The sequence below is a fragment of the Oncorhynchus tshawytscha genome, linkage group LG05 (assembly GCF_018296145.1).
Source record: "Oncorhynchus tshawytscha isolate Ot180627B linkage group LG05, Otsh_v2.0, whole genome shotgun sequence".
NCBI classification, from domain to species: Eukaryota; Metazoa; Chordata; class Actinopteri; order Salmoniformes; family Salmonidae; genus Oncorhynchus; species Oncorhynchus tshawytscha.
In genome coordinates, this window is record NC_056433.1 from 43,186,831 (window position 1) to 43,474,988 (window position 288,158).

General features: G+C 42.2%; 7 protein-coding genes and 1 pseudogene across 16 annotated transcripts; 5 read left to right on the forward strand and 3 right to left on the reverse strand.

Moving 5' to 3' along the window:
- Positions 1-1,526: 1,526 nt before the first annotated feature.
- Positions 1,527-63,584, forward strand: LOC112251529 (PEX5-related protein-like). The gene is made up of 12 exons (XM_024422513.1): positions 1,527-1,683; positions 16,358-16,558; positions 29,595-29,718; positions 31,243-31,336; positions 37,015-37,107; positions 48,544-48,660; positions 53,621-53,764; positions 55,046-55,116; positions 56,828-57,046; positions 58,203-58,365; positions 61,100-61,257; positions 61,602-63,584. The coding sequence occupies exons 1-12, from the start codon at positions 1,527-1,529 to the stop codon at positions 61,801-61,803; spliced, it is 1,743 nt and encodes a 580-aa protein (XP_024278281.1). The 3' UTR covers positions 61,804-63,584.
- An 11,046-nt stretch (positions 63,585-74,630) lies between these two features.
- Positions 74,631-135,166, reverse strand: LOC112250612 (ubiquitin carboxyl-terminal hydrolase 13). 3 transcript variants are annotated; one of them, XM_024420906.2, is made up of 21 exons: positions 134,854-135,166; positions 126,455-126,580; positions 124,264-124,324; positions 121,700-121,821; positions 117,590-117,732; positions 111,871-112,055; positions 111,567-111,661; positions 111,149-111,354; positions 110,567-110,638; positions 110,124-110,196; positions 100,890-101,015; positions 94,329-94,482; positions 93,846-94,020; positions 92,306-92,394; positions 90,156-90,278; positions 88,854-88,877; positions 88,349-88,492; positions 81,658-81,827; positions 78,653-78,860; positions 77,926-78,010; positions 74,631-77,528 (listed from the first exon to the last, which is right to left on the reverse strand). In XM_024420906.2, the coding sequence occupies exons 1-21, from the start codon at positions 134,962-134,964 to the stop codon at positions 77,432-77,434; spliced, it is 2,589 nt and encodes an 862-aa protein (XP_024276674.2). In that variant the 5' UTR covers positions 134,965-135,166; the 3' UTR covers positions 74,631-77,431. The 3 variants fall into 3 exon arrangements, with proteins under 3 accessions (XP_024276674.2, XP_024276673.2, XP_024276672.2); XM_024420905.2 differs by having other exon boundaries at positions 110,103-110,196; positions 134,854-135,165; XM_024420904.2 differs by having other exon boundaries at positions 110,091-110,196; positions 134,854-135,165.
- A 14,759-nt stretch (positions 135,167-149,925) lies between these two features.
- On the forward strand, positions 149,926-152,017 carry mrpl47 (mitochondrial ribosomal protein L47). Its single transcript, XM_024420907.2, has 7 exons — positions 149,926-150,083; positions 150,257-150,396; positions 150,517-150,577; positions 150,676-150,772; positions 150,902-151,032; positions 151,343-151,438; positions 151,575-152,017. Exons 1-7 carry the CDS (start codon positions 149,953-149,955, stop codon positions 151,684-151,686), a joined length of 768 nt encoding a protein of 255 aa, XP_024276675.1. The 5' UTR covers positions 149,926-149,952; the 3' UTR covers positions 151,687-152,017.
- Positions 152,018-173,886: 21,869 nt separating this feature from the next.
- LOC112250615 (actin-like protein 6A) lies at positions 173,887-188,895 on the reverse strand. Of its 2 annotated transcripts, none has more exons than XM_024420909.2 (14): positions 188,713-188,895; positions 188,068-188,144; positions 186,678-186,852; positions 181,743-181,843; positions 181,216-181,313; positions 180,774-180,868; positions 179,394-179,500; positions 178,407-178,496; positions 175,503-175,564; positions 175,272-175,386; positions 175,076-175,156; positions 174,823-174,918; positions 174,636-174,722; positions 173,887-174,486 (listed from the first exon to the last, which is right to left on the reverse strand). In XM_024420909.2, the coding sequence occupies exons 1-14, from the start codon at positions 188,735-188,737 to the stop codon at positions 174,406-174,408; spliced, it is 1,290 nt and encodes a 429-aa protein (XP_024276677.1). In that variant the 5' UTR covers positions 188,738-188,895; the 3' UTR covers positions 173,887-174,405. The 2 variants fall into 2 exon arrangements, with proteins under 2 accessions (XP_024276677.1, XP_024276676.1); XM_024420908.2 differs by having other exon boundaries at positions 179,379-179,500.
- Positions 188,896-189,777: 882 nt separating this feature from the next.
- LOC112250618 (guanine nucleotide-binding protein subunit beta-4-like) lies at positions 189,778-214,227 on the forward strand. Of its 3 annotated transcripts, XM_024420915.2 has the most exons (11): positions 189,778-189,909; positions 194,819-194,914; positions 200,650-200,783; positions 201,023-201,061; positions 201,700-201,806; positions 203,196-203,259; positions 203,736-203,898; positions 204,383-204,449; positions 206,022-206,223; positions 209,055-209,271; positions 209,559-214,227. In XM_024420915.2, exons 3-11 carry the CDS (start codon positions 200,727-200,729, stop codon positions 209,663-209,665), a joined length of 1,023 nt encoding a protein of 340 aa, XP_024276683.2. In that variant the 5' UTR covers positions 189,778-189,909; positions 194,819-194,914; positions 200,650-200,726; the 3' UTR covers positions 209,666-214,227. The 3 variants fall into 3 exon arrangements, with proteins under 3 accessions (XP_024276683.2, XP_042177857.1, XP_042177858.1); XM_042321923.1 differs by lacking the exon at positions 189,778-189,909 and having other exon boundaries at positions 194,706-194,914; XM_042321924.1 differs by lacking the exons at positions 189,778-189,909; positions 194,819-194,914 and adding an exon at positions 195,027-195,287.
- Positions 214,228-214,414: 187 nt separating this feature from the next.
- On the reverse strand, positions 214,415-241,224 carry LOC112250616 (mitofusin-1). 5 transcript variants are annotated; one of them, XM_024420913.2, is made up of 18 exons: positions 241,089-241,224; positions 239,979-240,115; positions 239,736-239,871; positions 236,015-236,177; positions 235,002-235,126; positions 232,778-232,886; positions 229,578-229,685; positions 227,872-228,025; positions 224,836-224,903; positions 223,165-223,286; positions 222,773-222,899; positions 222,428-222,532; positions 222,080-222,182; positions 221,250-221,485; positions 217,842-218,009; positions 217,295-217,491; positions 215,838-215,972; positions 214,415-215,324 (listed from the first exon to the last, which is right to left on the reverse strand). In XM_024420913.2, exons 2-18 carry the CDS (start codon positions 240,097-240,099, stop codon positions 215,255-215,257), a joined length of 2,247 nt encoding a protein of 748 aa, XP_024276681.1. In that variant the 5' UTR covers positions 240,100-240,115; positions 241,089-241,224; the 3' UTR covers positions 214,415-215,254. The 5 variants fall into 5 exon arrangements, with proteins under 5 accessions (XP_024276681.1, XP_024276680.1, XP_024276679.1 ...); XM_024420912.2 differs by having other exon boundaries at positions 241,004-241,210; XM_024420911.2 differs by having other exon boundaries at positions 239,979-240,110; positions 240,974-241,210.
- Positions 241,225-255,180: 13,956 nt separating this feature from the next.
- plaat1 (phospholipase A and acyltransferase 1) lies at positions 255,181-262,068 on the forward strand. Its single transcript, XM_024422717.1, has 5 exons — positions 255,181-255,435; positions 256,514-256,563; positions 260,089-260,227; positions 260,554-260,822; positions 261,292-262,068. The coding sequence occupies exons 2-5, from the start codon at positions 256,537-256,539 to the stop codon at positions 261,391-261,393; spliced, it is 537 nt and encodes a 178-aa protein (XP_024278485.1). The 5' UTR covers positions 255,181-255,435; positions 256,514-256,536; the 3' UTR covers positions 261,394-262,068.
- A 130-nt stretch (positions 262,069-262,198) lies between these two features.
- LOC112251530 lies at positions 262,199-282,162 on the forward strand (annotated as a pseudogene).
- Positions 282,163-288,158: the final 5,996 nt, after the last annotated feature.

Sequence of the window (288,158 nt, forward strand, 5' to 3'; positions counted from 1 at the left end):
CCCGGTGGGGCTCCGCATTGGCAGCAAAACGGGTTCGGATACGTGATTGTAGCCCAGGAGTGGCTGATGGAACTCTTCAGCTGGCTAGCTCCGGAATAATTTATGTTTGCTCCGGTATCGACATAAGCCAATAGTCACACGGATAGCAGCTAGCTGCGAGATCCAGGTGTAAATGTCCAGAGCTTGCGGTTGAAATCTGTGGATATGGAGAAAAATAGGCCCGGTGTGTTCTGGTCTGAGTCGCATTGTACAAAACTGGTGATAGATTTTCGAGCTAAAGGATAGCTGATTATCACAATCCGTCCGTGGTTAGCTGAATACTAACGTTAGCCAGTTTACTGTTAGCTTCTGGCTAGCTTCTTTTGTGGATTTCAGATTTGAGGTAAAAACCTTTTTTTTTTAATTGGCAAGACGGGTTGCAGGAGAGTGTTTTGAAGTTGAGTTTTTGGAAAATAAAATAGATAAAAGATATGCGAAGAAAGGTGTAAATTATATTATACATATATATACACATATACATATACATATATATATATATAAACACATACATACATACATACATACATACATACATACATACATACATACATACATACATACATATATATATATTAATATGTATACACACACATACATACATACATACATACATACATACATGACAAGACGAGGACAAAGGACGTCTAACTGCTATGCCATCTTGACAAATATCTTCGTCAGAGTTGTGCTATTATTCACACAAGTTTACAGGAAATCGATTTTCGTGTCATTCTGAAAGGGAGACAAAAGTCCGCACTGAGAATTGTCTGTCTATTGATCTACAAAAGTACTATTTTTATCAAACCAAATCCATACTTTCAATCTGCTTTGTCAGTAGAGCACAGGGTGGCAAATGGGCCAGTTAAACATGTGGCAACTACTTCAGGTTAATGATAATGGATGGGATGTGACATATGCCACATCAGTGTTGGCAAATCTACAGCGACAGCACAAGGATGCCTCACAGGCAAGGTGATTAGCTTTAGCATGGGTTTGGGAAGTGAGGTAAACAACTGCTAATGGCTTAGCAATTACACTTGGGGACACACACACACCGTAAGTCTCCGCCTCTGCCAAGGCTGGCTAAATGGGCACTGGGAGAGGCAGATGATGGATTCATAGAGCTCGCACTCAACTGAGCTGTGGGTCCTCAGGGGAAAAACAGAACACCCATGAACTGGTGGGGGGGATGGGGAGGATTGGTGGGTCACATAAGATCATGTCATCACTTTGTTTGAATTACATTTTTTTAAACAGAGGATCACTACAAAGTGCACAGTGGATACAGTTCATAACAAAAAATACATCTGTCAAATGAAGTGGACATCAGAGTGGCTGGGTCAAATAGAGTGGCATGTTTCTGTGTGTGTGTCTGTGCAGGTGTGATGGGGGGAGGGCAAACAATACACCGTTTCTAAGGCCACACATCACCACATGTTATAACGTCTGGGTCACATTGTCATTTCCAAGAGAAGGGTCAAAGGGGCATGTTGTGTCTGAGTTTGAGCAGTGTCGTCTGCTTGCAATTCCAGCTGGTGAGTGAGCAACAAGAGAGCCGCCCCCTGCTAAGCCCCTCCATCGACGACTTTCTCTGTGAGACCAAGTGCGATGGAGCTGCCCGCCCAGTGACTTCAAACACAGCAGGTACCTCCACTGACCTCCCACTCCTCTCTGTCTACCCAGCCCCGACGGCTGCAGTCACACCTTCATGCATTAGTCATTGGCATTTCATAACACTATGACATAACACTGTAACCTATTTCAGACAGAAAACAGGGTGTCACCTGTAAAACCCCTTTCAAACTGCCCCTTATTTACCACTTTCTTATAGGTAACAGGATGCTAACTCCGGTTTAACTTTAAAATGCATGCCAAATGGAAACCAATGATTGCAAAGTTATACCATACATCTCTGTGCCCAAGGCCTCTGATTGGCTGAATACCCGGGGCGCAGAATGGTTGGAGTTTTGAATAAAGCAGCATGACAGAAATATGATGCCAAGTTTTCAAGTTCAAGTTTCTTTAATAAGATACAGTGCCTTCACTAAACCTAGTCCTAACCTTAACCCATATCCTAACCCTAAACCTAACCCTAACCTTATTAGCCAGTTGCTTACCAACAGATAATCTACAGTACAGATGGTCATACTATCTACAGTGCCTTCAGAAAGTATTCACACCCCTTGATGTTTTCCAAATGTTGTTGTGTTACAGCCTGAATTTAAAATTGATTAGATTGAGTTTTTTTGCCACTGGCCTACACGCAATACCCCATAATGTCAAAGTGGAATTATACTGAAAAAATATATAAAACGCAACATTCAAGTGTTGGTCCCATGTTTCATGAGCTGAAATAAAATATCCCAGATATTATCCACACACACAGAAAGCGTGTTTCTCAAAAAATGTTGGCACATCCCTAATGAGCATTTCTCGTTTGCCGAGATAATCCATCCACCTGGCAGGTGTGGCATGTCAAGAAGCTGATTAAACAGCATGATCATCACACAGGTGCTGGGGACAATAAAAGGCCCCTCTAAAATGTACATTTTTGTCACCCAACAAATGTCATAGATGTCTCAAGTTTTGAGGGAGCATGCAATTGGCACGCTGACTGTAGGAATGTCGACTAGAGCTGTTAATTTCCCTACCATAAGCTACTCCAACGTCATTTTAGAGAATTTGTAGTTACGTCCAACTGGCCTCAGAACTGCAGACCACATGTAACCACGCCAGCCGAGACAGCTGATGAAATTTTGTCTGTAGTAGAGCCCTTTTGTGGGGGGAAAATCATTCTGATGACTGTGCCTGGCTCCAAAGTGGGTGGGCCTATGCCTAGTCATGTGAAATCCATAGATAAGGGCCTAATGAATTTATTTCAATTGACTGATTTCCTTATATGAACTGTAACACAGTAAAATCTTTGAAATTGTTGCATGTTGCATTCATATTTTTGTTCAGTATATGTTTTTTTGAAATGTTAACAAATTAATAAAACATTTAGTCAATAGGTATTCAACCCCTTTGCTATGGCAAGCCTAAATAAGTTCAGGAGTAAATTTTTGCTTAACAAGTCAGAGTTGCATGGACTCACTCTGTGTGCAATAAGTAATTTAATTAATATGATTTTGAATGACTACCATCTCTGTACCCCGCACATCAAATTATCTGTAAGGTCCCTCAGTTGAGCAGTGGATTTCAAACACAGATTCAACCACGAAGACCAGGGAGGTTTTCTAATGCCTCGCAAAGATGGACAGCTATTGGTAGATGGGTAAAAAAAACAGACATGGAATATTCCTTTGAGCATAGTGAAGTTACAAAATTACACTTTGGATGGTGTATCAATACACCCAGTCACTACAAAGATACAGGCTTCCTTCCTAATTCACTTGCCGGAGAGGAAAGAAACTGCTCAGGGATTTCACCACGAGGCCAACGGTGACATCACTACAGATCCAGGTTCGATCCCGGTCTATGTCACAGCCGGCCGCCACAGGGAGACCCATCAGGCGATTGGCCCAGCGTCATCTGGGTTAGGGGAGGGTTTGGCCGGCTGGGATGTCCTTGTCCCATCGCGCTCTAACGACTCCTTGTGATGGCCGGGCGCATGCACGCTGACTCTACGGTGTTTCCTCCGACACATTGGTGCGAGCAGTGTGTCAAGAGCAGAGTGGCTTGGCGTGGTCGTGTTTCGGAGGACGCATAGCTCTCGACCTTCGCCTCTCCCGAGTTCGTACAGGAGTTGCAGCGATGGGGCAAGACTGAAACTACCAATTGGATATCATGACATTTGGGCGAAAAAGGGGGGAAAAGTAGTTTAATAGCTTTGATAGGAGAAAACTGAGAATGGATCAACAACATGGTAGTTACTCCTCAACAATGAAAAGAAGAAAGCCTGTATCCTGTTTGTGTGACCGATGTGAAATGGCTAGCTAGTTAGCGGGTGTACGTGCTAATACGGTCTCGATCGGTGATGTCACTCGCTCTGAGACCTTGAAGTAGTGATTCCCCTTGCTCTGCAAGAGCCGTGGCTTTTGTGGCGCGATGGGTAACGATGCTTCGTGAGTGACTGTGGTTGATGTGTGCAGAGGGTCCCTGGTTCGAGCCCAGGTTGGGGCGAGGAGAGGGACGGAAGCTGTACTGTTACATTTGCAACATGGCACAAAAGTAATACTGCAAAAAATGTGGCAAAGCATTTAAATTTTTGCCCTGTATACAAAGCGTTATGTTTTGCAGAAGAAAGACATATAGGGGACGTAGGTCTGGGTGCCTTGTAAGAATCTGACGACGAGTGGGTAATCTGTCTCTAACATCGGTCCTATAAGCCAATGTACAATCATTAGATAATAAAATAGACGAACTGCGAGCACGTATATCCAACCAACAGTACATTAAAAACTGTAATATCTTATGTTTCACAGAGTCGTGGCTGAACGACAACCTGAAAAACATACAGCTGGTGGGTTTTATGCTTTTTCGGCAGGATAGAACAGCAAGACGTCTGTGTATATTTGTAAACAACAGCTGGTGCACAAAATGTAAGGAAGTCTTGAGGTTTTGCTCGGCTGAGGTAGAGTATCTCATAGCAAGCTGTAGACCACACTATTTACCAAGACAGGTTTCATCTATATTCTTCGTAGCTGTCTATTTACCACCAAAAACCGATGCTGGCACTAAGACCGCACTCAATGAGCTTTATACGGCCATAAGCAAACAGAAATACGCTCATCCAGATGCAGCGTTCCTAGTGGCCGGGGACTTGAATGCAGGGAAACTTAAATCCATTTTGCCTAATTTCTACCAGCATGTTAAATGTGAACCAGAGGGGGAAAAAACTATAGACCACCTTTACTCCACACACAGAGACGCGTACAAAGCTCTCCCTCACCCTCCATTTAGAAAATCTGACCATAATTCTATCCTCCTGATTCCTGCTTACAAACAAAAACTAAAGCAGAAAAGCACCAGTGACTCGGTCAATAAAAAAAGTGGTCAGACAGAGCAGACGCTAAACTACAGGACTGTTTTAATAGCAAAGACTGGAATATGTTCCGGGATTCTTCCGATGGCATTGAGGAGTACACCAAATCAATCACTGGCTTCATCAATAAGTACATTGATGACGTCGTCCCCACAGTGACTGTACGTACATACCCCAACCAGAAGCCATGGATTACAGGCAACATCCGCACTGCGCCAAAGGGTAGAGCTGCTGCTTTCAAGGAGCGGGACTCTAACACAGAAGCTTATAAGAAATCCCACTATGCCCTCCGACGAACCATCAAACAGGCAAAGTGTCAATACAGGACTAAGCTCGAAACACACTATACCGGCTCCGACGCTCGTCGGATGTGGCAGGGCTTGCAAACTATTACAGACTACAAAGGGAAGCACAGCCGCGAGCTGCCCAGTGACACAAGCCTACCAGATGAGCTGAATTACGTCTATCCTCACTTCGAGGCAAGCAACACTGAAACATGCATGAGAGCATCAGCTGTTCCGGACGACTGTATGATCAAGCTCTCCCTAGCCGATGTGAGTAAGACCATTAAACCGGTCAACATTCATAAGGCCACAGGGCTAGATGGATAACCAGGACGTGTACTCCGAGCATGCACGGACCAACTGGCAAGTGTCTTCACTGACTTTTTCAACATTTCCCTGACTCAAGTCTGTAATACCAACATGTTTCAAGCAGACCACCATAGTCCCTGTGCCCAAGAATACGAAGGCAACCTGCCTAAATGACTACCTATCCGTAGCACTCACATCTGTGGCCGGGGACTTGAATGCAGGGAAACTTAAATCCATTTTGCCTAATTTCTACCAGCATGTTAAATGTGAACCAGAGGGGAAAAAACTATAGACCACCTTTACTCCACACACAGAGACGCGTACAAAGCTCTCCCTCACCCTCCATTTAGAAAATCTGACCATAATTCTATCCTCCTGATTCCTGCTTACAAACAAAAACTAAAGCAGAAAAGCACCAGTGACTCGGTCAATAAAAAAAGTGGTCAGACAGAGCAGACGCTAAACTACAGGACTGTTTTAATAGCAAAGACTGGAATATGTTCCGGGATTCTTCCGATGGCATTGAGGAGTACACCAAATCAATCACTGGCTTCATCAATAAGTACATTGATGACGTCGTCCCCACAGTGACTGTACGTACATACCCCAACCAGAAGCCATGGATTACAGGCAACATCCGCACTGCGCTAAAGGGTAGAGCTGCTGCTTTCAAGGAGCGGGACTCTAACACAGAAGCTTATAAGAAATCCCACTATGCCCTCCGACGAACCATCAAACAGGCAAAGTGTCAATACAGGACTAAGCTCGAAACACACTATACCGGCTCCGACGCTCGTCGGATGTGGCAGGGCTTGCAAACTATTACAGACTACAAAGGGAAGCACAGCCGCGAGCTGCCCAGTGACACAAGCCTACCAGATGAGCTGAATTACGTCTATCCTCACTTCGAGGCAAGCAACACTGAAACATGCATGAGAGCATCAGCTGTTCCGGACGACTGTATGATCAAGCTCTCCCTAGCCGATGTGAGTAAGACCATTAAACCGGTCAACATTCATAAGGCCACAGGGCTAGATGGATAACCAGGACGTGTACTCCGAGCATGCACGGACCAACTGGCAAGTGTCTTCACTGACTTTTTCAACATTTCCCTGACTCAAGTCTGTAATACCAACATGTTTCAAGCAGACCACCATAGTCCCTGTGCCCAAGAATACGAAGGCAACCTGCCTAAATGACTACCTATCCGTAGCACTCACATCTGTAGCCATGAAGTGCTTTGAAAGGCTGGTCATGGCTCATATCAACACCATTATCCCAGAAACCCTAGACCCACTCCAATTTGCATACCACCCCAGCAGATCCACAGATGATGCAATCTCTATTGCACTCCACACTGCCCTTTCCCACCAGGACAAAGGAACACCTATGTGAAAATGCTATTCATTGACTACAGCTCAGCGTTCAACATCATAGTGCCCTCAAAGCTCATCACTAAACTAAGGACCCTAGGACTAAACACAGGGTAGGTAACAACACATCTGCCATGCAGGTCCTCTACATGGGGGCCCCTCAGGGGTGTGTGCTCAGTCCCCTCCTGTACTCCATGTTCACTCATGACTGCATGGCCAGGCACGACTCCAACACCACCATTAAGTTTGCTGATGACATAACATTGGTAGGCCTGATCACCAACAATGATGAGACAGCCTATAGGGAGGAGGTCAGAGACCTGGCCGTGTGGTGCCAGGACAGGAACCTCTCCCTCAACGTGATCAAGACATGGAGATGATTGTGGCACGCCCCCCATTCACATTGACGGGGATGTAGTGGAGCAGGTTGAAAGCTTCAAGATCCTTGGTGTCTACATCACTGTCATGACTCTCCTGTGAGGTTCCAAAGGATCAGGTTACAGTGCTCTCTCTCTCCTGCAGGGGAGGGTTTTATGACAACTCACTCGATCGTAAACTTTCGGCATAAAAAGGAATCGTCTGCTGCCTATATTGGGTGATCCGAATGTCTGTGTGCCTTGTGAAGTGTTTACTGTCCAAGAACTTCAACATCAAACAATGGGCACTGGGACAATATATTTCATCCTCTGAATGTTGGCAATGATGAGAAATGGAATGTGAAAGATGAATGTCCATTTTGTGATGTCATTAAAAGCTAAATGAAGACGTTATAATGACATTGTAACATTGTAACTTTAAGGGTTTTCACAACGTGTATATCATGTTTGCATACTTTACGTTATATAGAAAATATCTAGTGTAAAGAGAATGTTTTTGTGACGATAAGATTGTGATTTTAGTTCTCTAACGAGATCATAGTAAATTGTGATACCTTGCCTCGTATCTGGACGTGCCCCAGGGAACCCAGAGAGTATGTCAGCATGACTTAAACACCCCCTTTTTACCCGAGGGTATGAAGCATTTGAGTTAAGATTTAACATATCAGACTAGGATGACCAAGAGCTGCAGCTGAGGTCTACGATTAGTCACAACCCCGAAACGCAGATGAGGTTGAAGAAGACAAAGGAACCTCTTAACAATCAATGCTACGGTTGAGTAGCTGTTCTCAGTACTGTATCTAAGAAGGTGAATTTAAGCAGGACCATCTGGTTATTCTCTTCAAATCATTGTTCGTCTACATGGCTTTCATCACCACTCTGGGATCATCGACATGGCTGATTAGCCAGCCTCAGGAGACCACTCTTCCAGAATGAGTGCAAGTAAACAGACCACTAAGATGGACAGTGTGATATCTTGTGGTCAATCAGAGACTTACACCCGAGAACAAAGGAGAGGGCCATCCAAAGAACAAGGCCTTGAACCCTTATCACCAAGCGGAACCCAGCCCATGAAGGCCTGGGCCAAACAGAGATACCCGATGAAGATCTTAAATACGGAAATACATGCATTACTTCTTACCAGTAAGGGCGGCAGTTTGGGGCAAGGTATTAGGGCTAAACGAAGCGTAGCTTACAAATCTCTCTCTCTCTCATAACCTATTCCGTGTGTATGTACACCTGTTATCATTTAGCTTGTTAGTAAATAAATAATCAACTCAATTGGTGTGGTACAGAATGATCATTGAGACCCAGGTTTGTGCCGATTTACGGAATCTACGACATTCAGAATGAGACTGATATGAAGAAATTACAAATTAATGACTGGTAGGATATCGATATATTCTTGAGTTAATTTGTGAAACGGTAATTCATTAAACAAACTTTTACCAGTGGTGCCCAAATTCCTAATGCGTTAATTGTTACATTATTAATTTAATCAAGTAATAATTAAACGTAGTAGGTAATTATTCGATAAATAGCACAATAATGATAGTTTATTAGTAATGTTGTGACATGACTATCATGGTCCAAACACACCAAGACAATCATGAAGAGGGCACGACAAAACCTATTCCCCCTCAGGAGACTGAAAAGAATTGGCATGGGTCCTCAGATCCTCAAAAAGTTATACAGCTGCACCAGAGAGCATCCTGACTGGTTGCATCACTGCCTGGTATGGCAACTGCTCGGCCTCTGACCGCAAGGCACTACAGGGGGTAATGCGTACAGCCCAGTACATCACTGGGGCCAAGCTTCCTGCCATCCAGGCTGTGTTAGAGGAAGGCCCTAAAAATTGTCAAAGACTCCAGCCACCTTAGTCATAGACTGTTCTCTCTGCTACTGCACGGCAAGTGGTACCGGAGCACCAAGTCTAGGTCCAAAAGGCTTCTAAACAGTTTCTACCCCCAAGCCATAAGACTCCTGAACGGCTAATCAAATGGCTACCCAGACTATTTGCATTGCCCACCCCCCCTCTTTTACACTGCTGCCACACTCTGTATATTATCTATGCATAGTCACTTTAACTCTACCTACATGTACATATTACCTCAATTACCTCGACTAACCGGTGCCCCCGCACATTGACTCTGTACCGGTACCCCCTGTATATAGCCTCGCTACTGTTATTTTTCTTTAACTATTTGTTACTTTTATTTTTTACTTTACTATCTATATTTTTACTTCACACTTATTTTTTCTTAACTACATTGTTGATTAAGGGCTTGTAAAGTAAGCATTTCACTGTGACAAATAACATTTGATTTGAAATTCACCTTACGGCAGGACAATAAACTAAAACACAAGGCCAAATCCACACTGGAGTTGCATACCAAGAAGACAGTGAATGTTCCTGAGTGCCCATGTCACGTGTGCTCCCTCTCCAGCCTGTAGGTCACCAGGCTGCTCATTATGGCACACACCTGTCACCATCATTACGCGCACCATCAGACTCACCTGGACTCCATCACTTCCCTGATTGATTACCTTCCCTATATATGTCACTCCTTTTGGTTCCTTCCTTCTTATTGTTTCTGTTCCTGTGTCATGTCTGTGCGTTGTTTGTGTTTCTTATTTTGTATTATGTTGTGTTTATTTATTAAAACACTCACTTCCTGAACTTGCTTCCAGACTCTCAGTGCACATCGTTACAGCCTTGTTTACAGTTTTTAATTAAATCTATGGCAAGACCTGAAAATGGTTGTTTAGGTAATGATCAAGAACCAATTTGACAAAGCTTGAAGAGTTTTGAAAATAATAATGGGCAAATGTTGCAAAATCCAGGTGTGGAAAGGACTTAGAGACTTAACGAGAAAGACTCACAGATGTAATTGCTGCCAAAGGTGCTTCTACAAAACATTGACTCGGGTGTGAATACTTATGTAAATTAGATTTGATTTTCAATTTAATGTGCACATTTTTCTAAAAACATGTTTTCACTTTGCCATTATTTATTGTGTAGATGGGTGAGAGAAAAAAAACAATTTAATCCATTTAGAATTCAGGTTGTAACACAACAAAATGTTGGATAAGTCAAGGGGTGTGGATACTTTTGAAGGCACTGTATAGAAAGCCATCTGTGTACTTGAACAACAGCATAAATACACCGATTTTACTTTTGCATGAAAAAAAGAAAATAAAAAAAAAGATCACCGCTGCACATGCTGCTGCCACTGTTTTGAACAGATCAGATTATACTATTTAGAATGAGCAGCCAAGCTCATGAACGAACGAGTGCAGCAGTGAGAAGACAACAAGCATGCAGATGCAATAAGTGAAAACCCATTATCTAACTGGGAATACCTAGATAACATAATATCACAAAAGATTGTTCGCTATCCAGTTTACTTTCATTCTGAAATAACTTCATATTTCTGAGTTAGTCAAATATTAGTGTAGAAAGACTTGACATTGGCATGGCTATAGCTAGCTGCTATCAAAGGTACATAACTGATTCATTTGATCAAAACATTGATAAATAGTTTGGTCAATGTTTCTCCAAATGACTGTAGCTGGTAAATGAATATGATCATGCTTTGTGAAATTACTTGAAGAACAGTGCAGATGCAACGTTATGTAACAGAATAACAGCACAAACGGTCATAATATTACCAAACTTTGTATTTGCCCTGTTTGGGAGGGATGGGGGGGGTGTTGTTAGGGAGATCTTTAACAATAAGTGTTAATGAATTTCCCTGCATAAAAACCAAGATCCATTTTATGACCCCGTACCTGTTTTTTGGTTACAGGGTCTGTGAAAATACTGTTACATGATTAGGACTTGAGGTGGATTTTAATATACCATGTAATTGTTTTACCCCCCTACCCCTTTCCGATAGACACTGCTCAAAAAAATAAAGGGAACACTAAAATAACACATCCTAGATCTGAATGAATGAAATATTCTTATTAAATACTTTTCTCTTTACATATTTGAATGTGCTGACAACAAAATCACACAAAAATTATCCATGGAAATCAAATTTATCAACCCATGGAGGTCTGGATTTGGAGTCACACTCAAAATTAAATTGGAAAACCACACTACAGGCTGATCCAACTTTGATGTAATGTCCTTAAGACAAGTCAAAATGAGGCTCAGTAGTGTGTGTGGCCTCCACGTATGACCTCCCTACAACGCCTGGGCATGCTCCTGATGAGGTGGAGGATGGTCTCCTGAGGGATCTCCTCCCAGACCTGGACTAAAGCATCCGCCAACTGCTGGACAGTCTGTGGTGCAACGTGGCGTTGGTGGATTGAGCGAGACATGATGTCCCAGATGTGCTCAATTGGATTCAGGTCTGGGGAACGGGCGGGCCAGTCCATAGCATCAATGCCTTCCTCTTGCAGGAACTGCTGACACACTCCAGCCACATGAGGTCTAGCATTGTCTTGCATTAGGAGGAACCCAGGGCCAACTGCACCAGCATATGGTCTCACAAGGGGTCTGAGGATCTCATCTCGGTCCCTAATGGCAGTCAGGGTAACTCTGGCGAGCACATGGAGGGTTGTGCGGCTCCACAAAGAAATGGCACCCCACCCCACCCCAGACCATGACTGACCCACCGCCAAACCGGTCATGCTGGAGGATGTTGCAGGCAGCAGAACGTTCTCCACGGCGTCTCCAGACTGTCACGTCTGTCACATGTGCTCAGTGTGAACCTGCTTTCATCTGTGAAGAGCACAGGGCGCCAGTGGCAAATTTGCCAATCTTGGTGTTCTCTGGCAAATGCCAAACGTCCTGCACGGTGTTGGGCTGTAAGCACAACCCCCACCTGTGGATGTCGGGCCCTCATACCACCCTCATGGATTCTGTTTCTGACCGTTTGAGCAGACACATGCACATTTGTGGCCTGCTGGAGGTCATTTTGCAGGGCTCCGGCAGTGCTCCTCCGTGCACAAAGGCGGAGGTAGCGGTCCTACTGCTGGGTTGTTGCCCTCCTACGGCCTCCTCCACGTCTCCTGATGTACTGGCCTGTCTCCTAGTAGCACCTCCATGCTCTGGACACTACGCTGACAGACACAGAAAACCTTCTTGCCACAGCTCGCATTGATGTGGCATCCTGGATGAGCTGCACTACCTGAGCCACTTGTGTGGGTTGTAGACTCCGTCTCATGCTACCACTAGAGTGAAAGCACCCCCAGCATTCAAAAGTGACCAAAACATCAGCCAGGAAGCATAGGAACTGAGAAGTGGTCTGTGGTCACCACCTGTAGAACCACTCCTTTATTGGGGGTGTCTTGCTAATTGCCTATAATTTCCACCTGTTATCTATTCCATTTGCACAACAGCATGTGAAATGTATTGTCAATCAGTGTTGCTTCCTAAGTGGACACTTTGATTTCACAGAATTGTGATTGTCTTGGAGTTACATTGGGTTGTTTAAGTGTTCCTTTTATTTTTTTGAGCAGTGTATAAAGGCGGCGGTATGGTCAAAAATACATATATTTGTCTGTATATGAAAAGGGTAAGCGTAACAATATGGAAATTGACAGAAGTTCATGTAATAGAGGGCAACCATGACACTCCAGTGGGAATTTTCCTCCACTAAGAAGTTGTCAGGGGGATTGTGTTATTGTTATATTTGATATGCTAAATGCATATTTGTTGGAATTATTATGAATAAATGAATAAATAATATCATTTTAAATAGAATTGTAACTAAGTAAACTTATACTCTGTTTTATTATATCTGATTAACAATATGAGTTCACAAGAAGGGATTGTGTGACACGGACAAGGAGTAATTCAAGTTAATGAACACCATTCCAACTAGGAAGAAACAAATGGGTTGGGGACTGTGTAAACACATAAGGTCGTTAACCTAGCGTTGAACCTACAGAAACTTAGCTCTGGGGTTTTTAGATAACCTAGGAATGCATTCACTGTCTTTTCTGTTAATTAGAACTGTCAGCTCAGTGGTGATCGATAATGTTGAGGGGTCAAAAGTTACCTGGGAGTGTGTTTAGTAAGTTAGAATGAACTTTTCACCTCACTTTGTCCCGGTCGAGAGGAGGGGATTCTGTTAAAGCAATGAAATGACGCCATGATCTGTATATAAACTGTTGCTCGTGGTTAAGTGGGAGCGCGCTCCGAGAATAAATTCTGTTACCTATTATTGAAAGACTGGTCTGCGTCTATTTTATGCAAACAAGAATCTTATAAATTCTCATAAAATAGATTAAGGGTTTTCAATTGATGAAAACACATTGGCATAATTAAATTACATTAACAATATTGCAAACAATAAAGACACGACCACTTAATCCTGCTATTAGTGTGCTGAGGGAAGTACTGTAACTAAAAGTATGGGCACAAGCATGCCCGTTTTAGCTGAAGTCAGAAGTTCACGTCTGATGCCCGCTGTGTCCTCACACTGAGTTGATTGGGATGATTCAAAATGACAGTTTGCAGGTTCCCAATTGAAGGTCAGTGGCTCAGCAGAGGATTAGTGAGTAGAAAACAACAGCGACTCACTTCCTCGGTAATATCCTCAGGTTGAGCTGTTTCGTTACAAAAGTCTAAGACAAACCTCAGTCCTTGACAATAGCAATAGACAATGTGATCTCCAATAGCCTAGAAAAAAGGCTTGCAAAAGATCCATTGATATCATTGTTCTCGATCACGATTCACACAAACCAGACTTTACCTGACCACAAACTGCAATAAGGAATCTTTAGCACTCTAAAACATTATAATGTTAAGGTTGTTGAAAGCAGTGGTCAGCTGACATCATCCTCCAAAAATATAATAGAAACACATGGGAACCCTTAGATGACCATGACGATGTAGAAATGAATCAATGAAATGAATGAATAGTGATGCTCAGCACACTATGATAGAGACGGTATACTATCCTTCGTATACATACACATCTAATATGCCTTCAGCTTCTTTTCAAGGCATTATCATCATCATCATCAAGTAGACGCAAGGGTACCCAAACAGTTTGTCCGTCTTGATTTCTTTCAGCACATCTGGCTTTTCTCCTGACACTGATAACACTTCAGACAACATCTCTATCTCCCACAAGTGTTTCCTCTGATTTCTAATTGCATTTATCTTTTGAGGAGCACAGAGATATCAGGAGGGGAACACACTCTAATTATCTACAGATTACATTCAGAGGATCATCCCGTTTGTTTGTCATAAAACAGCAGTGTGTTAAATACCGGGGGATTTGTGTACACACAGGGGCTGAATACTGCAGAACCATCATATGTACACTGACGAAAAATATAAATGGAACATGCAACAAATTCAATGATTTTACTGAGTTACAGTTCATATGAGGAAGTCAGTCAATTGAAATAAATTCATCAGGCCCTAATCTATCGATTTCACATGACTGGGCAGGGGCGCAGCCATGGGTGGGCCTGGGAGAGCATCGGCCCACCCACTTGGCAGCCAGACGTGAAGGGCCCACCCACTGGGGAGCCAGACCCAGCCAATCAGAATGAGTTTTTTACTCACAAAAAGGGATTTATTACAGACAGAAATACTCCTCGGTTTCATCAGCTGTCCGGGTGGCTGGTCTCAGACGACCTTGCAGGTGAAGAAGCCGGATGTGGAGGTCCTGGGCTGGTGTAGTTACACGTGGTCTTCGGTTGTGAGGTCGGTTGGACCAAATTCTCTAAAATGGCATTGGAGGCGGCTTATGGTAGAGAAATGAACATTCAACTCTCTGGCAACAGCTCTGGTGGACTCCCTCAAAACTTGAGACATCTGTGGCATTGTGTTGTGTGAGAAAACTGCACATTTTAGAGTGGGGTTTATTGTCCCCAGCACAAGGTGCACCTGTGTAATGATCATGCTGTTTAATAAGCTTCTTCATATGCCACACCTGTCAGGTGGATGGATTATCTTGGCAAAGGAGAAATGCTCAAACTATTTTTGTTCAGTGTATTTTATATGGCCAGTGAAATTAGAGCAATTGAATGATATCTCTTATAACTGTATTACGATAGCAGTGTATATTACCTCACAATTTCACTGTAAAAAACTAGCTTGAACAATGCAGAAAAAGCCAGTTTAAAACACAACATTTTGATTTATCAAAGGAACTACATCAACATATGCCATTATGTCTTTGTACACCTCAATTCAATTCTTTGCTGCAAATGTTTACACCCAGACAATAAACTAAACCATCTTTTTGAATTTGTTAAATCTTTCTGCATAGCCTCTTTGCCTAAAACTTAACATGTTGATCTACTCACATTTGAATTTAAATGAATTAACTCCAATACATTTAGTTATTTTTCTATATAGATGTCTAATATGCCTTCTGACTAAGTAGTTATGGCACTGTTCTTACCTTTATTCTAATGAAATCAGCACATAATTATGAAGACGGGAAGGGCCTTTTCATTCACATACTATATGCTGTGAGCAGTTAAATGTACATTAACCTGAAAAAAAAGCCTTCATCGTGTCTTTGTGGTCTGTCGAACAAGTCGAGGGCTTCAAGTTCCTTCGTGTCCACATCACTAAGAAACTAAATCAGGATCCACATACATCAACACAGTCGTGAAGAGAGCACAACAACGCCTATTCCCTCTCAAAATGCGGAAAATGTTTTGGCATGGGCCCTCAGATCATCGAAAAGTTCTGAAGCTGCACCATTGAGATAATCTTGACAGGTTGCATCACCGCCTGGTATGACAACTGTTTGGAATCCGATCTCAAGGTGCTACAGAGGATAGTGCGAAACAGCCCAGTACATCACTGAGGCCGAGCTCCTTGCCATCCAAGACCTCTATACCAGGTGGTGTCAGAGGAAGGCCCTAAAAATTGTCAAAGACTCCAGTTTGTTGAGGAATGTTAATTCGTACATCATGACAGCTTTGTTTAGGGAGATGCGTCTCTCTGTAAAGAAAATATTTGAACTGTATACTAAGAATCTAAACTAGTATGATCTACCCTTCCAGTTCTGACCTCCACATTGGACCTATTGGACCTCAGCGAGCCCGGAGAGAGAATGAACAGCAAACAGGACAAGAGCCCTCTGTCGTTGTCGCATGGGGAAGGGCCCAAGAACGGGCCTCACCGAAAGAAGACAACAGATGAGACAGAGCTGATCCGTGTGGCTGTGGAACAGACTGCCCCCAGCTCACACACTCCCGACTCAGGTACAAGCACTGGAGCAGATGGTTTACCACCGAAACTATTGTCCATTTATAGTGAATCCTTATTTCATATACAGTATTTTTGGTATACAAGATTGTACTGGCAATTCTCACATAGAAACATCATTGGAAGGAAGGATGTTTCAAATGTAAAAAGCTTTTTTTTTTATCATGATGAAAGTGCCAATTTTAGGCACTTTTAAGACCTAAACATGCCTCCTGTAAGAGCTGTACATGATACAGACAACATCTTGGTGTCATTACATTCCTTATAGTGTGATATAAAATAAGTTGTTTCTGAAAATAAATCACATACATTTATTCAAGATTAAAAATACTAATATTGGGCCTCCTGAGTGGCGCAGTGGTCTAAGGCACTACCTCGCAGTGTCCAGGCTCTCGAGTCCAGGCTCTGCTGCAGCCGGCCACGACTGGGAGACCCATGGGGCGGCGCACAATTGGTTAGAGGAGGTTTTGGCTAGCAGGGATGTTCTTGTCCCATCGCGTACTAGCAACTTCTGTGGCGGGCTGGGTACAATGCACGCTGACACGGTCTCACCAGGTGTACAGTGCTCTGACACATTGGTGCGGCTGGCTTCCGGGTTTAAGAGGGCATTGTGTCAAGAAGCAGTGTGGCTTGGCTGGGGTGTGTTTCGGAGGACACAACGCTCTCGACCTTTGCCTCTCCTGAGTTTGAACGGGAGTTGCAGCGATGGGACAAGACTGTAACTGCCAATTGGACACCACAAAATTGGGGAGAAAAAGGGGTAAAAAAAAATACTAATATTAATTTCTCAAAATGACAGTTTTTGATTGTGTTCATTTTTGACATTGTTTGGAACAATATACTCTACAAGTACATCAGTACATTAGCTCTTTGCTAATTCTAAAGTATGATACATTTTATGAGTACCACCAACACAGTGAATGGGAAAATTGATTCAAAGGCAACTCCCTCTGCTTCTGACTTGCGGAATGTGCAATCCTAAAGGAGGGCTGTGATTGGTTAATGACCTATAATGTCAATTACTATTTAAAAAATGGGTCATATCATTAAAAAAGAACCAGAGAGCCCACTCTGTAAGTTTGACGTGTTTGAAGAGTATATTGTTACAAATAAGATACTATGGGTGCAATATGTAACTTATTGGGCGACCCGACCAAATTCACATAAAAATGTGAGTTATAGATCTGTCATTCTCATTGAAAGAAAGTCTAAGAAGCGGTAGATCTGTTCTATGTGCGCTATTTCTATGCTTCCCTCAAGTTTTGTTTTTCCATCTTTTAGGTTCAGTTTTATACACTAGCTTCAAACAGCTGAAAATACAATATTTTAGGTTATGGACAATATTTTTCACAGCGGTTTAGATAGTATAATGATTCTCTATATAGTGGATTCGGAAAGTAAATCAGACCCCTTGACTTTTTCAGCATTATTCTAAAATTTATTATAAATAGTTTTTTCCCCCCACTCAATCTACACACAATACACCATAAAGACAAAGCAAAAACAGGTAAGACATTTCTGCAAAAAGTGAAATATCACATTTACTTAAGTATTTAGACCCTTTACTAAGTACTTTGTTGAAATGATTACAACCTTGAATCTTCTTGGCTATGATGCTACAAGTTTGGCACACCTGTATTCGGGGATTCTCCCACTCTGGCTGGGCCACTCAAGGACATTCAGAGAAGCCACTCCTTGGTTGTCTTAGCTGTTTGATTAGGGTCGTTGTCTTGTTGGAAGGTGAACCTTCACCCCAGTCTGAGGTCCTGAACTGTCTGGGGCAGTTTTTCATCAAGGATCTCTGTACTTTTCTCTTTTCACCTTTCCCTCGATCCGACTAGTCTCCCAGTCCCTACCACCACCATGCTTCACCGTAAGGGTGGTGCCAGGTTCCTCCAGATGTGATGCTTGGCGTTCAGGCCAAAGAGTTCAATCTTGGTTTCATCAGAACAGAGAATCTTGTTCCTCATGGTCAGAGTCCTTTTGGTGCATTTTGGCAAAGTCTAAGTGAGTTGTCATGTGCCTTTTACTGAGGAGTGGCTTCCGTCTGGCTACTCTACCATAAAGGCCTAATTGGTGGAGTGCCTGCAGAGATGGTTGTCCTTCTGGAAGGTTCTCCCATCTCCACAGAGGAACTCTGGAGCTCTGTCAGATTGACCATCTGGTTCTTGGTCACCTCCCTGATCTTGGCCCTTCTCCCTTGATAGTTCAGTTTGGCCAGGTGGCCAGCTCTAGGAAGAGTCTTGGGGGTTCCAAACTACTTCAATTTAAGAATGATGGAGGCCACTGTGTCCTTGGGGGCCTTCAATGCTGCAGACATTTTTTGGTACCTTTCCCCAGATCTGTGCCTCGACACAATCCTGTCTCGGAGCTCTACAGACAATTCCTTCAACCTCATTGCTTGGTTTTTGCTCTGCCATGCACTATCAACTGTGGGACCTTATATAGACAGGTGTGTGCCTTGCCAAATCATGTCCAATCAATTGATTTTTCCACAGGTGGACTCCAATCAAGTTGTAGAAACATCAAGGATAATCAATGAAAACAGGAGCACAATTTTGAGTCTCACAGCAAAGGGTCTGAATACTTAATTAAGTAAATACCTGTTTTTGCTTCGATATGGGGCATTGTGTGTAGATAAAATAGATGAAGAAATCTATTGATCCTTTATTTAACTAGGCATTTCAGTTAAGAACAAATTCTTATTTACAATGACTGCCTACCAAAAGGCGAAAGGCCTGCTGCGGGGACGAGTGCTGAGGTTAATATATATATATTTTTTTAAATAAAAATATAGGACAAAAACACACATCTTGACAAAAGAGACATTACAACACTACATAAAGACAGACCTAAGACAACAACATAGCAAGGCAGTAACACATGACAACACAGCATGGTAGCAACACAACATGACAGCAGCACAAAACATGGTACAAACATTATTGGGCACAGACAAGGGCAGGAAGGGCAAGAAGGTAGAGACAACAATACATCATGCAAAGCAGCCACAACTGTCAGTAAGACTGTCCATGATTGAGTCTTTGAATGAAGAGATTGAGATAACTGTCCAGTTTGAGTGTTGCAGCTCATTCCAGTCGCTAGCTGCAGCGAACTGAAAAGACGAGTGACCCAGGGATGTGTGTGCTTTCGGGACCTTTAACAGAATGTGACTGGCAGAATGGGTGTTGTATGTGGAGGATGAGGGCTGTAGTTGATATCTCAATAGAGAGGAGTGAGGCCTAAGAGGGTTTTATAAATAAGCATCAACCAGTTGGTCTTGTGACGGGTATAGAGAGATGACCAGTTTAGAGAGGCATATAGAGTGCAGTGATGTGTCCTATAAGGAGCATTGGTGTCAAATCTGATGGCCAAATGGTAAAGGACATCTAGTCGCTAGAACCTTTACCTGCTAATCTATAAATTACGTCTCATCTAGCATGGGTAGGATAGTCATCTGAATTAGGGTTAGTTTGGCAGCTGGGGTAGAAGAGGCGCGATTACGATAGAGGAAACCAAGTCTAGATTTAACTTTAGCCTGCAGCTTTGATATGTGCTGAGAGAAGGACAGTGTACTGTCTTGTCATACTCCCAAGTACTTGTATGAGGTGACTACCTCAAGCTCTAAACCCTCAGAGTTAGTAATAACAACGATGGGGAGAGGGGCATTCTTCTTATCAAACCACATTACCTTTGTTTTGGAGGTGTTCAGTACAAGGTTAAGGGCAGATAAAGTTTGTTGGACACTAACAAAGCTTTGTTGTAGAGCATTTAACACAAAATCCAGGGAGGGGCCAGCTGAGTATAAGACTATCATCTGCATATGAATGGATGAGAGAGCTTCCTGTCTGAGACAGCAGATGTTCTGACTTTATACACTGCACTCTTTAAGAGAGGTAGTTAGCAAACCGGGCCAAAGACCCCTCAGAGACACCAATATTCCTTAGCCGGCCCACAAGAATGGAATGGTCTACCGTATCAAAAGCTTTGGTCAAGTCAATAGAAATAGCAGCACAGCATTGCTTAGAATCAAGGGCAATGGTGACATGAGGACCTTTAAGGTTGCAGTGACACATCCATAATCTGAGAGGAAACCAGATTGTATACCAGAGAGAATACTATAGACATTAAAGCCAGTCAGATGCTTACTGACAAGTTTTTCCAATACTTTTGATAAACAGGGCGAAATAGAAATAGGCCTATAACAGTTAGGATCAGCTTGATCACCCTCTTTAAATAAAGGACAAACTGTGGCTGCCTTCCAAGCAATGAGAACCTCCCCAGAGAGGAGAGACTGTCAGAGATAGGCTTGGTTATGATAGGGGCAGCAACCTTAAAGAGGAGCGTCGGGGCTAATTGCGTTAGAAGGGATGGGAGATGAGGAAATGTTGGACGGGGAAGGGGGCATGGCTGAGTCAAATTGGAATTTATTCTTTATTCTCCAGGCCTTTAACTGTTTTGCCAGAACTTCTTGGAGTTAAACCCACAGAGAGAGAACTGCTCCTTAAAGTAACTAACTTTTTCCTTCTGGATAGCCTGAGTGCACTTATTTTTCATTTGCCTGAACGTGAGCCAGTCAGCCTATGTAAGCATGTGTGCCGAGCCTTTCACCAAATGCAATTCTTGAGGTGGAGTAACTCTGCAAGATCAGTCGAACCAGGGGCTAGACCTGTTTTTAATTCTTATTCTCTTTATGGGGGCGTGTTAACAATATCACTGAAAATATTTTTAAAAAGAAGGTCCAAGCATCTTCAACAGAGGGGATCAAGCTGATTCTATACCATTTTACAGAGGCCAGTTCAAGGAAGGCTTGCTCATTAGTTTTTTAGCAAGCGTCTATGATAAATCAGGACAGGTCATTTCACTGAGCAGCCATTATGAACACAGGCTGCAAAACAGTGATCACTAAGGTCATTACAGAAAACACCAGACTGATACCTATCAGGATTATTTGTGAGGATAACATCGAGGAGAGTTGCCTTTTCTGGGTGTTTGGACTCCTACCTTGTGGTATTGGTAATAATCTGAGAAAGATTTAGGGTGTCCCATTGCTTTAGGACTTGTTCGGGTGGTTTAAGCATGTCCCAGTTTAGGTCACCTAGCAGGACAAATTCAGACTTAGTGTAATGGGTCAGGAGAGAGCTTAGAGCAGGTAGGGTACAGGCCGGTGCTGGTGGAGGACAATATCACCCAGCAACAGTCAACAAAGAGCTATTTGAAAGTTTAACGCTTAAAACCAGCAAATCAAATTGTTTGGGGACCGATTTGTTGGAGACAACCGAGCACTGAAGGTGATCCTTGGTAAAGATTGTCACCCCCCCAACAGAGGACAGGGAGAGCTCTGCAGTGTTGATTTATGACATTTGAATGTGCATTAGAAGGCAACAAATCAAATCAAATTTTATTTGTCACATACACATGGTTAGCAGATGTTAATGCGAGTGTAGCGAAATGCTTGTGCTTCTAGTTCCGACAATGCAGTAATAACGAGCAAGTAATCTAACTAACAATTCCAAAAAAACTACTGTCTTATACACAGTGTAAGGGGATAAAGAATATGTACATAAGGATATATGAATGAGTGATGGTACAGAGCAGCATAGGCAAGATACAGTAGATGATATCGAGTACAGTATATACATATGAGATAAGTATGTAAACCAAGTGGCATAGTTAAAGTGGCTAGTGATACATGTATTACATAAGGATGCAGTCGATGATATAGAGTACAGTATCAACGTATGCATATGAGATGAACAATGTAGGGTAAGTAACATTATATAAGGTAGCATTGTTTAAAGTGGCTAGTGATATATTTACATAATTTCCCATCAATTCCCATGATTAAAGTGGCTGGAGTAGAGTCAGTGTCATTGACAGTGTGTTGGCAGTAGCCACTCAATGTTAGTGGTGGCTGTTTAACAGTCTGATGGCCTTGAGATAGAAGCTGTTTTTCAGTCTCTCGGTCCCAGCTTTGATGCACCTGTACTGACCTCGCATTCTGGATGACAGCGGGGTGAACAGGCAGTGGCTCGGGTGGTTGATGTCCTTGATGATCTTTATGGCCTTCCTGTAGCATCGGGTGGTGTAGGTGTCCTGGAGGGCAGGTAGTTTGCCCCCGGTGATGCGTTGTGCAGACCTCACTACCCTCTGGAGAGCCTTACGGTTGAGGGCGGTGCAGTTGCCATACCAGGCGGTGATACAGCCCGCCAGGATGCTCTCGATTGTGCATCTGTAGAAGTTTGTGAGTGCTTTTGGTGACAAGCCGAATTTCTTCAGCCTCCTGAGGTTGAAGAGGCGCTGCTGCGCCTTCCTCACGATGCTGTCTGTGTGAGTGGACCAATTCAGTTTGTCTGTGATGTGTATGCCGAGGAACTTAAAACTTGCTACCCTCTCCACTACTGTTCCATCGATGTGGATGGGGGGTGTTCCCTCTGCTGTTTCCTGAAGTCCACAATCATCTCCTTAGTTTTGTTGACGTTGAGTGTGAGGTTATTTTCCTGACACCACACTCCGAGGGCCCTCACCTCCTCCCTGTAGGCCGTCTCGTCGTTGTTGGTAATCAAGCCTACCACTGTTGTGTCGTCCGCAAACTTGATGATTGAGTTGGAGGCGTGCATGGCCACGCAGTCGTGGGTGAACAGGGAGTACAGGAGAGGGCTCAGAACGCACCCTTGTGGGGCCCCAGTGTTGAGGATCAGCGGGGAGGAGATGTTGTTGCCTACCCTCACCACCTGGGGGCGGCCCGTCAGGAAGTCCAGTACCCAGTTGCACAGGGCGGGGTCGAGACCCAGGGTCTCGAGCTTGATGACGAGCTTGGAGGGTACTATGGTGTTGAATGCCGAGCTGTAGTCGATGAACAGCATTCTCACATAGGTATTCCTCTTGTCCAGATGGGTTAGGGCAGTGTGCAGTGTGGTTGAGATTGCATCGTCTGTGGACCTATTTGGGCGGTAAGCAAATTGGGGTGGGTCAAGGGTGTCAGGTAGGGTGGAGGTGATATGGTCCTTGACTAGTCTCTCAAAGCACTTCATGATGACGGATGTGAGTGCTACGGGGCGGTAGTCGTTTAGCTCAGTTACCTTAGCTTTCTTGGGAACAGGAACAATGGTGGCCCTCTTGAAGCATGTGGGAACAGCAGACTGGTATAGGGATTGATTGAATATGTCCGTAAACACACTGGCCAGCTGGTCTGCGCATGCTCTGAGGGCGCGGCTGGGGATGCCGTCTGGGCCTGCAGCCTTGCGAGGGTTAACACGTTTAAATGTCTTACTCACTTCGGCTGCAGTGAAGGAGAGACCGCATGTTTCCGTTGCAGGCCGTGTCAGTGGCACTGTATTGTCCTCAAAGCGGGCAAAAAGTTATTTAGTCTGCCTGGGAGCAAGACATCCTGGTCCGTGACTGGGCTGGGTTTCTTCCTGTAGTCCGTGATTGACTGTAGACCCTGCCACATGCCTCTTGTGTCTGAGCCGTTGAATTGAGATTCTACTTTGTCTCTGTACTGGCGCTTAGCTTGTTTGATAGCCTTGCGGAGGGAATAGCTGCACTGTTTGTATTCAGTCATGTTACCAGACACCTTGCCCTGATTAAAAGCAGTGGTTCGTGCCTTCAGTTTCACACGAATGCTGCCATCAATCCACGGTTTCTGGTTAGGGAATGTTTTAATCGTTGCTATGGGAACGACATCTTCAACGCACGTTCTAATGAACTCGCACACCGTATCAGCGTATTCGTCAATGTTGTTGTCTGACGCAATACGAAACATCTCCCAGTCCACGTGATGGAAGCAGTCTTGGAGTGTGGAGTCAGCTTGGTCGGACCAGCGTTGGACAGACCTCAGCGTGGGAGCTTCTTGTTTTAGTTTCTGTCTGTAGGCAGGGATCAACAAAATGGAGTCGTGGTCAGCTTTTCCGAAAGGGGGCGGGGCAGGGCCTTATATGCGTCGCGGAAGTTAGAGTAACAATGATCCAGGGTCTTTCCACCCCTGGTTGCGCAATCGATATGCTGATAAAATTTAGGGAGTCTTGTTTTCAGATTAGCCTTGTTAAAATCCCCAGCTACAATGAATGCAGCCTCCGGATAAATCGTTTCCAGTTTGCAGAGAGTTAAATAAAGTTCGTTCAGAGCCATCGATGTGTCTGCTTGGGGGGATATATACGGCTGTGATTATAATTGAAGAGAATTCTCTTGGTAGATAATGCGGCCTACATTTGATTGTGAGGAATTCTAAATCAGGTGAACAGAAGGATTTGAGTTCCTGTATGTTTCTTTCATCACACCATGTCACGTTGGCCATAAGGCATACGCCCCCGCCCGTCTTCTTACCAGAAAGATGTTTGTTTCTGTCGGCGCGATGCGTGGAGAAACCCGCTGGCTGCACCGCTTCGGATTGCGTCTCTCCAGTTAGCCATGTTTCCGTGAAGCAGAGAACGTTACAGTCTCTGATGTCCCTCTGGAATGCTACCCTTGCTCGGATTTCATCAACCTTGTTGTCAAGAGACTGGACATTGGCAAGAAGAATGCTAGGGAGTGGTGCACGATGTGCCCGTCTCCGGAGTCTGACCAGAAGACCGCTTCGTTTCCCTCTTTTTCTGAGTCGTTTTTTTTTTTTTTTTTTTTGGTCGCTGCATGTGATCCACTCGGTTACACTGGTTGTAAGGCAGAACACAGGATCCGCATCGCGAAAAACATATTCTTGGTCGTGCTGATGGTGAGTTGACGCTGATCTTATATTCAGTAGTTCTTCTCGGCTGTATGTAATGAAACCTAAGATGACCTGGGGTACTAGTGTAAGAAATAACACGTAAAAAAACAAAAAACTGCATAGTTTCCTAGGAACGCGAAGCGAGGCGGCCATCTCTGTCGGTGCCGGAAGTATACTGAACAAGATCCTATTGTACAGCAATTTCATCATGTAACATGAATACAAAGCCAGCGAGAGGTGGTTGGAATAGGATGGGAGGCCAAAAGTCTGTGTAACCAATGGAGAGTCAGAGTCCCGAGTGTGGGAACAAACAGTCTGTCTCACGGTTGGGTAAACAAGAACGTTCATAGTCAACAAAGCGTGCAGAAGTCATGAGGCAAAAGAAAAATGTACAAGAAAAAATGTAATAACAACTTGAAGCTAGCCATTGTAAGTTCAGAGTCACTCACCCCAACAGGGGTGGCAGGTAGCCTAGTGAGTGTTGGGCCAGCAACCGAAAGGTTGGTGGATCGAATCCCCGAGCTGACAAGGTCAAAAATATGTTGTTCTGCCCAAGAACAAGGCAGTTAACCCACTGTTCCTAGGCTGTCATTGTAAATATAATTTGTTCTTAATTGACTTGACTAGTTATATATATATATATATTTAAACAGTGTGTGTGCTAGAGGGGGGACTGTGTTGGGGAGACAGGCCAGGGCAGATGGTGAACAGATCACCAGGTGGAGTCCAAGCAGCAGTGCAGCAGGCAACGGGAGTAGGTGTCACTCCCATCTGGGAGAAGCTTTTATTTCTGGAGGCAGATTTCTTGTAGAAAATGCCAGTGAATGGTCTCTGAACAGCGAGAGGGGGCTTCAAAGGCCTCTGGATTTGGGTGGGGCAGGCTGCGAGAGACTCCTGCCACTTGTTGGGCCCCAAAGGCCTCAACACCTCTCACTTCACACCTCAGTGCTAATTGAAGTTGTATCTGGTCTGTGCTAGCAAGCCTGGCAGACTTAATGTCACGTATACTCGCTCTCTGGCCTCTAGGTCACCAGACTGCTGATTATTATGCACACGTGTTCACCATCGTCACGCGCACCAGCGCTTATTGACACTCCCCTGGACTTAATCACCTCCTTGATTACCTGCCCTATTTATGTCACTCCCTTTGGTTCCTTCTCCAGGTGTTATTGTTTCTGTTTCATGTCGGTGCACTGTTCGAGTTTCTTGTTTTGTTCATGTTTGTTTATTAATTAAACATATTCACTCCCTGAACTTGCTTCCCGACTCTCGGGGTATATCGTTACACTTAACTCAGCATTCAGACCCCATAAAGTAAAATATATCATTGTAATGTACTTTATATTTCATTTTTTCTCTTCTTGGCTTTAAAAATAGCATCAGACTAAACGTGACTCACTCAGTTCCAAGTTGGATGGTGTCCTCACATCTCTGCTGTTTGTTTACCAGAGCACCCTCCCTATAGCTTGGAAGAAGGAAGCCTTGGTAGCAGTCATCCCTCCAGGTACCTTTGTCCAAAATTAGGTTGTAGGTTTGTAGTTAAGGGTAGCATCCTGCGGAGGGTAGCATCCTACATATGTCCCTGCCGAAAAATCTAAATGTATTTAACTCCAAATCTATCCTTTTGTAAAAATTAAAAAAACATGTTGAAAAATGCAAAAACTCACATGCAGCTGTGTCTCTCTCTAAGGCCAATTGATGAGGAAATTGTTTTATTTAATCCATTTTAGAATAAGGCTGTAACGTAACAAAATGTGGAAAAAGGGGTTTGAATGCATTCAGAATGCACTGTATATTTTTGTTTGCTTTGTCAAACTGAAATGAGACATATTAGAATATTAACAACCAGGAAATGGCAGAGCGATTTATGCATAGTGCGCCTTTCAATATGTTTAATGTTGAATAAATGAATGTGAAAGTGTATTTCAGTATCAAGACATACTCCATATTTGAGAGAACACTATAACGAGTATAATGACACCAACATGTTGTCTGTATCATCATGAACTGTGCACAGGTCATAGGGTCTAAAATAGCAAATATAATCATGATTTTCAAATAAATTGTTTATGATACAAAATGTAAAAAGCATGTTGTTAACTTCTTATGTCTGGGGGCAGTATTGAGTAGCTTGGATGAAAAGCGAGCCCAGAGTAAACTGCCTGCTACTCAGGCCCAGAAGCTAAGATATGCATATTATTATTATTAGTAGATTTGGATAGAAAACACTCTGAAGACTCTAAAACTGTTAGAATTATGTCTGAGTATAACAGAACTCATATGGCAGAAAAAAAAGAGAAATAATCCAACCAGGAAGTGGGAAATCTGAGGTTTGTAGTTTTGCAACTCTTTGCCTATCCAAGATAGTGTAAAATTGGTCCGATTGCACTTCCTAAGGCTTCCACTAGATGTCAACGGTCTTTAGAACCTTGTTTGAGGCTTCTACTGTGAAGGGGGAGAGAATGAGAGCTGTTTCAACCAGAGGTCTGGCAGAGTGCCATGAGCTCAGTCTCACACGTGGCCGTGAGAGTTAGCTGCGTTCCATTGCATTTCGAAAGACAAAGGAATTCTCCGGGTTGAAACATTGAAGATTTATGTTAGAAACATCCTAAAGATTGATTCTATAGATCACTTGACATGTTTCTACGAACTGTAAGGGAACTTTTTGACTTTGTCTGGACCTAGTGCTAGCGCCTCATGAATTTGGATTTGTGAAATTAACGCGAACAAAAAGGAGCTATTTGGACATAAATTATGGATTTATCGAACAAAACAAACATTTGTGGAACTGGGATTCCTGGGAGTGCATTCTGATGAAGATCAAAGGTAAGTGAATATTTATAATGCTATTTCTGACTTCTGTTGACTCCACAACATGGCGTATGGCTTGTTTTTGTGTCTGAGCGCCGTACTCAGATTATTGCATGGTATGCTTATTCCGTAAAGTTTTTTTGAAATCTGACACATTGGTTGCATTAAGGAGAAGTAGATCTATAATTCCATGCATAACACTTGTATCTATTATCAATGTTTATTATGAGTATTTTTGTAAATTGATGTGGCTCTCTGCAAAATCACTGGATGTTTGGAAGCAAAACATTACTGAACATAACGCGCTAATGTAAACTGAGATTTTTGGATATAAATATGAACTTTATCGAACAAAACCTACATGTATTGTGTAACATGAAGTCCTATGAGTGTCATCTGATGAAGATCAAAGGTTAGTGATTAATTTAATCTCTATTTCTGCTTTTTGTGACTCCTCTCTTTGGCTGGAAAAATGGCTGTATGTTTTTCTGTGACTAGGTGCTGGCCTAACAATCGTTTGATGTGCTTTCGTCGTCAGCCTTTTTGAAATCAGACACTGGTGGGATTAACAACAATTTTATCTTTAAAATTGTGTAAAATACTTGTATGTTTGAGGAATTTTAATTATGAGATTTCTGTTGTTTGAATTTTGCGCCTTGCACTTTCACTGGCAGTTGTCATATCGATCCCGTTAGCGAGATTTCAGCCGTAAGAAGTTAAACATCCCTCCCAATGAAGTTCCTATGTGATCATTTCCAGAACATTCTGAGATTCCAAAAATATTTTCTACTCCAGTTGACGTAAACTCTTAATGGCTCTTGACTATTGGGCAAGTCAGGAGAATGTTTTGGTTGTCCGAAAATAATGATCTAAATTGGATGTTGGACCGCAACTAAATTTATGTCCGAAACCATGTTTAGTGCTCATTGTCACTCTGTAGTATGACAGAGCTGTTACGTGCAAGATTAAATGAGGTTCTCTTATGGACAATATTTATGTCGAATTTACTTTGTATCATGTCATCATGAATTTCACGACTACCTAATATGTAGATTATAAATCTGTAAAAATGTTCAGAAAATTCAATCAGGAACTGTATTAGCCTCATGTCCCCAGTCTCCTAAATGCTTTAACAGACGTGCCTACCCTTAATGAAAAGTTTCCCCTATGAAGTTCAATGGAGTTGACCTTGTTCATGTTCAAGATGGTCCAAAGAAAGATCAGACAATTGCCTGTAATGAACAGATCATCTTAAAATACATTAAGAGGTAACAGACGATTAGTTTCCCATTAGCAAGTTGAGGAGGTTAAAGTATTTTACTCTTCAAATGAGTTCTAATTATGCGTAGCAAGTCATTCATGAAAGAAAGTTTAAGTGTAACCCTGGGTATCATTTACAAGCAAAGTTCATGTCCCTCTCATGACTCTGTCCAGATGGCAATGTTTTTTCCCCCTTAGCTGATTGTGTTGTATTGTACCCTGCTGTTAGCTGATTTCTCTACAATTGCTCTTCCCAGTCATCATTGCCTCTCCTTTGGAGAAATGGGAGGAGCTCAACCTTCACCCTGAAAGAAACGGCAGCAGAAAGTGGAAATTGGAAAGACAACATTCATCGAGAAACTCATCCAGCGAACATCTGTGGTAAGTAACCGTCCTGCACCTGTTAAATCTAAGTCAGTTCCAAATCTGTTCAATTGCAGTTTGTTCACACACATGCATTTCCATCAAAAAGAAATAAAAGTACAAATGAGCAGTTCATAGGAGATTGTTATATTGGGTGTCTAATGAAAGCTAAGAGTCTATATTTTTGAGAAATTAAGGCATGCAGTGCATCTGGAAATTATTCCGACCTCTTGACTCTTTCCACATTTTGTTACTTTGGTCTTACTCTAAAATTTATAAAATGATTTTCCTTGAAATGTTTCTACAACTTGATTGGAGTCACCTGTGGCAAATTCAATTGACTGGACTGTGCGACCTTATATAGACAGGTGTGTGGCTTTCCAAATCATGTCCAATCAATTGAATTTACCACAGGTGGACTCCAATCAAGTTGTAGAAACATCAAGGAGGATCAATGGAAACAGGATGCTCAATTTCGAGTCTCATAGCAAAGGGTCTGAATACTTTTGTAAATAAGGTATCTGTTTTTTACCTTTAATACATTTGCTAAACATTTTTGCTTTGTCATTATGAGGTCTATGTGCATAGATTGACGAGTGAAATAAACTATTTGATCTATTTTAGAATTAGGCTGTAACATAACAAAATGTACTTTCCGAATGCACTGTATATATATTTTCCAACCATTTTGCATCCCAAAAAAAGTGGAATAAGCAAAGGCTTTGATTTCTGGTAAAACAGATGGAAAATGTGGTAATAGACAACAACCAGGAAAAAGTCTTAAAGGTATTATAAATACATAAAATCCCAATAATATTGAAGTAAAGACCCCTGCCAACTAATAAACACAATTATTTGCCTTCTGTAAGTTAAACATTGCCTTGTGCCTTGTAATCCGTTATAAAACCCCCCACATATCTTTAAGATATTTTAAAAATGTATGTCCCTCATGAGGGAAAAGGAAAGTTCACAGAAGTAACATGTAAAGTTAGACCTACCAATTAGTGTTTTTACTGATAAAGTTTGTTTATGAATTAAGAGATTAAAACCTTGTAATTCTGTTACCAAATCGGTAACAGGAAACCATTGTAGTTACAAACCACAGTTGGGTCAATTAATTGTCATTGGAGTCACTTTGATTGTAAGTAAGAATATAATATGTTTCTAAAACACTTCTACATTAATGTGGATGCTACCATGATTACAGATAATCATGAATGTGTGAGAGTTACAGAAGCACAAATATCGTACCCCCAAGACATGCTAACCTCTCATCATTACAATAACAGGGGAGGTAAGCATTTTTCTTGGGGGGGGGGGGAAATACTGTATTTGTGTGTCTAACTTTCACACATGATTATTCACGATGTATGCAGGACTATCCGTAATCATGGTAGTATCCACATTAATGTAGTGTTTAGAAACATATTCTATTCTTATTTACAATATGTAGCAAATTCTGCATTTTGAGGGAGTAATGAAATGCAGAGTGGATCTTTTTTTTAAACATTTATTGTGGATTTAATTGTCCTTTCTCTTTAGGTCCATAGACTGCAAAACACAACCAGAGGCAACCTCCATGAACTCATTGGAAGGGAATACCAAAGCAGAGGCAGAGCCAGCTCTAGCATTTCAAGTAAGCAGAGTCCTGAGTAGTCATTGCAGACCATTGTTCTGTCTGCACTTGAAATCAACAGTATTTGGAGTTTAACATTTTTTCCACCTCGAAAACAGATGGTTTTGATTAGAAGCATGTTAGGCTGCTCTGTGACATGTTGAGAGGACTCTGCTTTGTTGGATGGAAGGGTTTTGGGACACATAAACCATAGCGCTCATGCCAATCTCCTGATTCCAGTCAATGTACTAGATCCCTGTGTTGTGACCATGTTTCAACCTGCCATCTTCTGCTAACACCTCATTCTTCCATTACAGCTCAACAGACAGTATATTAGTGGAAGACATGTAAGCTTCTCTATGCATCCTTTCCTATGCTATTGAAAGACATTTGCACCGAGCAGACATCACCACAGAATGTAATTTGAGTTGAATTTTTTTTATTTTAATTTAAAGTGTTGGTTCTGCAACTAAGGTACCAGTTAAACAAGAAGAGTCCCATGTTGGCTTTTGAAATTGTTTCTTTGTGGTGCTCCGAGGTCCAAATGTCAGGCGCTTCCCTCCTTAGTGCTCGTGGTCTCTATACAAGTTTGCATGAGGGTCCTGTTACTATCCACCCATTATTATATTAATAGCTCATGAATAATTCAGTAGCCTTACTTTGAGCCCACAGTGTATCTCAGACCAACTAAGCTTGCATCACCTTTCAACATCTCACTAAATAATAGATTTTGGATTAAAGATAACCACCGAAGATGGGGCGTTTCAACCGAGTGATGTTGTAAATAGTGGCAGGTGCTCACACACGCAATGTATTGCGAGAGGAATGCTTTGTTTGAATGAATTTTTGCGTATTGTCTAGAATAGAACAAAAGCTGTCTGAAAAACTACTTAAACACTTAAACCCTTCACACCTCCCTACAGCTTTACTGTACCTTGACATATTGTACACAGTAGCATGTGGAACTGCCTGGAAAGTTTGGGAAGAAACTTGACTATTTTTCTTTTGGCCCTTATAAATTGCTTGACATAATCGGTGGCATTAACCTGGGTAAAGTTAATTCTCTGGAGGCCATTAATATCTAGATAAGCCAACTTCAATTAGACCTTGCATAAATCAGGTCTTTCTAATGACCAGCTATGGAAAATATGATGTTACAGGTAATGGCAGAGCTGACATGAGGCCTTACAAAACAGATTAGTCAATCAGAATGCGACAGCCAGGCAGCTGTGGTAGTGGGAGCCGACTGACTTGCATTCTACCATAGGGCTATAAAATGGCTCTCTGTATAGTAGAGCATGTTCGTAAAGGATATATCCACCACTTTAACCTAATTTTCATTATCTCCAGCACAATACCATGTGAAAATTGCACATTTCTACGTTTTGTAGAAAAACAACAAGTCAAAAAGTTCTAACCGATTACATCAAAGTTAAATCATTTTAAAATCAGTGATTTTCAAACACTGAGATTAGCGGCGACGTAGGGAGTAAGAAAATACCCTCCCCCTGGCTAGAAACTCATTGCAGGTTTTCAGATTTCACAGTTTTTCCTACTTTTAATCCGACCTTGTGATGTCACAGAAGCATTTCTTAGCACCTTATGTTTTTTTAACTACACAGATCTAGCACTGGTTGGGTGTCGGAAATAATGAATGAGGTTGAAAAGTGGCAGAATTGCCTTTTAATTCAATTCCTTGGCCATTGTTAATTACAGGCACTCTAGTAATTGTCATGACTCTCTCTCCTTGGTGAGGGTCAAAGGTGCGAGATCAACAACACTGTTAAAACCCTTTACAATGAAGATACGTGAAGTTTTGGATTTTTACGAATTATCTTTGAAAGACTGATAAAGGCACATTTCTTTTTTTGCTGAGTTTGATTAAATATGAGACTACTTTTGTGAAGATAGCGATGTGATTTTAGCCTTCCAAATGGAAAATAGTTTTTCATATAAACTTGTGCCCAGTCAGTGGCCACGCCCAAGTGAGCCTAGAGTTCGTGTCAGCATGACATAATGCCCCCTTTGGCTAGAGCGCTTAAAAGGATTCGCTAAGAATTAACATACAGACCAGAAAGCATTGGGAGGTGGCTACACCGCTGAAAATGGTTGGGTTATTGTCCATTTGGAAGACCCATTTGTGACCAAGCTTTAACTTCCTGACTGATGTCTTGAGATCATCATTTTCCTCCCTCATGATGCCATCTATTTTGTGAAGTGCACCAGTCCCTCCTGCAGCAAAGCACCCCCACAACATGATGCTGCCACCCCCATGCTTCCCAGCTGGGATGGTGTTCTTCGGCTTGCAAGCCTCCCCCTTTCTCCACCAAACGTATTGATGGTCATTATGGCCAAACAGTTCTATTTTTGTTTCATCAGACCAGAGGACATTTCTCCAAAAAGTACGATCTTTGTCCCCATGTGCAGTTGCAAACCATAGTCTGTCTTTTTTATGGCAGTTTTGGAGCCGTAGCTTCTTCTTTGCTGTGCTGCCTTTCAGGTTATGTCGATATAGACAGATTTGTACCTTGTCAGCTCGGGGATTTGAACTTGCAACCTTCTGGTTACTAGTCCAGCGCTCTAACCACTAGGCTACCCTTGCTGACCTAACATAACGGTATGTTCTTGCTTTTGCCGAAAAGCCTTTTTGAAATCAGACACACTTCTCGTTAATCCGACCACAGTATCTTTAAAATGATGTAAAATACTTGTATGGTTGAGGAAGTTTAATTATGAGATTTCTGTTTTGAATTTGGCGCCCTGCAATTTCACTGGCTGTTGGAGAGGTGGGACGCTAGCGTTCCGAACGATCCCAGAGAGGTTAATGCAACCGCTGTGTCAGATTTTTAAAAAGCCATATTGTGGAGTCAGTAAAAGTTAGAAATAGCGTTATAAATATTCACTTACCTTTGATCTTCAATAGAACGCACTCCCAGGAATAGCAGTTCCACAATAAATGTTTGTTTTGTTCGATAAAGTCCATTTATGTCCAAAAACCTCCTTTTGTTAGCGCGTTTAGTTCACAAATCCAAACTCAGAAGGCGTGGGCAAGTCCAGGTGAAAGTTCAGACAAAGTCCAAAAGATTACGGTTCGTAGAAACATGTCAAACGATGTATAGAATCCATCTTTAGGATGTTTTTATCATAAATCTTCAATAATGTTTCAACCAGACAATTCCTTTGTCTTTAGAAATGCAATGGAACGCAGGTCTCTCTCACGGCCCGAGTGACCAGCTCATGGCCTTCTGCCAGACACCTTATTGAAACAGATCTTATTCTCTCCCCCTTCACAGTAGAAGCCTGAAACAAGGTTCTAAAGACTGTTGACATCTAGTGGAAGCCTTAGGAAGTGCAATATTACCCCATAGACACTGTATATTGGATAGGCAATGAGTTGAAAAAATACAAACCTCAGATTTCCCACTTCCTGGTTGGATTTTTCTCAGGTTTTTGCCTGCCATGAGTTATGTTATACTCACAGACATCATTCAAACAGTTTTAGAAACTTCAGTGTTTTCTATCCGATACTACTAATAATATGCATTTATTAGCATCTGGGACAGAGTAGCAAGCAGTTTACTCTGGGCACCTTATTTATCCAAGCTACTCAATACTGCCCCCCTGTCACCAAGAAGTTAAGGAGAAGTATATCTTTAATTCTGTGCATAACACTTGTATCTTTTATCAAAGTTTATGATGAGTATTTCTGTCAAATTATGTGGCTCTCTGCAAATTCGCTGGATGTTTGAGGCACAACATTACTGAACATAATGCGCCAATGTAAACTGAGATTTTTGGATATAAATATCAACTTTATCGAACAAAACCTACGTGTATTGTGTAACATGAAGTCCTATTAGTGCCATCTGATGAAGATCAAAGGTTAGTGATTAATTTAATCTCCATTTCTGCTTTTTGTGACTCCTCTCTTTGGCTGGAAAATGGCTGTATGTTTTTGTGACTTGGCTCTGACCTAACATAACCATATGGTGTGCTTTCGCTGTAAAGCCTTTTTTTTTTATCGGACATGATGGGTAGATTAACAAGAAGTTAAGCTTTAATTTTGTGTATTGCACTTGTGAATGTATGAAAGTTAAATATTTCTTTAAAATATTTTAGAATTTCGCACTGCCTTTTCAATGGATGTTGTTAAGTGGCCTTAAGAAGTTTTATAGGCACAGTCAACTTAGTGTACGTAAACTTCTGATCCACTGGAATTATATTATATATTATGATACAGTGAATAAGTGAAATAATCTGTCTGCAAACAATTGTTGGACAAATTACCTGTGTCATGCACAAAGTAGATGTCCTAACCGACTTGCCAAAACTAGTTAACAGGAAATTAGTGGAGTGGTTGAAAAACGAGTTTTAATGACTCCAACCTAAGTGTATGTACACTTCCGACTTCAGCTGGATATAGGGCAGGTAATCAACGAGGTGCTGGAGTCCAAGTGAGTAATGATGCGCAGGTGCGCGTAACGAGGGAGACAGGTGTGCGCCATAACGAGCAGCCTGGTGACCTAGAGTCTGGAGAGGGAGCACACATCAAAGAGAGAAAAAGAGATGGAAATGCATGGTGGTGAGATATTCTATAGCTAAAAGGTAATGTGTCAGCCTATTAATTATGAAAATATTTTTTTAAATGACCTATTACAAGGCTATTCAAAATCAAATCCGCTATTCATTCACTCTTTACTCATTTTGTAAGCCACCCTGCACAATCAATGAACCAACAGAATCGCCTAGGCCTGTATGTTCTCTCCCAGACTCATGGATTGAAGGTTTATAGTGTAGAACAAGGTAACCAATCCATTCAGTATGCATAATAATACAGTCCACACTCAAAAGGCGATTACTAGAATTTGTTACATTTTGGAGTACATTCTAGACCAATTATGTACCAAAGACATCTAAATCTATGCATTTTTAAAATGTTTTTCTGCTGTGTGTAAGCTGGAGGCTATTTGGCTATGTATTGTATAACAGCACAATCATTATTTGAATTCAGTTGGGGGTTTTTTCAGGCTTGGGCTCATACAGTATATAGGCCTATGCATATGCATAATATGCGTATGGGTGTTTTTGAATTAATCATCAACATAGAATGCTCTGTCCATTTTGTTGTGTTTGGCTTTGAAACAACATCCGCAACGTCCATGTTTTCCACTCAGTTTCACCCAGTTGTTGAACTTTCTTCAAATTGATCATCACAGTGAGGGGAGTTTTAAAAGCATGATACTGTGTTTGATGTCATTTTCGATTGCATCGGCATTGATGTCAGAGTGGTTTGAGGGACAATAGAGCGCTGAGTACCAGGCCATTAGCGACCTGACGTCATTAGCAAGTTGGGTACCACCAATGCATGTCCAAGGAACCAAGCTACAATCAGCATATTTCTGAGTTATAATAGTGCATGGAAAGTATACAAAAGAGCATGCGATGTATGACCTGGCCAACAAAGAGGGGAATGAATCTCTAATCGAGATGAGATAGTGAGGTAGGAGAGAAGAGTGGCGCTGATAAGTGGGAAAAGTGTTAGAGGGGGCTGAGAGGCGCTGACAGAGGCACTCCTACCAGCCACTGGCCTTCTTGAGCATGTCAAAGGCTTTGCCGAGGCAGTGATATTTGCCACTCCAGGGGAAGGCAGAGATGGCTGACACTGCACCCCTCTCTCTCTGTGTGTGTGTGAGAAACAGGGCCGTTTGAGTAAAGAGCGGTTCGGTGGCGGTCTCCTGTCCAGAAACCAGTCCCTGGAGGAAGAGTTTGAGCGCGCCAAGGCGGCTGTCGAGGTAAGCGGAGGGGGATTTCAGACACATCACACATGTATAGGGTCAGACAACTGCACCTGGGCCTTTTCAAGCGCTTAACTCTTGAATTGCTCCTAAAGATAGACACAGGGTGGCTATATTTCTCAATATTATAGCAGAACTAGAGGGCACAGATTGAAATAAGATGAGTGAACTTTGTTAGTAATACAAGGCATTGCTTCATGTCATACGTTACTTTGCCTCAGACCTGAAGACTTCCCAGTGCTAATGCATGGTCTTTAGCATAGTGTGCCAACAGTCTTATGGTGTGCACGATATCGGGTTTCAAACCCTGCCCCGTCACACTCAAAGTAGAGCTTCTTCACCCTCACTGTTGAGTCTCAGTAGTCTGTGCTAGCTTTCTGAAGTTCCAAGTAGCCATCCATCATCCATTGCTTCTTTCACCTATCATGTGCCCTCAGGTCAGTGCTATTGAGATGCAGCCCCTCGGTTCTGGATATAAGCCGATGGATTTGCTGATTGGTTCATTAAGGTTCAAACCAATAAGTGACAGCGATATCACATATTGCAATAGACCTGAAAACATTGGCAGAGGAAGTTTTTCTAATATCACCTTTCAACTTCACTTTAAAGCCCATTAGCCTAACCGTCTTTGATAATAGCTGTTATGACACCACTGTCTACCAAAAGCTGCTTTGAGGTAGATTTATTTTTGACTCAAGCCCTCCTATCTCTGGGCGAAATGATCTCTATTATATCTGAGACTGTGTTCTCTCTCACTCCGATGACAACTTAATAGTCCATGCTAAATGCACCAACTGGGGTTCATTGGGGGTTTGACCTCAAATTATGCACAACCAGTGGATTCCCTAACTGTTTAGCACCCCCAGAAATATGGTTTATTTTGTCTTTATTCTGGCATTAATTCGTGTCACATGTCAGTTTGCAAACTATATATACACACATACATATATACATACACATACACATATATAAAATCCTTGAGTTAATAAAGCTGCATACTGTACCAACATGGTCTACTCTATTGGTCTATACTCTACTTTCGGTGGTAGAGGGGCAGCCAGCAAAAGCAGTTTGTAGGCATTGGTAATATTCTCTAGTTGCGCCATGATTGGCTCAGTGTTCTGTCACTCATGGGGACTTTACATCACTACAAAATCTACAGGGAGAGCGAGGCAGTTCAAGCCCTCTTGGGTGCTGCCGTAGATTTACAGTAGAAGCCCTGTCCAGGCTCAAGGTCATTGCAACAGATCACATTTTTATCTACCGTAGCTTTGATTGGACTGATCATGTCAACATCCTACTTTCAAAATCTTAGATGGTTAGACAAGCATTCATCATCATGAATCACAGCGATAATCTACCCAGCAAATCCCATATCCAAAAATAAGTGGTTTGGAAGGAATCAGTGGCTTTCTGTGAGCGTCGCAAAGCAATCACTATTGTACTCACAGTAAGAGACGGATTCCTTCCAAACCATTCATTTCCGAATTTGCGAGTATGTGTCAGTGGAGAGTGTGTGTGGTCCAAGTCCGGGTTCAAGGATTAAAAACATCTGTCTGAAAGGGTCTCTTTTCCAAGCTTAGAAGGATAAACATTCCCACACCATACCATGGGCCAGAAAATGTTTAGATTGACTGTGCTGTCAATCAAGCATGACTTCATCCAGAGAATACCAGACTTTGATGATAGTTTGATGACAAAGTTTGCCCACAAGGACCGGCACGCCACCTTCCTGTTCAAGTGAGCACAGCACAACAACGGTGAGTCCAAAAAATTTGTATTGTATGTTACTGCATAAATGATGTAATATGCCAGGGAGATATGTATACTGTAACTGAGAAAGTAATACTAAGTGTATGTTGTGTAGTAAGCTGTTAGTAGCCCATGTGTCTCACCATAAGAATTGGGTCCCTCTCCAGTAGCCTACTGTTCTGACTTGGTGGTGCACATGTAGCCTATAATGTTAGCCTGTTTTAGAGAAATGTCATAATTGAATATTGTAAGAGCTTTCATTGTCTGCTTATATGCCGTTATTTATCCTACGGTTTTGACTTGGTATACAGGGAGAATACTGTAAGAACGACCCATGTTCTGAATTCTATCGCTGTCAATTTCAAAAGCCCTGAACAAATAAGCATATCGACAACATCCCTCTTAGCTCAACTCATTATTGTCTTGATCAAAATTATGGCTTGCCTCTTATCTGCTCATCGTTCCTTTATGCTATAGTTTGTACATCTCCATTGTTATATTGCTTATATACAGTGCATCCGGAAAGTATAAACGGAAAGCATATATAAACACATTTCTGGGATCTTTTTTTTCAGCTCATGAAACATGGGACCGGCACTTTACATGTTGCGTTTATATTTTTGTTCCGTGTAAATTGAACAGGGAAGATCTGAATTCATTTCCTGGATATCAAAAGCATTGTGGTGTTGGAATTTAATTCCACCCTCCAAATATGAAGTAAATCAGTAAATTTACATGTCTGAAAGTGTGTTTGATGTTCTTCAAAGAGCTTCACACGTCCAATCCTTTATGGCTCTATTGATGTGCAAAATCCCAATCACAACAACAGGAAGTGGTTTGACAGATACACCTGCGGGGCTGTCCTTGGAGCCATATTAAGGTAGAAACAGGTGGAATTAAACACTGAAATAAACTGTACCGCTGTTGGTTGTGTAATTAGACACTATGACTTACTCTAAAACAGAACACTGATAGTTATCAGATAAGAAAAATGAAAGGCCCTCGCACTTTCATGTCTGCCTGACTATGGTTCCTTCCGTTATCAAGCATAATTAAAGAAAAAATAAATTGCACCACCATTAATGTCTGTCCCTTAATCTTGGAGAAGAAAAATGCCAATTTGATAATGAAGTCTAAAACAAAAACTGTACAGTATAATGCACTAAGTTGTTTAGAGCTATAAAATTCTACATTATAGAGGAGACAGCAATCATTTGCTCTCAGGAAATGACCTAGACTGTGTAGAAAAATCTATTTTGACTGTATAAATTACCTCACTTGAGTTGGGGACAGCACTACTTGCAATTAAGGGCCAAACTATAAGGCTCCTGGTCTGTTCCGTGGGCCAAGGACCGGTATTATCTCTGGCTGCATTTCCATATTTACTTATACTGGCAATAATCTATTCATGAAGTAACAAATGGATCTCCTAAATTAACTTATGTTGTTTTGGCAGGCAGCGAGCACAAGCCTGAATTCTGTGCGTTTCACATTTACACTTCATCTGAGCTAGTCGAATTAGAGTCGCAGGCAGAGGCTTGCTTCATTGATACAGTGCCTTGCGAAAGTATTCGGCCCCCTTGAACTTTGCGACCTTTTGCCACATTTCAGGCTTCAAACATAAAGATATAAAACTGTATTTTTTTGTGAAGAATCAACAACAAGTGGGACACTCACGAAGTGGAACGACATTTATTGGATATTTCAAACTTTTTTAACAAATCAAAAACTGAAAATTGGGCGTGCAAAATTATTCAGCCCCCTTAAGTTAATACTTTGTAGCGCCACCTTTTGCTGCGATTACAGCTGTAAGTCGCTTGGGGTATGTCTCTATCAGTTTTGCACATCGAGAGACTGACATTTTTTCCCATTCCTCCTTGCAAAACAGCTCGAGCTCAGTGAGGTTGGATGGAGAGCATTTGTGAACAGCAGTTTTCAGTTCTTTCCACAGATTCTCAATTGGATTCAGGTCTGGACTTTGACTTGGCCATTCTAACACCTGGATATGTTTATTTTTGAACCATTCTGATAGAGACATACCCCAAGCGACTTACAGCTGTAATCGCAGCAAAAGGTGGCGCTACAAAGTATTAACTTAAGGGGGCTGAATAATTTTGCACGCCCAATTTTTCAGTTTTTGATTTGTTAAAAAAGTTTGAAATATCCAATAAATGTCGTTCCACTTCATGATTGTGTCCCACTTGTTGTTGATTCTTCACAAAAAAATACAGTTTTATATCTTTATGTTTGAAGCCTGAAATGTGGCAAAAGGTCACAAAGTTCAAGGGGGCCGAATACTTTCGCAAGGCACTGTACATGGGATAAAAAGGACCTTCCTCTCTCAATCTCATTCACAGAAATGAAAATGCTGATCTGTGTGCAAAATACACCATTGTCTGTATTGCAAACATTTCAAATAATCATAATGTTTGATTCCTTAGAATCTGTTATAAACGGCCAAAGTGTCTAATTTACAGAGACTGCCATCACATTGTCATGTGTCACGCTATTGAGGATTGTTTCACCCTGCACAACCATTCCAGTACCGTGGCACATATCATAATTGGTGCATGCACTCATGAAAGTAACATCCAAGAATGTAATTAGTTTGTCCGATTTTGTGGTGATGACACACAGCAATAGGACACTCGTGCACACAAGCAGATCTTACATCTTACACGCAGTCTCTCTAGCTACATGCTTGGTTAGTTCTGGAAACAGTTAGGATGAAGCCTCTGCAGGGTTACTGTCGCCAAATGAAATATTGCACCATTCCTAATTGCCTTTCTCACAGATGTTGTAATTTTAATCATAAAATGGCCCCAGGTCTGTGCTTGTTTAATCAAGGAATGACGTATGGTTGTATGCACATTCAATCTTATCAAATTAAAACGCGTTCTCTCCACATTACCTTGACCGTTAAATGACTCATAACTCTGGGCATTTCCTTGTATAAAAGCTCCATGAGCACTAACATGTGAAGTTCATATGAGCACATCAAATTAGGTGTCAAATGAAAGCTAAGAGTGTATCTTTGAGAAATTAAGGCATACAGTGGCCTTTAGAAAGCATCAAAATTGATTAAATGTAATCTCACCCGTCTACACACAATACAAAATGACAAATTGAAAACGTGTTTAGACATTTTTGCAAATGTGTTAAATGAAATACAGAAATATCTCATTTAAATAAGCATTCACACCCCTGAGTCAATACTTTGTAGCACCACCTTTTAGCAGCGATTTACAGTTTTTCTGGGTAAGTCTAAGAGCTTGTCCAACATTTGCCCATTAAGCTCTGTCAAATTGGTTGTTGATCATTTCTAGACAACCATTTTCCGGTATTGCCACCGATTTTTCGTAAGCGTAAACAGGTTTTTAGAAATGTTTGCAAATGTGTTAAAAGAAAACAAATACCACATTTCATAAGTATTCAGACCCTTTGTTATGAGACTCTAAATTGAGCTCAGGTGTTTCCATTGATGTTGCTCAGGTGTTTCCAATTCCATTGATCATCCATGCAATGTTACTACAACTTGATTGGAGGCCACCTGTGATAAATTCAATTGATTGGACATGATTTGGAAAGGCACACACCTGTCTATATAAGACTCTCAGACCATGAGAAGCAAGATTATCTGGTCAGATGAAACCAAGACGGAACTCTTTGGCCTGAATGCCAAGCGTCACGTCTGGAGGAAACCTGGCACCATCCCTACGGTGAAGCATAGTAGTGGGAGCATCGTGCTGTTGGGATGTTTTTCAGCAACAGGGGCTGGGAGATTAGTCAGGTTTGAGGGAAAGATGAACGAAGCAAAGTACAGAGAGATCCTTGATGAAAATCTGCTCCAGAGCGCTCAGGACCTCACACTGGGGCAAAGGTTCACCTTCCAACAGGACAACGACCTTAAGCACACAGCCAAGACAACGAAGGATTGGCTTCGGAACAAGTCTCTGAATGTCCTTGAGTGGCCCAGCCAGAGCCTCGAACCCGATAGAACATCTCTGGAGAGACATGAAAATAACTGTGCAGCCACACTCTCCATCCAACCTGACAGAGCTTGAGAGAATCTGCAGAGAGGAATGGGAGAAACTCCCCAAATACAGGTGTGCGAAGCTTGAAGCATCATACCCAAGAAGACTCAAGGCTTTAATCGCTGCCAAAGGTGCTTTAACAAAAGTACAGAGTAAAGGGTCTAAATACTTACGTGAATGTGATATTTAAGTTGTATTTTTTTATTATAAATGTGCAAACATTGGGTTTCCCTTTGTAGTCCGTATTAGTTTGCAAGCCCTGCTACATCTTACAAACATCAGAGCCGGTGCGGTAGGATTCAATGTTAGTCCTGCGTTGACGCTTTGCCTGTTTGATGGTTTGCCTGAGGGCATAGCGGGATTTCTTATAAGTGTCCGGATTAGTGTTCCAATCCTTGAAAAACGGCAGCGCTAGTCCTTAGCTCGGTGTGGATATTGCCTGTAATCCATGGCTTCTGGTTGGGATATGTACGTACGGTCACTGAGGGGATGACGCCCTCAATGGACTTAGTGATGAAGCCGGTGACTGAGGTGGTATACTCCTCAATAGCATTGGAAGAATCACGGAACATATTCCAATCTGTGCTAGCAAAACAGTCCTGTAGCTTAGCATCTGCGTCATCAGACCACTTTCTTATTGAGCAATTCACTGGTAGTTCTTGCTTTAGTTCTCTTGTATACAGGAATCAGGAGGATAGAATTATGGTCAGATTTTCCAAATGGAGGGTGAGGGGGAGCCTTGTATCCAGACCTTCTCCCTCAGTATCTCCGTATTTTCTTAACGCGAATGACGGGATGTGGACATGTTCTCCGGAAGGCAGTATATCCTTCGCGTTCGGACTCATTTTTTCTTTAACATTTGTCCATTTTGAGGCAAGTAATCGCTGTTCTGATGTCCAGAAGCTCTTTTCGGTCATAAGAGACGGTAGCAGCTACTTTATGTACATAAGTTACAAACAATGCGAAAAAACAAGCAAAATAGCACAGTTGGTTAGGAGCCCGTAAAACGGCAGCCATCCCCGTCCAGTGCCATTATTTGTATCGTGCTGCTACTGTAGGAATACAGACAGTACACAATGATTGCCCATGAAAGTCCTTAATAGTGTTGTCATTCTCTTACAGACAATACCGCTTGGTGGCCTACAGATGCTTTTTGGAGTTTGTTCTACGTGGTGGAAATGCTAGGCACAGGACACCAAATGCCCTTGCCTGCATGTGTTGTTGGGTCCATTCAATGCAACTCAAGAGGAGCTGTGAAAGGTCCATAACAACAATCTCCCCTTGTACCAAAGGGACTTTGAATGCTTTACTGCATCCCCCCCAAACACACCACATCAGATGCAAGTAGTCCCTTTGTAGAATTGTAGTATTTATTATAGTCATTAGTATACTTTTCTTCTACTGTATACATTGCCATAACTGTTCCTGCATACTGCTTTGAAAACGAACCTGTCTCCAGAGCAAATAAACTTTGACTTGAATACAAGCCATGTCTACTTATTGTATATTGACCGACTAATCGGTTTCTATTGAAACATGTTTTCTATCAACTCCTGCCATTATTTGTTTTAGCAGTAAGATTGTAGCTAGTTAATGCTAAATATATTTCATGAATATCACAATGAATTGATCCTGAAGTTAACGTCAACACTATTGGTTTCGGATGCAGTTGGAATCATTTAGACCAAGGGGGGGCGAAGGCCGGGCACTTCAATCCGGCCCGCGAGACATATTAACAATATTTAGTGGTAGCCGATTGGTAGTTAGTCTTGTCCCATCGCTGAGAGGCGAAGGTCAAGAACAGTGGCATCCTCCAAAACACAACCTAGCGAAGCCGCACTGCTTCTTGACAAAATGCCAGCTTAACCCGGAAGCCAGCCTCACCAATGTGTCGGAAGAAACACCGTACACCTGGCGACCGTGTCAGCGTGCATGCACCCGGCCCGCCACAGGAGTGGTTAGAGCACGATGGGACAAGAAAATCTCTGCCTGCCAAACCCTCTCCTAACCCGGGCGACGCTGGGCCAATTGTGCGCAGCTTCATGGGTCTCCCAGTCTCAGCCAGCTGTGACATAGCCTGGTATCGAACCCTGGTCTTTAGTGACGCCTCAAGCACTGCAATGCAGTGTCGTAGACCGCTGTGCCACTCGGGAGGCCCCTGCAAATTGATTTTAACAAACAATTGGTCCCCCAAAAAAATACAGCCCTCCGTTGAATTTCAAAATCCCGATGTGGCCCTCGAGCCAAAAGAATTTGCCCACCCCTGATTTAGACATTCGTCAGTACACTTGCAGAAAATAAAACTATATCAAACTCCATCATATACATAAATGTACAGAGCTAGCAATATCTATACCACAATGAAGTTGTGAGCATGCTAGGCATTCTATAACATCAGTCTTACTGAAAATTAATGGTGTGTTGGTTTTGTTCCAGACCGGGTCCGGAATGTTCTTCAGCTAGTGAACCTAGTGTTGGGCAATGTCAGCTGGTCTGGCAGAATTTAATGCGCTCATGACCTTGGATTCAGACTATACACTTCTGCTCTTGCCAGCCCTGTGCAGTCTTTTCCTCTTCAAAGTCAGATTATGTTGAGCTTGTTCCCGGCTGACAGCTTTCATCCAATGGGTCTACAGCACAGGTGTCAAACTCATTCCACGGAGGGCCGAGTGTCTGCGGGTTTTCACTAGTCAGGAACTCCCCTCACCTGCTTGTCTAGGTCTTAATTGAAAGGGTGGCGGGGGCAGCAGACACTAGGCCCTCCATGGAATGAGTTTGACACCCCTGGTCTACAGGATCTGTATTACTAAAGCTGGTGTCGTGTTCATCAGCAGTAGCAAGATTAGTCTGTAGGGCATACACTTGTCAGTGGTTAGCCAACATTTTGACTATTTTGTCACCATCAATACACACTCACAAGGTACTATATCCACCCATCCCCCTCGTGTCAATAGAACATGCCGACTAACCTTCACACACACACACAATACTGACACCAGTCAGTCAGTCACCCACACCCTTTCCTCCCTACTAATAACTGATTTTCTCCAATATAGAACACGCTTTGCTTAAACAATCAACGAAGCCTCCATAACACCGAAGTTGTAGCCTACTTATAAACTCACCAACTAGGACAACAAAACACGGACCATGTTTATGACCAGCTCCAGTGTATTTATATTTATTCATGGTGGAAAGATTTTGCAAAGATGACTTCCACTAGTTCCTGGTGCTGCGCTTGATGTTGATGTCGCTACAGATGTTGATATAGGCTTGTCACGTTAGCCTCTGGGTAGTTAGTTAGCTAACGGTTAGATATAGTCTGTTTATATAAATCTGTTTCTTTACACCAATTGTTTTATTATATGTTCAAGGCAAGCATTAGGCTGAATATATTTGTGGTAGCTTCAGTGTCTGTGTGGTCCTCAGGTTACAATCTAAGTAACAGTATAGATTTTCAGTACTCTACACACCTCTGCAAATTATACATAGCCTAACTATAAAACGTGGGTGAGTGTACACGGAGGAAAGTTTATCATTCTACAGTAGGCCTACAAACATCCTATTATCGGTTTTCACACCTTTCATGATGTGACAATGGTTAACGGGTAACCTACAAAATGTAGACTATTGGAATATAATCAAATAACAAGGGCCCTATTGTAAACATTGAGTATCGCCAGCTGATATCTCGTTAAACCATCAATATGCGCTAAATTCACCCACACAGCTGATCTCAATTGCAACCATTAATGGTCACATCATTACCGCTCCCTAAAAGATGATGTCAGTGTTACCTTAGTCAGAGATCTGAATATAATGACTAAATGCTAATGTCTCCACAAGTGTAGGTCTGCATATTAAGCCCATAGAAATGCATTGATCTTATTCTGGACAGATTTTAGCGAGAATGAGCCATCTTACTTCACCTCTTACTCCCTGCTTGCAACCAAAGTCTTTCAAGATATGTTCGCCCTCTGTTTGGTATCGTCATCGGAACAACTTTGTCGTTTTTGAACAGAAAGTACTTCCTTGCTTACCACGGTAAATCAACTGTGGCACTTTACCCGAGACTTTGTATGAATGGAAACTAATGTTGGTGTAGCCTACTGTTATTTGATTTGTTTACTATTTATGCTATCCAAAAAGTGTCTTGTATGGTCATTTCTTTTCAAGATCGGGGGTAAAATATCCTTGGACTGTCCATATTTGAAATGTGTAACTAAAAGAAGTCATTTGGGGGATTGAGTTATTTGTGCCAGAAGGGCTTGGGCCGGAATCGAACCCATACCTACACAGTAGGCCTATGTGTGTCCCCTGAAGGCAGCGTCCAAACTGCTAGACCCTCCCAGGCCACAATTAAACTAAATGTTGACAGTTCATGCGTAAACTTAGGATACACTTTGCACTTGTATATCGTAGCCTAGTGGAGATTAATATCTATCTTGTTATTAAGCTATATAAAACAATGATTGTTATGTATGGCTCCCTTTCACATGATACATTTTTGTACTTTTAAATGTTGCAGTAATAGGACCTAGGCCTAGTGTTTGAGCAAGTGTCGGAAACGTTTGCTCTTTGAAAGCAGATGAGTTGCTCACTTTTCTCTTTACTCACTGGCCCATGGAGTTATCGAGTGACATGCTTGGAGGTCTTTGGCCTCAGCTGTACCTTAGCTGTAAGGTGAGGGCTAATAGGCATGGCCTGCATGCTTGGACAAAGTCAGACAAAGAAAGCAACATCAGCACAACACTTCTCATGACCTGTTTCTGTCCAAATGAAGAGATTCGATACATGCCTTAATTTGTAACAAGCATTTGATGTAATTTGTGTTTTCTGACCAAGTACTTTAACTCCCATTTTGCCATGATACCCAAAAAATAACTAAAAGACAGTAGATCATGAGACACATAATGCACTATTTGCCAAATTCCAACTATAGGAGAGACACTAAAGTACAGATCTCACCAGGATGAAGTTCTCTGCATCCACTTGATTTTCATTTGACTGCACTTTGCAATCCATAAAATAATTTAGAGAACTGAAAAATCAGCAATCCCTTGAAAGGTTGGACCATAAAACATGCTAGCAAGAATCACAACAGTAACAATCCGCACCTGGAGAATTACCCAGACCAGAAAGCTTCCCTCTTTCAAACATATTTCCCTTTATCTAGGAATGATCAAGCAATTGAGTTCCATCCTCCCAATCAAAACCATGACAAACAATTGGTCAGCATTCCACCACTACAAATGCAAGAAGGTGTGACCTAAGGAAAAGGTGTGGCCTCTACACCTGCTAGTTTGGCATCAAATGATATGTAGTTATAACACCAATCGAGGTGGCTGTTTGTTGTGTCTAGAGCTTTGCACATACAGTGCAAATTCCTCAACATCAATCCGTCAACAACTGAAAGGTCAAAGGTCTAGCAAATTTTTGACATTTGGACACTGCATTTACATGTAATGGTGATTAGTCACCTGAAGTCCATAAATTACACACCCCGCCAATGAAAGAGTGAGATGGAGGTGACATTTCTGTGGCAGGGGAATGCAGCATTCTCAAAGTATCAAAGCTACCAGTCCACTGTTTACTAATCTGCCCACCTTTCCCTTTCTCCCACCCTCAAAACACCATCCCTCCACAGTCAGACACAGAGTTCTGGGACAAGATGCAGGCAGAGTGGGAGGAACTAGCGCGACGGAACTGGTTAACGGAGAACGAGCAGGCCCAGACCCCCTCCAGTGTGTCGCCTCACGAGAAGGTTACTAATTTTCATCTTTGACCTCTGTTATCATAGTACTCTGTCTAAACACCCTGTTTAGATGCCAATTATTTGTTTCCTTCGCATGTGGACATGTTCTACTCAATGAAGGGAAATATAGCCTATGAACTTGATGATAAACAGATTTACTGATTTAATCCAGTGCTTCCATAATGTTAGAGACAGGTCGAAATTTACTGGGGGGGCTAGTCCAACTCAAGGTGTCATAAAAAGGATGCATGACCCTCCACTTGTATTGTAAAATAAATTGAACACCCTAGACCCTCATAGAATTAACTCAAAATAATGTTTACGACCACAAATAACAACTGTTTTGAACCTGTGTTTATAAACACAGGGTCTATAAACACAGGGTCAAGATGGAGCGGGAGAACAAGGCGTATTCCTAACCAATTGTGGGTTTTTTTATTGTTTCTTTGCGTTGTTTGTAACTTTTATTTTTTTAAACTTATTTTGTTCATAATGTTGCTGCTACCATCTCTTATGACCGAAAATAACTTCTGGACTATGATTACTCACCACGGACTGGCAAAATATTTTTTTTCCTTTGACGAGTCCGACAAGCCCGATGTGAATGATATACTGCTTTCCCGGGAACAGGCCCAGATCCCCCTAATTTGCGTGAAGAGAAGGCGGAGAAAAAGGGGCCAGACAGGCGGGCTGCCTTCTAAGAATTTGTAGACGATTGAATAAACCGCACTTCCTTCCATTCTGCTAGCAAACATGCAATCTTTGGAAAATAAAATCTATGACCTACATGGAAGATTAAACTACCAATGGGATATTCAAAACTGTAGTATCTTATGCTTCACGGAATCGTGGCTGAACGACGACATTATCAACATACAGCTGGCTGGTTAAATGCTGTATCGGCAGGACAAAACAGGGGCATCTGGTAAGACAAGGGGCGGTGGACTATGTATATCAAAACAGCGGATGTACGATATCTAAGGAAGTCTCGGTTTTGCTCACCTGAGGTAGAGTATCTCATGATAAGCTGTAGACCACACTGTCTACCTAGAGTGTTTTCATCTGTATTTTTCGCAGCTGTCTATATACCACCACAGACTGATGCTGGCACTAAGGCCACACTGAATGAGCTGTATTCCACCATAAGCAAACAGGAAAACGCTCACCCAGAGGCGGTGCTCCTAGTAGACTTTAATGCAGGGAAACTTAAATCCGCCTGACCAAATTTCTATCAGCATATTAAATGTGCAACCAGAGGGGAAAAACTCTGGACCACCTTTACTCCACACACAGAGACACATACAAAGCTCTCCCTCCATTTGGAAAATCTGACCATAATTCTATCCTCCTGATTCCTGCTTACAAGCAAAAATTAAAGCAGGAAGCACTAGTGACTTGATTAATAAAAAAGTGGTCAGATGAAGCAGATGCTAAGCTACAGGACAGATTTGCTAGCACAGACTGGAATATGTTCCGGAATTCCTCCGATGGCATTGAGGAGTACACATCAGTCATGGGCTTCATCAATAAGTGCATCAATGACGTCAAGCCCACAGTGACCGTACGTACATACCCCAACCAGAAGCCATGGATTACAGGCAACATCCGCACTGAGCTAAAGGGTAGAGCTGCCGCTTTCATGGAGCGGGACTCTAACCCGGAAGCTTTATAAGAAATCCCGCTAAGAACCATCAAACAGGCAAAGTGTCAATACAGGACTAAGATCAAAATCGTACAACACCGGCTCTGATTCCCGTCGGATGTGGCAGGGCTTAGAAACTATTACAGACTACAAAGGGAAGCACAGCCGAGAGCTACCCAGTGACACAAGCAAACTACTATGCTCACTTCGAGGCAAATAACACTGAAACATGCATGAAGGCACCAGCTGTTCCGGAAGACTGTGTGATCACGCTCTCCGCAGCCGATGTGAGTAAGACCTTTAAACAGGTCAACGTTCACAAGGCCGCAGGACCAGACGGATTACCAGGACTGGAACTGCGAGCATGCGCTGACCTATTGATCCGTGTAAAGGAAAGAATGAATGGGGCCATGTATCGTGAGTGAAAACCTCCTTCCATCAGCAAGGGCATTGAAGATGAAATGTGGCTGGGTCTTTCAGCATGACAATGATCCCAAACACACCGCCCGGGCAACGAAGGAGTGGCTTCGTAAGAAGCATTTCAAGGTCCTGGAGTGGCCTAGCCAGTCTCCAGATCTCAACCCCTTAGAAAATCTTTGGATGGAGTTGAAAGTCCGTGTTGTCCCAGCAACAGCCCCAAAACATCACTGCTCTAGAGGAGATCTGCATGGAGGAATGGGACAAAATACCTGAAAACTTTGAAGACTTACAGAAAACGTTTGACCTCTGTCATTGCCAACAAAGGGTATATAACAAAGTATTGAGATACACTTTTGTTATTGACCAAATACTTATACCACCATAATTTGCAAATAAATTCTTAAAAAATCCTACAATGTGATTTTCTGGATTTTTTTTCTCATTTTGTCTGTCATAGTTGAAGTGTACCTATGATGAAAATTACAGGCCTCTCTCATCTTTTTAAGTGGGAGAACATGCACAATTGGTGGCTGACTAAATACTTTTTTTGCCCCACTGTACATGGGCATATAGGCTTAGGTGTCCACTGCATGATATGAATATATTAATGAATATATAGCCTATAGAAAAGGAAGAGAAGATTCGGCCTAAACCCAGAGAGATAGAGATATGCGACACCGACATGTTTTCCTTTTTTGACATATTCATTTTAATTTTATTTAACTAGGCAAGTCAGTTAAGAACAAATTATTATTTACAATGACGGCCTAGGAACAGTGGGTTAACTGCCTGTTCAGGGGCAGAACAACAGATTTGTACCTTGTCAGAGAGACTACTGCGTCTGCTATACAGATGCAAAGGTACAGAAGGCGGGTAATTCATACATTTTCAATCGAAATATTTTGTATAAAGATAAGCATGATATTCTTACATTATAGGAGTAACTCTGGTAGGTCTGAAACAATCTTTGTCCCCTCAAGTTCAACTTTCGATGTCAGTTGGAGCGCCAGTGTGCACTATCATAGGTCTGCAGTAGCTAAAGCGTAATAATAGCCACACCGTACGAAACCTTCACAAACGTTTCTAAACTTTATTAGGGTAATATCAAAAGACAGTAAAGGCATTGTTTATCGGGAAATTACGAACAGAACAGCAAATGTAAACGAGGTGAAAAATGCACTAACCTCCCCTCATGTCTTCTTGGGCATCTGTATTTGGGGAGTTTCTCTCATCCTTCTCTGCAGATCCTCTCAAACTCTGTCAAATTAGATGGGGAGTCATTTCACAGCTATTTTCAGATCTCTCAATGACATCCCTATGGTGAAGCATGGTGGTGGCAGCATCCATGCTGTGGGGATGTTTTTCTGAGGCAGGGATTGGAAGACTAGTCAGGTTTGAGGCAAAGATGAACAGAGCAAAGTACAGAGAGATCCTTGATGAAAACCTGCTCCAGAGCGCTCAGGACCTCAGACCGGGGCGAAGGTTCGCCTGACAGCAGGACAACGAACCTAAGCACAGAGCCAAGACAACACAGGAGTGGCTTCGGGACAAGTCTCCCGTCTGTCCTTGAGTGGCCAAGCCAGAGCTTGGACTTGAACCCGATCGAGCATTCTCCCATTCTTCTCTACAGATCCTCTCAAGCTCTGTCAAGTTGGATGGGGAGTGTCACTTCACAGCTATTTTCAGATCTCTCCAGAGAGATACGCCATCCCATCTGGTTTGCGCTTAGTGGGACTATCATTTGTTTATTTCAACAGGACAATGATCCAACACACCTCCAGGCTGTGTAAGTGCTATTTGACCAAGAAGGAGTGTGATGGAGTGCTGCATCAGATGACCGGGCCTCGACAATCACCCGACCTCAACCCAATTGAGATGGTTTGGGATGAGTTGGACCGCAGAGTGAAGGAAAGGAAGCCAACGAGTGCTCAGCATATGTGGGAATGCAAGGCTGTTGGAAATACATTCCAGGTGAAAGAATGCTAAGACTGTGCAAAGCTGTCATCAAGTCAACGGGTGTCTACTTTGAATTATATAAAATATATTTAGATTTGTTGAACACTTTTTTGGTTACTACATGATTCCATGTGTTATTTTATATTGTTGATGTCTTCACTATTATTCTACAATGTAGAAAATAGTCCAAATAAAGAGAAACCCTTGAATGAGTAGGTGTGTCCAACCTTTTGACTGGTACTGTATATATTTATAAAAATATTAATATCATACAGTGGACACCTAAGCCTATAGGCCCATGTCTGCAATGCCCTGATACATTTAGTGCCCAAATCTTTGACACTTGAACCATGCGGTGGACAATTATTGTTTTCGGAAAGTAGCCTAAAAAAACAATACAAATAATAGGCTATAAAGTTTTGCATATGCTACACATCGAAACACAAAGTGTTTTTGTAATTTGTTTTTGGCTGTATTTAAGGACATGTAAATGTCACTCATTTGGCCAACATTCCTCGTTTATTAATGGCATTGGCTGCGCCAGGTTGGATCTGAATGCATATGGATGTCCATAAAATGTCTCAAATGTCCAGTAAAGTAAAATCTTCCCTAAAGGAAACTCTCAAATGGCATATTGTTTTTTGATGATTTTAGAATATTTGCATAAAAAAATCTGTCGCCAATTGGATGTTAACCTCGCTATAGACACCCTAAAGACTTGGGCAAGTGTGCATATTTCTGACACACCCCCGGACCTATAGTGCTACTGCCAGTGCTTAGATTTACCATTAGGTTTGTTAAAATAGAGCCCTGGGAGGCTCTATTTTTGCTTAAATATTGTATTCTAGAGGAAAGTTGCTCAGGTTCGCCATTTTTTAAAAAATACAACGTCAGAGCGCTGACATTGCTGATGTTCCCGTTACTGTTATTTTTTCCCCCCATTGGTGACAGGGCTACTACTTTCACACGGACAACCCCTACAAGGACTGGCCCAACGCATTTGAGGAGGGGTTTCGAAAGTCCAAAGAGGGAGATCTGCCCAACGCTGTCCTGTTACTGGAGGGGGCCATTTTACAGGATCCCCAGGACTCAGAGGTGAACAGGCACAAGGGGGTGATGAGACACAAGCACAGTAATCACACACATTTCCCGCATGACTTTCACACAGGACCATAATATACTGGCACCAACTGCCAATCAGCCTGTTCAGATAACACCATACTCAGAACTTCACAAATCATGTGTACGGTCAACACTCAGAGAGTGCTAAGTGGCCGACGCTGATTGCTAGTGTAGGACTGGGAATTCTGTTAAATAGAGTGGTTTACTGTAGCAAAACTACGCTGTCTTCATCTCCCAATGAGAATTGTCAATTTTCCCAATGGGTTGAGTAATAGCTATTTTCTCAGCTTTTTCTCTCCTGCTCATTTCCTTTCTATTGTAACAGCAGTAATCTCTTTACCGCCTCAGAGAGCCCACATTAATAGAAAACAGAACTCGGGAATGCCCTAAAATTACTTCACAGTGTATGGAACTAATATGATCACAAAAGTTCTCCTATCGTGCTTGGTTGCTTATCGCTCTGCTGCAGAGACCTCTGGGTAGTTTGTAGATAATGTCACCCTTACATTGATACTCACAAATTCAGTATCAATGTCAATTCACAAAATAAACCAGAATGCAGATTAACCTGCATAGATCATATGTTTCTTCAAAGAGTTCTGAAAGATGCATGTAAACAAGTCTGTTTGGATTGCAGATTCAGCTAGCTGTCCAAATGCAATCCTTGGATGGTATGGAGATTCAAAGTTGGGTTTCAGAACTTATCAGGTACACCTAATGAATTTGGTTGGTTGCCAAGTGTCTTGAGTGAGCCTTTGCAAAAGTAGTATGTGAAATATGCCCCGCAACTTGATCTCATTAATTCATTCTTATTGGCTCTTCAGAACAATACAATACCATGATGCATCATCTTAATAGGAAACCCCCAATAACAGAGTGAGGAGGAGGCTCAGCAATCCTAAATGAACTTGGCTGGCAGAACACTACTGTTTCTGTCAGAAGACAAATTTCGGCAATTGTAATTTTGATGTGCCCTAACTTCACCTTAGACAAACTTCAGACAAAAGTTTGTATTGTAGAGACTGTTTGAGATACAAGATGCTTCCTGACTGTTCTGTTCTTTAGCAACGGCAGAAGCGCCTGTGTGAGTGGTACTTAGAGCATTGACTGCGAGTGAGTCATCCTATGAGTCATCCTATGAGTCATCCTCAGAGTGTGCTGACCTCTGCATCTGGACCACACCGTCTCTCCTTAGAGAGGGTGTTAAGCCCAGGTGATGACCCTGTTGTTCAATGCTCCCTATTGTCTCCCCAGGCTTGGCAAGTGTTGGGGACCACCCAGGCCGAGAATGAGAACGAGCAGGCTGCTATTGTCTCCCTCCAAAGGTAAGGAGGTGTTACTGCGCAACGTGGACCCATAGGCTTCACCACAAACACGGCAATACACTGCATGCTCTGTAGTTTCGAATACTCCTCAACTGCTTTAGAAATGTATAGCCGTCTGTGGTAAACCGTGGGGTGTTGGGTTGAGCGTGCAGAGATTAACACAGAGACCGGGAGGTTTTAGTCAGCAAACACGACTTTACTAGGCCATAAAATAAACAAATCACGTGGGTTTTGCTTGGTCCTTCTTCTCAGCTTTGGCTCTGTGGCAGTCTCTCCCGGTTCTCTGCCGCGGTGTGCCACAGTGCTCCTTTTATGTGGCCTCCATGGCTGGTTAGCACTTTCCCGTAATTACCTCCATTTGGAGCCATTTGTGTCGGGGTCCAGCTCGTGTATCCCAGCAGAGGGAGCCAACGTTGCAGCACGGCAGCACGTACCTCCGCTCTATTACCCCCCTCGAAGGTATTCAAAGGCCTGTTCCTAGGCTAAGCTACTACTACATTTTATCAACTGGCTCGGTCTACAGGCATGAAAAAAATACATTTTAGTGGGGGTTTTCTCAAATATGTTCTAGTGGATTCTATCAGAGAGCCAAAGGTGTCGGGCTCCACAAGTGGAAGGATGGAACATTTTATATTACCTTGTCAGAAGGCACGCTCGGTCGGTAGATAGGATAAGCAACAGATCAAACAACAGCTTGATCCATCTGTGAGAATGTAACACTGACAAGGAAATCAAAAGAGACACAGAACAGCAACACAGACAGTACTTTTATGCTCAATGCACATTCACAAATTGCTGATCCAATTAAATGTGCATTTCAAAAGATCCTAGGCCGGTGCTTGGATTTCATTCACTGCAGATGAATGCAACCATCTTGTATTAAGGAACTAAATTAAATCAAGTGCATTTGGGTTAATTAATCATTGGTGTTAAAACCAATGGTTTAAAACTGTAACGCTTTTATATAATCTCCTCAGAATGACTCATCTCCTGAAATCCAGCACTGTTCTGTTATTAATACCACACTGCTTTTACATTGTGTTTTTGCTGACTTTTTGTGTAGCCCCATTGTTGATGTGTATTCCCGAGAAGCCTGGATTAGAGAACTCTGAGGGGAAAAAAAGGAAAGTTGTCACAGATAACATGTTATCTTAAAAGATGAACGGAGCTTCTGCCCTGTATACCAATTGTAAACTAACTTTATATAACAGTCAGAGACCCATGACACAGTAGCAAGTCTGCCATAAATAATTTGGTTTTCCTGAGAGAACAAGGAAGTTGTAGCACCGACTGTCACAAATCTCAGTGGAACATTTGATGAAAGCCAAATCTGGGTTTGGCTCTTCTCCGAGTGCTCGCTAATCCTTGTTGTTCATCCAACATAGCTCTTTTAATATCTCATAATAATTCATAATTCTAGTTCTGATGCAACAGCAAAACTGCGAGCAAGACAAAAGTTTTTCTAAGTTGAGAGTAAGAATGACAATTGCAAGCCCCAATGTAACTCCTATGAACCAAATGCTTTTGAAGGCAATATGTTAGCCTGAGATACTTGTATGTCACCCCAAAAGGGGACTGGTCCTTGCCACCTGACCCCAGCCTCCTGATGTTCCTTAGCTGTGGCCTGTCCAAATTAGTGTCCGTCAACCGCTTTGAAGTGCTCACTACCCCCCATTCACCCGCTCTTCGCCCCCTCTCTCTGTATCTCCAGGTGTCTGGAGCTCCACCCCAACAACCTCCAGGCCCTCATGGCCCTGGCGGTGAGCCTGACCAACACGGGCATGAGGCAGGATGCCTGCGAGGCGCTGCTGTGCTGGCTCCGCCACAACTCCAAGTACAAGCACCTGCTGAAGAGCAAGAGACACCTGGCGGGCTCCCCGGGCTCCCAACGTAGGATGTCTCGTGTCTCTACTGTGGGCAGGAATGAGAGGTAGAATATAAGGACTGGATAGCACTAAGCAAAGATCCCATAGGTGTAAGTGCATGCTCATTTTGTAGGAGAATTGTATATGAAGACTACAATATTCATATTTTCTCCAGAAAGAGGAGAGATGCAGGCCATTCAGGATTACACAGTTAACATTGGAGAAGTATGCTCCAGGGCACCTTCATTCAAGAGCACTAAATCTGACATCTATTACTTTAAAGCACATTGCTGGCACTCTCTCTCTCTCCTTTACAATCTCTTAGCCTGAGCACTGTGACAATATTACGGAATGGCTCATTCATGCATATTTTATGCTACGGTGTGCTTTATTCTCCTGCTCAGTTATGTTATTTTTAACAGTTTCGTTTTAGAAACTCAGGTTGTTTCAGTGCAATGACTATTGCCTCCTGTCGTAAATGAAAGGAAACGTTATTTCAAGGCTTTTCAACCACAGCTGGTGTGGGTGTCATTTTCTTGCCGATCGAGCAAGCATGCTCACTTGTATTCAATGTTAAAACGACCACAATTCAGGGTGCTCTTTCCTTTTAAAGGCATAATTTAAGGTGTCACATGAAAATGATTATCAGTTTGGAGCCTATATAATGAATTCTCAAATGTATAGGAAAAACATGACTATCAAATCCTCTATTCAACAGTGAGATGCAGGTGCAGCCCCCTCTAAATCTCTCTCTCTCTCTCTCTCTCTCTCTCTCTCTCTCTCTTTCTTTCTTTCTTTCTTTCTTTCTTTCTTTCTTTCTTTCTTTCTTTCTTTCTTTCTTTCTTTCTTTCTTTCTTTTCTTTCTTTCTTTCTTTCTTTCTTTCTTTCTTTCTTTCTTTCTTTCTTTCTTTTCTTTCTTTCTTTCTTTCTTTCTTCTTTCTTTCTTTCTTTCTTTCTTTCTTTCTTTCTTTCTTTCTTTCTTTCTTTCTTTCTTTCTTTCTTTCTTTCTTTCTTTCTTTCTTTCTTTCTTTCTTTCTTTCTTTCTTTCTTTCTTTCTTTCCCCCATCATCCCCCTGCACACAATCGGTGTGGAAAATGAATCAAGTGGGCGCAAGGGGGACGAACAGTGCTGTGGCAGGACTCTCTCAAGAGCATTACTCTGCTGGTTGCCAGTGTGTCTCCACTCCATATAGGCTCTAAGCCATGTTTGTCTGCCCACAGCTCCCTATTGCTGGAGGTCAAGGAGTTGTTCCTGGAGGCTGCCCAGCACAACAGGGATACCGACCCGGACCTGCAGACGGGCCTGGGCGTGCTGTTCAACATCAGCGCTGAGTTCAACAAAGCAGTGGAGGCCTTCAATGCTGCCCTGTCAGTGCGGCCTGAGGTAGGGGGGCAGTGTAAAGACTTTACACACAAACGTGCGTATGAACGCACCCACACACACACACACTGATACGCCTACTATGCGCATGCATGCACACACACATACATACAGATGACTGATCAAGGTCACAAATCCCCCAAAACACGACCCAAGATAGCGAGAGACAGGGAGAGTTCATGCAAACAGAATCACTGAGGCACACCAACCTGTCACACAAATCACTGAAGCACTTCATCCCAAACTTGAGAGAAATCCACTCTCATGAACTCCTGATTCACCCTCCCTGCACCACAGCCTCTGTTTGCCGCTCAAGCTCCTATCCTTTAACACTAGGAGAGCAGAGAGCGTTGACTCAAAACAAATGTACTTTATTAATTACTCTGCCATTTTGTTACTGTGCCTCCAGGAAGTATTCACACTGCTTGCTTTTTTCCACATTTTTGTTGTGTTACAACCTGAAATGAAAATGGATTAAATAGTGATTTTTGTGTCACTGGCCTACACACAATACCTCATAATGTCAAAGTGGAATTATGTTTTTAGACGTTTTTACAAATTGGTAAAAAACGAGAAGCTGAGATGTCTTGATTCGATAAGCATTCAACCCCTTTGTTATGGCAAGCCTAAATACGTTCAGGAGTGAAAATGTACTTAACAAGTCACATAGTAAGTTGCACGGACTCACTCTGTGTGCAACAATAGTGTTTAATTAACATGATTTTTTACGTCTACCTAATCTCTGTATCCCACACATACTGTACAATTATCTGTAAGGCCCCTCAGTCGAGCAATGAATTTCAAACATAGATTCAACCACAAAGACCAGGGAGGTTTTCCAATGCCTCTAAAAGAAGGGAACCTATTGGTAGATGGGTAAAAAAAAGCAAACATTGAATATCCCTTTGAGCATGGTGAAGTTATTAATTACATTTGGATGGTGTATCAATACACCCAATCACTACAAAGATACAGATGTCCTACCTAACTCAGCTGCCAAAGAGGATGGAAACCGCTAAGGGATTTCCCAATGAAGCCAAAGGTGATTTTAAAACAGTTATGAGTTTAATGGATGTGATAGGAGAAAACTGATGATGGATCAACTACATTGTAGTTACTCCATAATACTTACCTAATTGACAGAGTGAAAATAAGGAAGCCTATACAGAAAAAAAATATTAAAAAACATGCATCCTGTTTGCAACAAGGCACTAAAGTAATGCAACAAATGGGTGAAGCAATTAACACTGTATTCAGGACACAAAGTTATGTTTGGGGAAAATTAAATACAACACAGTACCACTGTCCATATTTTCAAGCATAATTGTGGCTGAATCATGTTATGGGTATGCTTATAATCATTAAGGACTGGGGAGTTTTTCAGGACAAAAAAATTAACCAAATGGAGCTAAACACGGGCAAAATCCTGGAGGAAAACCTGGTTAAGTCTGCAGATACTGGGAGAGTAATTCACCTTTCAACAGGACAATAACCTCAAAAACAAGGCCAAATCTATACTGGAGTTTCTTACCAAGAAGACAATGAATCGTCCTGAATGTTACAGTTTTGACTTAAATCTACTTGAAAATCTATGGCAAGACCTGAAAATGGTTATCTAGCAATGAGCTTGAAAAATTTAAAAAAGAATAATGGGCAAATATTGCACAATCCAGGTTTGGAAAGCTCTTAAGAGACTTACCCAGAAAGACTCACAGCTGTAATCGCTGTCAAAGCTGCTTATACAAAGTATTGACTCGGGGGTCTGTATTTAATTTTCATTAAATTTACAAAATTGTCTAAAAACACGTTTTAACTTTGTCATTATGAGGTGTTGTGTGTAGATGGGTGAATACGATAGTGTTCTTTGAAATCAAATATGTTATATTCTAAGACCTTCATAGACACAATCAAATGATTTTTTTTGCAATCCCATACCTGAAATGTATTTATTAGACTGTAAGAATGTTGATGTTAAAAATACGCATCATTGGCCCGATGTGGGGTCCAATGAGGCTTTTCATATGTCAACCCTGTCCTGCAGTGGTGAGCACATCAGCACAAAAACCAAAGCGTTCCCGTCTCAGGCCGTGTCCCTGTATACGCAGATATAGCCCCAGGTGGGAGACGCGTATTCAACGAGAGGACTGACTTAATGATGCAACTGAACCGTCCTCAAAGGATCCATGGAACTTCAGCGTTGCTCGGTTTTCACAGGGTGTTTTGCCATGTGAGGTAGAAATAATGTACCACGGAGCATACAAGCCCAATCACACCACAGTACCTAAATTACAGTCATTTACACACCAAAGATACAGTGGAAGAACAGGCACATTATGTACTGCTCTCAAAAATCCTTTATTGTAGTGTCGAAATTGACGTTATATCACAGACAAAAATCTACTTAATTTAACTTGCAATACTTCTCTACCAAAGCAGGCACTGTTAGTTTCTGATTGGACTTCGCATTACATTACACAACAATCATTAGCAACAAATATGTTCCAATACTAAACCATTTTAGTGATGCAGTGCCTGATGGAGTGAATCACAGTGCAAAAAAAATCTGTTGTTCAGCCCCAAATCTGCCAACAAACCACATACCCTCAGTCGACAGTTGCCATGTCTGACTATGTCTGACACTGTCTGAAACCAAACGTCAAAACCAACCACTATACTTACTATGTGTCACCATTCTCCCCTCCGGTGTTGACTCCTTCCCCCTGTCTGTCTCCTCTAGGACTACCTGCTGTGGAACCGCCTGGGTGCCACGCTGGCTAACGGGGACCGCAGCGAGGAGGCAGTGGAAGCCTACACCAGAGCCCTGGAGCTCCAGCCGGGCTTCATTAGGTCCCGCTACAATCTGGGCATCAGCTGCATCAACCTGGGAGCACACAGGTGGGTGAGCAAGGGGGCAAGGGGTGGTGGAGGGGGGGGTGGGGTCGTCTAACTGAGAGCCAGCTGGTGCTCTCGGACACAGCACCTGGCACCGCAGCAGAAGGCTTTGAGTTTCTGCTCTGGTAGAGTCATTGGAGGGGAGAGAGGCAGAGACACTGAATTACATTGAGCCTAATAATGCTCTCTTACTCTTGAAGTTCAACCACTGTAATGTTACAAGTATCAGCAAAGTCCCTTTTAATATGTCAAACACATCAGCCCTGAACCTAGTAACACTCGCTCTAATGTAATGATAGCAAACAAACACAAGGTTCTCTAATGGTCAAGTCTTCCTCATCTTTTAGGGAGGCGGCCAGTAACTTCCTAACGGCCCTGAGTCTGCAGAGGAAGAGCCGGAGTCGGCAGCTCTCGCACCAGGTCATGTCGGGGAACATCTGGGCCGCCCTGCGGATAGCCCTGTCCATGATGGACCAGCCGGAGCTCTTCCAGGCGGCCAACATCGGAGACCTAGACCTACTCATGAAAGCCTTCAACCTGGACATGTGAGTGGAGATGAGCCATGGAGACAAGGCTCTACTCTCCTACCAACAGCCAAGAATCCAAAGTGTACAGATGGAAAGAGCGGTTTTGTCCAGTTGATGACTAGTGTGTGGTCTTTTTTTGCACGCACTACAATAATTTGCCTATCTTCACTACTCCTAAGTACCTCTGCAGTCTTGAGTACTGCATGTGCTCGAAGAAGAGACTATTTTGCGATGGATTTGCACTGCAATTTGTGATTTTTCCAGGAGATCACAAGGACGGGCAAAGATTGTACAAGTAGGGTAGAGTGGGGTAAGGCATGCCAATGGGTTGGATGAGCCACCCCTTGTTTCTAGGAAACCATACACAAAATGAATCATGTGACCAAATATTTAGGACGGGGTTATAATTTCATGAAGTCTGTGAAGAAAGAAACCACATGGAACAAGTGGTAAGGAAGTTTTCACAAAGTCAAATTAATGTATTATTATAGGTTTCATGACGCTTGTTTGTAAACCAAAGTAGATAGTTTTAAGACTGGTTTATACATCAGTTTGGGTCTGTATAAGCTACAATATGAGGTCCTTAACCTAGCATGAAAGTGCATCAACGTAGCTGTGTGGCCTAATATAGTCAAAATGGTTGCTTTGGGGTAAAGTTGAGCCAATGGCTAATCAATACATCCCATACAAATGATGCATAGTATTTTGTCAGTTGTATGCATAATATTTTTGCAATTTGTCATGCATATGAACTCGATTTCTATTGTTACAGAGCAGACATCATCATGCCCTGTGTATACAAACGTTTTTTTTTTAAGTAGGGATCTGGCCCCTCGAGGTTCTTGAAAGAGCAGCCAAGGAAGTGAGAGAAGGGACGAAGTCTATTTGAGCAGCAGCAAGGGATGAACGTAAAACACGTAAAAGACACGTAAAACAAAAAAGAAAACAAAGATTTACCTGTGTGCTATGATAGAGTAGCAGAGGCACATAAAGGTCTTGTCTGATGACATGGAGGCTGAGCTTGCTAAACAGACCCGTTTTATGGGCTTAGTAGCCTCAAATGCAAAGAACTTGCTTACGAATTGGTACATCGAAACAACATCCCAGTCCGTGACAATCTTACCCCAAGGTGTTTCCACTTACCCTATCCCCTTGCTAAATTTACCCCATACCTGGGGTAAATTATGCCAAGAGACCATTTTTTTGGATATTCTGTTTTCAAAACATACTGTATGTTTAAATGAATTCAGATTTTTCTAGGGATACACAACATCCTGAAATATATATATAGATATTTTGATATTTCGACCTCAACATACCCCACTCTCCCCTAATGCCTTAAAGAACACCGAACACCGTGGAACTGAGCTAGAGAGAGAAAGTGAAATGCTGAGAATACTGTGGCTGAGCAGTGTTGAGGTTTGACAAAAACGGTTTCCTCATCCAACTACAGTACTTTCAGAGTGTTCGGATTGTCACACCCATCGACCTACAGAAAGGATTTAGTGAGTAAAATCAAGACTACACCATAAACTGTAGGACTCAATCCGTTTTCATCAGAAAATCAATAGATCCTTTTAAGAGGTGGTTTAATCATCTTTTAATTAAGGGAGGGAAAGCACTGCATGGAAACTAAAGCATTTCCTCAAAATAATGCAGTGGCACAAACAAAAGTTTTGAATTCTTTAACTTTTCTTGCACTTTGAAAACAAACTGATAATTTCCTCCTATCTTAATGAAATTTGCAGATTGTAAAGCCTTTACTCGAAACGCATGCTAAAACAATATAAACATTTACACACATTTTTTGTATGTCAATTTCAAATTAATTTTTTACTTTAATACTTGGCATCCTCAGAATTCTTCATGTTTTGTGGTGTGCTCAGCTCCTCATTATATTTGCCAGGTTTTCCCTTACTCTTTTATTGGGTAGATTTTATTTATTTTTTCACTCAGAGCTGCATATGTACAGTACTTCACGTGTCAGAAAAACATATTCCGTTGAATTTGTTCAGGTTTGTGCTTATGGCTGGGATGACATTCGAACTATTCTCTCATGTCACATTGCTAAATCAAAAGATTAAGCTTTGTAGTGAATGGATTGGAGGCATTCCACAATTTTCTAGAAGACAGCATCTTTCTGTAACATCTTGTAACACCTCAAAGGTTACAAAACATGACAACATCTCATGTTAATGTCAGGTTTATCGAAACACAGCAAAAAAAAGAAACGTCTTCTCATTGTCAACTGCGTTTATTTTCAACAATCTTAATGTGTAAATATTTGTATGAACATAAGATTCAACAACTAAACTGAACAAGTGCCACAGACATATGACTAACAGAAATTGAAGAATGTGTCCCTGAACAAAGGGGGGGGGTCAAAATCAAAAGTAACAGTCAGTATCTGGTGTGGCCACCAGCTGCATTATGTACTGCAGTGCATCTCCTCCTCATGAACTGCGCCAGATTTTCCAGTTCTTGCTGTGAGATTTTACCCCACTCGTCCACCAAGGCACCTGCAAGATCCCAGACATTTCTTGGGGGAAAGGTCCTAGCCCTCACCCTCCGATCCAACAGGTCCCAGACGTGCTCAATGGGATTGAGATCCGGGCTCTTCACTGACATTCCTGTCTTGCAGGAAATCATGCACAGAACGAGCAGTATGAGGGAGGGGGATGTAATGACAACAAGCTCAGTCCGACGATGCTGTGACACACTGCCCCAGACCATGATGGACCCTCCACCTCCAAATCGACCCCGCTCCAGAGTACAGGCCTCGGTGTAACACGCATTCCTTTGACGATAAACACAAATCCGACCATCATCCCTGGTGAGAAAAAACCGGGACTCGTCAGTGAAGAGCACTTTTTGCCAGTCCTGTCTCGTCCAGCGATGGTGGGTTTGTGCCCATAGGCAATGTTGTTGCTGGTGATGTCTGGTGAGTACCTGCCTTACAACAGGCCTACAAGCACTCAGTCCAGCCTCTCTCAGCCTATTGCGGACAGTCTGAGCACTGATGGAGGGATTATGCATTCCTGGTGTAACTCGGGCAGTTGTTGTTACCATCCTGTACCTGTCCCGCAAGTGTGATGTTCAGATGTACTGATCCTGTGCCGGTGTTGTTACACGTGTTCTGCCACTGCAAGGATGATCAGCTGTCCGTCTGGTCTCCCTGTAGCCCTGTCTTAGGCGTCTCACAGTACGGAAATTGCAATTTATTGCCATGGCCACATCTGCAGTCCTCATGCCTCATTGCAGCATGCCTAATGCATGTTCACGCAGATGAGCAGGGAGCCTGGGCATCTTTCTTTTGGTGTTTTTCAGAGTCTGTAGAAAGGCATCTTTAGTGTCCTAAGTTTTCATGACTTTGACCTTAATTGCCTACCGTCTGTAAGTTGTTGGTGTCTTAACGACCGTTCCACAGGTGCATGTTCATTAATTGTTTATGATTCATTGAACAAGCATGGGAAACAGTGTTTAACCCTTTCATTGAAGATCTGTGAAGTTATTTGGATTTTTACAAATGATCTTTGAAAGACATCTTTGAGTTTAGTTACACAGTGAGATAAACATTTAGTTGTTTGCACATAAGCATTGTTTTGTGTATGAGGTAAATGCAGAGCTAGTAATGGCGCGTTGCTTTACTAATGAATGTGTTCCATTCTACTTAGTGTTTAGCTGCCCTAATATAAAAAGTGTTATCAAAATAAGCCCAAAAATATATACCCTCGTGTGAGAGAATTCTTTTCTACAAGATCAAACAAACATTATCCCTATGTGCGTACACTACCAGTCAAAGTTTTAGAACACCTACTCATTCAAGGGTTTTCATTTGTACAATTTTCTACATTGTGAAGACATCAAAACTATGAAATAACACACGTGGAATTATGTAGTAACCAAAAAAGTGTTAAACAAATCAAAATATATTTTATATTTGCGACTCTTCAAATAGTCACCCTTTGCCTTGATGACAGCTTTGCACACCCTTGGCATTCTCTCAACCAGCTTCACCTGGAATGCTTTTCCAGCAGTCTTGAAGGAGTTCCCACATATGCTGAGCACTTGTTGGCTGCTTTTCCTTCACTCTGCGATTCCGGCTCATCCCAAACCATCTCAATTGGGTTGAGGTCGGGGGATTGTGGAGGCCAGCTCATCTGATGCAGCACTCCATCACTCTCCTTGGTAAAATAGCCCTTACACAGCCTGGAGGTGTGTTGGGGCATTGTCCTGTTGAAATGTCTTGCTTGTTCTATGTTGCTATTGTCTATATTGTAATTGTTTTTAATAACCTGCCCAGGGACTGCGGTTGAAAATTAGCCGGCTGGCTAAAACCGGCACTTTTACTGAAACGTTGATTAATGTGCATTGTCCCTGTAAAAATAAAAATAAACTCAACTCAACTCAAAAACTCAAAAACAAATGATAGTCCCATGATAATCCCAAACCAGATGGGATGGCGTATCGCTGCCGGATGCTGTGGTAGCCATGCTGGTTAAGTGTGCCTTGAATGTTAAATAAATCACAGACAGTGTGACCAGCAAAGCACCCCCAAACCATAACACCTCCCGCTCCATGCTTTACCATGGGAAATACACATGCGGAGATCATCCTTTCAACCCACACCGTCGTTTCTCTGCTTATTTGAGCTGTTCTTGCCATAATATGGACTTGGTCTTTTACCAAATAGGGCTCTCTTCTGTATACCCCCTACCTTGTCACATCACAATTGATTGGCTCCACAAATTAACTTTTAACAAGGCACACCTGTTAATTTAAATGGATTCCAGGTGACTACCTTGTGAAGATGGTTGAGAGAATGCCAAGAGTGTGCAAAGCTGTCAAGGTGGCTGCTTTGTAGAATCTCAAATATAAAATATATTTTGATTTGTTCAACACTTTTTTGCTTACTACATGATTCCATATGTGTTATTTCATAGTTTTTTATGTCTTCACTATTATTCAACAATGTAGAAAATAGTAAAAATAAAGAAAAACCCTTGAATGAGTAGGTGTTCTAAAACTTTTGACCGGTAGTGTAGTTACTAGTTGGCTCAGTAGTATAGCAGCGTCACGGTTAGTTTGCACTCTGCGGAACTAATGCCACTATCATGTCTACCAAGAGAGCAAATGACATGTCTATGCAAGAGAGAAAATAACGCATACAACTTCTGTACTGTAGCATTGCGCTGGTGTGTTTACCTGTTGGGGCCTACTGTATGACGGAAGAAATGTTTGATTCAAGGATGCAATATGGTTCCATTTTTAACTGTACAATGCCCCGGTCCGACTCAATCGACCAAAGGAAAATGCTATTAGGGTCTGGCAGAGACACCATTGCCGATTCATCTTCCAAATTGTACCGCTTTGATGTCATGGTTTGTATAAGCCAAGGCGATTGGGGGAAATCTATCACAAAAATACAAAAAAATAGTTCAGCACTAGTTGCTTTTTCGACTGTAAGCACTTTTCATTCCCCATTTAAGTTTATGGGTATTTAGGAAAGTTTGGCCCGTATAATATTTACAAAGAAATAAAGTCAAATGGGGCGAATAATTCAATTTAGACAAAAACACAAACTGCCATTCATGCCAGCAAAGCATTCAGGTTTTGTAACCTTGGTTTGGCACTATGGCGAGGTCAGTTTAATTTAAAAGTCATCTCTGCAAATCTGGTTGAGGCTGGTTTGTGGAGGGGGGCTGTACTGTCAGATTCATGTTTTTACTACTGTAGTCTGCTGAAAATTCACTTTGAATATCACCTTAGACGTACTTGTTATGTCCTATAATCCCAATCAAGCCTATTGAAAGTGGTTCCCTTGTTGGCTAAATTTAATACAAAATGTAAATGTAAACCAGATTATGTAGCCCAATGTACTTGAAAAACAGATTCATTTGTTTATTTTGTATAAAATCTATTACATTCCAATGATCTGAAAATGTAATGACTAATTTTCCACATGGGGATAGGGTTGGAACAGTGCAAATGCACGACGAGGAAAACATCAGACTTTGTGTGGAATCACTGCGGCCAGGATTTTTAGAATATCAAGGAGCCAGAGGCAACTGCTGAGACACAGCACATACTGTATGTGCACACCACTGACAACCTGCATTGGAGGCTAGCTTTGAAGACCAGAAACACACAGGCAGACTGTACAATGTCAAAGGCAACTGGGCCAACATGTTATGGCATCCTTCCATTTACTAGTTGATTTAGTCTGTTACCCGACCACCCCAAATAGCTGATACTCCTTCACACACACACACACAACCCTTCACTCAACCCACTACCCTCAACCCACCCAGCGAGCAAATGTGTTTGAAACTGGTTGTAATGATGTAATTTCAGTCAGTTCTGCCCGCTAGGCCCCATCGGGCCCCCATCATGATTAGCTACTCCTTGGTGTTTCATTCCAACGTTAATAATTTACATTACACGTTTCTGTCCCCATGCCTTCTAGTTGCCCTAACTGTCAGCAGCATATACACTGTAGTACAATAGTACACCGCCGAAACCAGGATTTTCTGAACCTTGTGATTTCTTCAAAATCAATGATTTCTTATGGTCTAGTAGGCCTGATTTTTGCATTTTGAACAAAAATTATGTACAGTGCATTCGGCGAGTATTCAGACCACTTGACTTTTTCCAAATTTTGTTATGTTACTGCTTTATTCTAAAATGTATTACATTTGTTTTTCTTCACTAATCTACACACAATACCCCAATAATGACAAAGCGAAGACAGGTTTTTAGAAAATGTATTAAAAAAATGTTTAAACACAAGTATTCAGACCCTTTGCTATGAGACTCGAAATTGAGCTCAGATGCATCCTGTTTCCATTGATCATCCTTGAGATGTTTCTACAACTTGATTGGAGTCCACCTGTGGTAAATGCAATTGATTAGACATGATTTGAAAAGGCACACACCTGTCTATATAAGGTCCCACAGTTGACAGTGTATGTCAGAGCAAAAAACAAGCCATTAGGTCGAAGAAATTAGACCGGAGACCGGTTTGTGACCAGGCACAGATTTGGGGAAGGGTACCAAGAACCTGATGGTCACTCTGACAGAGCTCAAGAGTTCTTCTGTGGAGATGAGAGAATCTTCTAGATGGACAACCATCTCTGCAGCACTCCACCAATCAGGCCTTTATGGTAAAAGGCACTGACAGCCCGCTTGTAGTTTGCCAATTGGCACCTAAAGGACTCTCAGACCATGGAGAAACAAGATTCTCTGGTCTGATGAAACAAAGATTGAACTCTTTGGCCTGAATGCCAAGCATCACATCTGGAGGAAACTTGGCACCATCCCTATGGTGAAGCATGGTGATGGCAGCATCATTCTGTGTGGATGTTTTTCAGAAGCAGGGACTGGGAGACTAGTCAGGCTCGAGGGAAAGATGAACGGAGCAAAGTACAGAGAGATTCTAAAAGGAAAACCTGCTCCAGAGTGCTCAGGACCTCAGACTGGGCCGAAGGTTCACCTTCCAACAGGATAACGAACCTAAGAACACAGTCTAGACAATGCAGGAGTGGATTCAGGACAAGTCTCTGAATGTCCTTGACTGGCCCAGCCAGAGCCTGGACTTCAACCTGATCGAACATCTCTGGAGAGACCTGAAAATAGGCGTGCAGTGACACTCCCCATCTAACTTGACAGAGCTTGAGAGGCTCTGCAGAGAAGAATTGGAGAAACTCCCCAAATACAGGTGTGCCAAGCTTGTAGCGTCCTATGCATGAAGACTCAAGGCTGTAATCGCTGCTAAAGGCGCTTCAACTGAGTACTGAGTAGGGTGTGTGTAGATTGATGAGAAAAAAAGGGTTTAATCAATTTTAGAATAAGGCTGTAAAAAAATGTGGAAAAAGTCAAGGGGTCTGAATACTTTCCGAATGCACTGCAGTTACTTACAAGATTTGAAAAAACAATAATCATGTAATTATTGACTTACCAACTGTATACACTACTGTTGAATATATATTACTGTGTGTTGAGTTAGGATGCCCGATGACAGTCCTTTTTCTAGAACCATTTACCTTCTCAGGTGTGATGACCTAACTTGTCCTAACTTGAGGATGTTCGCATGCTAGATCTTCTATGATTAACTATGAATGCCCTTTTATTTTTATGCATGCATTGCGACTCATGAAGTGCTTTCTTTCCACCCTGCTTCTAAAAACAAAACATATGATGTTACATTGCAATATTTCTACAATGCACTTTTGATCAACTGCATTTATGAAGTAAACCTACAGGTAACTGCCAAAATAAAGGAAACACAAGTAAATGAGGGATACAAAGAATATTGAAAGCAGGTGCTTCCACACAGGTGGATCCTGCCTTAATTAAGCAACTAGCACCCAATCAAGCTTAGGGCTATGTATAAAAAAGCCCAGTTGCCCGTTATTTTGGCTACCATGGCTAGAAGAGATCTCAGTGACTTTGAGATCCCTCTTTCAACGGAGCATAGGGTGTTTAAAGGGTATGCGTGTGTGTCTGTCACCAGATCTCAACCTAAATAAACACTTATGGGAGATTCTTGAGCAGTGCCTGAGACAGCGTTTTCTTCCACCATCAACAAAACACCAAGTTATGGAATTTCTCATGGAAGAATGTGTCGCATCCCTCCAACAGAGTTCCAGAAATGTGTAGAATCTATGGCAATGCGCTTTAAAGCTGTTCTGGCGGCTCATGGTAGCCCAAAGCCCTATTAATTGGTGTTTCCTTTATTTTGGCAGGTACCTGTGGGTGTCTCTCTGTGTGTGTGTGTACATACATACATACATACATAACTATGCAAAAGTTTTAGGCGGTTGTGAAAAAATGCTGTAAAGTAAGAATGCTTTCAAAAATAGACATGTTAATATATTGTATTTATCAATTAACTAAATCTAAAGTGAGTGAACAGAAAAAAAAAAAAAATCTAAAAAAATCTAAATCAAATCCATATTTGGTGTGACCACCCTTTGCCTTCAAAACAACAAATTCTTGCAGGTATATTTGCGCAAAGTCAGGGATTCTGTAGGCATATACAGTGGCTTGCGTAAGTTTTCACCCCCCTTGGCATTTTTTCTATTTCGTTGCCTTGCAACCTGGAATTAAAATGGATTTTTGGGGGGTTTGTATCATTTGATATACACAACACGCCTACCACTTTGTAGATGCAAAATATTTTTTCTTGTGAAACAAACAAGAAATAAAACCATTCCAAGACATTTAAATGTTTCCCCTTTAATCCACTCGAGTGTTGTTTTAGCAGTATGCTTAGGGTCATTGTCCTGCTGGAAGGTGAACCTCCGCCCCAGTCTCAAATCTCTGGAAGACTGAAACAGGTTTCCCTCAAGAATTTCCCTGTATTTAGCGCCATCCATCATTCCTTCAAATCTGACCAGTTTCCCAGTCTCTGCCGATTAAAAATATCCCCACGGCATGATGCTGCCACCACCATGCTTCACTGTGGGGATGTGGTTCTCGGGTGATGAGAGGTGTTGGTTTGCGCCAGACAAAATGTTTTCTTTGATGGCCAAAAATCGCCATTTTAGTCTCATCTGACCAGAGTACCTTCTTCCATATGGTTGGAGAGTCTCCCACATGCCTTTTGGTGAACACCAAATGTGTTTGCTTATTTTCTATTTTAAGCAATGGCTTTTTCCTTGGCCACTTCCATAAAGCCCAGCTCTGTGGAGTGTACTGCTTTAAGTGGTCCCATGGACAGAAACTCCAGTCTCCGCTGTGGAGCTTTGCAGCTCCTTCAGGGTTATCTGTGTTGCCTCTCTGACTCTGGGGACTTTCAGAACCTGTGTGTGCATATACTGGGATCATGTGACACTTAAATAAAGTCCACCCGTGTGCAATCTAACTAACTATGTGACTTCTTAAAGTAATTGGTTGCAAGAATTGATGTTGTTTTGAAGGCAAACGGTGGTCACACCAAATATTGATTTGAGGTAGATTTTTCCTCTGTTCACTCACTTTACATTTTATTAATTGATAAATATAAACTATTAACATGTCTATTTTTGTATTTTTGAGTAGCATTCTTACTACAACATTTTTTCACTCCCGCCTAAAACCTTTGCACAGTACTGTGTGTGTGTGTATATATATATATAAATATATATACGTATCACTGTTCAAAAGTTTGAAGTCACTTAGAAATGTCATTTTTAAAGAAAAACTACACATTTTGTCCATTTAAGTATAGACATTGTTAATGTTGTAAATGAATTTTACCTCAAAACTGCAGTTTTTTAATGGAACATCTACATAGGCGTACAGAGGCCCATTTTTAGCAACCATCACTCCTGTGCTCCAATGGCACGTTGTGTTAGCTAATCCAAGTGTATCATTTTAAAAGGCTAATTGATCATTAGAAAACACTTTTTCAATTTTGTTAACTGTTGTGCTGATTAAAGCAATAAAACTGGTTGAGTACCTGGAGCATCAGCATTTGATTACATGCTCAAAATGGATAGAAACAAAGACCTTTCTTCTGAAACTCGTCAGTGTATTATTGTTCTGAGCAATAACGGCTATTCCATGTGAGAAATTGCCAAGAAACAAAAGAGATTGTGCAACGCTGTGTACGACTCCCTTCACATAACAGCGCAAACTAGCTCTAACCAGAATAGAAAGTGTGTGTGGCTCCGGTGCACAACTGAACAAGACGACAAGTACATTAGTGTCTAGTTTGAGAAACAGATGCCTCAAGTCCTCATCTGGCAGTTTCATTAAATAGTACCCACAAAACACCAGTCTCAAATGTCAACAGTGAAGAGGGGTCTCTGGGATGCTGGCCTTCTAGGCAGAGTTGCAAAAAAAAGCCATATCTCAGACTGGCCAATAAAAATAAAAGATTAAGATGGAAAAAAGAACACAGACACTGGACAGAGGAACTCTGCCTAGAAGGACAGTTTTATTGCTTCTTTAATGAGCACAAGTGTTTTCAGCTGTGCTAATATAATTGCAAAAGGGTTTTCTAATGATCAATTAGCCTATTAAAATGACAAACTTGGATTAGCTAACACAACGTGCCATTGGAACACAGGAGTGATGGTTGCTGGCCACTGTACACCTATGTAGATATTCCATAAAAAAATGAGTTGTTTCCAGCTACAATAGTCATTTACAACATTAACAATGTCTACACTGTATTTCTGATCAACTTGATGTTATTTTAATGGACAAATAATGTGCTTTTCTTTCAAAAACAAGGACATTTCTAAGTGACCCCAAACTTTGGAACGGTAGTGTGTGTATGTATGAATATATATATATATTATGTTTTTTTAAATTTAATTTATCAGTATATATTGTACACAAGATACAATAAACAAAACATAAGAGTAGCGAGCTCAAACTGAGAGCAGACATTTCCCACACCAACTGTTTTGCTAAAGGATTCAAACACTTTGGTGACAGACAGTTGTATTACCTTTAACTCACTCACGCGTGTGTATAATTGAACGACCACAAACCTCCCTGGTCAGTACAATAGCATAAGACAAAAAGTTTGTTATTGCTCTGTATCTTGTGTACGATACATTTGTCAATTATTGCCGTTTTGACCAACCCATTGTACCATGCTGGTTTACTATGGTTTATTTCTGTAGCCAACATACAAGTATGAATAGAACAAATAATATTTTGATGGACACAAATTACCTAAAAATGAAATAATGGAACACTTTACAGTGTATTTGCAATGCATACTACTCTACCGATATACAGTACCAGTCAAAAGTTGATACACCTACTCATTCAAGGGTTTTTCTCGATTTTTTAAAAACTATTTTCTACATTGTAGAATTAGTGTTGACATCAACTATAAAATAACACATGGAATCATGTAGTAACCAAAAGTGTTAAACAAATCAAAAAATATTTTAGATTCTTCAAAGTAGCCACCCTTTGCCTTGATGACAGCTTTGCACAATCTTGGCATTCTCTCTACCAGGTTCACCTGGAATGCTTTTCCAACCGTCTTGAAAATATAACATATGCTGAGCACTTGTTGGCTGTTTATTCTTCACTCTGCAGTCCAACTCATCCCAAACCATTCCAATTGGGTTGAGGTCGGGTGATTGTGGAGGCCAGGTCATCTGATGCAGCACTCCATCACTCTCCTTCTTGGTCAAATAGCCCTTACACAGCCTGGAGGTGTGTTGGGTCATTGTCCTGTTGAAAAACAAATGATAGTCCCACTAAGCACAAACCAGATGGGATGGCATATCTCTGCAGAATGCTGTGGTAGCCATTCTGGTTAAGTGTGCCTTGAATTCAAAATAAATCAGTTTCACCAGCATAGCACCCCCACGCGGGTGGCTACTTTGAAGAATCTAAAATTAAATATTTTGATTTGTTTAATACTTTTTTTGGTTACATGAGTCCATGTATGTTATTTCATAGTTTGTAGTCACTATTATTCTACAATGTAGAAAATAGTAAAAATAAAGAAACCCTGGAATGAGTAGGTGAGGCCAAACTTTTGACTGGTACTGTACTTAAACTAGTCAAGCATTAACACCTTTCAGACATACCGTATATGAACGTTCTTTTAAAATAAACTGTAATAGTCAAATTATGTATTTTGTTGTATATATTTTATCATTGTATGCCTACCAAGGTTTGTATTCCATTGTCTTTATGGGTACTTTATGCTGCAGCTCTCCCTTCCTACCACATAACTAAACAAAAAACAGTCTTCAATTAAAATGATACATTATGCTTGCCATTCTGTTTATCGAGTAAAGAACTAGAGACGCCATGAAATTGAAAACCATTGAGGAACCATGGCCAAGCCACACTAGTTCCTCAGTAACAATGCACTAATATACAGAAGTGTCAAATGTCAACAAAATGTGTAGTTTATTGAACTATGCAAACATACATTACCAAAGTCAACTTTAAATAATCCCTTCAGGGAAACTGTATGTAATAAACTACAGAATGGGAACAAACTTGTTTGCAAAAAAGGCAAAGAAAAATCAAGTAAAAACAGGTGAAGTATCATTGAACATTTAGTTAAATGAAATAAAAGAAAAATACATGTATTGTACAGACCAAATGTCAACTTTTAGTGCACATGCTCATAGTAGGAAGGCGTTTTGTGACAAAAGGTAAACCACTACCTTTCACAACCTCAAGAAATAGTGGTGGAGAGGAAGTGACAGAGGAAGAGAGAGCTGAGAGAAGACAACACAGACGTCCTCCATAGCGATCAATTCCACAGTAAATGGAGAGCAAGAAGGTGAGCGGGCACCCTGCCAGTCTAAAACAGCCAGAGTTGACCAGATGGGAGGAACCCCGGTAGAGGACAAAACGGTATAGAACTAGAATGCATAGAACACCCACCTCTCCTCAGCAATCAGACCGTTGTATAATAAATGTAACTACTACACTGACCCGTCAAGGACCAGTAATGACAATCTTAGAATGGGACAGAGGGATTCATTCTATTCTTATTGAATAATAAACAAGTGTGGAAGGGAGTTGGCAAAAACAATACTTGCAAAGAGACCATGAAGAATTGCATAGGTAACAGAAGCAATTTATCAAGTAGTGTCTGACAAGGATGGGAGATCTTCAGGGATCGATTTGAGAGGGGGAATTGTAATCTTCCCCAAAACAACTAAGGGCTCTAGTAAATCAAAACCATTATCTGGTTTCCCATTGTGGGTCTAAAAACATGATTCATCCTGCGCAGCAAGAAAGTATGTTTGAGTTTATATGCAGTTTTAGTCTCTGAAAACATTTGCATTGCGGAGTACATGAAACCAAAGGTGCATTATTGAAATGCAAGCACAATCATGTTCTTGACTCTTCCAGGAAACCTGCTTTGATGGAATACTACCCAGGTAAGTATTCAAAAGACAATAAAAAAAAAAGTAAAGGGTTTTTGATATGCGACATTGCAATCCACTACTCGATATGTAACAACCATACAATGAACTCTAGGCAACACTGCAGCTGGATTTTCTACTACAACCGGTTGATGAACCGTCTTTGATAGAGTGGCTGTATAGTGTTAGAATTTAGCATTAAAGTCAGGGGGGGTTGGTTGCAGTGAGCACAATAAGGAATACATTCAGCACAGCACCACGTCCTAAAGTACGAGAACACATTCTGAAACAAGTTGTAGGTCGTAACCTACAGTACGTGGTGTATGCTCAAGAGAAGAGATTCTGTCCCAGTGCATATTGCTATAATAATGAGGAAAACACAGATGGCTGTGTTCAAATGCATACATTCTACATTAAAAAGATGGCGGCAAATCGAATATTAAAATGCGGTATTACTCAGTGTTTGAGGACTACAATAATTGGCAAACATTTACCTCATGCATTGTCTGTCCTTCCACAAAATGTAATCATATTAGGCACGCAAACAAATGCCAAACCAATACTGCATGCATGCATACACTATGTGTAATCAACATGGTCTGAGGAACACTTTGAAAATAGAAAGGTGATATAACATTAGTCATTTTTTGGGTTACAACCACATTGTCACAGGCTTTTACCATATTGAAGAAAATAAAATATCAGTTTAGGGTATCTGTTTCAATTTATGCTCATGTTTCTATTTCTATGTGAAAAGGCAGGTATATAAAAAATTATGTCAAAGTGCTTTCAGATATTCAATACAAAAATGGCATTCTCCTGGCAACTGAAACTTGACTCCAATTGTCACTGTACAGAAAATAGTTTGCCCAGAAAAACCTGCAAATTAAAACCAGACAGATATGACTAACCTCATTACAGGACATCGGAACCTCCAATAAGGGTATTACTTATTCAGTATCCATAATAGTTAAGAGTGGTTTAAAAAAAAAAAAATCTCTATTCTGGCACTTGCCTATGCTGGCTATTTCTCTGCATTCAATGCCATCATTTTCTATCCTGCATCACATGTTAAGGGTTCCTGATATCCTTTTAATTCCCTATAGATGCAAAACATTCTCCAATATTCCATTCTGCATGGCACATGCAAAGCTCCCAGCAGCATTGCGTTTTCTTTTTATCGAGTTCTGCTTTCAGGACTAGCAGTGATTTGTGACCACTTTTGGACCATGCCCGACGTTTATAAAACGTACAACTTCAATAAAAATACTGGCACAGTAGCTTAAGGCATAGAAAATGTATAGTAAGATATATGCTGATACTAGAACTGTGGAGCACTCCGATAACTGAAATTGCACACATCCCTCTGTACCTACGCCGTAGACCAGGGGTGTCAAACTCATTCCATGGAGGGCCTAGTGTCTGTAGATTTTTGTTTTGTCTTTCAATTAAGACCTAGACAACCAGGTGAGGGGATGTCTTCACTAATTAATCAAGTACAAGGGAGGAGCAAAAATCCGCAGACACTTGGCCCTCCGTGGAATGAGTTTGACACTTGCCGCAGACAAATGACACGTTTCAATACACACAAGCACACAGGAATCACAGAGACATACAAAAAGCTAATTGCTTTCCCGCACTTTCCGGTTGCTCTTCGAGTGACATGGCTGAGTCGAGCGGTTCCTATCTTTTTTTGGCTGGTCTGGGGTGCGAGTGTTTCCATAATTTCCACTGTGGTCATCTTCCGGTCTTCTGGTTGTGAGGATGTGGTTCTCTAAGGTTGGAGGGTGGGGGGCGCTTGGTCTAGCTGCTAGACAGTCGACGGTAAAAGTAGATGTAGCCCAAGTCTTTTGGAGGCCTTTCTGACAAACACACTTTGTGGTCATTGAAGATCACCCATCTGACGTGGGGGGGATAACATGGGTAACACATTGTGTTAAAACCTCATCTATACATTTAGTTTCGTCTTGATTTGCAAATGCCACATTGTAGACCACTAACTACAAAATGATCTAAGTAGTCTCTTAGGAAAGTGTTTCCCAATCTGGTCGGTGAAGACAGCTACCCGATCAAAGATAATACTTGATTGACTCCAACACTAGCAAACCCAATTCAACTCGTCAACTATGATAAAGCCCTTGATTAGTCTAAATCAGGAGTGCTAGCGTTGGAATAGATCAAAAATGTGCAATGCAACGGCTGGTGGAAACAGTCTATATAATTCATTTTTTAATCCTTCATTGTGAAAGGAATCTAGCAGAGATAAATGTAGAGTATGTACATTGTGGCCGACTTACCTTCCTTCCTTTTTGATGTGGCATACATAATGACCAGACATCGTGGACGCTCCGATGTGGCTGATGAAAGCAAAAAGCTCGTAACCTGTAAAACAGGAAGTCAAACCAAATCGTTACACAAAACTACAACTCCCTTGTGAACAGAACAGATGCATTTTGCCTACAGTATACCCATGAGAACAAGCTAGTAAAACTATCTAATCCCCATCTGATCATATTCAACCAATGCAGGTTGTAGTTGGAGAGACTGTGGTCCATGATTTGCATTTCTGAGTTCAAAATCATATAGGCTGAGACCCTGAATAGAATGAGTCTCCTCAAACATGAAATCTTAAGCCAAACATGTGACGTAAAAACTGTGTGCTGCCAGAATGGAAGTGGAAAGAGAAGCCTTTCACAATTGGTGAAAGGATGGTTTTGTTTCAAATGTACCTGCAAACAGAAATTGTTGCATCATATGGGTGCAGCAAGCAGTGAGCTTTATATTCAAAGCAGCTAAATAACTTTTTACCCAGCTCCTGTACCACATTTGTATTTGTGTAATTCTTCTCCTTTTGTCATTTCTGTCTTTATCGTTTTGCCCATAATGGTTATGGTTAGGACTGGGGAGGGTGGAGCTGATCCTAGATCAGTGTCTCTAGAACATAATGGTTATGGTTAAGACTGGGGAGGGTGGAACTGACACTAGATCAGTCTTAGAGGTCAGAGGTCATGCAGAGTCACTCACGCCCGGGTCCATCTTTGATCTGGGGGCCTGAGGCGTCCTGGTCTGGGGACAGTGTGGAGTCGCTGTGCATGTTGGCATTGGAGAAGGCACTGTCGTTGGGCTCCGTGGTATCGGCCATGTCAGACAGGGCATTGCTAGTCTCCTCCTCCTCCTCCTCCCTTTCCGTGTGGGTGAAGATCCAGTCCAGCGCCCGCTCCAGGTTGTTGTTCTGAAACAACAAATGTTGGTGACACATCCTTTCACAGACCTATTTCAGTGGTTGATTACTGACAGTACTTTCTGGTACTGGTATTTTTTTTTACACTACTACCTGCTTGTTTCGATGAATCCAAAAGAACCAAAAAGTCATAGTTGGTAGGCTAAATTGTCATGTAATTACCATTATCAGTAGAATATGCTTCCTCTCTCCCCTAAGTCTTCTCCATTTCAGAGGTCTCAGAAGATGGACAATTGTGACTGGCATGCTTCAAGAGAATGTAACAGGATTGAGAACATCAAGAGAGCACATTGGGGGGAATAATCTGATTCTGTCTGCTTTTTCTGGCCATGCACAGGCAGGCAGTCAGTCAGACAGACAGACAGGCCAGTGAGGTTGAACACTTCCTGCGTGCTCACTGGGCTATTATTAAAAGACAATGGAGACCCTCTAATGTTTCACACTCCTACATAACACACGAGGACCCTGGGCTTTTTCATGAGAAGAAAATGGATGGCAAGGGGTGTTGGAGGTGTTAGGAATGGTAATACAAGGAAATCAGAGGGCTTGTTTTCAAAGAGAACGTGGGATCTATTTTATGCTGACAAGGGCAGGTGACTGATGAAAAAGAGAGAAAAAAAGGCACCATCTTAAAATAGCAGCCACTATAATGGAATTCAACGTTTATACAATTCATAACGGAATTGAATGAATTAGTGGTTTCATTCGAGGAACACACAAACAAATGCATAAAAATAACTGTGCTAAAATGACTGTGCGCGTGTGACACACAACGATCTGACTCATAGAACTGAAAAGCTGAACGAGCCTAGCTATGCACCATGTCGGGCTCGATGCTTGGACTATTTGTAAACAGCATGTAGAACAGGGATCTCAAGCAACCAAGGACATGAAGGAGTTATTAAAACTGCAATATATCAAGTAAACAAGCAGGCCAGCCAAGTTGTTAATAGCAGCCCAAATGTCTGACAGGGAAATAAATCATACTGGTTAAAAGTTTTGGGGGATATTAACCTACTTAAAACATGATAAGTCTCCCTTTCCATCTTCGCAAGGTTTTAGCTACAGAACAGGCTTTGGAAAGATGGTTTATTTTCCATATTCCACAACACAGTATATATACAGTGCCTTGCGAAAGTATTCGGCCCCCTTGAACTTTGCAACCTTTTGCCACATTTCAGGCTTCAAACATAAAGATATAAAACTGTATTTTTTTGTGAAGAATCAACAACAAGTGGGACACAATCATGAAGTGGAACGACATTTATTGGATATTTCAAACTTTTTTAACAAATCAAAAACTGAAAAATTGGGCGTGCAAAATTATTCAGCCCCTTTACTTTCAGTGCAGCAAACTCTCTCCAGAAGTTCAGTGAGGATCTCTGAATGATCCAATGTTGACCTAAATGACCAATTGATGATAAATACAATCCACCTGTGTGTAATCAAGTCTCCGTATAAATGCAACTGCACTGTGATAGTCTCAGAGGTCCGTTAAAAGCGCAGTGTGCATCATGAAGAACAAGGAACACACCAGGCCCGGGATACTGTTGTGAAGAAGTTTAAAGCCGGATTTGGATACAAAAAGATTTCCCAAGCTTTAAACATCCCAAGGAGCAAGCGATAATATTGAAATGGAAGGAGTATCAGACCACTGCAAATCTACCAAGACCTTGCCGTCCCTCTAAACTTTCAGCTCATACCAGGAGAAGACTGATCAGAGATGCAGCCAAGAGGCCCATGATCACTCTGGATGAACTGCAGATATCTACAGCTGAGGTGGGAGACTCTGTCCATAGGACAACAATCAGTCGTATATTGCACAAATCTGGCCTTTATGGAAGAGTGGCAAGAAGAAAGCCATTTCTTAAAGATATCCATAAAAAGTGTTGTTTAAAGTTTGCCACAAGCCACCTGGGAGACACACCAAACATGTGGAAGAAGGTGCTCTGGTCAGATGAAACCAAAATTGAACCTTTTGGCAACAATGCAAAATGTTATGTTTGGCGTAAAAGCAACACAGCTCATCACATTGAACACACCATCCCCACTGTCAAACATGGTTTGGGCCTGCTTTTCTTCAGCAGGGACAGGGAAGATGGTTAAAATTGATGGGAAGATGGATGGAGCCAAATACAGGACCATTCTGGAAGAAAACCTGATGGAGTCTGCAAAAGACCTGAGACTGGGACGGAGATTTGTCTTCCAACAAGACAATGATCCAAAACATAAAGCAAAATCTACAATGGAATGGTTCAAAAATAAACATATCCAGGTGAACTGAAAACTGCTGTTCACAAATGCTCTCCATCCAACCTCACTGAGCTCGAGCTGTTTTGCAAGGAGGAATGGGAAAAAATTTCAGTCTCTCGATGTGCAAAACTGATAGAGACATACCCCAAGCGACTTACAGCTGTAATCGCAGCAAAAGGTGGCGCTACAAAGTATTAACTTAAGGGGGCTGAATAATTTTGTTAAAAAAGTTTGAAATATCCAATAAATGTCGTTCCACTTCATGATTGTGTCCCACTTGTTGTTGATTCTTCACAAAAAAATACAGTTTTATATCTTTATGTTTGAAGCCTGAAATGTGGCAAAAGGTCACAAAGTTCAAGGGGGCCGAATACTTTCGCAAGGCACTGTATCTCTATGATAATTCAAATCTGAAAAAGTCAAATTAAAAACCACAAAAGCACTACTCCCTACTGAATGCTTCATAGACCAGGACAATATCATTTTTGTGTTGTTTCACCAGTGTGAGCAGCAGGAGAGAAAGAGAGCCACTGACCGTGGCTTTTAGGGCCTGGACGGTGTGGCGGCGGGGGAAGCCCATGGAGGTGAGGATGGCGATGCTCTCCTCTGGAGGATGGTTGTCCAGGGGGGTGGCAGCCAGGCCCGAGCCGGCCACGGAAGGGCCGGGCTCCATGAAGGTTGGCAGTGCCAGGGGCTCAGAAAAGTCTGGAAAAGAGGAAAGAAGGAGAAAGCTCTTCTATAAACATGGTACATAAAATCAGTAAATCACCCATTCAAACAAGGGTCAAATCAGGAAGAGCACAATTACACAAGGATGTGTTCCTAAGGCCTCATCAGCCTGGTTATTTTTGGGTTATCATAGTCCATAGTCACCTAATTAATATAGGTCATTGTTAGTACAAGTATGGCATGTTCAGCTTAAGAGAGCCCGTTTGTGTCGGTCTGCCTATTTGTCCTTGAATCTCTTGGCGAGCTGTAAAGGAGGGGCTTGCTCACTGGGTTGTGTTTGTGAGAGAGAAAAAAAGGCTCTTCATTAGTAAAGTTTCCAACAATACCACTCTGTATGCAGAAGTGACTATAATATTGTTTAAGAGAAACTTATAAATCCACTTAAAAAAATATAACAAACAGGGTACAGAAATTAAAAGGAGTAGTTCACAATTTTACAACTAGATTTTAGATGATTCCTTAACCTGAAGGTAGTCTATGGGCCAAGAGAATCTGTAATCGAGGTTTCCATTTTCTTTAAACAGACACTACAAACTTCAGCTAACTTTAGTCACCACAAGCTAACAATCAATGGAAGTGATGTAAGCATGTTTGAAAACAATCATGTTCAAATCACCTGAAATCAACTCCATATTTGGTTTGATGTTACTTAAAGGTGATTTGGCCATTTAAAAACAAAACATGTACACATGCCCCCATCACTTCCATTGATTGTTAGCTTGTGGTGACTAAAGTTAGCTCAAGTTTGTGGTGGCTGTTTAAGGAGAACTGAACCATGGACTACAGTTTCTCCTGGCCCATAGACTACTTTCAAGGTGAAGAATCATCTAACATCAAGCTGGAAAATAGTGAACTACTCCTTTAATACAGAGTTTATTAAACAACTGTAATAAAGCTGGATTTCAGGGAGGGTGAAAAAGAGACTGGCTGATGCCTCATGCATATTAAAAAGCTGATATGTGACTTCCTAACTGCACTTCCACACAAGCAATTAAGAATTTAGGAGGGACTAAAACAAAAACAGATGGCAGTTTTAAAATGTTACTATGGCAATACAACACCGTTCCTCCCTCGTTTTGACCTGATTGGGCCTTAATTGACACAGTTGTTACACACCTGTACAATTTGACTGTGTGTGCTAGTGTTAAACCACATTACAGTCAGGTCCACAATTATGAATAAAATAAACACTGACCTATTTTGTATGCAAAAAAGGGAGAAATGATATTATACTAATACAATTGCTCAGACAAAGAGATTTCACAAGTAATACTTCTTGATGCAATACAAGCTGGGAAAGTCCGGGAAAACTCCAAGGCTGGATGACATACTAGTTCAGGTATAGCAACCCTTTTTTTATGTACTCAGAGGACCGTTTTTAGCATGTTTTAACAACTCCTATAAAAATGGTAGATTATCAGATACTCAACCACAAGGTCTGATTTCCTTATTACTGAAACAGGACCCAAGTGGTAAATATAAGGATTCAGTCCATTGAAAAAAAATGTGATGCAAAATATTCTAGCTAAATACATAGTGCATTTAATTCAAAAATGTATTGTTGGATATTATTCATCCTACTGTAAGCAGAGAGTTTTTTTTTAACATGGACGATACATTGGAGATAATATAAGACAAGTACTGGAAACAAAACACTATGAAAAATCTGGAAAACCAAGCCTGGTATTCACTGCTGACTTTGAAAAGGCTTTTGATAAAGTACAACTGGAATTTATATATAACATTTACATTTTTGAGAATCTCCTTTAAAATTGGTTAAAGTTATGTATAATAACCCTACAGTAGGCGTAAAACTGGAAATGTCTGCTTCTCAGAAAGTATTAAACTGTCGAGAGGAGTAAAACAAGGTTGTCCACTATTGACATATCCATTTATTATGGCTATCGAAATGTTAGCTATTAAAATCAGATCCAACAATAATATCAAGGGGCTAGAACTCCAGGGCTTAAAAACAAAAGGTTTCATTGGGATTCATGTTTTCTTTTAAATCCACAATTTGGATCCCTCCACAGCCTCAGAGGACCTAGATCATTTTCCTAACCTCTCTGGATTACATATTGGATCACAAAAGAAATATATACAACTTCTACAAAAGTGATATTTTTAATCAGAACTGGTTCTCTAGCAGATTAGTAAGAATATTTATTTTTATTTTACCTTTATTTAACTAGGCAAGTCAGTTAAGAACACATTCTTATTTTCAATGACGGCCTAGGAACAGTGGGTTAACTGCCTGTTCAGGGGCAGAACGACAGATTTGTACCTTGTCAGCTCGGGGGTTTGAACTTGCAACCTTCCGGTTACTAGTCCAATGCTCTAACAACTAGGCTACCCTGCCGCCCAATATCTCACCCCATGTTCAAGAATGGCCTTTTTCCCTTTATTGAGATTATAACCTTCACTTTCGGTTATTATAAAATGAAATCTCCAAAATAAGCCATAGAATGTTGGTTGCAATTTCAGTTTAATCCACCAGAAAAGACAACAAATATTACAAGAAATATTATGGTTAAACTCAAATATACAAATTGATTAAAAAAATGTTTTGGGTTTATTCATTTTTTAAAACGGTATAATCTTTGTAAATGATATCATAAATAGGACTCGTGGAGTTATGAAACACATGCAGCTAACAAACATGTATGGAAATGTTTGCTCGACTTAAAATTACAACAAACTAAATCGCAGCATTACTGCAAAAAATGTAAGAGGAAAGTGGAAGGGGGAGAAATAATCATTCTCAAAAAGATGGGGGATCAAAGATATTGGCACCCCTGTTTTTAATACAGTTCAATGCCTTACCTTGTGAGGATAATGTCACAGAGCCTTTTTCTACAAAAATTTATGAAATTGGAGAACACATTGGGAGGGATCTTACACCATTCCTCCATACATAATCTTTTCAGATCCTTGATATCCTTCGTCTGCGCTTATGGACTGACCACCTCAATTCAAAACATGTTTTCAAGGGGTTCAAGTCCGGAGACAGATGACCATTGCAAAATGTTGATTTTAATAGTCAATTAACCATTTATTTGTGGATTTGGATGTGTGCTCTAGTTTATTGTCTTGCTGGAAGATCCACTTGCGGCCAAGTTTCAGCCTCCTGGCAGAGGGAACCAGGTTTTTGACTAAAATGCCGTGGAAAGGATCCACCACCATATTTTATAGAAGGTATGGTATTTTCTGCATATGCATCTTTCAATGCAAAACCCACCACTGGTTTGTGTGACCAAAGAGCTCTATTTTCATGTCATCTGACCAAAGCACCGGTTCCAATCCAAGTGCCAATGCCGTTTAGCAAACTCAGGGCATTTACATTTGTTGGATGACATGAACATTGAGCTCTCTACTTGTCCTGGGACCCTTGTTAAGGTCTGGCTTTAATTCCAGTTATTCTACAAATGAAAAAATCTAAGATGTTACTGATTTACAGTTCATATAAAGAAATCACTCAATTGAAATAAATAAATGAGGCCCTAATCTATGGATTGCACATGGTTGGGAATACAGATATGCATCTGTTGATCATAGAAAACTTAAAAATAAGGTAGGGGCATGTATCAGAAAACCAGAAAAGTCAGCGGGACATCTCCTTCACATAGAGTTCATCAGGCTGTTGACGGTGGCCTATGGAATGTTGTCACACTCCTCTTCAATGGCTGTGTGAAGTTGCTGGACAGTAGCAGGAACACGCTGTCATACACGTTGATTCAGTGCATCCCAAACATGTTCAATGGGTGACATCTGGTGAGTATGCAAGCTGTGGAAGTACTGGGACATTTTCAGCTTCCAGGAATTGTGTACAGATCCTTGCGACATGGGGTCGTCGTGCATTATGCTGAAACATGAGGTGATGGTGGCGAATTAATGGCACGATAATGGGCCTCAGGATTTCATCACGGTATCTGTGCATTCAAATTGCCATCTATAAAATGCAATTGTGTTCGCTGCCCATAGCTTATGCCTGCCCATACCATAACCCCACTGTGTCACGCCGTTCACAACATTGACATCAGCAAACCGTGCATCCACACGACACCACACACAGTCTGCGGTTGTGAGGCCGGTTGGACTTGATGTCAAATTCTCTAAAATGACGTTGAAGCCAGCTTATGTTAGAGAAATTAACATGAAATTCTCTGGCAACAGCACTGGTATAGTCCTGCAGTCAAGCATGCCAATTGCACGCCCCCTTAAAACTTCAGACATCTGTGGCATTGGATTGTGAGACAAACATTTCTGAAGTTAAGAGGGAGCATGCAAATGGCATGCTGACTGCAGGACTGTCTACCAGAGCTGTTGCCAGAGAATTGAATGTTAATTTCTCTACCATAAGCCACCTCCGTTGTTTTAGAGAACTTGGCAGTACATCCAACTGGCCTCACAACCGCAGACCACGTGTAACCACACCAGCCCAGGAACTCCACATCTGACTTCTTCACCTGGAGGATCGTATGAGACCTGCCACCCGGACAGCTGATGAAAATGTGGGTTTGCACAACTGAATCATTTCTGCAGATGAAAGGTTTGTCACATATGCTGAGCACTTGTTGGCTGCTTTTCCTTCACTCTGTGGTCCAACTCATCCCAAACCATCTCAATTGGGTTGAGGTCATATGATGCAGCACTCCATCACTCTCCTTCTTGGTCAAATAGCCCTTACACATCCTGTATGTGTGTTGGGCCATTGTCCTGTTGAAAAACAAATAAGCTCAATCCAGCTGGGATGGTGTATCGCTGTAGAATACTGTGGTAGCCATGCTGGTTAAAGTGTGCCTTGAATTCTAAATAAATCACTGACAGTGTCACCAGCAAAGCACCCCCACACCTTCTTCTCCATGCTTCACGGTGGGAACTACACATGCGGAGATCATCCGTTCACCTACTCTGTGTCTCACAATGACACAGCAGTTGGAACCAAAAATTTCACATTTTGTAATGGTTCTCTTTTGGTGAAGGAGAGTCGGACCAAAATGCGGCGTGTAGATTGCGATCCATGTTTAATCAACAAACGTAAAACACGAATCAATACAAAAACTACAAAAAACAACAAACGTGGAAACGTAACGAAAACCGAAACAGCCCTATCTGGTGAAAACACAGAGACCGGAACAATCACCCACAAACACACAGTGAAACCCAGTCTACCTAAATATGGTTCCCAATCAGAGACAATGACTAACACCTGCCTCTGATTGAGAACCATATCAGGCCAGACATAGAAATAGACAAACTAGACATGAAACATAGAATGCCCACTCAGCTCACACCCTGACCAACCAAAACATAGAAATATACAAAGTAAACTATGGTCAGGGTGTGACACATTTGGTCTCATCAGACCAAAGAACAGATTTCCACCGGTCTAATGTCAATTGCTTGTGTTTCTTGGCCCAAGCAAGTCTCTTCTTATTATTGGAGTCCTTTAGTAGTAGTTTCTTTGCAGCAATTAGACCATAAAGGCCTGATTCACACAGTCTCCTCTGAACAGTTGATGTTGAGATGTCTGTTACTCTGAATAATTTATTTGGGCTGCAATTTATGAGGCTGGTTACTCCTCTGAACGTATCCTCTGCAGCAGAGGTAACTCTGGGTCTTCCTTTCCTGTGGCAGTCTTCATGAGAGCCAGTTTCATCATAGCGCTTGATGGTTTTTGCGACTGCACTTGAAGAAACTTTAAAAGTTCCTCAAATGTTCCCCATTGACTGACCTTCATGTCTTACAGTAATGATGGACTGTAATTTCTCTTTGCTTATTTGAGCTGTTCTTGCCATTATATGGACATGGTCTATTTCCAAATAGGGCTACCTTGTCACAACACAACTGATTGGGTCAAATACATTAAGAAGGAAAGAAATTCCACAGATGAACTTTTAAGAAGGCACACCTGTTAATTGAAATGCATTCCAGGTGACTACCTCATGAAGCTGGTTAAGAGAATGCCAAGAGTGTGCAAAACTGTCATCAAGGCAAAGGGTGATTACTTTTAAGAATCTCAAATATAAAATATATTTTGATTTGTTTAACACTTTTTCATGTGTTATATGTGTTATTTCATAGTGTTGTCTTCACTATTATTCTACAATGTATAAAATATTAAAAAATAAATAATGAGTATGTGTGTCCAAACTTCTGACTGGTACTGGATTAATTTTTCTTTTAAGCTAGCTAAATACAATTTATGTTAGCATGCTAACACACAAAAGTGCTTTAGTAATGGACATTAAAACAATCTATTTACATTGTTTGCATAAGAAACATGCAGTTATAGCATGTAATTATGAATTACTCATTGAAAATTATGCAAATGTATCAGTCCTTAGACACACAAACACCCTCAGGAGGCAGCTGGGGACTCCTCCTGTGACGCACATGTCACTTTAGGGATGTTTTAGAGCGTGCACTGCCCACTCCCACATGTGCCCAGAAGAGGCTGAGGAATCAGACTTGAATAACATCCATGTGACTCTTACCAGGCTCCTCCATGTGTGCTATGATCCAGTTGAAGGCCATCTCGGGGCCCATGTTCCCAGTGTAGTAGATGGCCTTCCGACAGGCCTCCAGAGGGAAGCCCATCTCCGCCAGCTGCATTGCGGCCGACTCGTCTATTTCTGGGGCTGAGGACAAGCAAAAAACAACCAATAAACATCAGTGCCGCCGCCCACGCTCTTTGCAAACCTCACAGGTTCTAAAGGTGGTTTTGTTTTCTCTTTGGGCCTCATTAAAGAGGGACTGGAGAGGAACCGCACAGGGACATGCTGTACTTACCCAGTGCTTACTAATAAAAAAAAACAGGCTAATAAAGAAAGTTTTTGTAAGTAGGAAAAGTTACTCAGTTGCAGCAGCTGTTGGTTTTGCGACGTCAAACTTATTTTCACTAGATTTATCACAACTGCAAAACTTTTTGTTCCATAGTGGTAAATCTTTGTAATGTGTTAGGTATATATAGCGGAAGGATAGGAGAAACTGAATACTTACAATCTGAGGAGTTCATCGAGTTGTCTGAAAGGTAAAGAAAACTAGTGATTATTTCCAAGGAACAACAAATGTTTTTTTTAACTAGTTAAATTATATTCATGCTGTAGCTACACTTTTTGATTTATCTGAATCTATCAGATTAATGAATTCAATATATGGTTAGTAAAAAAGTCTAACATGGACCTAAAATAGCATCCTTACCGTTCAAGTCACTCTTCAGTTTTAAAACAAGTATTGACTTATGGCTCAAGGTGGTAAACTTGTAATGTTTTTCTATTAAAAAAAATTAAAACTCAGGTTCCATGTGCCAAATCAATACTAAATCTGTAAAGATGGGAAATTATGCATTTGAAGGAGCATTTGCTTAAAACTCGGAAATCAAATCAGAATTCATCAGGCGTTGTCCGATTCAGAAATGTAATTCATTGCTGTAGTGATTCAGGTCAAGGGACAATGGGCTGGTGTAATTTAAGATTCATGGAGCTCATCTGATAAATGCTTTATAAATCACAAATGCATTATTAACACTGAGAACTAAGATTTACATTACTGTATGTAGGTGTTGTACCAGTAATTTGATTATGAGAGAAAACAAAAATGGCCAACTGCTTTGTTACTTTTTCAGGAACAGTCCTTAAGAGAAATCATAAAACTTTAATAAATCGCTCCATTGAAAACACATTTACGACGTCTAAAATCGGGCAAATGTCTAGTGTGAAAGTTTTGCTTTGGCCGCTTAGCATTTACCCATGAAGCCTCATTTTAGGAAGGAGGAACACGGTAATTATGTTATATTAGTCTTCTAAAATAAAATCGTTGCGTTTCAACCCCGAGTTGTGGCTTAACAAGGTTGAAGCAGCTTCTACAAGACAACCATTGTGTCAATGGAGCACTACAGGGTACCAGGACAAGCTTTATTGCTTGCCTAGAGCACATATCAAGTGTTTTTAGGTCTAGGACTGTATAGAACACGATGTGCCTAATGGCTGCTAAACTATTAAAGAGGTACATGGACAAACGCACTGTAGTCACACTACAGACGCACTGTAGCTAAATCCATCCAAGCAACCGCCTCTGAAGGAGGAACGGAGATTAGGGGAATGCTAAGCATATAAGCTACAAACAGTACCACTTCTATGTTGCTCAGTGTTAGGCCCAAAACGTTACTCGTTAGGCGTGCTAGATTTAGCTTGGCCCAAACGCCAACTTTGCTAGCCACGTCCAACACCTAAAGTCAAACTCCTCCCAGCTGTGGGTGGATTGGTAAAGATTTGTCAGTATCTTCGAAGCAGCCCTTCTTACCTCTGGTGTCTTCAGGGAGGACGATGGGGGGTGTGAGGTCTGGGAGCTCTTGTTCTCCCGCCTGCAGTCCTGTTCCCCGGAGCCGAGACAGGTCCAGGAAGTCTGGGATGTCTATGGACAAATCTGTTGAAGAACAGGTCAGGGTCATGTTCAGTTCGAAATTGAGAAAAGGCTCCAAAATTGAGTGAAATAGGGAAGCACGGCATCCCAGGTGGCGCAGTGGTCTTAAGGGCACTGCTTCGCAGCGCTAGCTGTGCCACCAGAGACTCTGGGTTCGCACCCAGGCTCTGTCGCAGCCGGCCCGGCCCGGGTGGTTCGTGGGGCGACGCACAATTGGCCTAGCGTCGTCCGGGTTAGGGAGGGTTTGGCCGGTAGGGACATCCTTGTCTCATCACGCAGTAGCGAATCCTGTGGCGGGCCGGGCGCAGTGCACGCTAACCAAGGTCGCCAGGTGCACTGTGTTTCCTCAGACACATTGGTGCGGCTGGCTTCCGGGTTGGATGCTCGCTGTGTTAAGAAGCAATGCGGCTTGGTTGGGTTGTGTTTCAGAGAACGCATGGCTTTCGACCTTCGTCTCTCCCGAGCCCGTACGGGAGTTGTTGCGATGAGACAAGATAGTGATTACCAACAATTGGATACCACGAAATTGGGGAGAAAAGGGGGTTAAAAAAAAGAGACACAAATAAAATAAAATAGGGAAGTACAATTGGGACTTGTCCAATAAGAAACATGTTTCAATCCATGTTGCAGAACGTTTCGCTACGATGTGCCCTAATGAATGCAACCCAGAGTTTTAAATTACATGAGCAAGAGAAGACTGGACTTGGGCATGGTCATTCAAGCAGATAACTGAATGACTACACTTACATTCACCACTATAGCTACAGTACAAAATATGTAGCTACCATATCAGTATGAGAGAATATTGAATATAGCTGTAACAACTTTTTTTTGGTCCACATGATTAAAAACCAGAACTTGCAAAAACAAGTATATCAATTGCAAGATGCAGAGGAATAACCTAATTTGAACTGCATCTCTAATAGTTAACCTTCCTCAACCCCAATCATATTTTTGGAATTGTTTGTAGAGCTCCGAGACAGGATTGTTTCGAGACACAGATCTGGGGAAGGGTACCAAAAAATGTCTGCAGCATTGACTGTCTCCAAGAACACAGTAGCCTCCATCATTCTTAAATGGAAGAAGTTTGGAACCACCAAGACTTCCTAGAAATGGCCGCCCGGCCAAACTGAGCAATCTGGGGAGAAGGGCCTTAGTGAGGGAGGTGACCAAGAATCTGATGGTCACTCTGACAGAGCTCCAGAGTTCCTCTGTGGAGATTGGAGAACCTTCCAGAAGGACAACCATCTCTGCAGCACTCCACCAATCAGGTCATTATGGTAGAGTGGCCAGACAGAAGCCACTCCTCAATAAAAGGCACATGACAGCCAGCTTAGAGTTTGCCAAAAGGCACTTCAACCTGATCGAACCTCTCTAGAGGGACCTGAAAATAGCTGTGTAGCAACGCTCCCCATCCAACCTGACAGAGTATGAGAGGATCTGCAGAGAAGAATGGGAGAAACTCCCCAAATACAGGTTATTCCAAGTTTATAGCGTCATACCCAGGAAGACTCAAGGCTGTAATCGCTGTCAAAAGGTGCTTAAACAAAGTTCTGAGTAAAGAGTCTGAATACTTTATTTGAATAAATTTGCAAAAGAAATTTAAAAAAAAACAGCTATTGCTTTGTCATTATGGGGTATTCTGTGTATTTTCATGCTAAAAATAAAAAATATATATTTTAGAATAAGGCTGTAAGCTAACAAAAAGTCAAGGGGTCTGAATACTTTCCGAATGCACTGTATGTATTTATTGTCAGTGCACCTCAGTGATTCACTGTGTGGCATTGCCCTCTGCTGGAGATCTACAGTACTGACTTAATACAATTATCTAGGGAAAAAGAGAACATCTGAAAAATAGAATGCATTTATAGGCCTTCAATGAAAAAGACCATTCGATCCCTTAATATGATTTCAGTGTTTGTTGACATGTATCAAAGTTAAAACAGAAATCCGCATCCTCTTGGTACTAGAGAATCATGGATCCAGACAAGCCAAAACATTTGTGGAGAGACATCAGTTCTCTTACTCACCTACTTTCTTTGGAACCCAGTCCACCACAAATGTGAATTTCTTTATTTGCACCACCAGATACTCTGGGAAGGAGGCGAAACGGGAAGTCCTGGAAAGAGAGAGCTACACTTTAGAAAAATAACTATAAAATATGGATCACTTATTTAAACTCAACAAAATTATAAACGCAACATGTAACAATTTCTAAGATTTAAATAAGGAGTTACAGTTCATAAGGAAATCAGTCAATTGAAATGAATTAATTAGGCCCTAACCTTCGGATTTCACATGACTGGGAATACATATGCATCTGTTGGTCATAGAAACCTCTTTTTTTGTGACCACCATTTGCCTCATGCAGCGAGACATCTCCTTCGCATAAAGTTGATCAGGCTGTTGATTGTGGCCTGTGGAATGTTGTCCCACTCCTCTTCAATGTCTGTGCAAAGTTGCTGGATATTGGCGGGAACTAGAACACACTGTCATACACGTCGATCCAGAGCATCCCAAATATGCTCAATGGGTGACATGTCTGGTGAGTATGCAAAGCCATGGAAGAACTGGGACATTTTCAGCTTCCAGGAATTGTGTACAGATCCTTGCGACATGGGACCGTACATTATCATGCTGAAACATGAGGTGATGGCGGCAGATGAATGGTACGACAATGGTCCTCTGGATCTCGTCACGGTATGTCTGTGCATTCAAATTGCCATCAATTAAATGCAATTGTGTTTGTTATTCGTAGCTTATGCCTGCCAATACCACAACTCCACCTTTACCATGGGACACTGTTCACAACCTTGACATCAGCAAACCGCTCGCCCACACGACCACGTACAAGTGGTCTGCTGTTGTGAGGCCGGTTGGACGTACTACCAAATTATCAAAAATAATGTTGGATGCGGCTTATGGTAGAGAAATAAATATGCAATGCACTGGTGGACATTCCTGCAGTTACCATGACAATTGCACACACCCTCAAAAGTTGTGGCATTGTGTTGTGTGACAAAACTGCACATGTTAGAATGGACTTTTATTTTCCCCAGCACAAGGTGCACCTGTGTAATTATCATGATGTTTAATCAGTTTTTTGATATGCCACACCTGTCAGGTACATGATGGAGGATGGATTATCTTGGCAAAGGAGAAATGCTCACTAACAGGGATGTAAACAAAGTTGCACACAGAATTTGACAGAAATAATATTTATGTGCATGTGGAACATTTCTGGGATCTTTTATTTCAGCTCATTAAACGTGGGACAAACATTTTGTTTATATTTTCATTCAATGTACAATATCAGCTTTACATTCATCTTTGGTCGTTTGTGTATGGGTATTAAAAAAAAGTGAAATGGTACATTTTTCCTACGGTTAATTAATCATGTAGCCTACCAACACTGGTTTATATTATGGTGCAAAATAACTCAGGTGCAGGATCCAAAAAGCCAAGTCATGAAAGAAAGATAGATCCCCACACACTGTTGAAACTGCGGGAGAATTCAACAATGTAGGATGTCAATCTTTCTTCCCAGCCTTAGACCAGGACCTTGCTTACTTGACTCCAGCTGATTTGGCCTGCAGCTCCGAGCTCCAGAAGTCGGGGATGTTCTCTGGCTCCGTGAAGGCCTGCAGGCACGCTGTGAAGGGGATCCGGGCCCTCACGGGCTCTGGAGGGGCCCTCATGTTCTCCTCTGCTTCATTTCGCTTGGCCTCATATGCTATCAGCTCCTCTGTCACACACACACACACACACGTCAAGCCATTTAACCTCCTAAAATACTGTTGCGATTGTCGGACTCTCAGATGATTGGGGTTTAGTGATTGTATAATGGACATTTGAAGTAACTTATTTTCCCAACAATTAAGTAATTCAGCCAAGAGTCACCATCTACAGTATGCATTTAAAAACACAAACTCCCAACCCACTTTGGCATTCAGAGATATTGATCCTCCATGCCCTTTGAAGAGGAGAGCTGTGGGAGAGCCAGCAGCCCTGCTGGTTCTCATGGGGCTGGGCCAGCTGCCTGTGGGATCTTACCTCTGTTGGAGGCGGCCTCGATGGGGGCCGGGAGCTGCATGAGGTAGTCCACCTTCTGGGTGTAGCGCACCTTCTGCGTCTGGCAACACTGCACGCGCTCCTCGACCAGGTAGCGGAAGGCGTTGTTGGGGTTCTCCAAGCCCACACTGTTTCTCTAAAGCGAGGGACACACAGGGGAAGATGCAGAGAATATACTGAATACTTACGTCGTCTTCATGGATGCAATTGAATTTACCAGTTAAAAAAGTGTTTGGAAATGTAACTAACTGTTCCCATCAATTAGAACATTGAGACGTTCATTAATTGCATGCATGTTTGAACCTTAGCAACACACACACACTAGTCAAAAGTTTGGACACACTACTCATTCAACAGTTTCGTTATTTTTACAATAATAGTGAAGACATAAAAACTATGAAATAACATATGGAATCATGTTGTAACTAAAAAATAAAAAAGTGTTAAATCCAAATATATTTTATAATTGAGATTCTGCAAAGTAGTTACCCTTTGGCTTGATAACAGCTTTGCACACTCTTTGCATTCTCTCAACCAGCTTCATGAGGTAGTCATCTGGAATGCATTTCAATTAACAGGTGTGCCTTGTTAAAAGTTCATTTGTGGAATTTAATTTCCTTCTAAATGCGTTTGAGCCAACCAGCTGTGATGTGACAAGGCATGAATGGTATACAGAAGATAGCCCTATTTGGCAAAAGACCAAGTCCATATTATGGCAAGAACAGCTCAAATAAGCAAAGAGAAACAACAGTCCATCATTAATTTAAAGACATGAACATCAGTCAATACGGAGTTGCAATTCTTCAAGTGCAGTTGCAAAAACCACAAAGTGCAATGATGAAACTGCCTCATGTAGACCACCACAGGAAAGGAAGACCCAGAGTTACCTCTGCTGCAATTGCTAAGTTATTTTGAGTTACCTGCCTCAGAAATTGCAGCCCAAATAAATGCTTCACAGAATTCAAGTAACAGACACATCAACTGTTCAGAGGAGGCTGTGTGAATCAGGCCTTCGTGTTCGAATTGTTGCAAAGAAACCACTACTAAAGGACACCAATAAGATGAGATTTGCTTGGGCCAAGAAACACGAGCAATGGACATTAGACCGGTGGAAATCTGTCCTTTGGTCTGATGAGTCCAAATTTGAGATGTTTGGTTCCAACCGCCGTGTCTTATGCCATCCCATCTGGTTTGCGCTTAGTGGGACTATCATTTGTTTTTCAATAGGACAATGACCAAACACACCTCCAGGCTGTGTAAAGGCTATTTGACCAAGGAGAGTGATGAGTGCTGCATCAGATGACCTGGCCTCCTCAATCTCCTCAAATCAAATCAAATCAAATTTTATTTGTCACATACACATGGTTATCAGATGTTAATGCGAGTGTAGCGAAATGCTTGTGCTTCTAGTTCCGACAATGCAGTAATAACGAGCAAGTAATCTAACTAACAATTCCAAAAAAACTACTGTCTTATACACTGTGTAAGGGGATAAAGAATATGTACATAAGGATATATGAATGAGTGATGGTACAGAGCAGCATAGGCAAGATACAGTAGATGATATCGAGTACAGTATATACATATGAGATAAGTATGTAAACCAAGTGGCATAGTTAAAGTGGCTAGTGATACATGTATTACATAAGGATGCAGTCGATGATATAGAGTACAGTATCAACGTATGCATATGAGATGAACAATGTAGGGTAAGTAACATTATATAAGGTAGCATTGTTTAAAGTGGCTAGTGATATATTTACATCATTTCCCATCAATTCCCATGATTAAAGTGGCTGGAGTAGAGTCAGTGTCATTGACAGTGTGTTGGCAGTAGCCACTCAATGTTAGTGGTGGCTGTTTAACAGTCTGATGGCCTTGAGATAGAAGCTGTTTTTCAGTCTCTCGGTCCCAGCTTTGATGCACCTGTACTGACCTCGCCTTCTGGATGACAGCGGGGTGAACAGGCAGTGGCTCGGTGGTTGATGTCCTTGATGATCTTTATGGCCTTCCTGTAGCATCGGGTGGTGTAGGTGTCCTGGAGGGCAGGTAGTTTGCCCCCGGTGATGCGTTGTGCAGACCTCACTACCCTCTGGAGAGCCTTACGGTTGAGGGCGGTGCAGTTGCCATAAGGCGGTGATACAGCCCGCCAGGATGCTCTCGATTGTGCATCTGTAGAAGTTTGTGAGTGCTTTTGGTGACAAGCCGAATTTCTTCAGCCTCCTGAGGTTGAAGAGGCGCTGCTGCGCCTTCCTCACGATGCTGTCTGTGTGAGTGGACCAATTCACTTTGTCTGTGATGTGTATGCCGAGGAACTTAAAACTTGCTACCCTCTCCACTACTGTTCCATCGATGTGGATGGGGGGTGTTCCCTCTGCTGTTTCCTGAAGTCCACAATCATCTCCTTAGTTTTGTTGACGTTGAGTGTGAGGTTATTTTGCTGACACCACACTCCGAGGGCCCTCACCTCCTCCCTGTAGGCCGTCTCGTCGTTGTTGGTAATCAAGCCTACCACTGTTGTGTCGTCCGCAAACTTGATGATTGAGTTGGAGGCGTGCATGGCCACGCAGTCGTGGGTGAACAGGGAGTACAGGAGGGGGCTCAGAACGCACCCTTGTGGGGCCCCAGTGTTGAGGATCAGCGGGGAGGAGATGTTGTTGCCTACCCTCACCACCTGGGGGCGGCCCGTCAGGAAGTCCAGTACCCAGTTGCACAGGGCGGGGTCGAGACCCAGGGTCTCGAGCTTGATGACGAGCTTGGAGGGTACTATGGTGTTGAATGCCGAGCTGTAGTCGATGAACAGCATTCTCACATAGGTATTCCTCTTGTCCAGATGGGTTAGGGCAGTGTGCAGTGTGGTTGAGATTGCATCGTCTGTGGACCTATTTGGGCGGTAAGCAAATTGGAGTGGGTCAAGGGTGTCAGGTAGGGTGGAGGTGATATGGTCCTTGACTAGTCTCTCAAAGCACTTCATGATGACGGATGTGAGTGCTACGGGGCGGTAGTCGTTTAGCTCAGTTACCTTAGCTTTCTTGGGAACAGGAACAATGGTGGCCCTCTTGAAGCATGTGGGAACAGCAGACTGGTATAGGGATTGGTTGAATATGTCCGTAAACACACCGGCCAGCTGGTCTGCGCATGCTCTGAGGGCGCGGCTGGGGATGCCGTCTGGGCCTGCAGCCTTGCGAGGGTTAACACGTTTAAATGTCTTACTCACTTCGGCTGCAGTGAAGGAGAGACAGCATGATTCCGTTGCAGGCCGTGTCAGTGGCACTGTATTGTCCTCAAAGCGGGCAAAAAAGTTATTTAGTCTGCCTGGGAGCAAGACATCCTGGTCCGTGACTGGGCTGGGTTTCTTCCTGTAGTCCGTGATTGACTGTAGACCCTGCCACATACCTCTTGTGTCTGAGCCGTTGAATTGAGATTCTACTTTGTCTCTGTACTGGCGCTTAGCTTGTTTGATAGCCTTGCGGAGGGAATAGCTGCACTGTTTGTATTCAGTCATGTTACCAGACACCTTGCCCTGATTAAAAGCAGTGGTTCGTGCCTTCAGTTTCACACGAATGCTGCCATCAATCCACGGTTTCTGGTTAGGGAATGTTTTAATCGTTGCTGTGGAACGACATCTTCAACGCACGTTCTAATGAACTCGCACACCGTATCAGCGTATTCGTCAATGTTGTTGTCTGACGCAATAAAACATCTCCCAGTCCACGTGATGGAAGCAGTCTTGGAGTGTGGAGTCAGCTTGGTCGGACCAGCGTTGGACAGACCTCAGCGTGGGAGCTTCTTGTTTTAGTTTCTGTCTGTAGGCAGGGATCAACAAAATGGAGTCGTGGTCAGCTCCTGACTTGTCATCAAGGCAAAGCGTGGCTACTTTGAAGAATCTCAAATATAAACGATATATTTGAATTTGTTTAACACTTTTTTGATTACTACATGATTCAATGTGTTTTTTCATAGTTTTGATGCCTTTCACTACAATGTAGAACATTTTTTGTTTTTTAAATAATAATAATATATGTTTTTAAACCTTGAATGAGTAGGTGTCCAAACTTTTGACTGGTACTACATATACACACTACCGTTCAAAAGTTTGGGGTCACTTAGAAATGTCCTTGTTTTTGAAAGAAAGTTACATGTTTTGTCCATTAAAATAACATCAAATTGATCAGAAATACAGTGTAGACATTGTAATGTCGTAAATGACTATTATAGCTGGAAACGGCAGATTTTTTATGGAATATCTACATAGGCGCAAGAGGCCCATTAAATCCAAGTTTATCATTTTAAAAGGCTAATTGATCATTAGAAAACCCTTTTGCAATTACGTTAGCACAGCTGAAAGCTGTTGTTCTGATTAAAGATGCAATAAAACTGGCCTTCTCTAGACTAGTTGAGTATCTGGAGCATCAGCATTTGTGGGTTCGATTACAGGCTCAAAATGGCCAGAAACAAAGAACTGTCTTCTGAAACTCGTCAGTATATTCTTGTTCTGACAAATGAAGGCTATTCCATTTCTCAGAAAAAAAGGCCTGTTTTATATTGCTTCTTTAATGAGCACAATAGTTTTCAGCTGTGCTAACATAATTGCAAAAGGGTTTTCTAATGATCAATAAGCTTTTTAAAATGATAAACTTGGATTAGTTAACACAACATGTCACTGGAACACAGGAATGATGGTTGCTGATAATGGGCCTCTGTACGCCTGTAGGCTTTTCAGGTTATGTCGATATAGGACCCGTTTAACTGTGGATATAAATACTTTTGTACCCGTTTCTTTCAGCTTCTTCACAAGGTCCTTTGCTGTTGTTCTTGGATTGATTTGCACTTTTTGCACCAAAGTACGTTCATATATAGGATACAGAACGCGTCTCCTTCCTGAACGGTATGACGGCTGCTTGGTCCCATGGTGTTTATACTTGCATACTATTGTTCGTACAGATGAACGTCTGAGGTCTTGGCTGATTTCTTTTGATTTTCCCTTGATATCAAGCAAAGAGTCACTGAGTTTGAAGGTAGGCCTTGAAATAATTCCACAGGTACACCTCCCATTGAATCAAATGATGTCAATTAACTCATCAGAAGCTTCTAAAGCCATGACATAATTTTCTGGAATTTTCCAAGCGGTTTAAAGGCACAGTCAACTTAGTGTAAGTAAACTTCTGACCCACTGGAATTGTGATACAGCGAATTACAAGTGAAATAATCTGTAAACAATTTTTGGAAAAATGACTTGGTGTCATGTAAAGTAGATGTCCTAACTGACTTGCCAAAACTATAGTTTTAATGACTCCAACCTAAGTGTATGTAAACTCCCGACTTCAACTGTGTGTGCGTAATAAATGTATATATACTGTATATATAACAAGAGGGCCATGCCAAGCATCCTGTTGTCATGTGATCAATTACACACAGTCAAAGATTGACCAACGAAGAAAGACAGGGGGACGCAAGTATAACTCAAAGAGGTACGCAGATGTTTATTGGGGGGGTCATTGGGGACGAAACTTGTTTAATTTAATTGAGGACTCATGGGGCAATGGGTCTTAAATTAAAACCGTTTGGCTTGTATGGAGTGTCACATCAGCAGCTTTTCAATTCTAAGAGGCTACAGAAATTATCAGGTTATAGCTCTACTCCCAACTCCAGTGGCGTATTCTAACTGGCTGGCTGGCAGGCTAAACTTGAAGGCCACTGTTAGAGTCTGCCTATCTCAGCCTAACCAACTCAGTTCCAGGCTGAGGGCAGCTCACTCACACAGGCTAAGGACAGCTGATTATGCCCACAAATTATACACTCAATTCAAATTAAAAAAGGTAAAAACATAGGGCCCCATTTAAATTAGAAAAGGTACTCTGAAGCTAAGAAAAAAAAAACGTTGATTTTTACTTATATTAACATGAAGTTGACTTTTGACAACAATTGACAATAGATAAAATCAGCCATGCAACGGAGTCTAGTAAACTGATTTTTGGCTCGATTGTTTTGGTCAAGGGCAAGAGCAGAGAAAGTGGCGGGTTTCTAGTCTGAGCATGTTTCTGTGTTGACTTCAGGCAAAATAGGAAGCATTATCTGGCCAGTGTAACCGACAGGGGCAGTCTAAATTTAACCCGGTTGAGAAAGTCACTTCAGAGCACAAGTGTGTGTCTGCCGGCCTGGGGACAGGGTGCTGCGTTTCGTCAAAAACAGTCCCGCTTCCTCTCCCCCAAGGTTCCGATTGACCACGTGTGACAAGAGTCAGAGATGCACCGACATGCCGGAAAAATGCTTCACGGTAGCCATTTCATGAAAGCTATTTTTTTTAAACTTTTATTAAGGCCATCACTGAAAGACAAGCTGAAAAGCCAGTGCCATTAGATACCGTGTATGCTTATGAGCCTTTTATTGAACACCAGTGACTGTTTGCCAATTGCTGTACCTCTGCAACAATGGCATACTGTATTCATCGCTACGTGCCTTTTAGAGTAGTTTTTATTATTACAAATACACCGTAACACGCTCCTACTTATAGAAAACACATATGAAGCCATACATGCATACCTCCACCAGGTTGATGAGATGCAGGAAAAACTTCTGTGCGTCTTGCTGTCTGTTGGAGGAGAACTCCGGGTGGCCATTGCTAACCAGGGCTTTGAACATCTTGAGAGAGATACCCTTTGGCTGGTGCTGGAATGAGAACAAGAGGTCACACACACACACAGTGAATGATTTGTCACCTGTCTAAGGGTGCAGCAAGACAAGACACCAAACCAAAACCATTGAAATGTGATTGGTGGTACTTCAGGGGAAAAAAATCTGATTCTGCTAATAAACATTCTGAATATCATGAGGCCAATTTCCAACAATTTCCAAGGCGATTTCAGCTACTCAAGTTAGGATTTGTTTCGACTTGAAAAGGGCTTTGCCGTCTTCGTTTTTCAATAGAAAAACAAATTTAATCAAGCAGAAACAAGTACAAATTATCCGTGAGATCCTTTCCCCACAAAAACAAGCCAATCTGTAGACAATCATGACGGTCTTTATTGGCTGTGTGAGATTAATCATAAATCTCACAACAGCAGGTGCTGTAGTGTAGAGCCTCTATGTCGGTAATCTGTATAGTAAATACTTGAGGATTCAGGGCTGTATTGCACAGATTGGATTAGCAACAATTCACACTGCTCAAGCAAGACAAGTTGATATGCAGCAGCTAGCCATCTAGGCAATGAAAAATGCCAAAATGGCACTTTTGTTAAATGAGAGCACATTTAACCCTTGTGTAGTCTTAACATTATGTATACTCCCTTGTCCTAAAGGTAAATAAATGACCCGCCTTCACTAAACCCCTAAAATAATTTAATTTAACCCCAAATCTATTTTGCACGAAGAACCAACCTGTCATTCATCACAAACGTTGTGAATATCTGGGTTTTCCCTCTTCACAATGCAGAAAGACTGCATTTAAATCAGTGGACACTGTTTTTTTAACAAGAGATAGCACTTTTATAATCTAAGATAGTATTAGAAATGTGCAGAAAGTAGTTTTGAATGCATTTTATTGAAGGTTTTTTGGCAACATAATGATATATTCTTATATACACTGTACAATGAGGAATTCAACTACAAAATATTAGTCTTCTCCCATTTTTAAAACATTGCCCCCACTCACAACATGAAAAACAACAATCAATAAGAATAAAACAAGATAGATACGAAACAAAAACGTGAAGAACATAAATCAATCAACTCTAATTAGCACATGTAGGCCAATATGCAAGTGTGTGTGCATGGACTTTTCAGATGCATTTCTCACATGTGCAGCACATGTATTTGTTTTACAGTCCTTCTTTGGGGGGCAGAATTGGCATCAGAACAAGATTCAGCCTCCCGAACAGCTTTCACAAGCGCTGCAGAGGCTGCTGTGTGGAGGAGGCCCTCCCTTCTTTGAATGTGTGGGGTTGCAAGTACCTTTCCCAGCTACTCCAGGAACACCCTCCTCTTGTTCCGGTTATCAGGCATCCAGGTAGGGTTGATCTTGTTCCATATCACAAAGGCATTATATGAGGACATATCAATGATGTTATGGAAGATGACCAGGGCCCAGTGGGCAGTAATCATCCTGCAGCTGTAAGTTCCATTCACCTTGTCCATGTTGTCCATGCCTCCTTTGTTGTGGTTGTAGTCCAGGATGATGGCTGGCTTCCGGTCCTCACGATCACTGATCTCAGCCATTTTGTGCAGTGTGCTCAGGAAGACCACATTCTTCCTCCTCTTTGGGAGTTAAGAAACTAGAGGGGTGGTGGGGGTGAAGGCAAACTGATGAGAAATTCATTTAGACATACACACAGAGAGCGTGAGATTGCCTAGAAACCCAATGTTGAATTGCATTGAATTCTACTTTGGGCAAAAATTAGCATTTTAATTAGGAAAGTTCCCTCTCACGACCTCTACATTGCCAGAATGTTGAATAAAATTCTATTTTAAACGTACTTTACCGGTTGTCCATGTGGTGGGTCCTTTTGGCGGTAGGAATGTGAGACAGGCCTCCCGAGTGGCGCAGTGGTCTAAGGCACTGCATCGAAGTGCTAGCTGTGCCACTAGAGATTATGGGTTCGAGTCAAGGCTCTGTCACAGCCAGGAGACCAATGGGGCGGCGCACAATTGGCCCACTGTCATCCGGGTTAGGGGAGGGTTTGGCCGACAGGGATGTCTTTGTCCCATCGAGCACAAGTGACTCCTGTGGCGGGCCGGGCGCAGTGCGTGCTGACACGGTCGCCAGGTGTACGGTGTTTCCTCCGACACATTGGTGCGGCTGGCTTCCGGTTTAAGTGGGAATTGTGTCAAGAAGCATTGCGGCTTGGCTGGGTTTCGGAGGACGCACGGCTCTCGGCCTTCACCTCTCCCGAGTCCGTACGGGAGTTGCAGCGATGAGACAAGACTAACTACCAATTGGATACCACGAAAATTGGGGAGAAAAAAGGGGGAGTGAGAATTTATCCACAGGATTTTCAAAGTGCTGGTAATGCGTTCAGATTTCTATTACCTGAAGCATGTGCAGAATCATGTAAACACGTGCACGAGCTCGGCTAGAATGCATGCGTCTCGTGCATGGATTTTTATCTTGTGCACATGCTTCAGTGATAGAAATCTGAACGCACTACCAGCACTTTGAAAAAAGTTTGTAATTAAACTTTCCTGTAGGTAGCGCATTTGGAAAGTATGCAGACCCATTGACTTTATCCACATTTTGATACGTTACAGCCTTATTCTAAAATCTCTGTACTTTGCCCCATTCATCTTTCTCTCGATCCTTACTAGTCTCCCAGTCCCTGCCTCAGAAAAACATCCCCACAGCATGATGCTGGTACCACCATAGGGATGGTGCCAGATTTCCTCCAGGCGTGACACTAGGCATTCAGGAGAGAGTATTGTTTCTCATGGTCTGAGAGTTCTTTAGGTGCCTTTTGGCATACTCCAAGCGGGCTGTCATGTGCCTTTTACTGAGGAGTGGCTTCCATCTGGCCACTCTAGCATAAAGTCTTGATTGGTGGAGTGCTGCAGAGATGGTTGTTCTTCTGAAAGATTCTCCCATCTCCAAAGAGGAATTCTGGAGCTCTGTCAGAGTGACCATTGGTTTCTTGCTCAGTTTGGCTGGGCAGCCAGCTCTAGGAAGAGTCATGATGGTTACAAACTTCTTCCATTTAAGAGTAGGCCACTGTGTTCTTGGGGACCTTCAATGCTGCAGAAATGTTTTGGTACCCTTCCCTAGAGTTCTGTCTCAGAGCTCGACGGACAATTCCTTCGACCTCATGTCTTGGTTGATCTAGCTAACGTTAGCTAGCTACATGGTTGACACTGCAGCTAGCTAGTGACAACCTAATGTAATAGCTAGTTAGTTATTGCCACACACACACACATCTGATTAATTTGATCACTCTTTATGCCAATGACAAGCAGAGACCATATGGGGAGCTAAAAACACATTAAACTTTGTCTGTCAGATTCTGGGTTAGCCAAAGTTGGCCATTTGATTTGCACTCGCCCTCAAAAACACAGCAGAATTTTATCTGAGAAATACTTCTTACTCCAGAAATATACAATATTACAAAAGGCAGAAGGTAATTAAACTTGTGATCGCATTTGGCAAAGAACCCACAAACAAAAATATCCTCAGGCATGAAGATGTATGCTTCACTTCAAGAGCCTTGGTGGAGATACAGGGTTTGATGGAGTTGATGACAAGCTATTTTGAATACATTTCATTGGTCAAGGGGTCGTGAAACATTCATACAGACGTAAAGGGTAAAGGGGAACCAATAGCATCGATTCATGGAAAATCACTAAATTTGGAGGCTTTCCTCCGACAGTGATGACATGAAATATCTATCAACCTTCGTAACTGAAGTGATTTGGTAAAATGTAACGTAGTACAAAATTAAGTTACTTCCCTCAGAAATTACTTGAGTAAGAGTACAAGTACAGCCCACAGAGAGTAACTTGAAAAGTACTAGTTCCTCCAAAAATTCAAAGAGCAATGCAAGAAGCCTACTACATAGACTACTTGAACTGATGCCAAGTGGACCTGCAGTCTAAGTTAATATATAGCCTACAAACACAACTTCCAGCTGACCCCTGCCTGGCTGTGATTCTAAATATAAAAAAATTCATTCATTCAAATCCTCCTGCTGCAGGATTATGTTCCTTCTGCGACAAAAGGGGGTAAATTAAGATCCAACATCTAGACAAACCAAAAATAAATTGGGGACAAATATTGGGTTATAACATTGAAAATATATATTTTTAAAGACATGCAACACAGCCTTACATTTTTTTTTAACTACAAGTTAATCAGAAGGAGAAATAGTGAATATTGACAGAGGAGAATACATATTTCTGCACAAGTCCCTTCCTTTTTCCATTCTGCCAGGCAATGGTGTTCCACTCAGCTGTCTGTGTCCAAAACAAGCCGTGGCCTCAGATGAAATGCAGAGCCACATTCCTGCCCTATCCATTACTGCTGTGGCTAATAAGGGCTAAGATAAGTCAGGGGTCTAAAAAAACATAGGATGTTTTAAAATAGGCGATTAGTGCTTCATTTCCATATTTCATAGCCTTTTACTGTACACAGTGCCATCAGAAAGTATTAACACCCCTTGACTTATTCCACATTTTGTTGTGTTACAGCCTGAATTCAAAATGGATTAAATTGATTTTGTTTCCCCATCTACACACAATACCCCATAATGACAAAGTGAAAACATGCAAATGTATTGAAAACGAAATACAAAAATATTGCATTTCCATAAGTATTCACACCCCTGAGACAATACTTTGTAGAAGCACCTTTGGCAGCGATTATGGCTGTGAGTCTTTCTGGATAAGTCTCTAAGAGCTTTCCACACTTGGATTGTGCAACATTTGCCCATTATTCTTCTTTAAATTCTTCAAACTCTGTCAAATTGGTTGTTGATCATTGCTAGACAACCATTTAAATCTTGCCATAGATTTCCAAATGTCAAAACTGTCACTCAGCCACATTCACTGTCTTCTTGGTAAGAAACTCCATTGTAGCTTTGGCCTTGTGTTTTAGGTTATTGTACTGCTGAAAGCTGAATTAATCTTCCAGTGTCTGGTGGAAAGCAGACTGAACCAGGTTTTCCTCTAGGATTTTGCCTGTGCTTAGATCCATTCGGTTTCTTTTTTATCCTGAAAAACTCCTCAGTCCTTAATTAACAATTACAAGCATACTCATAACATGATCCAGCCAGCACTATTATTGAAAATATGAAGAGTGGAATTCAGTAATATGTTGTATTGGATTTGCCTCAAACATAACACTTCGTATTTAGGACAAAAAGATAAATTGCTTTGCCACCTTTTTTGCAGTTTAACTTGTGTTGTTGAATGTTTTTATTCTGTACACGCTTCTTTTTCACTCTGTCAATTAGGTTAGTATTGTAGAGTAACTACAATGTTGTTGATCCATCCTGAAAGTTTAATGACTTTGATTGGTGACTTTAAAACAGTTCTCTCCTATTTTCCTAAAATCTCTGAATGGTTTCCTTCTTTTCCGGCAACTGAATTAGGAAGGACACCTGTATGTTTGTAGTGACTGGGTATATTGATACACCATCCAAAGAGGAATTAATAACTTCAATGCTCAAAGGGATGGTCAAGGTCTGTTTGTTTTTTTACCCATCTACCAATAGCTACCCTTCCTTGCGAGGCATTGGATAACTTCCCTGGTCTTTGAGGTTGAAATTCACTGCTTGACTGAGGGACCTTTCAGATAATTGTATGTGTGGGGTACAGAGATGAGGTAGTTTTTTTTAAAAATCACGTTAAACACTATTATTGCCCACAGAACGAGTCCATGAAACTTTAGGCTTGCCATAATAAAGTGGTTGAATACTTATTTACTCAAGACATTTTAGCTTTTCATTGTTTTATAACATTTGTCAAATATTCTAAAAACATCATTACACTGACATTATGGGATATTGTGTGTACGCCAGTGACAACAAATCTCAATTTAATCCATTTTAAATTCATTCTGTAACATAACAAAAGGTGTAAAAATGGGTGTGAATACTTTCTGAAGGTGAAAGCAAATCCAATCAGATTATTAACTACGAGGTAAAGGAGCCAAAAAGGAGAAGCCATGTTCGACATGAATATAGAATATCAGTTGTCATTTCGGAATAAGCTAATATCAGAAACATTGACAAGCAATCAGTAGAGACAACCAAGTGTTTCCCGAGGAACACTTATGGACTTAACCTATTTTAAGGCTCATTTTTAAAATGGTCGTAGAGCTGTAAAATTTCACATTGAGTACGTTTACATGCACACTAATATACTGAACAAAAATATAAATGCAACAATTTCAAAGATAATGAATATCAGTCAATTGAAATAAATGAATTAGGGCCTAATATGGATTTCACATGACATGCATCTGTTGGTCACAGATCCCTTATAACAATTTTTAAAATAAGTTGGGGTGTGGATCAGAAATCCAATCAGTAATCTGCCTGCTGTGACCACCATTTGCCTCACGCAGCACGACATCTCCTTCGCATGGAGTTGATCAAGCTGTTGATTGTGACTTGTAGAATGATGTCCCACTCTTCTTCAATGGCTGTGCAAAATTGCTGGATATTGGCGAACCTGTTGTCATACATATAGATCTAGAGCATCCCAAACATGCTCAATGGGTGACATGCCTGGCGAGTGTGCAGGCCATGGAAGAACCAGGACAGTTTATACAGAAATTATTCAGTTGTGCAAACAGCTGAAAAGCTGTTTACATGTCCTAATAAGCTATCTTTCTAATTAGGACATGTAAACAGCTTTTCAGCAGTGTATTTGATCTGTGCATTTGCCAGCACCAGCAGAGTGAACCTCCCCTCTTATGTGAAGTAAACTCTGAAAAACTCAAAGTATGCATCTTAAAAATGGTTCACATAAAACTTTAGATGTCCGTACTCAGAATCAAATAGACTTCGCAAAAATAAGCCACTGCATTTATCTGAAGTCCCATCAAGTAGCCTGATTTCAGATGTGCTCATGTAAACAAATTAGGAAAATCATTCTTCTTGTAAAGCATGGAAACGTTTTAAACAAACTATTATATTCATCTAGCCATATTCACCAGCCACAATAATTGTATTACAATAATAATTGTATAATAATTGTATAATTGTATCCATAACCGTGCTCATTGTGTCTTAGAGGCAGAGTTCATACTCATCATGATTCCATGTGTCTGGGTTTTTTCTAGTGACTATTCCGGAGCTTATTTTTATACACTGCTCAAAAAATAAAGGGAACACTAAAATAACACATCCTAGATCTGAATGAATGAAATATTCTTATTAAATACGTTTTTCTTTACATAGTTGAATGTGCTGACAACAAAATCACACAAAAATTATGGAAATGAAATGTATCAACCCATGGAGGTCTGGATTTGGAGTCACACTAAAAATTTAAGTGGAAAACCACACGACAGGCTGATCCAACTTTGATGTAATGTCCTTAAAACAAGTCAAAATGAGGCTCAGTAGTGTGTGTGGCCTCCATGTGTCTGTATGACCTCCCTACAACGCCTGGGCATGCTCCTGATGAGGTAGCGGATGGTCTCCTGAGGGATCTCCTCCCAGACCTGGACTAAAGCATCCGCCAACTCCTGGACAGTCTGTGGTGCAACGTGGCGTTGGTGGATTGAGCGAGACATGATGTCCCAGATGTGCTCAATTGGATTCAGGTCTGGGGAACGGGCGGGCCAGTCCATAGCATCAATGCCTTCCTCTTGCAGGAACTGCTGACACACTCCAGCCACATGAGGTCTAGCATTGTCTTGCATTAGGAGGAACCCAGGGCCAACCGCACCAGCATATGGTCTCACAAGGGGTCTGAGGATCTCATCTCGGTTCCTAATGGCAGTCAGGCTACCTCTGGCGAGCACATGGAGGGCTGTGCGGCCCCCCAAAGAAATGCCACCCCACACCATGACTGACCCACCGCCAAACCGGTCATGCTGGAGGATGTTGCAGGCAGCAGAACGTTCTCCACGGCGTCTCCAGACTGTCACATGTGCTCAGTGTGAACCTGCTTTCATCTGTGAAGAGCACAGGGCGCCAGTGGCGAATTTACCAATCTTGGTGTTCTCTGGCAAATGCCAAACGTCCTGCACGGTGTTGGGCTGTAAGCACAACCCCCACCTGTGGACGTCGGGCCCTCATACCACCCTCATGGAGTCTGTTTCTGACCGTTTGAGCAGACACATGCACATTTGTGGCCTGCTGGAGGTCATTTTGCAGGGCTCTGGCAGTGCTCCTCCTGCTCCTCCTTGCAAAGGCGGAGGTAGCGGTCCTGCTGCTGGGTTGTTGCCCTCCTACGGCATCCTCCACGTCTCCTGATGTACTGGCCTGTCTCCTGGTAGCGCCTCCATGCTCTGGACACTACGCTGACAGACACAGCAAACCTTCTTGCCACAGCTTGCATTGATGTGCCATCCTGGATGAGCTGCACTACCTGAGCCACTTGTGTGGGTTGTCGACTCCGTCTCATGCTACCACTAGAGTGAAAGCACCACCAGCATTCAAAAGTGACCAAAACATCAGCCAGGAAGCATAGGAACTGAGAAGCTGTCTGTGTCCCCACCTGCAGAACCACTCCTTTATTGGGGGTGTCTTGCTAATTGCCTATAATTTCCACCTGTTGTCTATTCCATTTGCACAACAGCATGTGAAATTTAGTGTCAATCATTGTTGCTTCCTAAGTGGACAGTTTGGTTTCACAGAAGTGTGATTGACTTGGAGTTACATTGTGTTGTTTAAGTGTTCCCTTAATTTTTTTGAGCAGTGTATATCAATAAATGTGAACAGAGGAAATAGTAATGAAGACCGTGCAGAACAAACGTTCAGGAGAAAGACATTTTTACAAATGCTTATGCATTGTTCACACTACCAGCATAATTATTTTTGCTTGTTCATGTAATGAGGACAATCGGAAACCAATAACATTCTGTTTTGACCTGAATGCAGACTCCTCATTAAATTACATTTGCATTACTAGAAGTTTAAAAAACTAGTGGCTGAATAATGGCCGGAGAGGAAAAGTACAGTACACTAGTTAACCACAGCTCTTTCGCCTACTTATCTGGAAACCACAAAACAAAAACATTCTCCAAATTGCCATTTGTCAGTCTGTAATTTTGCATGCTCACATTATACCCAGATATCGAGCTGGACGTACCCAGTCTAATACCTTGTATTCTTCTTTCATCACCTGTTCAATGAGCTCGGATTTCATTGGTGGTTTGGAGTACAGGCCTGAGAGGAGTCCGTGGCCCAGTTTAGCCCTGGTGGATAAACAAAAACAAACCAAAGGATTAGTGACAAACCAACATGGGCTGTCCTATTACACAAGCTTGCATTGTAATACAGTAGCTTCTCAAACCTGACTAAGAAAAGCTCTTTGCCAACACCATCAACATACAAACAAAAAAGTAAAGAAATTGGTCAAGAGTGTAAACTGGCAAACACATATGACCCATTACACATGCTTGCATTGTAACAGCTACTCAAACTACTAACAGCTACTAAGAACAAAAGAGACTGGGCAACACCAGTGGTAAACAACTTGCTGATTTATGTGGTGAGCTAAATCAAATCAACATGGTGAGGGTCATAAACATGATAACTACGTTATTTAACTGTGTATTGACTTACATTTGTGTGCTGAAGTCCGTGCTGGGGTCAAGAGGTGAGTAGTCATATATCCTCTGTAGATTTCCAACATACCTAGAGATTAAAAACAGACATCAGACAATATGAGATTGAACACTACATTCATCCACTCGTACAAACCTGCCACTTACAGTACTGTAGGTATTGTTTTGCAACTATTTTATTTATTTATCCATTATTTTACCAGGTAAGTTGACTGAGAACACGTTCTCATTTGCAACAACGACCTGGGGAATAGTTACAGGGGAGAGGAGGGGGATGAATGAGCCAATTGTAAACTGGGGATTATTAGGTGACCGTGATGGTTTGAGGGCAAATATTGAGGGCAATTATTATCCAATAGATGCATACAAAACATGTAATAAGACCTTTAGGTCAAGTCACTTCTCTTTCATAGTCATCTTCATCGGTGTTGTTGTATGAGGGCGAAACATGACGACCCCCCCCAGACCCCCACGCCCAACGTCCTGATTTACTATGTTTATTCCGGTCCATCCTGGAGGCCTCGCTCTCGATCTTCCTGTATCCCTCTCCCACACCATCCCAGATGCTAGTAATACGTACGCCCTCTGGAACTCAGGTATGCTGAAGAGGACCTGCATGATGGTGCCCAGGTAGCAGCTGTTGCCCAGGTTCTTGATGCCCGTGAAACCCGAGCCGTACACTGCCTTCAGCTTCATGCCCGACTCCTGGATCACCTCCCACTCGCTGACTCGCGGCCGCACGCCGTTTGTGTTGTCTGTGTTGTGGTGGCCGTTATCTGTTCCATTCTGTTCAAATCAACAGAATAAAAAGAGGGAGTCCCCATTCACAATGGAGGTCCAGCCATACCCAGAGACGGTTGATATTATTCCAGGGGGGCACATTCCATTCTATGTGAAATGGAAATGGCTGTTTGATACAGGTTACTTTTGGTGACATTGACAGACAGTAGTTGTTGAAAATCATCTAATTGTATTCCTACAATGACGGCAAGACGTACCCGCTGAATCGCTATAATGTCTATTCCAAAGTGTTGCAAGTGTTCGGATATTTGCGGGTCCAGGACTGCTTCTTCTTCGTCGAACGAATAAATATCTGAGAGAGAAAAATCAAAATAGTTAAACCTAGTTACAAGTTAATTGCTATTCGTAACGTTACGAACAACAAATTGAAGTAGGTTTATTGTCAGTTTATACACAACACAAGGGACAGTTTAGTAGAGACGGTCTGCTTTATACTAATGGAAGAATTAAAACACTGAAATCAGGCCAGTTTTTTGTTTTCCCCCAATATGTGTCATTGACCTGCTATGTCTGGAGTGAGGTTGTCCAGCTTGACTGCCAGGGGGAAGTTAGTGTCCTTGAAGTGGTCCAAGGCGTGGCCATTTCCTCCGGAACCATCAAAGAACCACTTCCCACAAAGCACCGCTCCGTCTGACAGGTTCAACCACAGGTTCTCTTTCATCTCACACTTCTGACATTTCCATCCACTGAGAAGAGAGGGGACAGGGGGGAAACATTGAGTCATATCACATGTTGCTCTTATACATTTGTTTCAGTGTCGTTTTTCCTTGCAGGACAAAATGGCAAGAATGTCTGAAAAGCATTCCCTCTCATTTGGGTTAATTTGTTGACCTGAATTATGTTCAACGTTTCAATGTTCTAACGCTTGTCATTATAAAGCACTTCTTAACACTAGTGCTTTATAATGCTATATAATAGGAGTATGTCAGGCAAAAGGCACTGTAACGTTACAGAGTACCTTGGCTTCAGACACCTAAGAAAACACCTGTTGATTGGAGAGCTGCTGAGAAATGGGTCAGCCAAGTTAAGTGCTCTGGTGTGTCCCATCATGTTTTGTGCACCTCAAAGAGTGACAGAGTTGACGCAGCTGCACATGGGTGTCCGCTTGGGGTTATATTTAGTGTGGTAACCTTCTGTCTCATCTACAGAGTGGCCCAGCCGCATTCGGACCAATCTAAATCCGCTACCGTTCATAATTAATGAACGGAAATTGATTGACCAGTTGCTGAGAAGTCTACCTATGACAAGCATGCCAGTATAATACATCTGAAAGAGAGCATATTCTTTCTGCGTATGTAGGCCTATGTGATCTGACCTTAGGAATATTCAACCAGGAGAGATTCCTTGATATGGGGGCAGAATCCCACAAGTAAAGCGGAGGGACGCGCAAGTAAATTAAGTTAATTGTTCTCAAAGTGGGCTCGCGGAGGTACTGCAGGGGTCCAGACCTCAAAATATATATATATAGTTTTTTAAAATACAAATTACATTTCATTGTTTTAATGCATAAAAACATTTTGGGATCCGTGGAATAAGTTGAGGGTGCAATATAATGTAATATTAATTTACATTAACCCTGGGAAACATGGGCCTGGGAGGCTCACAGGGATATTGGTATCCACAGTACTCCACAAATTATACATTTTTCAACTCAATACCTCCTGTATTCCCCACCCCATTTTTTTTTTACATACAGTGGGGCAAAAAATAATTTAGTCAGCCACCAATTGTGCAAGTTCTCCCACTTAAAAATATGAGAGAGGCCTGTAATTTTCATCATAGGTACACTTCAACTATGACAGACAAAATGAGGAAAAAAATCCAGAAAATTACATTGTAGCATTTTTTATGAATTTATTTGCAAATTATGGTGGAAAACAAGTACTTGGTCAATAACAAAAGTTTCAAGGTTTTCACACACTTTTGCTGGTATTTTGGCCCATTCCTCCATGCAGATCTCCTCTAGAGCAGTGATGTTTTGGGGCTGTTGCTGGGCAACACGGACTTTCAACTCTCTCCAATGGTTTTCTATGGGGTTGAGATCTGGAGACTGGCTAGGCCACTCCAGGACCTTGAAATGCTTCTTACGAAGCCACTCCTTCGTTGCCCGGGCGGTGTGTTTGGGATCATTGTCATGCTGAAAGACCCAGTCATGTTTCATCTTCAATGCCCTTGCTGATGGAAGGAGGTTTTCACTCAAAATCTCACGATACATGGCCCAATTCATTCTTTCCTTTACACAGATCAGTCGTCCTGGTCCCTTTGCAGAAAAACAGCCCCAAAGCATGATGTTTCCACCCCCATGCTTCACAGTAGGTATGGTGTTCTTTGGATGCAACTCAGCATTCTTTGTCCTCCAAACACAAGTTGAGTTTTTACCAAAAAGTTATATTTAGGTTTCATCTGACCATATGACATTCTCCCAATCTTCTTCTGGATAATCCAAATGCTCTCTAGCAAACTTCAGACGGGCCTGGACATGTACTGGCTTAAGCAGGGGGACACGTCTGGCACTGCAGGATTTGAATCCCTGGCGGCGTAGTGTGTTACTGATGGTAGGCTTTGTTACTTTGGTCCCAGCTCTCTGCAGGTCATTCACTAGGTCCCCCCGTGTGGTTCTGGGGTTTTTGCTCACTGTTCTTGTGATAATTTTGACCCCACGGGGTGAGATCTTGCGTGGAGCCCCAGATCGAAGGGAGATTATCAGTGGTCTTGTATGTCTTTCATTTCCTAATAATTGCTCCCACAGTTGATTTCTTCAAACCAAGCTGCTTACCTATTGCAGATTCTTACCAGCCTGGTGCAGGTCTACAATTTTGTTTCTGGTGTCCTTTGACAGCTCTTTGGTCTTGGCCATAGTGGAGTTTGGAGTGTGACTGTTTGAGGTTGTGGACAGGTGTCTTTTATACTGATAACAAGTTCAAACAGGTGCCATTAATACAGGTAAAGAGTGGAGGACAGAGGAGCCTCTTAAAGAAGAAGTTACAGGTCTGTGAGAGCCAGAAATCTTGCTTGTTTGTAGGTGACCAAATACTTATTTTCCACCATAATTTGCAAATAAATTCATTAAAAATCCTACAATGTGATTTTCTGGATTTTGTTTCTCATTTTGTCTGTCATAGTTGAAGCGTACCTATGATGAAAATTACAGGCCTCTCATCTTTTTCTAAGTGGGACAACTTGCTCAATTGGTGGCTGACTAAATACTTTTTTGCCCCACTGTAAATGCACTGTAATTCAAGCTGTTAAAAAGGTCCAACGCAGCCATTTTTTATCTGTACTTAACAAAAATATGAACGCAAAATGTAAAGTGTTGGTCCCCTGTTTTATGAGCTGAAATAAAAGATCCCAGAAATGTTCCATTGGCACAAAAAGCTTATTTCTCTCAAATTTGGTGCACAAATGTCACGTTCTGACCTTTATTTCCTTTGTTTTGTCTTTATTTGGTATGGTCAGGGCGTGAGTTGGGGTAGGCAGTCTATGTGTGTTTTTCAGCCTAATATGGTTCTCAATCAGAGGCAGGTGTCATTAGTTGTCTCTGATTGAGAATCATACTTAGGTAGCCTGGGTTTCACTTTTGAGTTGTGGGTGTTTGTTTCCGTGTGAGTGTTTGTTGCCACACGGTACTGTTTCGGTTTCGTTCATGTTCACGTTTATTGTTTTGTATTTCAGTGTTCAGTTTATGTCTTAAAATAAACATTATGGACACTTACCACGCTGCGCATTGGTCCTCCGATCCTTCTCGCTACTCCTCCTCAGAAGAGGAGGAAGAATGCCGTTACAACAAATTTGTTTACATCCCTGTTATTCAGCATTTATACTTTGTCAAGATAATTCATCCACCTGATAAGGTGCAGCACATCAAGAAGCTGATTAAACAGCATGGTCTTTACACAGGTGCACCTTGTGCTGGGGAGAATAAAAGGCCACAAAAAATGTGCAGTGCCACAGATGTCTGATGTTTTGAGGGAGCGTGCAATTGGTATGCTGACTGCAGGAATGTCCACCAGAGCTGCTGCCAAATAATTTTATGTTTAATTCTCTACTATAAGCCGCCTCCAATGTCGTTTTAGAGAATTTGGCAGTACGTCCAACCGGCCTCACAACCGCAGACCATGTGTAACCACGCCAGCCCAGGATGTCCACATGCAGCTGCTTCACCTGTGGGATTGTCTGAGACCAGCCACCCGTAGAGCTGATGAAACTGAGAAGTATTTGTCTGTAATAAAGCCCTTTTGTGGGGAAAAGCGCATTCTGAGTTGGTGGGCTTGGCTCCTAAGTGGGTGGGTCTATGCCCCCCCAGGCCTACCCCTGCCTAGTCATGTTTAATCCATAGATTAGCATCAATAATTCATTTCATTTCAATTGACTAACTCGTCGAAATTGTTGCATGTTCCAGTTATATTTGTGTTCAGTATAAACACAAAATCATTTCTGGGTAACAACTTTACTGTGAATATTTTTTATAAAATATTCTAAAATAAACTAAAATTCTTCAAGCAATCATTTTGGTCTAGAGTGTCTGGGAGTGGTCTGAGTGGCGACGGGAAAACTGAAAACAAGCCATTATTGGCAGAGGTTTGGAACTCTTACTGCCTGGTGATGTCACCGATTCAGGCTGAAATTTCAGCCAGTCTTTTCAAACAGCTCTTACGCTGAAGGGCACTATCATTTTCACAATATTATTCCAACCTCACGTGGTATATATTTCCACACAATACCAAACATTAGGAACACCTTCCCAATATTGAGTTGCACCCCTCGCTTTTGACCCTCGCTTTTGCACCTCAACTCGTCGGGGCATGTACTCTACAAGGCGTCGAAAGCGTTTCACAGGGATGCTGTTGGCCCATGTTGCCTCCAATGCTTCCCACAGTTGTGTCAAGTTGGCGAGTTGTCCATTGGGTGGTGGACCCTTCTTGATACACACGGGAAACTATTAAGTGTGAAAAATGCAGCAGCGTTGCAGTGCTTGACACACTCAAACCCATGCGCCTGGCAGCTACTACCTACCGTACCCTATTGAAAGGCACTTCGATTTTTTTTGTCTTGCTCATTCACTCTCAGAATGGCACACAGACAGTACATGTCTCAATTACCTCAAGGCTTAAAAATCCTTCTTTAACCTGTCTCCTCCCCTTCACATAAACTTATTGAAATGGATTTAACAAGTGAACATAGCTTTCACCTGGATTCACCTAGTCATGGAAAGAGCAGGTGTTCATAATCTTTTGTATACTCCTGTAACGAATCTCTTCTTCGTCTGAAGAGGAGTAGGAAGGATCGGACCAATATGCAGTGTGGTAAGTGTCCATGTTAATTTATTAGATTGAACACACAAAAACAAAATAACAAAGTGAATGGAAGAAACAAAACAGTTCTGTAAGGTGACATACACTAAACAGAGAACAACTTCCCACACCTCATAGTGGGAACACAGGCTACGATTGACAGAGACAACGATTGACAGCTGCCTCTGATTGGGAACCATACCAGGCCAAAAGCAGAAATACAAAGCATAGAACAAAAACATTGAATGCCCACCCCAACTCACTCCCTGACCAAACTAAAACAGAGACATAAAAAAGGAACTAGGGTCAGGACAAGACAACTCCATGTATATAAAACACAGAAAATCAAGTTTTTGACTGCACTGGGCCTTTAAAAACACCAACTTTTTGTCAATGCCTCATGGCAAAATGTGTAGTACTGCAGGATATTAGCTTTAAAGCTGCAACCAAACAGCTCTCTGCCACATGACAAAAAGCGTAGAATTGTAGGAAATTCACTTGAAAACCGCAAAATTCTCTCTCCAATGCCTTTAAAAATGTTCCTTCCTAGGGACAGAGACTTGGTTCATCCGGCCATGCACTGCCATAGTCATAGTAAAACTCCTTGTATGCTATTTCATGTATCACTTCGGTTGTACTGATTATGGAGGGGTCCCTGATGAATTTGCTATCACAAAAGTGGTAGACAGACCCAAAGAGTTTGAGAACTCCCTGCATTATTAAGTAACTCAGAAGGACCCCCTAAATCACACCAGAAACACCAGAGGACCCACAAACTAGCAGCAACACAAGAAACACAAAATTACACCAGACATATATATTCTACAGATGGCTGATGGGGACGTTGTTCTGAAGCCACCGTCCACCATAATGGCGTATCTACATTATTGCATGACAGTTGTTAGTCCAATCAGTAGGCAATTCGTTACCTGGGTGGGATCCTCACGCCGTTGTCCTGCTGTCGAAGACTCCTGGCATGTTTGGAAACCTGGATCTCCTTGTCCCAGGAGTCGGGCTCCTGTTTTTTGTAGGCTGACGCAGCGTTGAGCACGGCATCGCAGGCTATTGTCACCTGGGAGTCACGGGACACACAGGAGGCATTAGATCTGACTGGGGAGATGTGAATCACTGACATGCGATGTGAATGTGATGTGATTGTGACTCACTGACGTGAATCACTGAAATAACAAGACGAGGACTAGTCACAGGTCTAGGACTGTGGAGCATACAGGAGGATATATAACCGGATCCCAGTTAGATCAGTGAGGATAAGAGAGAGGATATGTTCCTGAAACCTTGTTAATAATATAGAGGATCATGGTAATGTCTTGCTGATTTGTCTTTCACCATCACTGGTAGGGGAGTAAGCCTGTAACAGGGGATAACGTAACAACGCCAAATAAACTTTTTGTCACTTTTAAATCATGTAATAAGTGTTTTTTTTATATAATGTAACAAATGGATAATGTAGTAAATCTCCAGAAAAGTTATTAAAACAGTTGAATGATAATCTAATAGTTTCCCCCAGATAGAGTAATAACTTATTACATTTTCCATTGGCTATTACATTATCAGATGTGTAAAGACGTTTATTAATCATGTTATTACATTATTCGTTGAAGTTATTACATCAAAATCCATATTATAATGTAGATAGACATTGGACAGACTAAATTGTTATTACAGTACCAATACTACTATCTAAGCAACTGTTAGGAAGTCCTGCCCATTATACTATATACATGGTTAACACAACACAGGTTAAATCATATACATACCAGGTTTGGGGTCAATTTATTTTCCAGTTAATTCATTCAAGTAAAACCAATTCAAAATTATCCAAATTGAAAAGCATTGAAGAAAATTGAAATTTCAGTGTACCTCCTGAACTGACTGGAATTGAACCCAACCCTGGTTCGCACCACTGGAATCACCTCTGCAATTGTACCACTGTAATAACCACTGCTATACACACCTTTTCTATTCATATACTGTCTTTACACACTATTACTGCATATACACACTGAGTGTACAAAACATGACAGACTGACCAGGTGAAAGCTGTGATCCCTTACAGATGCCACTTGTTAAATCCACTTCAAAATCATTGTGGGATGAAAGGGAGGAGACTGGTTAAAGAAGGATTTTTTTAAAGCCTTGAAACAATTGCGAGCGACATGGATTGTGTAAGTGAGGTTTTCAGAGGGTGAATCGGCAAGACAGAAGATTGAAGTGCCTTTGAACATGGTATAGTAGTAGGTGGCAGGTACACCGGTTTGTGTCAAGAACTGCAAAATTGCTGGGGTTTTCCACGCTCAACAGTGTCCCGTGTGTCTCAAGAATGAATGGTCCACCACCCAAAGGACATCCAGCCAACTAGACAACTGTGGGAAGCATTGTCCACATGGGCCAGCATCCCTGTGGAACGCTTTCGACAACTTGTAGTTTCCATGCCCCGACAAATTGAGGCAGTTCTGAGGGGAAAAGGGGTGGGGGGTGCAACAATATTAGGAATGTTTGATATACTCAGCGTAAATTAATATACATTATATGTATATTTATATTGCGGTCTCTGACATTTATTACATTTGGATTTTATGAGTATAATAACAACTGATATAACTTGTCATAAGTTATAATATGGTCATAACACTTGACACATTTTGACCTATTGTGACATATTTTATGGCAGGTTATAACCCCTACATGAGTGTAAAAACCCACAAAACTGAAAACATTATATTAGACCATAGCCTGTGTCAACAGTATGTTTTTGTCATATACTTTTTTAAATTATTTTTTTATTATTGACCATATTAAATTAGCATTGTAATTGCGCACACATTGATGTCAGATATGCGCGCCTACCCCAATGCTCTGTTGTTGATGACTGGGGTGAATGCAAGAGCAGGACAAGACACCCTCTTTTTGACTGATGACTGATGTAAGGGAATGTACGTAATAGGCTTAATGCTTCGACAGTGTCATAAAGTGTATTTTCTTAGTCCGAGTAAAGTGACACAGGATGGTCATAATGCTTCATGACAGGGTCATAAAGTTATTAAAATGAAGAAAAAAAAAACATGACTAAAGAATTGATTATAACAAAGGATTTAAGAAAAAAAACTTTCAAACGAAAGGAAACTTCTTGGCAGGGAAAAAAAACGAATTTGAATACAGTGCCTTGCGAAAGTATTCAGCCCCCTTGAACTTTGCGACCTTTTGCCACATTTCAGGCTTCAAACATAAAGATATAAAACTGTATTTTTTTGTGAAGAATCAACAACAAGTGGGACACAATCATGAAGTGGAACGACATTTATTGGATATTTCAAACTTTTTTAACAAATCAAAACTGAAAAATTGGGCGTGCAAAATTATTCAGCCCCCTTAAGTTAATACTTTGTAGCGCCACCTTTTGCTGCGATTACAGCTGTAAGTCGCTTGGGGTATGTCTCTATCAGTTTTGCACATCGAGAGACTGAACTTTTTTCCCATTCCTCCTTGCAAAACAGCTCGAGCTCAGTGAGGTTGGATGGAGAGCATTTGTGAACAGCAGTTTTCAGTTCTTTCCACAGATTCTCGATTGGATTCAGGTCTGGACTTTGACTTGGCCATTCTAACACCTGGATATGTTTATTTTTGAACCATTCCATTGTAGATTTTGCTTTATGTTTTGGATCATTGTCTTGTTGGAAGACAAATCTCCGTCCCAGTCTCAGGTCTTTTGCAGACTCCATCAGGTTTTCTTCCAGAATGGTCCTGTATTTGGCTCCATCCATCTTCCCATCAATTTTAACCATCTTCCCTGTCCCTGCTGAAGAAAAGCAGGCCCAAACCATGATGCTGCCACCACCATGTTTGACAGTGGGGATGGTGTGTTCAGGGTGATGAGCTGTGTTGCTTTTACGCCAAACATAACGTTTTGCATTGTTGCCAAAAAGTTCAATTTTGGTTTCATCTGACCAGAGCACCTTCTTCAACATGTTTGGTGTGTCTCCCAGGTGGCTTATGGCAAACTTTAAACAACACTTTTTATGGATATCTTTAAGAACTGGCTTTCTTCTTGCCACTCTTCCATAAAGGCCAGATTTGTGCAATATACGACTGATTGTTGTCCTATGGACAGAGTCTCCCACCTCAGCTGTAGATCTCTGCAGTTCATCCAGAGTGATCATGGGCCTCTTGGCTGCATCTCTGATCAGTCTTCTCCTTGTATGAGCTGAAAGTTTAGAGGGACGGCCAGGTCTTGGTAGATTTGCAGTGGTCTGATACTCCTTCCATTTCAATATTATCGCTTGCACAGTGCTCCTTGGAATGTTTAAAGCTTGGGAAATCTTTTTGTATCCAAATCCGGCTTTAAACTTCTTCACAACAGTATCTCGGACCTGCCTGGTGTGTTCCTTGTTCTTCATGATGCTCTCTGCGCTTTTAACGGACCTCTGAGACTATCACCGTGCAGGTGCATTTATACAGAGATTTGATTACACACAGGTGGATTGTATTTATCATCATTAGTCATTTAGGTCAACATTGGATCATTCAGAGATCCTCACTGAACTTCTGGAGAGAGTTTCCTGCACTGAAAGTAAAGGGGCTGAATAATTTTGCACGCCCAATTTTTCAGTTTTTGATTTGTTAAAAAAGTTTGAAATATCCAATAAATGTCGTTCCACTTCATGATTGTGTCCCACTTGTTGTTGATTCTTCACAAAAAAATACAGTTTTATATCTTTATGTTTGAAGCCTGAAATGTGGCAAAAGGTCGCAAAGTTCAAGGGGGCCGAATACTTTCGCAAGGCACTGTAAATGTGAGTCGACACTCTTATGTAGGTGTCATAACCAGTACATGCACACAGTGGCTTTCACAACCATAAGACCTTGTGGGGAAGAAAATAACACAGCATGCAAAGAAAAGAAAATCACAGGATACCCATGGCATCGGAAAACATGATATGCAAGGCAAAGGACGGTGCGTGAACCACCGTTTTCCTTCAGAATGCATGGCACACAGAGGGCACGGGCACACACTCACTGACCAGTGCAGGCAACTCCTCAATATTTGGTAAGGGGATCTCGAAGTGGTCTGGAAATATGACGAGCTTGGCCTCGTCTTCACAATCGTACTCATCTCCGTTAAAATCGCGGTTTAGTTCTAAATCTGCAAGAGAGGAAGCAGACATTGACATTCAGTTACCATAAAACAGTGAGTGGTGCCTTTCACGAAGCAAGTGTCTTGGCTAGATAGGATAAAAGTGACATGATAGGATCAAATAAATATGATATGAATAAATAAATATGAATATGGTAGGGGTTTCAGGGGATTAACAAATTACATGATATCAGAAATGCCTTAGAGGGTAACTGACATGTGGGTTATCCAATACAAAAATGGGGTGTGTACTTGCATTTCTTGAACATTTGAGCTTCCATGTTAGCTGGATTAATAAGATATACATCTAGTAAGTGATGCTAACCCAGACTAGGGTTAGATGTCACAGCTGCAGAGCTGTGGAGTTCAACTGACAATAGTATGAAGCAAAGTCCTCGTTTAAAAATGTCACAATATCATGTCAAGAATGTCATAGAATACTCAGGGGTGAAAGTAAGCGGGTACGCCGTACCGGTAAAATGTGAGCCTATCACAATATTTAAAACAAACATGGAAAGACATCTGCAGGCTATTATACCATCATTGTGGTATACGCTCCAAAAGCCAGTGCTGTTCGACGTGAACACAAAACATTTGCCAAGGCAGAGATGACTGGCCGGGACCGAGACGCCCACAGACAGATCAATCGATGTAGAATAAAATCGCTGAATGTCCTTACACGTTTTGGTGTTTGAATAGACGTCCCTTTCCGTTCATCAAATGGCGGGTACAAAGTGCACCGTTTTAGAATCGGTTATTATTTTGGAGTGGACAAACGTGGTGCACAGCACCTTATTTTTGAAGTGATTTATTTGACAATCAGACGGAGACATGCCTGGTTGTGGCCATCCCACAAAAGGTAATACATTTTTACAGTTAAATGACGTCTTCATTATTAGGCCCATAAAAAAAAATGTCACACATAGGAGGTCCCCGACCTTGTGGGGAACAAAAAGGTTCTGTCTGAGACATCCCAAATACTGTACATATGAGGTTTTGATTGGCCAGTTATGGGCTGATGAGTATTCTCGGATTAAAGTAGATTTAATTTAATTAAATCTACTTTCATCTGGGATAAATCTACTTTTACCCGAGAATACTCATCAGCGCATAACTGGCCAATCAAAACCTCACATGTACAGAATTTGGGACGTCTCAGACAGAACCTTTTGTGTCAAATAAATTATTATCTCCCACTGTTCCTATGATTTCCGAAACTGTAAAATAATGGATGAATTGTTCAGTCATGTAAGTAGTCAGGTTAATGTTACTGCATATACATAGACCCTAGTCTACCTTTCAACCCCACTCCTCTAGTAACAAGATGATGACTTGGCTGGGAGGGCTGATGGTCGACTGATTAGATCATCAGACTGGTATGGAAATGCCAAAGCACAATTTTGTTTCAGGGAGGGAGAATGCAGTTCACGTCAGGCTAGAGGGACCTTTGGATCCACGAGGCTCCAAAATGGGGTCAGGCCTGCAGAGTGAAAGACGACAATCGAGCATGTCCGATAATGGGAGCGTGACGCTTGGAGCCTAGCGCTTCAGCGTACGTAAACTACAGAGGCAAAGGCGTAAAGTGGCTGGTTATCCGGCTTCAGTGGATAGTGGGAGATAAGGGAATGGAGGGTAAGTGAATGTTGGTGGGGTGGTTAAACAGGGGAGGTAACTAGCAAACGTTGATGTTTAAACGACAGTCAGCTAGGGCAGGAGGAGCCAGCACCACCTGGCCCTCCCTTGCCCACGTCATTGTGGCCAGTGGCATAAGTGTGTCAGCTGGTAGGGTTGACAGGGTGCAGCAGCTGAGGACGGCTGAGCGACATGCAGGGGCAGCCCACTGTAAACTAACCCCCCTGCAGGAGGGGAGGAGGCCAGGTCGGGCATGTGGCACTTTGGATTTAGAACAGTTACTAACTGCATATACAAATAAATGAGCTAAATTTAGAGTTGCGCTGCAGTGAAGGACTGGGGGCCCGGGCCTCGACTTTGGACATGGGAAGATGTCCCTTTAGGCAAAATAGTGTGGGACCAGTGTAGGGCTACTGCCATATAACCAAATGAAAACAATAACAGCATGATACGATAACATATCCCCGAACAGTTGCACCCAGCCAGTGCGCAAAAACGACTGCAATACTTGCAGCAGATCAAGACTTTCTTGACTTTCTTATTATTATACTTTCTTATTATTGTTATAAGATTCAAGAGTATTCCGTCTCAAACTCGTTTTCAATTAAGTACACTGATATTTGAAACGCCACCAGGTTGCGATTAGAAAGGGGAAATGTAGAGTCTTGTCCTACTCTTCAGGAACGACTGGGTACAAACAGACTACTGAGAAAGAAATGTGACTGTACTGTAAATAAACCATCAGGAGATTGAGTTTAAGGGGAACTCCCCATGATGATAGACAAGTCGTTTTTAGGACATAACAAGTATCAGGCTTACCTAGGAATACTTTTCCGTTTCTTCTTCTGGAGATGGCACCCCCTGCGGCACCTGTAGCTTTCTGTTGGAAACACAAGTCAACAGGTAGAAATTATATTCATGGATCAAGATATAGGTCTTAATATCTCAAAGCAAGCCATGAATCATCCCCATCATTTTCAAAAAATGATTCATGACAAATAAGAATACCAAAACTGTTTTGGTAAATGTAATGTTGGTTTATCAACACTAATACAACAGTCTAGTGTTGGTTGACAAACTGTCAATCATAACAGTATCAACCATAGAAATCCACACGTGGATAAATCAATCAATATGAAACCAAGTGCTTTTTTTTTACAATCAATAGAGTAGTCAGTAGACTGTCAACATTTCAAGTCGCTAGCTAAGGCTACAATTGTTTCATTGTTAACGGACTGGGTCCTTCTGATCCAAATCGGGTTCAGGTGGATGCCCATCATTTGTGCAATAGGGCAGGGAGGCGGCCACATCGGACAGAAAGAATGCTGACACACTCTGGGACCAACTGGCCACACAGGAAAGCAGCAGACACAGGAGAAGGCGGAATGTGGCCAGCTGTTTCTGGACAGACCCAGGCATGGAAATAGAATCACTTGCAGGGGGGCTTATCTGGGGTCATTTAGAACCAAGAGGAAAACGGTAGCAGCTAAGGTTGTCCTTTACAACTGAACCTCCAATTTCTCCTACTGATTCTAAATAGAGACCGGCATTCTGACCTAGTTGATCTGTTGCTGTAAGATGGAGGAAAGAACTACATGGCTATATCCATTTGTCAGGAAACAGAAAAGTGAGTGATATTAAGTGACCATTTAAGTGATAGTAATATATACAGAATATATCAAATCAAATTGTATTGGTCACTTACACATGGTTAGCAGATGTTAATGTGAGTGTAGCAAAATGCTTGTGCTTCTAGTTCCGACCGTGCAGTAATATCTAACAAGTAATCTAATAATTTCACAACAACTACCTTTTACACACACACAAGTGTAAAGGAATGAATAAGAATATGTACATATAAATATATAGACGAGCGATGGCCGTGCGGCATAGGCAAGATGCAGCAGATGGTATAGAGTACAGTATATAAATATGAGATGAGTAATGTAGGGTATGTAAACATTATATAAAGTGCCATTGTTTAAAGTGACATATTTATTGCATCCTATTTTTAATTATTAAAGTGGCTAGAGATTTGAGTCAGTATGTTGGCAGCAGCCACTCCATGTTAGTGATGGCCGTTTAACAGTCTGATGGCCTTGAGCGGGTTGCTAGCAAATAAAATAAGCATTGCGTATTTTTTTTTATTTTGAAGGTTGTATCAGGATCTGATGTAGATCAATATGTTTGTAGTATCACAACAATAACGAATTGTAGAGTGCAGGCTTGAGGCTTCCTTCTCTCACCCCAACTACGCATTTCTAACTTATTACTACCACATAGCATTTCTCAGGGGGCAGTTTAAATCGATGAGGATTATCAGAGTGACAGTCTCAATGAAAATCAATGGAGGGAAGAACATGATCAAAAGGGTCAAAAATAAGGAAGAGGGATGGAATACACTTGCATGCAGAACTATGATAGGCTTACATACAATGATCCATCACTGACTAATCTGAAATCGCACCAGCAATGGTGAGGTTACAGTGTGCCTATCCGTGCAATTATTCACGTCAGAAGACGCGCACGAAGCAGACCACTGTATTGGTTGAACCTAAACAGATCTGAAGATAAGGGACTTCCAAATGAATATGTACATAGGACCAAAAAAAGTATCCGTTTAAAACAAAATGTCAAGTTCATAATCTCCAGGGTCACCACGACGTCAACATGTGAGGGTTTATATGTTTTGTCGTCAAAAAGAGGCACACCAGATGACGTCAGATTTTAACCAACGGTTAGTAAAGTACCAGATCATGTCAAAAGTGTCCTCATGTCAAAGGATGATGTCATTGAAAACGTGCCATTTTCACATGCGTTGATGTTAGAGCGGTGCTGGAGATGACGAAGTTGCCATTTTTGTAAATGTCTCTTTAAAATCCTCTAGAAAACTTACAAGCCAGCCTCTTATCAGTTCAATAGATATTTTCATTCAATATTTTTTTTGCCAAAACTGAACACAAACTGCATTGTAAGTGTAGACCAATATAGAATTAAGCACACTCCTTACCTCTTTGACATGGCGTTTGAGATGCATGTAAACGCTCTGTCCGGTTTTACGGTAATGTCTCTCCACATGTTCTCTGCCAAAGCCCAGGAATGTGTTCATACACACATACAAACCTCCCTCAGACTCCTGTGGACAAAAACAACATGTGGTGAATAACATGCAAAACACACGCAGTCTAGTGTTGTCAGCCAACAGATTGTTGGCTCAAAGTGGAGTAGAGATTGACTTTAAACTAATAGCACACAGCTCGGAGCCCCATGCATACCCCACATGACATGCCACCAAAAGGTCTCTTAACAATCCCCAAGTCAAGAACAGATTATGGGAGGAGTACAGTACTACATAGAGCTATGGCTACATGGAACTCTTCCACATCAGGTAACTGACGCAAGCAGTAGAATCAGATTTTAAAAACCATAAATATACACCTTATAGAACAGCAGGGACTGTGAAGAGACACATAGTAAGACACGTACTCTACACACGTACACATGGATTTTGTATTGTTGGAATGTGGTAGTTGTGTAGTGGCCTGAGTGTTATGAAATGTAATGTCATTGTCACATTCGTTGAATGGAGGAGACCAAGGCGCAGCGTGATGTGAATACATTATTCTATTTATTAACAAAGAAACACTAAACAAAACGAACGTGACGCTATATATAAACAAGTGCAGACACAGGCAACTAACCATAGACAATAACCCAGGAAATACCCAAGGAATATGGCTGCCTAAATATGGTTCCCAATCAGAGACAATGATAAACAGCTGCCTCTAATTGAGAACCAATCTAGGCAACCATAGACATACATAACACCTAGAGTAGTAAACACCCATAGACATACAAAACCCCTAGACAGGAACAAAAACACATACAGTGCCTTGCGAAAGTATTCGGCCCCCCTGAACTTTGCGACCTTTTGCCACATTTCAGGTTTCAAACATAAAGATATAAAACTGTATTTTTTTGTGAAGAATCAACAACAAGTGGGACACAATCATGAAGTGGAACGACATTTATTGGATATTTCAAACTTTTTTAACAAATCAAAAACTGAAAAATTGGGCGTGCAAAATTATTCAGCCCCTTTACTTTCAGTGCAGCAAACTCTCTCCAGAAGTTCAGTGAGGATCTCTGAATGATCCAATGTTGACCTAAATGACTAATGTTGATAAATACAATCCACCTGTGTGTAATCAAGTCTCCGTATATATGCACCTGCACTGTGATAGTCTCAGAGGTCTGTTAAAAGTGCAGAGAGCATCATGAAGAACAAGGAACACACCAGGCAGGTCCGAGATACATCACCCATGTCACACCCTGACCTAACCAACATAATAAAGAAAACAAAGAATACTAAGGTCAGGGCGTGACAGTCATGTAATTTTAGAAATAGTATAGAAATGCCTTATTAATGTTGCTGGAGCCCAGGAAGAGTAGCTGCTGCCTTGGCAGGAACTAATTGGGAGCCATAATAAATACAAATGAATACACACCCATTTGAGGTAGCACGTGTCAGGAGCATCTGAAATGCTTTAGATGTACAGTGGGGTCCGACATTATTGACACCCTCGATAAAGATCAGAAAAAAATGACTGTATAAAATAAATTATTCAAATACTGAGCTAATGTATATACAGTGTAAATACATTGTATTTTTTAAATTTTTATAAAATTGCTAATAACCTATTTTGGCTTTGTCATTATGGCTTAATGTGTGTAGATGGATTAAATAAAACATTTAATTTAAAGTAACAAAAAGCTGGAAAAAGTCAAGGGGTCTGAATACTATCCGAATGCACTGTATGCTCAAATTTTTTATATTATTTTACACTTAATCAAATCAACCTTTTATTGGTCACATACACATGGTTAGCATATGTTATTGCGAGTGTAGCGAAATGCTTGTGCTTCTAGTTCCACAACAACTACCTAATACACACTAATCTAAAAGGGGTGAAATAAGAATATATACATATAAATATATGGATGAGCAATGACTGAGCGGCAGAGGCGAGATGCAATAGATGTATAAAATTCAGTATATACATATGGGATGAGTAATACAACATGTAAATATTATTAAATTGGCATTAATAAAGTGACTAGTGATCCATTTGTTAGAGTGGCCAATGATTTCAAGACTGTATGTAGGCAGCAGCCTCACTGTGTTAGTGATGGCTGTTTAACAGTCTGATGGCCTTGAGATTGAAAAAATAGCTTCGGTCTCTCAGTCCCAGCTTTGATGCACCTGTACTGACCACGCCTTCTGGATGGTAGCGGAGTGAACAGACAGTGGCTCGGGTATTTGTTGTCCTTGATGATATTTTTGGCCTTCCTGTGACATCGGTTGCTGTAGGTGTCCTGGAGGGCAGGCAGTTTGCCCCCCCGGTGATGCGCTGTGCAGACCGCACCACCCTCTGGACAGCCCTGCGGTTGTGGGCGGTGCAGTTGCCGTACCAGGCGGTGATACAGTATGAAAGGATGCTCTCAATTGCGCATCTGTAAAAGTTTGAGAGGGTTTTAGGTGACAAGCCAAATTTCTTCATCCTCCTGAGGTTGAAGAGGCGCTGTTGCGCATTCAACAAACTGTCTGTGTGGGTGGACAATTTCAGTTTGTCTGTGATGTGTACGCCGAGGAACTTAACTTTCCACCTTGTCCACTGCTGTCCCGTTGATGTGGATAGGGTGATGCTCCCTCTGCTGTTTCCTGAAGGCCACGATCATCTCCTTTGTTTTGTTGACGTCGAGTGAGAGGGAGTTTTCCTGACACCACACACCAAGTGCCCTCACCTCCTCCCCATAGGCTGTCTCGTCGTTGCTGATCAGGCCTACTACTGTTGTGTTGTCGGCAAACTTGATGATCGAGTTGGAGGCGTGCATGGCCACGCAGTCATGGTGAATAGGGAGTACAGGAGGGGGCCCCAGTGTTGAGGATCATCAAAATGGAAATGTTCCTACCTTCATGACCTGGGGGCGGCCCTTCAGGAAGTCTAGGACCCAATCGCACAGGGCGGGGTTGAGACCCAGGGCCTCAATGATGAGCTTGGAGTGTACTATGGTGTTGAATGCTGAGCTGTGGTTAATGAACAGCATTCTTACATTGGTATTCCTCTTGTCCAGATGGGATAGGGCAGTGTGATGGCAATTGCATCGTCTGTGGACCTATTGGGGCAGTATGCAAATTGCTATGGGTCTAGGGTAACAGGTAAGGTGGAGGTAATATGATCCTTGACTAGTCTCTCAAAGCACTTCATGACAGAAGTGAGTGCTGTGGGTGATAGTCATTCAGTTCAGTTACCTTTGACTTCTTGGGTACAGGAACAATGGTGGCCATCTTGAAGCATGTGAGGACAGCAGACTGGGATAGGGAGAGATTGAACATATCCGGAAACATCAGCCAGCTGGTCTGAACATGCTCTGAGAACACGGCTAGGGATGCAGCTTTGCGAGGGTTAACACGTTAAATGTCTTACTCATGTCGGCCACGGAGAAGGAGAGCCCACAGTCCTGGTAGTGGGCCGTGTCGGTGGCACGGTGTTGTTCTCAAAGCGGGTAAAAAAGGTGTTTAGTTTGTCTGGAAGCAAGATGTCGGTGTCCGTGACGAGGCTGATTTTGTTTTTGTAGTCCGTGATTGTCTGTGGACTCTGCCACATACGTCTCGTGTCTGAGCCGCCGTTGAATTGCGACTCCACTTTGTCCCTATACTGACATTTCGCTTGTTTCATTGCCTTGCAGAGGGAATAACTACACTGTTTGTATTCAAACATATTTCCGGTCTTCTTTCCATGATTAAATGAGGCGGTTCGCACTTTCAGTTTTGTGCGAATGCCGCCATCTATCCACGGTTTCTGGTTAAATGCTCAGAGAAATAGATTTGGTTTAACAATAAAATTGTTTTTTCAATTAGGTAGGGGTCAAAGTTATTGACACCCCTTTTTTCAATACCTTTCAAAACCTCACCTTGCGAGGATAACGGCACTAAGCCAGATCCTTGATATCCTTAGTCTGTGCGTATGGGCTGCTCTCTTCAAATCATATCAACTTTATTTATATAGCCCTTCTTACATCAGCTGATATCTCAAAGTGCTGTACAGAAACCCAGCCTAAAACCAAAAACAGCAGGCAATGCAGGTGTAGAAGCACGGTGGCTAGGAAAAACTCCCTAGAAAGGCCAAAACCTAGGAAGAAACCTCTTCAATTTAAACCACAGGTTTTCAATGGATTTCAAGTCTGGAGACTGGCCAATGAACCATTTATTTGTGGGTTTTGATGTGTGCTTGGGGTTTTTGCCTTGCTGGAAGATCCACTTGTGGTCAAGTTACAGCCTCCTGGCAAAAACAACCAGGTTTTTGGATAAAATATCCTGGTACTGGGTAAAGTTTATGATGCCCTTGCCCCATAACATCAAAGATCCACCATATTTTACAGTAGGTATGGGGTTCTTGTCATTTCAATGCCAAACCCACTATTGGTGTTAGTGGCCAAAGAGCTCTATTGTCATGTCATCTGACCAAAGCACCGGTTCCAAGCCAAGTGCCAATGCCGTTTAGCAAACTCCAGGCGTTTACCTTTGTTGGATGAAATGAAAATAGACCTCTTTGGCCATGCACACCAGTGGTGGATTTGGTGTCAAAAGCTGAACACAATGAGCAGAAAAGAAGGTACTGAAAACACAGGTGTCAATCATTTTGACCCTTAACTTTTTGAGATTTTTTTTTTAACTTGTTAAACAAAATCTTTCTCTGAGAAATTGTATTTGTATAACATTTCCCATTTTCTGTGTATATAATATAGCTCAGTAGTTGTATCCTTTATTTTTGCTCACCTTTATAAAGGGTGTCAATCATTTAAGTGTCAATAATTTAAGACCCCACTGCCATAACAATGTCAATTCCAAATAGGTGGTTCAAAAATCTGAACATCAGATACCCAGGGGGCGGAGAACCAATAACATTGTGCCCCTGCCACTAGCATCTAACCTGCCTTGCATCACCCCAAACACACTAGAAAACAAAAATGGGTTCTTAAGGCGTGCTTACTTTGGGTCTCTAATGGTAACTCGCCAGATGGAATCCATTAATAAATTAGGTACAGGGCATACTCAGTACATGGACAATGCAATTCTCTCAATTTGTACTGATATTTTCTTATATTGATGTTGTTTCATCAAGGTGTAAAAACATTTGGGGTCAATGCACAAAGGATGTCAAATGTTCAAGGATATTGGAATTCCAGGATATTGGGATTTGTCAGCAAGGGTTGAGTCAATAAAATGTCAGGCAATTTATATATAGGCCTAAATCAAGTGTTTTTGCATTCAGGATGTTATTTTCTGAAATACGCCTAGAACATGGTTTCATGTTTGAAACAGTGTAACTCCAGTGTGGCTTTGCAGACCGTGCAAATAGTTCAACTTTATTTAACTAGGCAAGTCAGTTAAGAACAAATTCTTATTTTCAATAATAGCCTAGGAACAGTTCACTGGTTAACTGCCTTGTTCAGGGACAGAATGACACATTTTTACCTTGTCAGCTCAGGGATTCGTTCTTGCAACTTTTCGGTTACTTACCCAATGCTCTAACCACTAGGATACCTGGCAGCCCTAACTAACTGCCTACCACCAGCAAAATTCCTTGCTCAACTGACACGCAACTTCAATGCAGAGCCCTATAAGTATGTGGACACACACTTGTCGAACATCTCAATCCACAATCATGGGCATTAATATGGGGTTGGTCCCACCTTTGCTGCTATAATAGTCTACACTCTTCTGGGAAGGCTTTCCACTAGATGTTGGAACATTATTGTGGGGACTTGCTTCCATTCAGCCACAAGAACATTAGTGAGGTCAAGCACTGATGTTGGGTGATTAGGCCTGGCTCGCAGTCAGCATTCCAATTCATCCCAAAGGTGTTTAATGGGGTTGAGGTCAGGGCTCTGTGCAGGCCAGTCATTGTTCTTCCACACCGATCTCGACAAACCATTTCTGTACGGACCCTGTTCTGTGCACAGGGGCATTGTCATGCTGGAACAGTAAATGAACCTTCCCCAAACTGTTGCCACAAAGTTGGAAGCACCGAATCATCTACAATGTCATTGTACGCTGCAGAATTAAGATTTCCCTTCACTGGAACTAAGAGGCCTAGCCCTAACCATGAAAAAGAGCCCCAGACTATTATTCCTCCAACACCAAACTTTACAGTTGGCACTATGCATTGGGGCAAGTAGCGTTCTCCTGGTTTCCACCAAACCCAGATTCATCCGTCAGACTGCCAGATGGTGAAGCGTGATTCATCACTGCAGAGAACACATTGCCACTGTTCCAGAGTCCAGTGGCTGCCACTTGGCATTGCGCATGGTGATCTTAGGCTTGTGTGCGGCTGCTCGGCCAGGCAAACCCATTTCATGAAGCTCCCGACGAACAGTTCTTGTGCTGACGTTGTGTCCCTAGGCAGTTTGGAACTCGGTAGTGAGTGTTGCAACCGAGGACAGACCATTTTTACGCGCTTCAGCACTTGGTGGTCCTGTTCTGTGAGCCTGTGTGGCCTAGCACTTTGCGGCTGAGCTATTGTTGCACCTAGATGTTTCCACTTCACAATAGCAGCACTTACAGTTGACCGGGTCAGCTCTAGCAGGGCAGAAATTTAACGAACTGACTTGTTGGAAAGGTGGCATCCTATGATGTTGCCACGTTGTCAGCAACGGTTGTGGCTGAAATAGCCGAATCCACTCATTTGAAGGGGTATCCACATATTAATTTTCAAAATGCCGGTTCACCAACATGTTATTTGGCTTTGGGCCAAACCATCAGTTTCTGGGACTAATAATGGTTAGAATGTGTTGGCATTCTAGAAATTGTCAGGGAGGTACTCAGATCCAGTCTCGTTACAGAGAAGAAACTAACTTCTGTGGGCGTGGCATAGTGTTTGGCAGGAGCAAGGAGTTTGGGTAGCAGGGCAACAAATAACCCTCCATACTAACCTATATCTGTACTTGGGAGTATAGACCCTCATAAAACTCTCTGCGACATACCTTAAAGTAGCTCGACACACAAGCTTCAAGCCGAGGGATAAAAATAACCAACCCAAGTCTCCAGTCTGACATGATGAACTCCAGACAGATGAGTCACTTTCAAAATGGCAATTCTCATTAATAAAATGTTTGGTAGCAAAAAACGTTAAATAATTAGTCCAAAAAGCCAAACACTTGGGAGCCACAAGCTTCAGCGTTAAAGCCTGTAATAACGTGTGTGTTTCAGTTAATCGGTCTTGTGAAGTAAGTACCCCAAGATGGCTCTATTATTCCTTTTACGTCCGACTAATGTATTAAGCCAGCAACACACTTGTGTCCCCCATGGGCCGACTCGTACGTAAAACGTCCTCCATTCAAGGCCGTAAAGGGGTCAGTTGCCGTAACTCGATTGAATGGCTTGTCGGTGTAACAAAAATAAAAAAGTAAGATATGTGTACCATCTTAATAAAACTATTATACACCACCATTTTACGATTTTCGGCCAGCTTCCAGATGTTGCACATCGCATTAGTGTTGTTTAGTGGTTAGAGCGTTGGGCCAGTAACCGAAAGGTTGCTGAATCGAATCCCTGAGCTCACACGGTAAAAATCTGTCATTCTGCCCCTGAGCAAGGCAGTTAATTGACTGTTCCACGGGGGCCTAAGACATGGATGTCGATTATGGCAGCCCCCCGCACCCTCTCTCATTCAGTTGAAATGCATTGTTGTACAAATGACTAGGTATCCCCCTTACCCCTGGCTTAATGTGCACCACAACCTCATGAAGTAGCATTAGCAACCCTAGCAAGGTGGTAGAAAATTCTTTCCCCCGTTTTTTATGTATTTGATGCCATTCCACTTATACCGATCCAGCAATTACCTACAAGCCCGTCCTCCCCAAATATGGTGTCACCAACCTCCTGTGGAGCCGGTCCATGGGGGACCCAAATGTATTACAAGCTACACTGACTGCTCCACACCTAGAGGTAAGACATCAGGAAGAACTGCCCTCAAGAGGTTTTGGCGCTCCTCAATGAAGTGGCAGATGACAAGACACTCAGATTGAAATAAATGGATGGACCACCATTTCTAAGAACTCCTATTTTCTCAAACACAAAACCGTGAGCAATAACTCCCATATCAATATAACGCTATTCTAGTGATTTTACGTGTGTGAATTTGAAATAGCGCCTTTTCAACAAAGGAAATCCCCTTCCACTGGATGTAAACATAATTATTTATTTTTCAAGTTCAAGAGAACGGTGGTCATAGAACTCCCAGGTCCAGACACAAAACAGCGCAACGTTTGCTAATTCACGTGTGTTAGCGCAGTTTACAAGACAGCCTGGAACACACAAACACACCATAATATTGGGAGACTTACGGGCGAATCGTAGGAAAAGGCACATTCACTCTTGAAAACCCTGTCTCCTGTTCTGGGAACTCTGATGGTGGGCATATAAGGGACCAGCAGCTCTCCTAGATCTGCAGCCATCCTGCCATTCCTACTTCTCGCACTACAATGCTACGGGAGTCATTAGAGCAGGCTGTCAAGAGGAGAGATCCTATTTTTAAATCATTCGGTCTCGACATTCTTCCAGCGACTAGGGATATGACGCTGAAAACATAACGGGGGAACTCATTAAAAAAAAACACCAAAAAGGTCTTGACAGGTGCGAGGGCTACCAAATTGCGTGTGTAATAAAGAATGGTATCGCTCAATTTACCATGAAGCGCACTGAACGGTGTAACTCGAGCGGTCACACCCACCCAATTGATTAAACCACACACAAATGGCTACACCACCAATGTTTTCTCTGACTATTCTCTTTTCAAATGTTAATAGGCTACACATTCCACCTCTTGACTTTTGTGCCGCAGGCTACATGCCACATAAATTCGGGCAATTAAAAGAGTTACTATTTTTGCCCACATACTTTAAGGGGGGCAAACAGTTTAAATCAAATCAAATCAAATTTTATTTGTCACATACACATGGTTAGCAGATGTTAATGCGAGTGTAGCGAAATGCTTGTGCTTCTAATAAGCAAAGAGAAACAACAGTCCATCATTAATTTAAAGACATGAACATCAGTCAATACAGAGTTGCAATTCTTCAAGTGCAGTTGCAAAAACCACAAAGTGCAATGATGAAACTGCCTCATGTAGACCACCACAGGAAAGGAAGACCCAGAGTTACCTCTGCTGCAATTGCTAAGTTATTTTGAGTTACCTGCCTCAGAAATTGCAGCCCAAATAAATGCTTCACAGAATTCAAGTAACAGACACATCAACTGTTCAGAGGAGGCTGGGTGAATCAGGCCTTCGTGTTCGAATTGTTGCAAAGAAACCACTACTAAAGGACACCAATAAGATGAGATTTGCTTGGGCCAAGAAACACGAGCAATGGACATTAGACCGGTGGAAATCTGTCCTTTGGTCTGATGAGTCCAAATTTGAGATGTTTGGTTCCAACCGCCGTGTCTTATGCCATCCCATCTGGTTTGCGCTTAGTGGGACTATCATTTGTTTTTCAATAGGACAATGACCAAACACACCTCCAGGCTGTGTAAAGGCTATTTGACCAAGGAGAGTGATGAGTGCTGCATCAGATGACCTGGCCTCCTCAATCTCCTCAAATCAAATCAAATCAAATTTTATTTGTCACATACACATGGTTATCAGATGTTAATGCGAGTGTAGCGAAATGCTTGTGCTTCTAGTTCCGACAATGCAGTAATAACGAGCAAGTAATCTAACTAACAATTCCAAAAAAAACTACTGTCTTATACACAGTGTAAGGGGATAAAGAATATGTACATAAGGATATATGAATGAGTGATGGTACAGAGCAGCATAGGCAAGATACAGTAGATGATATCGAGTACAGTATATACATATGAGATAAGTATGTAAACCAAGTGGCATAGTTAAAGTGGCTAGTGATACATGTATTACATAAGGATGCAGTCGATGATATAGAGTACAGTATCAACGTATGCATATGAGATGAACAATGTAGGGTAAGTAACATTATATAAGGTAGCATTGTTTAAAGTGGCTAGTGATATATTTACATCATTTCCCATCAATTCCCATGATTAAAGTGGCTGGAGTAGAGTCAGTGTCATTGACAGTGTGTTGGCAGTAGCCACTCAATGTTAGTGGTGGCTGTTTAACAGTCTGATGGCCTTGAGATAGAAGCTGTTTTTCAGTCTCTCGGTCCCAGCTTTGATGCACCTGTACTGACCTCGCCTTCTGGATGACAGCGGGGTGAACAGGCAGTGGCTCGGGTGGTTGATGTCCTTGATGATCTTTATGGCCTTCCTGTAGCATCGGGTGGTGTAGGTGTCCTGGAGGGCAGGTAGTTTGCCCCCGGTGATGCGTTGTGCAGACCTCACTACCCTCTGGAGAGCCTTACGGTTGAGGGCGGTGCAGTTGCCATACCAGGCGGTGATACAGCCCGCCAGGATGCTCTCGATTGTGCATCTGTAGAAGTTTGTGAGTGCTTTTGGTGACAAGCCGAATTTCTTCAGCCTCCTGAGGTTGAAGAGGCGCTGCTGCGCCTTCCTCACGATGCTGTCTGTGTGAGTGGACCAATTCACTTTGTCTGTGATGTGTATGCCGAGGAACTTAAAACTTGCTACCCTCTCCACTACTGTTCCATCGATGTGGATGGGGGTGTTCCCTCTGCTGTTTCCTGAAGTCCACAATCATCTCCTTAGTTTTGTTGACGTTGAGTGTGAGGTTATTTTGCTGACACCACACTCCGAGGGCCCTCACCTCCTCCCTGTAGGCCGTCTCGTCGTTGTTGGTAATCAAGCCTACCACTGTTGTGTCGTCCGCAAACTTGATGATTGAGTTGGAGGCGTGCATGGCCACGCAGTCGTGGGTGAACAGGGAGTACAGGAGGGGCTCAGAACGCACCCTTGTGGGGCCCCAGTGTTGAGGATCAGCGGGGAGGAGATGTTGTTGCCTACCCTCACCACCTGGGGGCGGCCCGTCAGGAAGTCCAGTACCCAGTTGCACAGGGCGGGGTCGAGACCCAGGGTCTCGAGCTTGATGACGAGCTTGGAGGGTACTATGGTGTTGAATGCCGAGCTGTAGTCGATGAACAGCATTCTCACATAGGTATTCCTCTTGTCCAGATGGGTTAGGGCAGTGTGCAGTGTGGTTGAGATTGCATCGTCTGTGGACCTATTTGGGCGGTAAGCAAATTGGAGTGGGTCAAGGGTGTCAGGTAGGGTGGAGGTGATATGGTCCTTGACTAGTCTCTCAAAGCACTTCATGATGACGGATGTGAGTGCTACGGGGCGGTAGTCGTTTAGCTCAGTTACCTTAGCTTTCTTGGGAACAGGAACAATGGTGGCCCTCTTGAAGCATGTGGGAACAGCAGACTGGTATAGGGATTGGTTGAATATGTCCGTAAACACACCGGCCAGCTGGTCTGCGCATGCTCTGAGGGCGCGGCTGGGGATGCCGTCTGGGCCTGCAGCCTTGCGAGGGTTAACACGTTTAAATGTCTTACTCACTTCGGCTGCAGTGAAGGAGAGACCGCATGATTCCGTTGCAGGCCGTGTCAGTGGCACTGTATTGTCCTCAAAGCGGGCAAAAAGTTATTTAGTCTGCCTGGGAGCAAGACATCCTGGTCCGTGACTGGGCTGGGTTTCTTCCTGTAGTCCGTGATTGACTGTAGACCCTGCCACATACCTCTTGTGTCTGAGCCGTTGAATTGAGATTCTACTTTGTCTCTGTACTGGCGCTTAGCTTGTTTGATAGCCTTGCGGAGGGAATAGCTGCACTGTTTGTATTCAGTCATGTTACCAGACACCTTGCCCTGATTAAAAGCAGTGGTTCGTGCCTTCAGTTTCACACGAATGCTGCCATCAATCCACGGTTTCTGGTTAGGGAATGTTTTAATCGTTGCTGTGGGAACGACATCTTCAACGCACGTTCTAATGAACTCGCACACCGTATCAGCGTATTCGTCAATGTTGTTGTCTGACGCAATACGAAACATCTCCCAGTCCACGTGATGGAAGCAGTCTTGGAGTGTGGAGTCAGCTTGGTCGGACCAGCGTTGGACAGACCTCAGCGTGGGAGCTTCTTGTTTTAGTTTCTGTCTGTAGGCAGGGATCAACAAAATGGAGTCGTGGTCAGCTTTTCCGAAAGGGGGGCGGGGCAGGGCCTTATATGCGTTGCGGAAGTTAGAGTAACAATGATCCAGGGTCTTTCCACCCCTGGTTGCGCAATCGATATGCTGATAAAATTTAGGGAGTCTTGTTTTCAGATTAGCCTTGTTAAAATCCCCAGCTACCCCAGTTTATTTGACCACACTGACACACTGACTTTTCAGAGTTGCTACTAAGTACATAAGCGCCGAAATAAAGTTGTTACATACATTTGAGAGGATGAATCTGTTGTTAATTTTTGTACCACAATTCTGCATCATATCAATATGTGTACACACACTTTTACCCTAGTCTGTTTCCTTTCATTTAATTTGACCAAAACTTCTGTAATCAGTCCAAGTATGCACCTCAATAGTCCCAAGTGGCTTCACTCATCTGCATTGATATGAAAATGGACAAGTAAAGCAAATATACTGAGTATCGATCATTAGGATGTTGCTTTCACTCAGACTGTTTCCATGACAGTAAAGAATGAAGGAGGGAGCAATGTCATCACAGCACTGCCATCTAGTGGACATTCATGGGTTATGACAAAGACACTACTCTTAGGTTTGACAATAGAATTAAAGGAATCACAGCAAAAGTAACAGCAACGGCTGCTACTTTTTTTTCTTTTTTTTTACTGCTGTCGGGAACGTTGTAATTACATCATAACATTGCTGCCAAATGGGAGAAATAGAAAGTCGTGCACCACTGCAAGAGAATGGGTCGTTCAGTACGTGCCATTGTAAAACATTTAGCCAAATGAACGTGCCCCTGATAAACAACACTGTAATTGTGAAGCCCATTAGGATACAATATTAGATGTCTAAAGATGGAAAACAGCATTTCAATGTATACAGATACTTTATTTTAGTAATGAAGAAAATAATATACAAACTGTGATCCTGATCGCCAGTGGTGTAAAGTACTTAAGTAAAAATACTTTAATGTAGTACTTAAGTCGTTTTTGGGGGTATCTGTACTTTACTTTATTATTTATATTTTGGACATTTACTTTTACTTCACTAAATTCCTAAAGAAAATGCTGTACTTTTAACTCCATACATTTTCCCTGCTACCCAAAAGTACTAGTTACAATTTAATAATTAGCAGGACATGAAAATTGTCCAATTCACACACTTATCAAGAGAACATCCCTGGTCATTCCTACAGCCTCTGATCTGGTGGACTCACTAAACACAGATGCTTCATTTGTAAATTATGTCTTAGTGTTGGAGTGTGCCCCTGGCTATCCATAAATTTAGAAAATTGTGCCGTCTGGTTTGCTTAATATAAGGAATTTGAAATGATTCACTTTTGATACTTAAGTATATATTAGCAATTATATTTACTTTTCATACTTAAGTATATTTAAAACCACACACCTTTAGACTTTTACTCATGTAGTATTACTCAAGTAGTGACTTTCACTTTTACTTGAGTCATTTTCTATTAAGGTATCTTTACTTTTACTCAAGTATGACAATTGAGTACTTTTTTCACCACTGCTGATCGCTGACAGTTTACACTGGGTGGTGGGACCGTTTGATTTAATGTTGTAGTCGACCAGATTCTTGTCCAGTGTCTCAATCTGGAACCAGGGTTCATCTCCCTTCGTTCTCATCTGCTTACACACCTCTAACTGTTGCAGTCTGCAGATACAAAAACATAGGATTTGTTGGCAAATTAATGTGTACAGATTAAAGATTTATATTGTCAACATTGTCTGTTTTCTTTTATATTTTCCTGCTGTTTTGCTCACACAAACAAAAAAGGAATGCAAGTTACGTTTTTATTTGTCATATGTACAGGATACCCACAGTATACACCGTCCAATCAAATGCATACATGCAGATTCCTTCTCAACAATGCAACAATAAAAAATAATAAAACATAAGGCACTGTTTCAAGTAGATGTCCTGGATGGGTGGCAGCATGGTCTCAGTGATGTACTGGGCCTTCTTTAACACCCGCTGGAGGGCCTTGCAATCATGGACGGAGCAATTCCAGTACCAGGCTGTGATGCAACCGATCAGGATGCTCTCGATGGTGCAGCGGTAATATTTGGAAAGGACTCGGGGTGGCATGCCGAATTTCTTCATCCACCTTAGAAATTAGAGACGCTGTTGTGGCCTCTTAACAAGAGTTGTGGTGTTATTGGTCCAAGTTAAGTCCTCTGTGATGTGGATGCACAGGAACTTAAAACTGATGACTCCCTACTGCATTACCATTGATGTGAATCGGGGCATGTTTCTGTCCTATGCTTCCTGAAGTCAACAATCAACTCCTTTTTTTTGTTGCTGACGTTGAGGGAGAGGTTGTTGTCCTGGCACCACAATGCCAGTTCACGTACCTCCTCCCTATAGACTGGCTTGTCATTGTTGGCACTATGTTCACTGTGTGACAGTCACCTTATCTCGCCCTTCTCAGACTCAATCTGAATCAGGGCCATCATTTTCTCATAGTCTTTCACTGGGGAGTCATAGAAGGTCCGTGAGATCCACCTGGTGATAGGATGCTGCAAATATAGGGACAACAATAGGACTCAAAAGCTACTTTGCCCAAGTCTGATTGTAAGCAATCTCCAGAGGATCGCCTATGTGAGTAACTCTGTTTATAGATGATTTCCATTTAATTTTCTGATAAAATGTTTAGTCACTTTTTCCAAAAAAGACATGGACTGTGATAAGAGGAAACAACTGCGACAAAGGGCTCGAAGTACCTTGTAATACTCTCAATGCTCAGGCTCATACCCTTCAGGAATCTCAGCCAGTTCAGCCTCACCTTAAAAAACAGAATAATATATTCAGTTTAATTCCTCATTTACCATGTTTTTCCATAAACGTTCATAAAAAAGTGGCCGTGCTTGTATTGGAGTGCTGTCATTGTAATCCATGTCACATATAAACATTGGAATGTTTCTGTACATCAATGGAAACATCTACACATACTTACCGACAAACACATTCACAGATGTCACAAAGACTGCAACTGGGATTCCAGTAAGCAGGATATAGAATTTCTAGAAAGAAAAGTGTGTGTGGGGGGGGGGTGAATAAGATAGTGAACTCTGTGGTTCAGTGCTGGGGACAGTTGTCTGTAAACCAAACAATAGTTTATATTTTGCAGTAGGCTAGTTCTAGTCTGAATAACTAGCTACTTACTAATAATTGCAGAAACCTCCTGTCATAGAAGCTAGTGGGCTTGATGACAAGCATCGGCTTCCCATGGCTTCCCCAGAGTACTGCCACTGCAAAGCAAAGTTCAGGGATGTTAGGCATTGCAACACATTATTTAGGTGGGAATCACCATATTGTTGCACCAAATAAGGTACAGGTAACTGCCAAAATAAAGGAGACACCGACATAATGTGTCTTAATGGGGTGTTGGGCAACCACGAGCCAGAATAAATCAAAATCAAATCAAATCAAATCAAATTTGATTTGTCACATACACATGGTTAGCAGATGTTAATGCGAGTGTAGCGAAATGCTTGTGCTTCTAGTTCCGACAATGCAGTAATAATCCAACAAGTAATCTAACTAACAATTAAAAAAAAAAAAAAACTACTGTCTTATACACAGTGTAAGGGGATAAAGAATATGTACATAAAGATATATGAATGAGTGATGGTACAGAGCAGCATAGGCAAGACACAGTAGATGGTATCGAGTACAGTATATACATATGAGATGAGTATGTAAACAAAGTGGCATAGTTAAAGTGGCTAGTGATACATGTATTACATAAGGATGCAGTAGATGATATAGAGTACAGTATATACGTATACATATGAGATGAATAATGTAGGGTATGTAAACATTATATTAGGTAGCATTGTTTAAAGTGGCTAGTGATATATTTTACATAATTTCCCATCAATTCCCATTATTAAAGTGGCTGGAGTTGAGTCAGTGTGTTGGCAGCAGCCACTCAATGTTAGTGGTGGCTGTTTAACAGTCTGATGGCCTTGAGATAGAAGCTGTTTTTCAGTCTCTCGGTCCCAGCTTTGATGCACCTGTACTGACCTCGCCTTCTGGATGATAGCGGGGTGAACAGGCAGTGGCTCGGGTGGTTGTTGTCCTTGATGATCTTTATGGCCTTCCTGTAATATCGGGTGGTGTAGGTGTCCTGGAGGGCAGGTAGTTTGCCCCCGGTGATGCGTTGTGCAGACCTCACTACCCTCTGGAGAGCCTTACGGTTGTGGGCGGAGCAGTTGCCGTACCAGGCGGTGATACAGCCCGACAGCTCTCGATTGTGCATCTGTAGAAGTTTGTGAGTGCTTTTGGTGACAAGCTGAATTTCTTCAGCCTCCTGAGGTTGAAGAGGCGCTGCTGCGCCTTCTTCACGATGCTGTCTGTGTGAGTGGACCAATTCAGTTTGTCTGTGATGTGTATGCCGAGGAACTTAAAACGTACTACCCTCTCCACTACTGTTCCATCGATGTGGATAGGGGGGTGTTCCCTCTGCTGTTTCCTGAAGTCCACAATCATCTCCTTAGTTTTGTTGACGTTGAGTGTGAGGTTATTTTCCTGACACCACACTCCGAGGACCCTCACCTCCTCCCTGTAGGCCGTCTCGTCGTTGTTGGTAATCAAGCCTACCACTGTTGTGTCGTCCGCAAACTTGATGATTGAGTTGGAGGCGTGCGTGGCCACGCAGTCGTGGGTGAACAGGGAGTACAGGAGAGGGCTCAGAATGCACCCTTGTGGGGCCCCAGTGTTGAGGATCAGCGGGGTGGAGATGTTGTTGCCTACCCTCAACACCTGGGGGCGGCCCGTCAGGAAGTCCAGTACCCAGTTGCACAGGGCGGGGTCGAGACCCAGGGTCTCGAGCTTGATGACGAGCTTGGAGGGTACTATGGTGTTGAATGCCGAGCTGTAGTCGATGAACAGCATTCTCACATAGGTATTCCTCTTGTCCAGATGGGTTAGGGCAGTGTGGTTGAGATTGCATTGTCTGTGGACCTATTTGGGCGGTAAGCAAATTGGAGTGGGTCTAGGGTGTCAGGTAGGGTGGAGGTGATATGGTCCTTGACTAGTCTCTCAAAGCACTTCATGATGACGGAAGTGAGTGCTACGGGGCGGTAGTCGTTTAGCTCAGTTACCTTAGCTTTCTTGGGAACAGGAACAATGGTGGCCCTCTTGAAGCATGTGGGAACAGCAGACTGGTATAGGGATTGATTGAATATGTCCGTGAACACACCGGCCAGCTGGTCTGCGCATGCTCTGAGGGCGCGGCTGGGGATGCCGTCTGGGCCTGCAGCCTTGCGAGGGTTAACACGTTTAAATGTTTTACTCACCTCGGCTGCAGTGAAGGAGAGTCCGCATGTTTTCGTTGCAGGCCGTGTCAGTGGCACTGTATTGTCCTCAAAGCGGGCAAAAAAGTTATTTAGTCTGCTTGGGAGCAAGACATCCTGGTCCGTGACTGGGCTGGTTTCTTCTTGTAGTCCGTGATTGACTGTAGACCCTGCCACATACCTCTTGTGTCTGAGCCGTTGAATTGAGATTCTACTTTGTCTCTATACTGACGCTTAGCTTGTTTGATAGCCTTGCGGAGGGAATAGCTGCACTGTTTGTATTCGGTCATGTTACCAGTCACCTTGCCCTGATTAAAAGCAGTGGTTCGCACTTTCAGTTTCATGCGAATGCTGCCATCAATCCACGGTTTCTGGTTAGGGAATGTTTTAATCGTTGCTATGGGAACAACATTTTCAACGCACGTTCTAATGAACTCGCACACCGAATCAGCGTATTCGTCAATGTTGTTATCTGACGCAATACGAAACATATCCCAGTCCACGTGATGGAAGCAGTCTTGGAGTGTGGAATCAGCTTGGTCGGACCAGCGTTGGACAGACCTCAGCGTGGGAGCTTCTTGTTTTAGCTTCTGTCTGTAAGGCAGGTATCAGCAAAATGGAGTCGTGGTCAGCTTCAATGTACCTTGGCATAGATTCTACAATGTCTGGAACTCTATTGGAGCAAAGCGACACCATTCTTCCACGAGATGTTCCATAATTTGGTGTTTTGTTGATGGTGGTGGAAAATGCTGTCTCAGGCGCCGCTTCAGAATCTCCCATAAGTGTTCAACTGGGTTGAGATCTGGTGACAGAGGCCATGGCATATAGTAGACATTGTTTTCTAGTGTCACAAGAGAAAAGATCATTTGCCCTTATTAAACTCACCAAATCATTTTCCATCAATGGATGTTGATTTAACTTGTTTGACTGCTATAATTTAGCAAAACGGCACAAGGGAGTATGGTATATGGCCAATATACCACAGCTAAGGGCTGTTCTTAAGCATGAAGCAACACGTGACTGGATAGAGTCGTTAACCATGGTATCTTGGCCTTATACCTCAAACCATTGGGGGGGCTTATTGCTATTATAAACTGGTTACCAACATAATTAGAGCAGTAGAAAGTATTTTTTGGTCATACCCGTGGTATATGGTCTGATATACTATGGCTTTCAGCCAATCAGCATTCAGGGCTCGAACCACGTTTATAATTGTAAATAAATCCCCTTTGCACATGTGCATAGCTATAGATACATTCGACCGGAGAGTTTGAGTGATGAAAGTTGGACAGCGGATTCTGACATCTCTGAGCAAGAAACACTTGGACGAACATAAAAAACTAATGTTAGGCAATTTTCTGGCAATTGTGCTGTTATTATATATCCGTTGTTAAGACTGCAAACCGTTATAAATGGCCCATTTGCAAGATTGACTTGTCATTTCAATAGGCATAGGCTACAGACAAAAATCTGGGTTTATGATTGTAATTCAACTTCGCCATGGTTTTCTTCGATAAAGACAGGTAGTCTATAGGTCTACATCTCATTTCAGATAGTCTAGTAGCCTAGACAAGATGTGGTAAGATGTAAACTGAACAATTTTGTTCAAATTTACAGACACATTTATTCAATATAAATAGCGAGGCGATTTCGAGGTAAGAAGTGCTTGTTTTTCCCAATAGCCTGCTGGAATAGGCTACTGAAGATGGGGTCATCATTTCAATCACTGAATAAAATATTAATTATATGTACAGTGCCTTGCAAAAGTATTCGGCCCCCTTGAACTTTGCGACCTTTTGCCACATTTCAGGCTTCAAACAAAGATATAAAACTGTATTTTTTTGTGAAGAATCAACAACAAGTGGGACACAATCATGAAGTGGAACGACATTTATTGGATATTTCAAACTTTTTTAACAAATCAAAAACTGAAAAATTGGGCGTGCAAAATTATTCAGCCCCCTTAAGTTAATACTTTGTAGCGCCACCTTTTGCTGCGATTACAGCTGTAAGTCGCTTGAGGTATGTCTCTATCAGTTTTGCACATCGAGAGACATTTTTTCCCATTCCTCCTTGCAAAACAGCTCGAGCTCAGTGAGGTTGGATGGAGAGCATTTGTGAACAGCAGTTTTCAGTTCTTTCCACAGATTCTCAATTGGATTCAGGTCTGGACTTTGACTTGGCCATTCTAACACCTGGATATGTTTATTTTTGAACCATTCCATTGTAGATTTGGCTTTATGTTTTGGATCATTGTCTTGTTGGAAGACAAATCTCCATCCCAGTCTCAGGTCTTTTGCAGACTCCATCAGGTTTTCTTCCAGAATGGTCCTGTATTTGGCTCCATCCATCTTCCCATCAATTTTAACCATCTTCCCTGTCCCTGCTGAAGAAAAGCAGGCCCAAACCATGATGCTGCCACCACCATGTTTGACAGTGGGGATGGTGTGTTCAGGGTGATGAGCTGTGTTGCTTTTACGCCAAACATAACGTTTTGCATTGTTGCCAAAAAGTTCAATTTTGGTTTCATCTGACCAGAGCACCTTCTTCCACATGTTTGGTGTGTCTCCCAGGTGGCTTGTGGCAAACTTTAAACGACACTTTTTATGGATATCTTTAAGAAATGGCTTTCTTCTTGCCACTCTTCCATAAAGGCCAGATTTGTGCAATATACGACTGATTGTTGTCCTATGGACAGAGTCTCCCACCTCAGCTGTAGATCTCTGCAGTTCATCCAGAGTGATCATGGGCCTCTTGGCTGCATCTCTGATCAGTCTTCTCCTTGTATGAGCTGAAAGTTTAGAGGGACGGCCAGGTCTTGGTAGATTTGCAGTGGTCTGATACTCCTTCCATTTCAATATTATCGCTTGCACAGTGCTCCTTGGGATGTTTAAAGCTTGGGAAATCTTTTTGTATCCAAATCCAGCTTTAAACTTCTTCACAACAGTATCTCGGACCTGCCTGGTGTGTTCCTTGTTCTTCATGATGCTCTCTGTGCTTTTAACGGACCTCTGAGACTATCACAGTGCAGGTGCATTTATATGGAGACTTGATTACACACAGGTGGATTGTATTTATTAGTCATTTAGGTCAACATTGGATCATTCAGAGATCCTCACTGAACTTCTGGAGAGAGTTTGCTGCACTGAAAGTAAAGGGGCTGAATAATTTTGCACGCCCAATTTTTCCGTTTTTGATTTGTTAAAAAAGTTTGAAATATCGTTCCACTTCATGATTGTGTCCTACTTGTTGTTGATTCTTCACAAAAAAATACAGTTTTATATCTTTATGTTTGAAGCCTGAAATGTGGCAAAAGGTCGCAAAGTTCAAGGGGGCCGAATACTTTCGCAAGGCACTGTATATAAAACTGAATATGCTTGACAACAACAGCCAGTGATTATTACCTGTAGCTTAATCTGACTACTGTTACAGTCAACCTAATGAGTTCTAACAACTGATCGGCAATTGCGATAGAGCTTTGATAACTTCCAATTTAATTAACTAAACATGCCCATTAATAATGTCATTATAACATAAGCCTACATGTTACGGTTTTCTTCCGTCGAAGGAGAGTCGGACCAAAATGCAGCGTGGTTAATTCGATACATCTTTAATGAAGATAAACCACGAACAATACAACAACAATAAACGTAAAAACCCAAACAGCCTAAACTGGTGCAAACTAACACAGAGACAGGAACAATCACCCACCAAACACTCAAAGAATATGGGTGCCTAAATATGGTTCCCAATCAGAGACAACGAGAATCACCTGCCTCTGATTGAGAACCGCCTCAGGCAACCATAGACTATGCTAGAAAACCCCACTAAGCCACAATCCCAAAACCTACGAAAAACCCCCATACATAAACACAACACAAAATAAACCCATGTCACACCCTGGCCTGACCAAATAAAGAAAGAAAACACAAAATACTAAGACCAGGGTGTGACACTACAACAACAATAAACTGATGTTATATGGTATTTATACAATTGGTTTGCCTGCTCCAGGTAGGCTACAGGGATATCAACATTTCAACATATTTATTGTATTAAATGGTAGCCTACAATGGCATATAAATGACAAGTCCATCTCGGAAATAGGCCATTTATAACAGTTTTTAGTCTTAACACCTGGCATATAATAACAGCACAGTTGCCAGAAAATTGCTTAACATTAGTTTTTTATGTTCATCCAAGTGTTTCTTGCTCAGAGATTTCGAGATCCTCTGGCCAACTTTCATCACTCAAACTCTTCTGTCGGATTTATCTATAGTTATGCACATGTGCAAAGGGGATTTATTTACAATTATAAATGTGGTTCGAGCCCTGAATACAGCCTGGTATACAGTCTGATATACCACGTCTGTCAGCCAATCAGCATTCAGGGCTCGAACCAACCAGTTTATAACAGACCATATACCACGGGTATGACAACAACAAAAAACTTTAACTGTTCTAATTACGTTGGTAACAATTTTATAATAGCAATAAGGCACCCCGGGGGTTTGAGGTATATGGCCAAAATACCACGGCTAAGGGCTGTATCCAGGCACTCCGTGTTGCGTCATAGTTAAGAACAGCCCTTAGCCATGGTAAATGGACCATATACCATACCCCCTTGTGCCTTATTGCTTTTAATCATAACAGTCAAACAAGTTCAATCGACATCCATTCATGGAAAATTATTTGGCGAGTTAAAAGCTAATTATTTTTTCTCTTGCGACATATAATAATTATTATTATTTTGAGGAAAATCACATCTTGCTTCTAATGTCATGACAATGATATTCCTTCTTATTTCGCTCGATAAGGTAATGTAAAAATGTTTTATTGCATAAATATGGCAACTATATGGGCCAGTTTTTAGTCCTTTTGCCCGAGTTTTGATTAGTCATTGGACTATTAATTTTAGCTAGACCTGGCAACCCTGTGAAACATGCAGATACCTTATCAAGCTCAGTGCCTCTCAAATGTTGTAACAATGCGGAGGGCTCCCGCATATAGCTCGGCATTGACATGATTGGTTGACGGTAGGTGGGGGCGGGAGGTCCTTTATAAAAACAAACTCACTTCCTTGACAACAGCTCTGCAAAGGCCCCAGAGTGGCGCAGCGGCATATAGCATTGCATCTCAGCGCTAGAGGCGTAACTACAGACCGTAGTTCGATTCCAGACTATATCACAACCGGCCGTGATTGGGTCTCCCATTGGGCAGCGCACAATTGGCCCAGCGTCATCCGGGCAAAAACTATGGTCGCTCTGACTTCTGCAGAGTAAATGCTGTACTGCAACTGCAGACTGACCATGCAAAGACTTTTAATGTGCAGACCGATAGTCAGGGCTCTTAACTAAACTCCCCCATACAGAATACGCCTTCGTCCAATGATTTAAGTGTAACATTAATGTATGGAACTGAGAGTCATGATCAAGGGCTAGTCAAGTTAATGAGTACCACGAGCGAGTCATGTAAACTATTGAGAAAAAATATATGTAAAATTAGACGCGTATGTTGTTATTTGCAGCGGCAAGAGACACTTGAAAGTAAACTAGCAATTTGTGACAGCAGGAAGCTAGCCAGCCACAGGACTAGGCACAAGGTCACAAGAAATTGCCAAAAATATATATATTTTTAAACAAGGTAATTGTAGACTATGCAAGCGTTAAATTGCCATTTACCTTGATCCGTACATGCTGCAGTTCTGCTGAGCAAGTTCAACGCATATTTTAGAGGATTTAGCCTAGCAGCAGACCAAAGACAACACTCACGCCCACCATTGCTGCTGCGGCCAGGCATACCGTTCTGTGATAGGTCCGTGACTACAATGTGAAGCCAAAACAGCCATATTTGCAAAGGTAAACAAATATGCGAATACTAAAGTAAAGGTTTTATGTTAACATTTATTTATTTTTATTTTGTTCATGATTAAAATGACCAAAAGTGTTTCTAATGAGTTTTTGTTTTATTTATTTTAATGATGCATTCTGGGTAGGGAATTATAGCAAAGATGGCGGCGACCTCAGTAGGACGCGTTTTGACACTTTGCAGACAGTTTCAAAACGCTTTTAGGATTTCTACATCGTTAGCCGTCCAACAGTCTGCTCTCACTTTGACCAAATCTCAGTCTTATCTTGATAGGTAAGAATCGAATACCTAATATAACCGTAACGTTAGTTCGTTAGCTTCAGAACCTTAGTAACTAACATTTCATAATAATGGCACAGAGGAATAATGAAATGGCGACTGGCGAGGATGCTGCTGAATAGATTACCATTCAGTACTTGAATCTGCTGTCTTCCCCTCTTTGTTAGGTTAACGTATCCACTTTTGAGCTCAAATTGGCACTGTCATGTTGGCCAGTATCGGCCTCTGCACACTACCATCAGCAGAAGAGGACTTGAGGAGTTTTTCGACATACCTGAAAACTGGGGGGAGCCAACAGTGAAGTCAGGTAAGACTTTTTGCCAGTATATCTACTGATCACCAAAGCAACGTTTGTTTTATGAATTCCTCCTAAGGGACTGGTAAGTAGCTGAGTGTAACAGTTATTATTTTAATGATTTAATTGTAGGAGCACCATGGACTGCCAAGCAACTAAGGACGAAAAGTAATGAAGACTTACATAAGCTCTGGCAAGTAGTGAAGGTTGACATTGAATGAAGACCACTGACCTCCAGAATGAATGTTAATAAACTAAAAGGTGAAAATCTTGTTTTCACTGTTCTCACAGGTATGTGCTCCTGAAAGAGAAGAACATGCTACTTACCATTGAGCAGGAGTCCAAAAGGCAAAGAATTCAGATGCCAAGTCCAGAGCGCCTAAAGAAGGTAAATATGACATAGGCCTATGTTTTCTGAACAGGTTCATTAATATTGAACATTGAGATATTCCTAGTAGAGCACAGTCATTTAGTGACCGTCCACACACAGAAATTGAGACAACCTGTATCTCTTCAGATCGAAAGGTCCATGAAGAGACTAGACACAGTGGTGAAGGAGAGAGAAGACGCCCTCCGCCTGCTGCAGACAGGCCAGGAGAGAGCAAGACCTGGGGCCTGGAGAAAGGACATCTTTGGACGGGTCTACTGGTACGTAGCTTCCATACACAATACACCACTATGATACATAGAAGTATCGCCTTCCACAATAACCAAATGTTGCTTTTACCTTACTTGTTTCCCATTCAATTTTTAAGCAAATGTTCAAAATGTAGCATGTTAGCCTGGCCTAGACTGAGTGAAGTGTTGTTGAACCGTCTTTGGAAAACTATCGGGGGAGAGGAATTACCTGCTTGAAGCAATCAAAGGCAGTTTCCCTAAAATATTCAGTGTTACTTCACGTGTCAAATGGTAAGATTGATTGTCATTGCTAACTCTGCGATCTTAAATGTTTTTCTAGGTACCGGTTTAGAGAGCATGCCCTTCCTTGGTACATGAACAAGAGATACAAACGCAAACGTTTCTACACACCATTATTTGTCACCCCCCACATAAGGTAAGGAACATCGTTCGTGCATTCGTTTATAACCGTACCTCCAAGCAGAGCACTTATTCATATCACATCTTGCATAACACTTTCACAAGGGCAAATGCAATCGTCTGTTGTCACAAGTTGTCTTTATTTTTTCCAGGCTTCGTCTAGAGAAACACCTCCGTGCTAAGACCAGAATACAGAACAAGGAGAGAGAAAAACAAACCGTACTCCAGGAGAAGTTTCCCCAAATGAAGGCCCAGTCATCATGAAGACCTTCATTGACCAAGAAACATTCACCCTCCTGCAATTAACATTGGAGCATGTGACTGTATCCCCTGTTTTTTTGCATAAACGTGTCTGTCATCAGCTTTTATTTAATGTACTTTTACATGTTGGTAAACTGGCATTTGTCTTCTTCTGTATCATGATGCCTTGATTATGGTTATTCATATTAAAGTGATGTACAGACACTGTGTGCCATATTTTAAACCACATAATTCAAAATGTGTCCTTGAACATAACTAAAATTGTGTAAGTCGAAAGATAGCTCCAACAATAAATTGTAGGTAAATAAATATTCTGATATACCAGCAAATGTCACAGCAGGTATTCTGAACATTATTGTCTATGTTGAACAGGGATTGTCTTCATAATTTTTGACTTCTCAGACAAGTGTGGCAAAAACTAATTATGAAATTGAACATTGTTTAACATCAAAGTTCGAGTTGTACACCTTCAACACTTATCGACATTACAAGACAGATCTTGAACTTCCATTCCAGGTATGGTCAATGATGAAACCACTATAGGCCAGTGATATAGAAACATATTAGAATAGCTTTGTTTTGGACTTATGAATATAATTTAATGTATAAAATCTATTTAACAGGGACAAATAACCAGCTGGCTTTGTGATGTCACAAATGTAGCTGATGATGTAATAAAAACAGTTAAATGTGTGTGTAGCATGGTAATCCATTTGATCTGGAAATAATGACCACAACTAAATAAAATAAAAGTTTATCTGTCACGTGCGCCGAATACAACTGGTGTAGTAGACCTTACAGTGAAATGCTTGCAGGCTCTAACCAATAGTGCAAAAAAAGGTATTAGGTGAACAATAGGTAAGTAAAGAAATAAAAACAACAGTAAAAAAGACCGTGAAAAATAACAGTAGCGAGGCTATATACAGGCACCGGTTAGTCAGGCTGATTGAGGTAGTATGTACATGTAGATATGGTTAAAGTGACAATGCATATATGATAAACAGAGAGTAGCAGCAGCGTAAAAGAGTAGTTGGGGAGGGCACACAACGCAAATAGTCCAGGTAGCCATTTGATAACCTGTTCAGGAGTCTTATGGCTTGGGGGGTAAAAACTGTTGAGAAGCCTTTTTGTCCCAGACTTGGCACTCCGGTACTGCTTGCCATGCGGTAGAAGAGAGAACAGTCTATGACTGGGGTGGCTGGGGTCTTTGACAATTTTTTGGGCCTTCCTCTGACACCGCCTGGTGTAGAGGTCCTAGGTGGCTGGCAGCCTTAGCCCCAGTGATGTACTGGGCCGTATGCACTACCCTCTGTAGTGCCTTGTGGTCGGAGGCCAAGCAATTGCCGTGCCAGGAAGTGATGCAGTCAATGCTCTCGATGTTGCAGCTATAGAACATTTGAGGATCTGAGGACTCATGCCAAATCTTTTTCGTTTCCTGAGGGGGAATAGGCTTTGTCGTGCCCTCTTCACAACAGTCTTGGTGTGTTTGGACCATTCTAGTTTGTTGGTGATGTGGACACCAAGGAACTTGAAGCTCTCAACCTGCTCCACTACAGCCCCGTCGATGGGAATGGGGGCATGCTCAATCCTCCTTTTCCTGTAGTCCACAGTTATCTCCTTAGTCTTGGTTACGTTGAGGGATAGGTTGTTATTCTGGCACCACCCGGCCAGGTCTCTGACCTCCTCCCTATAGGCAGTCTCGTCGTTGTCGGTGATCAGGCCTACCACTGTGTCGTCTGCAAACTTAATGATGGTATTGGAGTCGTGCCTGGCCATGCAGTCGTGGTGAACAGGGAGTACAGGAGGGGACTGAGTTTCTGGGATAATGGTGTTGAAGTGAGCCATTACCAGCTTTTCAAAGCACTTCATGGCTATGGATGTGAGTGCTATGGGTCTATAGTCATTTAAGCAGGTTGCCTTTGTGTTCTTGGGCACAGGGACTATGGGGGTCTGCTTTGTTGGTATTACAGACTCAATCAGGGACATGTTGAAAATGTCAGTGAAGACACCTGCCAGTTGGTCAGCACATGCCCGGAGCACATGTCCTGGTAATCCGTCTGGACCCGCAGCATTGTGAATGTTGACCTGTTTAAAGGTCTTACTCACATCGACTACGGAGAGCGTGATCACACAGTCGTCCGGAACAGCTGATGCTCACATGCATGCCTCGGTGTTGCTTGCCTTGAAGCGAGCATAGAAGTGATTTAGCTCGTCAGGTAGGCTCGTGTCACTGGGCAGCTCGCGGCTGTGCTTCCCTTTGTAGTCCGTAATAGTTTGCTAGCCCTGCCACATAAGACGAGTGTCAGAGCCGGTGTAGTAGGATTCAATCTTAGCCCTGTATTGACGCTTTGCCTGTTTGATGGTTCATCTGAGGGCATAGCAGGATTTCTTATAAGCTTCCAGGTTAGAGTCCCGCACCTTGAAAGCGGCAGCTCTACCCTTTAGCTAGGTGCAAATGTTGCCTGTAATCCATGGCTTCTGGTTGTGGTATGTGCGTACAGTCAGTGTGGGGACGCCGTCCTCGATGCACTTATTGATAGAGCCCGTGACTGATGTGGTGTACTCCTCAATGCCATCGGAAGAATCCCGGAACATGTTCCAGTCTGTGATAGCAAAACAGTCCTGTAGTTTAGCATCTGCTTCACCTGACCAGAACTACTGATGAAAAAGGAAAACAGTAAGGTATGAAATAATGTATTTGAATGCTATTATTTATATAGTTGTTATTTCTATAGCCCTGCAGCTTCTTTTGAAGGAGCCTCTATTCAAAGAGTTAGGGTTTCAGACGTTTTTGGAAGATGGGCAGGGACTACTCTGTCCTGACTTTAGGGGGAAGAATGTTCCACCACTGCTGTCATCCTTACCTCCAAGCGTTTATTTAAGCTAGGTAATCTTTGGATGCCGACAGCAGTCACACCATTGTAAGACATAGCTTGGATTGTAGCCTACAAAAGCCTATTCCTGTTCTTTTCCCACAATCCATCAAACACATTTTGATTTGAATGTCATTGAGAAAACAGAGAAGTGTCAAAAAAAGAATTCACAAACATCCTTTCTGAATGTAAAAGTAATCCTCAAAGTACTCATCTTGCTTTTCAAAAGTATCTGTAGTCTGATTACAATATTTTTTTCTGGTAACGTAACCCCAACCCTGCCCATGTACCATAGGAGACGTGCATGTGCTTTGCAGACATACTGTACCTGGGTTCTAGACTGGCATATTTGGGCCAAAAAATGTTAGATCCTGGTGAAAGCAGAGAATACAAAAGGCTCTATATCAGGGTTTCCCAAACTATGTCTACACTCATAAGGTGTATTGCCGCCATCTACTGTACGGCATAGTAAAAAATACCACAAAAACAAAATATGTTTTGGATTAACAAATTAATACTAATTACCAAAACAAAAACACTAACCAAATTCACGCAAATACCATGAATTTCAAACGAAATCAAAAAACGCTACTATTCAGAGCCTGTTCTTTGTGATGGAAGTTTGGTGGTGGTGTGTTCCAATGCTAAACAGCATGAGAAGGAACTCAAACCCAAGCAGGTATAAACACTTGTGGTTGATAGTAGCATGCCGGATAAGACTGGATGGCAGTGGATGATGGGAGTTATTACAGGAGTTCCAGAAATGATTAACATGAAAGACATAAAGGACCACTTGAAGGGCGACCAGGCGCCTCCAGATGACCATTGCATCGCTATAACTCAAATGTTTGGGCATGTGGCGGCAGTGTGTAAAGGCAATAGGAGAAGTGTGGGGGAAAACGTGCATATGGGGAATTTGGAGACGGTCCAGTTAAAGTGCTGTAACTGCGGGGGTGCCATAGTGCGGCATATTCTGGGTTGTTTATTGATGAAAAGACAGTTGGAAGTGTAGCAGGTGAGGAATAAGTGAAAAATGGCATATGCAGAAGCAGTCAAGGGCACCTAGAAGAGCAGGTAATCCAGGGCAGATCGGGATGCAGGTTTGGCGTGACGTAGTGACAGCAGCAATCAAGAAGAAGAAGAAGATCATAGTGGAGGAGGCAATGAGGTACCTTGGGATCACAGGACTGACATGGGAAATTGTACAGGATGACCTCAATAAGATTGAGAATCAGTCCAGCCAGGAATCATGTATTGGTTCATTTTCATAATAGTATTAATCCTTCAATGGAATGCCAGAAATTGGATGGCTAATGGGCAAGAGTTCAGACAGTCAGTTACATAAGGAGTTGTGAGACCTGCACTGTCAACTGTGAGACCTTATATAGACAGGTGTGTGCCTTTCCAAATCATGTCCAATCATTTGAATTTACCACAGGTGGACTCCAGTCAAGTTGAAGAAACATCTCAAGGATGATCAATAGAAACAGGATGCCATTTCGAGTCTTATAGCAAAAGGTCTGAATACTTATGTAAATAAAGTATCTGTTTTTTATTTGTAATAAATGTACAAACATTTCTAAAAACCTGTTTTTGCTTTGTCTTTATGGGGTTTTGTGTGAAGATTGATGAGGGAAATGTTTTATTTAATCCATTTTAGAATAAGGCTGTAATGTAACAAAATGTGGAAAAAGTCAAGGTGTCTGAATACTTTCCGAATGCACTGCATATGGATGTGTGCATGAGTGAGTGGGCGTGCTAAAAAGGTGCAGAGAATCAGATTAGGTGGTCAGCCCAGGTCAAGTGTTCATCAGTCTGATGGCTTGTAGATAGAAACTGTCTCTGAGCCTGTTGGTATCAGACCTCATGCTCTGATACCGTCTGGGAGAGAACAGCTTGTGGCTGGGGTGTGTGAGGACTTCCTAATGCTGTGTGCCATCCTCAAGCACAGTCCCAGTGATGTACTGGGCCGTCTTCACCACCCGCTGAAGGGTCTTGCGGTCATGGTCGGAGCAATTCCTGTACCAGGCCATGATGCAACCGGTCAGGACACTCTCGATGGTGCAGTGGTAGTATTGGAGAGGCCCGGGGACAGGAGGCCAAATTTCCTCACCCACCTTAGGGAGTAGAGAGGCTCCATTGAAAAAGGAGTGATTTCTGGGGTAGTGTTAAGTGCAATTGGTTGAAGATTCCAGGTGTTTGTGACGCCCGCCGTTTGGTGCGTCACAGACCTGGTGGGGAGCATGGTGAAACAGAGGAGTCACTGTCAGTCCTTTTAGGTTGTGCGTCAGCCTCTACCCGACAAAGTCATGTTAGGATATATCAGTTATCCTGTTAGACCTTCTGTGCCGAATCCACTGCATTGTTTTATGTGCAACGTTGATGGTCATGTCGCAACAGTGTGTAGGAGGGAGATTCCAAGATGTGGGAAGAGTGCAGAATGACATGGGACAGAGGAGTGTGTAGTTTCGGTGGATAACGTTGTGTGTCATCTGTAGGGGTGCCCATGTTGCTGGGGATCGAAAGTGTCCAGTGTGAGAGAGGCAAGTTGAAATGGCCATAGTCAGAGTAATGCAGTGCAGAAAGTGTCATGCTGAGGCTGTGAAGAAAGTTGAGTAGGATGGATCAAGAGTGAGGGATCCCAAGAGGATTCCAGTGAGTAGTAGATTTGTGCCAGCCCAGGGGGATAGGCCAACAAGTGATTTATGCTTCAATAAGGTTGGCTTGGCGTTCATAGCACAGAAAATAGATGTTGTGATGGCTGCTGTGTCACGAATACCACCGAAGGTGGCTCCCCTTCCTGCTCGGGTGGCGCTCGGCGGTTGTCGTCGCCGGTCTACTAGCTGCCACCGATCCCTTTTTCCTTTTCGTTTGTTTTTGTCTAATTGTTTTCACCTGTTCCTTGTTGGGGTTTTGGGATGGGTGTTATTTAAGTTAGTTTTGCTCGCTGGTGTTTGTGCGGGCTTGTTGTGTTAGTTACGTATGTGGTGTATCGTCGGTTTTGGGTTTTCGCTGTCCGGGTTGTGTAACTAGGTTTTTGGGTTTGTGTTTTAGGGCATTCACCCATGTTTGAACCTGTTACTTTGTTAAGGACATTAAAGCATTTTTTCCCGTTTACTTTGCTCTCTGTGTTTGACTCCTCACCCATCACTCACCCACCGTTACAGAAGCCCGCACCCCCAGATGGAGTCAGCAGGAGCAGCGACCACCCCTCTCCCCACGATGGAGGAGAGAGTCCTTCATCATACGTCCATCCATCCTCCATCCTCGCATCGGATCAGCAATGGATCAAAGGATGGAGAGGATGGACCGTTGGGAGAGGAGTGCTCGCCCTACTACCTCACCTACCTTCCCACCAGCAACTCTACCATCTCCTCCAGTGGGATCCGGTGCCAGCGCTCTGCGCATCACGCCTCCGAGGGAGTACGATGAAGCGGTGGCGGGGTGCCAGGGATTTCTGCTACAACTAGAGCTCTACCTGGCCACCGTTCGGCCTGCTCCCTCGGATGAGGAGAGAGTGAGTGTCCTCGTCTCCTGCCTGATGGGTAGGGCCCTGGAGTGGGCCAATGCCGTCTGGAATGGGCCACTACCTGGAGTTCACCCGCCGTTTCCGGGCTGTGTTCGATCATCCTCCGGAGGGCCGAGCGGCGGGTGAGAGGTTGTTCCATCTCCGGCAGGGGACGAGGAGCTCGCAGGAATTTGCGTTGGAATTGCGGACTTTGGCCGCTGGCGCTGGGTGGAACGACAGGGCCCTGATAGACCATTACACGTGTAGCCTAAGAGAGGACGTCCGCAGGGAGCTGGCTTGTCGGGACACTACCCTCAGCTTGGATGAGCTGATCGACATGTCTATCCGGCTAGGCCATCTGCTGGCTGCTCGCGGACGTTCTGAAAGGGTCCTGTCAGTTCCACCTCCTGCCCCCCACCCCCCCCGCTCCCATCCCGATGGAGCTAGGAGGGGCTGCGTCTAGGGAGACTGGAGGAGGCTCCTCCTGTACCCATTGTGGCCGGAGAGGGCACACTCCCGGTTGGTAATGGAGGAGTCCATCTGGGAGTCGAGAGGGCAGGCGGAACACTCCTCAGTCACCCCAGGTGAGTCAGCACCACACTCTCCCAGAGCTTCCTGTTGGACACATGTTTTTGTTAATCTGTTTCCTTAAGTTTTTCCCCTCTCTCCAGCATAAGGCGCTAGTCGATTCAGGCGCAGCGGGGAATTTTATAGATCGCGGACTCGCCCAGAGGTTGAGGATTCCGTTAGTTAAGGTAGACCCCCCTTCCCCGTGCACTCCTTAGATAGTCGACCGTTAGGGCCAGGGCTGGTCAGGGAGGCCACGATTCCTCTGGAGATGATTACGCGGGGGAATCATAAGGAGCGGATTAGTCTGTTCCTTATCGATTCACCTGCGTTTCCGGTGGTATTGGGGATTCCCTGGCTGGCTATTCACAATCCTAAAATTTTGTGGAGACAGGGATCTCTCCAGGGGTGGTCTGATGAGTTTTCGGGCAGGTGTTTAGGAGTTTCCATCGGTGCGACAACGGTGGAGAGTTCAGACCAGGTTTCCACCGTGCGCATTGCCGATTTGGCTATCACCTTTAGTAAGAAGAAGGCGACCCTATTACCACCCCATCGACAGGGGGATTGTGTGATAAACCTCCAGGTAAACGCTGCACTCCCCAGGAGTCACGTGTATCCGTTGTCCCAGGAGGAGACGTTGGCTATGGAGACATATGTCACGGAGGCTCTGGGACAGGGGTACATTCGGCCCTTCATGTCACCCGTCTCCTCGAGTTTCTTTTTCGTGAAGAAGAAGGAGGGTGGTTTGCGTCCGTGTATTATCGAGGTCTAAATTCCATCACTGTGGGTTTTAGTTACCCACTACCTCTCATCGCTACGGCGGTGGAATCATTTCACGGGGCGCGATTTTTCACGAAACTGGACCTCAGGAGCGCGTATAATCTGGTGTGTATTCGGGAGGGAGATGAGTGGAAAACCGCGTTTAGTACCACATCTGGCCATTATGAGTACCTCGCCATGCCGTACGGGTTAAAGAATGCTCCAGCCATCTTTCAATCCTTCGTTGATGAGATTCTCAGAGACCTGCATGGACAGGGTGTAGTGGTGTATATTGACAACATCTTGATCTACTCCGCTACACGCGCCGAGCATATGTCTCTGGTGCGCAAGGTTCTTGGGCGACTGCTGGAGCATGACCTGTATATGAAGGCAGAGAAATGTGAATTTTCCAAATGATCCGTTTCCTTCCTGGGTTATCGCATTTCCACCTCGGGGGTGGTAATGGAGGGTGACCGCGTCAAGGCTGTGCGTAATTGGCCGACTCCCACCACGGTAAAGGAGGTGCAGCGGTTCTTAGGGTTTGCCAATTACTACAGGAGGTTTATCCGGGGCTTTGGCCAGGTGGCGTTTGCAATGGTCAGCAGAGGCGGACGGAGCTTTCCGTCGTTTGAAGGCGCTGTTCTCAGACGCGCCAGTGTTGGCGCATCCGGACCCTTCTTTGGCATTCATGGTTGAGGTGGACGCATCCGAGGCTGGGGTTGGAGCTGTGCTCTCCCAGCGCGCAGGTACGCCACCGAAGCTCCACCCCTGTGCTTTTTTCCCCGAAGAAGCTCGGGCCAGTGGAGCGTAATTATGATGTGGGGGATAGGGAGTTGTTGGCAATGGTTAAGGCTCTGAAGGTGTGGAGACACTGGCTTGTGGGGGCTAAGCACCCTTTCCTCATCTGGACTGACCACCATAACCTGGAGTATATCCGATCAGCTAGGAGACTGAATCCTGCGCCTCCACAGTGCCCGGAGGGTCGTAGGTACGTGCCGCTCGCTGTTCGTGATCAATTGATTCGATGGGCTCATAGTCTACCCTCATCAGGTCACCCGGTTATTTCGAGAATGGTGCGAAGTCTTAGAGGGAAGTACTGGTGGCCTACCTTGGTGAGAGACCTGCGATTCTATGTCTCCTCCTGTTCGGTGTGCGCTTAGAGTAAGGCTCCTAGGCATTTGCCACGAGGGAAATTACAACCCCTCCCCGTTCCACAATGGCCGTGGTCCCATCTATCGGTGGATTTTCTTACGGATCTTCCCCTGTCTCAGGAGGACACAACGATCCTGGTCGTTGTGGAACGGTTCTCTAAGTCCTGCCGTCTTAACCCGTTGCCCTGTCTCCCTACGGCCCTGCAGACTGTGGAGGCACTATTCACCCATGTCTTCCGGCACTACGGGGTGCCCGAGGATATCGTTTCTGATCGGGGTCCCCAGTTTACGTCCAGAGTATGGATGGCGTTTATGGAGTGGCTGGGGGTCTCGGTCAGCCTGGCCTCGGGTTATCACCCGGAAAGTAATGGGCAGGTGGAGAGAGTGAACCAGGAGGTGGGTAGGTTTCTGTGGTCGTATTTCCAGGATCGGCCAGGGGAGTGGGCGAGATACATCCCTTGGGCAGAAATGGCCCAGAACTCACTAAGCCACTCCTCTACCAACATGTCACCGTTTGAGAGCGTGTTGGGGTACCAGCCGGTAATGGCACCATGGCATCAGAGCCAGACTGAGGCTCCTGCGGTGGAGGAGTGGGTGCAGCTCTCTAAGGAGACCTGGAGAGCCGTCCAGGAGTCATTGCGTCAGGCGAGTGGACGGCAGAAGAAGAGCTCTGACCGTCACCGCAGTGAGGCCCCCGTGTTTGCACCGGGGGACAGGGTCTGGCTCTCGACCCGAAACCTGCCCCTCCGCCTGCCCTGCCGGAAGCTGGGTCCGCAGTGTGGAGGGCCATTTAAAGTCCTGAGGAGAATAAACGAGGTGTGTTGTCGATTGTTACTCCCTTCATATTATCGTATTCACCCCTCGTTTCATGTGTCTCTCCTCAGGCCGGTGGTAGCTGGTCCCATGCAGGAAGGTGAGGTTCCGGAGGTCCCTCTGCCCCCTCTGGACATCGAGGGGTCCCCGGCGTACACGATACGGTCCATTCTGGACTCCAGATGCCGGGTGAGGGGCCTGCAGTACCTTGTGGACTGGGAGGGGTATGGGCCGGGGGAGAGGTGCTGGGTCCCGGTGGGGGATATATTGGATCCCACTATACTAAGGGAGTTCCATCGCCTCCATCCGGATTGCCCTGCGCCTCGCCCCCCGGGTCGTCCCCGAGGCCGGTGTCAGCACGCTGCAGCAGGGGTGGGAGGTACTGTCACGAATACCACCGAAGGTGGCTCCCTTCTTGTTTTGTTTGTTACGTTTGTGGTGTATCGGCGGTTTTGGGTTTTCGCTGTCCGGGTTTGTGTAACTAGGTTTTTGGGTTTGTTTTGCACCTGTGTTTTAGGGCATTCACCCATGTTTGGACCTGTTACTTTGTTAAGGACATTAAAGCGTTTTTTTCCTGTTTACTTTTCTCTCTGCGTTTGACTCCTCACCCATCACACACCCACCGTTACATGCTGCAGAGAAGTATTTGGGTATATGAGATTTGACTTCAGAGTTACAGGATGTGTTGAGTGGTGGCTGTTTTATTTGTCTTTAAAGAAAAGCAGGAGACTGTTAAGTTCATGTCACTCTGTTTATAGTGCGCCTGCGCAGCAGTCTTGTTGTTGATGAACCTGGCCTGAGAGCAATGGCAACCTTGTAGTGTGCTAATACGGTAAACGATGTTAAACTGGAACCTTGTCGTTGTGTCATTTCAAGTTAACAGTGGCTTCTCATCCTCCCAGGCCATTGGCATGGTGCAGGAGCAGATAGGGTCAAAGTAGTGAAATCGGGTAGTGGGTTTATATTGAGTGTAGGTGGCAGCTGCAGAGAAGTAACTGGGTACCTGGGAGATTTTATTGCAGAATAGTTATGATTTTTTTCTATTTTTATTAAAGTGGTTAATAGGTGTAGGTTTGGTTGGTGATGCAATAATATATTTTTTCTATCACAAATGTAACGTGATTGAACACACTACCACGCAGTAGGTGGGGGCATGCACAAACAAAATGTGCGACCACCATGATACCAAAGAAGAAGAAGCGGATTCTTGCTGGCTAATCTTGTACACTTTGCTGAGTGCCGCCTTGGTGTTTGCTAGTGGTGGTATGTACACAGCTGTGATGATAATAACGTAAGTGAATTCCCTCAGCATATAGTGGGGTCAGCATTTTAGCATCAGGAACTCCAGGTTGGGTGAACAGAAGCTTCGTACATCAAGAATTGTTTATGAGGAAACATTACCCCTCCCCCCCGACTCTTACCTGAAGCCGCTGTTAGATCCATTTGGAATATGGTGAAACCATCAGGGTGAATAGCAGTCGAGTCGAGCATATCACTTGCCAATGTCCGAAATTAGGGCACGAGTTGCCATCCAGAGAGACATCAGAGATTGTAACATTCTCTGTTTAATGGAAACATGGCTCACTCTGGATATGTTGTCAGAGTAGGTACAGCCACCTGGTTTCTTCACGACAGCAACAAACATCTTTCTGGTAAGAAAGGCGGGGGTGTATGCCTTATGATTAACGACTCGTGGTGTAATCATAACAACATACAAGAACTCAAGTCCTTTTGTTCACCGGACCTAGAATTCCTTACAATCAAATGCCGACCGCATTATCTTCCTAGAGAATTCTCTTCAATTATAGCCACAGCCGTGTACGTCCCCCCCAAGCAGATACTGTGATGGCCCTGAAAGAACTTCACTGGACTCTATGTAAACTGGAAACCATATATCCTGAGGCTGCATTGATTGTAACTGGGGATTTTAACAAAGCTCATCTGAGAACAATTCTTCCAAAATTCTATCAGCATATTGAATGCGTGACACGATTTGATAGTACTCTGGTTCACTGCTACTCTAACTTCCACGATGTATACAAAGCCCTCCCCTGTCCTCCATTCGGCAAATCTGATCATGACTCCATTTTATTTACATGACAGAATACAAACAGTGTAGCTATTCCCTCCGCAAGGCAATCAAACAAGCAAAGCGTCAGTATAGAGTCGCAATTAAACGGCTCAAACACGAGACGTATGTGGCAAGGTCTACAGTCAATCACGGATTACAAAAAGATAAGCAGCCCCGCCATGGACACAGACGTCTTGCTCCCAGACAAATGAAACAACTTCTTTGCTCGCTTTGAGAACAATACGGTGCCACTGACACGGCCCGCTACCAAAGCCTGTGGGCTCTCCTTCTCCGTGGCCAACATGAGTAAAATATTTAAATGTGTTAACCCTCTCAAGGCCGCCGGACCAGACGGCATCCCTAGCCACATCCTCAGAGCATGCGCAGACCAGCTGGCTGGTGTGTTTACAGACATATTCAACCAATCCCTATCCCAGTCTACTGTCCCCACATGCTTCAAGATGGCCACCAATTGTTCCTGTTCCCAAGAAAGCCAAGGTAACTGATCTAAATGACTATTGCCCCGTAGCACTCACCTTTGTCATCATGAAGTGCTTTGAGAGACTAGTCAAGGATCATATCACCTCCACCCTACCTGATACCCTAGACCCACTCCAATTTGCTTACCGCCCCAATAGGTCCACTGACGATGCAATCACCATCACACTGCACACTGCCCTATCCCATCTGGACAAGAGGAATATCTATGTAAGAAGGCTGTTCATTTACTACAGCTCAGCATTCAACACCATAGTACCCTCCAAACCTGTCATTAAGCGCAAGACCATGGGTCTCGACCCAGCCCTGTGCAACTGAGTCATGGACTTTCTGACGGGCAGCCCCCAGGTGCTGAAGGTAGGAAACAGCATCTCCACCCCGCTGATAACCTCTCACTCAACGTCAACAAAACAAAGGAGATGATCGTGGACTTCAGGAAACGGCAGAGGGAGCACCCCCACCCTGTCCACATCGACGGGAAAGTAGGTGAGAAGGTGGAAGGTTTTAAGTTCCTCGGGCGTACACATCACGGACAAATTGAAATGGTCCACCCACACAGACAGCGTGGTGAGGAGGCTGGAGGATGAAGAAATTTGGCTTGTCATCTAAATCACTCACAAACCTTTACAGACGCACAATTGAGAGCATCCTTTTGGGCTGTTTCACCACCTGGTATGGCAACTGCACCAACCTTAAGCGCAAGACTCTCCAGAGGGTAGTGATGTCTGCACAATGCATCACCGGGGGCGAACCACCTGCCTATACCATTTGTTGCATCTTGCCTATGCCACTCAGTCATTGCTCATCCATATATTTGTATGTTTATTTTCTTATTCCATTCCTTTACTTAGATTTGTGTGTATTAGGTAGTTGTTGTGGAATTGTTAGATTACTTGTTAGATATTGCTGCACTGTCGGAAGTAGAAGCACAAGCATTTCGCTTCACTCGCAATAACATCTGTTAACCATGTGTATGTGACCAATAAAATAACATTTGATTTGATTAGATTTTTTAAATTATTTTTTTGCTGACCAGCTAGGTTTCCATCCAATTGGCGATAGATTTTCATGGAAATATTTTAAATTCCACATTTTCCCACCAGAGATGTTTCCATCCGATTGAATTGTTGAGAATTAATGGCTATCCGTGATGACGTAGTGCACATAAAAAGAACTTCTGCGGTTAAATTTCCATGTACTGAAAAAAAAGAACATTTTATGGGTTTCCATCGCATTTTCAACTCTACTGGTTTTGTCACAAAAACAGCTCGCAGGAACAGCCTACTACATTATGAGATTATTATGGACAAAATCATTTTTATTTGCCAAGCGGTTATATTTTTTTATATTTTTTATTTCACCTTTATTTAACCAGGTAGGCTAGTTGTGAACTAGTTCTCATTTACAACTGCGACCTGGCTAAAAGATAAAGCAAAGCAGTTCGATACATACACAGAGTTACACATGGAATAAACAAACATACAGTCAATAATACAGTAGGAAAAAAGTCTATAGACATTGTGTGCAAATGAGGTAAGATAAGGGAGGTAAGGCAATAAATAGGCCATGGTGGCGAAGTAATTACAATATAGCAATGAAACACTGGAATGGTAGATGTGCAGAAGATGAATGTGCAAGTAGAGATACTGGGGTGCAAAGGAGCAAGATAAATAAATAAATACAGTATGGAGATGAGGTAGATGGATGGGTTATTTACAGATGGGCTATGTACAGGTACAGTGATCCGTGAGCTGCTCTGACAGCTGGTGCTTAATGCTAGTGAGGGAGATATGTGTCTCCAGCGTCAGTGATTTTTGCAGTTCGTTCCAGTCATTGGCAGCAGAGAACTGGAAGGAAAGGCGGCCAAAGGAGGAATTGGCTTTGGGGGTGACCAGTGAGATATACCTGCTGGAGCGCGTGCTACGGGTGGGTGCTGCTATGGTGATCAGTGAGCTGAGATAAGTCGGGGCTTTACAGAGCAAAGACTTGTAGATGACCTGGAGCCAGTGGGTTTGGCAACGAGTATGAAGCGAGGACCAGCCAACGAGAGCGTACAGGTCGCAGTGGTGGGTAGTATGTGGGGCTTTGGTGACGAAACGGATAGTACTGTGATAGACTGCATCCAATTTGTTGAGTAGAGTGAGTACGAGGATATGTTTGGCAGCATGAGTGAAGGATGTTTTGTTGCGAAATAGGAAGCAGATTCTAGATTTCATTTTGGATTGGAGATGTGTAATTTGAGTCTGGAAGGAGAGTTTACAGTCTAACTAGACACCTAGGTATTTGTAGTCCACATATTCTAAATCAGAACCATCCAGAGTAGTGATGCTGGACGGGTGGGCAGGTGCGAGCAGCGATCGGTTGAAGAGCATGCATTTAGTTTTACTTGCATTTAAGAGCAGTTGGAAGGAAGGAGAGATGATGGCATTGAAGCTCGTCTGGAGGTTAGTTAACACAGTGTCCAAAGAAGGGCCAGAAGTATACAAAATGGTGTCGTCTGCATAGAGGTGGATCAGAGAATCACCAGCAGCAAGAGCGACATCATTGATGTATACAGAGAAGAGTCAGCCAGAGAATTGAGCCCTGTGGCACCCCCATAGAGACTGCGTTGAGGTCCGGGCAACAGGCCCTCCGATTTGACACACTGAACTCTATCAGAGAAGTAGTTGGTGAACCAGGCGAGGCAATCATTTGAGAAACCAAGGCTGTTGAGTCTGCCGATAAGAATGTGGTGATTGACAGAGTCGAAAGCCTTGGCCAGTTCAATGAATACGGCTGCACAGTATTGTCTCTTATTGATGGCAGTTATGATATCGTTTAGGACCTTGAGCATGGCTGAGGTGCACCCATGACCAGCTCTGAAACCAGATCGCAGAGAAGGTACGGATTCGAAATGGTCAGTAATCTGTTTGTTGACCTGGCTTTCGAAGACCTTAGAAAGGCAGGGTAGGATAGACATAGGTCTGTAGCAGTTTGGGTCTAGAGTGTCTGCCCCTTTGAAGATATCACCAGAATAAGACCATCAATATATTTTGGAAAGGAGCATCAAGCTCATCACCATGCACTTTCACCACCCTATGAAGTTCATTATAACTTATTTCATCTGTAGCCCTAGTAAACTGCATACTTTCCTGATTGTGGGAGGACCACACAACACATCATTGCGTGACTCACAAGTTTACCTCAGAGGGTTGTACCATGTTCTGCAGGTGTTCCACAAGTGTGTTACTGACCAGGTTTCCATCCAAACTTTTTATGCAAGTAATGTACATGTAGGATAAAAACAAATTCACGACAGGCTTGATGGAAACAGCTCATTTGTTGATAAACGTTCAAAAGGTTCTCAAAACAAAATATGCTAGACCAGGTGGGATCTTTTTGTGTCTGTAAAATGTATTATGTGTGAACTGACGGTAGAAATGCCTTTATTCGCAAATATTGATATACAGTAATAATCATCATATTGAAGTAGAGTCGAGAGACCCTGACCTCTTGGAAAATGCACAAAAGTTAGAGAGCAGGATCTGGTCTGTTCCACTGGTTTATATAACAGCATCAAAAAAGACAAAGGAATTCACCATTCACCGGAAGAGGTCAGACATGCAGAGCAGAATGTCCAGCCAGAGGACTCGAACGTCTTGGGACTGAGGAGTACCTTTGTTTGACAAGCCAGGACTTGAGACAAGCTAGTAAGAGTGTGCCTGTCCTGCCCAGTTTGAACCATGAAGTGGCGCTACACAGGTGTCAGCAAGAGTTCAAAACTTCTGAAACAGAAACAGACGAGGCTCTTCTGACCAATAGTGCCAAAAGCCATTTCAACAATCTTGACCTCATGTGAGGACGAGATATCAAATTAATTACAATCTGATGTGTTCCTTGAGGTCAACGTGTTTGTAGGTGGGGTTCGGTCTCAGCTGAAGAACATCTCCTTGTCAAGATCCCCAACAAACACATGGTTTTAGTTACTCTGCTCCGTGGTCCTGGAATTCTCTCCTGAACATTAAGAATTGTGATGATCTAGTCACGTTGGTGAAGTTTTAACACTTGATCGATGTAAATGTCATAGACGAGTGTAATAGTCTTTAGGACAGCAGTTTTTTTGTCATTACATTTTTTAAAACGTAATATGTAATTGTTGTACTGTATGTGTGTCTATAGTTTTGTTTAATCTTGTGCTAGTGTATGTAAGTTGTTTGGTCTGAAACGGTGTTCCCCCTGCTGCTATTGGACCAGGTCTCTCTTGAAAAAAGATATCTCTGAAAAAAGATATCTCAATGAGAAAAAACCTGTATAAATTAAGGTTAAAAAAAATACAAATACTTGTTTATCTACTCTACATCCACCACCTCTACTGATATTATACAAACCATGGTGAAAGACCTCCAGGAGCTCACCCAGACCATCCAATCATCTGATATGGTGTCTGGCACCTTCCAGCTCACCACTGGACAGATTTCTGAGAAAAGGATCTGTTGCTTGTAACATCCATCACAGTCCGCAATTTAAGATTACGGAGTTCCTCAGAAAATATCTGCAAATCAAAATATTTTTAAAGCAGTTCTGCATCACAAAGAGCTAGTCTCGGGCCATCTTGGGGTCAACCGGAGCAGTGTTATACCTTACGCAAAAGATAACTGTGTGGACATTCCGCATGAATTATTACTTAAGATCAAGTCCTCCGAAAAGATCTGAACAACCACTAATATTAGCATGGTCCGTTGTCGGAGTGCTGACAGCCAAAATAAACTAATGCCCTCTGCTTCAGGCTCCTCAATCTCTCCGACACCTACTTTCAAAATCAAGACAGTCAGAATGGGACGTTGCTTTACCTGGTACTCCCATCCCCACTGAGTTACCTGCTCAGAGTGACTGCCCAATTGTAAGAAACACGATAATTTGAGGACTTGTTTCACACAGAGGACTTACTTCCCACACCTTTTTCGAACAAAGGCAAGCTGCTGGGGTGGGACCTCCAATCCACAGTTAGAAAATTGAGAAGAAGAATTTCCACGAGGACCATCCACATTTTCAGATAGGATAAGATAGCCACAGGTCCTAACATTGGCAGCAGCCAAAAGTGCTTCTGACTCCATACTTTCAATGCTGAAATGGGGTAAGGAACACAGCAGCAGCGTATATGACGAATGTATACGTGTGTGTGTGCATGTACTGTAGTGTATGTACGTGTGTGTGGGTTTGTGTGAGTGTCAGCGTGTGGGTAGAGTCTTTTGAGTGTGCATAGTCAGTGCAAAATAGTGTCAATACAGATAGTCTGGGTAACCATTTGATTAACTATTTAGCAATCTTATGGCTTGGAGATAGAAACTGTCTCCGACCCTGTTGGTCCGAGACCCAATGCTCCGGTATCGCTTGCCGGACGGTAGTAGAGAGAACAGTCTATGGCTTGGAAGTCTTTAAAAAATGTTCAGCCCTTCCTCTGACACCGCCTGATGTACCGGGCTTTCCGCACCACCCTCTGAAGCACTCTGTGGTCGAGGGCGGTGCAGTTGCCATACCAAGCTGTGATGCAGCCAGTCAACATGGTCTCAATGTTGTAGCTGTAGATGCCAAAAAGAGCAAGGCCAGGTTTAGTTTTCTTGTGAAGTTTCCCAAGATCAGCTTGAACCCAAAAGTTATAATGCATGTAAATATTTCAGAAATAACACTTATATAATTCAGTCTTCTTAGTATTGCTTTTTTGCAATTAATACTTAACAAAAAAATAAATGCAACATGTAGTGTTTCTTGACCCAATTTTCATGAGCTGAAGTAAAACATTTAATACGACCAAAAAGCTCATTTCGCTCAAATTTTGTGCGCAAATCAAATCAAATCAAATCAAATTTTATTTGTCACATACACATGGTTAGCAGATGTTAATGCAGATGTTAGTGTAGCGAAATGCTTGTGCTTCTAGTTCCGACAATGCAGTAATAACCAACAAGTAATCTAACTAACAATTCCAAAACTACTGTCTTATACACAGTGTAAGGGGATAAAGAATATGTTCATAAGGATATATGAATGAGTGATGGTACAGAGCAGCATAGGCAAGATACAGTAGATGATATCGAGTACAGTATATACATATGAGATGAGTATGTAAACAAAGTGGCATAGTTAAAGTGGCTAGTGATACATGTATTACATAAGGATGCAGTCGATGATATAGAGTACAGTGTATACGTATGCATATGAGATGAATAATGTAGGGTAAGTAACATTATATAAGGTAGCATTGTTTAAAGAGGCTAGTGATATATTTACATCATTTCCCATCAATTCCCATTATTAAAGTGGCTGGAGTTGAGTCAGTGTCATTGTCAGTGTGTTGGCAGCAGCCACTCAATGTTAGTGGTGGCTGTTTAACAGTCTGATGGCCTTGAGATAGAAGCTGTTTTTCAGTCTCTCGGTCCCAGCTTTGATGCACCTGTACTGACCTCGCCTTCTGGATGATAGCGGGGTGAACAGGCAGTGGCTCGGGTGGTTGATGTCCTTGATGATCTTTATGGCCTTCCTGTAACATCGGGTGGTGTAGGTGTCCTGGAGGGCAGGTAGTTTGCCCCCGGTGATGCGTTGTGCAGACCTCACTACCCTCTGGAGAGCCTTACGGTTGAGGGCGGAGCAGTTGCCGTACCAGGCGGTGATACAGCCCGCCAGGATGCTCTCGATTGTGCATCTGTAGAAGTTTGTGAGTGCTTTTGGTGACAAGCCGAATTTCTTCAGCCTCCTGAGGTTGAAGAGGCGCTGCTGCGCCTTCTTCACGATGCTGTCTGTGTGAGTGGACCAATTCAGTTTGTCTGTGATGTGTATGCTGAGGAACTTAAAACTTGCTACCCTCTCCACTACTGTTCCATCGATGTGGATAGGGGGGTGTTCCCTCTGCTGTTTCCTGAAGTCCACAATCATCTCCTTAGTTTTGTTGACGTTGAGTGTGAGGTTATTTTCCTGACACCACACTCCGAGGGCCCTCACCTTCTCCCTGTAGGCCGTCTCGTCGTTGTTGGTAATCAAGCCTACCACTGTTGTGTCGTCCGCAAACTTGATGATTGAGTTGGAGGCGTGCGTGGCCACGCAGTCGTGGGTGAACAGGGAGTACAGGAGAGGGCTCAGAACGCACCCTTGTGGGGCCCCAGTGTTGAGGATCAGCGGGGAGGAGATGTTGTTGCCTACCCTCACCACCTGGGGGCGGCCCGTCAGGAAGTCCAGTACCCAGTTGCACAGGGTGGGGTCGAGACCCAGGGTCTCGAGCTTGATGACGAGCTTGGAGGGTACTATGGTGTTGAATGCCGAGCTGTAGTCGATGAACAGCATTCTCACATAGGTATTCCTCTTGTCCAGATGGGTTAGGGCAGTGTGCAGTGTGGTTGAGATTGCATCGTCTGTGGACCTATTTGGGCGGTAAGCAAATTGGAGTGGGTCTAGGGTGTCAGGTAGGGTGGAGGTGATATGGTCCTTGACTAGTCTCTCAAAGCACTTCATGATGACGGATGTGAGTGCTACGGGGCGGTAGTCGTTTAGCTCAGTTACCTTAGCTTTCTTGGGAACAGGAACAATGGTGGCCCTCTTGAAGCATGTGGGAACAGCAGACTGGTATAGGGATTGATTGAATATGTCCGTAAACACACCGGCCAGCTGGTATGCGCATGCTCTGAGGGCGCGGCTGGGGATGCCGTCTGGGCCTGCAGCCTTGCGAGGGTTAACATGTTTAAATGTCTTACTCACCTCGGCTGCAGTGAAGGAGAGACCGCATGTTTTCGTTGCAGGCCGTGTCAGTGGCACTGTATTGTCCTCAAAGCGGGCAAAAAAGTTATTTAGTCTGCCTGGGAGCAAGACATCCTGGTCCGTGACTGGGCTGGATTTCTTCTTGTAGTCCGTGATTGACTGTAGACCCTGCCACATGCCTCTTGTGTCTGAGCCGTTGAATTGAGATTCTACTTTGTCTCTGTACTGACGCTTAGCTTGTTTGATAGCTGCACTGTTTGTATTCGGTCATGTTACCAGACACCTTGCCCTGATTAAAAGCAGTGGTTCGCGCTTTCAGTTTCACACGAATGCTGCCATCAATCCACGGTTTCTGGTTAGGGAATGTTTTAATCGTTGCTATGGGAACGACATCTTCAACGCACGTTCTAATGAACTCGCACACCGAATCAGCGTATTCGTCAATATTGTTATCTGACGCAATACGAAACATGTCCCAGTCCACGTGATGGAAGCAGTCTTGGAGTGTGGAGTCAGCTTGGTCGGACCAGCGTTGGACAGACCTCAGCGTGGGAGCCTCTTGTTTTAGTTTCTGTCTGTAGGCAAGGATCAACAAAATGGAGTCGTGGTCAGCTTTTCCAAAAGGGGGGCGGGGCAGGGCCTTATATGCGTTGCGGAAGTTAGAGTAACAATGATCCAAGGTCTTTCCACCCCTGGTTGCGCAATCGATATGCTGATAAAATTTAGGGAGTCTTGTTTTCAGATTAGCCTTGTTAAAATCCCCAGCTACAATGAATGCAGCCTCCGGATAAATCGTTTTCAGTTTGCAGAGAGTTAAATAAAGTTCGTTCAGAGCCATCGATGTGTCTGCTTGGGGGGGATATATACGGCTGTGATTATAATCGAAGAGAATTCTCTTGGTAGATAATGCGGTCTACATTTGATGGGGGAGGAATTCTAAATCAGGTGAACAGAAGGATTTGAGTTCCTGTATGTTTCTTTCATCACACCATGTCACGTTAGCCATAAGGCATACGCCCCCGCCCCTCTTCTTACCAGAAAGATGTTTGTTTCTGTCGGCGCGATGCGTGGAGATGTGTTTATATCCCTGTTAATGTGCATTTATCCTATGCCAAGTCATCCACATGACAGGTGTGACATATACACAGGTGCACCTTGTGCTGTGGACAATAAAAGGCCATTCTATGATATGCAGTTTTGTCTCACAACACAATGCCACAACAGATGTCTCAAGTTGAGGGAGTGCTACTTTAAGCCACCTCTAAAGTAGTTTTAGACAATTTGGCAGTACACCCAACCGGCCTCACAACCGCAGACAACATGTAACCACGGCAGCCTAGGACCTCCACATCCGGCTAGGCAGGCCATTTTTTGGGATGTACTGGACCGTCCGCACCACCCTCTGTAGGGCTTTGCGGTCGAGGGCAGTGCAGTTGCCATACCAAGCAGTGTTGCAGCCATTCAAGATGATCTCAATGGTGCAGCTGTATAACTTTGAGGAGCTGAGGGCCCATGCCAAATCTTTTCAGCCTCCTGAGGGGGAAGAGGTACTGTCGTGCCCTCTTCACGACTGTACGAGTATGTGTGGACCATGTTAAGTTCTTAGTGACAGCCCAGTCGATGTGGATGGAGGTGTGCTCACTCCCCATTCCCTGTAGTTCACGCTCTTACTAACATTGAGGGATTGTTTTCCTGGCATCACACTGCCAGGTTATGTGCCTTTTCCTACCAACCAGGGTTTCAAGAAAGTTGACAAAGACCTCAAGTCTGTCCATAGAGCCTCTGAACTTACATGAATGTGTACTTTACAGGTTAGTCCTACTGTTGCTTAGGCTGCTGCTCAGTCAAGACTAAGATATTATCCTTTAACCATTTAATCAGTTCATTCAGGAAAAACTTTGTGCTCTCCTCTGAACTACTGCATATGACATACTGTACTCACCCATACTAGAATCTCTTTCTTTGCAGAGTCAATTAAACATTCTCAGCTCCTTGGCTCCAGAGGGAGAGGCTTCAAATCAAATTATTTTCCTCATTAAATGACATCGCATTATTTTTTGTTGCCATTCATTTGCATTTTAGTTGGGGATTGTGTGGTGACTAACCACAACCTGTGAAATCATTTAAGCAGATGAGAATTTGTAAAATTATGCATCTGTTCTGCTGAAAAATTTAAATAAAGTGAATGTACACAAGTGCGTCAAATTAGTTGCAAGTGTCAAAAAGAATTCAAGAAAATCACTTATAACAAATATTCCTTTTATTTTCAAGACAGCAAATAGCCAATCAAATATAAACATGAGTGAAATTAAATACAAATTTCATTTGCAGTGAATAATTGTCTTGGCATCATTAGAGAAGCTAATTCACTACCCCAAAATGGAAAGGTTTAAAGACAAATGACATTCACCTGACACCACATTAGATAATGCATAACCACTAACACTGCCCAAGTGTTTCTACCTGTCAAGAGGATTGATATCAAAATATCTGTCCTCTTATTAAATATACTGAAAATTATGTGGAATCAAAAAGGAATTTAGCCTCCCCCTCCCTCTTCATAGCAATGTGACACGGTTTGTTAGTCAATGTTTTCTACATAAAATTATAAAAAAGACAGACTTATCAGTTTTTTAAATTTTTTTAAATCGTCAAAAACAGCAACCGTCCTTGGGTGTTCCGGAGTCCACATTAAAATGTTAAACTAGACACGTTGTTCTGGAGTTCTGGAGGCAGCAGAACATCGTTGGCGGTCAATCAAGGGCACTTTCTGTCCACACACTGCTTACCGCCCTCCTCGTACTCTTGTTTCGAGATCCACATTTGCTGGAAAGTTCCCTAGGGTAAAAGAAAACATGACACTTTAGGTCAAAGTAATATCATGTTATAATAAAAAAATAAATAATAATCAGGCAAACACACAAATCATAGTGAGCTAGTGACCAGAAGCATTGCAATACAGTAAAAGTATATGGAAGTGAACTCACTAGTGATGCCAGGATTGAGCCTCCTATCCAGGCACTGAACCTGCGCTCCACCGTTGTGTTGTTGGCTATCAACTTCAGCCTCATGCTCTGAACAGAGGAGAGAAGATGGGCACCAAGATTACTAACTTTAAGAGTACCACAAATGGATGAAGTAAGTCATTGAGAAATACTTTAGTGTAGCACTCACAGGGGGGGTCTTCTGAGAGAGTTCTCTGGTGAGTCGGTCCGTGAAGCCAGAGATGAGTGTGTTGCCGCCGGTGACCACCACACTACCATAAAGACCCTGGGACAAAGATCAAAAGTCAGTTCTGTAGAACCTCTTCATTCAAGTGGGGGAAAAAGGTCAACTGGCCTCAACCTTGCTTTAACATGTCATTCTGAATAACAAACATACCAAGTGTCACTCACAAAATACATAGGTCTTGAATGTAGGCACCTACCGGCCGAATATCAATGTCACACATTCCCACACTGGTGGTCACCACGTGGCCGACTCCCAACATGGTGTTGCCAGACAGACCCTGTGGAGGAGAACCGGAACAGACGGTTAGAACACTGAACATTCTGAACACCACATTTCAGACAGGTCCGGTCACATAGGATGATTAAGGCTTTTTGACAATCGGCGATTCTTACCTTGGCATTGGAAGGGTCGAAAAGGCCCTCTGGAATCTTCAGCCTCTCTGCCCCAAAGTCACAGTTGTATCCATTGGGCAGCTCGTAGTGAACTGTGGGCATCTGGGCTGCAACTCTGTGGGAGAGAGGATTACATTTCAAAACAATGGAGAAATAACCCTTTAAGGGACGGAACTATTCTGTGGTGGTTATTGTGAAATGTTTGAATGGAGTAGATTATGGTGGACTCACTGTTCATCGTACGGCGAGTCTGAGACCTGCAGCACGGAGGCCTGGAAATCCTGGATCACAGTCTGGAGACAGGGCAAAAAATATTAAATACTCAAGCAGCAGGGCCTGACATGAACTTTTTTAGCCACTTGTAGGACAGATTTTTTTACTTGTCCAAAAGCTCAATTCACTTATCCCACCCCCCCAAAAAAGATCCGTTATAAATTAAGAGCGGCGATCTAAAGATGCATCAAAGAGCATGGGTAATATGACTCGGATTATGGCCTTTGACTGATTGTTAATTTGAAAATGAATAGAGTTGATTTGCAAATGAATAGAACATAAGAGAAATGATGGTTTCAATGACAAAGTGTTTTAAATAATTCTCAACATTTTCATGGTCGTATTTTTGGTTAGGCTAGGTTACTTTAAAACAAGGTGAGACACGATTCATAAAATGACATAAAACATTCAGGTTTTAAACAATAACATTTATGGTTAAATAGTTTCCAAATGCTGACCACCTATGCACAGATTCAAGGTGGGTGATGTGCAAACAGGCACTATTTTATCTAAATGAACCGTGCCTCGAGTACATCGATAGAAACAAGCCTTTAGATGTTAATTATCCTTCATTATGTTTGTCAAAAAATTACTGGCTGGAAAAAATTACTTAAAAAAATTACTTATTAAAATTACTTATTTAGCCTATATTTATGTAATTAGAAAGTCTCATTAAAGTTTGGCTACATTTTCTGGCGCCTCGCTCGTGTCAGCATCAGTTTAGACATGAGGCTGTAGGCCATACGCACTTACAGGGCCTTCAGAAAGTATTCACACCCCTGTGACTTATTCCACATGTTGTTGTGTTACAGCATGAATTTAAAAAGGATTCAATTGAGATTTTATGTCACTGACCTATAATTCCACTTTGACTTTATGTTTTAGATGATTTACTTTTGAAAATTAATACAAAATTGAAAAGCTGAAATGTCTTGAGTCAATAACTATTCAATCTCTTATGGCAAGCCTAAATAAGTTGTTGTAATCGTAATTTTTTTTTAGTAAGTAAGATATGTGGCAAGGATGTACTCTGTGCAATAGTGTTAAACATGATTTTTGAATGACTACCTCATCTTTGTAACCCACACATACAATTATCTGTAGGGTCCCTCAGTAGAGCAGTGCATTTAAAACACAGATTCAACCACAAAGACCAGGGAGGTTTAATGCCTTGCAAAGGGCACCTATTGGTTGGTAGATGGGTAATAGAAAAATATATACACTACCATTCAAAAGTTTGGGGTCACATAGAAATATCCTTGTTTTTGAAAGGAAAGCACATTTTTTTTGCCCATTAAAATAACATCAAATTGATGTTGTAAATGACTATTGTAGCTGGGTCAAAATGGCCAGAAACGAAGAACTTTCTTCTGAAACTCGTCAGTCTATTCTTATTCTGAGAAATTAAGGCTATTCCATGCCAGAAATGGCCAAGAAACTGAAGATCTCGTACAACGCTGTGTACTACTCCCATTACAGAACAGTGCAATCTGGCTCTAACCAGAATAGAAAGGGGGTGGGAGGCCCCGGTGCACTGAGCAAGAGGTCCACCAGTACATTAGTGTCTAGTTTGAGAAACAGACGCCTCACGAGTCCTCAACTGGCGGCTTCATTAAATAGTACCCGCAAAACACCAGTCTCAACGTCAACAGTGAAGAGTCGTCTCCGGGATGCTGGCCTTCTAGACAGAGTCCCTCTGTCCAGTGTCTGTTCTTTTGCCCATCTTTTCTTTTATTGGCCAGTCTGAGATATGTATTTTTCTTTGCAACTCTGCCTAGAAGGCCAGCATCCTGGAGTGGCCTGCACGAGATCTTCAGTTTCTTGGCAATTTCTCGCATGGAATAGCCTTCATGTCTCAGAACAAGAATAGACTGACAAGTTTCAGAAGAAAGTTCTTTGCTTCTGGCCATTTTGAGCCTATGATCGAACCAACAAACGCTTATGCTCCAGATACTCAACTACTCTAAAGGCCATTTTTTTTGCTTCTTTAATCAGAACAACAGTTTTCAGCTGTGCTAATATAACTGCAAAAGGGTTTTCTAATGATCAATTACCTTTTAAAACGATACACTTGGATTAGCTAACACAATAAACTTAATCACAGGGCCAAATATACACTGGGGTTGCTTACCAAAGATGACATTGAGTGTTCCTGGGTGGACTAGTTACAGTTTTGACCTAAATCAGCTTGAAAATCTATGACAAGAATTGATCAACAACCAACATGACAGAGCTTGAAACATTTTTTAAAAAAGAATAATGTGTAAATATTGTACAATCCAGGTGTTCAAAGTTATTTGAGACTTACCCAGAAAGACTCACAGCTGTAAATCGCTGCCAAAGGTGATTTTAACACGTATTGACTCAGGGGGTTGAATACTTATGTAAGTGTTTTCTCATTGGTATTTAATTTTTTTGCCTTTTAAATCCATTTTAATCCTACATTGTAACAAAACATTTTGGAAAAAGTCAAAGGGATGAGAATATTTTCCAAAGGCACTGTAATAATAAATCCCCTACACTTTGACATGTAGCTAGGTTTTATTGTTTATGTACATGAAAATGTGATTTGAATATTATTCCAATGTTGGCCTCTCTAATCCAATTCTGATCGGAGTAATTGTTTGATAGGCCTACTGTGATTCCCCCCTTCTTGTCCATACAGACAAAGTAAATCTATATTCCTCTTCTCCAACAAGAGGACAAGTGTTAACTCACGAGCCTTGTAGCAGTAATGAAAATTCACTAAAGAAAATGTAAATGATGAAGACAGGTTTATATCACGTCTATGATCCATATGATTCGGTGACACATAGGACTGTTTATGACTTTCTGTTTATGATAGCACACATAACTACTTACATTACACATGTAGTTGTGCCAGGAACGGGTGACTTGGGGTAGTTTCTCCTTCTTCTTCCAGCTTGCTGGGGCTCCTTCACGTACTGCATCCTACAATGAGAAACTCTAAGATTAGCAGTGTGCCATCTCAATGGAAGAGAAGTACCCTGGTCCCAGATCTGTTTGTGCTGTTTATGGAAATGACCATAGTTGGCGAGACAGCACAAACAGATCTGGGACCAGGCGAAAGAGAGTGTAATAATACGGAGCCAGGGATAAAAGGCTACCAAGTCTTGATGTCAGGAATATGAGGAATTCCTGATAAATTCAGAGAAATCTCATCCCAGAGTGTGACGGGCGAAGACAATCACAGGACAATGAAGAATGTCACATTTTGTGGTATGAGAAATCAAAATATGAAGGATGAATGGGATTCCTGTGAAGTCGGGTTCCTATCATGTTTCTTTCCCCTAGTGCTTATTCAATTATGGATATCGCTTTAGGTTTTGTAGATTGACTTTTTCAAGCATGCTGTGTGACATGCTCATTTAAATTCATGCTAATGCAAATACAAGACAATAGAGAATGACAAGGGAATTCCAATTAACTAGACCACTAGACCAATGTAGGGCTTTTGGTATGGAGTTGATCAAACAAATTTTGTCTATACCAATTTTATGGCCCATGTCAACTTGATGTTCATGCACGCACTGTATGGGAACCAAAGACCTGAGTTAGAGCATCACTTGTATTAATTGTTATTGGTCAATCATTAAATTACAGACAGCCTTAATATTACATGCAGATACCCAAACAGACCCAAGTGACTAATGAAACATCGAGCAGATGAAGGGAAATCCATGAGACAACATTAATATGTAAAGATATTTTTTAAATATCTAAGTACTTACACCACCCCACCACCGTAACTTGAGGAATAGCACCAAAAAAAAGTGAGATGTGGAATCTCTGAAATGAGTAGTTTTGACTTACTTTAGCAGGTCTCACCTTTGAGGCAATCATGTAAGGAGGGACTATTTCAACATTTAACTCTTGAAATAGCTCTCTACATTGCATGCTCATAAAATCCCCAGCAAGGGGAGACTTGACAATGCCTGAAACAAAATACCAAAAAGGTGTCACTGGTTGTTTTGGGGAAAGGATATTGAAGACAGCATCATTTTCATTTGTCGTCATGTCCAAAACACATATTTAGACAAAATAAATGCTGTATCATCTATCATTTTATTTTCCTATCATTGGAACATACACTCAGTGCACAAAACATTATGAACACCTGCTCTATCCATGACAGACTGGCCAAGTGAAAACTATATTGGCGGTCACCTCTTAATCTACACTGATTTAAGTGAATGTATGCTTTTTGCTGGGGTTTTCACGCTCAACATTATCCTGTGTGTGTGTGTATCAAGAACGGTCCACCACCCAAAGGACCACCAGAGAACTTTAGAACTGTGGGAAGCATTGGAGTCAACATGGGCCAGCATCCCTGTGGAACGCTTTCGATTCCTTGTAGAGTCCATTCCCCAACGAATCGAGGCTGTTCTGAGGTCAAGGGGGGGATGCAACTAAATATTAGGAAGGCGTTCCTAGCGTTTTGTACACTCAGTGTATACACCAGCTAGGATGGCTTATAACATCTATGACATATACACAGGCCAAGAAAACTGAATGACTTAGCACCATTGTGAACGGAGGCATCATGTTTGTCCTTTAATGACCCTAACCTAATACTCCTTTTCCAAATTAACATTCCCTCATATTATATCAACTAAAAAGGCTTCATTGATTTCTGGGTAACACAACCCCCTAATTAATATGCCAGCCTGGACTCCTGTGCCATTCTCCTCAGTCTTGAATTTCAATGCAGCTCCGACTCAAATGGCCTCACTGCAGAAAGCCTAGCCCTTGATACTTTGCCAAGATGGTTGCTTTAACCTAATAAAAAAATGTATCTTTACTGTAAGGGGATGATTTGGAGGTGGATACAATGTCAAACCTCTTTCCTGCGTCTCTTTACTTAATCTTACTGCTACCATACTTTCTATGGGGGTTCAATTTGTTGTAGGGAGGGACAGAAGTGTTACCCAGTTAATAGATTTTTGGGGTTTCCACAAGCTTGGTATTCAAAACCAAATCTGTATCTATATTAATTAATTTATACCCACATCATGAGACACAATGGCTTCAATGTGGATGGATGACATTTCTGGTCAAGTGTGTCCAAAAAGATTGTTATTGCAACTAACTCATAAGGGTAAGAGTTTATCATTCCTTTATTAGACAAATGTGTGGACATGTCCCATGAAAAGTAAAAACCACAAACCAAAATAGGAAGAGAGGGTGGTCGAAGAAGTGACAATTTACCTTGCTGAAGCACGTAACCGTCATGCACTGGAATGGCTGTTGTGTGTGTGGCTCCGCTGTCTAACACCAACCCTGTGGATCGTCCATTGGCAAAGCTCAGGCACTCAGAGTTAAGGAAAAGGCACATTTCCACAGAGATGAAAATGTATTTTAGGCCAAACCTTGTGTCAAAGTCACATGAGCAATAGCTAATGGCAAAATACAAATCTACTTTGGACGAGAGAAGTTTTCAATGAGACAAACCTGGATAAATAAAGGTTAAATAAAAGGAATAGAAAAACAAAACTGTTCAGGAGATGTTGGGGTCATTATTAAACAGCAGATGAATCGAATTTGACTAGTGTTTTATTACAGTAACACCAACAATCCACCACTTCAACCTTCCAACAACATCCCCATTTCATGTCAATCTACTCTGCAAGCCTGGATGGCTTAAGGATACGAAGACAGCACTGCCGTTTTACACAGGAAGAAGGCGGGAATGTTGTAATGCTCAAACATTAGCTCGGTTAGCTTCTCCCGCTTGGCTCGTGTGTTCCACTGCACAGAGATGAGAGAAAGAAGGGAAAACAGTGCTGTGTTCATTAAGGCACACCATAGCAAAACGTTTTTCAACTGAAAACGTGAACTAGCGTTTCTTTCTGAACAAATATAGATAGTACCTTCTGTTTGAGAGTGTTTTCTTAATTTGGTGCCTAAACCAGCAGGACACCATATATACTTAATACCATATATCACAGTACTATATCACAGTATAGTAATTCCATAGTGGTTTGTTGTGATTCAAAATCAGGTGAGCCATTTTGGACATTGATGGCACGAGTGGCAGTTGGTGTTCACTGTCATTTCAACTTACATGGGGTTCATTCCATACTGAATGAGGTTATCACAAAACCAATGCACTATTACGGGGGGGTGTGAAAAAAATGACACGAGGCTCATTCCAAACTGAAGGTGAGGCCTACTCACCGAGGCTTCTGACATGAGTACAGGATGCATGCTGGGTTCCGACTTGAAGTGCATCTTGTAGGTGTGGTCTAGGATGGCCTGGAAGCTGTCCCAGTCCTCGACTTCACAGATAAGAAAACAAAAACGCAAATTAATGAGTAAGAGGATGTCACTGGTAACCAGTGAAAGATTGGCACAAGAAAATCTATAGACAACAGGGTGGGCCAAGGTAGTTTTCCTTGTATAAAAAAATAATAATAGACCGGGCTCGACATTAACACAAAAAATAGTCGGACAATAAGAATATAGATTTGAGTTGTCTGAATGGACATGAAAAATAAAAATCACACAAATCGCAATATCAATAAATTACTCCAATCAGAATTTGATCATTGTTCTATGGATGCAATGTATTGTTGTTTTCCCAATTTCTGCAGAGCACATCGAGTAGGATTGTATTGCATTGACAAGCAGGAGAGGGCTTTCAATCATCCCCGGTTGTGCGCTTTTGAGATCAAAGCATGTGTACACATTTGTTGATATTCCTTGCTAATTAGTGCGTTACTTGCACAGTTAAGAGTTGTCACGATAGCAGAATTTTGACTACGATGCCAGGTTTAGTCAGGCGTTGGAACTGGTTCAGGGAACAGAACTGAAAACAACTAAATTATTCAAGCAACAGAATCAGAACGAAAGTGAACTTTTTTTTTGTTCCGGGCATTTTATTCCAGTCCCACAAAAATCGCAACAAAATGTCCATGCAAAGTCCTTACTCTGTCACTTAGAAACATATTCCATTGTCTGCCTGCCAGCTGGAAATCTTTGCCGGTGGGTGTAAGGTACCTGCCCCTCTTCCTCCAAAGCCTAGGTTGCAGTAGCCTACTGATGATGTAGGCCTTTTAATTATAGAAGAATGGATCAACTTTTAATGATAACTTTAGTTGGGCTATCACGTTTCACATTGGATTAATTAACCACAAAAAGGTAAGAAGTGTTTTTAATTCTAGTGCTGCTCTGCACACACAAGCTAACTAGCTAAAGTTTGCTTTGGTCCAACGTTAAGACAAGTCTCTGAAGTTCAAAGACTTGTCTGTCCATGGTGACTGGCAGCACAGTGCACACGTTTGTTTTTCATTATGATTAAACCATGCTTTTATGGCAGAAGACAATTTGCTCTTCACAGCTTTCCTATAAAGATTAAATAGTTTACCTGCTCTATAACAAGCTGCTCTATCTGCACTGATTGGTGAAGTAATTTAATGTCAAGCTAAATGAACAAAAAAAAAATTGAGTTTTAAAAACTGACAGAGGAGTGATATGGGCCTCCTGAGAGGCGCAGCGGTCTAAGGCACTGCATCGTAGCGCTTGAGGCGTTACTACAGACCCAGGTTTGATCCCAGGCTGTGTCACAGCCGGCCGTGACTGTGAGACCCATGAGGCGGTGCACAATTAGTTTAGCGTAGTTCGGGTTAAGGGAGGTTTTGGCTGGGATTCCCTAGTCCAATCCCGCTCTAGTGACTCCTTGTGGCGGGCCGGGCGCCTACAAGCTGACTTCAGTTGGCAGCTGGACGGTGTTTTCTCTGACACATTGGTGCAGCTGCCTTCCAGGTTAAGCAAGCAGTGTGTAAAGAAGTAGTGTGGCTTGACAGGGCGTGTTTAGGAGGACGCATGGCTCTCGACCTTCGCCTCTCGAGTCCGTAGGGGACTTTTGTGATTTTGGATATCTCAAAATTGGGGAGAAAAAAGGTTAAAAGTACAACAACAATTATACAAATTATAATAATTGTATAAAAAAAGGAATGATTATAAACCAATGTTTTTTTGATACGAACCGGTTCAGAACTTTATTTTTCTGGTCAGAACAACAACACAAAAAATGGTTATGTTCAGAACAAAACAATGGGGAAATAATTATTTTCAATTCCTGGGTTTACTATCACGAACACAGAACAAATATATAAAACGCAACATGCAACAATTTAAGATTTTACTGAGTTACAGTTCATAAGGAACACAGTCAACTGAAAGAAATGTATTCAACTCTAATCTATGTATTCCACAACTGGGAATACAGATTTGCATGTTTTGGTCACAGATACCTTAAAAAAAAAAAGAGTTAGGGGTGTGGATCAGAAAACAAGTCTGTTTCTGGTGTGACCACCATTTTCATGCAGTGCGACACATCTCCTTTGCATATAGTTGATATTGCAAAGTTCGCTTGATATTGTCAGGAACTGGAACACGCAGTCGTACACGTCGATCCAGAGCATCCCAAATATGCTCAATGAGTGACATGTCTGGTGAGTATGCAGGCCATGGAAGAACTGGGACAATTTCAGCATCCAGGAATTGTGTACAGATCCTTGCGACATGGGGGAGTGCATTATCATTCTGAAACATGAGGTGATGGCAGCGGATGAATAGCATGGTTATGGTACTCAGGATCTCATCACCGTATCTCTGTGCATTCAAATTACCATTGATAAAATGTGTTCGTTGTCGGTAGCTTATGCCTGCCCATACCATAACCCCACCATGGGTCACTTTGTTCACCCATCTACACACAATACCCAATAATGACAAAGTAAAAACATGTTTTTAGCAAATATTAGCTAATTTATTGAAAACGAAATATAGAAATATTTAATTTACACTCAGTACTTTGTAGAAACACCTTGGGCAGCAATAATGCTTGTGAGTATTTCTGGGTAAGACTCTAAGAGCTTTCCACACCTGGATTGTGCAACATTTGCCCATTATTCTTTTCAAAATTCTTCAAGCTCGGTCAACTTGGTTGTTGATCATTACTAAACAACCATTTTCAGGTCTTTGCCAAAGAATTTCAAGTAGATTTAAATCAAAACGGTAACTCGGCCACTGAGGAACATTCACTTTCTTCATCGGTAAGCAACTCCAGTGTATATTTGGTCTTGTGTTTTAGGTTATTGTACTGCTGAATTCATCTCCCAGTGTCTGGTGGAAAGCAGACAGATTTTCCTTTAGGATTACATAAATTTTTTTATCCTGAAAAACTCCCCAGTCCTTAACGTTTACAAGCATACCCATAACATGATGCATCCACCATTGTGATTGAAAATATGGAGAGTGGTACTTAGTAATGTGTTGTATTGGATTTGCCCCAAACATAACACTTTGTATTCAGGACATAAAGTGAATTGCTTTGCCACATTTTTCGCAGTATTACTTTAGTGACTTATTGCAAAGAGGATGAATGTTTTGGAATATGTTTTATTCTTTTCAGGCTTCCTTCTTTAACTGTCAATTAGGTTAGTATTGTGGAGTAACTACAATGTTGTTGATTCATCCTCAGTTTTCTCCTATCACAGTAAGTAAACTGATAACTGTTTTAAAGTCACCATTAGCCTCACAGAGAAATCCCTAAATGCGGCTTCCTTTTTCTCCGGCAACTGAGTTAGGAAGGACGTCTGTATCTTTGTAGTGACTGGGTGTATTGATACACCATCCAATGTGTAATTAATGACTTCACCATGCTCAAATGGATATTCAATGTCTGCCTTTAATTTGTATATATACTTTTTTGGTTGTTTTACCCATCTACCAATAGCTGCCCTTCTTTGTGACGCATTGGAAAATCTCCCTGGTCTTTGTGGTTGAATTGGTGTTTGAAATTCACTGTTTGACTGAGGGACCTTACAGATAATTATATGGGAGTACAGAGATGTGGTAGTCATTCAAAAATCATGTTAAATACTATTACTGCACACCGAGTGAGGCCATGCAACTTATTATGACTTTTTTTTAAATATAAAATGTACATTTCTAATCCTGAACTTATTTAGGCTTGCCATAACAAAGGGGTTGAATACTTATTGACTCAAGATGTTCCTGCTTTTCATTAATAAAAAAAATGTATCAAAACATAATTCCACTTTGACAATATGGGGAATTTTAAATTCAGGCTATAACACAACAAAATGTTAAATAAGTCAAGGGATGTGAATACTTTCTGAAGGCACTGCATATCTTTGGGCAATGCATACAGGTCATTTGCTGCTACAAATAAGGCCCAGTACTGTTGAATAATTAAGGTGTGCATGCATAGTGCATACGTCTCGTCACACAACTGAATTTTATTAGCCTACCTCTCATCTCTGTTGCTGGGTCAGATACTTGAGAAAAGAAAAAAAAAGACTGATGAACTTTGCTAATTTTAGCGAAGTGTGCGAATAATGATCCAGGTCAGCACTCTAAGGAGGTCTCTGGTGCCATAGTGCTCCTCTGCGTCAATTAAGATTGCGGTCACACTTCTCTAAATAGTCCAACTCCCCTGTACTGAATTCAGATTAACAACAGTCAGGTCATCATTACCTCCATATCGACAGCTTGAAGGACCATGTAAGCAATGTCCTAAATGGCAATCTCATAAAAATATTTAAAATGGGGTGGAAAAAAACAACACCTCGTTTTCAGTTACCTCCTATTTCCCATTTCAGATGGCTAGCCTGTTATATTTACTGGCATCAAATCAGCACCATGGAGAGTTCGTGAGAAAGAAACCCAACACCATGATGGCTCTCAGTCTGACCAATGAACAACCATAATTTCTCTTTTCTAACAAAGACCACCCTCTTCTAACAAAGACCACCCTCTTCATAAACCTCGAATCACTGTTGAATGCTGATCATTTCAACATAGTGGCAAAGCATATACACAGGGGAAGCCTCTGGAGACACTGACCACAGACAAACAAAGCAGTCCAGATAAGGATCCTCTACCAAAACATTGTGCAGTGTCATAGATGATGAAGGCATCACTGAGCCTGGCATTCCCTCTACCATACTATCTAGGGGCCACTTCACAGGACCAGCAGCATTTGCTCCACCAACTTTATGAGGATTTTAATTTCATCACAGCAGAATACTGTCTATACAACTTACACATTGCCTACGATCAAGTCGGGGAAGAGAGACTCACTCATGCCGTTTTTGAGCGGTGACATGACCTCCATGTTTTCGCGGGCCACCCTCAGCTGGTTGGTGTCGATGAAGTAGTTGGTGCCCTGCTTGCCCTTGTCCCCGCCGTCTGTCTCCATCGGGGTGCTGCCATCCTCTCTGTCCAGGGTCACACCGATCACTGTGGGGAAGTCAGCCTATGTGCAGAAAGAAATGTATATAACATGGGCCAACTCAGAGGAATGGAGCAGGAGCACTCGGTTGTGTAAGTAGGCTAATTCTTGGGGCAGGTCTGAGATAATGGCATTTTAATCCATTGTTTCTATCACTAGTGTCCAGAATACTGTCAGTGAAACATGACTGTATTTTCTCCAACTAAAGGTGGAACACCTTTTTGCTAGTTTGCAGAACAATGTAATTTGTTATGGCAAACAGCATAAGCAACAATGAAACAACTATAGCCTCGCCCTAGCCCTTGATCATGACTCTCAGTTCTATTACATTACACATGTGGGGGTCATAAGGCAACACGGAGAACACCAACGCGTTCGTGAGATTCTCATCTTTTCATATAGTGGTCATATATTAGACTGTAGACCGCTTGGATGCTACAGACATTTTCGTGAGAAGACCAATTTTCGGGACGTTTAATATTCTGACAAACACTGCTGTAGCCTGGCCGCCTTCCACCACAGATGCGGAAGACTGACACAGGCAGATGGATTGAGACGCCGCCTATGCAAAAAAAACATATCTCTGGCTTAAACTGATTTTGATGGGGACTTTTTAAAAATTATGTTACTTGGATTGGTCAACAGACTTCTTAATAGAACATGTAAGGTCCCTGGACTAAGAAGTAATGTTAGGCTATCCTATAGTCCAACTTTTTGTTGATTATGGTTTACCGTTGCCAACTGTGTCGCTGCTGTGTGCACTGATGAATAGACCCCTAGATAGTGGCACCTTCATGTCTACTGATGACAGAGGTGTTAATGGAGATGGGCAAATGGGCAATTCCACAATAACAGTGATTCTGAAACTCAGATTTTTTAAACAAAAAAACAATTATTGCAATATTAAATCCTAAAACAATGCACAAGGACTGCTTTTAACAATTTCCACATCAAATGTTACAAAAACATATTTACTTGAAGAACAGTGCAGTTTCAAAGTTTGGTAACACACCATTCTGTTATCAAACTTTGGATGGACTGTTCTTCAAGTCTCAGCACTTTGTTACCATGGAATTGCCCAAAAGCAAGTACGACAGGAACTGACTACCTAAACCTAATTCATGCTCACTGTCATGGGTTTACAGTCCTCATTTCCTGACATTGATATACCCTCTAAATGAAAATGAATATGTAGAGGAAGATGCATAGTTAATCAGGTCACTAGACTAGGACACTTACCTTGGGACAATCTTCTCCAGCATAGCCAGCTCTCACTGTGTATGATCCTATGTCAAACACCAGGGCTCCAACCTCATCTGCAGAGAGAGTAAGCACAAGTGAATAAATGACACAACAACTTACGTCAAGACTAGAGGCTAGCTTAATTGACCACACTTGGCAACTAACGTTAGTTACATTTCTACTAAGGAAGCTAGAGAACGTTTTAAAAAGTCACTGAATGCAATCTAAACTTGTTTTGGTAGAACTTGCAGATAGCTTGCTTTCTATTTTAGCTAGCTAGTTAGGCTAACGTTAGAGTGTAATTCATCTGCAAAGGGCTGTTAGCCATGCAGCTAGCGAGTTAGCTAGTAGCATCTTTCAGTCATTGTTGGCAGCCACGCTGGCAGTTATGTTCGGTAAATCACAAAGTAAGAAGTGCATGAGAGAAAATAAATTATTATGCCCGTCATTGATAACTAGCTATTAAGCTAGCTATATGCTAAAGATAACACCAGTCTGCAGATCACCTACTAACAGGTTAGCTAGCTAGCAAGCTAGTTGTATGTAGTTGTCTCCTACTACTGTTAGCTAGTTACTGGTAGCTAACTACGGCACAACGTGGCGAGTTCATTCATTTAATTTTGACCGCAAAATCACACTCACCGCCTCCATACACTCCGCCACTCATCCTCTCAAATTATAAAAACAGACAACTATAACTTTGTGGATAATACGATTAACGAAAATTTCCCGTCAGCTAGCTAAACGTTTTATCACAACAAAAGAAATGCATAAACGTGAATCAACCTAAGAGGCGCCATATAGCTGTTACCAGGCAATCCAATCAAACGTTTCAACGGCACCACTAAATCCGCCTCTGTACGTGACGTCAAAGTTAAGTTACTATGAGAGGAAGAGGGGCTGTTTCAGATGACAGGGAATACATTTTGATAGCGTGAACCTAACTGTGTTTGACATTGTGTAAAATTTGAGCACAATTCAGTCCCTATACATCAATGGTTAGAGAATGGTATGGTAAATATGACCAGTCAAATTGTCCATATTTGTTAATTTGTTTTAGTGTAATGGGCCTTATTATTTGACTGTCAATTGGTAGGGCAACTAACTGTGTTTGTGTGTGTGCGCATGTCAAATACATTAATTTATAAATCAAAATAATATTGTATTTGTCAAAACTTTGTAAGCAACAGGTGTAGACGAACAGTGAAATGCTTACTTACGGCCCTTCTCAACAATGCAGAAACAGAAAAAGAGAAATAGAAAAATAATAACACATGGAATAAATACACAACGAGTAACAGTAACTTGGCTACTATTAGCAGCCATTATCATGTATTTGCATATTTTGGCCAGGTGATTAATTGAATCAGGTTGCTGTCAGCTCTGACAGTTGCAGTGTGCAACTTGCATGGTATTTTAATGATTGCCATTATCAAGCTGCCCTCAGAAATAAAGTTCTATCCCTTTAAAAAAAAAAATACTACCCACGGTCTCTTTTGCTCATGCCCCCTCCACCACTCACCCCCTCCCACCCACCGCCTGCCAACACACACACACACACACACACACACACACACACACACACACACACACACACACACACACACACACACACACACACACACACACACACACACACACACACACACACACACACCAGCCCTCAGCCTCATGCATCAGCTCTCTCTACATTACTGCTCTTCCTTGCAACATCCACAGTCACTGAGCATAGAGGAAGAACTGAAACCACACACCGTCTGTCTGCTTACAGTCCATGTACTTAAGGACGTATGTGGAAAACGCCTACTTCCTCTCCCACTTATCTGCACTGAAAAAAAGGTAAAAGCTGAATGCATTTTACTGTCAATGCTGTTTTTGTACATATTGTCTTATGTATGTATGGCATGAGAAGATTATGTAGTAGGCAAGGCAGACTCACATCAGCTGTGAGTGTGGCTCCAAGCAAGGTGTGGTCTGTGTGTGTGTGTGTGTGTGTGTGTGTGTGTGTGTGTGTGTGTGTGTGTGTGTGTGTGTGTGTGTGTGTATGTGTGAGTATGTGTGAGTATGTGTGAGTATGTGTGAGTATGTGTGTGTGTGCATTTGTGTGTGCATCATTGCCACACAAGTCTGAGGTAATGGCTTGGTCTTTTCTTATGTCTTGAGCCTGGGGTGCACCAAAATGTCAAATCAAATTAATTGCGGGCTTATGCTTACTAATGAATTAGTAATCGGGTATCACAGGGTTTCGACTGTGAAGGGAGGTGCAGTCTTTTTTTGTGTATCATTTTTTGATGAAGAGAGAGGGGCCAAGTGGAATTCATTTTTTAAATATCTTGACAGTTAATAGAATCAGAACAGTTACTGTCAATTCATTTCTCAAAAAGAGATGGAGAGCATGTCTCTGTTGAACATTTCAGAGATTCAACAGAGACATGACTTTGTCCTGAGTCACTTCATAGGAAACATACTGCAGGTCAGCTCAAGTCTTGTATTGTTAATTACATCTCTGATTTGAGCAAGTCTTATTGGGATTCCCCTGGACTGCCACACTGTCCTTTTCTCACTTCTTCTCATAGTCCATTTCCTCTTGAGCTTCCTCCCTAAAAACAAAAGCAAATACTCATGCAGTTTAAGAGGCTACATCGCCTCAATTTGGTTGTTGTCTTTGAATATGGAAACACTGCTGGTAGGTTCTCCCACAAAGTCAGAACCATTTAAAATAAGGCACCATAGCAACTTTCCAGTGTATGTGCCTGTGTTTATCCCCTGTCAGTGTACATCTGGTGTATACTTGGCCAACTCCATCTGCATAGTACTGAGGTGCACTATTATGATCAGTGTCACGCTTCTCTAGTGTGTGACTCAGACACCGCACGAGAGGCATTATCACAGAAATGATGAGGACACTTCAGCAAGCTGCCACTGTGACAGCCTCTTATGGGCCAACAATAGCTCTGAGATAAGACATTAACCTTCCAATGGAGCAGAGGTATTGCCTGTAGTTATGCTTTATGTTCACCAAGAGATTCGGATTGATTAATTGTTTTGGAAAACTACAGCATCAGTGGGTCCCGTTGGAATAGGTTATAGGGTTTATCACGTTTAGGATAGGGAGCGAGGTTTACTGTTCATCTTATTGTCTTTTCAGACTTCGTTTCAGTGAGTATACAATCATCTTATGCATACACATGTAGAAATACAGAGCAGGGACCATATTTTCTATCATATGCAAACGAGCAGCAGTGTATATATCAGCAACGCCCGCACACAAGGCGAGACCAGCTATCGCAAAACAATGGATGCCAAATTATATAAATGTTAAAGGATTTATTTTACAGTCTGTTCATCAGATGGCGAGATGGTTGATGAATAGTTGTTCCGAATGGCTCGTTTCAAATGGGTCGGGCCATGCCAGGCAGTGAAAGCATGTGCAACTCTAGATGTGTCAATGTCTATTCTCCTCCACAGATGTAGAGTGGCAGAGAGGGAGGCGCTGAACCAGAGAGGTGCGCATATTTTAAGTCACTTTAGCACTCTTCAAGAGGGCCTTTTTCAATGATCCATTATGCATACAACTCCTGCTCTCCCTGGTATTTCTCCTACCTTCTTGACGTCAGTTGCCATTTGTGAGGGTTGCCCAGGCAACGGCCAACCTCCCCTGGAGATATGTCTGGTGGCCTGATATAGCCTTTTAAGGGTTTACTGTTTGCACACGTTTTAATTGCCTTTGATACACTGGCAGTACTACATGTAGGTCATTGGAGTACATCAGGCGTGAAAAAAAAATGGGAACGCATATAAAAATAGCATATCAAAAGCTATTCTGGCATGATATCCCATTAGTGCTTCTCATCTCCTCTCAACTTGGGCACCTACATATTGTGTTAATGGCTGTTTTGGAGCAGTCCTCCAAGGGCATTATGTACCCTAAAATGGTAGCAATGAAGTTCAAAGTGAGATTATGTGATCTGGTATGATTGCTTGTTGCAGGCTATTAATTTGTAACACCCTATGTGTGCTATTATAGTGTATGGTATTAAAGTAGGCATTGCCTAATTATTTTACCTACACTTGTATTATTACAGTCACATTTTTTACCATAATGTAAATATTTCCAGCAATCATGAGGACATTTGTTAATTAAGGATATCAATGCATCATCTTCATCAGATACAGTATTTAAGCAAGCAAAATTCCCCAATCTCTCAATTTTCTCCTAAGTGTTTTACGAAGTGTTACTGTGTCTCAGTTTTAGACAGTTCCCATTGCAATGGTAGGTTAGGATGTGTGAAAATGGTTATCTGTCATGGCTGGAAAACAATAGAGATATTGTACACACAGGGTACCTGGTCCAGAGCTCTGAGGCTATTTATAGCTTCTGCAGCATCTTTTTTTTTCCAGACATCAAGCTATTGATGTTCTATTTTTACAGTGCAATTCGCTCCCTCCCTCTCCTTTTGGTTGCCAAGCGATTGACCAAGGGATCAGATTGAAGAATGATGTGCCGCTTGCTGGACACCCTGACTCTGATTTTCAGTTGGTTAATGAACTCTTTCAATATGGGATGGATGACACCTATGAGATGGTTGGAGGGTTGATTACAAAAACGATTACAAAAAACCCCAATGTGATTTAAGATAATAAATGCCATTGCTATTTTACCCTTCACATCTAATGACCAAGCCCGAAAGAAAGAAAGCCACTGGGATGCATTTCAGTTCATTTACTTGATAGTTTACTGACTTGATTGTTGTGGCCTTGCTTTTATTGGAAATAGAAATCTGTTATGATTTTTCATAGATTCATCTGAAGTTGATTATTGGCTACAAAACTACTAACATTATTGTGTAGTTGTCAAGGTGAGCCAGGTTTTGTCTCTACAACATTTATATACGGCAATATTAGGGCTGCCCAGGCCAGAATATTGCATTTAGCCACACCTAGGTGAAAAGGTTACAAAACTAAATGTAATTTGCCCTGTGTTGTTTTACAGGGGACGTGACTAACACCTCTCTTTTTCGGAGGAACGAGAGATATCAGCTAATATTGGAATATATGACGTTGTTATAAAACTGCGAGAGTACTGCCAAAATTTGACAGGAATAGATTATGTTCTGTCTTGTTGTGGTGATGTTCACACCTCAGAATAGTTAAATGTTACATCATTTCAGACATGAATTGGCAAAATCATTCGGTTGCATTTAAAGTTATGACATCCTGTGATTTTCATCAGTCTTTTTGATTGATGTTAATAATGGCCTCCACAGCATATCAAACCCTGCAACATAGGCCTACATCCTCGAATTAACAACATGTGACTCTCTACTAGCTATTATTTTAATCCTAATCCCTATAATGCATTTAGGAAAAGGGATCGACTGAGGTAATCTACTGCTGTGTGAATTCAATTAGACTTAATCTGACCCCATGCTATTCCAAAAGGAAACCAAGGGCTGTGCAACTTTCATCTCCCCTTCATTGATTATAGCTCTCGCAGAGATGAGGAAAAGCCTATCCCACTGCTCTCTTTCATTGGCTCCATAAAAAATTCAGCATGTCCTAATGGAGAGAAATCCTATTCTACTATTTACCCCCTTTACACTGGAGCCAGACCAGACACACCTTTCCCTGGTGCTATCAAGAATGATCAGAAATGACTAAACACGTACATGATGAATCATATGATACAGGTTCAGAACACCAGAAACATATAGCTAAATTTAACTGGCACTTTTAGTGTGTGCACAATGTGAGAGATCTCCAGGATTGGATGAATGCGCAGGCATATAGGTAGTCTGTATAAGTATGCCCTAGGTGTGTGTAATGGTTATCCCAATAATCCTTTTATTTCAGTACTACAATATATCTAGATAATTAATTGGTACTTGCATACATAAGCCAAAACATTTAGCCTATTACAGTAAGAACTGTAATAAAAAAAAAAGTGTTTTGTATTGTAAGAACATAGTATTCAATATGGCAATTCATGTTTTGCATATCAAGAGAAAAATGGTGAAGGCCTAATCACACAGAACTGACAAAGTCTTCAAAACAACTTGCATTGATAATCATTTATGAACATTTAGAAAACACTGAATTACATTGTAATTGCCTGATAGTAAAGCACTCTGTCATCCCCTTCCTGCACACTTTAGCCTACTTCCCAATGCTCAATCCACTGTATGGCTCCGAAGCCACAACTGTAACCATGCAACATGATGAAGGAAGGAATAAAACATGTAGTCGGCGTTACAAGCTCATTAAACCAAGAATAACATTTTAAAACAATATCGTATCGTTCAGACCTCCGCGATAGGTGTTCACCTACACTGTAACAATTTGTTTCCTGTACTCAGTTCTTTCTTTTTGTTGAGGGAGCTGACAGTCAATACCATTTTCCTGTGGGTGAAACAAAGCTATTGCGACACGATTGATTTGGTCCTTATTGTACAAGAAAACGGGACACTTCTCTAAGTGGAGAAAAATCACTGATATAAATCAAGATATTGTCTTAAGAATACGTTTAAACGTGTTTTAGGAATGAGTAAAATGAACATGTACGACATCTCTGCGAGTGCACCCCTCGGCGTAGGCTGTTGCCATGTTCCCAGTTTCTTCATGGGTGTGGTGATTAGATTGCTTGGTGAACGTTCAGTCTAATCCTGCCAGAGTTGCGCGACTGGCTGGCCCTTTAAATCTGTTAAATTGTCTGAAAACTAATAGCGCTATCTTGACATTTCTTTCACAGCTGGGACCATGTATGCCATTTGAAAACGGACTACTGTGACACAGATTGGAACGACGTGGAAATCCCCCCCCTCCCCCCCAAAAAATCCAGTTTCAGGTAATAACGTGTGCTCTGAAGAGCTGTATCTCTTAGCATTTTCTTGCCTTTTATTTCCTGCTTTGGGTAAACCCTAGGCTATAGCCTACAATACGGCGTGATGTCGGCCTTTGTTTTGCGTTGAGGTTGCAAAACATTAGGGGAGCAATTGATACGTTAAAAAGCGACGTGTTGAGTAGTGGTCATCTTAATAGCTAATTATATCTATTTCAAGGCTTGCTGTTTTTCTCGGTGAAGCTTTTATTGGTGAAAATTCGGTGTTATCGAAACGCGGCCTTTTACTGTCAAATCACCGTCGGACGGAAATTAACTAGCCTACTGTAGGCTATAGGATAAAAATCTATATTCACGAATATAACGAAGCCTTATTCAGGTATGTAGAGCAAGATACCGGGAGTATTTTACATATATATTTTTACATTTACATTAATTAATTATAGATGACATTCTGCCTTCATTCGAGCGGCAATTTGTAGCAAGGCTGCCAATGTAACGGCGCGCATATTGCTTAGTTTCCTAGTCTTGAAAATGCATGCCACCTTCATTGATATTGTTTGGAGATTATATAAAATCTAATATATCTCAATATTTAATCTTGTCAAAGCAACACGTGTTCAAGATTCTGTCAGAACACCGAGAACAGATAACCTTCCAGTTCTCTCTGTGTGTGTGTGTGTGTGTTGTGGTGCTGTTACAACATTGTAACAGTATTGTAACAAAGTTGGAACTTTCATGTATCTGCTAACGTTATCTGTCTAATATTATCCACAATCCGCATTGAAATGACAGCCATCTTTTTAATCGTTATAGTCTAAGCCTATAACTAGCCCAGTGTTTGTTTTAGCTGTATGCCTATCAGTTATTGTTATACTTCTGCAGTATTATAGAGTTTTAAGCAATATCCTGACAAGACAGGTTTAATGAGTCCTCCAACAAGATCAGTGAGGTACAGATGTAGGACCTTAATTTGATCGCCCTGTTGCAGGAGAACTTGCCTGCAGTGCAGGACATTTAAAACTTGTAGTGTATTTGAGGTTTTAAAAGGATTCTGAAGTTTGTAATTTTAACTTTGACATTTCAGATTTGATTTTCCTTTACGAAAATGTATCAACCCTTCCAAAAATGTCCATTAATTATAATTCACATAATAATTCACATTTCCTTATAATTTTTCTGCTGTAGCAAACTGGCTCAAATTAAGATCCTACATCTGTAGTGAAGTGTTGTAAAGGGTAAACAGCATTACAACTGCTGTTATCATAGTATGCAAACTTTGACCAGTAATACTGTAGCTCTTTGTGCACAGGTTGGCTGTAGAAAAAACATACTGGGCAAATATTTTCATGGTCACAATTACAGTGGATTTGTGGTAGGCCTAAGTGGCAAATGATTTATTAGAGAACATATGAAGATCATGATTGATATCCATATGTGTCTGTCATATACTGAATGTATTTAATGTATTTCCACATGGCTGCACTTGACCAATGTAAATACTCAGCTTGTCCAGCAAATAATTTGGGAAGTCAAGTCACCTGATATTTGCGCCATTCTCCAGATGTTTTGAGTGTTCTGTGAACTGAACAAGTCGTCACCTGGTGGGGCTGCCCTGCCTCCTTTTGCTTTCACCCAATGTTTAGGCCACCTCCACCTCTCTGCAGAGATGTGTCACCTCATTGGAGTTAGAAGAACATACACATGGACATACGATTTTATCCCAAGAACATGTGCACCTACACCCGCTCAAACACAACACACACACACACACACACGTGTATGCACACAATGTCGTTTAATTCTCTCAAGACATTTCCTACTCATATCACACTTTCATTGCATGATATGACCAACATCTACCACTCCAAACATTAACAATAACAAACATGGCTTTAGCCTATTGCAGGGGTTTTAACATGAAATCACACACATATCAGACCAAACCCATGCATTACACTTTAATGAATCCTATTCAGCCAGCAATACCTATTCACTAGAGACAATGTTACTTGGAAAATCAATCCACTTATTCAATATGAAGCTGGATACATTACACAAATATGAAACCATGGTAATCCCTAGGATTAGGTTACAGACAAGTCTGACATGGTGACCTTCCCAGGAGAGGTCAAGTTAATGGCCTTGTGATCAGACACAATATTCCCAATAGTATTACACTTCAAAATTGTAACTAAAAGTGGGTGTGCTAATTTCAGATGCAAGTGTAACGGTACAAATAAAAAATCTATTACTGCTCGGGCGACGTTGTTTAAATGGAGCGGATGTCAGGGAAGATGCAGCCTGGTAGTACTATGTGCTTTGAGGTCATCTAGGTGAATAATGCTTTACCCCAGCAGACATAGCGTCAGTGTGTGTCTGTGTCTGTGTTTGAGAGAGAGTCATATGCACGTATTTATGTATTTCATGTTGATTTGTGAATGCATTTATGCACACACACGCGTGTGTGTGTCTCGACATTGGTTACATTTGTGCTGAACAGGGCGGGCGGGCGGTGGCTGTCTTCACTGGGTAGAGTGGAGAGCTTCCCACCCATGGCCAGTCTTAGGGCCTGCCTGCTGAGGTGGTGCCAAGCAGCACTGCCACACACTGAACAATAGGGAGCCAGCGCAGAGCTCCCCTTTGTCATCCCTGTCTCTGTGCCATTCTCTGGGCCTCCCAATCTCCCACCACTGGAGGAAAGCTACTCGGCCAGTCTGTATCCCACACACCACTAAATATGGGCAATTCGATTCTGGAACGGGGCATAAGTGTGTCATTTGACCACAAACTGAAGTTTTAGAGTAGTTTACAAATTGCGAGAACAATTCAGATTGAACCATTATGGCCGACTTTTAAAGTCTGTCATTGTAGAAATGTAGTACCTACCTATTGAGGATTGTTGTTTTCCATTTGCATGTCATATGCGCAAATAGGTTTAATTAAGCTTTTGTGCATAGTCTTCTGCCTAATAGTTTAAATTAAATTAGCTTTTATGTTGGCCAGTGAGACATGTACACTAGTGTAGGACCCACGTATTGTTGTTATATTCAGTGTTTAAGAAATATATTACCTTCAACAGTTTATTTATTTGATTTATTCTTATTTTCAATGATGGCCTAGGAACAGTGGGTCAATTGTCTTGTTCAGGGGCAGAACGACAGATTTTTACCTCATCAGCTCAGGAATTTGACCTCGCAACCTTCCGGTTTCTAACCCAATGCTCTAACCACTAGGCTACTAGGCTACCTAGATCTTGTGATCAAGCCATGTTTTGTGATTACTGGTGTCGTAAAAATGTTAGCTAACGCGTTACATGTTTGACATTTCAATGGAAATACTACTACTATCAGCTTTTTAGCAACAAAAGCAGTTTAGCAACAAAAATACTTCCCGTATTATCGGCAGTTATTGGCTACCTTACTATTTTGTTCAATTACAAGATATATCTGTTTAATTTTGTTCTTAAAAGAGACACCAACCTCGTATCCGAAGTGTTTACTTGATAGTTGACTAAAGTTAGTTGCCTAGCCTTCCAGTAAAAACAAATTAAAGACTTGCCTGTCAACTTTTCAGTGCGTAGACTGTTGTAACCAAATAATGTCTCATTATTTATTTTACAGATTAATCTTATGTTTTGAGAAAGTAGATTGACAGTTTAATACTAACATATAAATGAGTATGAATAATTTAGGTAAAAAACTGGATATTAAATTATGTGTAGTCTGTCGCGCAGTCAAATTTTACAATATACAGCGTGTCCCACAAAATGTGCATATATATATATGACTTATTTGAAGACTCTCAAAACCTAACTTAACTATACATACGCTGCAATGAAATTGGTGGTCAGCTAGCTAGAAGGGTGTCTTTAGTCGCAAAACGTACAGTTATTTTCCCGGCCATTTAACTGTTGACCGTAAAGTGATTTAATCCTCCAGCCACTAGAGAGTGTCGGAAGTTAGGGGGTGTCCGATGTTGGGGGGAAATGAGCTAGTGGATTATTTATTCAAGGATCAGATTGCAGTAAGGCACCAGCAGCAGCATTTCACTGGTAAACTGACGTCAGGGGCTCTGCAGGTGGCTTGCGTCAGCAGGTGTCATGAAGGAAATGTAATTCCCAGGCAAAAGTGTTTCTTTCTCCACTGTCTTATTTTTGTCAGTGCGCTTCCTACCTGACGCCAAAAGCATGCAGACGTACATTTTTTGTAATTCTGCAGTCAGAAAAAATGGCAAACAGTCTCGACCTAAGCTCTAAATAATGTTGATTGAAGTTGTAAAATAGCATTCAAGTGCATTATGTAGGCTATATGGAAGGAGTAAGCTGTTATGTTTTAAATTTCACTAGGCAAGTCAGTTAAGAACAAATTCTTATTTTCAATGACAGCCTAGGAACAGTGAGTTAACTGCCTGTTCAGGGGCAGAATGACAGATTTTGTACCTTGTCAGCTCGGGGATATGAACTTGCAACCTTTCGGTTACTAGTCCAATGATCTAACCACTAGGCTACGCTGCCACCCCAATTAAGATTATTTAAAACTGGGCAACCTGACCAAATTCACATAGAAGTGTGTGTTAGATCTGTCATTCTAAGAAGTCTAAGAAGTGGTAAATCTGTTCTATGTGCGCCATGTCTGTGCTTCCCATTCTTAAGTTTAGTTTTTAAGTTTAGTTTTTCCATCTGTTAATTTCGGTTTTGTACACCAGTTTCAAACAGCTGAAAATACAATATTTTTGGTTATGAAAAATATATTTCACAGCGGTTTAGATGATACAATGATTCTCTACACTATACTTGCTTGTTGTGTCACATAAACTGGAATTAGGCGAACTATTCGAATTTTAGCTACCAGGAAATAGCGGAGCGATTTCTGCATAGTGCAGAACATGGTTTGACATGGTTATTAGCGAAAAGGCCATTGACGCTTGGTTATTAATGTTATTTAACACTTATTTGTTAACCTTATTTCATAAAGCATCATACACCCATGGGCATTCAATAAACAGAAATACCACCTGCTATGAATGCTTTGATGAGTGCTATTAAATGTGTAGCAAATCTTTTTTTTTTACTACATCATGAACGTTATTTGTTTTCCAATGTGGAACAAAAGAAATACATCTTACAGGCATGCTGCCCTAGCTGCTAATTATAGAAATGGAACTAAAACATTAACCCAGGGCTGTATTCTGGACAGCAGGCTGCAAAATGTCCTGGAAAATGAGGGGGGCCCAGCGCTCCAACAATTTCTGGAGAGTGTGTAAGTGCCTCGTGACCCACATTCAGAATCCCCTAGGTAAAGGATGTGGCGACACACACAAAGCCCAGTGTGTGTATGTACAGTATGTGTGCGTGTGAGCGTGGGTGTGTGTATAAACGCAATCCACTCAATAGAGCTACAGTACAGTTACAGTACAGTTACACCCCTCCTTTGCACGTCAAATTATATTCAAACAGAATCAATTGCAGGACAGGGAGCTAAAACAGCACAATGCAAAACACCCCGCTTGATTGAATTGAAAAGGTCAGCGACTCAGAGCCTTGTGCATTTAAATGGCCTTTTGAACCAGACTGGAGGTGATTGGTGCCTGTGTCTGGGTACAGGCTGGCGCCCCACGATTCAGGCCAAAGCAGCCCCATCCGCAGGATGTCCGTGTTTGTTACAGCCCAGGGAAGTGCTCCTCTGAAAGTGTGTCTGTCCGTCTGACTGACTGTCTATCTATCTGTCTGTGTTTTTCAGGTGTCAGCTGGTCTGTGTGATTTTTACAAACCCAGTTTTCCAAGTGGAGCGTGGCCTGAACACATCACAGAGGGACAATGAGCGAGCTGGAACAGTTACGGCAGGAAGCGGAGCAACTACGCAATCAAATCCGGGTATGGGGCGTGTGTGTGTTTGAGTGTGTGTGTGTGTGTGTGTGTGTGTGTCTGTATTGAATCCTTGACTCAAGAAATCTGAACAGTAAAGTTTCAGGTGATCATTTGATAGTATTGCTTGGCATTTTCAATCAGCCATTTAAATCATATTATAATATTAACACTGGACCACTTTCTGCAATATACTCTTTCTGTCTCTCACAAACTCTGAACATTGCCATGTTGCTGTTGTGTTACAGGATGCTAGGAAAGCCTGTAGTGACTCCACTCTTTCGCAGGTAAGGGATTCAACAAATTAAGATTACACATTTACTTACAATACATAAAATGCCGGTTATAGCTTGGATCAAGCTATCATGTGTGCTTGATATAAAATACAGCCAAACATTTACCTTTGTCTAAATAAACAGGACCGCCCTTAGGCTCTCTCCAATCACAACCAGTGAGCAGGTTTTTTTTGTTGTTACACTTGAATTTGATCCTCTTTTGACAAACCTGAAATCCCAAGGTCTTTGTAGTCAAATCAAAATCAAATTTGATTTGATTTGATCCCAAGGTCTTTGTAGTCTTACCATGTACCATGTATCAGGGCGTACCATGTATGTCCAATCAAATTGTAGAAACATCTCAAGGCTGATAAATGGAATTCTTTTGCTTTGTCATTATGGGGCATTGTGTGTAGATTGATTAGGGGAAAAAACAATGTAATCCATTTTAGAATAAGGCTGTAACGTAACAAAATGTGAACAAAGTTGAGGGGTCTGAATAGTTTCCGAATGCACTGTAGGTATAAAGCAAATAGCCTAGCAATTAGTCTATGAAACTCACATGTACATATTTGGACTAGGGTGAAGTTTATGAATGACCATGCTGGGTTATGCTGATGTTGTTTCCTTTGGACCTGGCGTATTGGTAGATCACAGCTGGTCTGGACTCAGTGGGCCGGATACAGATGAGAACGCGACGCACTCTCAGGGGCCACCTCGCCAAGATCTATGCAATGCACTGGGGCACCGACTCCAGGTCTGACAATACTACTGTTACTACTACTACTACTACTACTGCAATACTTCTACTGCTACTATGCTTCTACTGCTAATATACTTCTACTTCTGCTGTTGTTATTTTACCCCCCTTGATTCTAAATGATCTTTTATTGTCTTTTTATTGTTGCATAAGTCCTATGAGGTAACTCTAATGAAAAGTACTATACAAATGAAATGTATTATTATTATTATTAGTACTACTACTAGTTAGTACCACTACTACTAGTACTACTACTGCTACTATCCTACTAATATACTACTACTACTACCACTACTGCTTCAAAACTACACAACTACTACTACTACTACTACTACTACTACTACTACTACTAAACCTCCATATTCTTAAGCACTGGCTGCTTGTGTCCTGTGGGTTTTGGACAGAAACTTTGTTCCAAACCAAAGCCATTAACATTTAAATTACAAAAAAGTCCATAGACTGCTAGTTCAATACTACGGCACATAGAGCAGTGGCACATTTTTACCAGTCAGTGTACTGTTGCCAGTCACACTAGTACAGTTGGACCGACTGATTTCCAATTGAGGCTCGATTTATATGTGAGCCATGGGACTACAAGTATGTATGCTTACCAGCTCATTCTTACTGCTCCCAAATACTTCTGAGTGTGTGTCTGCACTCTGGGTGAACCACCTGGAGGACAAACAGCCTGTGTTTATTTTATATACAGCAGTTGACATTTCAGCGGCACAGCTCTCCCTTTATTGTGTGCTTGGCTCGCTACAGATGGGTGCCAACCCACTTCCTATCACTGGAGAGACGGAAACACAAGCAGTTGGTGGCAGGGGGATGGGGGGTGGGGCAGGCTCTCTGTTTATCTTTCTCCCTCTCTCTTTCTTTCCTTCGTTCTCTCTATCACCTCCCCTCTCCATTCTTCCTCCCTCTTTATCTCTATTGTTTCCCCCCCTCTCTCCACTTTTCTCTTGCTCTCCATCCCCTCCTCTATCCTTCTCTCGTTCTATCTCCCTCTGTCTCTCCCTGCCCCCCTCTCGACTGTAGAGCCTTTCAGATGACTGAGGCCATGAATATTACATGAAATGGCTCATCCAAAGTGGTCGCTATCCTGGACGGTTCACACTGCGATCCTGGCATGTGGGGTGTCCCACCGGAGGGAAGGAGGGAGGGAGGGAGGGAGAGAAAGAGGGAGAGGGCTCTGGAGTTCACACCACATTTAAACTGCTTTGGAAGCAGCAGCTTTTCTGGCTACATTAGTTATGCATGCATTAGGTATGCTCTAACTAGTTTCATTGCTTTTTTTGTTCCTGTGAATATATGCCAGTGTGCTGTGCTGACAGGTCAAACTCTTCAATATATTGAAACCATTCTCTTTTTTTAAATGGCGTCTAGGTTACTTGTAAGTGCCTCCCAGGATGGCAAATTGATCATTTGGGACAGCTACACAACAAACAAGGTGAGACCTACATTAAACTGCACCTGTGTAACCTTTCTCAAATAACATCAAAGACAAACAATCACCAGTAAAGTATCCTCTATATCTCCCCTCACACTGTAGCAAACAGTGCCATCCTCGTTGTCCTTGATTCTCCTCTGTATACTGCATCAGATTCCACTCCCCTGGGTGATTGAGCTAAGGCACGTTTGGGGTCAATTCAATTACCATTTAGGTTATATTAGGAAGTGAATTCGCCTGAAAATAATTTCCTCCTATTTTCTACCAGGATATTTCTATTCCCGAATTGAATGTCAATTCACTTCAGGAAGGTTCCTAACATAAGATCTGCACGCGTAACTTGCAGATCAGGTTACAGGTTATGCGTTCAGATCTCAAGATAGGATTTGGTCCTTCCTTTCAAGTCTTAACGCTTATGAATTTTTGATTGCAACCCTGGAGGTAACAGACGTTGATCGTGTGTGTGTATTCCGTAGATGCATGCCATCCCGCTGCGCTCCTCCTGGGTGATGACCTGTGCATACGCGCCCTCTGGGAACTATGTGGCGTGCGGAGGCCTGGACAACATCTGCTCCATCTACAGCCTGAAGACCCGTGAGGGCAACGTGCGTGTCACCCGCGAGCTGCCCGGACACACAGGTACACACTGGAGAAGGCTCTTTTTAAGAGGCGGAATACCTCAATTTTAGAAAGGAAATAGCACAATTTCACCTCATCAACTTTTTTGAGTGGTTTAAACCCAGATAACCTTTTTTCATTCCAAAAGCATTTCTCACCTCTGCCCTTATTCAATATCCCCTGCAGATCTTGGCCCGTTTCATAAAGCATCTCAGAGTAGGAGTGCTGGTCTAGGATCAGTTACACCCATAATTAATATAATCTTATTCATTATGATCTAAAAGGAAAGAACAATATTAGATCAGCACTCCTACTCTGAGATAGTTTATGAATACGGGTGAGACTAGTTCTTCTCCATATTGTTTACACCTGTCCACTACTGTCAAATATGTGGGGTGAACAAGGGCAGTGGATGCACTGAGGACCACAGTGATGGCTTGTTATGGTATTGATGTCAATCGTGTGGATTAAGCCTGCATGGTTATTTTCAACCTTTATTTTTCAGGCTATTTGTCTTGCTGTCGTTTCCTGGACGACAACCAGATTGTGACTAGTTCCGGGGACACCACCTGGTGAGTTTGTTGATCTAGTGTGGGAGGAACACTTATTTGGGGAACACAACTTGTGTCTAGATGATATCCTTTGTCCAATAGCTTTGCATCCACCGCTCTTATAAGGCTTTGTCTTGGTTTTGTTCTGCCAGCTCCCGTGAATACTACTCACACAGACTATTAGAGTTATGATAATACGATAGCATCGTCTATTGACGATGATTGACATCCATCGTCAATGGTAACGGCATCGTGATGTGACCGACAATGCTTTAGCCTATTTGAACTTGACTGGTTGCCCCGCAGTAAAGAACGGGAGTCTCCAGCACACAGCAGGGCAGCACACAAGTGACATTCCGAGTAATTTGCTTATTCCTATTTGCTATAACCTATTTCAATAAATATGTTGTATACAGAATGCAAGGGAGGAATGTAGGGTAAACAGAGCAGAGAATTCCACCAAAACAGTACAAAAGGTCCAATATTCTCTCGCTCTCTCTCTCTGTCGGATGCATCGGCTTTTAGTCTATAGCCTGAACCTATTCATGTTTTTTTTTTTTTAAATAAGACAATCCTTATTAACTATCTTGTGTTTAGCTGTTTTAAAAGAACGTAGCCTATATTCTCTTCTCTCTCCATTCGATAGGCTACGCTTCATCATTTTATGCATGGCTTTCTCCCGATAAAACAATGAATGTAACGGCATTCCGTCTCAAAACGTAATTTGAGCCTAAAAACACAAGGTAGCCAGGGGACTAATAATGAGAGAGAACAAACAATATCAATAGCCTATAGGAAAATTGAATGACAAGTTTAATCACGTTTGAGTTTATTAAGAAAGAAATTATCCATATGGGCCGGGAAAATCCCTCCAAACGAGATTTAAAAAACTAATGGCCAATAACTTATCCTCATTCCTCTTACTGGCCTATCATAAAAGCTTTAAGGCCAATTCAAGTTATGAGCAGCAGTTTAATTCCCAAATATTCTAGCCTATGAAGATGTTGTCCTAAAGTTGTGGCTTTCAAGAATGAAAGTCTATAGCCTAAGCCTAGGCATTTATGATAGATTGTATGATAGATAGAACAAACTATATTATTTATTTTTCTATTATTTTACGAGGCAAAATAAAGCATTTATTATCCAGTTTTGAGGACTGTAGACTGTTTCTATCCAGCCAATGACGTCACTGCGTTGACAGCCCATTCCTCAGAGAATCATGGCTCCATCACAGAGCGCCAAACAGACACACAAACCTGCTCCATGCTGAAGCTGCACTTAGCCTCTGCCCAGGATATCGTTGTGATCCGTCCAGTCACATTCGATTTCACTCTATAGCCCAACTTATTTTCAATAAAAAACTCAATCAAATTGGGTTGGCCAATATGGGGCGATAGCATCGTATATCACAATGATTTATGGGTTACATAATCACGAGAGAACAAAGGTTGACATCGCTCAACCCTACAGACTACACTGACACACACACAGAGAGAGGAGAACCCAGTGCACCTCCCCATTCATCATCAATTCATTTCAAGTCTTAACATTTCCATTGTACACTCATACCCCCCCACCCACTCTTGCTCTCAGCGCTTTGTGGGACATCGAGACTGGCCAGATGGCCACCAGCTTCACGGGCCACACGGGGGACGTGATGAGCCTGTCCCTCAGCCCTGACTTCAAGACCTTTGTGTCGGGGGCCTGTGACGCGTCCTCCAAGCTGTGGGATGTCCGGGACGGCATGTGCAGGCAGTCCTTCACTGGCCACGTGTCCGACATCAACGCCGTCTGCGTGAGTAGGAGGCACAGGAAATATATGTATCGTTTTGTTATGAAGAACCTTACATTGTAGGACGGTACTGTAAAGCAGACAAACATCTGTTACCAGACCGGTTACCAAACTAGATATTCAGTTTCTTTGCTAATACTGCAAGAATTTGACACAGATTTGCCTGACTATGTAATGTTAATCCTGAAAAGAGAAACTGAGCCTCAATTCGTTGGTGGTATGGACTCTACAAGGTGTCGAAAGCATTCCACAGGGATGCTGGCCCATGTTGACTCCAATGCTTCCCACAGTTGTGTCAAGTAGGCTGGATGTTCTTTGGGTAGTGGACCATTCTTGATACACACGGGAAACTGTTCAGGGTGAAAAAATCTAGCAATGTTGCAGCTTGACACAAACCAGTGTGCCTGAGACCTACTACCATACCCCTACAGTGCCTTCAGAAAGTGTTCAGACACTTTTTCCACAATTTGTTTTTACGTTACAGCCTTATTTTAAAATTGATTAAAACAATTTTTTCCCTCATCAATCTACACACAATACCCCATAATGACAAAGCAAAAACAGGTTTTTCTAATATTTTGCTAATAATTCTTTTTTAAATGAAATGACATTTACATAAGTATTCAGACCCTTTGTTGAAGCACCTTTGGCAGCCATTACAGCGTCGAGTCTTCTTGGGTATGAAGCTACAAGTTTGGCACACCTGAATTTGGGGAGTTTCTCCCATTCTTTTCTGCAGATCCTCTCAAACTCTGTCAGGTTGGATGGGGAGCTTTGCTACACAGCTATTTCTAGGTCACTCTAGAGATGTTTGATTGGGTTCAAGTCCGGGCTCTGGCTGGGCTACTGAAGGACATTTAGAGACTTGTTCCGAAGCCACTCCTGTGTGCTTAGGGTCGTTGTCCTGTTGGAAGGTGAACCTTTGCCCCAGTCTGAGGTCTTGAGCACTCTGGAGCAGGTTTTCATTAAGGATCTCTCTGTACTTTGCTCCATTCATCTTTGTCTCGATCTTGACTAGTCTCCGTGTCCATGCCGCTGAAAAACATCCCCACAACATGATGCTGGCACCACCATGCTTCGCCGTAGGGATGGTGCCAGGTTTCCTCTAGACATGACGATTGGTATTCAGGTCAAAGAGTTTAATCTTGGTTTCATCAGACCAGAGAATCTTGTTTCTCATGGTCTGAGAGTCCTTAAGATGCCTTTTGGCAAACTCCAAGCGGGTTGTCATGTGCCTTTTATTGAGGAGTAGGTTTCGTCTGTCCATAAAGGTCTGATTGGTGGAGTGCTGCAGAGATGGTTGTCCTTCTGGAAGGTTCTTCCATCTCCACAGAGGAACTCTAGAGCTCTGTCAGAGTGACCATCAGGTTCTTGGTCACCTCCCTGACCAAGGCCCTTCTCCGCAGATTGCTCAGTTTGGCTGGGCGGCCAGCTCTAGGGAGAGTCTTGGTGGTTCCAAACTTCTTCCATTTAAGAATGATGGAGGCCACAATGTTCTTGGGGACCTTCAAAGGTGCAGAAATGTTTTGGTACCCTTCCCCAGATCTGTGCCTCGACACAATCCTGTCTCGGAGCTCTACGGACAATTCCTTTGACCTCATGGCTTGGTTTTTGCTCTGACATACACTGTCAACTGTGGGACCTTATATAGACAGGTGTGTGCCTTTCCAAATCATATCCAGTCGATTTAATTTACCACAGGTGGACTCAATGGAAACAGGATGCCCCTGAACTCAATTTCGAGTCTGATAGCAAAGGGGCTGAATACTTATGTTATTAAGGTATTTCAGTTTTTTTCTAAACTTGTTTTTCCTTTGTCATTATGGGGTATTGTGTGTAGATTGCTGAGTATTTCCCTTTTCTTAAAAATCCATCTGTAACGTAACAAAATGTGGAAAAAGTCAAGGGGTCTGAATAATTCCGAAGGCACTGTGCAATCCATTTCTCAATTGGTTTAAAAATCCTCTTTAACCTGTCTCCTCCCCTTCATCTACACTGATTGAAGTGGAATTAACAAGTGACATCAATAAGGGATTATAGCTTTCACCTGGTCAGTTTTATGTCATGGAAAGGGCATGTGTTCTTAATGTTTTGTACACTCACTGTATATTTACTGTTTGGGGTATCTCTACTCACTCGACCCTGTCGTGTTAAGGCATGCTTCCCAGCCGAAACAGTTCGGTAGAGTTCGTGCATATATTATGATGACATTTTGTGACGTTTTCGTTTCGACTTTTCGGGCACACAGCATTTATTCTGGATGCAAGCCGATGTTTGGAGCCGACGTCTTCGACGGTGATTGGTCAACAGTAGGGATTCTTCCATAAAGTCTTTGTTGTCATTCAACGAGGGACGACTCGTTTTAATGTACATTTTTTCATTGTAAAATACTGCACCAATAATCTTAGTTAAATGTAAAATTGCGTGACTAACACCTCTTCGGCAAAAACGTCAAAATTAATGACAGATTTCTTGAGTTATCTTAAATTAATTCTGACTATTTTGAGGAAGTGTATACTGACTACGGTGTCTCAAAATGGACAAACAGTGCTATTGCCACTTTTTTGTCGTTTTCAAGCAAAGGTCTTTTAAGGGAGTATGCCAGCACGCTTGTTCGTTTCGGCTAGCCGAGTTCGCTTGGCGCCAGCTGAGCTAGAGCATGCTGACGTCTTTAAAAAGGAACACCATAGAATATGACTGATACAGTAACACAAATTATTACAAAACTTCATGTCATACACATTAGATTAAACAGTGAGTATGACACAATACACTATAACAAAAATAACTTCATTCAATATACCTAACCCATTCTCTCTGTCTCTGTGGTGCAGTTCTTCCCCAACGGCAACGCCTTTACCACGGGCTCGGACGACGCCACCTGTCGACTGTTCGACCTGCGTGCTGACCAAGAGCTGATGATGTACTCGCACGACAACATCATCTGCGGCATCACCTCGGTGGCCTTCTCCAAGAGTGGCCGCCTGCTGCTGGCTGGCTACGACGACTTCAACTGCAACGTGTGGGACACCCTCAAGGCCGAGCGCGCAGGTACAGTGGGGGGAGCTGAGGGACCTAGTGCACGGATTCCAATCCCTTTAAAAAAAAATTTAATGCAACCTTTTCTTGTTACCTCCCTTGAGGTTAGAGGAAGGGACATAATGCAGATTTTTGTGCTAGGCGCAGATTTTTGTGCTAGGCACTCATTTGGCAGTCCCACTTATGGACAGCAACTTACAGTCAGTACATACAGTAGTTGGTGAAACACTGTCTGTACTATGACTCACAATGCCTCCTAATCACCCTTAAATTGTTTCTCTTTCCCTCTCTCTTTCTAGGTGTCCTGGCCGGTCACGACAACAGGGTGAGCTGTTTAGGCGTGACAGACGACGGCATGGCCGTAGCTACGGGCTCATGGGACAGTTTCCTCCGAATCTGGAACTAAACCCTCCACATCACCTCCATCCCCCTCCACCAACCCACCCACCCACACCACAGGGCTGGACTTGAGGGTGAACACTGTGTCTTCTCCCCCCACCAACCCACCACCAACTCCACAACACAGGCAAAGTCCCCCCTGTCCAACTCATCCCCTCACCCAACCACCCTCCAACCGCCCAAGCCACAGCCAGCGCCGCTGTGGGAAAGTAACAACTCTTTCTACCTTTCCAAGTGACGTTTTTTTACCCACCTATTACACAGAGGTTTTCAAGTACGTACAGTTAGTGTCCAATAAAAAATAAATGATGAGACGAGATTTTAAAACATTTGCAAAAAAAAAACCTGGCATCCCCTCTTCTTTTCAGACATGGGGGGAATAGAGCGCATGTTACCGTGGTTACCGCCAAATTAGAGAACAGTCTGTGTGTAATATGTAAATGTATATATAAATACAGTATATATGTATAGCATTATGTGTGTATATATGCATCATATATCCACATATAATGTGTATGTATATACTTTTGTAGTTTATTTCCCACCCTTGAGTTTTTTTGTTTTGTTTATTTTTTTTTGCCTTATGTTTTACTTGTTTAATGTATATAATATTCACAGTACTACACGATAACACAATTCCGATTTTGTCACTTGCCCCATGTACAACATAATGTACATGTCAGTATGCATGTGTGTGTGAGTGTGTGTATGTGCGTGTGATGGTCTACCGGCAAAGGTATACACACGTTCTATAACTATAATACTGTATATTCATATGTTGATGATTGCGGTAACGATAGGAGTTGTGATCTGTTGGCATTCCTCTAAACAAACATGGCTTTCTTTTCTAAACAGAGCCGTTGTGGTCGTTTGTAGAGACAGCTTCTAGACTACAAAGGTTAGGTTTTAGTCTTGGCGGCGTTTTAGCCCAATCCCTTTTCTATAAACTGGTTTAACTAGGTATTGATACACAGCTCCCGTAGTTGTTTGGAGGCGCAGTCTCGCTAAGCCCCTCTAACAAACTCAAACAGCGTGAAACGACGGCCTAGAGAGACACTCGCAGGGGTCTCGGGCTGTGTTCAAAACCGCTGTTGTATGGCGAATAGTATAACATCACTCCCACGCCTTGCAAATCAACAACAGTGTGATATGGAATAAATATGTTGCGATCATTCACTAATAGAGACTTTACTGCATATACCCCAAAGCCTTTACATCTCCACTGCGGACGGGAGCCGGTCTGAAACATAGGGCCAAAAGGTCTGAAACGTAGGGCCCCAAACTGACAGGGGGGCTTCTGGGATCCTGGAGCTACTGGGAGCTAGCTCAAGCCTGTATCGTAAGACTAAATAAGTACTGAGAACCAGAAGTGCTGGCAGTCTATACAATCTCTACCATAGGCTGGTCAGTAGAAGCATTGTGAAAAGATGTGAAAAGGAAAGACTGCTCACTATATGAGCAGTGAGTGACTCGTAATTCCTTCCCTATGAGTGGACATGAGGGAAGATGCCTGTAATAGCTTTTTGCTATGTCCTCTTCAAATCTAGGGATTTAAAAAAAAATCTTGATGACCATCAATAGGGTGGTTTAGTTGAGTGTGGAATGTAACGCTCTTGGTTCAGAAATCTCGTCAGCCACTCAAAATCACACTAGTGCCACCACGAGCCTGTAAAAAAAGAAATGCTTGAAAAAAAATGTGTCTGTATTTAACACGTAACGTTTCTTCTCACCAAAACAAATGTTATGAACAGTTTTAAGTATTGCTAGCAAAGAAAGTACACTTGGTAGAGAGCTAGATAATGCACACATACACAACAAACTGTAGTCCAAATGTAAGCAAAGAGCACATGCAACATACTCACCAATAGAGGAAAGGGGGTATCTCTCACAATACTTTGTTAGTTTGTGCATCAGTCATTTTCCGTTTTCCTCGCAAGATAACTTTGGTTGGGAGGCAACGCTTCAATAAGGGTGCCTATTTTTGAGTTATACACCCTAACATCCTAAAATATCTAGATAACAGTACATGGATTGGATCCATGTGGAATGGATCAGAATGGTCTGTGGCTTGAGATCAGTTAAATCTCCATTCTGCCTTACTGTACATGCTACGAAGCCAATCCCATTGCCAACATTGACCGGAACTGGTCAGGAACTCAAATGTTGGGCCTGCTTGTTCAAGACTTTGGCTTTTTATCTCCACCTGTAGGCAGTTCACTTGACCTCAATCACCCAGTCGCCTAATGAGGCTCCACTATTTCAAGTGGGCCCAAGAGAATGTGAAAGTAATTGTCCAGTGAAAATCTTATTTTTAAAAGTTCATATTCTGTCAACTCATACCCAAATCATGTTATTGACTCATCCTATACTATTATTTGTGGCCAAAGCTTAACTTGGGGACAAACTTAAAAAATAAATAAATAATAATTTCCTCATAGAGGATGAGCTGGCCAATCAGCGGGCTAATCTTTTTAATGACCGGTCAATGCCCACACAGTTCTGTTGTTGGGGTATGCCCACACCATTCCAACACAGAAAAGCTGCTTTTTAACACAATAAAATAAGTGATTATAGGTCATATTTCATAGAAATTTGGAAACACTGGACAGTTACTTTAAAAGATAATTGTCTCCTTTTCAAATATTGGCACTGGGTAAAGAATGAGGCAGGCAATAACCTGCTATAACAAAGTCAAATGATTTGCTGAAATCAAGCAATTGTGAAGCACAGAGACTCGTCAGTACTATAGTAAACACTAAAAACCAAGCTTACAGATGACCACAACCGAAGACCTGCAAACAGCATGCATCTTCCAATAGCTTCTCGAAAGTGCTGTACATTATTTTATACAATTCTGCTTTCTGTCGTACAATTTGTTGTATTTATTGATTACAAAGAAAACCCTTTGATCATTTAGTGATTTATAGTAGCCGTTTATTTGGTTGTACGTTTTTAGCTGTTTTACCTGGCTTTGCATTAATTAATTTGAGAATAAATGTAAAAGAAATGGCTGGCGGTTTATTAAGCCCCAAAAAACACAAAACACATCCTTGACCTGACTTGGATGTAAAATGTATTCCATATCAGTGTTGAAATTCTCACTGATCTGTGTGGGTAACATACATGCCGGTAATAAGTGTTACTTTTCGCATTTGTGCCAATGTTACCCACTGACCCTGAGCTGTGAACTGAAAACATGTCATAATTGACAACTCATTGTGTTTCTTCGCTTGCTTACAGAAAGTGCCAGCTTTTTCCCCCTGAATCAAAATCTAATCCGTGTCATTTTTTTACACTTGGCCTGTAACAAGGTCCTCTGTTGACTTCATAAGGTGCCCAATAAAAGAGAAGTGTCCAGAACTTATGGATATTCCTTCAATGTTATTGAATCACTTTCTGTTTTGCTTTAATTTCCCCATATGAAATTAATCTACCCATTGTGAATGATGAGGATCCAATGAGAGAAATGTAGCCCTTTTAAGACAGGAAATACAGATGGCAGATAAAATGGCAGGATGAAGTTTGGTCATTTTACATCAACATGGCTGCCAGGGAACCTTACCCAAACTCCTGAAAGCAACTTTGAAGTTGGTTGTGTTGATTCTTCAGCTCAGACATCATCTGTGACAATACAGCACCACAGCCCTTACTAGCCAAAAAAAAGTATATTCTATAACACAAAGAACACCCCAGAGGCTTGACCACAGTGCTCAATAAGATGCAACAGTATTATTACTAAAATAGTGACCGCATTAACATGTGCCTGTGCAGTCCCAATGATCAGGTTAGTTTGCTGGGACCAATGGTTTCTAGGCATCAATAGTCAAAGGTGCTCAATCTCCCTGAATTTGACCATGTCATTGTATTTCCTTTGTCTCCTTTAGTTGTATTCATCATATGAAACAACTATGTCATAAGAGCAGTCATGACAGCATGTGCTCTACCTGATGGGATGCCGAGACCCAGTCTGCAACGAACACAGCGTGTGTTGGTTTTCAAGTCTCCTTGACATACATAGCCAAAGTAATTGAAAAGCCTGAGCTTGTACTTGCCTGGACTTACAGGTCTAAGGGAAAAGTAAGTAAGTAAATCAGCATGCGTTGCGTTTACATGTGAACTGTTTACTCGTGGACTGAGGTGGAATATTATCCATGCATCGAAGCAGTGTTTTAGAGGGGTTCTTTTAAAAATCGTAAAACGGAGTAGCGCATATCGAGAGAAACAAACACACGAGAATCAAACATTGAAGTTGTACCCCAGCTGTCCTTTTGATAATTAGCGTTACATTTTGCGATCACCACAAACACAAATTAATGCACTGCCTTTTGGCTCTGATGTATTCTGACAGTCTTATTTATTTTTTGTGTTTTAAAGCTAGTGAAAACCAGGGACATGGTGCCATGATTTCTCTTACAGTGCTATTGTGTGAAATTATAATCACTTGTTATGGAATAATTTTTTATAGTCTTTTTCACACCAATTCTTTTTGTGTATTTGTACAGTGGCTTGGTGATACTGATATGTTGCCATGAGTTGATATTGTAACCAATAAAAAAAGCTTTAACCAAGGATTGTGTTGAAGCCTATTATGTAAAAAAAAAAAAAAAAACTTGAGGTTAACAAATTACTTTTCAAACATAGTTGCTTGAATGCTGACCATCTACCATTCAGTAAAAGTGCAGTCTTCAGTTTAATGTTGTTTCCATTAGAGATTCTACAGCAAAGCTACCCCATGTAAAATAACAAACAGAATCAATGACATAGAATATTATTTTAATAGATTCAGGTAAATCAGGATGCATTTCAATTCAAATTCATCATGAAAGGAAAACACTTTTTTACAAAGTGGAGATTGTTCAAATGTATTCTCATGACATGTCAAATTAGTTGAAACGGCAGAGGAAGTTATACAATGCTTCTATTTATCAAAACACTATCAGCCGGACGTTAGTAATTTTGATTGTTTTTTTCTGAATTCAAATGGATTTCCTCTGAATTTATGTAGGTCCTTCACAAAAAACACACACACACAATTCTATTTTAATTTTTTTACAATGGTGTAAACCAGAACAAATTCAGATCTGAATGAAAATCACATGCCTACATTTTTCTACACACACACACACACACACACACACACACACACACACACACACACACACACACACACACACTTCAGGAGTTAGTGAAAGGCATATTCACAGTTCTAAGAGCAGTAGTGTCAATGTACAGGCTACAGCACCCAACCTTCAATCTCATGCCAACCAGAGTTTATGTCCTGACCTTCGGAACTGTATTCACACGACTGATTCACACAGTTACACAGAGTTTGTATTTGTGTTACAGGCAGTTTGGTTTGTTGAACTAATGGGCAGTTTGTTCTCTGCAAAGTCCTTTTCTAAAGTGTGTGGAAGACTGGACACACTTCAACAAATCTCTTAGAGAAACATCTGTTCGGAGGTGGGGGAATCCCGGGAGCAATATTGTCGAGGGTGGACCTATTTTCTCTGAGTGGAGAGGGGAGGAGAGTCAATTCCATTTGCTAGGACTGAGTCGCTAGGGGAGCCAGTAGAGCCAGAGAAAGAAACCCAGTCCATCATTTATGGGGATTCAGATACTGGTCTGTAAAAGCCTCCAATTGCCTCTCAAACTCTGTGGCTTTGTGCCTGAAAATATATAGAAAAATATGTTTACACATAGACCAACATCTATTGGCACACTAATGATGTACAACCAATTATAATGAGGTGAAAATGCCTATCCAAATGAACCGTGTTGAGGTTTACTGACAAATTAATGCTGTTCACCTCAAGTGAAACTAAAAAAAACTACACACATTCAGTTCAAAGGGCATATCTCTGACCTTGAACCCTCAATACAACCAACAGTGAAGTAACCTATTGGAGCAGGCTTATAAAGACACCCAAGCAGAGTTCCCACTTCTCTTTTTAAGGGGAAATGGAATTTAGGTTGAAAATGTGCCAATGGTGAATAAATGCCAAAATGTGACAATATATTTTTCTAGGAACAAAAAAGACAGACTACCAAAGCACCATAAGCATCAAAATGTTAAATCAAATGCATTGGGGATGTAAATGTTTTAAGGGGGGGGGGCAATAGAGCTATGCAAGGGGAAAAGGTATGGGGTAACACTGGACATTGGAGGTAGCTAGACTGACCGGAGGGTCTTGGAGTGGCTCTGGACGGTCTCCAGAGTCTGGACCTTAGCGGTCAGTCGGCTGATCTCTCCCTCCAGCTCCCTCTGTGTCAGGTCCACCTGCTGACACAACCTCGCAAAGGTCGTGGCCATCTCCCTGGGCAACAAAGGTCAAAGCGCTCTATCACTTATTTATTCACCACTTCACAGAAAAGAGGGGAGCGGGAGGGAAGTAAGGTAGCAAGAGGTGCATAGATTTGGCTTTCAGCAGATTTTTGCACTTAATACACATCAGTAGTGAATCGGTTCATAAAGCCAGAGTGTTTAGAAACATCTACATACGAGGCTCAAACATTAGTTACTGTACTGGGATTGAGGCCTGTAGATGTGTCCTAATGCAAGGAGCAGGGGCCCAGGCAAACCGGCAACCCATCAAACGTTAGCAAAATAAACAAAAAAGTCATGTCGTATCATTAGGTGAATGATAAATGGCAAGTAAAAAGGAGGCTAATCAACATTTTAAAATGAATCGATTTGGTAGACAAGTGTCATTATTTTGACCTCCCCAGAGTTCATTGGAAGAGGAAGTGTAAACTTAGAAATGTATCTTGGCACCATAGATAAAATGTTGCTGTTGTAAACACATTTTTCAGCAATTCTACAAACTGTTTCATTCAACTGAGAGAATATTTTTCAGCTTTGAAGCAAATGTACAGCAATTCTACACAGTTTAGCTGTAATTAGCTCCAATGACTAATTTCCTCCATATTAAAATGGAGTTTGAGATTTTGGCAATGAAGCCATTTATCTACTTCCCCAGAGTCGGATGAACAGTCATTGTCAGTCATAACGCCAGTTAGCATTGGCTAGTGAAACTACTTCTAACTTCCTTCATACTGGACGCAGAGACATAAAAATAGTATTCACGATGGTATTCTGTTGCAGTTACGCAAGTCATGGAAAAAAAATTAACATAAAATGTCCAAATATTTCCAAGAGAGAATGCCAATAAGTGTGCAAAAATGTCATCAAGGCAAAGGGTGGCTACTTTGAAGAATCTCAAATATAAAATATATTTGGATTTATTTTAACACTTTTTTTTGGTGACTACATGATTCCATATGTGTTATTTCATAGTGACGATGTCTCACTATTATTCTACAATGTAGAAAATAGTAAAAATAAAGAAAAACCCTGGAATGAGTAGGTGTGTCCGAACTTTGGACTGGTACTGTATATTGTTTTTGTTTATAATATAAATTGACGGACCACCTGCAGTAACTGACCCCAGTTTTAAAACTCGTGTCCTAATGCACACAAAAGGATCTGATAACATGGAAATACTGATTGTCAGCCACTTTCGATAACTCAAAACTGGTTTAAAATAGAAACAAACCTAGATTTTAGAGTGAACTTCCCCCTTTAAGCTGATCCTTATTCCCAGAAATGGCATTTATACAGAATACAGCCTGTACTTACTGCTGGACCTGGTGGCTACAGTTGGCACTGGTGAAGCGGACAATGAGTTGTAGTTTCTCTGTGGCGTAGTCCACAAACTGGCGCTTGAGCGCATGCTCCTTGGCCTTGGTGGTCCATGTGAGCTTCTCCCACAAGTAGAGCAGGCCGTACATGGAGGCCGACAGGGCTATGAGCCGCCAGCCCACCGTCCGGCACACCTAGCACACACACGGGTAAGAGAGAGGTGGTTTTCATTTTTTTGGTAGTGGAACTCTGTATGGGAAGCAGCACCCATATTAATCAGCTACATCTGTTGTGTTGGTTACACATCTGTATAGAGCCGTACATATACAATATACCAGGATTCTCGTAGAAACATATTTTATTTTAGTGTGTGCTAAATATATCTATACTATAAATCAAATAGTCTAGATAAAGGATTTATTTTTGCCACTTCATTTAAGATGGATTGAGATTTATGGATGCATGTATAGAGCCTGGTCCGTACTGTATAGCCCATTATAATGACAAACGGGTTGCCAGATTAGGTGGGAGTACTATTACTCACCACTCCTCCAACGATGACCACAGTCATGGAGGTGCGGGAGGTGAGGGAGGCCAGGTTGGTGGCCATGGACATCATCAGCTCCTCATGGGAGAGCGCGGCGTCCTGGGGATGTGCTACCGCCACACTGGAGGGGCCACTGGAGGGCGTGGTGGACAGGGAGTGTGTCATCTTTAACAGGACAGGAAGGAGGGACACAGTAATGACAAAGTAGACATTTTTGAAAATGCATGACTAATTTTTAAAAAACGGGAATATCATATTTACATAAGTATTCAGACCCTTTACTCAGTACTTTGTTGAAGCACCTTTGGCAGCGATTACAGCCGAGTCTTCTTGGGTATGACACTACAAGTTTGGCACACTTGTATTTGGGGACTTTCTCCCATTCTTCTCTGCAGATCCTCTCAAACTCTGCCAGGTTGGATGGGGAGCGTCGCTGCGCAGCTATTTCAAGTCTCTCCAGAGATGTTCGATCAGGTTCAAGTCCAGGCTTTAGCTGGGCCACTCAAGGACATTTAGAGACTTGTCCTGAAGCCACTCCTGCATTTGTCTTGGCTGTGTGCTTAGGGTCGTTGTTCTGTTGGAAGGTGAACCTTCACCCCAGTCTGAGGTCCTGAGCGAGCAGGTTTTCATCAAGGATCTCTGTACTTTGCTCCATTCATTTATCCCTCGATCCTGATTAGTCTCCCAGTCCATGCCGCTGAAAAACATCCCCACAGCATGAGGCTGCCACCACCACCATGCTTCACCGTAGGGATGGTGCCAGGTTTCCACAAGACATTCCTCTGGCCAAAGAGTTCAATCTTGGTTTCATCAGACCAGGGAGTCTTGTTTCTCATGGTCTGAGTCCTTAAGGTGCCTTTTGGCAAACTCCATGTTGTCTGTCATCTGCCTTTTACTGCGGAGTGGCTTCCGTCTGGCCACTCCACCATAAAGGCCTGATTTGTGGAATGCCTGCAGAGATGTTTGTCCTTCTGGAAGGTTCTCCCATCTCCACAGAGGAACTCTGGAGCTCTGTCAGAGTGACCATCGGGTTCTTGGTCACCTCCCTGACCAAGGCTCTTCTCCACCGATTGCTCAGTTTGGCTGGGCGGCCAGCTCTAGGAAGACTCTTGGTGGTTCCAGACTTATTCCATTTAAGAATGATGGGAGCCACTATGTTCTTGGGGACCACCAACGCTGTAGAAATGTTTTGGGAACCTTCCCAGATCTGTGCCTCGACACAAACCTGTCTCTGGGCTCTACGGACAATTCCTTCGACCTCATAGCTTGGTTTTTGCTCTGACATGCACTGTCAACTGTGGGACCTTATATAGACAGTTGTGTGCCTTTCTAAATCATGTCCAATCAACTGAATTTACCACAGGTGCACTCCAATCAAGTTGTAGAAACATCTCAAAGATGATCAATGGAAACCGGATTCACCTGAGCTCAATTTTGAATTGCATAAAATTAAACTGTTTTTCCTTTATGGGGTATCATGTGTAGATTGTTGAGGGAAAAATATAATTTTTATCAATTTTAGAATAAGGCTGTAATGTAACAAAATGTGGAAAAAGTCAAGGGGTCTGAATACTTTCTGAATGCACCTTATCCTATACCAGTGATGTTATTGGGACAATATACTATAGGAAAGGAGCTACCAGCTCATTTGAATTTCTCCATTGTTTCACTGGTGAACTATCAGTGTGTGCGTGCGTGCGTGCGTGCGTGTATGTATGTATGTTTGAATTCAAAATATACAAATATCAGCATATCAGTTAGGCCAGAATATGAAGGGGAAGAATAAGTTCACAGGCCTAATATTGGAGAATGACAGGTTTGGTTGAAACTGTATTTTAAAAGTGGTATCGACATCCTGTCTACTCTGCATTATCCATAACACACTAAAACATATTGATTAGTGTGTATTATATCTAACCCATGTGTTTCAACTGTGGTTACCTGAAAGTTCTTGTTGACCAGCATCAAGACTATTAACAATCTATTAGTCGTATATCATATCACACTACAGCTATGACAGTGTTGACCAAAGGTATGTGGACATCTGCTCGTCGAACATCTCATTCCAAAATCATGGCCATTAATATGGAGTTGGTCATCTGTTTGCTGCTAACAGCCTCCACTCTTCTGGGAAGGCTTTCCACTAAATGTTGGAACATTGCTGCGAGGACTTGCTTCCATTCAGCCACAAGAGCACTAGTGAGGTTGAGCACTCATGTTGGGCGATTAGGCCTTGTTCGCAGTCTGGCGTTCCAATTCATCCCAAAGGTTTTCGATGGGGTTGAGGTCAGGGCTCTGTGCAGGCCAGTCAAGTTCTTCCACATCGATCAACAAACCATTTCTGTATGCACTTTGCTTTGTGCACAGAAGAAGTGTCATGCTTAAACAGGAAAGGGCCTTCCCCAAACTGTTGCCACAAAGTTGGAGGCACAGAATCATCTAGAATGTCATTGGATGCTGTATCATTAAGATTTCCCTTCGCTGGAACTAAGGGGCCTAGCCCGAACCATGAAAAACAGCCCAAGACCATTATTCCACCTCCACCAAACTTTACAGTTGGCACTATGCATTGGGGCAAGTAAAGTTCTCCTGGCATCCGCCAAACCCAGATTAGTCCGTCGACTGCCAGATAGTGACGCGTGATTCATCACTCCCGTTTCCACTGCTCCAGAGTCCAATGGCCACAAGCTTTACACCACACCAGCTGACGCTTGGCATTGCGCATGGTTATCTTAGGGTTATGCTCGGCCATGGAAACCCATGTCACAAAACTCCCGACAAACAGTTATTGTGCTGACGTTGCTTCCAGAGTCAGTTTGGAACTCAGTAGTAAGTGTTGCAACCAAGGACAGACTATTTTTATTTGCTACCCACTTCAGCACTTGACTGTCCCGTTCTGTGAGCTTGTATGGCCTACCACTTCGTGGCTGAGCCATTGTTGCTCCTAGATGTTTCCACTTCACAATAACAGCACTTACGATTGACCGGGGCAGCTCTAGCAGGATAGATATTTGACAAACTAACTTGTTGGAAAGATGGTATCCTATGACGGTGATACGTTGAAAGTCACTGAGCTCTTCAGTAAGGCCATTCTACTGCCAATATTTGTCTGTGGAGATTGTATGGTGTGTACTCGATTTTATACAACGGTCAGAAACGGGTGTGGCTGAAATAGCCAAATCCACTAACGTCATGGGGTGCCCACATACATACATTTTACCAAAGTACATATCCCCATAATTTCTCACATTCGTAACTTACTGGAATAACAAGAAGTTGCCCCAAAGACCCTGATCCTGGGACCTTTTTACATTTCCCCCACTAATGGTTAAGGTTAGGACTGTGGGAGGGAAAGCAGATCCTAGATCTGTAAGTTGGGGAAACTTCTTCCTGTAGCTGTCTTACCTGCGTTACTTGGAAGTTCCTGTCGACCAGCATGAGGGCCCGCTTTGCATTGGTAGGCCCCAGGAAGCGGTTGACCAGTGCCGTCCAGCCCATTGAGAACTGGAACTCAATGTTCTCCTGGAAGTCTGAGCAGAGCGTGGCGCAGTTCAGGTTGTAGCTCAGGTCAAATTTGCGGCTTGGCACAAGCGTTTGTATCTGGCTCTGAACAGCAGGGGGCAGCAGAGGCTGCATACTCTCTGGTGGTGAGGAGAAACAAGGAAGGAAACAGACAAGTCAGGTGACGTCACTGAAATCATCTAGATGACTTTTGATCCAAATACTTCCTGCTTCCCTTGTTCCTTGCAGTCCTCAGAGATCTGACAGAACTGGATCAGTGGAAGCTATGTAGTAGAACCCTCTGAATAGGCCCCCTACCCAATTGTGTTAGATTACATAAAAGAAGGTAGGATTTAAAACAGGGCCTTCCTTTCCATGACCGTCTCTAAACACACAATGATCTGAGAGGAATAAATGGGTGAGAAGTGCGCTGGGCGTACTTTTCCTCAACCAATTGGTTTACTCCCTCAAAGTAATTTCATAGAGGTCCATTAGATCTTTGTCAATCTGCTTTATGACTGGTTGCCTGGGCACACACACGGGATCGTGAGCCTATGAGCCTGTGTCATGACCAAACCTGAACCCAGATCTGCTTGTGTTGTCATGCCAACTCTTGACCATAAGAGTAGGGAAGACGGCATTAACAGATGTGGGACCAGGCTAATCATGACCAGGGCTAGCCTAAACACAGCCTGTTTTATGGGGTGGTGTTACGTGCTGCACCAACTACCTACCGATCATGTCTCTCTGGGAGGACTGCAGGGAGGCGTTGACGGCATTGGAGCAGCGGAAGGCCAGGTTTTTGCCCATGCCCTCTTCAATATGGCTCAGTAGATCCTGTACACAGGGTGAGGGTGGGCAACCGCAGGACATGGTCAGAGAAGGAACAGTCAAGGAATGGTCATGGAACGGTCACAGAAAAAGAGGTCACTACTACTATGTGTTAGAGTCATGATGGTCCTAACCTAAATGCTCAGTCTGTTACATTAGCGACAAAGCTTCAATTTCAAGGAGAAGCTGCCATAGAAAGCAGACCTGTGTCCGCCGTGGCAGTCTTTGGTGTAACGAAAAATCAAACTCACTGATTTGTAGAGCTTGAGGACGTGGGGCGAGGGTTGGAAGTCCGAGTGGAACTCCTCAATTAGCACGTTGAGACGACAGATCTCTTCGCCCATGGCGCTAGACACCTAGAGAAAACGGTTGTATTAGTGCCTGGGAATTATTATTATTTTTTTTAAGTGCACCACTTGCGGTAACCCTTGGAATGGATTGAGAGTTACAGCTGTAATAAATCCAGAAATTGTAGTTGGCAGTATGACCCTGGAGGGACAGATTTGTGCTTCCCTGCACTGTTAAGAGGCTTAGGATGGGCATATTTCACAAACATATTGGAAAAAAAGTAATGTTATCAGAATAGCATGATTTACCTTGCTCTCCACCTCTTCTGTAATGGCCTTGATCTTCATCTTGATGTCCTCTATGAGCAGGCTGAGCTGGTTCTTCACAAACTCCAGACGATCCATCTGGTATTCACGGTCCTCCAATGAGGCCACTCTATACGGCAGACAGGAAGTGGTAAGGTGAGACACAGGAAGTCAGTGCTTCCACCAGGAAGTACACGGATTGCGATCCAATGTCCATAGCGTACGACTAAACTGCTATTACAACAGATACCAAAGTATCGTAATATTCATTGGATAAAAACATTGAATTGTAATCAAATGTAAAAGTGCTACAGGAACATTTGGCAACGATTAAACAGAAGACCACCCCAAAAGAACAGAGTGATGTAAGCGGGGATGGAACGGGGGACACCCACCTCTTCTCTGCCGCCTCGATGTTGATGGCATCCATGATGGCTTTGACCGTTTCAGTGATCTGCTTGGCCCTTATAGTGTGCTGCTCAAACTTTGTTTTCACTGCTGACTGCGAGATACACTCCTGCGAGGCCATATAATAACACACACGTCACTGTGAATGGGGTCTGCGAAACACACACACAGGGTGGCTACACACACAGTGGTGGTGGGACGAAAGGGGACAAGATAGACAACTGCTGAAGCAATTTAAGAATGTGAAGAGAAAAAAAAAAGGCATTTGCCGTCAGCAGCTCTGTATCAAGAGTCCCACAGCCCCGTTGGTTCTAGGTTCACAGTAACGTGTTAATGAAGCAATAGCAAAATCATAGGAACAAAAGTCAACACAAGAAACAACAATCCTAAGAAAAGAGGATTACTATTTAAAACATAAAACTCAGAAAATACTAAATGCAGGCAACAGAATCAAACATGAGACAGGGTGAACAGAATGAAAATGTAACTGAAAGAAACAGATGATCCTCGCCTAAGCAAATCTAGACTTCAGCAATGAAGACGCAGATTGATGGCAATGCGCACATTGATTGGCCTAAGCAGGGGTTCTGAGGCGCCGGCTTGGTGACTCGCGATTGGTGGAGAGAGACTAGTAGTTCGGAGATGAGTTGGAGGTCGAGACTAGAGGTTTCTCTCGCAGCACAGGATCATAGAAATAGAGTGATTAGAATGGTTCACCACTCACATCTGTAGTGGCATGGGACAGAATCTAGTTAACATCCTATTCAACAGTTTTTACTTTAGGTGTCCGACCCAATAAAGAAGTAAACGGTATGAGGCAGCATAACTACGGAATATTCTCTCTTGCAAATCTTTTCTATACCATTTCTCTACGCACACGCACACATCCCAGAACAGCAGCAGCTACCATTGTGCTTGAGCAGGTGCCCCTGGAAAATCTGTCACTTTAGGAGGAAGATAACAGGGCTGGGAATTGCCAGAGACCTTACGATACGTAGGTGCCGATATGATATGTATTGCGATTCTATATGCATTTCCATTCGATACTGTGATTTTATTGCAATTTGATGGTCCAAACATTGCTCACTATAGGTCTGCTGCAGAGAGACGGGAGAGCATGAGAAAATTAGTTTTGATCAGTCAGGGAAATAAAAGTGCTGAAAACATGTTGGCTCACTATTTAAATAGAAGATGGAGAACAAACTATTGGATGAAAAATAAAATAGTTTTGGCACTACCAATAGAGGCAAAAAAAACAAACAAGTGGAGTCAAATATCAATTCAATATTATTGTGACTATTGTAACTATCAATTTATTTCCCCTAGTCACTAGAAGACAAATGTGATAAGTGCCAGTTCTGGCCATCCTCCCAGATCGCTCCAAAACTAAGTCCAGTGTCACACTGGCAAAAGCCAGGAAGGAGAATTCAGAGAGAGTTTGACTGAGGAGCCATGGTGTTTGGCTTGACTGGACTACACACCGATTTCGAGAATTAAAAAAAAAATTGATATTAATTACTTCATACTGTGGGGTTTTCATATACATTTCAGAGGAGTTGGAGACATTGCATCTAATCATTAAACAATCTCCATGTTTGAGGCTGAGAACGAGTGGTGTTAGACGTCACACACACACACACACACACACTAGAACTTGCCTCAAATGTCCTCTCGAAACTCTGGAACTCCTTGAGCCTCTCGTGGAAGCCTTCTGCTAAAGCTCCACCTGAGAAAGCGGCACACTGTCAAACAAAGACCACCACATCACAGCAGCATTATCTCTCCAAAACGGAGTGTAGCACACTGCCATTTTGGCTTCAAACTCCTACGAAAAGAAACCATTTAAAAAGGACAGTTCACTTTCATTGTATCAGATAGCGTTGAATTCAAAGTAGGGTGACCACATATAAAATACCTTATATCTTTCAGTCTATTTACTTACTTTCATAGCTCTTCGTTAAAGCCCACTTTTTGTAAGTAGGTAACTGTCCTCTCCAAGTTTAGCTGGAATTTAGCATTTGAAAAATGTGATTGGTTGACAATGACATTGGTCTACATTTCATCTTGCGCTGCACAGAATATCAGATCTCAACACCGATTGGAGAAATGTTTAGTACCACCACATCCTTATATCTTGTCATAAACACAACTTTACTGCAAAAGAGAGATTGGAATGTCCTTTCTTATCAAACTAATGGGAAGACTGACTGAAATATGGGACTAATAGACCTTTTCTGTAAATTAGTGGCGTTTTAATTTGTTGATAAAATGCAGGAAACAATTGTTTGATTGCATGACAAAGGGCCAAAACGCTGGATTGTCACACAATCCGGGACATGTGATCAGCCTAATTCAAAGGTATGAGGAAAGAGCTCTGACGAGTGGCACTCTCCCCATGCTTTTGAACACATCACTAACTGATGCAATCCATTTCCACAAGCATTGCTACACTCTCAAAAAAGTATACGCCATTAGCAGGGTTGGATGGATTACTTGAAAAATGTAATTTGCTACTAGTAACAGTTACATGACAAATAAAGTAATCAGTAACATAATCCTTTGGATTTCTGAAAAATAAGTAACATACTTTTGGATTACTTTAACTTCTAACAGCCAGGCATACAAATGTGAAACAACTAATTATTTAATTTAGTAACATGACTATTTCCAATTTGGGGACTAGTGTGGAAGTATACTCTAATTTACATAAGAGCACACACAGCCGCCATACTAACTTTCTCCTACATTTTCAGTTGGTGCCACAAGCCTATGATTTGGTTGCACCAAAACCTTGTGGGGTCAGGCATTTTATTTTTCTAGTTTAATGATCTTATATAAACCGATTCAATGTGCTTCATTCAAAGTGTACTAAAATGGTGCGACTCAAGAAATACTGTATGTCCAAGCAGGAATGCATGATTCACGATACTTAATTTTCCCCCATCAGATTATGTAATCCTTGTTATGTGTAATCCATTACTACCCAACCCTGGTCATGAGAATCTACTAACTAAACCAACTAACACAATTTGGATGAAACGGCAACAGGTATGTACGTTGAAAATGAGATCAAACTTGCAAAAAGTGAAACATCCCTTTAACCTAGAAAGGATGTGGATAAAGTATAACCAGGTGGAGAGAAGATGCCAGGCTAAAAGCAGAGCTCGCAAGACCACATTCACCATAACACTCAAACGAAAGGTCCTTTTGGAGCATGTGAGCCAATGGATTGCATAAGTGGCTTGATCCCATGTAGGGTGGTGTTAGCCAGAGTTGATAGGAAAGTTTTAGTTTGATTGTTTTCTAGCTTGGCTGGGGATGTTTTGTTTAGATAGTACACTGTGGATCTAATTTGAGGAGGCCTAGAAGGCATTCTGCACACAGTGTGGGCAGGACACAACCTTTGACCTGTGTGAGCCTGCCACACACCCATCTGTCACTAATACAGCCACTAACACACCCCCAAACCAAGCAATTAATACTTAACAAATAGGACAGTTATGCTTAATTCTGTGTTTTCATGGGCTCCACTCTAGTTCCCTGCAGCTAATCTGGGCGTATGGTCACTGGAGAGGGCTTGAGCTGACAAATTAGTTAAAGACTGCATTACATAGACAAGATGTGGTGGGTTTAGCCGAGACAGCCAGGAGGAGTTAGAACAATTCCTCACTGTCTCAAAATCATCCTTGCATCTGGGAAACTAAGCAAAGGTGGGGTTAAGACAACAACCCACGTGCAGATAACAACAGGATGAACCCAGAATGGCTTATGATGCTCCTTGGTCTGCATGAGGGGGGTTGAACCAACCATGACTGAGCATTGTTAGTGCCAGCTACATATAGTACTCTGCATTTGTGTAAAGGTTAGGTTACTCGGTCCAACACTCAAGGGTGGGGGGGGGGGCGACCAGACTCATTGCTGCAATAATTAAATCAAGATTGCTGCAATAATTAAATCAAGATGCTTGTTTGAAGAAATTACCAAATCTTTCTCAGTACTGAATTTCCACGACACTACCCACTGAACTACTTACTAGAGGTGTGAACGCTTAAACGTTTAAATGAAATTGGGATCCTTAACATTAACAACAATTTTTAAGTGTTTTCCCCCACAAAATTTGAATCACAGCGCAGTTATCACAAAACGTATTTTCTGTGTTATAGCCTAACTAACTGTAAAAGGCAGAGTGGGTCAATTTCCGCAAAAACTAAGACCTGGCTACCACACTGTGAACAGCGTGAATCAAACCCGTACACATGAGCAGATACTGTGTGTGACCGTGAAGTGTTGCATCTTGCCTATTTGTTGATGATAGGCCCTGTTTTACTGAAGTTGTGAGACATTGCAAGCCAACAAATTGTGAGATACAGCACTGCAAGATTTTGATTGCCGATAGATAGGCCTAGTGCACAGTTCTGCCTGGTGGCCGACCTGCCTATACTGTGCCCCTCCCCTCTCTCTCCATCCCTCACTGGCGCACTGAAAGATGAGAGTGTTTGTGTTTTCGGAAGTATGGCTACTAATCAGTCTCCTCCGTTATAAAAATACATCATCTTAGGAGTCGATTCCGGTATCAACATGTAAGGAATCGAGGAATCAATTATTTTGGTTTGACCACTGCGGACACCAAAACACACGCCTACCCACCCATCGACACGCCCACAGCCTCCTGGTTTGACCACCGCGGGGCTTACCGGACTCTGGCATACCCTGAGCTCGCTGCATGCGGGAGTTGAGCACCTCTTTGGCCGACACAAAAAAGATGCGGTTGGGCGCCTGCTCCCGGTCCATTACCTTCAGCTCATCCACCAGGAAGTTGACACAGCGGTCCGTGTGCTGCTTCCGCACCTGTAGGGGGAAACGTTACTGCATCATTACCACATAGCACTAACAAAAACACTCATGGAGTCATAAACGTAATTTGCACTTCAGCTCGAGGCTTGAGTGGTATACTGTATATGCCATATATGGCAGTGGAGGCTCCTCAGAGGAGGTAGGGGAGGACCTTCTCCTCAGTGAATTTCATAAAAATTATGAAACATTAAAAAAAAGTGATCCTTTATAAATAAAACAATACTAAATATACAGTTGAAGTCAGAAGTTTACATACACCTTAGCTAAATACATTTCAACTCAGCTTTTTACAATTCCTGACATTTAATCCTAGTAAAAATTCCCTGTCTTAGGTCAGTTAGGATCACCATCATTTGTGAAGTGCACCAGTCCCCCCTGCAGCAAAGCACCCCAACAACATGATGCTGCAACCCCCATGCTTCACGGTTGGGATGGTGATCTTCGGCTTGCAAGCCTCCCACTTTTTCCTACCAAACATAACGATGGTCATTTGGGCCAAAGAGTTCTATTTTTGTTTCATCAGACCAGAGGACATTTCTCCAAAAAGTAAGATCTTTGTCCCCATGTGCAGTTGCAAACCATAGTCTGGCTTTGATATGGCGGTTATGGAGCAGTGGCTTCTTCCTTGCTGAGCGGCCTTTCAGGTTATGTCGATATAGGACTCGTTTTACTGTGGATATAGATACTTTTTTTTACCCGTTTCCTCCAGCATCTTCACAAGGTCCTTTGCTGTTGTTCTGGGATTGATTTGCACTTTTTGCACCAAAGTGCGTTCATCTCTAAGAGACAGAACGCGTCTCCTTCTTGAGAGGTATGATGACTGTGTGGTGTTTATACTTGTGTACTATTGTTTGTATAGATGAACGTGGACCTTCAGGCATTTGGAAATTGCTCCCAAGGATGAACCAGACTTGTGGAGGTCTACAATTGTTTTTCTGAGATCTTAGATGCTTTCTTTAGATTTTCCCATGATGTCAAGCAAAGAGGCACTGAGTTTGAAGGTAGGCCTTGAAATTCATCCACAGGTACACCTCCAATTGACTCAAATGATGTCAATAAGCCCATCAGAAATTTATAAAGCCATGACATAATTTTCTCGAATTTTCAAAGCTGTTTAAAGGCACAGTCAACTTAGTGTATGTAAACTTCTAACCCACTGGAATTGTGATAGTGAATTATAAGTGAAATAATCCATCTGTAAACAATTGTTGGAAAAATTACATGTAGTAGATGTCCTAACCGACTTGTCAGAACTATAGTTTGTTATTAACAATAAATTTGTGGAGTGGTTGAAAAATAAGTTTTAATGACTCCAACCTAAGTGTATGTAAACTTCTGACTTTCAACTGCACATATTTTTTTTAATAGCATCCCCTTGTCTGTACTGCCGGTAATACCATATGCCCAAATACAGTACAGGAACAGAATAAAAAGGTATGAAAATCTTGATACTGCTCAACCCTATTTCAGCACCAGTGGCTAATTCTTCTATTCTGAACTTTCAAAAAATGTATTAATGCCCCGTTATTGTTGGTAAGACACTCACATCCTCCATGTACTCTGGCTCGCTGGCCGAGGCATCCCAGCGGTTGTTGAGGATGAAGATGTTAGGTTTGGAGAGTTTCTCGTTCACCTTGTGGAAGAAATGCTTCTCCTGGAGGACAAAAAAAAAATGAGGAGGCGGCACAGACAGGAAGGGCACAGACAGTTGGTCGAGGTGGGGCTCGAAAACCCGGTTGCCAAGGACGTATGAGTGGTCCGGAGTCTAAAACTTTACCGACTACACCAGACTGCGGCACGTGTTTAACCTTTAGCCACAATTCAGAGATAAGGTGTCCCAATGTACTGTGTACATACAGTCTGTGTGTGTAGGTGACCCACATACATAAACACTCCAATACAATAGGGAACGTGTAGTATACACACACACACACACACACACACACACGGACTCAGTCAGACGATACGGGAAGGAGATGTGCCAAGGGCTTTTGTCAAGTGTCACAAAGATAGGTCATTGGCTAATTCGATAGAGAAGGGCTCCATTCATTGAAAGACTGTTATTGTCTGTTGTTTATCAAACAGTTGAGTTTCATTCAAAAACTAAACTTAGCTAGAACAAGTGCTCATTCACTTGAATAAGACATTGTGTTTGTCCAAGAGCAAGGTATTATCAGTCAAATAATGCTTTTCTACTATATAGAGTACTTCAAATATATAGGGTTCTATGATTTAATTAAACAGAGGCTGGGTATCCTAGGGTGCTTAGTCAAAGAGTGATTTGGCACAGATAACGAGCGAGCTCGGTGATTGACTATGTGCCCTGACATTCTGTGAATGCCTCGGCAGACAAACAGAGCTGGTCCTGAGTGCTGGACAAAATGGAGACGGCCCTATCCTAGACTATAACAAGCATTGGAAAGAAAACAACCTCTCCTTCCTCACAAGAAAACACTTCCTTTAGTGTGTCAGTTCACATACCAATTCTCACACTTAGTTCAAATGAAATACCCTTAGATTAAAGAGGCATCATTCCAATATGACAATTGGGTACAAGCTGCTTAATATGTACAGATTTTCTTGAAAAAATTGTTGAAATATGTTGACAATTCCTTCTAGTTGTTCGAAGAACAATTTTGCTAAGTTGTTGCTTCATAGAACAGAGTGCATTAGGAAAGCATTAAGACTCCTCAATTTTTTCCACATTGTTACGTTACAGCCTTATTCTAAAATGTTTTAAATTAAATTTTTTACTAATTAATCTACACACAATACCCCATAATGGCAAAGAGAAAACAGGGTTTTAGAAATTCTTGCAAATGTATTAAAAATAAAAAACAAAAATACCATATTTACATAAGTATTCAGACCTTTTGCTATGAGACTCGAAGCCCAGGTGCTTCCTTTTTCCATTGATCATCTTTGAGATGTTTCTACAACTTGATTGGAGTGCATTTGTGGTAAATTCAATTGATTGGTCATGATTTGGAAAGGAACACATCTGTCAATATAAGGTCCCACAGTTGACAGTACATGTCAGAGCAAAAACCAAGTCATGAGGTCGAAGGAATAGTCTGAAGAGCTTCGAGACAGGATTATGTCGAGGCACAGATCTGGGGAAGAACATCAAAACATTTTTGCAGCATTGAATGTCCCCAAGAACACAGTGGCCTCCATCATTCTTAAATAGGAGAAGTTTGTAAACACCTAGATCCTTCCTCGAGCTGGCCGCCCAGCAAAACTGAGCAATCGGGGGAGAAGGGCCTTGGTCAGGGAGGTGACCAAGAACCGATAATTACTCTGACAGAGCTCCAGAGTTCCTCTGTGGAGATGGGAGAACCTTCCAGAAGGACAACCATCTTTGCAGCACTTCACCAATCAGGCCTTTATGGTAGAGTGTCCAAACAGAAGTCACTCCTCAGTAAAAAGGCACATGACAGCCCGCTTGGAGTTTGGCAAAAGGCACCTTAAGGACTCAGACCATGAGAAACAAGATTCTCTGGTCTGATGAAACCAAGATTGAACACTTTGGCCTGAATGACAAGCTTCACATCTGGAGGAAACCTGGCACCTGGCACCGTGAACAAATGTGTAAAGTACTTAAGTAAAAATATTTTTAAAGTACCACATAAGTAGTTTGTTGGGGTTTACTATTTATATTTTTGACAATTTACTTTTACTCCGCTACATTCCTAAAATAAATAATATACTTTTTATTCCATACACATCCCTTACACCCAGAAGTACTCATTACATTTTGAATGCTTAGCAGGACAGGAACATTTTCAAATTCACACATTTATCAAGAGAACATCCCTGGTCATCCCTACTGCCTCTGATCTGGTGGACTCATTAAACACAAATACTTTGTTTGTAAATTATGTCTGAGTGTTGGAGTGTGCCCATGGATATCAGTATATTACAAAAAGAAAATTGTGCTGTCTGGTTTGCTTAATATAAGAAATGTGAAATTATTTATATACTTTTACTTTGATACTTAAGTATATTTTTGAAATTACACTTACTTTTGATACTTAAGTATATATACTTAAATACTTTTAGACTTTTTCTCAAGTAGTATTTTACTGGGCGACTCACTTTTACTTGAGTCACATAAGGTATCTTTACTTTTCCTCAAATATGACAATAGGGTACTTTTTCTACCACTGATGGTGAAGCATGGTGGTGGCAGCATCATGTTGTGGGGATGTTTTTCAGGGGCAGGCACTGGGAGACTAGTCAGGATCGAGAGAAAGATGAACGGAGCAAAGTAGAGAGATCCTTGATGAAAACCTGCTCCAGAACGCTCAGGACCTCAGACTGGGGCAAAGGTTCACCTTCCAAATGGACAAAGACCCTAAGCACAAAGCCAAGCATAATCACTTTACTTGTTACCTCAATTACCTCGACTAACTTGTGCCCCCGCACATCAACACTGTACCCCCTGTATATAGTCTCGCTATTGTTATTTTATTGTTGCTCTATCATTATTTGTTACTCTTTTTCCTTATTTATAATTTTATTTATTGTTTACTTCAGTTTATTTAGTAAATACTTTAACACTCTTATAACTGCATTGTTGGTTAAGGGCTTGTAAGTAAGCATTTCACTGTAAATTCTACACCTGTTGTATTCGGCACATGTAACAAATACAATGTGTGATTGGTCAGCTCTGTCAAGATCCCATCGGGATTGGTCAGATCTATCTAGGTACCACCTGGAGGATCAGCTTGTGAGCACTCTTACCGTGTTCATGAGGGTTGATTCTGAGTTTGCCACCAGCACGAAGACATCGGCGTCCAGGCAGAAATTGTCGATCCAGCTGTCCAGCTGTGTCGTAACATCTGTCCCAGGGCTAAAGAAGATGGCGGATAAGGTTAGAAGGTCATAACTTCTCCTAGTAATACAGTTTAGTCAACCTCTGATTATTGATGGTCAATCCTTCCCATGGGACTTGGGACACCGATGGATGACGGCTAGTCTAGTTAGGCTATTTAACAATACTTCAGATCATACCGTATGGCATAGGTACAATTGCAATCGTCATATACAGGGACACAGGAAAGCAAAACAGATTCACGCAGGTTCACTTCTTCAGGCTTTTATCGCTGTTCAGTTGATAGGTGATCCCCATACACAGCGCATCAGTGTTTATTTGAATAAAAAATATATACAATAGTGTATATGTAGCTATAAAGCCATATCTAGCTATATAGCCTCTCAACGTCAGTAAGACCAAGGATCAGTCACTTTAACTATACATTCATGTACATACTACCTCAATTGTGCCGACCAACCAGTGCTCCCGCACATTGGCTAACCGGGCTATCTGCATCGTGTCCCGCCACCCGCCAACCCCCCTTTTACGCCACTGCTACTCTCGGTTCATCATATATGCAGTCACTTTAACCATATCTACATGTACATACTACCTCAATCAGCCTGACTAACCGGTGTCTGTACGTAGCCTCGCTACTTTTATAGCTTCACTACTTTTATAGCCTGTCTTTTTACTGTAGTTTTATTTCTTTACTTACATATTGTTCACCTAATACCCTTTTTGCACTGAAAGCATTTCCTGTAAGTAAGCATTTCACGGTAATGTCTACACCTGTTGTATTCGGCGCACGTGACAAATAAACTTTGATTTGCTCTGATCGTGGACTACAGGAAATGGGGGGGGTGAGCATGCCCCCATCCACATCGATGGGGGCTACAGTGGAATGGGTCTTGAGATTCAAGTTCTTTGGTGTCCAAATGACTAATTACTTAAAATGGTCCACAAATACGGAAACAGTCGTGAAGAAGCCACGACAGCAGCCATTCCCCCTCAGGTTTAAAAGATTTGGCATGGGCCCTCAAACCCTCAAAAAAAATATACAGTTGCACCATTGAAAGCATTTTGACTGACTGCATCACTGCTTGGTATGGCAACAACCCTCAATCATATGGCACTACAGTGGGGGATGCAGACAGCCTAGTACATCACTGGGGCCGAGCTCCCTGCCATCCAGTGCCATTGGCACTGACCCTGTATACACTGAATATACCAAAAATTAGGAACACCTTAATATTGAGTTGCACAGCCCCATTTTTGCCCTCAAAACAACCTCAATTCATCGGGGTATAGACACTACAAGGTGTCGAAAGCGTTCCACAGGGATACTGGCCCATGTTGACTCCAATGCCTCCCACAGTTGTGTCAAGTAGGCTGGATGTCATTTTGGTGGTGGACCAACAGGAAACTGTTGAGCGTGAAGAACCCAGAAGCACTGCAGTTGACACAAACCCACTATCATACCCTGTTCAAAGACACTTAAATATTTTGTCTTGCCCACTCACCCTCTAAAAGGCACACTTAGACAATCCGTCACAATTGTCTCAAGGCTTAAAAATCCTCCTTTAACCGGTCTACACTGATTGAAGTGGCTTTAACAAGTGGCACCAATACAAATTACATTTAGCTGTGTTTTTGTAGCAACGGTGATGGTAGTTTGCAAAACAAATAACTACTGGATAGATGCAAATAATCATGATATCCTTTTGCCAGGTAAGCACAGCCTACTTTGTAGTTAACATTTCATTGAGAAGGTTTTTGGGAAAGCCTTGCCATCTATCAGAAGATTTTTCATTAGCATCATCACTAATGTGGTAGATACGCGCACCGCACATACACAGACAGGGGGAATTCTCGTTACCTCTTCATAAAGTTGCAGGAAATACCAATCACTTATGCATTCTGTTCATGTCTTAACATAAACTTGGGAAAATTAATGAATTTCCAATACATTTAGTTTATTCCCTACTAAGTTCAATACATTTTTAAACATTGTTGAATTCCATTTTAATGTCTGGTTTCTGTGATTCCGTCCGTGTTCTCCACATCGCGTATTTTATAGGGCCCTACTCTTAGGACCAGCGGTGTAAATGGAGGTCAAGTGGGGTCATTGGCAGCATTCCGTTGCCGTACCTGTCTACGAGAACCAGATCGTCTCTGAGCAGGGCACACTTGGTCTTGGGCCAAAATATTCGGACCAGGCAGCCTGCGTCCAGACTCTCGTCCATGTGCAGAGCGTGACCCAGCTGGTTCACAGTCTAGAACGAGAGAAGTCGTCACAGTATCATTTACTGGATTTCAATCAATCTCAAACTTTGCTTGCCTTACAATTTGTATGTAATGTATAATGGCAGAATCAAATATAGATTTTTTCATTCCTCAAAACAACCAGAGTAGAGGTGCTATTAAATTTAAAAAAAATTTTTTTTAAACATACTACACATGAAGGTGAGGCATCTCTTTCCTTTAAAAAATACTGTTTGATAACGCTAATGCTCTGGTCCCCCGGATGCAGATGTGAAAACAATTAATGTGTTTGAGTGTTTACAATCAACTGGAGGAAAAGTATCTGCTGATTTTTTTCTTTTTTTCTTCTTACAAAGGTTCTAATGGTCTCTACAGCATTTTCCAATAGACAGTGTGTTATATTATGGATAATAGGTTGAGGCTGAGGGTAGCTCTAGCTTAGATCTCTGTATTATGGATATCTTCCATACAGGGTTCAAGCATGTCCATTCTTTAATGCCTTCCTTCTACCTATACTTTTGTTAGGGTGTTGAAATCCATCGTTTTTTATATTTTTCCAATGGAGTAGAAAGTTACAACTTCAAGTGTGCACTACCACTCGATATTTTTATAAATATCCTTTATTTAATGTTTACCTGTGATTGTCCTGATTGCAATAACCTTATCTAGACTAAAGTTGTTTAATGATTAATTGCTTAGTCAGAAATCAAAACGTGACAGTGAGGGTACACTTTATGAGTGGTAAAACGAGTTAATCACCTTCAAGTAACTCAATCAGGTAGCCCAATTCCAACCTCACTGAGGATGTATTGCCTAGTATATGAGTGGTAATAAGAGCTAGCCTAATCTTCCATGCATCTAGGCCTAAGCCAATATATCCACATCGCCGGTGAACTTACCTTGATGCTCTTCTCCTCCTCGGAGCCCTCGGTCTTGAGGTAGGCGTGGTTCGCGTCCGTGCCCTCCACACTCAGGAAGCAGTTGGTGGTGTGACCCATGCCACTGGGCAGCACCCGGTCCCTCAGCATGGCATTGACCACTGTACTCTTCCCATTACTCGTCCTAGGCACAGACGATCATGTAAAAGGAAGTCTAACTACCTTGCTTTTACCTCATACATACAATCTCAAAGAATTTTTAAATAAAATGATTGATTACATTTATTATTATTTTATTAGGTATTTTTCTTAAAACTGCTTTGTTGGTTAAGGGCTTGTAAGTAAGCATTTCACTGTAAGGTGAAGATTACCACACCTGTTGTATTCGGCGCATGTGACAAATAAGATTTGATTTGAAATCATTATTACAGAAATGTTGGCCAGATGTGATTTACTGGATTATGAATAGGCAATCATGTCATGATGAATCTTGTCAAATAGCTAGTTTGTATGTATACAGAGTGGTAGATTACCACAAAGTAATCACAAAAAATATGATTTTCAATACCGTGAAAAAGAAAGTACTTTTTGGGGAGTTGGGGGCACCCCCGCCATGCTTGGGCTGTGCCACTGCTTATAACAATAAGTTAAGTATATCTATAAGAACTCTAAGACGTGTCAAATAGCTAAGTGGCTAGATGTCAAGAGAAAGCTTCTTGGTTAGAGCAGAGACATTCAATACCCTCCTGGATCAAGAGCCCCGAATAAAAAATGTTGTGCATCCCGCAAAAAAATAGCGCACCTTGCGTGCACTTCCGGTAATACCGTATACCCCGGTATGAAAATCTAGATACCGCCCATCCCTAAAGTCAGTGCCGGTTCTTGCCATTCTGCCTCCATAGGCAAGACCAAAAAAATGAAACCCCTCGCAAAATTAGAATAGTCCCAGTAAGCAAAATGACGTTGAAAAGTCGTCTAAAATACTTATTTTCCAGACGTTGAAGAGGTTCAATTTAGGCTCTGAATGAAAGGTGAAACGGTATTTTCCGTGTGTTTAAAATACATATTTTCTAGAATGTTTAAAAGGCATATTTTCCTGAATTTGAAAATGACTTATTTTCAAGAAGTTGAAAAATACATATTTTCCGGAAGTTGAAATCAGGGTCACTTTCGGTACTGAAAGAAAGTTGAAAATAAGTAATTGTTTGGGCCAAATTAAGGCTGGTCCAGACCGGAAAAAAATCGGAACCAAACATAGACATCTATATGATGGACCGGACCAAAAATCTATGTCTGTGGACATTGAAATCAAGGCTGGTCTACACTGCACCAAATCTGAACTAAACATAGACCTATGATCGGTTCAGATTTGGCCCAGACCAGACCAAAAACCAATGTCCATGGATGCGGAATCAAGGCCGGTGCGGAACTGCACCAAAAAAAAAAGACATCTGTCCGTGCTTACTGAGGTGTAGCCTACCATGTCGACATGCAATGGAATTTTGTGGTAAACCCATCATTTGTAAAAACAGGCCATTGCATTGGCTTTATTAGTCCTGATTCTTGTGACTAATCAAGTTGGCTATTTAAGCACTGAATTTCAGCTACCCAACTTTATCAGGAGTTATCGCAAGCCTATTTGCACAGCGGGAAATGCAAAAGTATTTCATTTTTTACAAATTTGAAACCCCTGATCATGACAATGAGGTGAAACTCCTGAACAACAGTTGTGATTGTCCATTTCACTTTGACCTGTCCTGTTTTTAGGATATGTTTCTTTGTTAACATGACAGCTAATTTTTTGGGGGGATGGAGTGCCATTTAGGTTAGACTACTTGATTGGAGAAACCAGCATGATGTAAAAAGTGTCCGTGTCATTACATTGTCATACATTTTATCTCTAGCCTGTATGCTACAGAAAAGGCCACATACTCTTTCTACCATTTCCTATATCTGCTACATGATTTATGTAATTTTTGACTGAACGTTGGTGGAGTGCTGCAGAGATGAGTCTCTCCAACAGCACCCTGGAGAGGCATGCTGGGAATGGACAAGCAAAATATTTTGTGCCCCTGCCTTTGACAAAGTGGGCACTGCTTATCAGAGCGCTCACCTAAAAAGCCCTTATGCCACTAGATGAAAGAAATTGTCATGGTTTTTGTTCAGAATTGTGAGGTTGTTGGAGGTACGTGTTAGTCACTTTAGCTCAGAAAATGCCACCCTCGTCAATCTGCCTCCAAATCTTGCCTAATGAGCGGACCGGCCGTGCCCAAAGTATGCTTCAATAAACCAGCAATAAAAAGGAAACTGAGTCGCACGTCACATTTTCTTCATTATCCTCAATTAGCAATGCTGAAAGCGTGGGAAATAAGCATCTACTACAGTACAATACAGTGCTTTGTATCCATGGTGTAATGAGAATAATCTAAACTGATTAATAAAAGCAAAACTCAATATCATGATGCATTGATCTCTTAACTGCGGCTGTCTGTTATCTACCCATATTTATTTTTTAGTCTCTAAGCTGTGTACTACGGATTTGACAAATGGATCATTTTGCTTCAAGTTTATATTGTCCAGAAAAAAAATCTGCGTCAATTTACAATGCGGAATAATGGTCCGATTACGTATGTATGACCGCTAAGGCAGGGCAATTAAGTTATATCTACCACAACCCTTTACAGACATAGAACACAGCTACAGTAAAATGTTGATTGCGACAATTGATAACTTTTCAGACAATTTTTTAAAAAAGTGCTGCATCAGGTCTGTACATTTTCAGACAGTAGAATTCTGCTCCAGCGTAAAGTAATCTTTTTCATGACAACAATAAACGTTGCTGACTGATGTGCTGCGGTGTTGTTTTTTTATGCAGTTTTTTTTATGGCATGGTAGCTAGATGTGTTTTATTTCTACTAAATGTTTTGGCAAATCACAGTATTTAACTTTTTTGGGAGGTAGAGGTCTGCGAGCAGCAGCTTACAATTATTTGATTGAAAGTTCTGGTTGCCTATTGATGGACTTTAGTCCTGCTTCAGAAGCGACATTCCTTTACAGATAAGTAAAATGTCTGTTAATATCACCAGGTTTCGTGTCCGCATTTAACAAACTGTAGTGTAGCCTACCTTAACAGACAGACAAACACACCGTTTCCGAGACCCTTTCAAGCGGCCACATTCCATTATGTCTGAAAAGCGTAATTGATACAGGCTACCAGTAGCCTACTGTAATTTTATGAGGCAAAAACGAAGTAGGCTACCCTGTGCTCACAAGACTGGCCCGAAGACATCGGTGCCATGAATAGGCTAGGATATTCTACACACAACAGACTAAACACACACTTGCATCCTTAGCAGGCAGGCCAGCAAGAGGGAGAGAGGCAGAAGGCGGCAGAAACGTACTCATATTTTGGTAATCTGCATCTTACAATGGCTCGTCTTGCAAATTCACCAAGTAGCCTAAAGTTCGCCTCTTCCTCTCTGGTTTTACTTGAATTACACAACTTCCCCAGGCCTTTATATCCTATCGGCTATAACACAAAAAATAATATGTTTTGTGATAACTGAATTGTGATTTTAATTATCTGGGGAATAAAACAAAAACTTGGTTATGGTTTTTTACTTAAAGTTAAGGATCCCAACTTCGCTTAAAATGTTCACACCCCTGCTGTGTACACTAAACTCAAACTAAGCACATGCAAAACAGTGGAGAAATCAAAATGCATCCGACTACACTTATTTACCTGCCAAAGAAGGCCACCTTCATGTGTCTGCGTGCAAGCACATCTTTGATAGTTTGCAGTTTGCCAGCATACGCCTGAATCTCCTCCTGTTGGTCACGACTTGCAATGTTCTCCAAGGCTTCATTCTGACACGTTTCTGACAATCACACAAGGAAAAGTGAGAAGAGAACAGTGTATTAATTAGCCTACTTTGGAATTCAAAATGTTGCCAACATACCTGATTTACTATACACACTCACTTACCTTCTACAAATGCTGAGCCTTCCTTCACATACTCCAGCAGTTGCTCAAACACATCACCGATCTTCTTTTTGGCCACTACAAAGCGTTTGAGTGGAGAGAAATTCCCCTGAGCTGAATCCATGCTTCAGCTTTCTGACCTTGGAGAAAGCATGCAAATTACAAAAGGTGGAATGTGTGTCATACTTTGTGCACTATCAAGTGGCACCACATATCGAGCTATACAATACGGTCATGTCTGTTACTTGACATATTCAATAGCCCTAGTGTGTGCCTTAACCAGGACAAATGCTAGAAAGAGCATATTGTCATTACTTTCATACAGGAACACACAGCTTCCTAAGTGAAATGTAGACCACGACAACAACTTCAAAATAGCTACAATAATTAAAATGTCAACCTTCATGAGACGTATACATGTGACTATTCATTGCATGTACGTGGAGAAAACTTGCTTGCGTCCCAAAAAAACGTGCAACTAGTGTTGTGTTATGAAAGCTAATAGACCGAAGTATGAAACAGTTGGCTAGCTACTGTACTTGTCTAGCTAGCAAATATATATATATATTTTTTAGACACTGCGGTTGGCTACAAAACATCTCATCAGTAGACAACATTACCAGCTAGTTAAAGCACGAGTAACTTAATTGTACACCGGCAAGACAGATATTGTATGACACATGTCAACAAACATATTTAGCTGAAACTGGCTAGCTAAGGTTAGTTAGCTACTGTATACTAGCTAGTTGCACCGTTAGCTAACTAGCTAGCAAGTAAGTAATTAGCAGAAGCAAACTACACAAGAGTGACATTTCTTTACATAAACTGTTATTTGTTATATCACATTACTAGCTAACTAGCAACTTCGTGTATTATTGAAATGCATAGGTTTTGTAACGCGTGCCGTGGCATGGTCTCGTGTCAGGTATCTACTGTAACGTAGCTATAGTTAGCTACTTTCATGTATAATGATGTTAGTCCATTGAATTTTCCCTTACCACAACTTCAGGCGAGATGACCAAAGTTACCTTTTCATACCACAGACAGGGGTAAATCCTCTTGCCGAAAATGAATGGTCAATATTTGGTAAAGTTATTAAGGTCCCCAGCTAACCTTTCATCTGTTATTCGTGTCTCAGACAGCAGCAGCTCCTCTCAGCCAGGGCAAAGGGGCGGGGCTATAGATCAACGCGTTGATGTGTGACCAATCAATGGCAAATAAAATGTTGACAACCCCTTAGTGTGCCCTCTTCCAGGGTTGCCAGGTCAGAATAACATTTCAAGCCCAATGACCAAAAAAAACCTGTCCAAGAGGACTGACAACGAGCCCGCCCCCAAAAATTCACAGAAAGTGGGGAGTTCCCATAGTGGTACAATAAAACATTTTTATTTGAGCCGATTAAGGAATATCGTTGTAACTTGTAACGACGTTAAAAGCTAAATTCGGTTTTCCTCAAAGTAATAATTATTGCAAGCTATGACATGACATAATAAAGACATTTGAATATGTAGAAAGAAAAAAGATAATTCGCCCTTATTAAACTCCCCAAATAATTTTCCATCCATGGATGTCTGCTATAATTAGGCACTAAGACACAAGGGGGTATGGTATATGGCCAATATACCACTGCAAGCATGACACAACACCGTGACTGGATACAGCCGTTATACGTGGTATATTAGCCATATACGTCAAACCCCTGGGGTTTGCTATTTTATACAACCAGCCAGTGTCTATTCCACAAGTTACCACCGTGTCACGAGTCAGACCGAGGGTGGTTTCCCTTCCCGGGCGGGTGGCGCTCGGCGGTCGTCGTCACCGGCCTATTAGCTGCCACTGATTGTCTTTCCTCCCCCTCCTTGTATGTTTATTGGTAGCACCTGTTTATGAATGATTAGTTTGTCTTTATTAGACAGCCGGCCCGCCTGGTTGTTGTGCGGGATTATTCAGTGTAACCTTCGGCTCTGTTGTAGAGGTAGGTGTTAGTGCCTGGTCGTGCATTTTTCCGTTGTACATTTTCATTCCCTGTGTTTGGGGCCGTTACTATTGTGAGCACCCTGTGGTGCGTTGGTGCTATTAAAGAAGCACAGCATTGCACTCTCTGTCTCCTGCGTTTGACTCCACACCCACGATACCCGGAGCATTACACACCGGCTAAATCTATGACTTTAAAATGCCTATTTACTCTGTTCCATCTGACTGTGTAATCCACTGTCTCATCAGCCCAGGCAGGGAAGTTATAAACTTGATCTCCACTATAAAAATAATCTAGACATTAGCTCACATTTCTTTTAGACTAACATTTAGTTTTCAACAGCGGAGATTTGCATAAACCTCACTGTCTGCCTCTGACATTTGCAACATTGTTTCAATATTCAATTTCGTTCTCCAACTGTCCCATAGTAATGAACGTGTAGGTGTCGGGACGAGAAAGAGATGCAGACAGCAAAAAGACTGAACGACTGGGCCGCATCTCTGGCCACCGAACCAATAGAACGAACGACCAGCCGGCTTGGGTAGCAACCGTAGATATGTTTCAGGGCTATATATTGTGGAAGGATGAAATAGTATGAATAAATGAGTCATAACGTTTTTAATGAAAATATGGCAATCATTATTGGAATATGTTGGTAACCCTGCCTAGCAACTTCCTGCCGGTGTTTTGGAGGCTATATTGTCATGGTTTGCAGGTCGGAGACAATAACAGCAGTGCCAATATATCCTCCAAACACCAGCTTCCCGTGCATTATCACTTCAACTGGTTACCAACATAATTAGAACAGTAAAACTTATTTTTTGGTCATACCCTTGTTAGGGTCTACATAACAGAGTAAGAACTTGACAGACACTGTAAAAGCTCCAACCAAGTTTATTCACTCAAAGGATCGAACAGCTGAACAGACAAAGACATATTTCTCCCAGTGGTAGTATATATACCCCAATTTCGGTGGAAACTCCTCTCTAAACATGATATCGCTATTGCTAGGCAGGAAGTGAAGTGATACAAGCAATAAACTGTTCCTTCTTACTTAATGTGACCTGACCTCAACCCCCTTCCTCACTAAACCACTTCTCTCCACCCTTATCAGTGCCTGCCACATGTGATTGCCCATCCTATACATTCCAAGCTTAATTGCCTCATATACCATATACATTCCTCCTACAGATAACCATTCATTTCTGGTGTAGACCCTAGACTATAGCACTCAATATTTCAATAGGATACCTCATAATTATCAACATTCCAAGTTTAGGAGTCAGAACCCATCACTGTGGTATATGGTCTGATATATATATAAAATGCTCATCTAGAGGCGACGCTCCTAGTGGCCTCATTTCTACCAGTATGTTACATGTGCAGCCAGAGGAAAAAAACAAAGCTCCCCTTGCCCTCCATTTGGAAAATCTGACAATAACTCTATTCTCATGATTCCTGCTTACAAATAAAAACTAAAGCAGGAAGCACCAGTGACTCGCTCAATACGGAAGTGGTCAGATGACGCAGATGCTAAGCTACAGGACAGTTTTGCTAGCACAGTCTGGAATATGTTCCGGGATTCTTCCGATGGCATTGAGGAGTACACCACATCAGTCTCTGGCTTCATCAAAAAGTGCATTGATGACATCGTCCCAAAAGTGACCATACGTACATACCCCAACCAGAAGTCATGGATTACATCCACTCTGAGCTAAAGGGTATAGCTGCCGCTTTAAGGAGCGGGACTCTAACCCGGACGCTTATAAGAAATCCCGCTATGCCCACCGACGAACCATCAAACAGGCAAAGTGTCAATACAGGACTAAGATTGAATCATACTACACCAGCTCTGACGCTCGTTGGATGTGGCAGGGGTTGCAAACTATTACGGACTACAAAGGGAAACACAGCCGCGAGTTGCCAGTGACAAATTCCTATCTGATGAGCTAAATGACTTCTATGCTCACTTCGAGGCAAGCAACACTGAAGCATGCATGAGAGTACCAGCTGTTCCGGATGACTGTGTGATCACGCTCTAGGTAGCTGATGTGAGTAAGACCTTTAAACAGGTCAACATTCACAAGGCCGCAGGGCCAGATGGATTACCAGGACGTGTACTCCGAGCATGCGCTGACCAACCGGCAAGTGTCTTCACTGACATGTTCAACTTCTCCCTGACCAAGTCTGTAATACCAACATGTTTCAAGTAGAGTTTGACTGATTATGATTTTCTTTCAATGCCGATACCAATACCGATTATTGGAGGACCAAAAAAAGCTGATACCAATTAATCGGCCGATTTTTATATATATATTTGTAATAATGACAATTACAACAATACTGAATGAACACTTTTATTTTAACTTAATATAATACATAAATAACATAAATTTAGTCTCAAATAAATAATGAAACATGTTCAATTTGGTTTAAACAACGCAAAACACAGTGTTGGAGAAGAAAGTAAAAGTGCAATTATGTGCCATGTAAAAAAGCTAACGTTTAAGTTCCTTGCTCAGAACATGAGAACATATGAAAGCTGATGGTTTGTTTTAACATGAGTCTTCAATATTCCCAGGTAAGAAGTTTTAGGTTGTAGTTATTATAGCAATTATAGGAATATTTATCTTTATACCATTTGTATTTCATATTCCTTTGACTATTGAATGTTCTTGTAGGCACTATAGTATTTCCAGCCTAATCGGGAGTTGATAGGCTTGAAGTCATAAACAGCGCTGTGCTTCAAGCATTGCTATGAGCTGCTGACAAACGCAGGAAAGTACTGTCACGCCCTGGCCATAGAGAGGCTTTTATTCTCTAATTTGGGTAGGCCAGGGTGTGACTAGGGTGGGCATTCTAGTTTCTTTATTTCTATGTTTTCTGTTTCTATGTTTTGGCCGGTATGGTTCTCAATCAGGGACAGCTGTCTATCGTTGTCTCTGATTGGGAATCATACTTTGGCAGCCTGTTTTTCCACCTTTGTTGTGGCTAGTTGACTTTGTTAGTGGCACTATAGCCCTAGTAAGCGTCATGGTGGTGCTTTGGGTCTTGGTTTGTTGGTAACATTTACAGTGGGGCAAAGAAGTGGTGGCTGACTAAGTACTTTTTTGCCCCACTGTACATCGGCTACGGAGAGAGTGATCACACAGTCATCCGGAACAGTGCATATGTTCCTCTACCTCTCCAGAGTGATAGTAGGCTAATTACTAGAGAGACACTGGAGTAGATCTACTGTGGATAATATTGTGACTTGCTTTATCTGGCACATTCTGCAAGAAGTTTTTGTTTGCAATTTTTGTTGTTGTTGAAAAGTAGAGGAGCAGAAGAAAAGTGTGCACCTTGACTTTTGACAATGCTTCTAGAAGTACAGTGCCTTGCGAAAGTATTCGGCCCCCTTGAACTTTGCGACCTTTTGCCACATTTCAGGCTTCAAACATAAAGATATAAAACTGTATTTTTTTGTGAAGAATCAACAACAAGTGGGACACAATCATGAAGTGGAACGATATTTCAAACCTTTTTAACAAATCAAAAACTGAAAAATTGGGGGTGCAAAATTATTCAGCCCCTTTACTTTCTGTGCAGCAAACTCTCTCCAGAAATTCAGTGAGGATCTCTGAATGATCCAATGTTGACCTAAATGGCTAATGATGATAAATACAATCCACCTGTGTGTAATCAAGTCTCCGTATAAATGCACCTGCACTGTGATAGTCTCAGAGGTCCGTTAAAAGCGCAGAGAGCATCATGAAGAACAAGGAACACACCAGGCAGGTCCGAGATACTGTTGTGAAGAAGTTTAAAGCCGGATTTGGATACAAAAAGATTTCCCAAGCTTTAAACATCCCAAGGAGCACTGTGCAAGCGATAATATTGAAATGGAAGGAGTATCAGACCACTGCAAATCTACCAAGACCTGGCCGTCCCTCTAAACTTTCAGCTCATACAAGGAGAAGACTGATCAGAGATGCAGCCAAGAGGCCCATGATCACTCTGGATGAACTGCAGAGATCTACAGCTGAGGTGGGAGACTCTGTCCATAGGACAACAATCAGTCGTATATTGCACAAATCTGGCCTTTATGGAAGAGTGGCACGAAGAAAGCCATTTCTTAAAGATATCCATAAAAAGTGTCGTTTAAAGTTTGCCACAAGCCACCTGGGAGACATACCAAACATGTGGAAGAAGGTGCTCTGGTCAGATGAAACCAAAATTGAACTTTTTGGCAACAATGCAAAACGTTATGTTTGGCGCAAAAGCAACACAGCTCATCACCCTGAACACACCATCCCCACTGTCAAACATGGTGGTGGCAGCATCATGGTTTGGGCCTGCTTTTCTTCAGCAGGGACAGGGAAGATGGTTAAAATTGATGGGAAGATGGATGGAGCCAAATACAGGACCATTCTGGAAGAAAACCTGATGGAGTCTGCAAAAGACCTGAGACTGGGATGGAGATTTGTCTTCCAACAAGACAATGATCCAAAACATAAAGCAAAATCTACAATGGAATGGTTCAAAAATAAACATATCCAGGTGTTAGAATGGCCAAGTCAAAGTCCAGACCTGAATCCAATTGAGAATCTGTGGAAAGAACTGAAAACTGCTGTTCACAAATGCTCTCCATCCAACCTCACTGAGCTCGAGCTGTTTTGCAAGGAGAAATGGGAAAAAATTTCAGTCTCTCGATGTGCAAAACTGATAGAGACATACCCCAAGCGACTTACAGCTGTAATCGCAGCAAAAGGTGGCGCTACAAAGTATTAACTTAAGGGGGCTGAATAATTTTGCACGCCCTATTTTTCAGTTTTTGATTTGTTAAAAAAGTTTGAAATATCCAATAAATGTCATTCCACTTCATGATTGTGTCCCACTTGTTGTTGATTCTTCACAAAAAAATACAGTTTTATATCTTTATGTTTGAAGCCTGAAATGTGGCAAAAGGTCGCAAAGTTCAAGGGGGCCGAATACTTTCGCAAGGCACTGTAGGTATACATATTAAAGGTGCTACACTAGGTGAATTGCAACAGCACTTAAAACAAATATCCCCCTTCCCCCACATCCAATTTCCCGTAAAATGGCAGGAACTCGCACTTGAGCTTTTTACTTTTGGTCCACCAGCTTTTTTATTTGTATTTATTATGTTTATTTTTCACCCCTTTTCTCTCCCCAATTTCATGGTATCCAATTGGTAGTAGTTACAGTCTTGTCTCATCGCTGCAACTCCCGTACGTGCTCGGGAGAGGCGAAGGTCGAGAGCCATGCGTCCTCCAAAACACAACCCAACCAAGCCACTCTGCTTCTTGACACAATGCCCATCCAACCCAAAAGCCAGCCGCACCAATGTGTTGGAGGAAACACCGTAGCTCTGGTGACCGTGTCGGCGTGCACTGTGCCCGACCTGCCACAGGAGTCGCTAGTGCGGGGATGAGACAAGGATGTCCCTGCCAGCCAAACACTCCCTAACCCAGACGACGCTGGGCCAATTGTGAGCCGCCCCATGGGCCTCCCGGTTGCGGCCGGCTGCGACAGAGCCTGGACTTGAACCCAGAATCTCTAGTGGCACAGCTAGCACTGCGATGCAGTGCCTTAGACCACTGCATCACTCAGGAGGCCCCAGTCCACCAGCTTTAAACATCTTTAAAAGCAAACATTTAGAAGGTACAATGATTCCCTACTCTATTCAGTGTTTGTTATCTCAAATATAAACTGAAATTGAGCAAACAGTGTAGAATTTTAGAAACCAGGAAATGACAGTGATTTTCACTAAATAACACAGACACAAAGTCAAAACAGCTTTCCCATTTTGACAGCTGATGCCTCTCCGGCAGCAGAATTCAATACGCCAATATCACAGCCAAGCACAACACTGGCGGGAAAGTAATACTGTGAAATACTATCATTCCACTATTACTGCAGGTATATTATGGACATTTTCTGAAATTATATAATTTTCTAAAAATATAAATATATCATATCTGTAGCACCTTTTATAATTTTCACCTTCATTTTGAACTGGCCTAGGCAGCTGAAAGTGGGCGCTAGATCTGCACTATGTTTCCATGCACACCTATATCCCGTTATTATTCGGGATACTCAAGTATTCTGTTTTTGAGTTGACACATATAAACATCATATCCTGTTTCCAATAAACCCCAAAAGCTTGTATTCCGGTTATGAGAAACCCAGATAAGATGCCTTGGATATGCTGATCTTAGATGGAATATTGTGGCATGTAAACATCTTATCCCGTTTACTATAGTTTTTTTGCAGTCTGCACAGGCTCAGTTTCACATATCATGTGTGTTGTGTGTTTTCATCTGATTGACAAACACATCTTACCTGCGCAGTTCGATCCACCATAATTCCATAATAAATACTTTTCCTGATACTCAGTACTGGACCATATATCATACTGGCTACTTTCACCCCTAATTAAGACGACTGTCATGACATGCCCTGGGGGGAGGATAATAGCCCCCACTCTCCCTCTTTCTCCACAGTTTTATGATTTAACGACAGGTCGTACATTCCTGGTAGGGACCCTCTCCCCCTTTGGACATGCAGTATTGAGGGAGAGAGAGAGAACAAAGATCTTGACTTGGCCAGACTTCGAATCCCCAAAATGGGAGAATTAAACAATATCTTTACATTTGAGAATCTGGTAATGATCCGTGGACACTTAAGGGACAGTTATGATGAGTGAGTTTCATTTGGTGATCTCATGGAGGACAGGAAACACACATAACGGTATATCTTAAAGTGTACATTTCCCAGCTGTCAGGTTTACATCTGAATATTGTGAAACTTATGTGATTAAACATGAAACTATTTGTGAAAAGTTGTAATGTCATATTAACCTTCTAAATGAGATACAGATTTTCATGTCAAGGTAAACTAGTCAGTGGCCACACCCCCGTGAGCCCAGACATCACATTAGGCGTTTTAGGACCGCCCTTTTCTCTGAAAAGGATAAAACCCACTACAGAAGAAATTCACACCAGACCAAAACATGACAGGTGACGCTGGTGTGTAAAGTGGTTTAAACTACAAAATACCAAAGAGACCCTTGGTAAGCCGGACGTCTTGAATGGTTAAGAAGATTAGAAAACATGTAACTAAAGCTACGTGTGAAATGGTTTAAAACTACAAGATTGGAGACCAAACAGCTGTAGTTTGGCTACACGGCTGGAAATGGTGAGACAGTCGATCACTACAGAATAAGAGCAAATCTTAGACGCATAATTACTAGTCTGCAGCTAGAAATGACCTAAACCTAGAACGAGAATACAGACAACCGCCGAAGCATCTATTCCATGAACAAAAAACTGTGACTTCAATGAAAGTTAACCAGAGACTCTGCTGAACCCTACAGGACAATTGAGGATTCCAACAGAGAAGACGACAACGACATACGGGCGTAAATATATATACATTGCAATTATTCTCTAATGAGCTCATTCTCCAATGAGCGTTCATGTGCAAAGGATTAACATTTTAATTAATATAATTATAGACTGTGTGTTATGAATCCATTTAGTCTTTCCCGCTCTTTCTCAGTCTCACCCCTTTCCTTTTTTCTTCCAAGCTGTCATATCGGCTTAGCCCACTAGGGACTTTTCTATCATTGTTAGTAACCAATATCTATGGTTTGTTATGTATTTCTGTGATTATTTAGTTAGTAAATAAACAATTAAGCCAATTTGTATATTGCTGATTCATTATGGAAACTAGGGTTTGTGGAGATAACCAAGAATTTTGCAACATTCAGATGAGACTGATAGAAGGTAAAGAATAATTCATGACTGATGACTGAAATGTAAGAGATCTGTCACAACCTGATCTGTTTCACCTGTCCTTGTTATTTTCTCCACCCTCTGCAGGTGTCGCTTATTTTCCCTGGTGTCTTTATCCCTGTGTTTCCTGTCTCCCTGTTCCAGTTCGTCTTGTATGTTTGTTAAGTCAACCAACACATTTTTTCCCATACTCCTTTTTCTATTCTCTTTTGCTAGTCCTACTGGTTTTGACCCTTGCCTGTTTTCTGGACTCCATTCCCACCTGCCTTGACTATTCTGCCTGCCCTGACCTTGAGCCTGCTTGCCCTTCGGCACCTACTGGACTCAGAACTGGTTTTGACTTTGTGCCTGTACACGACCATTCTCTTGCCTAACCCTTTTTGGATTAATAAACATCTAAGACTCCAAACATCTGCCTCCTGTCACGTTCTGACCTTAGTTCCTTTGATTTGTCTTTGTTTTAGTATGTTCAGGGTGTGAGTTGGGTGGGTTGTCTATGTTCCGTTTTCTATGTTGTGTTTGCGTTTGACCTGGTACGGTTCTCAATCAGAGGCAGGTGTCGTTAGTTGTCTCTAATTGAGAATCATACTTAGGTAGCCTTTTCCCACTTGTGTTTATTTTCTGTGTCTGTGTGTTCCACACAGAACTGTTTCGGTTGGTTATTTCACGTGTCATTTATTGTTCTTTTTCAGTGTTTGCTTGTTTTAATAAAGAGCATGAACACCTCTGATCCTTACTACTCCTCCTCGTTGGAGGAGGAGGAAGACAGCCGTTACACCTCCTGCATCTGGGTCTCGCCTTGTGCCCTTATAAGATCTTGAGATCTCTAAGAGTTCATTCGGGAAGACCGAACTCCTCAAATAAACTTCTCTGTGGTGCCCCAGGTCATTAATGAGTAAATTGTTGCATGATTTAATTAAATCACGTAATCAATTAAACGTTAGGTAATCGATTTGATAAAATAGCATGTCATCACATTAAGGATACTAAAGACACGTCACAACTTTCTGCTTTTGGTAAGGCCATTTGTTTGTCAACTATATTTAGATACATGCAGCTTCTCTTCTGTCATAACTTGTTGCTCCAGAAGACTAAATAAAGTAGCGTTCACCAGAATGTCTTACATTGATAGAATGAATGCATTAGTAATCTATTTAACACGGATAAATTTGTCTTTTCTTTTAGGGACCAGGGAGAAAACACCATAACTCCAAAACAATGGAAAGATTGTCCCTGTGCAATATGTCCAAATGCCATCAGTTTGATGGGTTTTAAGGAAATTAAAATCTGAGAAAACAATGACCATTTTTTCAGTTCTTCTTGGGTGCATATTTTATTCTTGGTGATCTTTTTGACCTTCCTGTGACATCGGGTGCTATAGGTGTGTCCTGGAGGGCAGGTAGCTTGCGTTGTGCAGACCGCACCACCCTCTGGAGGGGCTTGTGGTTGTGCATCTGTAAAAGTTTGTGAGGGTTTTAGGTGACAAGCCTCCTGAGGTTGAAGAGGCGATGTTGCACCTTCTTCACTACACTGTCTGCGTGGGTGTACCATTTCAGTTTGTCCGTGATGTGTATGCCGAGGAACTGAAAACTTTCCACCTTCTCCACTTCTGTCCCGTCAATGTGGATAGGAGGTGCTTCCTCTGCTGTTTCCTGAAGTCCATGATCATCTCCTTTGTTGACGTTGAGTGAGAGGTTGTTTTCCAGACACCACACTCTGAGTGCCCTCACCTCCTCCCTGTAGGCTGTCTCGTCATTGTTGTTAATCAAGCCCACTATTGTTGTGTTGTCTGCAAAATTGATGATTGAGTTGGAGGCGTGCATGGCCACGCAGTCATGGATGGACAAGGAGTACATGAGGGGGCTGAGCACACACCCTTGTGGGGCCCCAGTATTGAGGATCAGCGAAGCGGAGATGTTGTTTCTTACCTTCACCACCTGGGGGTGGCCCGTCAGAAAGTCCAGTAACCAATTGCACAGGGTGGGGTTGAGACCCAGGGCCTCAAGCTTAATGATGCGCTTGGAGGGTACTAAGCTGTTGAATGCTAAGCTGTAATCAATTAACAGCATTCTTACAGAGGTATTCCTCTTGTCCAGATGAGATAGGGCAGTGTGCAGTGTGATGGCGATTGTGTCGTCTGTGGACCTATTGGGGTGGTATGCAAACATTATTTATTTATTGAACCTTTATTTAACTAGGCAAGTCAGTTAAGACAAAATTCTTATTTACAATGACGGCCTAAACAGGGAACAGTGCCTTGTTCTGTGGCAAAATGACAGCTCGGAATGGGTCTTGCGTGGTATTTAAGGTGGAGGTGATATGATCCTTGACTAGTCTCTCAAAGCACTTCATGATGAAAGAAGTGAGTGCTACGGGCGATAGTCATTTAGTTATCTTTGCCTTCTTGGGTACAGGGACAATGGTGGCCATCTTGAATTATGTCGGGACAGCAAACTGGGACAGGGAGAGATTGAAAATGTCCGTAAACACACCAGCCAGCTGGTCTGCTCATGCTCTGAGGACGCGGCTAGGCATACCATCTGGGCCTGCAGCCTTGCTTGGATTAACACGTTTAAATGTCTTACTCACGTCGGCCAAGGAGAAGGAGAGGGGGGACCCGCAGTCCTTAGTAGCGTGCCGTGTCGGGGGCACTGTATTATCCTCAAAGCGGGCAAAGAAGGTGTTTAGTTTGTCTGGAAGCAAGACGGTGTCTGTGACATGGCTGGTTTTCTTTTTGTAGTCAGTGATTGCCTGTAGACCCTGCCTCATATGTCTCGTGTCTGAGCCGTTGAACTGCGACTCCACTTTGTTCCTATACCGACATTTTGCTTGTTTGATTGCATTGCGGAGGGACTAACTACATTATACTCGGCCATATTCCCAGTCCATCTTTCCATGGTTAAATGCGATGGTTCGCCCTTTCAGTTTTGCGCGAATGTCGCCATCTATACACGGTTTCTGGTTAGGGTAGGTTTTAATAGTCACAGTGGGTACAACATCTCCAATGTGCTTCTATATGAACTCACTTACTGAATCAGCGTATAAGTCAATGTTATTCTCTGAGGCTGCCCGGAACATTTCCCAGTCTGCATGTTCAAAACAATCTTGAAGCGTGGATTCCGATTGGTCAGAACAGCATTGAATAGTTCTTGTCATGGGAACATCCTGTTAGAGTTTCTGCCTACAGGACGGTAGTAGTAAAATGGAGTCGTCGTCATATTTGCCGAAGGGAGGGCAGGGGCCTTGTATGCATCGCGGAAGTTCAAGTAGCAGTGATCCACTCTATTACCCGCACAAGTGCTACAATCAATATGCTGGTAGAATTTAGGTAGCCTTGTTCTCAAATTTGCTTTGTTAAAATCCTCAGCTACAATAAATGAAGCCTCAGGATATATGGTTTCCAGTTTGCATAGAGTCCAGTGAAGTTCCTTTAGGGCCGTTGTAGTTTCGGCTTGAGGGGGGATATACACGGCTGTGACAATCACTGACGATAATTATTTTTGGAGATAATATGGTCTGCATTTAATTGTAAGGAATTCTAGGTCAGGTAAACAAAAGGACATTCCTGTATGTTGTTACGATTACACCATGAGTCGTTAATCGTGAAGCATACACTGCCACCCTTCTTCTTCCCAGAAGGGAGGTTTATTTCTGTCGGCGCGACGCATGAAGAATCCAGGTGGCTGTACAGACTCCGACAACATATCCTGAGAGCCATGTTTCCGTGAAACAGAGAATGTTATAATCTTTGATGTCTCTCTGGAAAGAAAACCTTGCCCTAATTTTGTCTACCTTATTGTCTAGAGACTGGACATTGGTGAGTAATATACTCGGAAGTGGTTGGTGGTGTGCACACCTTTGAAGTCTGACCAGGAGGTCGTTATGTCTACCTCTTCTGCGGCGACGTTGTTTTGGGTCGGCCTCTGGGGTTAGACCCAATGCCCTGGGTGGTGGTGCGAACAAAATATCCACTTCGGGAAAGTCGTATTCCTGGTCGTAATGTTGGTAAGTTGACGTTGCTCTGATATCCAATAGTTCTTCCCGGCTGTATGTAATAACACTTAAGATTTTCTGGGCTAACAATGTAAGAAATAATACATTAAAAAAATAAAAAATACTGCATAGTTTCCTAAGGACTAGAAGCTAGGCGACCATCTGTCGGCATCATCTTGCTTGTGGTTGAAATACTGTCTACTTGCATACAGTGTCAAAGAATGCATTACACAGGCTTTGCATTTTCTCAAGAGATGCTGAAAGAAAGAAATTATATTTCTCCACTGCTGTTCCCGAGACAAAATTAACATTTGTTGTATAATTTTACTGCAAGAAATGCATAATTCTGCAGGAGTTAATATTACGCTACATGTGAGAGGTTATAGGCCTACAGTCAGTGTCCAGATTTCAGTTACTATTCAATTTAGGAATATTCTGTTTTTTCATGGTTACAGATATATTCGTGGGTGTCACGTTCTGACCTTTATTTCCTTTGTTTTGTCTTTATTTAGTATGGTCAGGGCGTGAGTTGGGGTGGGCAGTCTGTTTGTTTTTCTATGTTTGGTTTCTGTTTAAGCCTAGTATGGTTCTCAATCAGAGGCAGGTGTCGTTAGTTGTCTCTGATTGAGAATCATACTTAGGTAGCCTGGGTTTCACTTTTGAGTTGTTTGTGTTTGTCGGTACTGTTTCGGTTTTGTAATTCATGTCATTGTTTATTGTTTTTGTTTGAGTGTTCATTTGTCTATATTAAAATACATTATGGACACTTACCACACTGCACCTTGGTCCGATCCTTCTTCCACCCAAGACAACCGTTACAGTGGGCAGGATATCAAAGGTGCATGTTAACAGATTAACCCGCTAGCTAGCATTCGGGGCGGCAGGTAGCCTAGTGGTTAGAGCATTGGGTAAAAATGTATTGTTCTGCCCCTGAACAAGGCAGTTAACCCACTGTTCTTAGGACGTCATTGTAAATAAGAATTTGTTCTTAACAGACTTGCCTAGTTAAATAAAAATACCCATGGGTAACATTGTACCTGTCATTTAGTAGCCTACAAGATTTGCCCAATACCACTGACTACATGAAATAGCCTAAATAAAATAAATACAGACAGGTAGGCTACGTACTGCCCTCCTGGGAAATAATTAGTGTATAACTTAAGAAAATGGTCTATTGGAATTATATTACAGCCTATTCACAACAGACCTCATTATAATTCATAATATAAAAAAATATTCAAGGCTCAGCCACAAACTGACTTATGTGCATAATTTCCATGCCAGTGATGATAATTTGTTGCAGGAATGGCCAGTCATCTTACTACATAATATCAAAGCATTCTTTATTGATACACTATGAATACACACTGTCAGTGCTGCTATGGAAGGGACAGCCTTCTAGCATCAGTGAACTGTGGCAGTAACCCGGTGACTGTCATCATCTGTCAAAGTCGATACCATACCACGACGTATGCACATGAAACACTACCTGCCTGCAGGACCTCAAGCACTGCTTCAATTTTCACCAAGCAATCAGAGGGACTCCAATCCGAAGAAGTTCGATTTTTCCCTCAGATAACCGACCATCACAAGGACTTGGATTTAATTATTTCCCTCATCTGACTTTCAAAACGTGCGGCTATAAATCATGGAGCATTAAAATGGAGAGGAAGAAAAAGGTGTTAGTGTTCGAGTAAGTATTACTTCTTTGTTTTTGTATACAGTTGAATAGTATTCTGAAGTTGTAATAAAGTAACACACTTTTAGGCTATAGGACCTACATTGAATTATGTCAAGTATAATTTAATTTGAAATACACAAATATTTATGTGCTCATTTTGTAAATAACATCACTAAACATGGTTTAATGTTCCACCACATAGCTTCAGACTTATGAATTAATGATAACATGGATACACACACATAGCTCTCCCAGGATGATATAGATTTCATCACATGCCAGGTGTACTCAGAGATATTCTCTGTGTGGCCGAATACAAATGTATGGACATTTTATCTTCCCTTTACATGTATTGGACTATATTGTCTCTAATTTTACACATATAAGTTCTTGAACTATGACTTTGACACTCATTATAAATGCTCCCTAAACATTGATATGTTTTTTCCCCCAATGTCAAAGTCTGATTACTTTCAGTGGTGACAAACAATTTTTCTGTCAGTTTCTCTATTATGTAGGTGCCATTGTGACTGTGCGTGGCACAAGAGCTTGGTGTATTGTCTCTGTGTGTATGTGTGTGACCTTACCCACTACATTGTACCCTGTTCTCCAGCACTTTCTCTCTCTGTGAAATTAGATCACCTACCATGATCGAAGAATATTACCACAAAAGAAAGTACATTTTATCGTCTCTCTCCTTTCCTTTTTTATTGATTGAACATATTTTTCAGAGAATAAAGGGTTACGAAAATACCATTTGGGTATGGCACAGATATGCATAGTAGGAATGCAGTCAATAGCACAAGGATAACTATAGCAGTGTTTCCCAACCTTGGTCCTCGAGTACCTCCAACAGTAAACATTTTTGTTGTAGTCCTGGACAAACCCACCTCATTCAGCTCATTGAGGGCTTGATGATTATTGTGACAAGTTGAATCAGGTGTGCTTGTCCATTGTTATAATAAAAATGTGTACTGTTGGTGGTACTCGAGAACCAGTGTTGGGAAACACTGAACTATAGGGTCTACTCTCAAACAGATGGTGATGGGGGGAGGGGGTGACATGGTTTCATCCATGTTTCTTCTTTCAGAATTTGTGGAAGCATGATGTGGGATGGATAGAAAAAGTGCAACCTCTACTGTGAGTAACATTTTGTGTGTGAAAGTTTCTTATTTTCTTTGGCATGATTAATATGTATAACATGTATAGGCCTATGTCTACTGTATGTCTATGACCCTGTTGACCTTCAACTTAGCTACTGTATATGGGGCAGGTTGGGAGATAGACCTTTATATGGATGGGAACATTTTGCTATTAGGATTTCATTTTCTTTAATTACAATTATTAGTATTTTTATTATTAAATGTAATAACTAATTCCCTTGAGGACTGACTTAGTTGAAATGCATTGTCTGTAGAGTGTGCAACTGCCATTCTCTACACAAAGTCTAGAAATAAGAAAACTATTTGTGATTCATTTAAATAAATAAATACATGTGCACTCACCAAATACAGTTTTTATTTTTATTTAAACCAGTAGCATTAGTCACAGACACTGATTTGTTTTAGGGTATAACTTTTGTCAGTGTACATGTTACTCTGGTGATATAGAGGTTAACCTGTTTGCTGACTTCTGCAACCGTAAAAGCCTTGGGTTCATGCATGTTAACCTCAAAAGCCTCCCACCTAAGTTTGCTTTATTCACTGCTTTAGCACACTCCGCCAACCCTGATGTTCTAACCGTGTCTGAATCCTGGTTTAGGAAGGCCACCAAAGAATTTGACATTTCCATCCCCAACTACAACATTTTCCCCCAAGACAGAACTGCTAAAGGGGGCGGAATTGCAATCTACTGTAGAGATAGTTCTGTCATACTATCCAGGTCTATGCCCAAACAGTTCGAGCTAGATCCATCTCTCCAGAAATAAGTCCCTCACTGTTACCGCTTGTTATAGATCCCCCTCAGCTCCCAGCTGTGCCCTGGACACCATATGTGAATTGATTACCCCCCATCTATCTTCAGAGTTTGTACTGCTAGGTGACCTAAATTGGGATATGCTTAACACCCCGGCCATCCTACAATCTAAGGTAGATGCCCTCAATCTCACACAAATTATCAAAAAACTTACCAGGTACAATCGCAAATCCATAAACATGGGCACCCTCATAGATATCATCCTGACCAACTTGCCCTCTAAATACACCTCTGCTGTCTTCAACCAGGATCTTAGCGATCACTGCCTCATTGCCTGCGTCTGTTATGGGTCCGCGGTCAAACGACCACCCCTCGCAATATGCAACTATTCAGGGAAGTCAGGAACCAATACACAGAGTCAGTTAGGAAAGCAAAGGCTAGCTTTTTCAAACAGAAATTTGCATCCTGCAGCACTAATTCCAAAAGGTTTTGGGACACTGGAAAGTCCATGGAGAATAAGAGTACCTCCTCCCAGCTGCCAACTGCACTGAGACAAGGAAACACTTTCACCACTGATAAATCCACAATAATCGAGAATATCAATAAGCATTTCTCTACGGCTGGCCATGCTTTCCACCTGGCTACCCCAACCCCGGACAACAGCTCTGCACCTCCCGCAGCTACTGGCCCAAGCCCCCCCCCTCCACCCTCGCTTTACCTTCACCCAAATCCAGACAGCTGATGTTCTGAAAAAGCTACAAAATCTGGATCCCTACAAATCAGCTGGGATAGACAATCTGGACCATCTCTTCCTAAAATTATCCACCACCATTGTTGCAACCCCTATTACTAGTCTGATCAACTTCTCTTTCGTATCGTCTGAGATTCTTAAAGATTGAAAAGCGGCCACGGTCATCCCCCTCTTCAATGGGGGAGACACGCTAGACCCAAACTGTTACAGACCTATATCAATCCTGCCCTGCCTTTATAGAGTCTTCGAAAGTCAAGTGAACAAACAAATCACCAACCATTTCGAATCCCACCGTACCTTCTCCGCTATGCAATCTGGTTTCCAAGCTGGTCATGGGTGCACCTCAGCCACGCTCAAGGTCCTAAACAATATCATAACCACCATCAATAAAAGACAGTACTTGTGCAACCGTCTTCAATGACCTGGCCAAGGCTTTCGACTCTGTCAATCACCGTATTCTTATCGGCAGACTCAACAGCCTTGGTTTCTCTAATGACTGCCTCGCCTGGTTCACTAACTACTTCTCAGATAGAGATCAGTGTGTCAAATCGGAGGGCCTGTTGTCCGGACCTCTGGAAGTCTCTATGGGGGTGCCACAGGGTTCAATTCTCGAACCGACTCTTTTCTCTGTATATATCAGTGATGTCGCTCTTGCTGCGGGTGATTCTTTGATCCACCTCTACACAGATGACACCATTCTGTATACCTCTGGCCCTTCTTTGGACACTGTGTTAACTAACCTCCAGACGAGCTTCAATGCCATACATCTCTCCTTCCGTGGCCTCCAACCACTCTTAAATGCTAGTAAAATTAAATGCATGCTGTTCAACTGATCGCTGCCTGCATCCGCCCGCCTGACTAGCATCACCGCTCTGGACGGTTCTAACTTAGAATATGTGGGCAACTATAAATGCCTAGGTGTCTGGCTAGACTGTAAACTCTCCTTCCAGTCTCACATTAAGCATCTCCAATTCAAAGTTAAATCTAGAATCGGCTTCCTATTTCGCAACAAAGCCTCCTTCACTCATGCTCACAAACATACCCTCGTAAAACTGACTATCCTACCGATCCTTGACTTCAGCGATGTCATTTATAAAATAGCCTCCAACACTCTACTCAACCAATTGGATGCAGTCTATCACAGTGCCATCCGTTTTGTCACTAAAGCCCCATATACTACCCATCCCTGCGACCTGCATGCTCTCTTTGGCTGGTCCTCGCTAAATATTCGTCGCCAAACCCACTGGCTCCAGGTCATCTATAAGTCTTTGATAGGTTAAAGCCCCGCCTTATCTCAGCTCACTGGTCACTATAGCAGCACCCACCTGTAGCACGTGCTCCAGCAGGTATATTTCACTGGTGATCCCCAAAGCCAACTCCTCCTTTGGCCTCTTTCCTTCCAGTTCTCTGCTGCCAATGACTGGGGTTGTTGGAGACATATCTCCCTCACTAACTTTAAGCGTCAGCTGTCATAGCAGCTTACCGATCGCTGCAGCTGTACACAGCCCATCTGTAAATAGCCCATCCAACCAGCTACCTACCTCATCCCCATATTTGTTTTTCTGCTCTTTTGCATACCAGTATTTCTACTTGCACATCCTCATCTGCACTCATCGCACCGCTTTGCTTTATCTTGGCCAGGTCGCAGTTGTAAATGAGAACTTGCTCTCAACTGGCCAACCTGGTTAAATAAAGGTGAAATAAAATGTAAATAAATATACATCTTTGGGACCTCAGAGTACATGAATATTGTATTCAGGGAGAAAGGGGTTACTCTCCCCATTGAACTTCATTGAACCCGTAGTGATAGGAGAGAGTTTGATGGTTAAATTAGCAGCGGTGACCTTAGCCCCTTACACACGTGGAGAGAGGTTGTGATTTGTAAACCATTTGAGTGGTTTTCGATACTAAATAATAGTATGTTGATTGTAAATTGAGGCAATATCCTACATTGTTGAGCATGTGTGTAAATCTTCTGACATCACTTGCTTTCCCTATAGATGGCCTCTAATGACCCCAACCCTCTTGACCCCCCTGGGACCCCCCAGCCTGGTGACCTCATTGAGATCTTCAGACCGGCCTATCAGCACTGGGCTCTGTACCTGGGAGATGGTTATATCATCAACTTGACACCTGTTGGTCAGTGAAAGCAGTGTGGACATGAGGACAAATCCTAGCTTGAGTTAGGATATGTTGTATGTGTGTCGTATTGGTGTTTTATGTATCGTATTGGATCTTACAGGATGTGAACGCTTTAAATGCACTAAGTTGCTCAATACGTTTGAGTTTAAAAAAACACACGCATAACAAGTCAACACCCCTTTGTGAATGTATTCAGCATTGTGAAAGGGTGGGATTCACTCAAATCCACATTTATCCATGCAAGTTTGAATGAATTCCAACCACTCTATAACCATAATAATGCTACCCCTTCACACCCATTTAATATTGTCTCCCTCCTGTAGATGAGAGTCAGGCTGCAGCCATCTCCAGTGTGAAGTCAGTGTTCAGTCGAAAGGCAGTGGTCCGAATGCAGCTTCTAAAGGAAGTGGTTGGAGACGACTCGTACCGGGTCAACAACAAATACGACGACGACCACACTCCATTGCCTGTCGATGACATAATTCAGCGATCTCAAGACCTCATTGGCCAGGAGGTGTCTTATGACCTGTTGGGCAGTAACTGCGAGCACTTTGTCACCTTGCTGCGCTATGGGGAGGGGGTATCTGAGCAGGTCTCTCAATCCTTCTTTCTCTCTTTCTCGCACTCTTCCTGTCTCTATCTTCCTGTGTATGCTCTGTATTCTCTCTCTCTCAATGTCTTCGCTGATGCCCAATCCCAAATCGATATCCAGCCACTCCCCATAGGTTTCAGTGTCCAATCATGATTTGATAATAGTTTACCGGTATTATACCTTCTTACAGGGCAGGTTGAGTTTCCACTATATTTCATATACTTATATAATCCTCTCAGATTTACATGCATATGTGCCTCGGTGACAATTTGGATATTTGGCATTACTCTCTCCTTTTTTTCTAATGTATAAAATGCCATTCTAGCCCTCATCACGACTTGAAATCTATATATTGTGGTATAAGCCACTATGTTGTCTCCCTTTCCACCACCATACACTTATCATTTCATGATACTATATTAGATGTTATTGTATTCAAGTTACAATTGTGTTTTTCCCACATCCACAGGCCACACGGGCCATTGGAGCTATCAGTTTGGTGACAGCTGCAGCAAGTGCCTTCTCTGTTCTTGGACTGATCAACACACGCTCCAGAAACCGACCCTTCTGAAGCCCCTCAACAACAGCAGCACTGTCCTTCTTTTGGTTAAGAGGATTGATGGATACTCATCTTTACCCACTGTCATAAAACATGGATGCAATGACCTTTTGTATCATCATTTGTATGAGGCCAAGCAGACAAAGTACTGTATACAGTAGAGATGTTGCCAACATTACAATTAATGGAGTATCTTGCTGGAGATACACATTTGGAGATGTTCAAAGGATTGGTTGTGTGAGAATGAAGTTATAATGAAATGTAAAATGTAACAAAAGAATAATCAATAAAGAACTGAAATAGTATCGCATCCATTACGAAAGGAGACTGCAGTTAGAGTGCAGTATAACTACAGTATGTTGCAAATACTACGTCCAAAGCAACAGTTTTTTTTACTGCTATAATTTTGCATTGTAACTGCAGTTAGAGTGCAGTATAACTGCAGAATAATGGAGCAGTTGAACTGCAGTTATACTGCAATTACTGCATCCAAAATACCACAGTCAACTGCAGTTACTGCATGTTTACTACAGTTTCAAAAACATTTATTCTTTATTATGTTGGGTTTGATTCTTCATATAATACAATCTTGTCAAGCACAGACAGTTTAAAACATCATCTAAAATTCTAACGTAGAAAAACTGACAAAACGAATTGAATAATAATCAAAAACAATGTAACGTGAATGTACTTTACATATACAAATTAAAGGCCTACTGTTTTTAGTTACAACAACTCAATAACGTTTCCAGGCGTCAAACTGATATGCCAGTTAGATTTCATGCAGGGAAGCCACACGTGTTCCGTTTTAATGATGGTGGTTGACGATATGCGTCTGTCATATGTAAATCATATTATTCCAAAGGAAACGCACAATTTTCGTCTTAAGTGATCAACAACGCCAGCAAACATGGGGAACAAACTCAAAGTTGGAAAGACCAGAAAATATCATTTCCACCACTTAGCAAAGGAAACAGGTAGGATCTGTCATCTTTCTCCAGACACATCGTGCTATTAGTATTAACGTTAGCCCCATTTAAATGGACTAACTTAACTAGCTAGCTAAAGATACAGAAAGCTACTCTGGCTGTACTGTGTGCTTCTGAGTTTGAGAAGATATAATGTACCTAATGTTGCCAACCAGTGATTCGGGTGCACTTGACCCATATACTTAGCCATCAATACTCAATAACATAGCTAGCTAGTAACGTTAGTTTCTAACTGGCTTTTCAGGGTTCTGATACAGTAGTTGAAGCCAGCTGGTTTGTTTTGAAACAGCTAACTTAGCTATGTAGACATTGGCTTGTTATATGTGTTTAATACTTGCTTTCCACTCCTTCAGTTAAACTTATTCAGTTGAACCATAAATTCCAGTTCCTGCAGAAGACCAGGGCTCTTGTGGACTTGTGTGCAGCTCCAGGTGGTTGGTGAGTAGCAAGCATTGTCACCTGTAAAGTATTTCAATATACACTCAAACCCTACTGAGTGATAGTCAAGTTGTACTTTAGCAATAGGATTGGGGCGGCAGGTAGCACAGCGGTTAAGACTGTTGGGCCAGTAACCGAAAGGTCACTGCTTCAAATCCCTGAGCTGACTAGTTGATAAATCTGTCGATGTGCCCTTGAGCAGTGCACTTAACCCTAATTGCTCCTGTAGGTCTCTCTGGATAGGAGCATCTGCTAAATAACAAAACATGTTAATCATAGACCTATCATGTCTTCCAATGAAGTATTGTTGTTTTTGCTTGTCAGATCTGGGGAAGGGTACCAAAACATTTCTGCAGCATTGAAGGTCCCCAAGAACACAGTCGCCTCCATCATTCTTAAATGGAAGAAGATTGGAACCACCAAGACTCTTCCAAGAGCTGGCCGCCTGGACAAACTGAGCAATTGGGAGAGAAGGGCCTTGGTCAGGGAGGTGACCAAGAACCCAATGGTCACTCTGACAGAGCTCCAGAGTTCCTCTGTGGAGATGGGAGAACCTTCCTGAAGGACAACCATCTCTGCAGCACTCCATCAATCAGGCCTTTATGGAGGAGTGGCCAGATGAAAGCCACTCCTCAGTAAAAGGCACATGACAGCCCGCTTGGAGTTTGCCAAAAGGCACCAAAATACGCTACGATCATAAGAAACAATATTCTCTGATCTGATGAAACCAAGATTGAACGCTTTGACCTGAATGCCATGCGTCACATCTGGAGGAAACCTGGCACCATCCCTACACTGAAGCATGATGGTGGCAGCATCATGGTGTGGGGATGTTTTTCAGCTGCAGGGACTGGGAGACTAGTCAGGATTGAGGGAAAGATGAATGGAGCAAAGTATAAAGATCCTTGATGAAAACCTACTCCAGAGCGTTCAGGTCCTCAGACTGGGGCGAAGATTCACCTTCCAAAAAGACAACAACCGTAAGCACACAGCCAAGACAATACAGGAGTGGCTTCGGGACAAGTCCCTGAATGTCCTTGAGTGGCCCAGCCAGAGCCTAGACTTGAACCGGATCAAACATTTCTGGAGAGACCTGAAAATAGCTGTGCAGCAACGCTCACCATCCAACCTAACAGAGCTTGAGTGGATCTGCAGAGAAGAATGGGAGAAACTCCCCAAATACAGGTGCGCCAAGCTTGTAGCGTCATACCCAAGAAGACTCGAGGATGTAATCGCTGCCAAAGGTGCTTCAACAAAGTACTGAGTAAAGGGTCTGAATACTTATGTAAATGTAATATTTCAGTTTTTTTTTAAAGCATTTGCTAACATTTCAAAAAAACAGTTTTTGCTTTGTGATTATGGGATATTGTGTGAAGATTGAGCGGGAAAAAACATTTGTATCTATTTTAGAATAAAGCTGTGATGCAAAATGTGGGAAAAGTCAAGGGGTCTGAATACTTTCCGAATGCACTGTTATACCAGCTAATTCATTTTATATTACTACTATCGCAGTTAAACATGATGTGATAGTTATTTTATGGCGTTATGACATTCCTCTCTTTCTCAGGTGTCGACTTGGTCCCAATCGAGGCTATTCCCAATGTGGTCGCTCTGACAGAGCACATCACCACAGAGTAATGCCGACAGGTAGGTGCTTATGCTAAGGTCAGAGGTCAAATGAGTGTCAGTGTGTTACTTGACCATACAGGATTGCGGTTTAAATTTTAAATACTACAAGATTCTGGCAATAATGAACTTGTGTGTTTGACATCACTGCTGTTTTTGCCAGGCTCTGGAAGGAGCTCCAGACATGGAAGGTGCACATAGTCCTAAACGACAGAGTTCCAAATGTTGGAGCCAACTGGGTGCATGATGCCTTCTCTCAGGGTAGGTAACAGCACTGATAACACCTACAGTTGAAGTCGGAAGTTTTTCACAATTCCTGATATTTAATCCTAGTAAAAATTCCCTGTCTTAGGTCAGTTAGGATCACCACTTTATTTATGAATGTGAAACATCAGAATAGTAGTAGAGAGAATGATTTATTTCAGCTTTTATTTCTTTCATCACATTCCCAGTGGGTCTGAAGTTTACATACACTCAATTAGTATTTAGTAGCATTGCCTTTAAATTGCTTAACTTGGGTCAAACATTTCGGGTAGCCTTCCACAAGCTTTCCACAATAAGTTGGGTGAATTTTGGCCCATTCCTCCTGACAGAGCTGGTGTAACTGAGTCAGGTTTGTAGGCCTCCTTGCTCGCACACACTTTTTCAGTTCTGCCCACAAATTTTCTGTAGGACTGAGGTCAGGGCTTTGTGATGGCCACTCCAATGCCTTGACTTTGTTGTCTTTAAGCCATTTTGCCACAACTTTGGAAGTATGCTTTGGGTCATTGTCCATTTGGAAGACCCATTTGCGACCAAGCTTTAACTTCCTGACTGATGTCTTGAGATTTTGCTTCAATATATCCACATAATTTCCCCCCCTTATGATACCATCTATTTTGTGAAGTGCACCAGTCCCTCCTGCAGCAAAGCACCCCCACAACATGATGCTGCCACCCCCACGCTTCACGGTTGGGATGATGTTCTTCGGGTTGCAAGCCTCCCCCTTTTTCCTCCAAACATAATCATGGTCATTTATAGCCCAACAGTTCTATTTTTGTTTCATCTCAGACCAGAGGACATTTCTCCAAAAACTACAATCTTTGTCCCCATGTGCAGTTGCAAACCGTAGTCTGTCTTTTTTATGGCGGTTTTGGAGCAGTGGTATCTTCCTTGCTGAGTGGCCTTTCAGGTTATGTCGATATAGGACTCGTTTTACTGTGGATATAGATACTTTGTACCTGTTTCCTCCAGCATCTTCACAAGGTCCTTTGCTGTTGTTCTGGGATTGATTTGCACTTTTTGCACCAAAGTACACAAACATGCTTACACACAATGTCCTCATACATATATAGTGCTTTAAAATGACTGTTGTAATTATAAACCCATTGGTTCTCTTACTCCGTGACCTCTGACCTCTGATCTGATATGACTTCCTGTCCCTGTTTGACTTCCACAGGACATATTTTCTGAATTGGATCTGGAAGGAGATGTAGAGAGCGAGCTACGGCAGACACAGGTACTACAGAACTAGGACACCACAGGTACATAGTGCATGGCTGCATGTCAATATACTCAAGTGGCTTCCTCCCCTCATCTCCTTTCCATCATTGCATGAAAGTATTTGATGGGTGTAATAATCCACCATATTACTTTCACCTATCTTGTGTTTTCCGACCAGTGCATTTGAAGGAGAGGACTCCACTTTAGACTATTGCAATTCATCCATGGAGAGAAAGTGAAGGAAAGTGAGAGAAGAGTGTTGGATGAACCTTTTGTAACACCTTTGTTTTGTCTCCAGCCAAGGGGAAGAAGAGAAAGGCCCAAGAGGAGCTGGGGACGGCCCAGCTGGAGGAGGAAGACGCGGGGACATCAAAGGAAGCTGGGGAAGAGGGGGATAGCGACTCGGATGATGTTGACGACAGCAGCGACTCGGATGACGAGAGGTCAGGGCTCATGTCAATTGACTTATTAATGAATAGACTTAGTTTAACGACTTTGCAGGATTCTGATAGCAAACAGCTAGTTACTGGATTTGGCTATTTCAGCCATACACTTTGCTGACAGGTGTAAAAATAAATCAAGCATGCAGCCATGCAATCTCCATAGACAAACATTGCCAGTAGAATGTCCTGACTGAAGAGCTCTGTGACTTTCAACGTGGCACCATCTTAGGATAACATTTACCCAACAAGTCAGTTCGTCAAATATCTGCCCTGCTAGAGCTGCCCCAGTCAACTGTAAGTGCTGTTATTGTGAAGTAGAAATGTTTAGGAACAACAACGGCTCAGCCGCGAAGTGGTAGGCCACACAAGCTCAAAGAACGGGACCGCTAAGTGCTGTAGCGCGAAAACATCGTCTGCCCTTAGTTGCAACACTCACTACTAAGTTCCAAACTGCCTCTGGAAGCAACGTCAGCATAATAACTGTTCATCGGGAGCTTCATGAAGTGGGTTTCCATGGCCGAGCAGCTTCACACAAGTCTAAGATCACAATGAGCAGTGCCAAGCCTCGGCTGGAGTTGTGTAAAGCTCACCGCCATTGGACACTGGAGCAGTGGAAACGTGTTCATCTGGAGTGATGAATCACGCTTCACCATCAGAACGCTATCTGCCTGAATGCATAGTGCCAACTGGGAAGTTTGTTGGAGGAGGGATAATGGTCTGGGGCTGTTTTTCATGGTTCAGGCTAGGCCCCTTAGTTCTAATGAAGGGAAATCTTAAACGCTACAGCATTGCGGCAGGGTAGCCTAGTGGTTGGAGCGTTGGACTAGTTCCCGAAAGGTTGCAAGTTCAAATCCTCGAGCTGACAAGGTACAAATCTGTCGTTCTGCCCCTGAACAGGCAGTTAAGCCACTGTTCCTAGGCCGTCATTGAAAATAAGAATTTGTTCTTAACTGACTTGCCTAGTTAAATAAATAAAGGTAAAATAAAAAATAAAATAAATACAATGACATTCTAGACGATTCTGTGCTTCGAACATTCTGGCAACAGTTATGGGAACGCCCTTTCCTGTTTCAGCATGACAATGCCCCCATGCACAAAGCGAGGTCCATACAGAAATGTTTTGTTGAGATTGGTGTGGAAGAACATGACTGGCCTGCACAGAGCCCTGACCTCAACCCCATCAAACACCTTCAGGATGAATTGGAACGCGGACTGCAAGCCAAGTCTAATCGCCCAACATCAGTGCCTGACCTCGCTAATGCTCGTGGCTGAATGGAAGCAAGTCCCCGCAGCAATGTTCCAACATCTAGTGGCAAGCCTTCCCAAAAGAGTGGAAGCTGTTATAGCAGCAAAGGGGGACCAACTCCATATTAACAATTTTGGAATAAGATGTTCGACGAGCAGTATGTCCACATACTTTTGTTCATGTAGTGTATCTTAGATTTGATTTTAGATTGATATTAGATGGCACCGTCTATTATTTGACAGATTCCAATGGGGGTAATGCTGGTAGACATTGTCACTTGGCTTATGACCAAATTATGCACTTTGCCAAGATCAGCTAAAAGTGTAAACAACGTGTGGTCTACAGGAGCTTCGCTCAGATGTAGAAGGCTAAAGGGTCCGGCGGTATTCAAGGTGATGCCAACGGTGATGACTTCCAGGTGGTGCCAGTGCAGAGCACCAGTGAGTAAAGAAAACATGGCTAGGGGGAGGGCCTTACAGAGTGACTCATAGCTGTTTCAACCAATGGCTAGGTTTAATCTGTTCTGAAGCTTTAACTGGTGTGCGTGTGTTACCCCAGGCAAGCGTGTTTGCGTCATGAATTCAGATGGTATGGCCCTGGGCTGTCAGATCACCACGTCCAAGAAGCGAGAGAGGGACCTGGTAGATGGCTCCTTTCACAGGCAAGATTAGATGATTACTGTGTGTGTGTGTGTTCACTAATGACGCTTGCAGGCACACTATATGAATGAACAATAGTGGGGTGGCAGGGTAGCCTAGTGGTTAGAGCGTTGGACTAGTAACCGGAAGGTTGCAAGTTCAAACCCCCGAGCTGACAAGGTACAAATCGGTCGTTCTGCCCCTGAACAGGCAGTTAACCCACTGTTCCTAGGCCGTCATTGTAAATAAGAATTTGTTCTTAACTGACTTGCCTAGTAAAAAAGAAATATATATATATTTAAAAAAAATAGTAATTTTATTTAGCCATGCCTTGTATTATTTCTGCTTTCAAGTGTGACGGTGTGTGTGTTCAGGTTTGTGAGTTCGGAGGACCAGTGCGAGGTGCTTGAGTGGTTCGTGGATGACGAGAAAAAACACAGGAATAAGCCCATCCCCGTCACCAAGGAGATGGTGGAGGAGAACAAGGCAAAATGGAAGGAGATCAACGCAAGGCCCATTAAGCGAGTGGCCGAGGCCAAGGCCAGGAAGAAGAGGAGGGTTAGAGAGGGAGCGATGGGGATGGAGAGGGGGAAATTATGGGATGTATGGTGGAAGGAGAGAGGAAAGGTGAGAAAGGAGGGGAAGTGAATGAAAGGAAGGGAGAGGGGGAAAGAGAAGGGAATTGAGAGGAACCTAGCAGTTAAGAGCATTGGGCCATTAACCTAAAGGCTGCTGGTTCTAATCCCCGAGCCGACTAGGTGAAAAACCTGTCGATGTGCCCTTGAGAAAGGTAATTCACTCTGGATAAGAGCGTCTGCTAAATGACTAAACATTTAAATGCAAAAGGTGGGAGCAGAGGGAGAAAGGGTGAAAAGGGCAATGTGGGAAGAAAAGGGTAAATAGAGGGAGAGAAGGAAAGTGGAAGAGGGGGGTTGATAGCTGTATATTCAAGAGGGGGGTTGATAGTTGTTTATTCAAGACAAAGATGGAGGATAGGCAGTAATATACGACCTGTTTGTGTGGTGTGATAGATGCTGAAGAAGATGGAATCAGCCAAGAAGAAGGCAGAGGCGGTGGTCAGCACAGTGGACATTGGTGAAAGGGAGAAGATGGCTCAGCTCAAGAGGTACGACCACCATTTTAAAGAGCTCAAGAGCTAAAGAGCTTAAAAGACCTCAAGAGGTACTCAATTTTAAAGAGCTCAAGAGGTACGACCGCCACCATAAAAAACACATGTACCATAAACATTTTACACTCCTACACCTGTGGCAACGACATGTACCATCACCAACTTTTACTTTACTATACCTGTGGCAGCCAGCTACATCTCCTCTGGCAATGACATGTACCACCACCATTTTACATTAGCAAGTGAAGTTCATCCTCTCTCTCTCTTTTAGTATCTATAAGGCGGCGGGCGTGGGTAAAGGGAAAAGAGAGGTCAAGTACGTTGTGGCCAAGAAGGGCTCCGGAACCAAGCGGGTGCGTCGGCTGTGCGGCGTCAAGGGGAAGTTCAAAGTGGTGGACAGCCGCATGAATAAGGACATGTGGGGCATGCAGAGGAAAGATCAATGCGAGAGAGGGGGCAAAAAGTAAGCATTTCACTGTAAGGTGACCTGTTGTATTCGGCGCATGTGACAAATAACATTTGATTTGATTCGAAAAAGGGAGGGAAAGGGAAAGGAGGCAACGGAAAAGACAGAGCAGGAGGAGGTGGATTTAAGGGTGGAAGGGGAGGATGAATGGGGGGAAAGGACATCCTGGCAGGAAATGAGAAAAGAACACAGCTCTGTTCCCTCCTTTGTTTTTTGGGTGGGTTAAATGGGTTACACCATTATCGTCTCATGATGGGTCAACGTCACTATCTTCGGCCTGCTTGATGAGTGGAGTTCTCACTTTTAGTTCAATGGAAGGACATAAATCAAAGTGTCAGGGTTTCAGTGTGGTCATACTGATGATTTGTTGCCACATATGGTTTGTTTACATAGCTGGTTAGAATAACTAACGTGGCAGGTTAGGAGAACTAATGCAGCAGGTTAGGTGAATTAACGTAGCAGGTTAGGAGAAAACGGTTTTTGAAATTGTATAAATCTGAAAAAAATGTCTAAAAACCTGTTTTTGCTTTGTCATTTTGGGGTGTAGCTTGAGTGTGTATATTGATGAGGGACATTTAAAAAACACACTTTTTTAGAATAAGACTGTAATGTAACACAGTGTGAAAAAAGTAAAGGGGTCTGAACACTTTCCAAATGCACTGTACATAAGTATTCAGACACTTTACTCAGTACTTTGTTGAAGCACCTTTGGCAGCGAAATACAGCCTCAAGTCTTCTTGGGTATAATGCTACAAGCTTGGCACACCTGTGTTTGGGAAGTTTCTCCCATTCTTCTCAGCAGATCCTCTCAAGCTCTGTCAGGTTGGATGAGGAGCGTCGCTACACAACTATTTTCAGGTCCCTTCAGAGATGTTTGATCAGGTTGAAGTCCGGGCTCTGGCTGGGCAACTCAAGGGCATTCAAAGACTTGTCCTGAAGCCACTCCTGCATTGTTTTGGCTGTGTGCCTAGTTTCGTTGTCCTGTTGGAAGGTGAACCTTCACCCCAGTCTGAGAACCTGCTCCAGAGCACTCAGGACCCCATTAAGGATCTCTCTGTACTTTGCTCTGTTCATCTTTCCCTCGATACTGACTAGTTTACCATGCCCTGCCGGTGAAAAACATCCCCACAGCATGATTCTGCCAATACCATGCTTCACCGTAGGGATGGTGCCAGGTTTCCTCCAGGCGTGGTGCTTGGCATACAGGGCAAAGAGTTCAGTGTTGATTTCATCAGACCAGAGAATCTTGTTTGAGAGTCCTTTAGGCGCTTTTTGGCAAACTCCAAGTGGGCTGTCATGTGCCTTACAGAGGAATTGCTTCCATCTGGCCACTCCTCCATGAAGGCCTGATTGGTGCAGTGCTGCAGAGATGGTTGTCCTTCTGGAAGGTTCTCCCATCTCCACAGAAGAACTCTGGAGCTCTGTCAGAGTGACCATCGGGTCCTTGGTCACCTCCCTGATCAAGGCCCTTCTCCCCAAGTTGCTCAGTTTGTCTCGGGCGGCCAACTCTAGGAAGAGTCTTCCAAACTTCTTCCATTTAAGAATGATGGAGGCGGCTGTTCTTGGCGACTTTCAATGCTGCAGAAATGTTTTGGTACCCTTCCCCAGATTTGTGCCTCAACACAATCCTGTCTTAGAGCTCTACGGACAATTCCTTTGACCTCATGGCTTGGTTTTTTCTCGGACTTGCACTGTCAACTGTGGGACCTTATATAGACAGGTGTGTGCCTTTCCAAATCATGTCGAATCAATTGAATTTACCAATCAATCCAATCAAGTTGTAGAAACATCTCAAGGATGATCAATAGAAACAGGATGCACCTGAGATCAATTTCGAGTCTCATAGCAAAGGGTCTGAATACTTATGTAAATAAGGTATCTTTATTTCATCAATTTTAGAATAAGGCTGTAACCTAAACAACATTATGAAAAAGTCGAGGTCTTAATACTTTCCGAATGCACTGTATTTCAACCTGAGTGTCAAAAACATTAGGAACACCTGCTCTTTACATGACAAAGACCAGGGTTCCCCAGCTGGCGGGTGGTTTTATTTGGCCCCAAAGTTTTCTGAGCAAAAACAATTGTTGGACACAAAGTGATTTTATTTTACGAAGTCTGTTCCCGTGTATTCTCATGCATAATAGAGAGACGAGATCATATACAAATTGGAAGCAAGGTTTACAATGATTATGTCTTTGTCAAACATGTCTGTTTGGGCTTCTTGCAGTCAATTTGCAGTCTACAAATTATTTGTAATTAAGTTCAGGACCCCCGACCATCCACTCAAGGAACAAATCGTCCTGCAGCTGAATCTAGTTGATGATCTCTGACAGACTGACCAGGTCAATCCAGGTGAAATACAAATACCAATATCCAGATAAAAAAGGATCAAATGCACTTAAGCTAAAATAATATCCCACAACAAACTAGTTAGCAACAGCAACCTAGCTAAATGTCAATGAATGTTTCATGTGTGTTTCAACCTGGACTCAAATTAATACAGTTATAGTTGATTTTGGTATTTTAACCTGCGTGTCATTAAAGCATTTGGCGGGGATAGACAATCGAAATGCTTGATGGCCGAGACACACGCAGCTGGTCTGGCGATGTCAAACTAACAGATGTCTTCAGGTCTCCGGCAAGGTTCTCATCATAAAGCCATGGATCATCAAACCACACTTTTGGTGTCCAACGATGGTCACCAACTTGACAAAAGTGATAGCTCGAACACGCCCAAAACCTCAGTGGGACCAACATCACATGTGCACATGGAGCAGCAGTGCTGATTTCATCACGTCATCCAAAAACGTGGAAAGTGTTATTCGGCTTCCTTGGGATGTCCCTACCCTAAACTCTAACCATTTTAAATGTAACATTTAACTGGCTAGGGTTGTTCCAAGGATCCCGGAAAGCACGAACCGATATAAAATGTTAATGGACTTGTTCGACATTGCAGTCGACAGTGCAGGCGACTGCCAATTGACTGATCTACAAATCACCTTGCATCATAAATAACGACTCATTGTTATTTGTAGCTCTGTTAGTCACAATTTACCCATGATACATCACAATTTTGATTCTCCGAACACGACCTGTGAGTGACAAATATTTGAATAATTCAATGGATGTTTTGTGCACAAAGGAGACTAGGCTAGATGACTAGAGTGTCTTATTAGGAATTTTCAAATCTGACTTCTCTAACCGCTGAATTAACACATGTTAGAATCTTTGGCAGCGAAGAGTCTTTCTGGGTACGTCTCTAAGCGCTTTGCACACCTGGATTGTACAATATTTGCATAATATTATTTTTTAAATTCTTCAAGCTCTGTCAAGTCGGTTGTTGATCATTGCTAGACAGCTATTTTCAAGTCTTGCCATAGATTTTTAAGCGGATTTAAGTCCAAACTAATTAAGCCACTTAGGAACATTCAATGTCATCTTTGTAAGCAACTCCAGTGTATATTTGGCCTTGTGTTTTAGGTTATTGTCCTGCTGAAAAGTGTTTTTTTTTCCCAGTGTCTGTTGGAAAGCAGAGTAAACCAGGTTTTCCTCTAGGAGTGCCTGTTCTTAGCTCTATTACGTTATTTTTATCCCAAAAAAACTCCATAGTCGTTGACGATGACAAGCATTCCCATAACATGATGCAGCCACCACCATACTTGATAATATGAAGTGTTACTCAGTGATGTTTTATGTTGGATTTGCCCCAAACACAACGCCTTGCATTCAAGACAAAGTTTCTTTCTTTGACACATTTTTTGCAAACAGGATGCATGTTTTTGAATGTTTATATTCTGTACAGGCTTCCTTTTCACTCTGTCATTTAGGTTAGTATTGTGGAGTAACTACAATGTTGTTGATCTGTCGTGGAAATTCTTGACTCAAAGTCAATCTTAAATGAATCATTGTTTATTTGTCAGCGCTGGAGAAGTTCCAACCAACTCAATGCACCATAGTACACATGTCAATCAGGAGCTGTGCCTGGGCAGTCCCAACAGTTGTCTTATATACAGCTATACACAGACAAGTTATATTTGCATAATTAATTAATCATTACCGTTTTGTTTCATTCATGTGACCGACCAATACTGTATTCATAACATGTGACAGACCAATACCTCACGAGGCTCCTTCTCTCTAAGCTGAGACCTTAAAACTGAGATGTCTTTCGCTAATTCTCAAAACAAGGTCTGGGCGTATGCCAAATTGCAGCTACTGATAGTGAGGATTTGTTCAGTCAGCCACTTGCATGAACACAGATATTGGTTTATAGAACAGCACATAAATAGAACACAGAAATGAGCACAAACATTAAAATTCCATTACAGATCCATCCTCAGTTTTCTCCTATCACAGCCAATAAACTCTATAACTGTTTTAAAGTCACTATTGGCCTCATGGTGAAATCCCTGAGCGGTTTCCTTCCTGTCCGGCAACTGAGTTAGGAAGGACGCCTGTATCTTTGTAGTGTAATTAATAACTTCACCATGCTCAAAGGGATATTCAATTTGTGCTTTATTTTTATTTTTTACCCATCTTACCAATAGGCACCCTTCTTTGCGAGGCATTGGAAAACCTCCCTGGTCTTTGTGGGTGAATCTGTGTTTAAAATTCACTGCTCGATTAAGGGACCTCCCAGATAATTGTATGTGTACAGAGATGAGGTAGTCATTCAAAACAAGTATTTAGGCTTGACATAACAAAGGGGTTGAATAGTTTGCGATCGGTCCAGAGGGATTCCGATCTATGTGGTAGCGAGGTGCGTTGTAAACAGAGGAAGAGTTGGCTTTTTAACTTACAAAAATCAAAATGACATATTTAAATGTTCACAGAATGGTACTCGGCCGGTTCAAGAAAGGGTCAAACAAAATCCTTACTCAGTTCAGAGCACTTCACTGACAAACCAATGATCCTTTCGAAAATCAACAAATTGTGGCTAAGCTTGGCTTTTGCTCGCGGCTCCGAGAAGTCGTTCACGCATATTTTGGGGAATCCTGTGACATGGACGTTGGAGGAAAACATTCAAAATCTGGACCCTTGAATGGTAGCTGAGTTTTTGTCAGGGTGGAACAGCGGCACAATGCTGTGGACAGGACAAGATGGCGGGTAGAACTACGCCCAAATGGTTGTCGGATTTGGCCACAGAGCAGAGGAACCCATAGAGGTCGGTAAGAAGGCAGGCAGGGAAAAAGGAAGAAAGCTCAACATATTAAGAGTATATACGGAGTGCTGCAGAAGGAAATTTAACATAATGAGAGTGAGGATGAATTAACTGCGGTGGCAGGTGGAGTGAAGACTGCCGAGATGGAGCCTCATTCAGATGGTGATTGAGACGATATTGGCCTAGTGGGAGTGAGGTTTTTGGCGAGAATGGATCCTTGTATTCTGGCTGATCCATATGTGGTGTCAAATTGGTTGGAGAAGAGGTTAAATGTTGGGTCGTAACTCAAATTGGAATCGTGTAGATTTTTTTTGTTGCCTTTCTGCAATCCAGAGGGAGCCTGCGCTCCGCACCACACGACTGGGGACAATAACTATGACTTGCTTTTCTCTCCGGTGCCGGACACAGTTGAAAGGAGTGATAACTGGAGTGACGTTAAGTGTAGAGGAGGGTCAACTGAAGTTGTTATAGAATCTCACAGTTCTGTCTGGCTTTGGAATGAGAACTATCGGACTAGACCAGGTGCTGTGGGATGACATGATAACTCTCTCACTCCCTCTCTGGCAATTTACAAGGATTCTGTAAGGCCTTAAGTTTACTCTCTTGCCTAGCTCTGTGTATATATGATGCTGGATGTGATCTGTATTCCCTGGGAGGGAAGAGGATACCTCCCGGTGTCTGTCCACTATGGCCCGTAGGTTCTCCTCTGGCAGAGGTTGATTTTGTTGGGAGCAGAACATAACATCTCCATTTCTTTCATGGTACTCCTTATAAGGTTGATGTGGTATAGCTGTTTAGGTTTTCGTCAGACTGGCTGCTTAACTCTGTAGTTTACAGGGGATACTATTGCTATTACTTCGTATCGACCCCTCCACTGAGTTAAGAACCTATGTTCCTCTGTCGGAATTAAAAGGAGTAGTTTATCTCCTACATTAAAACATTGGGTCTGCGCAGTCATGCTGTAGGCTCTCTGTTGCGCTTGCTGCACACTCTCCATGTGTTCCTTCACTTTTGGCCACACCGTAGCCATCTGTTCTTGCATCAGGGTAACATGCTCAATCAGATTTCTGTGTGGACACCGCTGGGCTTCCCATCCCTCTTTGGCGAGGTCCAGGATCCCTCGGCATGGCGTGGCCTCCATTATAACAGCTTGAACGGGGAGAAGCCCATTGACGACTGGGGCACCTCCCTAAGAGCAAAAAACATGTGCCAGTTCGTCCCGTTTCATAGCCTTTTTTAGATTTAGTCTTTAGTGTTTTATTCAAGCGTTCTCCTAAACCATCTGTCTGAGGATGATATACACTTGTCTATTTTTTTTATCTGGTACAAGACACACAAGTCTTTCATTACCACCAGTATATATTTGTGGCCCCCGGCCAGATCCATGGCTACAAGCTCAAAGGGCGTTTCAGTGATGGGAAGGAGGATGAGCGGGTTTCTGTAATTGACTGTGGGGGCTTTCTTTTGGCACTGGTAACATGGCACTGGTCACATTACTCCTTTACATCACTAGTAATTTGGGTCCAGTAGAATCTACTCATGATGCGCTCTTTAGTTTTTCTACTGCCAAGTGGCCTCCCAACACATGCGAATGCACCACATACAACTTAGGGTCTCTACAGTATATGCTCTAGGCACCATTAAGAGCTCTAGCACTTCACCCCTTCTCTTAACCACCCAGTACAGTAAGCCCTTCTTTATGCAGTAATCCTTTTGGGGATGCGTTTTCTCTGAGTGTACCAGTGACTGCTTCACATTGCTTATGCATCACCCCCACCTTCATAGTGCACTTGCCTCGGGGAGTAACTAACGTAGCCTGCACCACTGGGTATCTACACGTATCCCCATGGATACAGGAGACTGACATTTGTTCCTGACACAAATCTCTCTCCTGTACTAAGTGTGACAGAACTAGGGTAATCATACTACCTGAGTCGAGCCTTACATCTGGGTCCTCCTTGGACAATCATGGACGGGGCTCCCTCTGCAGTCCAACACTGTGGGGATATAGTACATGGAAGCACGCCCCTTGGACCGGAGGAAGGGTCGATGGGCATAGATTTGTCATTAAGGGGACACTGCCGGGAGGCTGGCATTCTAGGCAAATTTGCAAAGAAAAAGCCATCTCTCAGACTAGCCAAAGAAAAGAAAGATTGAGATGGGCAAAAGAACACAGACACTGGACAGAGATGTTTTTTTCTTTGCAACTCGGCCTAGAAGGTCAGCATCCCGGAGTCGCCTCTTCACTGTTGATGTTGAGACTGGTGTTTTGCGGGTACTATTTAAAGAAGCTGCCAGTTGAGGACTTGTGAGGTGTCTGTTTCTCAAACTAGACACTAATGTACTTGTCCTCTTGCTCAGTTGTGCACCGGGGCCTCCCACTCCTCTTTCTATTCTGGTTAGAGCCAGTTTGCACTCTTCTGTGAAGGGAGTAGTACACAGCGTTGTACGAGATCTTCAGTTTCTTGGCAATTTGTCGCATGGAATAGCCTTCATTTCTTAGAACAAGAGCAGACTGACGAGTTTCAGAAGAAAGTCCTTTGTTTCTGGCCATTTTGAGCCTGTAATCGAACCCACAAATGCTGACGCTCCAGATACTCAACTAGTCTAAAGAAGGCCAGTTTTATTGCTTCTTTAATCAGGACAACAGTTTTCAAGTGTGCTAACATAATTACAAAAGGGTTTTCTAACGATCGATTAGCCTTTTAAAATGATACACTTGGATTAGCTAACACAACGTGCCATTGGAACACAGGAGTGATGGCTGCGGATAATGGGCCTTGGTATGCCTATGTAGATATTCTCTAAAAAATATGCCGTTTCCAGCTACAATAGTCATTTACAACATTAACAATGTCTACACTGTATTTCTGATCAATTTGATGTTATTTTAATGGACAAAAATTTGCCTTTCAAAAACAAGGACATTTCTAAGTGATCCCAAACTTTTGGACGGTAGTGTATGCCCGAGCTCCTTGCACCGGAAAAATAGTCTCTCGCAGATCTCGGGTGGACGGGTACCTCCTCTGTGCTGGTTCGGGGTGCTCTCTCGCCTCCTGTTCAGGTCTCCCTGGGGCCTTTCTGGCGTATTCTTTAGACTGGGCATTGGTACCGTTGCAGGCCGATCTGCTCTAGATGTGCTCACCAGCTCCGCGGTGGCTTGGAAAGTCTTTTAGCTAGACCAGTTGATCTGCTGTCTTGGGGTTGCCTTGCCCTACCACTCACTGCATCTCGGGTGCGAGGGCTTTGAGACACCTGTCCATAACCAGTTTTTCGATGACTGCATCGGTTCCTTTCTCTGGTTCTAGCCCATGCCTGGTCAGACGTATTAATTGGTACATTTGGGCTCTTACTGACTCGTTGCTATCGAAGGTCCATGTGTGGAAATGCTTTGCCGTGCCCGTGGATAAGATTACCAGGATAAGATTTTGGCCTTTAGTTTCTTAGTCTTCTGCAAGATCTGGGTTTGAAATACGCAGCCTGCGCATGCCCGGACAGAAAGGGGACCAGCATCCCTGCCCACTGCTCCGGGGCCCATAATTCTCTTACTGCTGACTTCTTGAATGAAAACAAATAGGCCTTGGTTTATGGGTCCCAACTCCAGGCTTACTGTCCTTCTCCGCCTAAACTAGCCTGGCTACTTCAGTTCTCAAGAGGTCTGGGCTTTCCTTTTGCGCAATGGTGCACGTAGCCAACTGTTTTAACAATGCGCCGTCCATCCTTATTATAACTTATAGTAAACTCTGTCATCACTTCTGTTGCCTGCATTCTCCACACCTCCTGCATCTCAATTGTTCTATTTTTTCCCCTATGTGTAATTGCCCCATCCCTTCCCATTGACCCCCACACCTCTGAATGGTTCACAACTTAATGACTGCAGACATAAACATAATTCCACATTATGGGGTATTGTGTGTAGGCCAGTGACACATAAAATCTACATTTAATTCATGACAATTCAGTCTATAACAGAACAAAATTTGGAAAAAGTCAAGGGGTGTGAATACTTTTTCAAGGGCAATGTAGGAAAGTTCTAGACTCGTTTTTAGTCCGAGTGAGGGTTTCAGAATAATGTAACCTGAGAAGTCTCCATGAATGTCATGGATGCACTGGGTGAAGTGACGTCGGTGAGGGTCACAAAGTGGGCTTATTTCGATTTCAGAATATTCGGGCCTCAAGAAGATATGAGTGGAAGTTGTGTATGGATTGTAGAGAGCCAATCAAGGTTCTCTCTGGGGGTGGCACATAGTGTGTGCAGATGTAATACCTGAGGAAGTAGGTGGTGTGGTTGGTGCATGTCAACTGATCCGTATGGTAGATGGCGTGATGAAGAAATTCACTTCATCCACACTTTTTTGTTCTTTGATGAAGAGTCACTCCTTTCTCATGTAAAGTTGGGCTATATGAGATACCCTGTAAGAGCATTCAAACCCCTTCAGTGCCATAAATGCAAAAAATGTAAAATCAAATTTTATTGGTCACATACACATATTTAGCAGATGTTATTGCGAGTGTAGTGAAATGCTTGTGTTCCTAGCTCCAACAGTGCAGTAGTATGTAACAATACACACAATCTAAAAGTAAAATAATGGAATTAAGAAATGTACAAATATTAGGATGAGCAATGTCGGAGTGGCATTGACTAAATACAGTAGAATAGAATGCAGTATAATACATATGAGATGAGTGAAGCAGTATGTAAACATTATTAAAGTGACTAGTGTTCCATTATTAAACTGGCCAGTGATTTCATGTCTATGTATATAGGGAAGCAACTTCCTGTGACATCAGGTGCTGTAGGTGTTCTGGAGGGCAGGCATTGGGCATCAAAGCTGGGGGTGAGATACTAAAAAACAGCTTCTACCTCAAGGTGATGCGTTGGGCAGACTGTACCAGTGGTTGCGGACAGTTTCCGTACCAGGCGATGATACAGCCCGACAGGATGTTCTCAATTGTGCATGTGTTAAAGTTTGAGGGTCTTAGGGGCCAAGTCAAATTTCTTCAGTCTCCTGAGGTTGAACAGGCCCCTTAGCCTGTGAGGGATGTGACTTGAATTGTAATGTGACTGAAGGAGTGGGATGGGTTTTTTAATGTGTCTATTTTTTTGGTATTTTGGATGATGACGTTTCTTTCCCCCCCTTTTCTACAATGTTTTTTTTTCTTCTATAGTTTACCACCTGTTCAATAGGTGGTGGCATGCACCTCTAATGATTGTTTGCAGTCTGTCACAATACCATAGAAGAAGAAGTGGTTTAATGTGGGTGTTATGTCAATGTTGCAAACACAGCTGAAAAGACGAGAACATTTAGCTACACTGCTTCCAAGCATATTTTTTGTTGAATTAATATAGCCTATTAGGAAGTGTACACGTGTGAAACTAAATTTAGAAAGCAAACAATTGGTTTGCGCCTTAGCCAGGACCTCCACTAGAGGGTTGTGGCTACTTCTTCTTCTAGCTAGAGAAGTAATGATAACTATACGTGAAAGTCAGAATATTAGGTTATTAAAATGTTTGTGCTATAAATGTTTGTGCTATAGTTTGCTGACTTTGCTGATAGCTACTATATTGAGGAAAAGTGTACTTCCTATGCCTGTGATGTGGTTGTCCCACCTAGATGAATGCAATAACTGTCACTCTGGATAAGAGCGTCTGCTAAATTACTGAAATATAAAAAATTAAAAAATCATATCCACCCCTCTTTTTTTTGTCAGAGTCATTCGGGTGAGAAGTAAGGAGTATGGACTTTACCGAGTCTCACAGCGACACAGTGTCCAGCCTTGCTGTTGCAGCGTGGCAGCACATGAGAGGAATGTCAGGCATGTGCGCTTACTGATCCGTAGAGGCTGCAGTGTGGACAGCAGTGTTGACAGCAGGGACAACCGTGCCTGGAACGTCCTCCAGGAGACTGTATGTGTGCGCCAGCAAATTAAAAGGCTCTGCATGGTCAATCCGACATCTGAAGTGGCCACACAGAATTTACTGCGATGCAGCCTCTGTACATGTCAGGGGTTTCATAATTATTTTGATAGTGGAGCAGAGCAGAGCTATTGTGAAGGTGATAAAGGAATTTATATGTTTAAAGTGATGACTAAAGGATTCCACCTTGAAATCATGTAATTGTATGAAATGTGTTAGAGTAATAATTCCATAATGTGTGTGACTAGACCATTGTGTTACTATTTCACAATATGAGCTGGGTAGAGTTGAAACATTCAAGGCCAACTGAACTGACAACTTGTGATAACTCTGAAAACTGACAACAGGATAGAGGGCCCTTCCAAAGCCCCTCTAATCTAGGGAGGAGAGGAACGGCTAGAAACTGCCAGGCAGGTAGAAAAGTGATAAACTGTGTGTGTGTGTGTGTGTGTGTGTGTGTGTGTGTGTGTGTGTGTGTGTGTGTGTGTGTGTGTGTGTGTGTGTGTGTGTGTGTGTGTGTGTGTGTGTGTGTGTGTGTGTGTGTGTGTGTGTGTGTGTGTGTGTGTGTGTGTGTGTGTGTGTGTGTGTTGTAGTTGTAAAATGACTGTGTTTGCATTTTTGACTTCAGAGTACTCTGAACAAAGAACTAACCTATTGCAGACTGGGGGCTTTGTCTAATTCTTCATTAACCAGGGTATTACAAACTTCTGGGAATTGGTCAAAGCTATAGTGATAGCTGAGTTCAACCATTGGGATAAAAATTCTCGTGACAGAAGGAAGTTGTCAAGTAAGTGAATTTGTGTTTATACAGGACGTACCACCCCCACCTACCATCAACCAATCATGTCAAAGCTATATGGAGCCCTCTGCATCGTTACAAACATTGTGTAAGTGCACCATCTTTCTCTTTCTATGGCTCTTCCTCAATTGTGAAAGCCAACCTAATGATGAGCTAAGTTGACGACTCACTAAATTATTCCGCTGCTCTGTCGTTCGCTATGTACTTTAAAGCACACAGGTAGGATTGTCAAATCTTTGCCTGCCGACGGAATTTTGCCTGCCGTTCCTAGGTGAGACAAAAAGCAGAACTACAATAGTCCCAGTAGGTAAAATTATGTTGACAAGATGTTCCATGAGCAAGGGCATTGAAGATGAAACGTGGCTGGGTCTTTCAGCATGACAATGATCCCAAACACACCGACCAGGCAACGAAGGAGTGACTTCGTAAGAAGCATTTCAAGGTCCTGGAGTGGCCTAGCCAGTCTCCAGATCTCAACCCTATAGAAAATCTTTGGAGGGAGTTGAAAGTCCGTGTTGCCCAGAAACAGCCCCAAAACATCACTGCTCTAGAGGAGATCTGCATGGAGGAATGGGCCAAAATACCAGCAACAGTGTGTGAAAACCTTGTGAAGACTTACAGAAAACGTTTGACCTCTGTCATTGCCAACAAAGGGTATATAACAAAGTATTGAGATAAACTTTTGTTATTGACCAAATACTTATTTTCCACCATATAATTTGCAAATAAATTCATTAAAAATCCTACAATGTGATTTTCTGGAATTGTTTTCTTCTCATTTTGTCTGTCATAGTTGAAGTGTACCTGTGATGAAAATTACAGGCCTCTCTCATCTTTTTAAGTGGGAGAACTTGCACAATTGGTGGCTGACTAAATACTTTTTTGCCCCACTGTATGTATGTATATATGTGTGTGTGTGTGTGTGTGTGTGTATATATATATATATATATATATATATTATGTGTGTGTGTGTGTATTTATAGGGGATGCAACCATCCCAGCTCTGCAGATTTGCTGCGAAGATACAGAATCATTAGATATTTTCTTTTGGTACTGTCCATATGTAGCTTGTTTTTGGCAACAGGTCTAGGAATGACTGAAGAAGTGCAACATTTTCCTAGAGCTAACTCTGAAGATGGCACTACTAGGTGATTTGAAATGTCAGACAGTCAATATAATAATACTTTTTGAAAACATTTTTATCTTTCATTTAATCTGTAGAAACTATGAGAATAGAAAGTTTCACACCTTTTGTGAAACAGCACAGTTAAGTATATGGCAAATAGAAATAAAAATGGACAGTGTTGGTGGATAGATGGGAGGGGTTACATGGAGTTGAAGGGTGAGATTTAAAAACAACAAGATAGCTAATGTCAAATGTGCTGTGTCCCTTCAATTGTATATGGATTCAGAACCTTTGTGAAACAGCACAGTTAAAAATATATGGCAGAGTAGAAATTAAACTGGATGAGCTTCGGAGATGGATGGGAAGGGTTGATGGTAGCTGAAAGATGGGATTAAAAACAAACAGGATAATTGTCGAAAGGTGCATTGTGTCTGTTAAATGTATATAGCATGTATAAACTGGAATTAGAAGCCTAAGTGTTGTTGTCCATTAGTTTACTTGAATTAGGAGAGGGGTGGGTAGGGTTAGGGGAAAATAATTCAGAAAAATATATTTAAAAAAGACATATGTGTGTCATTCAAGGGTTTTTCTTTATTTTTTTACTATTTTCTACATTGTAGAATAATAGTGAAGAGATCAAAACTATGAAATAACACATGGAATCATGTAGTAACCAAAGAAGTGTTAAAGAAATCAAAAATTTTATATTCTTCAAATAGCCACCCTTTGCCTTGATGACAGCTTTGCACACTCTTGGCATTCTCATAACCACCTTCATGAGGAATGTTTTTCAAAAGTCTTGAAGGAGTTCCCACATATGCTGAGCACTTGTTAGCTGCTTTTCCTTCACTCTGCGGTCCATCCCATCCCAAACCATCTCAATTGGATTGAGGTCATCTGATGCAGCACTCCATTACACTCCTTCTTGGTCAAATAGCCCTTACACAGCCTGGAAGTGTGTTTTGGGTCATTGTCCGTTGGCGTATCACTGCAGAATACTGTGGTAGCCATGCTGGTTAACTGTGCCTTGAATTCTAAATAAATCACAGACATTTTCACCAGCAAAGCACCCCCACACCATCACACCTCCTCGTCCATGCTTCACGGTGGGAACCACACATGCGGAGATCCGTTCATCTACTCTGTGTCTCACAAAGACACAGAACCAAAAATCTCAAATTTGGACTCATCAGACCAAGGACAGATTTCCACAGTTGGTCTAATGTCCATTGCTCGTGTTTCTTGGCCCAAGCAAGTCTCTTATTGGTGTCCTTTAGTAATGGTTTCTTTGCAGCAATTCGACTATGAAGGCCTGATTCACGCAATCTCCTCTGAACAGTTGATGTTGAGATGTCTGTTACTTGAACTCTGTGAAGCATTTATTTGGGCTGCAATCTGAAGTGCAATTAATTGCCAATTTCTTAGGCTGGTAACTAATTCACTTATCCTCTGCAGCAGAGGTAACTCTGGGTATTCCATTCATGTGGCAGTCCTCATGAGAGCCAGTTTCATCATTGCGCTTGATGGTTTTTGTGACTGCACCTGAAGAAACTTTGAAAGTTCTTGAAATTTTCTGAATTGACTGACCATGTCTTAAAGTAATTTATTTTTCCTTATTTTAGCTGTTCTTGCCATAATATGGACTTGGTCTTATCAAATAGGGCTATCTTCTGTGTACCTACCTTGTCACAACACAACTGATTGTCTCAAACGCGCTAAGATATAAAGACATTTCACAAATGAACTTTTAACAAGGCACACCCGTTAGTTAATTGAAATGCATTCCAGGTGACTACCTCACGAACAGTGGTGGAAAAAGTACTAGATTGTCATACTTGAGTAAAAGTAAAGTTTACCTTAATAGAAAATGACTTAAGTAAAAGTCACCCTGTAAAATAGTAGTTGAGTAAAAGTCTAAAAGTACATCGTTTTAAAAATACTTAAGAATAAAAAGTAATTGGAATTGCTTAAAATGTACTAAGTAACAAAAGTAAAAGTGTAAATAATTTCAAATTCCTTATAATAAGCAAACCAGACAGCAAAATGTAAAACTTTTTTTATTTTTATTAACGGATAGCCAGGGGCACACTCCCAACACTCAGACATAATTTACAAGCAAAGCATTTGTGTTTAGTGAGTCTGCCAGATCAGATGCACACAGTAGGGATGAACAGGGATGTTCTCTCTTCAAAATGTAACGAGTTATTTTGGGTGTCAGGGAAAATGTATGGGAGTATAAGGTACATCATTTTTTTCAGCACATTCCAATGATTAAACTGGGGGGGACAAAGTTGCTTTATTTGAAAATTGCGCCCCTGATTTATTACATTGCCATTATTATTGCTGAATAAATTTCTCACCTTTGCTGGCATAAATTTCTTTAGGAATGTAGTGAAGTAAAGGTAAAAGACAGTAAAGTTACCCCAAAAAACGACTTAAGTAAAACCTACTTTAAAGTACTACTTAAGTACTTTACACCACTGCTTTCAAACAATTTAAAAAGGCCTAAATGCTGCATCCTACACTTCTATGAAAAGACAAATTGTTGTTCAATATTTTGTTTATCAATAGATACCTGCTTTGGTATAGGCTATGATGTAATGCTCAGCAATACTGTAGTCTACCCATACTGTCAACTATTTTAAATAGGCTACCGTTTATTTACATTCGAGCATACTTGACTATTTAATGGATGAATGGTAATATTTGTTGTTTAGTAGCGGGAATAAACCCGTCAGAAAAGGAGAGATGTACTGGAATACGATTATTAAAAAATAAACAAAATAAAATAAACATGAGGTTATATGCTGCTCCTTACCAACGGCAAATGCACCTGTTTTATCATTAGGCCAATGTATTAATGTTTATTAGCCTGCCCTTTATTATAATTCCCATGCATCAAACACCTCCATTTCCCCCTAAATTATATTGATGCCTTAGTTCAATGGTGCCACCTGTCAATGATTTGAGGGACGATTGAAATGTTTGGATAATCCAGATATGTTTACAATTGTAAGATATGTAGATATAACACATTCCGACCACTGATAATAATCAGTTATTCTACATGTACCAGTCTAAAAATGAAGGCACAATCAGAATGTGGACGAGATCTGGGCCTGTATCCACAAAGCGTCTCATAAGGAGTGCTGATCTAGGAACTGTTCATATGATCCAAAAGGCTAAACTGATCCTAGAGCAGCACTCCTAGATTATTTGTGGATACAGGCCCAGGATACATGTTAGGACCAGGTATAAACAGGGCAATGAACTCCAGCTCAAGCTGCTGATTAGTGACAGATGACAAAGCTTGCTTGGTTAGCAGAAAGTTATAAAAAAGTGCATGTCGCAGAGTCTTGTATCAACAGAAACCATGAGCCCTCGTGACAGTTTGAGTCACTCATCCACCTTAGTTCCAATGATCTTCATGTCATAATGAATAGACTGACTCATCTCACACACACACACACACACACACACACACACACACACGTATTTCACATATCAATACAAAATGTACTGTCCATTACAGTGAGAAACAGAAATGTATCTTCTGCTAATTTCTCAGCCCCCGATAGCACACTTCACATACACAGTTGAGAGGAGCAGATGGTCAACCCACAGTGCATATACACTGAACAAAAATATAAACACAACATGTAAACTGTTGGTTCCATGTTTCATGAGCTGAAATAAAAGATCCCTGATATTGTCCATACTCACAAAAAGCTTATTTCTCTCAAATGTTGTCCACACATTTGTTTTCAATCCCTGTTAGTGAGCATTTCTCCTTTGCCAAGATAATCCATCCACCTGACAGGTGTGGCGTGTCAAGAAGCTGATTTAAAAAGTAGGGTCATTACACACATGAACCTTGTGCTGGGGACAAAAGGCCACTCATGTTTCAGCAAGATAATGCATGGCCCCACGTCACAGGGATCTGTACACAATTCCTGGAAGTTAAAAATGTCCCAGTTCTTCCATGGCCTGCATACACACCAGTCATGTCACCCATTGAGCCGGTTTGGGATGCTCTGGATCGACGTGTACGGCAGCATGTTCCAGTTCCCGCTATTGAATAGGATTGGGACAACATTCCACAGGCCACAATGAACATTCGGATCAACTTTATGCTAAGGAGATGTCGCGCTGCATGAGGCAAATGGTAGTCACACCAAATACTGACTGGTTTTCCGATCCACGCCACTACTTTTTTTAAAGGTACACTACATGACCAAAAGTATGTGGACACCTGATTGTCAAACATCTCAAATTATGGGCATTGATATGGAGTTGGTACCCCCTTTACTGCTATAACAGCCTCCACTCTTCTGGGAAGGCTTTCTACTAGATGTTGGAACATTGCTGCGGGGACTTGCTTCAATTCAGCCACTGGAACATTAGTGAGGTCAAGCACTGATGTTGGGCAATTAGGCCTGGCTCGCAGTCGGCGTTCCAATTCATACCAACGGCGTTCGATGGGGTTGAGGTCAGGGCTCTGTGCAGGCCTGTCAAGTACTTCCACACCGATCTCAACAAACCATTTCTGTATGTACCTCACTTTGTGCACGGGGACATTGTCATGCTGAGACAGGAAAGGGCCTCCCCAAAAACTGTTACCACAAAGTTGGAAGCACAGAATCGTCTAGAATGTCATTGTATGCTGTAGCATTCAGATTTCCCTTCATTGGAACTAATGGGCCTAGCCCAAACCATGAAAAACAGCCCCAGACCATTATTCCTCCTCCATCAAATTTTACAGTTGGCACTATGCATTCAGGCAGGTAGCATTCTCCTGGCATCCGCCAAACCCAGATTTGTCCGTCGGACTGCCAGATGGTAACGCGTGATTCATCACTCCAGAGAACATGTTTCCACTGCTGCAGAGTCCAATGGTGGTGAGCTTTACACTACTCCAGCCGATGATTGGCATTGCGCATTGTGATCTTAGGCTTGTGTGCGGCTGTTCGGCCTTGGAAACCCATTTCATGAAGCACCCGACGAACAGTTCTTGTGCTGACGTTGCTTCCAGAGGCAGTTTGTAACTCAGTAGTGAGTGTTGCAACTGAAGACAGACGATTTGTACGCGCTTCAGCACTCAGCGGTCCCGTTTTTGAGGCTGAACCGTTGTTGCCCCTAGATGTTTTCACTTTACAATACCAGCACTTACAGTTGACCTGGGCAGCTCTAGCAGGGCAGAAATTTGACAAACTGACTTGTTGGAAAGGCGGCATCCTATGATGGTGCCACATTGAAAGTCGTCACTGAGCTCTTCAGTAAGGCCATCAAAAAATCAAAAAAGGTGCTTCAGTACACA

Bases quoted from the DNA above. Each gene is read 5' to 3' on its own strand.
- mrpl47 (XM_024420907.2), top strand. From the start codon at position 149,953: ATGGCGGCGACCTCAGTAGGACGCGTTTTGACACTTTGCAGACAGTTT. The intron at 151,033-151,342 runs GTACGTAGCTTC...ATGTTTTTCTAG, and splicing joins ATCTTTGGACGGGTCTACTG to GTACCGGTTTAGAGAGCATG. The intron at 151,439-151,574 runs GTAAGGAACATC...TATTTTTTCCAG, and splicing joins TTTGTCACCCCCCACATAAG to GCTTCGTCTAGAGAAACACC.
- LOC112250615 (XM_024420908.2), bottom strand. From the start codon at position 188,737: ATGAGTGGCGGAGTGTATGGAGGCG. The intron at 175,157-175,271 runs GTAAGAATCGCC...TCTCCTCCACAG, and splicing joins TCGACCCTTCCAATGCCAAG to GGTCTGTCTGGCAACACCAT. The intron at 174,919-175,075 runs GTAGGTGCCTAC...TCTTTGTCCCAG, and splicing joins GTGACATTGATATTCGGCCG to GGTCTTTATGGTAGTGTGGT.
- LOC112250612 (XM_024420904.2), bottom strand. From the start codon at position 134,964: ATGGCTGCAGATCTAGGAGAGCTGCTGGTCCCTTATATGCCCACCATC. The intron at 88,878-90,155 runs GTAAGAAGGGCT...TTTACCTTTCAG, and splicing joins CCTCCCTGAAGACACCAGAG to ACAACTCGATGAACTCCTCA. The intron at 77,529-77,925 runs GTAAGTCGGCCA...CCCCCACGTCAG, and splicing joins CACATCAAAAAGGAAGGAAG to ATGGGTGATCTTCAATGACC.
- LOC112250618 (XM_024420915.2), top strand. From the start codon at position 200,727: ATGAGCGAGCTGGAACAGTTACGGCAGGAAGCGGAGCAACTACGCAAT. The intron at 201,062-201,699 runs GTAAGGGATTCA...GCGTATTGGTAG, and splicing joins GTGACTCCACTCTTTCGCAG to ATCACAGCTGGTCTGGACTC. The intron at 203,899-204,382 runs GTACACACTGGA...TTTATTTTTCAG, and splicing joins CGAGCTGCCCGGACACACAG to GCTATTTGTCTTGCTGTCGT.
- LOC112250616 (XM_024420913.2), bottom strand. From the start codon at position 240,099: ATGGATTCAGCTCAGGGGAATTTCTCTCCACTCAAACGCTTTGTAGTG. The intron at 223,287-224,835 runs GCAAGTTCTAGT...ATGGCCTCGCAG, and splicing joins GTTTCGAGAGGACATTTGAG to GAGTGTATCTCGCAGTCAGC. The intron at 215,973-217,294 runs GTAAGTACAGGC...TTTGTTGCCCAG, and splicing joins TGTAGCCACCAGGTCCAGCA to GGAGATGGCCACGACCTTTG.
- plaat1 (XM_024422717.1), top strand. From the start codon at position 256,537: ATGGATAGAAAAAGTGCAACCTCTACT. The intron at 260,228-260,553 runs GTCAGTGAAAGC...TCCCTCCTGTAG, and splicing joins CATCAACTTGACACCTGTTG to ATGAGAGTCAGGCTGCAGCC. The intron at 260,823-261,291 runs GTCTCTCAATCC...CCACATCCACAG, and splicing joins GGGAGGGGGTATCTGAGCAG to GCCACACGGGCCATTGGAGC.
- LOC112251529 (XM_024422513.1), top strand. From the start codon at position 1,527: ATGTTGTGTCTGAGTTTGAGCAGTGTCGTCTGCTTGCAATTCCAGCTG. The intron at 48,661-53,620 runs GTTACTAATTTT...CATTGGTGACAG, and splicing joins GTGTGTCGCCTCACGAGAAG to GGCTACTACTTTCACACGGA. The intron at 55,117-56,827 runs GTAAGGAGGTGT...CTGTATCTCCAG, and splicing joins GCTATTGTCTCCCTCCAAAG to GTGTCTGGAGCTCCACCCCA.